Source organism: Ambystoma mexicanum, chromosome 1q, assembly GCF_040938575.1.
Source record: "Ambystoma mexicanum isolate Mex_15411 chromosome 1q, UKY_AmexF1_1, whole genome shotgun sequence".
NCBI lineage: Eukaryota > Metazoa > Chordata > Amphibia > Caudata > Ambystomatidae > Ambystoma > Ambystoma mexicanum.
Window position 1 is genome coordinate 585,332,961 of NC_090922.1, and position 288,358 is coordinate 585,621,318.

Here is a 288,358-nt window from a genome sequence, read left to right on the forward strand (position 1 = left end):
GCAACCCCTGGTGTGGCCACTATTGCAAGGGATGATTCATTCACAGGGGGAAGGACGTTTGGTCTCACGATTCTATAATGGATTGGTGTTGGATGCACCGTGGGAGGGTAGGACCCTGAGGAGGTGGTGGGAGGCAGCCGTGGGGGAAACTATCAGAGATGAAGACTGGGCGTACGTGCTGAGACAAACTCAAAAGGTGTCCCTAAACTCCAAATATAATCTAATACATTTTAATTTCCTACACGAGGTCTATCACACCCCAGCCAGGCTCCACCAGCACTTCCCCCCCACCCCAGCTGCATGTGTCAGATGTGATTTTGCTCCAGCTGGTTTTCTCCATTTGGCATGGGAGTGCCCACGGGTCTTCGGGTTTTGGTTAGAGGTATTAACCAAAATGTCTCTGATTATTGGGGAATCACTGGAACCGGACCCTACCTTGGCCCTGTTGGGATGTACAAGGGCCTTGCAGCCTGCGATGAGACACTTGGCAGGACTATTGCTTGTGCTGCGCGTAGAAGGGAGGCCATGGCTCGGGGGAGGGGCCGCCCTCCCAGCGTGCAAGGGTGGCTCCAGGATATTGCTTATTGTCATGACGTTGAGACTGTCTTTATTCAGACTCTACCATTGCATGCTTGTCCTCCAGAGGTCTGCTGCCCATACATTCAATACCTGATTGCAATAGCGGTCTGACAATGTTGAATGAAGCAATGATGATGTTTAAGTCTCGTGTTATGCAAAACTATACTTTTATGTTTGGGTGGGCAGCGAGGGGAATCGTCCTCCATGTATGTTTCTGCTTGGTTATCAAAATACAAAAATAAAATATTTTTAAAAAGAAAACCTTGTGCTATCGCAATAAAATAGTAGTGTGATTATTTGGTGTCAGATGTGGAGTGACTGGTGTAATGGAGCATATCATAGCTATGTGTGGAGTGAAAAAAGATGGTTTACTTTGTTGAATCGAGAAAAGACTGATTTAGAAAGACTGAACAGAGAGGCTCTTGGTGGTCTTTCTAAATCGGTCTGCCATTAATTCATTATTCTTTTATAACACGCTTAATACCAACGACCAGTCTGTAAGCCGGGGAGTTGGGGGGGGGGGGGCTGTGGGGAACCTGGAGTGGAACCTGTGTTGCTCTGCGTTGTCTTACAAGTCAAACAAGCTGCCCCTGAGCTATCCTTCTGGATACGAGCACACGAGTGTACGCAGGGGCTGACAAGAAGAGGGAAGTCTTAGGGAGTCCCAGGTGAGTGTTTTTGTTGGGGAGGTGCAGTGTGTGAAGTGTGTGAAGTCTGTGTGCATGTCCATATGTCTTTGTGGGGGAGAAGGTGCAATGTTTGTGACAGTAAAAGGAGGGGCCGGGGGAGCAGGTAAATGTAACCGAGTTTGCATGGAAGTGTGTCTGTGGTGGGGAGTTGCAGGGAATTCTTTGGGCAGATAAGGGAAGCACCAGGAAAATTACGGGGATCCGTGGGGAAACCTTACGATTTCTACAAAATCCTGCAAGGGCAGGAGAGGATGGGGGTGGGCCGGGTGTCAGATTCCTAGGGGAGTTAAGGGGCGGAAACCCTCCCTAGATGTCTGATCATTGTGCATTTTGAAGTCTGCATCGTCTTTCTGTGTGCGGCCTTCAAAATGCAGAAACTGTCACATTGAACCCATAACTCCTCTCTGAACATCCCCAACCAGCTCACACATCTAACATAGTGATAGGCCCATCTTGGCCTTTCATTCTTTTCAACTCCAAACTCCCCCAAATGACAAACTGAGTCACTGCCAATCATCTCCTTGTATCCCTTCAGTGGATGTGTTGCTCCAGTCACTAAATACAGTGGAAATCGGTCCTCAACCCTAAAACCCTCTCTGTAAAGCCCTGGCAAAAATAGGAGCACAACCTACGAATGTGGATGTTTTTTGAGAACCAGGTAGGAAAGAGAGGATATTTAATGGGCAGGGATGATGCATTATGATGTAGCAGTGAAAGTCTTTGACATAGGCAATTGCCACCCATGACAAAGTATGAAAAGCTGATTGGCCGACACTTAATGGAAAGACAGGAAGGGGAGAGGTATGAGGGTTAGGACTCATGCTTGCATTTACCAACTGATTGGCATATGTAAGGATTTAGGTCCTGGGGCGAGGGGTTTCAAGGTGCTGCCGATCTCTGGGACGTGCATGCAAAGGATATTTTTTTCTTATGAACAGAATCTCTGACACTCAGCAATTTTCTTGAGTACGTCCAGTAAATGCGGTTGGACAGAGTAAAGTGTACGTGTCCTCCTTTGATCTTTCTCTGCAGATTTGCAAACCTGCCAGAGTGTGCTCCATGGGTGCTAAAAGGTGAAAATGTTGGTTGCTAATTGTTAAGACAGAATTCCTATTTTTGCAGATTCTAGGACCATTTCTTAGGTCTCTTCAGGTTTTTGCTTTTTTCCTTGTGTTTTATGATGGGTTTGCTTTTTTGTGGCTAGAGAGACTTTTCCTGAAGCTGCCTCGTCATTACAATCTGTTTTACCATACATAAGGTATATGGTATTATGTTTTCCGTGATGCGCCTTGTCCCAGGGCTGCTTCCCAGCCTCTCTATTTTTGCCCTATGGTGATTCTATCACCCTGTACAGGTTTTAGGAAGTGGTTTAGTGGCAACTACGTTTTGGCTTCACAAGGGGTACAATCAATTTTGCCACATCGGTAGACTAATGTACCTTTTTGGCAACCTAGAAATATGTGTATGGACCAGTTGGACCTTTGTGTCGGCCTACTACCCACCCCTGCTTGAGAGTTAAGCCTGGTCACTCTGTCCACATTACCTACCTTCAGACAGGTACGGCTTGCCTTCCTTGCCTCCTATTAGTGTTAGTGGTTATAGTGCCCTCAGTAGAGGGTGGCACAAAAACTGCCTTAACACTAATGTAGCGTCTACACCCCTCTACGGAAGCTGGAGATCGCAGAGGGGGAAATTGAGACACACACGGACACACACCCATTCCAAACGTTCCAGACTGCTCCCTTGCTAGCCCCTTTGGCAGACCCACTCTTACATGCGAAAACACATGCTGAAACAGGAAGAATGGACAGACGCATTGGTGGTCAGTATTCACGAGCAGTGTTTATTACATGTCACGGTGATCTTTCAGACTGCAGTTCTTTCTTCCTCTTCTTGCGCTTGGTTTGCCCCGAAGAGGTGACTGCATGCAATATAGCCCTTGCTTGATCACAACTGGTAATCTGCCTTGGGTATGGTAATATTAGGGCATTGGTTGTTGAACACAGCCTGGTGGTGGACATTTTAAAACACTAGTTAAAAGGCACACATCTTTAAAACGTATGGAAAAGGAAGCTCTGTATTGCATGGGAAATGTCTAAGCCACTTCGTGGAGCAGCCAGTCTTTGAGATGGGATGAGAAGGGAACCCTTTATTGCATTATACAGAGTGTGAGAGATTGTTTTCAAAGATTGGGACACAGCGATGGTTGTGTAAGGAAAATCACTATTGCTCTTGGAACAGCTTAAAGCAGTTTAGAGGGCACCCTCTTAGATCTCTGTTTGGGAAGTGTATATGTATCAACATGGAAAGATTTGACCCCATTGGCTGGTGGAACCCAGTCTGATATTAATTGAAAAGAGGAATTAGAATTGGCAAAGTAAGAGTCGATGGAACTGGGTTGTTTGGCCCTAACTCCAAGATATTTGGGGAACCTGGATTGCAGAGGGAAGCTTTCAAAGAATGGGTTGGCCCAGTCTTCGGGTAGGGTGGAGATGAGGCAAATGTGCTGCCATGATGAGAATTAAAAATATCAGTTGATAAAACTGACTCACGGAGATCAATGGAGAACAGCAATCTGTATGCCCACCACCAGAGTATAAACCGCTGGTTGTATGCCTTATTCTTTGACGCCAATACAGAAGGGAGCCATTCATTGCAGTACAAGAAGTTGTTTTGGATGGATTTGTTGGATGGTTTGTTCTTGTTGATGCATGGGAAAGGGTCATCTCTAAACTGTTTTCAAATGATCCAACCAGTAATAAAAGGAAGAGTCATTGGTATTCATGAAAAATGGGACTATGAGTGGGGGATGAAATTATTTGTTGGAAGCTTGGTCAGGAAAAAGCACGACCGTATAATTAAGATGTGGGATTATCATTTTGGGCAAACTCACTCGGGACAAGGGTTGGATACTCTGCCCATAAAAATATTGGCATTAATGGTGACTTCTCTGATTAAAACCAAGTAGGGTCGGTTTGCCTTAAAGACCACCTTGTTGAGGTTGAGAGAGCGTCCATGGAAAATTATGCTGGTAGCTGCTGCGGCTTCGCTCCCCTCCTCATTCACCTGAAAAACAAAATAAGAGACACATGATTTGTCAGGTGGAAGATTCCACTGTTACATAATGAACAGAAATGCTCGCGTCCTCCTATATTGCACTCACGTTTGTGATCCTCATTCTGTCAGAAACCCTTATTGCATTCAGCACATTGGCCCCATGAGAAACGACAAAGAATGCCTTTCTGGTGTATTGTTTCACGCTCCCTAAATTCAGCTCTGCAAAAGCTTTACATTAGGGTTGTGCAAGTATTAAAGTGCTTAACTTGAATCATGGTTCGCATTTTCAACACAATGGGCCTCATTATAAGTTTGCCAGTCTGAGAACTATGGTACCGGTAAGCTTGCCGCGAGCACTGCATGTCGGATGCACCGGCACCGTTATAAATGGTGCCGGTGCATCCAACCTCCCCATTCCCATTGAGCCCTATGGGGCTCAAATGGGAATTGGGAGCATTTTTTTCCAGCACTCGAGAATGCGCAATTACCAAGGTCCAGCAGGGCCATAATGACCTGGTAATTGCCCATTTCTGGGCGACGGAAAAAAAAGAATACCGGCGGCAGCCATGCCTGTATTACCATCACGGTAACGCCAGCCTCGTAAGGATGGTTTTATTAGTCACCCCCCCCCAGAGTTTACCGGAGAGGGGATTCAAACCAAATGCCTCATGCTCCTCATATTTGGATTTAATCAATTCGGACCTAAGCCCCCATTGGTCTGAATTAGGTAACATCTATTTGAATCTTTTAAAAGGCCTACTAGCAGAATAACACCAACATAAAAACTGCATAATGTGAAAATAAAGTAAATGAAAACCAGGTCGGTCATTGAAATGTGGGTTTGGAATGTTTCATTTCAGCATGAATTTCAGCTACAAATAGTTCAAATCAGTCCATCCCATTACATACACCCACCCACCATTGTACAAATGGGCTTCAATCAGATCCAGTTTGGTTCATGGTGATGCATAGGCATCCCGTTTCCACATAAGGCATCCCACAAACCAATGAGAAGTAAATATTGGGCACGTTCAGAAGTTTACGCTGTGCATTAAACTCAGCTCTCTCCGATTGCCTTGGGATGCGTGGCTTTGAATTATATGAATACTGTTCTGACCACTACTGCTACTAACAGTAATATTAAGCTAGTATTATTGTTAGTATTATTATTATTATTATTATAGTGAATGACTTTCTGATCTGCAACAGCCTGTGTGGTTTGGCTTGCCCAAATATGTCCTGTATGAGTTGCCACTCACATCCTGTTGCATGTGTCTGTTCTGTGACTGACGGCTTTTGAACCTTCCTTAAAGCAAAGAGTCAACATCTGCAACAAGACACCAAAAGTGAATCTGATATAACACTATAACTATGTAACTGGGGCACAAAACCGAGCCTGCATCTCAGGTACCAGACTCTTCGTAGCATACATCTAGAACACAATTCCCAGCACCAATGGCGCCGCTATGCCAAGCATGCTGTGTCACTGCACACGACACCAGATCCCCTTGCATCTGCCCTATCAGCAAGTATGCCCAGCTAGTGTTCCGAGAACTGATCAAAGCCAGTACCTTTGAGCCCATGTCTGTGACATCAGACCTTCGGCATCCTGGAGCCCCTCAACATAGTCAAGCGCGTTACTGCCAACTGCCACAGAGGTACTTGCTGTGAAACATAAACTTTAAACCCAGCTGAATGTCCATTCGAAATTCTCCTTGTTCTCGCCAGTTATTAATTTGAAGCACTTTTGACCCAAAAGACAATGGGCCTCATTATGAACTACCGCCAAACTTGATTATCGTTGCTGCCACTTGTAATCAGACACAATAGGCCTGATTGCGTATTCCGGAATCATGGTTTGGACCCAATTTCTGGAGTCCCTAGAGCTCTGTCAGATTTTGAAGGCATTTCCACAGATAGGAATTCTGCAGCAGTAATCCTTCCAGTTTGTCCAACTAATGTGGAGGAACAAATTCAGCTACGTGCTGGAGGTATGTATCTCTTCCACATTACAGTCAAACTCGTAGTACAGTGGTGCAGTAGAAGTGTTGGTAGTTCAGTTACTGACACTTTCCTACCACTCTGCTATACTAGTAAGGATCCCCAATAACATATATGGAATAGCTCTATGGCCCAGCAATTTTTCTAAAAGGTCTGGGTCTGGATGCGAGAGTAATTGTAATTGTACTGGGTTATTGATAACGCTTAATACGCAGAGGTTTCTAAGATCGGACCTGGGGATCGAATCTATGATGCTCCGCATCATCTTGCTTCCAAGACGAGCGTGTTGCCCCTGAGCTATCCTCCCGAGACACTAGGAGGGCAGGAGGGTAAATGATGATTTCAGCAGCCACCCATGTCCTCAATTAACAAGTCTAAATTCACAGGCAATAAGGAGGTCTAGAAAACCTCAACCTGGCAATCGTATACAGAAACCTCAGTATCCGAGGTCAACACGTCATTCATAAACTAGTTGACGAGCCATAAAGAGTCTCAGAAAGTTTCCAAGGAAGGAATTAGTGGAGCCTGGGTGCACAAAAAAGAAACTCTCCTTACCTCAGAGGGATGCTATCTTTTTGCTGGCTTTAAGGCCATGGCGTGGAGCTTCATCTCCAGCAGATGTTTCCTGCTGTTTTGAAACAAACTTCACTTTTCTTATAGTCCATACTAATCAAGATTTCCACCCTCTTGGAAAAAGGACTTGTTTTTTTAGGCTGCTGCCTTCAAAACTCAATACCATTCGTCTGCCTGTTTCAGGACGATCAGCCCTGGTCCCATACTTCCAGCTTCAGGTTTTTAAAAATGTTTTTTATTTAATATGGTTGGTTTATTTCAAACCTTTCATAATTAGATGCATTTACATTCCATCCCAAAATAACAAAGGTAACAGAACAAAAAGATGATTAAAACCCACTTTACACAAAGGTGAAATCTACAATTCCCTAAACAAGCCTCCATTACAATTGAACCCTCCACAACTTCTCATTACACAGTCTATAGCTCCAGCGCTTCCTCCATAAATTTCATTACAGCCAGTATTATTGAGTAGTTTTCCCACCACTCCTGCAATGATAATGTCTTACAGCGATTGGCCACCTCGCTCATGTATTTCATTTTTATTATTTCCAGACTGTTACATTCTGTTACCAGGTGTTCTATTAATTCCACCTTATCCCCACTCTTACAGAATCTACACAAAGGGTTACTGACTTCACGTTGTTTCAGCCACATGAAGCGATCCCGGTATCTATGGCTAGGAAGTTTTACTAAATACCCAGGCAGTTGATTAATTGGTCTCCGCTCGTTTTCCAAATTCAGCGGCAGTCTGTAGGACAATCTTTTTGTTTGAGTATTTATCCAGTCTTGACACTTTCTTTAGATCTTAACCTTTCTGGGGTTCATCAATAGTATGTCTTCCGTTAGGTCGAGATTGTTTAACCATTCTCTACAAATATCTTTCCAGATGTCCAGAAGCTGGTCACTCCCCTTGTTTACCTTATTTTTTAGGATTTCAAAAGGAGGAAGATTGTCCCTGTCTATACATTTCTGAAATAGGCTCAAGGATCTCCACCTAACCATAGAATGCAATGACTGTAGGTCCAGTTCATGCCTAATTAGGGATATTGGAAGGCACTTTGGAAGACGGAGGACCCTCTTCCAAAAATATCCCTCCATCAATTCCCAAAATCCAATTGTATAATACCCACAGAATGAATTGATCATATATTTTTGGTGGAAAGGCATTTACTCTCTCTTGACTTAACTCCATATCGGATATTTAAAGGTTGAATAACACAGCGCCAAAGGGCAGCCCTGTTTCAATCCCCTAAAAGTGTGGATTCTTTTAGTAGGAGCCCCTTTCGCGGTCCTACTAATCTGGACTACAGTTGATTGCTGTCTTGATTGCTCCAAATCGATTAAAGCTAAATATACCTTCTGTTTATTCTTAATTCCCCTCAATTACAAAACCTGCTTGCCTTTTATCAAAATGCCCTGATTCGGTAGCCGATCTTTTTAGATGTCGCCATAAAATGGACGCAAGAGTGCGATTGGTCTACAGATTTTTTGATTTTCTCTATTGCTCCTTCTTGAATAGCGGTATGTCAAGGCAGCCCTCCAGGATTGGGGAATCTCTCTTGCTTGTATGATTTGATTAACAAGCATGAGACAAAATTCTGTCCAATCTTCAGGGTTTTGTTTTAGTATGTTGTTATTCAAATCGTCCAGGCCCGCAGCTCGAGAGGAGTTTAACTTCTTAATTAGAGCTATTATATCTTCTTGATCAAACTCTATTGACCATGCTTTGATGGCTTGTTCGGATCGTACAGGATCCGCTAAGGCCTGGCAGGCCAAATGTTTGGCAAAATAGTTAATCCAATCTTTCTCTGTGACTGCGGAATCACAGTTGCCTATTGGAATTTTACATTATTGTTAAGCAGAGCCCATAGATCTTCCCACCGATCTTGTTTTCGCAGGATTCAGACACACTTCATAACCCATGTAGATTGCTTTAGTGGACAACCATGTCTCCTGCATACAAAATATATCATAATTTGTACAATCCAATTCTTCCTTATTTAAAAGGTGCATGAAACCTCCCGTATTCCACAAGCCCAGGCATACGGGAGAACAATCCTGGTGTTCTAAATATTATTTTCCAGTTGCTTGTGCCAATGAACCAGCCAACCATGGCCAGTCTGAAGAGGATCCCATATGTTCACTCCTTTCTTGGCTAACCTTCACCTTTCTCTTTTTTTGCCCTTTACACAGTCAAAAGTTACTTTTAGAGTTGTAACATCACTCTCAGCTGACGCTGGGTAATTAGATTCTCTCCTCAACTTTGAAGTTGTAGATTTAGGGCATTCACAAGCTCTTGGTTCTTGGCGGTTCAGTGGTTTCCACCCCAAACTTTTTTTTTTGTTAATTGGAGGAAACCCTCATGGACTCTAAAGATTTGATCTGAGAACCATCAGATAACTCAAAGCCTAGATGTAGCAAATCAGACACGTCCTCCAACAGAGAGTTTCTCACCAGCATTGATGAAGAATCACAGAAACCAGATGGGTTTCGTTTACAAATTCCACTATCTTAATATCATCTTGGCCAATAAATCTTTAACCCCCAGCATTTCCAAATGAAATGGGGAACGAGGGATTATACAATTTTTCCTCTTGACACCCAGACTTGGTCAGGTTTCACACTCAACTTCCAACTCATAGGTTTAATCCCTCCTATTTTCATCCTCCAAATTAATCTCATCCATGCAAGTGGATATATTAATTAAGAGGAGAGTATCCTGGTCTATTGAGTTGTATGATACTGGGTTCTCTTGATGAGTCTCATGAAACGCAGTCACTTCTCTATGTACCTTTGAGTTGCCCTTTTCCAGGTTCTGAGATCAAGGAAACGTCAGATTCCGTATGAAAGCTCTAGATCCATTAGTTTTGTGTTTCTTGGTTGGTTTTAGATTCTTTGATTTTTTCCACTGGTTCACCACCACTTTTTTCCTCATGTTCATGGTTACTTGATTTTAGCAAAAATAGAGAAGAGTTTTATGTGCCATTGAACTGTGACCCTGCCACAGTTTGGACAAAGTGCTCAAACTCAAGGGCTCTTGCCTTTGTTCATCACTGTTGCCATCTCTCACCATATGAGAACCAAGATTTTTAGGTGGAGATATTATGATCAGTAGAATAGGATCGCAGTTCACTTTAGTAGCCTTGGACGATGGTAGAAGTACAAACAGGAACTTTTTGTTCAATTGACCCCGTCTTAAATTGGTCATATATTCCTTTTTGGTGTCTAGATCATTTCAATATATCCAAAATGGAAGTCATCAGGTTGTTTTTTTCTGTCTCCTACCCTCTTGCTCGGTCAGATAGTCTAGCTTGCCACTGTGCAGTTAATTCAGCTTCCTTATCCAGACGTGACTGCACTGACCCCAAAAAGGATTCCAAAAATATAAGCTTAGTATGTATCATCGCCAGAAGAGTTGTCTGGTCCTTTATTCTTTCATTTATATTTTCATAGAGTTTTATGAAAGGATTAATCCTCACAGTTAAAAGCTGCTATCACCATGTTCTGAAGCTGAGTATGATCTATTGCTCCAGCAGATGATAATTAATATTCATTCGACAGCCCATTTCTCTTTGAAGTTGAGCCCAGGTGGGAGTCAGCCGATGGCGACGAAGAAGAGGATTGAAACTCTTGTAGATATTCCAACTCTTGACACAGGTCATCCATTTCTAATATATTAACATTTGGAATCGAATTTAGAATGGTAGCATCAGCCTCATCCAAACCGCTCTGTACCATATCTTTTATTGCTTTTGCTTCAACCATTGGTAACTTTGCCTTAGATATCATCCCATCAGGTTTTTCAATGATCAATGGGGTCGAGCGATTGGTATTAGAGTATTCACTAGTCCTTCTTTGCCTTACAGTCGTGGAGTTAAGCTGAGCTATGTCCTGAGCTAGTCAAGCTGCCAGAGCTGAACGTTGAAGCTCTAGAATATTAGAAGCACGAGTTGTGGCTGGTGCAAAAGTAAATGCCTGAAACAAAGTCTTTGTAGAATTATCTAAAGGCTATAAGGAAGCATACTCCGGTGAGTCTGGATGGGTAAAGACCTCTTCTAAGTATGCATAGTCTCCATCGAAGTCAATATCCTCTGATGTCAAGTCTCTCACACAGTTTTCGTGGTTTTCTTGTAAATCTCGAAGTAACATTTGCTGCTCGGTCAGGGTCGGGATCGTGTTCCCGCCCTCTCGGGATTAGCTGTATTCACCATTGTGTGGATGTCAGGTCTATACTGCCAAGAGCAGTCGGCTCAATTCCCTGGATGTTCCCGGGACTAAGGGTTCAATGCTCCCCCTCTATCTATTCCCACGGCTTTGACTGGTGGAACGAACGGCAGGATCGATAGTGGTGCAGCACTCATGTCTTGCCACTCCACCAGCTCCTGTAGCAGGACTTTCAGTGGAGACTCCATGCCGGCACCCTCCATCAAACCCAGTCTGCAGCTCCTCATGCCCCGCATGCTTTCATGAGGCAAAGGATCTTCAAAATTGACCTTCTAGAAGGAGGTGGGCCGGGAAACTAACAGTCCACTTTGAGTGTTACTCGTCATCTCCTCACGTTTCTTCACTTGCCGGCAGGTACAAAGTCCTGATGGCAACATATTCACCCCACATGGTTGTACGAACACCCGTAATCTCCCTCCAACACTTCAAACAGGGCCAATACACCGCGCAAGGCTATCAGGCTATCAGGTTTCCTAACAGCGGCAGTCTTACCTTACTATAGTTCTCGTGTCGAAAATCAGATTTATCGTTCTGTAGTCGGTCTTCCAAGCGTCCACGCCTCCAAGCCTGCACGGACTGCAATGACTGCATACCTCTGCTGCAGAGCTCAGCGGGGGCATTCCGTGCTGGGTCCAAGGCTTGAAGGAACACTCCCCTTCTCACAATAGAGAGCAAGAACAGACTCTCCTGCTGACTGCAATGACTGCACACCTTTACAGGTAGACAAAATATTGCTTCATTTCAAACTGGAGGACCTCTCCTATCCGTAATCACAAAGTCCTGCAAAATATATTCAATGGATCCTTTCAAATTGCCGCCATCTATTGCAACCAGGAGCCAAAGGATGATCAGTTTAGCCATTCTGAAATTATTTTTCTCCTTTCACACACGCTGACAGAAGTCTCCAAATGCCTGTGAAGCCTACGCAGACCACAAATTCATTTTACACAGAGACCGGCTGGTCCATGCATGCCATTTCCTCCTCTTCCAGGGATCTTCTGTAGATGCAGGCTTGACGTTGCCCTTCCCTGGCATCTAATAACGTGTTGGGTCTTTGAGTTGAGATTTTGTAGGTAGATCTAGCAACCGCTACCCAGGGATGTCATTTGGGGGTCACCATAGGTCGGAAGAGCGACCTCTGCTGTCTCCCCAACGACCTCTGGAATATTTTTGTGTCCCCTGTCCCTGGACTGGAGGTTGCAGCACTTTTTAAAATAGTTTGTTTCAACAAATTATTTTAAAAAGCGTGCAAGCTCCAGATTGCCTGCCGCCATGCCTGGGCAGTGAGCGTCACCGTGTCTGTCTGATTGACATTGACTGTAACTGACATTGACCCGATTCCGACCTTCTCAAGCTGAGCTGACGTCTGGAGATCGGGTGAGGCTGGGGGGGCAGAGCTCTGAGTGCAGGCACGAGCAGCTGCTCGGCCCTCGTGAGCGCTCACCACACACCTCGTACGATGCCCAGACAGGAAGCTCACGCTCTCCGGGAGGGGCAAGGGTCTGCCCGGGCCATGGTAAAATGGGCACAAAAGCAGGGGGTTCTCAGACAGAGTGGGGAGCGATGGAGCTGGTGCGGGGAAGAGCCGACTGAAGACTCGGAAGATGTGTAGGTGAGTTCTACGCAATTATTTATTCGCCTGGTTTTTTCTCACGCACAGCACTACTGCAAACACAGGAGCTGTGGCTCTCCCGGCATTGCTCTTTTGCCATACAGGCAAACCCAAGTTTGCCAACGCACCCCTGAAAACACCAGAGCATTCTTCCCATTATTTTAAAGTGTCATTTTTTTCAAAATGTAAAACATTTTTTTAGCTCAACTTCAAACTATTGTTTACCAAGCTTACATTTGAGAAAATAAGAGTGAACTATTTAGCATCGGACAGCATGAGCAACTTGCTTATTTCAATGGCCTGCATTATGGGGTGCTCCTGTCCATTGATGGGGGAGCGGATACATGAGGGATTTCCTTAAAAACGTGAGCGCCTAGTGACCCATCCTGTTTCCTTGGAATGTTTCATTATAAATTGTTGGGTTTAAAATGTAGACACCTTTCACACTTTGACAGAATAGTTATTGGAAATAATTCTCTCTCAGGTTATTTTTCCAGTGTTGATTACTTTTTTTTAAAGGCAAATACACATTTGTCTTGTGCACTTTTTTCTTAAGGGAAAGGTCAATTGAACTAAATTTGTATATTTTACATTAAGATATGTTCACTTACTGTGCATATATGAATGGGTGGCAACTTTTGATTTTTGCTACAGGGGCAGGGATTCCCAAACTGAGTGACGCAAGGGAGCTGTACCCTTGCCCAGGTCGAACCAATACATTTTACAGCACATTTTGCAGCAGGAATAAAAAAAGCCATATGATTTAAGCCCTCTGAGCTATCCAATTGTGACACAATATTCTGTAGAATCAATTGTGAAGTTAAAAAGAACCATGTATGAAGATATCTAGCCACCAACCTCACGAGTCCTTTAAAAACAATATAGCACTACAATAATCAGGTTTACTAGTGTGCCATGACATAGCCCTGCTGCTTCTAAGTACTGTAATAGTAAGTGTGATGTTAATAAGAAATGTAACCCCTATAAGCCACCACATTACCACATTCTGTGGTATGCACATTTAAGGATAAATAGCTGTTAAGATAGCTCAGTGGGTTAATTGCTCATTGCTGGGCTCTATGTGTGTTCTGCCTGTCATAGGTTTGAATCATAGCCAGGTCTACTCAACCATATATGCCACTGACCATATAGCTCAGACATGTATGGTTACTAACATAAAAGCTCAGCGGCATATAGATGAGTACAATGCTGTGGTGTCAGCCTCTTGGTCTGTCTGATGATGAACCATGTATGTATTCCCTTTAATGCTACATATGGAGATGCATTCTTGTATGGGGATGCATTCTTGTATGAAATTTGCATCATATTACAGTGGTGATACAGCATTGTGCCTCGGTACACCAAGAAAAATATGGTTATGTGATTCCACTGGAAGTTTTGTCAAGGGGTGAAAGGTTATGTACCATCACTTCCTGTGATGTCACTTGGGGGCAGGGGCAAATGACATTACTTCCTGTGATATCATCAGAGGTCAAGGGTCATGAGATGTCACTTCCGCCACCCCTGGCATTTTGGTGAAATGACGTCCCTGCCGCTAGCCTTCTTTTGTAAGCTCGACATCTCCTGAGAAGGGCTTCACTCCATCCTGATCTTTCTTGCCTCCTGGGAAATGACAGAGGATGAAATAATAATCTCTGCATGCTTTTGAAAAACCGTTGGTAATTAGCAGTGGTTGTGATAAAGAGAAGGGAAAGAGCTTCTTGTTAGTAATTTAGTGCCAAATTTGACACAGATCTCTGGAGCAGAAGGAGCACCATTTAACACTATCATCTTATCATGCAAATTGACCCAGAAAATACCTGTGGCCTTGTATAATCATGGGTCAGCCCTCTGTGTCTGATCTCCCAGGCATCAGTCTTCTGGTTTCAGTGACTCTATAGTTAGTGTGTGTAAGAGTCAGGAATCAAGGACCAGAAAAACAGAAAACCTAAGTTAAAGGTAGTTCATTAGGGAACTATAGATGTGAAGGTGAAAATAATAAAGCAGAATGGAATAAAGTGCAAGAGAAACTTGTCAAGCTAGGTCCAGTGGCTTTGAGCTAAAATTGTAGGGCAACTAAAAGATCAAAAATGTTTTTCCTGGTTCTATGTGATATTTCCGCATTTTAAAAACTAAACACAAAAAATACTGATTATTTTTAGCTGTTTTAAAATGTGAAAATATCCCTTTCTGCGCCCTGACCCTTGCAAGGTGATCCCCACGCTCTCCCCTCCGGTCATAGTCTTAATTGGGGGGTTTAACCCCACCGGAACACCCATTTCCCCCTTCCCAGCACAACACACACTCACTACACACACGCATGCACACACACACACACTCACTACACACACGCATGCATGCACACACACACCCCTCCCTCCCCCCATACCTGCCTAACCTCTGTATTTTTCCCGGAGACTCAGGAATTTTAGCCATTTCTCTGGGTCTCCGGGAAAGACGCTGGAATCTCAGGAATTTTTATGGGGGAAAGGTTTCACAGATTGCTTTTTTGTTGTGCTTGCAGGACTTCGTCGCCACGGACTCCCTGCCTGAGTGGGGTTTTATCTCTGCAGCAATTTGGCAAAAAGAATGCCGGTGAAGCAAAATAACGTGCGTTTATTTTGCTTTCGTTCTTTTTGCCCAGGTTAGGGTGGACTCAGCACGTTTGAACCACAACCATCAGGTTTGCAGTCTGTGCAACTCAACACTGCACAAAATAACCTGCTGAAATACAACTACGGTGAAATTTCCAATTTGGGTACTACAAAATTCAGGGAAAACCTTTGTGTTGGTTCTTGGAGTCTACATGTTCACATTTTAACGTGTTGATTTTATGGAAGGCCTTTTGTCCTATGCAATTTGGGTGGTTGTGAAAAGGCAATTTAATGAAATATGCATATTTTAATTTGAACTGCAAATTTCTGACATCACATCACATTGCAACAGAGTTTACCTTTTTGACGTGTGGGCGGAGCCATGTGAAAATGGGCGGCGTTTTGTGTGATTGTGGGCGGGGTCTCTCTCTCTGTCTCTCTGTCTCTCTCCCTCTCTCTCTCTCTCTCTCTCTCACTCTCTCACTCGCAACAACTCTTCTGGGTCTCGCTGTGCCAGGCTGACAGTGCAATTTAGAAAGACCGCTCTGTGCGGTCACAGAGTGGTCTTTCTAAATTGATTTTTTTTTGTCTATGTATAGTGAAAACTATGTTTTCACTTAATACCGAATACCCTAGAGCCTTAGAATGCGCCAGGTTCGCTTGCTGGCTCAACAATTCATCATAAACAAACAGGGTCTTTAAGCAAAGTTTGTGGATTTCCAATCTTCAGGGCTTATTTTCTCCAGTGATTTGGCAATAGACCTCTGCAATGCCGGTTTTCACTGTGAACATTTTGCTTGCTTTCTTCTCCTCTTTCTTTTCCTATACTTATAGCTCACTTACGTCTCATCCTTCTCATATTGGTTCTCTAGCTCCTGCACCTCAAGTCACTTTCCTCCCTCCGTGGAAGCCTGCTAAATCTTTAGTGCAGAGAAAGAGGGGTTGGTAAGAAGGTGTGGTAGGTACCAAAGTACTGGGTGTAGACCTGGACAGCTTGGTAGGGCAGAGGGGTGGGCAACGACTAACTCTACCTTCTATAGTTCATTTATGTCATGTCTCATCCTTACTAGCTGAAAACCCCACTCCTCTGATCCTAAAGTTCTATCAACCACTACTTGCCAAGCTCCTCTTGTAACCATATCTCAGCTTTCCACTTCTCTATATCTTGTGTTATTTCCTGTACCAATTTCACCTCCTGGTCTTTGGATTGTCCATCTACCTTTCACTCCTCCACTTCCTTTATCAACTTCTGTATAAAAGTCTCGTCCCTTTTATCAAGTTCCTTCTCCCTTTGTTACTACCCCTCATTTCTTTATTCTCCTTACCAATTTTGATTCCCTTCTTTGCACCCGTGGGCACCTGCATTTTTCCTGTCCCAATTTGCCAAATACCAACCATTTCTCCACGTGTATACACCCTTTTGTGCACCTTCTTCCCCCCTCTGAGCACAAGCCACCATCACAATGCCCCTCTCCAACCACAACTATATTCTGTACCTCCTTCACAACCCTGGGCACTGCCCTCATCTTTTCTTTTCAATCTTTTCCACTTCACAACTGTTTCATTGCCCTTCTTCAACCCTACGTCTGCCACTCTGATTCTATGTCCTTATTTAAATTTTTTTAGGTCTGTTCCCGGTTTTACTTCAAATCAGGGGGTTTTAGCCCCCGAACCTCCCTCCCTCAGCCACGTCCCTCCCCTCCCAACACCCCCGACCCAAACGCACACAAACACACACGCAAACACATACACCCAACACCCAGACAAACAAACACATAAATGTTTCCATTCTCCCATCGTGACCGTTTCCTGGTCCTGCCGTGCCCGTCAGCCCCTGCGCACACTTGTGTGCTTCGCAGGGGCTAACAATTCGATTTAGAAAGACTGCTCTGTGCGGTCACAGAACAGTCTTTCTAAATTATTTTTTTCCTTTTCTATTGACCTAATACAGCCACTCCACTCCTCAATGATCCCCTCGGAATCACTACTGCATCTCCCACTTCCTTCACCCCCTTCTCCGATTGGTGATTTATCCCGTGCTGTTGGCCTGTTGGCCCTTAGTCCGGTGCAACTCCCTGCTCGCCTGTTTTGTTTCGGTGAAGCAGGTGAAGGAGGCTCCTGGGCCTTTGTCCAACCCCATTTTTGGCCTCCTCATCCAGCCCCGAGCCCCGTTGAGCACCCTCTTCCTTCCCAATCCCATCACCTGTGCGCTCCCCTCCCGCCTCCCAGCCCTCCCCCTTCCCTGATTGGTGGTTTATCATGTGCTGCCTGGTCCTTAGTCCGGTACAACTTCCTGCTCGCCTGTTTTTTTCAGCGACGCAGGCGAGTGCACCAGACTGTAAAGGCTCCTGGGCTTTGTCTGACCCCATTTTGTGGCCTCTAATACAGCCCCCAACCCCGTTGAGCACCTTCTTCCCTCCAGATCCCATCTCCGCTTCCACTTCTTTCGGCGCTCCCCTCCCACCTCCCAGCCGCCTCCCCTTCCCTGATTGGCCCAATCCTTGGTCTTAACCGACCTTTCCAGGGCAGCCCCTCTGCGCGTGCAGCCCCTGTGGCTAAGAACCCAAGGCAAAGGGCGACTCTAACAAAGGTGGCTGCAGACAATGTCTGCAGGTGTCAGCAGGGGATGCCAGTGGCCAGCCGTCCACCAGCAGCTACAATCAAGGTAGGAGTGGCCTGGTTGGGGAGTAGAGCAATCACTCTACCCTGGAAATCCTGCCACTTAACAAACCAGCCTACACTCTGATAGTACTGTGATTATTAGCCTGCACCACACTTTGATAGTACTGTGATTATTAGCCTGCGTTTCACCCTAGTGAATTGTTCAGATTGACTTGAATCATATCTAGAAATTGCCCCTCTGTGATAGTACTGTGAATATTAGCCTGCACCACACTTTGATAGTACTGTGATTATTAATCTGCACCACACTTTGATAGTACTATGTTTATTAGCCTGCACCACACTTTGATAGTACTGTGGTTATTAGCCTGTGTCGCACCCTGGAGAATTGTTCAGATTGACTTGAATCACATGTAGAAAGTGCCACTCTGTGATAGTACTGTGAATATTGGCCCCTGTCAACTAGATTCAGGAATCGAGGCGCTTAACTTATTCCTGGCCCGTGCCAAACCTAGATCCTTCCTCAACACTCAGAGATCCTAAATCAAAGAGTACCTCAATTATAATATCAGTGAAACCTAGGCTCCCACTATCGTTTCACTCCAAATCTCTGGGCATTATATCAATATCTACCTTTATTGACTCCTCGGCTGCCCAACGCCCAAGAACCCGCAGAAGCCTCCAAAGCTAGTAACTACCTTCAACCACCAACCCTGTTGACCTCCTCCCCATAGCCCCAAATAGCCGAGCCACACGGCCAACTCCTAGTACTCCCCTACTCCCTTGGACAGCACTCCTATAGGAAAATAACTCCTTACCCAAACGATAGAACAGACAGACCACTTTCGACAAAACCCAGTCACCTCAACATAAGAGGAAAACAGCAATACTTCCCTAGCACAAGACACTACAGCTGGGCAATTTGCCCTGTAAACTCTACACTGAGACCAACTCCCACCACTGAGAACCCAAAATGCCCCGACACAGAAATGGACGCCGACAAAGACAGCAGGAACTTGGAACAACTAATACGGATACACAAATTCAACTTCCCCCAGTAGAAACGTCCTTGAATAGAGAACATACCCCACCACATACCACTATCAACAGAAGAAGCATTGTAAGAGAAAAATCCTTATATCTAACACCGTATATCGCAACAACAACAGAACCTCGATACTTCAACGACTCTGACATCTCAAGAAAAGCAAAGAATACCGCCAAACACCTGGAAAAAGACGGGAGTACCCAAGAAGAGATTGGGAAGATATCAACCCCCTCACTCCCTACATCACAAGAACAGAAGGGCACAATCGATACCCACAGCACACCATACACGACGACGAAGCACTAATGGTCAGCAACCCAACTACTAATCTAACAGACCAATTCAATGAAGGAGCAGCCTTCGCTGATCCTCAATAAATCGGTATCGATGGAGAAGCACTACGATTGAACAGCCCAACTATCAATCTAACAGACCACTTCAATGAAGAAGCAGCCTTCGCTGATGTTCATCCAATCGGCTTCAACACCAACTAGTCAAAGGAGCAACCCACACAGTAGGGCATACACTTGACGCAATATTTGCCAACAAAAAACTCATTACATGCAACCACCAATTCAAATGCTCTGGAGCAACAAACTCATCATTCCCTTCAAAATCACACTTACCACTCCAATAATCAAGCAACAAGACAAGCTACCAATCACCATGAAAAGAAATTGGAGAACCATCAAAAACTCTAACCTGACTGAACTTCTGGAACTCGAATCTGACCTGGACAAAAAAATAGCTCTACTCCACAACTGGATCATAACAACGATCCACGAAATCGCAAAAGAAAACCCTTTCACCCCTTCACGCAAAAGAGCAACAGCAAAATGGTTCACCCCACTACTCAGCGCCATGTAAAGGAAAAAATGAAAACTTTAACTAGAATGGAGGATCAAAAATGACTGCGGAAAAAAAATCAAATTTCAACAAAATATTTTCCCATATAAAAAGGAAATACAAAAGCAAAAAGGAAACACTACGACAATGGAATCGTTCAAGCACCAAACACTCAAAAAGAACTCTTTAAAATCATGAATGAAATAAAAAATCCACTGGGCTGCGACAACATGCCAATACCATCGAAGAAACTATGTAATGACCTAGCAGACCACTTCAAAAACAAAATCATTACCATCCAGCAGACCATACAAAACAGACAATGCGAACAGACTACAGGACTCAACTACCTCCACGAGGAACGCCTGAACAAACTCCGAAGCTTCCTCGAAATATCAGTGGAGACTTTTGTCAAAATGGTAAATCAAAGCAACAAAACAGGTTCCCCCGTGGATCTCTGCCCTCCGTACATATACAAATCAATCCTCTCACAAGGAACACCCATGGATTACCATAGGAATGTCTTCAACCTTTCAATCGCAACAGGGAAAGTGCCACAATCCTTCAAATCAGCATACATCAGGCCTCTACTCAAAGATACAGCAGGAAATGTAGAGGACCTCTCCAATTACAGACCCATCTCCGACATCCCGTATCGAGCTAAACTGCTCGAAATGTACATATACAGAACAACCCAAGAATTTGTAGAAGAGCACCGCTTACTAGACGAGGCATCAGTAGGCTTCAGACCAATGAGAGGAACGAAATCAGCACTCTTCTCAATATAGGATGACCTAAAATCAAACAGAGAATCAGACAAGAGTACTGCTTTGATACTTTTAGACCTCTCAGCTTCATTTGACACAGTTAACCACAATATCCTCATCACGAGATTGGAAGAACTTGGAATCACTGACCATGTCCTATTGTGGATCAAATCCTTCTTAACAAACAGAACGGAGACCATTTGGATGAAACCTTTCAAATCCAACCCAAGAGAATCCTCATGCGGAGTACCACAAGGATTATCCTTCTCTCTGCTATTATTGAACATCTACCGGTCTCAACTAATCAAGATCATCAAAAGACACAGACTCGCCTGCTACAACTACGCTGACGATACACAAATAGTCTACAAAATACAAGACATTCAAGAAGCAAACACAACACTAGAGAACTGCCTTTGTGAAATACACAACTGGATGAACTCGAACTACTTCAAACTCAACGCCGGCAAAACTGAAATAATGATTGTCACAAAAAACAAAGGAGACAATCATTGCATCCCTTGGCCAAGGGATCTCAGTACAACCCCAGCCCCATCGTCGATTGTAAAAAAAACCTGGGAGTTCTGATGGACAACAAACTTACTCTAGAGCCACAAGTAAAAGCTCTAATGAAGAAATGCTTCTTTCTCCTGCAAGTGGTAAAAAGGATCCTACCATTCCTGTCATTCGCCAACAAAACACTTACCGGCATCGCTCTCGTCATGCCCAGAGTAGACTATGCCAATAGTCTATATCTGGGTATGCCTGAACAACTTCTATAAAAACTACAAAGCATACAAAACGCGGTGGCCCGACTGCTCCTCAAATTACCCCGAAGAGAACACATCACACCGGCACTGAAAACACTACCCTGGCTACTGATAAAACAACTAATCAAGTTCTAATCAATGTGCATCACCCACAGAGCAATCCACAAGCAAGGCACAGAGTTCCTGGGAGACAAATTAAGCCTATATCACCCAACAAGGATGCTCAGATCAAGCAGCGACATCTGCTTGGAACCAAAACCCTACAACAAAAGAAAATTCAGAGGATCTTCTTTTTCCCACCTCGCACCAAAAACCTGGAACGACCTACCAAAGAACATACATAATACCAGAAACCACCTACTATTTAGAAAACTCCTCAAATCCTGGCTCTTCACCTCAGAACTAGAACGACGCCTACGGGAGCATATACACAGCTGAAACGACGATGAGTGAAGAAACCGATCCCGGATCCCCATAAGCGACCATCCACAAACAGAATCTAAGGAAGCCAATCTACAGCATACCAATTTACCAACTGAGTTATAGATATGATAGGACGATACCATGGATTACACACAGCTAGATCGGGATGGAAGGACAAGGACGATGTATCAATAGCACCTTGGCCTACAAATTACACACAAGCATCAATAGACCAGCGACGTAAATAGATAACATGGGAGTAGGCAACTTCTAATCTACAGCAAAAATACCAGAGAGGGGGGACTAGACATAACCCGTCCCATTACACTAAATTCAAATACAGCACAGCTGGGAACATGCCACACAATCACTCATAACAATTAGGTGGACAAGAAAGAAAAGTGGAAACTATGCCTACCTACAGGACAACTGGATACATATAACAAGATCTGTAAAAACTAGGATATATAACCCACTAATCCTATGCTCAAATCTCTGCATACCTAACTCACCCAAAAATCCACACAACCATCTTCTCGCTCAGCAAACCGCACTCACTTCATCACACCGCAACAACAAACAAACAACACATAAACCGCACCAATAGCACATGAGGGCCCACATCGGTCCGATAGTCGCCCCAAAGCTCAGCGCACGGTGAAAACCGAACTGAAGCCGCCAACAGCACACTAATTCTCTCACTTTCCTACTCCCTCTTCACCTGACTAACCGAACCCACCTTCCTGTTTGCAGATCCGCCTGAGCGCCTGGGGACCAATTCCATTGTCGACGGTGAGCAATATAAATTCCTTTAACATTAACATTAACATATGGTGCCACCCATCTTCTTAATGAGCTTCACTAACTCACTGCTGCCTCACTCACATTCATCACCCTTGGGGATGGCATCTCTCTTCTCAGTGATCTTCTTCAACCCCACCAACATCTTGTGTAGCTTTTTCACCCTTCTGGGCAGCACCCAATCCCAGGTTACCATCATTAACTTTGGCCACCACTCGCCAACTTCTCACAGTAGCCACAGTTCTTTTGGCTTCTCTTTTTGGTCTCCTTGGTCTCTCCTTCAGTTCAGATGCTTCAGTGTGGCCCTGCCTTATGGAGCTCTCTTCCAGCTTCTTGGGCTCTGCTCCCGCTCCGTGTTCTCCTAATTTCTCTGGCAGCCTGCTTCAAACAACCCCTGTCTTCCGTATCTGGTCTTAAGCTCCTATTGCAACTGATTCCACTTTCATATGGAGCCCATGCTTATTTACAGGGTTGTATCCCCACCTCCCAGGTGTGTCAGCTAAAACAGGGATTGGTTGTTGGGCTCCAATCCTTGGGGTGGCTTATAGCCCTGCTTTGCTACTAGAGTTTAGCCCATCCTTGCCCTTGGGTGGTTCTCACTTTGTCTGCCGCATCCTTGTCCTACCTCGCAACCCATCTCTAAGGAAAGGGAGCACTTGGATGGGTTTATCGAGTCTACCATTAGAACGCTGAATCAGTGATAGATGCAGGGGGCTATAATAGATTGCGTGTTCCTTGTGATACAAGTGAGGATCACGCCCCAGTCCCTCTGTGTGTACCCAAAAGGAGATGCTGAGGGCTTTGTCTTTGTGACATACTTTCACAATGTTGGGTTTAAGTCCATCAGCAGGTGTTTCCACTCTGACAGACAAGGGAATTATACCTTTAAAGGAAGGAGATGGTCTTACAGAATAAATTATTACTTTTTGGTCCCCATAAGCAAATGGTGTACACTTAGAAGTTATAATGCGTAGTAAAGGCAATCACAACCCACTAAAGCTTTCCTATGTTAGTAGGATTAGCACAAATACTGGTAATCACGTTGTGTGTAGAAAGCCTATTGGACAGGCTGAAGACACATTTGCTGCCTAATGGGCTCAGTTTAAGGTTAATCTCAGAGATTAAATATTGTATCTGGACATCGATTTTGGAGTGGAATTGGTGCTAACAGCGTTTGATCGTTTAATAGAGTTCATTAGACCGCTAGTCTCGTCCATTTAACGGCAAAAAAACTGTTAACCCTGGGCCTAAGAGTAGGTGGTATAATTGTACCCGCAGAGCAGCTAAACAACTGCTGCTATACAACCTGAAGAATTATCCAGGCTACAACATTACAATATTAGATAGCCGCAGGAACTATAAAAATGTAAGTGTAGCTAGCCTACTAGCACAGGAGAGTGGAATATGCCTGCCATTGCGCCATTTTCTGCAAAGATCATCTAAGGATTTGGTGCCTGGTTGCAACAGGACTGCTGAATAATGATCCAAACAAGGATGGGGTGGCAAATACCTTGGAATCGGAAAGGCTGAAATATTTTTCATCTTCATGCTGTGAACTAAATAATTCTGTATTTGGTGTGCAGAATGGGAAGATGACCAATAATGGTATTGTACCCATTTTTCCCTTATTCATGTAAAGGACGTCTTAACTAATTCTGTATCCTTCACCTCACGTGGCCCTGACCTCTATCCATTGATCTTTATAAACATGATATCTCTTCTGGATTCCTATTCTTTGAACTTCAACCTTTTGTGGACATTTGCCAAAATCCCAATAATTTGGAAGAGATCAGTTATAGCGCCCATCTTCAAGAAAGCCAATTGAGACAAACCCAAAAGCTATTGTCCAACCTCTCTCTTTGACAAAGGCATCAAAGCTATTCGCAAGAATACTAAAAAAGGATTTTGCCTGTTCCTCGGACTCTGGTTTGTTCCTCCTTTTGACCTGGGATTGTTCTACAGACCTGATTTTGCTTGCTCCTCGGACTCTGGTTTGTTCCTCCTTTTGACCTCGGATTGTTCTACGGACCTGATTTGCCTATTCCCTGGTTTCCGTTTTTTGGTACTTTGTTTTCGGTGCCATCCAGACTGCCTCTGTTCAACCTCGGCACCTTGAAACTACGTATCCTGAACTACACCGTCGGAACCATACTGTTTGGTCTCTGTCAGCCGACCCAGGTGTTGTTTCTCACATAGCCTTGCAGAACACCTAGCCTCTTTACCTTGCCACCTTTTAGCTGTCCCTTCAAGGCACCATTATTGTACATTGGGGGTAAGCTTTAATACTTCTACTGCTTGCATTGCATTGTTGTCCTTTCATTTGGTTAACAACCATTCATTGCCTTACAGTGGTTCCTGGGGTGTTTTTCCGGTGTTCCTAGTTCCTGTCTGACGGCTTACAACACCTGTGGCCTTAAAGACTGCACAGGCAGTGTACTTTGCCTTGCCTGTGCGGTACTTAGGGACGGAGGTACAAATATCTGCACGACCATCAAGCTTTAGAACAGACTGTGAATCCTTCCTGGTCGTCCAGATCATGAGTGCCTCTCCCGGGGACCCCGTGGCCGCTTTAATGCAAGCAATCACTGCCCTTAGAGCCGACATGACCAGAGCCACAACAGCCATTCACCACAGACGTGATGCCCTACAGAGTTCTCGTTACCCATTGCCTGCAGATGCTGAGTTTGGTGACCCTAGTCCCCAAAATCAACCACCTCCCGTGCCATCCACAGTCCCTACCCCAGTGGTCCTTCCCACCTCGTTCCCCCTCGCTGCCCCGGAACGTTTTCAGGGTGACCCAAGAAAGTACCGCACATTCCTGAACCAATGCAAACTACACTTTCTATGTAGGCCTCAGGCCTTCCCTGACTCTGTGACCAAGGCAGCCTTTCTTCTTTCTCATTTGTCCGGTGTAGCGGCAACATGGGCGAACCCACTACTCGAAAACGATCACCCTGCCTTGTACGATTTCGACCTTTTGGTGGTTGAGATGGGTAAGGTGTTTGACACTAGATATAAGGCACAGTCCAGGGACCTTGAACTCTTAGATCTCATATAAGGCAAACAATCACTCCTTGAGTACATCGCTCGCTTTAACCAACTGGCAGCAGAAACCTCATGGCCCGAAGAAAAGAAAGCCATTGTATTCTATAGGGGGCTCTGTAATAGCATGAAGGACGCTCTTTCTGTGGTCCCTGCGCTGCCATCTGTCTTTTCTGATTTAGTGGACCTGACTCTACAAATTGACGGTCGTAGGTCTGAGCGTAAGGCAGAATCTGGTTTCCCGAACCCAGCGCCTTCTCCCACGCCTGCTACCACTCCAGAACCTATGCAGGTCGGCGGGCTCAGGAGTCCCCTCACCCAGTCAGAACGAGAGAGTCGGAGAACCGACAATGCCTGTTTTTACTGTGGCATACGCAGACACTATGTAAAAGAATGTCCCCGCCGACCAAAAGAGAAATCGACGGGTTTTCGGAAGGCCCGCCCGTAAGTTTGGGGCCTCGGGCAGGCCCTTCCTCGAACCCCGCTGGACCCGGTTTCGGTCCTATTAAAAACCACCACAGATGCAGCACATCCTGTACACATTGTAATTGATTCCGGGGCCACTGGGTGTTTTCTTGACATCACCTTAGCACACACTCTCAATCTACCTTTGGTCAAGAAAGAACACCCAGAGTCGGTACAAACAGTCGACGGTTCCAACCTCACATCCGGCCCCATCAAATACCAAACCGCTCCCCTGGTGGTATTGATACAAGACACACATAAGGTGACCCTATCGTTTGATCTCATCACTGCCCCTCAGTTTGGTGTCATTCTGGGCATCCCCTGGTTGAGACAGCATAATCCGTTGATCGATTGGGGAACAGGACAGGTCACATTTGAATCTGACATCAGCCAGCATTTCTGTTTGCTGGATCCCGAAACACGACTGTCTCCCGCCTCCATCCTTGGGGCCATGGCTTCCTCCAGCTTGGAGAACTCTGAACCATTACACAACGTCTCACATACTATAGGGGCTGTTACAGCGGGGGTTCCCACCGTTTATCATGATTTTCTAGATGTCTTTGACAAAGCCATGGCAGAGGGATTACCACCTCAACGACCTTACGATTGCCCCATTGATCTCATCCCCGATGCACCCATACCGAAAGGGAGAATCTACTCATCCCCGTCCGAAGAACAGATACTCAAGGAGTACATCCAACAAGCGCTACGTCTGGGTCACATTCGACCCTCCTGTTCTCCAGCGGCTAGCCCAATCTTTTTTGTGCCTAAGAAGGAGGGTGACCTGCGTCCTTGTGTCGATTACAGGCGACTGAACGCCATTACCATAAAGAACCGTTATCCAATCCCTCTCATATCGACACTGCTGGACAGACTGACACGCGCCTCCATATTCACTAAGCTAGATCTACGGAGGGCCTACAACCTGGTCCGCATACGGGCAGGTGATGAATGGAAAACGGCGTTTTGCACTCGCCAAGGGCTTTTCGAATACACCGTAATGCCGTTCGGCCTTTGCAACGCCCCCGCCACATTTCAGCGCTTTGTGAACAAGCTTTTTTCCGATATACTCGATGTTTTTGTAGTGGTCTATTTGGATGACATATTAATCTACTCACCATCCCTGGAAGAACACATAGTCCATGTTAGAGAAGTCCTGAAACGTCTCAAGGAAAATTCCTTGTTTGCCAAACCCGAGAAGTGCATTTTTCATACTAAGGAGGTGGAATTCCTGGGCTTTCACATTACTCCCGGAGGCCTTTCCATGAATCAAGCAAAGGTCCGTGCCATCACGGAATGGCCCGCCCCGTCTAACCTCAAACAATTGCAATCATTTCTTGGTTTCTCTAACTTCTATCGGCGTTTCATTGCCGGATTCTCTTCCATCGTTTCTCCCCTTACTGCTCTAACCAGCCCTCGGGTTCCTTTCTGTTGGACTACAGAACACCAACAGGCCTTTGACACGCTAAAGTCCCGGTTCATTACTGCCCCAGTACTGCAACATCCCGATCCCGAACTCCCGTTTATACTGGAAGCGGACACCTCGTCGTTCGCATTAGGTGCAGTGCTCTCGCAACCTTGTCCATCCACGGGTCAATTACACCCTGTAGCGTTTCATTCCAGGAAATTCATGTCATCCGAATCCCACTATACAGTAACCGAAAAGGAACTGCTGGCTATCAAAGATGCACTACAAACCTGGAGACACCATCTCATCGGGGCCAAACACCAGACCGTGGTTTATACTGATCATAAAAACTTACAAGACCTGGCCTCCCTTAAATGCACCAACAGCAGACAAGTACGCTGGCACTTATTCTTTGCTGCCTATGATTTTGTGGTGAAGCATAGGCCAGGTACTTCACATAGTAAGGCGGATGCTCTTTCCCGTTCTCCTGGGGGTGAGCCTCTTTCTTTGTACCCGGACACGCTCTTAGACAAGGGGCATGTCGTATGTATTTGCACCCCTTCCCCTTCTATGCTGACTGACATCCGACAGTGGGTTTCACTCCATCCTCAGGCGCTTGAAGAATGGGACTTGGTTCTTCAGGAAGGGTTACCATTTATACAAGGGAAATTATTCCTTCCTACTAGTGACACTCGGAACAAGGCACTCCGTTGGTCCCATGACGCGGCCATCAATGGACACCCCGGACAACACCATACCCTGGAGTTATTAAAGCGTTGGTGTTGGTGGCCATCGATGAGACGTGACGTGGAGAACTACGTAAACACATGTTCTATATGCGCTCAATGCAAAACACGCAAGGGTCGCACATTGGGTCTTTTGCAACCATTACCTATTCCTCCCAAGCCTTGGCACACGATATCTATGGACCTGGTCACAGACTTGCCTCGTAAACAGGGTTACGATACCATCTGGGTAATCGTTGACTCTTATACCAAGATGGCCCGTTTTATTCCCTGTACAGGGATTCCAACAGCACCCACACTGGCTCAGCTGTTTTTCAAATCTGTTTTTTGCCTTTTCGGTCTCCCTCAGGTCATTGTGTCAGACCGTGGTTCTCAATTTACTTCCCGTTTCTGCCATGCTCTTACCAAAATCCTTGGTATCGACGCTCACTTTTCCTCAGCTTATCACCCAGAAAGCGATGGCCAAACGGAGAGGGTTAGCCAGGCCTTGGAACAATACTTGCGTTGCCTGACACTACAATATCAGGATACCTGGTTGAACTTGCTCCATTTGGCGGAATTCGCTTACAACAATTCCTGGCACTCCTCCACTGGTTTCTCTCCTTTCTATGCTCTCTATGGGCAACATCCTCGTTCTCTCCCTCTCCCTGATTTCCCTTCTTCGGCGTCCCCCACCGCTAATGACTGTGCCCGTGATCTGGTGTCGGTCCACGCACAGACCATGGTCCATTTATGTGAAGCCCAGACCGTCATGAAAGCCAAGGCAGACAGGAAACGGGTGGCCGCCCCTGAGTATCGGGTGGGGGATCGAGTCTGGTTGTCGACCCGTCATCTGCGTCTTCCTGGTTGCCGCAAATTGCTTCCCCGTTTTATCGGTCCTTACACGGTATCCCGGGTTCTCAACCCGGTGGCTTTTCGCCTCTCCATTCCTTCCTCATGGCCCATACACCCTGTGTTCCACACCTCTCTACTTAAGCCTTGTCTGGCTCCCACACGGCTGGTCCCTTCTGCTGCCCCGGTCTCCTTGTCTTCTCCGGATGTCTACGAGGTTCATGCCATCTTGGGTTCCCGCTTTTTTCGGGGTCGCCTCCAATACCTAGTGGACTGGTTGGGGTATGGCCCTGAGGAGCGTTCCTGGGTTTCTTCTCGGGACGTTCATGCCCCGCGGTTGGTTACGGAGTTTCATCGGGATCACCATTCTTGCCCACGTGGTCGTGGGCGTTTGGGGGGGGGCTCTGTCACACCCTGCATCACTTCCCCGGTCACTTCTCGCATTACACCCCCAGTTGCACGCACTCGATCTCCCCTACACCTACCTGCAAGGTCACTCATGATGCACACAGTAAGGCGACTGCATCCTGCCTTGCGATCAAGAACAACAGCCGGCTGCCCAGGAGTCTTCCGTCCTTCATTTCGCTGGCAGTTGCCATGGAGACTCACATGCCGACAGCTTCCTCGTTGTACAGGCTTCAAGCGGCACACTCCGATCCTCCTACAGCAACCCCGACAGCACGTGATCAAGACCACGTGATCGGCCGCACGTTATGTGGCGGCTTCAAGCAGGTATAAAAGCGGCCGCAAACATGGAAACAATGCTTCACAGCTGACTACCGCGGGGACTTTGTGACGCTTGCTGCTACTCTTCGATTCTCGGTTACCTAGATCTCGGATTGCTCTACGGACCTGATTTTGCCTGTTCCTCTGACTCTGGTTTGTTCCTCCTTTTGACCTCGGATTTTTCTATGGACCTGATTTTGCTTGCTCCTCAGACTCTGGTTTGTTCCTCCTTTCGACCTCGGATTGTTCTACGGACCTGATTTGCCTATTCCCTGGTTTCCGTTTTTTGGTACTTTGTTTTCGGTGCCATCCAGACTGCCTCTGTTCAACCTCGGCACCTTGAAACTACGTATCCTGAACTACACCATCGGAACCATACTGTTTGGTCTCTGTCAGCCGACCCAGGTGTTGTTTCTCACAAAGCCTTGCAGAACACCTAGCCTGTTTACCTTGCCACCTGTATGCTGTCCCTTCAAGGCACCATTATTGTACATTGGGGGTAAGCTTTAATACTTCTACTGCTTGCATTGCATTGTTGTCCTTTCATTTGGTTAACAACCATTCATTGCCTTACAGTGGTTCCTGGGGTGTTTTTCCGGTGTTCCTAGTTCCTGTCTGACGGCTTACAACACCTATGGCCTTAAAGACTGCACAGGCAGTGTACTTTGCCTTGCCTGTGCGGTACTTAGGGACGGAGGTACAAATATCTGCATGACCATCAAGCTTTAGAACAATTACACAGTGACATAAATCGCAACATACCTTGAATTACGCAAGTTGCATTCCGACACTCCTCTCCACCATACAAATGATTGGAAATGTGGCACGAATGGAAGGCATTAAAGCCTTACTGAAAGCGTTTGCACCTTCCATTCACGTTACGCCACAGTGGAACATGAGCTCCATAGCGTTATCTTCTACTGCAGAGCAGCCATGTTGGATATGGAGCAGTGTAGTCCACTGCTAGATTCACAAAGCCCATCGTATATTCGGTAAATGCAAGTCTGCATTCATGAGTGATTATGGCGTGTAGACACGGGACCACAACCATATCTGTAGCAACGATCCCTTAGACACTGCTGGTGTTCATTTGACAGATTATGGAAACTCTTTTGCAGAACAAGTTGAGGGGTTTATTCTTTTTTTGCATAAAATGTTTTGTACTGTCTTGTGCCTTTTCACTTCATCTTTGAGTAATGGAAGCGGTTTTGGACTGTTTACCAGCGACAAGACTGAAGTTATGCTGCTCAGCAGCAATCAAGAGGCTTCGGGGGGTCTATGCTTTTGGCCCCTACCAGGGGCACTTTTTCGGAACCTGACACGGGGTGAAGAATTTGGGGTCACACACGATCATAACCTTTCACTTAAAGCACAACTAACACAGGTGGAGTTATTAATCCTGTAGCTGCTGCCTTGCATTGGCTCCCTGTTGGACTTTATTTGAAGGTTCTGCGTCAACGTCACAGCAGGGACTTTAACAATATTGTGCTCTAGGAAATTTTGGTTTCAGCATGTCCCTGCCACAGCCCTTTGGTCTTCTGGCAAACCTCTTTTAAACGTTCTATGCTTCCATAAGGGCGGTCAGTCGTCGTGTACGCCTCTCGCCTGGGTGCTTGTGATTGCTTCCCCTCTGACGGGTCAGCAACAGAAATCACTGAGTGATCATTTACTTCGTGGTAGTTACTTCATGGTGGGGGGTACCCCCTTACATCCCTATTCAAGCGCTCCCCTACCAACCCCATACACCTACCATCCTGCAGCATATACCTAACTATTATACTACCAGGAAGTAACTACAACAAAGTAATTTACCACTCGGTAATTTTTAGCAAACAAAAGTACACGCCTCTGTCTTAGCCACAATTAATTTCACTCTTTTATAAGCTTAAGACCTATCTTTGTTTCCGGTGTGCATTGATGCATATGCTGCCTTCTGGTCCTCTGAACTTTACCTCAGCGCCAAGAAACCCTTTTTCATGTGAACATGCACTTAACAAATGGATACAACGTAACAGCTTGTGCTTTTCACCAGTTACTGATATTTCTTGATGAAATTACAATACTTTGAGTTGTGTGTGTGTTGTGGTTTGGTGCCTGCTTGTGGTAATGTTCGTACATACTGAGAATGTTCTCTGCATATCTATATTACATGCCGTGAAGTGTAATCATTGGCTAAATGTGAGTTGTTGTTCATTTGCCGGAGAGTGGAGTTATGTCAATAACCTCTTGTAACTGCCTATCATAGGGTGATGGGTCTAGCGTGTGCCCATATGTTCCTTCTGTGCTTGATGTTTATGTCTGGTGTGGTCTGTAGGATACAGTCGTATGGTGGTTGCATGTATTTGTTCCAAGCTTCTTGTTGTTGGTAAAGGTTGGTGCCTTTGTGCGCGTGCCTCACCTGCAATGTGCAAACGGGTGTTACTCCAGCTCTACAGTGAATGTTTCAAAATACAAAATAAATATTGAATTAGAATTGGGGATATCCTGAGTTTTGTTGCGAGTTTCGAAGTTTGTGAGGAATGCACCAGTTGCAGGCAAGGCCTAGTTGTGTGCCGAATATCTCGAAAATCAAAGTGGAGAATTTCGACATGTATGTACCGAAAGCACGTTTTCGGGTCTATGGAGAACACATTGCAAAAACACCCGTTTTCCAACATTTCTTTTCTGCACGAAAGAGTCCAGGTCCAGATTTGGTGTGAGTCTTCGGATGTGGCCAGACCAGATACTTGCCAGAATTTTAAGTTTTATTTTATTTAACACCAATACCGTCACATGTGTGTACAAAAGTAACACAAACCTAACATATTGAGAATATAACTAAGCAAACATTGTTGAGCATTCTATACATGTTGAGAATCATTATTGGTCTCAAAGTAAAAGAGAAAAAGTAGAAAAAAAGCATATCAAATTGTATCAATATCATACCCCGTAACCATCAGACAAGGTATTATTGTAAAACAGAAACGTAGCCAGATCATTAACGATACATTTCAGGAAACCTTCAGAAAATACATATTTCATGAGGCAAAACAAAAAAAATCCTATGTCGTTTAACCACAACACTCCAGGAAAAGGAGTGAGGAATGCACCAGCTACTTGCCAAATGTCATGAACTTTCAAAGTGGAGGTCAAAGACTACAGAGGAAAACAATTCTTTGCTTTGCTATTTAAGATGCTTGAACTATTCTGCTACTGCGGTCGTACCCTTCGAATAAGCAATCTTCTGCACAGTGTGCCTGTATCTTGCCGCCCAGAATTGTTACAATTCACGAAAACAGGCCAGATGGAGACGCTTACCTGCAGGAACGCCTTGTGGAAAGCATCAGAGACGTATATATCGTTGCGGCCGCCTGAAACTAAACCTGCAAAGCAAGATCAGAGTTGTTACTTGGCCAGAAGGAGTTCATGAAGATGGGGCAACTCGGTAGACATCACAATAACATATGTTCAAGAAGCTATCTCATGGGGGGCATCTCATATATTAGATTGCGGAACATACAGCATTTAAAATGTGAAGATCTTGCACATGTGCAATACTCCTTTGATTTCATGTCAAGACCAGATACTTCAACTTCTTTATTTCTACTCTTCAGCAGATTTAAATCTTCATATTTCTTTAATAAAATCTTTGTTTCCCTTTATTTTAAATTTCAAAACATAAAAGAAAACAGTCTCTAAAACTTCACATCCCACGAACCCCAGTGTCTCTGGTAGTCTCATGATCATATCCTGTCCCGGTGTCCCATGAGCCACTTCCTGACCGGGTCCTTTCCTCTTCTTTTCTGCTCTTCCAAAAACATAATTAGCATGTTTATCTAGCTCCTGCTATTGTAGGGATTGTTGGTGTAATGTTATGTCTTTAACTATGTATTGAACTCAGCTATGTCAGAACATGACCAGAGTTTATAACTATTAACGTTGCAGATTAGTTCCATTCATGTTACTTAGTATGCCGCGACACGCATACACAGTTTGGCAGAGCGGAATTGTGTTCACAGAGTCGCAGCTGGACCCGCGAGTAACTGACTGGCAGTGTTTCCTCCCCTCCGCGACTGAGAAGAGCCTTTTTTTTCGGCTTACTTGCACACACAAAGCATGTTACAGGTGCTTTTCTAGGAAGCAGCTTCAGTTCTCCACTTCACACCGCAGTTTTAGATGTGTTCCCGCCCGCAGGGAATAAAATCTTTATCGCAGCGAGCACCAGCAGGCCCGGAGCTGTTACCACAGAGGATTATCAGCAGGCACAGATCTATGTTTCTCACTGAGCGCGTCTAACCCAGAGCAGCCCTATAAAGAAGAGAGCCTGGGATAATCCAGAAAAAGGGCTACAGGCCAATTTTGGCAGTGAGTAAAGACTGGTAAGCACAAACAGGAGCAGCAGCAGGAACTTTTATTGCTGCATATTTCTAGAACACCCATACCCGAGGAAGTGTACAGCCAGCAAGAAGGTTGTGGACATAGAGTTTTCATATAGCCCCATAGGCAGCAATCCCCCCCACACCTCACACCCCCAGGACGTGCCATTCAGCCTGCACCGTTCAGGCACCAGTGGTAATAGCGTACATGATGGAATCAGATGACAGGAGTGTGGGGAGTCAAGGCCAAGAATTTTCAAAAGATGACTCAGAGCTTACGCTCAGTTTTAAGAGGGTTTCAGCGCATTCCCTAGTTTATGCAGTATTGCAAGGGGTGCACCCCCTCCAGGATAGGCTGGATGTCCTGGTGTCCTTAATTGGGGATTCCCTTAAGAAACAAAGTACCTAAGTAATCAAAAGCACGTCCTCAGAACAGCCTAGCGCTAAGGCAGTTGAAGGGTGGAGAGAACAGACCCTTAAATGAAAATATCCTACGACCCCCCACCGGGTCATGGCAAGGAGAGAACCAGAAAGCCTCCTGAAGCTGTTGACGCATTCGAGAAGCTGAAAGACACCTTCATGTTGCGGTCAACTGTGCCAAGCCTCCTACCCCCTTACCTAGGGGTGAAAAATATAGGGGATGATGACTCCTCATCAGAGTCGATAGTGTCCCACTCTGTAGCATCCCAGAAGTCGAAGAGTGGGAAGAGGAAATGCAAAGAGAAGCATTTAGAGGAGCCCAGAGAAGAATGTACGGACATGTTTGACCCCAAGTCAATAGTGCATCGGAGGTCAAATGACTGGCTTACTGTCACCGAGAGTGGCGACACGTATGACTCAAAGGCTACGCAAGCCGATTGAGAAAGAGGTGCATTTGTGAATGCAGTCAGAATGTCCCAGAATGGAATTACCTGGAAAAGTGGCGGAAATGCCGGAGTTAGATCCAAAAATGATCACATTAATATTAAAAGCCTCCAGAGATCTTAGGAAGGGCATGGGCCACACCTGGAAAGGTTGCCAGGAGAAAGTTCTGTACATGGCGGGCCCCATAGCTAAGATCATGGACCTAGCCGGAAGAGCAAAGCATACCGGGGAGCGGTGGACCCTGAAACCCCAGCCAATTGGGCGCAACAAGCAGTTACCTCCTAGGTAATGCAAATTGTGCCCTTTCGTCTGAGAGAAGAAGAGGGCTACTGCTTAAGATTGATTGGAAACTAGGAGACCTAGCTTCCTATGAAGCCAGCGAAGCCGCGCAAGGACTTCTATTCAGCGAAGCTTTTGTAAAAGAGATGGGGTGCTTTGTGGGCACATATCCGGCTCTCGCGAAAGTGCAAACATCCATCAAAACGATTTCCCAATCAAGAGTTTTTGCCAGGACCGGTCGCAGCATAGGTTGGGTGTCTGGTAATTTCCAGTCACAAAGAAGGCCGCAGAACCCAAGAGCCCACTATTGGGAGTCCCAGCAACAAGATGCATTCTTCCCATCGCGAGGACGTGGCAACAGAGAACGCAGAGGGCGAGGCTATTACTGGCACCCAGGTACACAAACCGGTGAGAAAGGCATCTACCTACCCCCCGCTGGGGGGCAGTACACTGTTAGACTTAAGAAATTGGTAAATGCTTTCAAGCATCTCCTGGCTGCTGCAGACAGGCTTTCAGCTAGAGTTCCTAGCACCGCCAGTGCAGCGGACCAGGCCAAGGCAATTTGCATACACATACGAAGAACGGAATCTTGTAGAGAGAGAGTTAATGCAGCTGGCGAGCAATGGTGCCATAGAACACAGTGACAGGGCATCCATGACCTTTATGAGCAACATGTTCCAGATACAAAGGAAAGAGTAAGTGAGACCAGTGATCAACCTGAAGGAGCTCAACGGTTGACTGGTCTACAGGCACTTCAAGATGGAAGGAGTGCACCTCCTCCGAGACAATCTCCATAAAGGAGACTGGCTGGTCAGGTTGGATTTGAAAGATACCTCTCTGACGATTCCTATAGCCAGGGCACACCGCAGATACCTCGGTTACAATGGAACAACCAGATAAGGTGATTAAAATGCCTCCGGTTCAGGCTGGCATCAGCGCCCTGAGCGTTCACGAAGGTCATGAGATCGGTGGCAGCAGCCATGCGAGTAAGAGGTATTCACATGATCGTATGCTTGGACGATATCCTCATGCTAGCGGATATGACGATTAAAATGCCTGCCGTTCAGGCTGGCATCAGCGCCCTGGGCCTTCACGAAGGTCATGAGATCGGTGGCAGCAGCCATGCGAGAAAAAGGTATTTGCATGATCGTATACTTGGACGATATCCTCATGCTAGCGGATGAAAAGCAGGTGCTGTTCAGTCAGTTGCAGTGGACGTCCCAGTTTCTGTCCTCCCTGGGTTTCCTGATAAATCGGGAGAAGTCAGAGTTGATCCCCAGACAACGCCTAGAATTTCTGGGGTTTATAGTTGATACGAGAGCGACTCTGGAGCTGCCAGCTCCCAAGATGAAAGCAATAAAGAAGGAGTTAAGAGCAGCACTAACGAGAATAGTTGGCCTTCTGGCAGCTTCCATACAGGTCATTTTTCTAGGCCCCCGACATTATAGAGCCCTAAAAAGGCTAAAAAGTCGGTCCTGCAAGGGGGTTCTAGGGTACCATCAGCTGGTACCCATGGATCAAGAAAGGAGGTTGGAGCTCGAATGGTGGCTTCAGAACATGGAAGCCTGGAAAGGATGGCCATCTTCAGAGACGTCCCGGAGCTCGTCAAACAATTGGACGCCAGCAGAGCAGGATGGGGAGCAATATGTGGCCATCTGGAGACGGGAAGCAGATGGTCACAGGAGGAGTTGTCCCTCATCAATTTCTTAGAATTACTTGCAGGCTGTTTAGCAATGAAGGCCTTCACCAAGGGAAAGCCGGAGTGTTGCATCCTGCTCAGGATGGACAACATCTCCGTGGTCCGATGCATCAATCACTTAGGGGGCACCAAAGATTTTTGGCATTACTGCCTCATTAAGAAGATCTCTGTGACTGCGAAGTACCTCCCAGGTGTTCAGAACGTGGTAGCGGATTGGAACTCGTGCTACTGCCATGACTCCAGCGACTGGATGCTACACAAGGAGGTGTTGACTTGGATCACTGCCCTTTGGAGTCCCCTAGACACCGATTTGTTTGCATCCAGATTGAACAAAGAGTTACCAACCTTTTATCAGCTAGAGGCTAAACTCGGATGCGCACGGGGCGGACGCGTTTCTTCAATCACGGTCAAACGCAGTGCACTACGCCTTTCCCCCTTCATGATGCTAGCAAGGGATTTAGCAAATATCAGGAAAGAGAGTGCAGAAGTAGTCATAGTCACCCCGAACTGGAAGTCGCAAGTGCGGTTTCCAGTTCTGATGGAACATTCTTCAGACTTCCTGCAAGTGTTTCCTCCCAGGGAGGATCTCTTGTCGGACCCCTCAGGGAATTGTCATCCTCTGACGAGGATGGGGCAGCTGCCGCTACTTGCGTGCAGGGTGTCGGGGAGCAGATGGAGCTTGCCAGGCATTTCAGGATCATCTGCAGAGCTTGTTAAACAATCCGGGCCCACTTCTATGCTAAGAGTTACGAGGCGGCTTGGGGTAGACGGTGCATATGGTGTAGCCAGCACAGCCTTCATCCAGTGCTTAATTTGTAAAAAAATAAGTGCCAGTGCCCAAAAAATATTGGCCCCATAATGCTGGGCGCGGTGCCGCCCCGCAGTGCGGATGGGCGCCCCGCGCCAGTTCAGTGCTAGACCTACCTAGATCGGCCCACCAGCAGCCCATCACACTGCTGCTGCACCATGTCACATGTTTGGCACTGCAGCAACTGCTGGCACAGACTAGTAGTGGGATGGATGGGGAAGGGCACACATGGGTTGAGAAAGTATAATGCTTTAAAGTTTACCCAAGCTCTAACTTAAAATTAACAGGGGCGGGGGTGAGGGGGTTTGGGAAAGGCAGCCAACGTTGCGCGGTGCTATACAACCATTCTCCATTGCAAATTGTAACGGGGTGGCTCTCCGTGCTCACATGGTAATTGTTCTGTTTTATTGTTTGCCCCACTACAGTGTGTGCTGGCATTTTTTGCAACCAAGCCAAACCACTCTTCAAATAGTTAATTACGTTCACCCTTGCGAACTGGATGAAAGACATGTTCTCCATGTGGGTGGAAATACCAACCAACTTCGATTGGCAGATTCCAGTGCTAAACCCGCTGAGCTATCTTGCTAGCCCAGCACACCTGGGCCCTCAGTAAACCTGCCCAAGCTCTTAATTTGCCTGGGGCTATGCACCCACACAGCCACCTAACTGCTACACACAATCAGGCGCGGACACATTTGGAGCCAGATGCACACATCTTTATTCTTAAAGTGCTAGATCGTAACTGCTGTTACTTCCCCGAAAGCAACAGTGGATGTGGGCAGCATATTAGATTGCTAATATCTAATTAAGAAAAGAGATGTGCCGTGGGGTGGGCTTGCCTTGCAAAATGATATGATATGATATGATATGGCATTTGTAACGCGCCTATACACAAGTGTTTCAAGGCGCGACGAGGCAGGGAGGGGGGAACAAGGGGAAGACAGACAACGATCCTACTAGGCCAGGTGTCATTCAGACCGCGCAAGTGCAGGGGTAGGGGGAAGGGAAAAAGTGCAAGGGGAAGGGGGAGGGGGGGAGAGTGCAGTACAAATAAGTAGAATAGAAATAAAATAATAAATAAATAGGGCCAGCTGGTGGCAAGTGCAAGGTAAGTGCAGACAAGTGCTGGGGGGGGCTGTAGGGATACAGAGACAGTCCCGCAGTGCAGTGGTTGCCAGGGAGGCAGTGCAAGTGAAGAGTGACTGGGCCCAGGACCGAGGTCGGTGAGAGTGGCCCAGTTGCAGAATCAGTGCTGTTTTGGTGAAGAATTTAGCAGGGGAGAGGGAGAGAGAAAGCAGAAGTGAAGAGGAAGGTTTTGAGATTCGAACAGGGCTAACACGGGCGCCAAAAAAGACACGCTAATCCGGGAACGTGTACACCAGCAGGAAGCAGGCGTATGTGGATACCGCAGGAGGAGGAGGAGGATAGTCAGGCCCAGAATTTTCACACCCAGAACCAGCCTTGTTGGGATGCCTGATGAAAACACTTCAATTGAGCCTGGTCTGTCCTAGCACAGCCCAGGTGTGGGGAACGCACGCAACAGGCAAGTTCCATTTCAAACTACTGCTAGCCTTAAAGTGGCAATACTAGAAAAGATCAGGGGTGAGCGTTTCTATTCATATTTTCCGTTCCTAGTATGGACATAGGGGTGGGAATACAACATGGCCGTCCAAGTGACCCACTCTTTACAGTGCTTTACTCAAAGCGATTAACCATGTGGTGGTGTGCTGGCCCTATTCCCCCACCCTTCACCAAAATGGCTGAGGGGGTGGAGTCAGTATTTATTTGGATATCAATATAATATCACATTTTGTGACCAAAATTCAGATATGGGGATTCGGGGGCAGTGTTTTGAAGCAGGTGCGCTTCCTTCTTAACCTTCCATCTGCAAGCAGGTCCACTTTGTGAATCAAGAGTCCCGCGTGGTGGTCCGGTTGGTCCCAGGATTCGATGAGCTGTATGATCATTGAATTGAGTGTTTGGCTGCAGTTTTCATAAAATATGCCCTTCCAATTCTACTACATTTCTGGGCAGAAAATAAAGCAACAATACCACTTGATTTAGAACCTTCATGAGATAATTGGCTGTTTACCAATTACAGTCTTGATGGTCTGATAAATACCTGCTGCCAGATATTTCTTAAGGTATAAACAAACAGATTTGAACACAGTTCTCCAAACTCTAGTACTAAAACACCATCTGGATTCATCGAAATATACGAATGGAAGCGCACATCTACATTAATAACTAAGGGCTGGAAGACCACTGATGCTATCGCTGATGTCTGTTTTGACAGATAATCGGTTGTACTGGCTTAAAAGAAGGATGCTCTTCAAAATATTTCAGCATTATGGCTTTGCAAAGTTATCATGTAAGCCTGTCAACCAACCACTGGCGTAACAGGGGCCCCCACAACCCCTGCCGTGCGGGGGGACCCCACGACCACATCTTCTGGAAGGGGGCCCCACTTGGAGTAAAAACAAAAACATTTTTTTTTGCATTTTTTTTTTTACTTTTTCTTTTTGAATTCATTCTGCATTTCTAAAGAAATAATTTCTGTAACAGAAATAATTTCTTTATGAAGGCCGAGTGAATACAAAAAGTCCAGTGGCTACCACCACCCCATGACATGAAGACCCTAGGCTTGAGGCCTCCATGTCATGGGGTGGGGAAGCCCTAAGACTTCAAAAAGAAATAGTTTATTTTTGAAGTCACTCTGCCTTCATAAAGAAATTATTTCCGTTATGGTTCAGTCCTTAACGGAAATAATTTCTTTATGAAGTCAGAGTGACTTCAAAACGAAACAATGGGCCTCATTACGAGCATGGTGGTAGCCGTGCCTGTATGGCAGGCACGGCTACCGTCATGCTCGCTACAGGCACCGCCTCCCGCGATTGGGCGATAACCAGCACATTACAAGATGAATGGGCCGGTAATTGCCCATTCGCGGGTGGCGAAATTGCCGGGCTCCCGATCCCCATTCTGCCCAATAGGGCAGAATGGGGGGGGGGGCATGGTTGCGCTGGCACCGTTGACAACGGTGCCGGCGCAATTACGAGTTATGCTCGCGGGTGCCGCACAGCCCGCCAGGTAAGACCTGGCGGGCTGTCAGGAACCTGCGAGTAGAACTCGTAATGCGGCGGGACGGTATGAACGTTGCCAGTGCCTTACCGGCACCGTTCATACCATCACCACCAGGGTCCTAATGAGGCCCAATGTATTTTTGAAGTATTATGGCTCCCCTCAACCCATGACGTGTGCGTGTGTGAGTGTATGGCGAAAGAGTGCACACAAATGTATGGGTGGCTGGGTATGCTTGTGTGCGTGTACGGTGAAAGGATGCACACTTAAATGTATGGGTGGCTGCCTGGGTGTGCCTGTATGGTGAAAGTGCCCACACTTAAATGTATGGGTGACTGTCTGTGTGAGGGTATGGTGAAAGGGTTCACACTTAAATGTATAGGTGACTGCCTGTGTGAGTGTATGGAGAAAGGGTGCACACAAATGCATGGGTGGCTGGGTGTGGCTGTATGGTGAAAGGGTGCACACTTAAATGTATGGGTAGGTTCCTGGGTGTGTGCCTGTGTGGTGAAAGGTTGCACACTTAAATGTACGGGTGGATGCCTGGGTGTGTCTGTATGGTGAAAGGGTGCACACTTAAATGTATGGGTGGCTGCCTGGGTGTAAGAGTGCACTCTTAAATATACGGATGGCTGGGTGTGCGTGTTTGTTTGTTTGTTTGTTTGTTTTATTATTTGTAATGCGCGAGCATACCCTAAGGTAACAGGGTGCAGCAGTTACATGTATATGCGAAGCTTAGTTACAACAACAACAATATATACATACACACAGTAATAGTAATAGCACGATTATATACATATATATAGATAAACACATGTAGGAACAGTATGTACATATGGAAGGAATATGAAAGGACTTGACACTTGGATGTGTTTGAAGGCATACGTTTTCAACCATAAGACAACCTTAGATCGGAAGTTTTGATAGGGCAAGTGTGTGTGTATATATGGTGAATGGTGTGTGTGCTTGTGTTCAGGGGCGCAACAAAACCTACATTTCAGTGGGACTAACTTTTCAAATGTTGGGAGAGGCGCTAACTTCACGTGTGGTGGGGAGGAGCAAACATATTTGTGTGGGGGCATCTAACTTCTTTACGCATTTTAATGAGACTATTCTAGTGCAACTTCAATGTTACAAGCAGTTAACTCTCTCCTTTAGGTCTGAAAGCACCCACTTATGGGCTGATGTGAGAATGACTGGTCTCCTGTTTCCGCTCTACCCTTCCAATCACTCCCCTGGCATGCAAGTACTAAACCCACATCACAATTTCAATTGCTTAAAAGATTTGGCATTTGAATGCAGGTACTAACAGTGAAATGATGTACATTAGTAATTGCTGGGCCGGGCCCTTGTTAAGGGCAAAACCCAGGTGCCGTTTAACATCTGTGTCCTTTTCTGTCCGGCAACTGCTCTGAAGGTCAGCCAGGTCAAGTCAACATAGCCCACAATTTCACTACTTGTGTTTAATACCTTGATTAATTATTGGTAATCTTCTTTACACCTAGCCCTATTCTTCCTCATCCCAGTACTTGTGTTTGAGGCAGTACTTGTGTATGAGGCATTATGCCTCATCCACAAGTTCTGGGATAAGATAGAGGTACATGAAGGTAATGCCTGACTTAGCTACCTGTAATCTTCATTACTCCTAGTCCCACTCTTCCTCCAGTACTTACGAGTGAGGCAAGGAGCCTCATACGTAAGCACTGGGACAAGGAAGAGGGACATGGAGGTAATTCTGGGCCAATTAGCTGATTTTGGAGGTTGGGGTAGGGGATGGGAGGGAGAAGGGATGTGTGGGGGGGTTGGTATTGTGCAATAAATCATAATGATCGTCCATGTCCATGCTAAGCAGGCATGATATGTGGTATTAGAGGCTAGAGAGGTATTTTGGTGCAGCTAGTCTAGTCATTCCTCAATTTGGTAGGACATTTTTTAACTGGGCATTTCTGATAAAGCAGTCCTGCTAAGTGTAATTACCTGGCTAGACTAGCATTTGGGTTCTGCCAGTCTAGCCGTTTCTTACTGCGGCACTGTATACTTTTCTGGGCATCTGTGATAAAATGATATGTTATGATATGATAAGTCATTTATAAAGCACCTGTACACAAGTGTTTTTAGGCACGACAAGACAAGAGAAGGAAAACTGAGGGAGGACAAGACAAATGATCTTACTAAGCCTTGTGTCATTCAGATCGTGCAAGTGCGAGAAGGAGAAGTGCAAGGTGAAAGGGAGGGGGAAGTGCAAGGGAGAGGGAAGGGGAAAACAGGGCAGCAATGCTCTGAGTAAGTGCCACCAGGGCAGCGCGGCTCTGGGTAGTGCAAGGAGAACAAGGGACTGTAGGGCTACAGTTACAGCCCCTATCTGCGTGGTAGGCCTGGAGGCAGTGCAAGGGTGACTGATCAAGAAAGAGCCTGAACTCAGTGAGACAGAGGGTAGCCAAGCAACCAGTTGGTACAGCAGACAGGTAGGTCAGCAGGGGAGGGAGAGAGAGAAAGCAGAGGAGAAGAGGAACGTTTTGAGCTGCTTCCGGAACTTCAAGTGGTCCAGCTCAAGTTTGGGAGGGTCAGGGAGGCCATTTCAGAGGGAGGCGCCTGCAGGGGAGAAGGATCTACCCCCCCCCCCCACTCTCTGCCTGGAGAAGTATCTAACCCTTAGGGCACGAGAAGGAAGGTATTTTGGAAGATAGCGTTGGATGTAGTGCGGATCCTAGCCCCAGAAAGCCTTGTGGACAATGAAAAGGGTCTTGAACTTGATCCTTGCAGCCACCGAGAGCCAGTGGAGAGATTTCATGGCTGGAGAGATACAGTGCCTGGGCTTGAGGCCAAGGATAAGTCTCGCAGTCCCGTTCTGGATTAGTTGCAGAGGGTGGAGAGTAGAGGAAGGCAGATTGAGCAAGTGGGTGTTGCAGTAGTCCAGCCTAGGGAGAACCAGAGTTCTGGAGACAGTGAGCTTCTGGGGGAAAGTGAGAAATGGAAGAGTCCCTTTGAGGAGGTGCAGCTGGTAGTGGGATTTCTTGGCGACGTCCAAGACGGGAGGAGAGAAAGAGAGAGTGGAGTTGAAGATGACACCAGGAATGAGCGAGAGAGGAGAGTAGGCTGAGGGGAGCCTGAAGGAAAGCTAAGTGTCATCCGCATGACACTGTAAATTAGAGGAGCAGGTAGAGATCAGGTGGGTCCAAGGGGCCAAGTAGAGGTTTAAAAACCAGGGTGAGAGGATAGAACGCCACATGTAGAGAGAGGTGGCAGAGTGAAAGGGACAAAGTTGGACCTGCGAGGGGCAGTCCAAGAGGAAAGAGGTCAGCCACTCCAGGGCCTGATCCATGATGCCCAGGTTCTCACTGAGTCAATTGATGAGGATGGTGTGCTTGACTGTGTGGAAAGCAGAGGAAAGTTCCAGGATTTTGAGGACAGACGGAATGCTGGAATCAAGGTTAGAGATCAGATCTTCACAGGTGTTCAGGAGAGCAGTTTCCGTGCCTCTGGCAGCTCTTAAACCAGACTGATGGTCATGGAGACAACCAACAGATTCAGTGTGGAGCGTAAGCTGGCAGTTGGCCAGCTTTTCCAAGAATTTGGGAGAGGGGAAAGTTACAGTGGCAAAAGAATGATTACAGAAATCGGCCAAGGCTGGATCGTGTCAATGTGGTCTTTGATGGTTCTGGAGGAGCAGGCGAGCACCTGTTTCGACGACACTTTCATAGATGGGACTTGTCTAGAAACCTTGTCAGGTGATAGAGAGAAAGAGGAAAAAGGAGGAGGAGAGGGAGAGATGGCCAAAGGGGGCCGAGAGAGGAAGAGGAGATAGTGGACAGGATGTCCTGTGTTTTAGCAGAGAAGCGAGAGGCCAAAGCCGTACAGAGGGCCTGTTGAGGGAACAGGAGAGGTAGAAATCGCAACAGGATTGGCCAGTTGCTTGCAGATTTTAAAGAGTTTGGCTGTGTTGTTAGAGGCCATAGAGACGCAGGCTTGAATGTGTGCTCTCTTCTTGATGAGTCTTATTGCTTCGACTGGCATTTTGGTGCAACCAGTCTAGGTATCTCTTAATGTTACTGTAATGCTATTATGTGTCTACACTGCTCTACATTGTGCAGCCAGTTGGACATGTTTTTATTGTGGCATGGCATTTTTAATAGCAAAGCATTAATGTTCATGTGCACTGTTGGTGACTTGCATGTTTTGGATTGCTGTTACCCTGCACAACAATAGCAAACACTGTGGCTTTTTAGTAACTTTTTCTCAGAAAGTGTGTTGTATATTGCATTAAAACACATATTTATATCTTTCTCCTAGTGCAGTGTGTGGCATACCTCTTCAGCAACACGTTTGTGTGTATTGCGCAAGCGTGGTGATCTAGGGCGGCCCAGAGTGTGGCGTGACTCGTGATTTGTTGCCGAGTTGGGGGGGCCCCCTCAGCATGGCTTGCAGGCGGCCCCCGAGACCTTGTGTTACGCCACTGCAACCAACTGATCACGTATAACATATAGGAAACATTAATAACCAGAATATAACAACGCTCTCCACTCTTGCTTATTGTAATAACCTAATAACTATTATAGATTGAGCCTATTAATGTAAGTTAATTTATGCAGCAATCATCAAATAATCACAAACGGCTGCACAATCACTCCACACGTATTTTCCCAAAGTGATATTTAATACATTTTCTGGACCCATATTAGGTAAACATATAATGCAAATTGTGTACTCTGACAACTATAAGCGTACAACGTTGAAGTTTGTGCTGGATGGAAATGTAAGTCCGCCTCACAGCGTTGGAGGTGTGGTAATAGGAGGGTGGTGCAGCCTCCACCTATACATATTGCTTCATATCCCAATGTTACCCACGTAGCACCAGCTTGACTGTGCATTTGGTTGGACTGCTGATCAGATGGCTCTGCTGAGCCTCACAAAGTTGAGCACACTTGTTTAAAGCATTGCAGTTTCCCAAGAGGGGAAAGACCAAGGCTGCCGCGGGGGCGGGACGCTTTCCGCACTTCTTCACGCTCGGCTTGTTATTGCGGGCAGCGGCTGGCGGGCAGCGGCTGGCTATGGGATCATCTGCATCATCAATATTGATGCATGCAGATCATGATCCCATTAGCCAGTGCCACCGCCGCCGGCCTGCTCGCATTCTCCTCGCGGGTTGCGGCCTGCTCGCATTTGTCTCGCGGGCCGCTGCCTGCTGCTGAGTCAGACTCCAGCGCTTGGGCCAGGCGCCAGCCCGGCTGCGGAGAAGGCATGTCCCTGGCAGGCATAGATTTGACACGACTCTGAGCGCATTCCGTTAGGGGCGCCATGGCTTCCAAAGCTTTCGGAACCGGAGCTAGTCTTCAGGACATCGTGAAAGCGGCAAATTGGTCCAGCAACGTCACTTTTAAGACCTTTTAAGTGAAGCCGATAGCGGGTGTGGCAGCGGCAGTAGTGGATAGCTTTGAACAAGCATAATGCTTGCCTCTGGTCTTGATATAGAATGAAGATTACCCCTGCTGTAGTGCAGGGAGTCTTGATTCTATTAAAGACAAGGAGGCAGACATTATCCCACCCAATGATGCAAAGCGTAGGAAGCTGTTGCTATGATAATGCTTGTCATTTATGTATGCTATGTTGTGTCATATTACCCTTCCTAATGTGTATCTTCTCTGGCAGGGGATGACCAGAAGAATGGCTAAGAACTTGAGGGCAGCGACGGCGAAGTATCGCAAGTGGAAGTGTCCACGGGGGTCGTGAGGAGTCCTCTAGTCGGATGTCATCAGTTCAGGCACAGCTCAGAGCAATGTGTTAAGTTGTTCAGTTTGGAGTGTTTTTAGCATTGGCACTGGATGTCAGTCGAAAGGCATCAAAGAAGAGAAAATGACCTGTAAAGGAAGTGGCTCATGGGGCACAGAGATAGGATATGATCATGAGACTACCAGAGACACTGGGTTCCTGCGATATGGGATATGATGTTTGGAGTGTGGGGTTTTTCTGTTTTGAAGTTAAAAAAAAGATTTTATTAATGAAATATGAAGATTAAATCTGCTGGAAAAGTAGAAATAAAGAAGTTGAAGTATAATGCTTGCCTCTGTGTCTTTAATAGAATCAAGACTCCCTGCACTACAGCAGGAGCAATGTTCATTCTATTGGATTTGAGTATTGGGCCCGCTATCCTCATATTAGGTGCTGTGAAACTACTATGGTGGTGATTTTGCAAAGTATAAGGAATACGTTACTTACCTGTAACTACTATTCCCCAGCCTTTGTATCTTTCATAGATTCACATGCTGTTCTCTGTCGTCAGGCTGGTAAAATTAAAGCAGTATGCATTTAAATGTTAAAACTTCTGTCACTTCAGCGCTATGTTACAGTCTTTTTGGGTCATATTGCCCCACAACCAACTGACAGATCTCCCTTAACTCCACCCACAGAGGCCATCTTCAGATTTTGGCAAGCGCATTTGAATGTGGCAACACGAGCCAAGAAGAACCAAGAGGGATAGGCAGGAGGGTCACATTAGAATTTTTGTTTTTTTTGTTTTATTTGTTTAGTTGATAAACAGCTTTTCAAATAATTCTGAAATTTAAAACACAACATACAAATTTGAAGCTGAGTACAATTATAAAGAGAAACACAAGATGAAATAAAAATTAGCAACAATACAAAACATAATACAAAAACATGATACTTTCAAGATAAAAGCAAGAAAGAAGCTAACATTAACATGAATAATCATCATTACGACACATAAAATTCATCTTCAAAATGAACATTTAAAAAAGGAAAAGCAATCTGTATTTTACAGGTAGTAGTCATAATACTAAAACAGATACACCAACAATGATTACCCATCCCATTATGGAACCTTTATCATTATTGTGATTTCCAAACCTTAAAAATATTTCATTTTTGAATTTATCTAGCACCAGATCAGGCACAGTTGCTTCCAAAAAATGCACTATGGCCACTTTTAATACAAGTTTTTAGCTCGAGAAAACCAATTGCCATATTTCATCACAAACTAGCTCAGTGGTCAAAGAAATAATGTGCCTGAAAAACGTATTACGTGTGGACATCAAACCTGGACATGACACTGAGATGTTGTAAAGATTCTGTTTGTTGTTTCTCTGAGCAATAACGACAATACCTTTGATTTTGAGGAATTTGATTCCTTCTGTACAATACTTCTCGGCTGTGCCATAAATTAAGCCTAAACCGCATGTATCGTCTTCGAATGTGAGGTGACAGACATTTAATAAGATTATCCGCCATTACTCTATATCTTTTCCTCCCAAAGAGGGTAACATCAAAATCTTTATAAGTGGTACAAAAAGTTAAAGTATGTATCCAGTCATGTTGGAAAAGTTTGATCTCTGCTCGTCCAGGATTGTTAATTAATAGATCTAAATCTATTGAGGCCTCAGCCATTGCATTGAATATGAATTTACACCAGACACTAGGAAATTTGCAAGTGGATGCCAACAGATGGTGGGCAATTATACTCAAGATGTTACACATTTGAGCACCTAGTAGACATTTTCGTAAAAGAGCGCACATCTTCCATAATACTTGTGAGTATAAGGACAATGAGCCTACCTCATAACGGATGATCAATATAGGAGTACACTTAGGCAAGTGCAAAACCTGTTTCCTTAACTTAGACTCGATATTATCCCACTCCTCTTGCTTCTTGGGACACAACGCCTACATACCATAAATTAATATGGGAGTGACTTTCATTTGATAGAACATGAGGACGTGTTTAAAAAAGTATTTGCCAAATTTGGATGCAAATATCTTAGCTTGGGAAGTTAGGGCCTGTAATTTGCATTTCAATTCCCAAGTTAGAAATGTGTGATTGTTGGAGTTTGAAAACATAACCCCCAAATATTTGTATTGGAGGACAACTTTCAAGGGACTATCTTGCAGACACCATCGGTATGAATTTCCTCGACGTTTGCTAGAATCATTACATACCACCACTTGTGATTTATCAGTATTTATTCCGAAATTATATTCTTTTGCATAGTTGCCAAGCTTGAGAAGCATGTTTTGCAACCCAATTGGTGACTGGGATAACACCACCGGATTATCTGCATATAAAAGATATCTGATTTTATGATTTCCCAATTTAGGCGGATCACCTACAGTTTTGAAAAATGTTTCCCATATCAAGTATAAATAAAATTGAATAAAAACGACGCCAGAGTGCATCCCTGTTTTAGGCCTCTCTTAATACTAATTGGGGCAGACAAAAGGCCATCGAATGTTAATCATACTTGCATAGTAGTTTCTATATGAAGCAACATAATTAGTGTTAGTACTGACGATGGACAAATTTGTGTTTTTTAGTTTATTATAGAGCAATATTCGATCAATTGAGTCGAAAGCTGCCCGAAAGTCAATACACGCAAAATATAGCAATTGACCTCGGACTGCTTATTGCATTTTAATCATGTTCAAGCACATGATATCTCGTACTGTGCCTATGCCCGCAACAAGTCCCGCTTGATATGGATCCTTTAGATGTTTTTCAATGATCCATGCGTTTAGTTCCCTTTGTAATAATCTACCATAGATTGTACCTGGAACAGTCAGGAGTGAGATGGGTCGATAACTACTCGGTGACTGACGGTCGCCCTTCTTAAAAATTGGTAGAGTTATAGAATGGGTCCAGGTTTTTGGTATTGTTTGGGCCACATTTATAGCTGTAAATATATTTAACAGTATGGATGCTCACAGATCTGGGTTTGACTTCAGAATGGAATTAGACAGCACATCAGGCGCAGATGCCTTTGAGCCGCTTGCCGTTTTAATGAGGTATAACATATCATGCAGATCAAAACTGAAGGATTCCCAACTTGCACTACCTTCAGGAACAGAGTATAAGGTGGTGAAATACTGTATCCAGTTTTTTTTCATTCAATGCAGTAGATTGAATCCCAATCTGAGAACCCACGGACACCTGGTTAATGATATTCCACATTCTAGCTGTGTTCTTAGATGCCAACAAACCCAGCATGTGTGCACCATCATTCTGGTACATTTGTGCTCAATGTTGTTTCATCCAATGAATATAATTAGTTATAATTTCCCTTAGCAGAATGACCTTCAGGTCGGAAGGATGCTGGGCAGCTTTCCTCAAATCGGCACGATATAAGGCTTTCCTCGTTTTTACTTCCAGGTCAAATATATGTAGATGCAGGGTCTTCCTACTAGTGGGGAGTGATTTGGAATGCTGAAAAAATTGTATTGTATTACAATACTCAATCCCTAATTACCCCCCAACCCCCACAATCTTGGTTGAGTGGCTTAGCAAGATATTGGGCCTCATTCCGAGTTTGGAGGTAGCCATGGTGCTATTTGCGCCATGGCTGCCTCCAAACCCGGGTCCGTGTCCGGTCTGCGTGAATGGGGACTTTCCGGGACATTCCGACCTGTGCGGACCCGGTACGTCTCCATTCAACCAACCATTCCCCATTCCCATTGACCCCTTATAGGGCTCAATGGGAATGGGGAAGGCGCTAATTATGGGCCCGTAAATTACGGGCCCGTTATTAGCGCCCTGGTCCCTTAGCGGGACCCGCAAAGGACGTGTGTTCAGACCACATGGCCTTTGCGGGTCCCGCTAAGGGACCTCGGAATTGGGTGGTAAGGGTTTAACGGCACTGGTCTCCTTACCGGTGACCGTTAACCCTTACCGCCCAACTCGGAATGAGGCCCATTGATTAACTTGCTGCAGTGCTTCCTCCGTCCATCAGACTCTATTCAACCCAGGATTTAGAAGTAAAGGACCTCCTTGATAGGCATTCACCTGAGTTAAAGTTGGATTTTCTCTTCCCCATTTCATTGCCAGACTGTTATGATCACTCAACTCAGAGTTTTTAACCTCAAATTCCAATACATGCAGTAACAAAGTGTCATTCACATGGATGTGATCAATTACTGACTCACTCAGACCTCTTTTCCATGTTGCACAAGGTGGTATGTCAGCTTTAAACATGCCATTCAACCTATGGAAATTCCGTGACTTGGTTAACATGTACCACCGGTATACTCTGTCCCTATTCAATAAACCTTTTCCATCCAAACAATTAATGTTTAAATCACCAGCCATGATCACATAAGACACAGTAGGGTCAAGGGAAACCAAATCTAATAACATGATCAGGTCTTTAAAAAACACATCATTTGTTATTGCAACTGGGTTCCAGTAGATATTCAAAATGGCATAACCATGAGCTTGAATCTTAACTTTCACCACTATCATACAATTATTCGGAATAGCCCACAGCTGTGATGATATTTCTTGCTCAATTTTGATTGCAATTAATAACCCAGAAGTGGGTGGTTCTACCACACCTAGGTTTAAGAGCAGGGTTTAGGTAAATGTCATGGGTATTCCACACTGGAGGTATGGTAAACCAGGTTTTTTGAAGTAATACCACTTCTGCAACTCCCAAATGACTTTTTGTCAGTGTTGATCAAATGGGCAACGCCCCTGGTGTTCCAGCTCAACAATGCAATGTCAACTTTGGGAATTGTGGTATTTAGTTATTGAGTCCCATGATTACATTTGCACTGGCATTGGTGTGATGCGTGTTGTGGCAAGTTGCTCTTTCTGCTTTGAGTCACCTTCTCATTTGTCTGATGATTGGCTTTTATACCTAAAGTGCTACCTGTTGCCAACATTGGTTGCACAGTGACTTCAAAGCCAATATCATAAAGGGAGTTTTTTGTTGACCAAATAACATTTTGAATAACACGAGAATTCACTCACAGTCTCACTGAGTTTAAATTGTTGTCATTAGTGAATTCCACGTATTCAATATCAGTGAAAGTAATGTTTTCTAACTGCACAAAATCCGAGAATAAAGCCATAACCGACTTACGATTGAGATCATATTGCACACAAGGAAGTGCTCTACAAGCCAACACCAAGGAGAATTCTGCTGGTCGTTTACGCTCTCGAATGTTCGTGGAGCTTGGTTGATTAGTTTTTTTAAAATTACCTCCCTCACTTGCAGCATTGGTTTGGCTTTTGTGTTCTATGTTTCTTAGAGCAAATTCAATTAGTTGCAGCACATCCACTGAATTATGGCGATCATCCCGAATGAGGCAAACAGTCTCTAAACGCACACCAAGATTTTCTATAACAGGCGCCAGCGGCTTGAATGCTGACACCATGGGCAGAACTATCGATGCAAGGAGAGGATTGACAACAGAAGACCCCCCTCACCCTTTTTTTAATACTTACAAATTATTTGAGGATTTCACAGATGATTCTGCATAACAGTGGGGGCTTAAACCTGTACTTGAATCATCTGGAACTGCCGTTAGTGCATTATGAATACCAACACTCAGTGGGGCTGCCATCAAATGTCCTGCCATATAGGCATCAACAGGCTTCCGAATTTCTTGTCTGTGGTTGATAATGGCGGCATTGTCCCTAGCCATTGCTAATTCACTGCTTTGTGGTCTTAAGCTCTCAATCATAATACCCTGCTCCATTTTAGAGTGATCAATTAGATTGCCCTTATTAACTTCGTTTACTAGGGCGTCTAGGGGAGCATACTCTGCTATTTTCTTATAATTGATTGGTTTACTTCCATTGTTCTTGGGGTGCGTTTGTAACTTATATATTTTTTGGATCGCCTGGGAGGCAGTTAATGCACTTTTCTGTGGTAAGTTGATGGCCTTAAGAAACTGTTTAGATCTGGACCCAAGTGACCCTTTCACTGATTTCTGGTTTTTAGTCAGTTTACTGGGGGGAAGATGCTTTGGGAGGCCTCCCTTTACTGGATTAAATATGGTGAATGCCTTTTTATGGACCTCAGCACTGACCAGCCGGGACGCGTCTGTGACTGCAGTCTCGACACTAGGTGGAACCTCTGTTGCATCGCCAATGTCATATATGACCTTAATGATGCATGGAATCATCAAAGTTGGCTGTGTTGATTTTGTTACTAAGGATATTGCGATTGGTTCCAGTGTTTGGCAGGCTACTGTTATCATTATCGCTTTGGGTCTTTCACACACCATCAGGGTGAGAGGTTTGTTACTAACCAACTGCCCCACGGTGTGTTGCCATACTCGCAAATCTTCCAAGGCACAAGCTTGATTGCCTAATTTGGCATCAATGGTCTCGAATAATTTGATTAAGGAATGGATAGCTAGATTCATCGCTTGTAGGGTCACCTCCAATAATCTGTCATTCTGTGAACCTGCAAGTGGAACACTGGTGTTGGCAATCGATATGTGATCTCTTCTTGGAGTTGGATTCATAAACAAAATACTTAAAGCAGAACTGGCATGCGTACGGTCAGGAATTTTGAACAATACTGGTGACTCAGATAGATTATCAGGTAAGGTATGTGCTGAAAACTCTGATGCCTCAGGATCCAAATCAATGATTACCACATCTTTTGGGGAGGACTCCATAGTCGCTCTAGTTTGTGCAACCTTTGCCGTTGATGGCAATGCATCCAACATGATGCTGTCAGATAAAGAGGTATTACTTGTTGCACCTCTGTTAGGTGCAACTTCGCAGTTGCCCACCATACTCACGATAGGGATAGAGTCAGCACGTACCTTAGAATGTGCAGACTGTTCCGCCTTAGACGGATCTCTCCTCCCGTTCAATATAGCTTCTGTATTTACAGTAAACGAGTCAGTTATGCCCTTCTCCAGCCTTGGGCATACGTCATCTGCCAAAGAATCCATTGTGGAGGCAGAGAAGACACAAGCACCTTTGTAAAATGCTTGGATGTCCATGTTGTGAGTCGTCTTCGGAGAGGGAACGGATATCTTGCAAAAGAGACGGGCCAACAGATTTGAACAAATGACACTGGCCGGACGTTTGCGTGCGCTCATAACCGTCAAGGGTCTGCCGCTTGCCGGCAATAAATTCCCAATTGTGAACGACATCTCAGATTTCAGGGTACGAGGAAACATATTGTCCTAGGCGACCAAGCTTGGAAGAACGTGAAGTACCTCCGAGACCCGAAACCACGACAAGAGCGAAGAGGCAAAGAGGTACTTCACAGGTACTTCCACTTGGTGCGCACGCGCTAGCGCGTGCAGGTGGTAAATTAAGTAGCTCACGTCGCAAAGGTGGCGTGGCTCACCAATTGGCACCAGCAGATGTCAAAAACAACGTTTTGCAGCAATTCTGTGCCTCTAAACAGAATGAAAATGAGTATTATAAACTCAAAGTGCTATGAAGACAACAGACAATCCACTTTGAGTCCAGAAAGTGTCCAATAATACCATGTAAATTGAAGTACAAGTCCCGAGCTCTCAAGGATTCACCAGCATGCTTGGCAAAGAGGTACTTCACAGGTACTTCTGCTTGGTGCGCCCACGCTGGTGCGTGCGGGTGGTTATTTAAATAGCTCATGGCGCAAAGGGGTGTGGTCACCAATTGGCACCAGCAGATGTCAAAAACAACGTTTTGCAGCAATTCTGTGCCTCATGTAAATTGAAGTACAAGTCCCGAGCTCTCAAGGATTCACCAGCGTGCTCAGCAAAGAGGTACTTCACAGGTACTTCTGCTTGGTGCTCGCCATTTGAATTTATGAAATATACCAATGCTGGAGAACAGGAGTTACAGGTAAGTAACTTATTTCTTCTACAGCATTGGATATTTCATAGATGCACAATACCAACAATGGGCGGAGGTAAAGCTCATCTGAAGGAAACATTAAACTCAAAAAATACTCACCTCACCCAAACAGATTGTGCAGCACTGTATGGCTGACCCTTGACTTCCCTGTGGAATCCCTGTTGGCACAGTAGAACCTTGTGAAGGTATGCCGAGATCTCCACGTGGCATCCCTGCAAAAATCCAGCTGGGGAACACCGGAGAGGAAAGCCATCATAGCTGCAGCAGCCCTTGTAGAATGAGCTTGAAGCCTGCCAGGAATGGCCTGTTCGCAAGCTGATGACAGTAGGAAAGGCAGGAGGACAGCCATTGTGCAATCAATGATTTCAAAAGAGTGTTGCCTATGCCAGATGGACCAGAAGCCAAAAACAGCTGAGAGGATTTGTGGAACGTCTTAGTGTGAGAGGTGTCAAATTTCAAGGCTCGCCCCACATCCAAGGAATGCAAAGAGCGCTCTGCAGAAGAGGAATCGGAACCAAAAAATAAAGGTACCACACAGGTTCATTAACGTGGAAGGAAGACGGAACCTTGGGCTTGAAAGACGGGCTTGTGTGAAAACCACCTTGGAGCTATGGAAAGTCAAATAGGGAGGTTTGCATGAGAGAGCCTGGATTTCCCCCACGTGCCTCGCAGAGGTGATAGAAATCAACAGGGCGGTTTCAGGGACAATAACTTTAGAGAGGCTTTGTGCATAGGCTCAAAAGGGGGCTCCATGAGTTTGGACAGGACGACATTCAGATCCCAAGCTGGTGCAGGGGCTCTGACAGGAGTGAAAAGAACCTCCTTTGAGGAATTGCTTTTTGAGCCTTTGTGACCCCAGAGAAGGCGCCCCACCGGAGCGCATATATCTGGAAATGGCAGCAAGGTGCACCTTGATGGAACAATGAGCCAGACCAGCCCGCACCAAAGACAAAAGGAAGGGCAAGATGTCCTGAGCTTATGGTATGATATGGCATTTATAATGCGCCTGTACACAAGTGTTTCAGATGGGAAAGGGTTGAGACCATAGCCAGAACACCAAATGGAGAAACGCTTCCAACTGGAGAAACGCTTCCAACTTGCTCTTTTAGCAGGAAACCATGGAGCAAGCTGGGCCATGGCCATAATATCTCACCAGTCAGGAGGCAAAGGTATGCTTCCAAACTCTAAGAAAGCAGGGGCCAGGCGGTCAGATTTAAGGGAGGCCGGGTCATGGTATAGAACTACTCCTTGGTCTCCGTACAGCAGGTTAATGAGCAGTGGTAGCCTGATGGGCTGTGCTGACGAGAGGCTGAGATCAGAAAAACAGAATTGCTTGGCCAAGCAGGGGCCACCAATATCTGTTTGCACTGATGCCGTCTTAGAATGTTGATCACTCAAGGGATGAAAAGGATTGGTGGAAATACATACAGGAACATCCCCTACCAAGGAAACTTGTCCTACGATCCCTGCTTGATGGAATCTGGTGGCGAACGCCACACATTTCTTGTTCATCATGGTAGAGAAGAGGTCGATATCCAGAGTTTCCTGCCTGCGGAAGATGCAGAGAACTTGGTCTTCCAGAAGTTCCCACTCGTGTCAGGATCACAGATCTCTGCTTAGGGAATACGTCACCGTGCTAAGTATCCATGGCAGGTGGAATGGAATGATGAAGAGATTGTGAGCTAGACCCCAAGTGCACAGGGCCTGATTCTCTGTCAACAGAACGGACAACTGGGTGCTGCCTTGTCTGCGGATGTAAGACATTGTGGTTGTGTTGTCGGCAAACACACAGACTAATCCAGCCCTAAAGTTGTGGTAGAAAGGACTTGAGGGCCCAGAACACAGCATGCAATTCCAGGAAATTGATGTGTAAGTCCTTTTCCTCCTGGAACCTGATGATTCGGCAGATGAAAGGGAACTCCGGGGTGAGATTGGAGAAGAGCATCCACTAGCACAGAACGTTATGGAAAGTGCACGTCAACAACATCTTCCCAAGAGCCGGAAACTTGTTTCCATTGAGGAACTCTGGGAGAGGCTTCATCCAAAGCCTCCAGTGCTGGATCAGGGGGATGCAGGATGACATTATCCCTCGTAGGGTCTTCAGGCTGCTTACTGACACAGACGTTTTTTACAAAAGCAGGAGTCTTTTTGCAAGATGGCTTTCACTCGGTCCTCCAATGGAGTAGCAATGCAAGCCAGCATGTCCAGACGATCTCCCAAGAACAGAATGCGTTGAGAAGGGGTCAAGCAGGATTTTACATAGTTGAAAGAGAATGCAAGGGATGGTAAGCAACGGAATATGCTCTCTATATGCCAAAGAGACTGTGCTTGAACAAGCCAGTCATTGAGGTATGGGTAAATGTGAACCCCTGAACGATGGAGATAAGCCGCCACCGGGGCTAGGCATTTTATGAACACCCTAGGAGCAGATTGTAGAACTAAGGGCAAGGTCTTGAACTGGAAGTACTGTCCCGTGATGCTGGACATTAGGAACCTTTGGTGCCGTAGATGAATCGGGACATGGAAGTATGCGCCTTCTAGGTCTAAAGAAAAAAGGAAATCCAATTCCTGCAGCTGGCTTAAGATGTGATGGAGGGTAACCACTGTAAAGGTCTGAGACCGCCGGAATTTGATGAGGAGATGCAGATCAAGAATGAGTTTCCAGCCCTCTGACGACTTCTTGACGAGAAAGTATCTCTAGTACACCCCTTGATCTCGTTGATAAATACAGAATGCATTCGATCACCACCTTGAAGAGGAGAAATTGAACCTCATGCAGCAGTAATTGAGTGTGCTTCACGACCTTTGATAAAAGATACACACAGACAAACATCAATTGAATTCCAGCGTGTGTCACTGCTGGATTAATGACAACACTCATTTGTTTGTAGTGATGGAATGCCACTGTTCGAACTTGGAGAGACAACCTCCCACTGGGGTGTGAAAGTGGAGGGGTGGACTCAGAGCCTGGTCAGGCCTGCTTGGTGGATTGGCCCCTGGTGTGCAAGGAACTGCAACAGTGCTGATTACCCCACTAGGATTGGGACTTTCCCTTGTAGCTGTCCCAGTCAGCTTAGGTGTTGGACCAATAAGACAGGTACCTGTATGAAGGTCTGTAGTTGCTGGACATCCTTGAGAAGTGTGTCTTGCCTGACCAAAAGTATGGACACCATTACTGGAACATGCCCAGGGAACGGGTGGTATCAGTGTTCGCTTTGATGGCCTGAAGCATGTCATCAACCTTCTTGCCGAACAGGTCCTCCCAATCGAAGAGTATATCCACCACCTTCACCTGGACTTCTGGACTGAAATGAGTGGCGTTGAGCCAGCCTTGTCGGCAGAAAACATTTTGTATCTGTTTGAAGCCAGTGTCCGAAATATCAAGAGCTACAGCATTTCAATGGTCGAAGCAGCCCCCTCTTCACTAAGGAGGGCGAAAGCTTTGTCCTTCTTGTCATCCGGAAGAAAAGTGAATACAGGAACCAATATGGTATAAGTTACTTACCTGTAACTCCTGCTCTCCATCATTGGTATCTTTCATGAATTCACATGCTCTTGAATATTTCATCAAGTTGGGAATCATCGTTAACATTAAAGCAGTTTACCTTTACATTTTGAAACTGCTTGTCATTTTAGTGCTCTATTAGTCGTTTTGGTCATACTGCCCACAGTCAATTAGTCAGGTCCGCTTAGCTCTACCCCTGGTGGTCATCTTCAGATTTGGCAACACACGTAATGTGGCAGTAAGAACCAAGGAGAGCCAGAGATGGGTAGGAGGGAGGGTTGCATGTGACTCATGAAAGATAACAATGCTGGATAATGTATTCCTTCCCAGCATTTGATCTTTTATGGATTTGCATGCTCTTGAATAAGACAATACAGCAGTAGATATACACAACCATACCGGGTGGAGGCACAGCTCAACAGAAGTAACCAACTCACCTCTGGAACACACACCTCATGCGAACAGATTGCGAAGCACTGCCTATCCGATTCGGGACTCCTCCCTGGAATACCTATTGTAAGGGACTCATGGTGGCAACAGTAAAGACAGACACAAGTGATCACAGTTCAAGGGTGTTGGGGAGAATTCTCAGAATGTGCTAATTCCCTTATACCTTAGAGACCCTGAGCTCTTTCGCTGGACTTTAGGACTTTCCATTTTTATCCTGGAGAGAGCGAGACTTTTTTCCCACTCTCTCATGTATTTTTCTTTGATTTGAACAATGTGTTTCTTTTGGTTTTTGGAGTCTGACAAACTCCATAAGCATCATCTTTTTACACTGTGACACACAGCACCTTCAGTGCAGTGGCACAGGGAAGTCTTTCAGATTTCCCAAAGGTTTAAATACCTTCTCTTGGATAAACTACTGTTTCCAAGAGCAGTGAAGTGAAATTGACTTTACTTACATTTGTAACTTTCTAGACCCAGCACACACTATCTTACAATACGGCACTGGAGGGGTTACTTAGTAACCCCTTTGTCTAGTTTCTCATGTAACATTTTTATGTTACCCTTTCTACAATTAATGGCTGGTGTTATTGGTTTACCTTTTACTACCATTGTGTGTGTTTACCGCAGGCTGCAATTGCAGCTACCGTAAAGCACCCATGGGTGCCCATTTTGTCAAAATGGCCCCGGTCTTCTTTTTTTGCCATTTCTTGCTCTAAAGATCCTTCTTGAGACTTACTCTGTGCGCCAAACCAGATTTGGTCCCTTTGTTTGTTTCGTCTTTGGCGGCGTTCACTGCCGAAGCCCACCTCTGGCTCCAGCATGTCTGGCAGGGCAGGAAACAAGGCAGGTTCCCGAAACTCCCTGTGCTTAATCACCTTGGTTACAGGAATGCACCCAAAGATGATTGGCATGTTGGCTGTCCTTGGAGGATAGCCACCCTGCTGGGTGAGTGACAGCTTGGCTGCAAATGAATGGGAGAAACCTGCATAAAAGGCGAGGTCTTTTACTTGGAAGGCAGAGTCGAGCACTGGACGAAGGAATCCGAAGAAGACCTTGGAAGAGATTCCTGCTGCAACTCCTGGACCGTTGATTTGCCCAGTGAAGCCCTGCTGCAGTGCTGAAGCTTTGAATTCGCCTCGACTAGAGAAGCCCTGCAACGGACGACTTCTCCCCTTGGGTTGGTGGGACCAATCGACCCCAAGACGAACTCATCTGGACATCCTCTGGGAGCTGGCTGTACTTCCATTTCTGCTGCAGGAACCGATTGCCAGGGAAAGGAACACCAGATCGAGTGCATCATTTTTAAGCCGAACGCCAGCTCCAGGAAGATCCTCCGGACTCCCTAGAAGCAGGGCTGGCCAAGCCTGAGCGACTTCACCAGAGTGCTGGACCCCAGAAACAAGGAAAGTCCCAACGGTGTCCAAGAACCGTGGTGGAGCTATTCACGAGAAGCTGAAACCGTGAAGTGCCGCTGATCTGAACTTTGCCCATTGCTGCCGCCGACCTTCGAATCGTAGTGCAGGAGTCCTCCAGACATCCTCCCTCTTGTCCCCATGACTGAGGCCCAGGAAAAACAGGATCTGCCATACTACAGAAGCCAGCTGGAACCAATTTTTTCAGATCTAAGGTACTGTGAACTAAGGGGTACTTACCTCTTTGCTGTGTAGTTTACTTTCTCTCAGTTAAGGCCTGCCTTACTGCCTTTTCTAGAGTTGCTTGAAGCTCTGCCTTTCACAAGCCTCCTAGCTTGTGGCCCAACAGTGATTTTCTTTGCAACAAAAACTTTCTATAACATTGTGCAAGACTTTTTACCAACCGGCAAGAAGAACTTCAGCTCCCCTAGACTTTGCTCAAGTGACATTGGCTGTCCTGGCTCCCTGATAGACACTTCTTACCTCTGACTTTGTGTTTTGATCTGTCCCTCCAAAAAGTCATACATTGTTTACTTGTATAGCTGGGAAAGGGTTATCTACATTGCATTGGGGGGTTTAAAAGTACTTACCCATTTGAGAAACTTGTTAACCATTGTGTTTTCCCTCATACCTTTTCCTTTTGACACCAAACTCAGTATTGCTCTAAATGTACCAGTAATATATTAATGTCCACAGTGTCCTAGTTACTAAAGTCACCTGAGGGTGTAAGAAGTGTCTGTGTGCCATCCCAAATGGGAATCTACTGATTTATTGGAACTGAGAGTGCGTATTTTGAAGTATATTTTAAATGTTACGTGTTTTGCTCCCTTCTAAAGAAGGCTTATACAACTGACTGTTCAAAAAATAAATAATTGTTTCATCAAAAAACCTTGAGTGTAAGTGTTTATTTGAATACCTGTCACTGTGAATCTCTATGTTACAAACCTACAGCTCACATTCACCCCTCTTGAGATAAGCCTGGCTGCTCAGTCACTCTACCAACATGTGCTGTACATGCTTATGCCAAAGGTTGGGTTAACTATTGCCAAGAGGACAAGGATAGTGCAGTCTCCCACAGGGTACTGCATACAATCTTGCCTAACACTGGTGGCAAGCGGTGAGGAGGATCTATTGTAGAGTTGTTACATTGAGTATTTTGCTATGCTTGTGTTCAACTAAAACCTTCACATGGCTAAGCTCCCCAGTACAGCAATTGTAACATGCCAAATATGGATAACTTCAAGCAGGTAGCCCTGCTCATTCTGACAGTAGATCAACTGAAGGATATGTGTAAAGTCAGGAATCTTACTGTAAAAGGAAAGAAAAAGTAGTTGATTACAATGTTGTTGAATCACCAAAGTTTGGATAGTAGGCCTGCAACTCCTACTAATCCAGAAAATGTGGAAATTAATAATGAGGATCAGAGTCTAACTCTAATGTCTTAGAAGAGTCAGAGGAGGGAGAGGAGTCCCAGGACAGGAGCCCCTCTTTGCCCCAAGCTGCCCTTCAGCCTCAAGGCATGTCCACTGGGACCCCACAAGGTCCAACACTGAGTCCAGAATATGTGTCTCTTGAGAAGCCATACATCAGGACATCAAGCTCTGGGAATTGATGTGCTACAAGCTCTTGAAATTAAAAGATTGTCTCTTGAAAATGTTTTCCTTCCAGAGTCCTCTAGGTCTTCCAGTCCCAAGAGGCCTTGCTTGCCTAAAGAAGCAGTGAGAATGTATGATGTGAAATTTGATATTTTGGATTGGTTGGGTGCTTTTGAATACAATCATGAGATTCAGGGTCTCAGAGGGAATCAGCTGATTCCTTGGCTTTTGTCTAGTCTTCACCAGGTTGCAACTGATGCTGTAATGGAGGTGGGGGAACTTGAAAGACAGGAGTATGAGAATGTGAAGAATATAAACACCATGCTATATTTGGGTTTTCCTGTGTTTCACAAAGCTGATATTGGCCAGCTGAGAAACCACTTTCGAGTAAAATCTAAGTCCTAATAGCTCAAATGAGGATGGTATAACGTAAATATTGTGCTTTCTCTCTGCGCTTTTACAAACTTAGTCAGACCAAAGCTTTGCTATGGTTTGGAACTTTATTTTATCACAGGCAACCTTAATTTAAATAAACTTAAAGCCAGAATATGGAGAGCTAATATGTTTTGTCTTCCAAAATGCATCCTTCTCTCTAGGACAAGTTTTAAGACAGACAGACCCACCGATTAAGACACCGATCACATTGATCATGCAATTGGCAGAGATAGCCCTCACTAAAAACTTTTTCATCTACGAAGAATCTTTCTATGAACAAACATCAGGCACGGCGATGGGCGCGACCTTTGCACCCAGCCTGGCAAACCTATATGTCGCTGATTTTGAAAGACAGAAAATCTATTGCGAGAACAACCCATGGAGTGAGAAGATCGAGCTATGGTCAAGATATATAGACGATATAATGATGATATTCTAGGGGAGTGAAGAAGAACTGACCATCTTCATGGTATGGCTCAATGAAAAAAATACCTTTCTCAGGTTTACAGAAACACACAGCTGGGTAACAATCCACTTTCTGGATCTAAACCTTCAAATAAGGAATGAATCCATCCCAACCACAGTATTTAACAAACCTACAGATAGGAACTCGCTCCTAACCTTCGACAGCTATCATCCAACCAGCCTGCAGAGTAATCTGCCCTTTGGGCAATTTCTCCGCTATAGAAGGAACTGCTCAAATGTGGTGGACAATGACCACCAATCCAAGCAATTAGCCACTAAACTACTGACCCGGGGATACCCCAAACGCCTCGTCAGACGATCACGAAAGAGAGCAAGGAACATCCCACGGGACATCACTCTGGAGGATCACGCTAAACGTGACAATCAAGATGGAAAAATAACAGCAGTATTGAGCTTTTCACCATTGGCCAACCAAATCAAAAAAGAGATTTTGAAACTCTGGCCCATTCTAAATGTGGGGGACACGACCTTAGATATACTGAGGTTTGCCACGAAAAGAACACGCAATCTACCCGACTTGCTGATACACACATATAAAGAACCAGAGCATAGACCTAACACCCTCTGGAACCAGACACCACCCACTGGACACGCCATGTGGCGGATGCAGTGCATGCACTACTACAAAAAGATCATTAACTATCGACATTGGATGGCATTACCCCTGGAACCAAAGAACACTCACAAATTACAACAGCAATAACGTGATCTACCTGATAACGTGCCCTTGCCTAAAATTTTATGTGGGCACGACCACAAGCCCCATCAGAACCAGAATGGCAGAACATAGGTTGTGCATTCAAACCAACAAACAGGCTCCACCTATGGTGGAACATTGCATAGAGAAAGGACATGGACCAGACGACATAACATAGACAATTATTGAAAAAGTAGTTGTATCAAGAAGAGGTGTGAACCTGTATAACCTACTCTACAGAAGAGACCAACTGTGGATCTTCAAACTAAAAACAGACACCACCGGACTTAATGAACCAACCAGCTGGCAAACTTTGGCTACCCTGTGAGGACCCCTGTCAGCCTCCCAGATGAGAAACTCTAACCGCCATAGACGATCTAGAATTCCACCAGGCATGGCCTAGCAAAAGACAATACCTCTACCCTCAGAGGAGTCAATAATGTGTCCCCTGCATTGTGAATGGCTGTTGCCCACTCACACTACACTACCCTAGTCAGGGTGACCTGACATATTCCATGGCAGAAAGAATATCCCACTAATAAGTGGGGCAACACAGAAACTCATGATTAATTGCATCCACATTTTGGGATACATACCCTTACTAGGCAGCAGCACAGGGAATTTTTACAGGGCCACCAATGTGAATATAGCGCCCACAGGAATGTAACCCGGGTCATTTGGCAGTGACATAACTGTGAATGCAACTTCCCGAGACTGCGACTGGATAGATATAGAAACATATATTAATATAATTAAATATATATGAACAGTCTAATCAAGTCCTTTGCGATTGCCAAGTCAACAGAGCATTCCAACTTGAGTAGGCACACTTTACATCCTCTCAGCATGATGAATGCACTGGGAGACTGCCTCCTATTACATCTGGGGCTATCTCCATTACACATGCACCAGGAACTAGTGTCTCGCTGCCGCGCGTGCGCACACAGCAGGAGTGACTCGCTGCTGTACATGCGCACATGCAGCAAACACTAGTAAATATGAAACAGAACGCAGCAGCCACGAAAATTCTCGCAGAACGCTCCTCAGACAGGAACAACACAGGGGAGCTTGGATTCCAGCTGCATGACAGGTGAGAGAGCTCCTCGCCATACCATTACCCCTAAAATAGATCAGGGATCCTTACAAACAAACTGCCTGAGGCCGCAGCATAACTCATCACACAGATGTGTTTTTGCACACTGTGGGTAAGGATATGAGGCTTAATGTCACTGACTGTGTATATATTTGTTGTTTGAGTACCTAGAGTCACATATTCTTGTACGTGGTCCTTGATTTTAAATGAAGTACACTGGAAAAAATAGGTGAAAGTGATCACGCTGATGCCAATAATACCATGGTAATGCACTAATAATCATTCTAGGGACTATGGAATGCCAGTAATTGGAGCATCCAGGAAGAAGAAATCAAACGGAACAAAACACACCCTCCAAAGAACATATTTTCTTCTGAGAGTCCCATTGAAAGAGCGGGGTAAGCAGTTCTCACCCTCTTCTCCTCTCATTGTAAGTGTGCCGCAGTGTTGTGGTAACTCTACAGACACAGAGATCTAACTCAGTCATGTATCTCTCACCCCCCCCCGCACTCCATTATCTCTCCCTTACAGGTGGGATACCTTTAAGATCAGATCTTTACAGCTGAAAATGACATAAGCAGCACCCAGAACAGTGCTGCCAGATAGCCCTGAAGAAAGTGGCGTAATTGTTTCAGTCCACTGAAAAAGGTAGGCTCTGTCTGGTCTTTTCAAAAATGTACCAATGATATGGTGAAAAGCTGCATATAGATCCTTCCATTACACACAGGAAGGAGTCAGATTGAACCACAGTCTGAGCTCAAAGAAAGGAGATACAGATTGTGGATTCCATGGGGTTGTACTATTCAAAGACTACAATTCTGCCTAGAAATATCTGACATGAAAACCTGCTCAGTTGTGTGTCCCTTATTATATCTAGGGGTACAAACTGAATAGTTTCTTTGGAAAAGGGGATAATACCCCTGATTTTTACAAAAAACCCTTTTTCTTTTAAGTTTAAGAAATGTTCATCAATATTTTACTCTTTCTGCCGAACAAAGAAAACAAATAAAATATATGAGCCTCTTCATTTGCAAGGCAGACGACACATGCCCGGATGGTTACAGCGTGTGCCTATTAAAAATATTTGAACAAATCAGATTGTTCTTTCTTGAGTGTTTGAGAAGGTTAGTGATAGGGCAAGTTTTCTTCTCTACTAGCCCCTAACCCTAGATAAGCGGAGCAATCAGCGCAAGCTAGGGCAAGTAACACACAAGGGTATAGTTTAGCATGGTTGAAGGGCAAGTTAGACTAGGGCCACATTTTGTGCCAACATAAGTTACGAGAAATCATAAATACTGAAGACTTGAGGAAGTGTCTGTGTGCCATTCCAAAAGGGAATCTACTGATTTATTCGAACTGAGGGTATGTATTTTTAAGTATATTGTAAGTGTTACAGGTTTTGCTCCCTTCTAAAGAAGGCTTATACAACTGACTGATACTTAAATAATTGTTTAATCAATAAATAATTGTTTAATCAAGAAACCTTGAGTGTGTTTATTTGAATACCTGTCACTATAAATCTGTATGTTACAACCCTACAGCTCATGTTGACTCCTCTTGGGAAAAGCCTGGCTGCTCAGTCACTCTACCAACTTGTGTAGTACATGTCAAAGGTTGGGTTAACTATTGCCAGGAACACAAGGCTGTTGCAGTCTCCCACAGGGTACTGCATACAATCTTGCCTAACAAAGGGTGTTTATTAAACTATATAAATGGGTGAGAAAAATGCCTAATCTAAACCTAAATCTAAGATGGGAGCAAGCTACGACCATCAAATAATAATAAGGCAGTCCTAGTGGCGTCTTGTCAAATAAAAAGGGCCTATACTAAAAATAACTATTGCCAATCCTCACTGCTAAGTTACAAAATAGCGTGGGATAATGTTCACCAGAAAAGAATGATGTGTTCACAAAATGATAAGTAAGGATAGTATAACTGGGTCTTCCATCCCCACGTTTTCAGCATGGGACAAGGCGGGACTCTCAAGCACAGCAGACTCCTGGGCTTCTCTCATACAAGCTCAGAGTTTGTTTCCAAATTATTAGGGCCTTGTGTGGCCAAGTCTCTTTTACACTAAGTCTCTTGCCTCAGAGGGCCTGATGTACTATAAACAATGAGCAAAAAGTTCCTTTCAGTAATCTTCCCGTCGGGTGATTTCCCTTCACCCATGGATCCCCCTCAACTGGGCTCTGATCCTTTTTGTACCATAGACTTCCCTCATTCGGGTTCACATTTTCCAGTTTCCCAAAGTGCACTTATACGTAATTCCTTGCAGGATTCACTTCCATTAGCTTTTTCTAGCCCGCAGTCAGGCTTTCCACATTTATCGTTCGTACAGCGTTTCCCTCAGCCGGGCGCACACGCCGGTTTTACAATGTCAAAACTTTGGTAATGGGTAAGGACTTTCGATTGTGCAAGGGGTTTTGGCTCGACCTTTGTATGACCACCTTAACTTTATTCTGCCCTTTCCTACGGCCTCTTGTTACTATAATGTTCACAAAAAAAGGGGACCAGCCAGAGTCTTTCGAAATTGATGCACACGTGGCACTGGATCACACTGCAGCTGGTCTCCTTGGGCTTTAGAAGTTCACTTAGCACACAGGTTCTTTGTTCATAATAAGTTGCCATTTGCAACCTTCTCTCAACACTGTCCGGTTTACTATCGGTTCTCCCTCCGACTCACCAGCTGTGCTGACCTCCTTGTCGTTTCTTGACTCTGGAGTCAAAGATGGTACAAGGGTAGCAAACGTGCGCCTCCCCGCCTCGGTTATCAGTGCAGGAGGGTCCTGTGCACCGTAGACATCTGTTACACCACACGTCAGCTGTAGTTTGCGGTCATAGGATTCCTTTCACAGCGGTTTCACGGGTTTGGGTCGAAAAGGACAAGGGCACTTCCCTCCTTGTTGTCCTTTCCGGTCTCTGTGCTTTTCTTCTCTGTTTCAATTGCCGTCCCGGAATAGCAGCTTCCTCATGCATTTGTCCTTGCTCAAAGTGTGGTCTCATGCTTCGCCTTTTATCCCTGTGGGGAAGGGAAAGGGCCGTCAGGTGTGTGTGTAGTTATTGTCAGTTGCCTGATTCTGCCTGGCCCTTGTGTTGGGACACTTCAGGTAAACGGCTCTGCTGTTAATCTGTTGTCTTTCACGGTGTAAGAAAGTGTTCATGTTGGAAAAGGGGGAGAGGGTAGAGCTTCTGATTATTCTAAGGAGTAGGATGGGGAAAAGGGTGTACAAGGAAGGGGGTACCGCATCTCGCCTTTTGGTGTCCCACATTCATACCCCGAAATCCAGGTGATCCTCCCCCACTGGTCCACCCCCAGGAACTGGATCCAATCGCGATGGCCTGTGTCCTGGCCACCTGGATGACAGATCTCCGGGGACTAGCGGGTGAGACACCTTCAGGTTTCTCACATAGCCTTCCTCCATGCGATCTAGCCGCAGCTGTTTCACAGGGGAACCGCTAAAGTCTACATTCCCCTGGTATTTTCCTTTTCGATGTTCCACAGTGAAGCAGTAGGTTTCAGTTCTAGAAACCATCGCATCACCTGAGGGGTGAAATCTTTGTGTTGGCTAATCCAAACTATGTGTGAGTGGTCTGTAACAAGGGTGAACCTTCTTCCTAATCGATAGTATCTGAGATGGATAATGACCCACTTGATGGCCAGGGCCTTTAGTTCCAAAATGGAGTCATTCTTTTCACGTGGGAAAAGCTTGCGACTTGCAAATAAGATGGGTGTTCTAATACATCTCAAATTTGGGACACTACTGCTCCTAACCCTATAAGGGAGGCATCCGTCTGTAATATAAACTTTTTTGAGAAGTCTGCTTCCTACAGGATTGGGTTCTGGCACAGAGTTTGTTTTAGGGTGTTAAAACATATATCAACCTTGTGATTCCAATGAAGTTTCTGGGGTTCAGCATTCTTGAATTTGTCTGTCAGCCTAGCTGTTTTGTGCGGAAAAAGTTAGGGATAAACCTACAGTAATATCCCATTAACCCGAGAAAAGCTCTAAGATCTCTTTTGGTCTTGGGTGTATCTAGGACGGCCTTCACCTTCTCATGTTGAGGCTGTACATTCCCATTCCCTACAAAGGAGCTGAGGTATTTTACAGCTGACTGGGCCAGTCTGCATTTGGCTGGATTAGCGGATAGGCCGGCCTCTGAGGACTTTCATGATGATAGAAAGATAGAAGAGATTGCCATCCCAGGTCTTACTATAAATGACGATATTGTCAATATAAGCCCCACAGAAAACGGAATAGGGTTGCAGGTTTTTATCCATGAGGTGCTGGAAAATGGCTGGCGCGCCGTGTAAGCCAAAAGAGAGGACTTTGAATTGAAACAGTCCTATGGGCGTTGAAAACGCAGTCTTTTCTTTATCTGGCCCATGTATTGGAACTTGCCAGTTCCCTTTGGTTAAATCTACGATGGATAAAAAGGTGGCTGCTCCAAGTTTATCAATTAGGTCACCAATGCGTGGCATGGGATAGGCATCGAAGTCAGAAATTGAATTAACTTGATGGGAATCTGTGCAGAATCTCCAGGAGCGGTCAGGTTTAGTGACCAAGACGATAGGAGAGAACCATGGACTTGACGAAGGCTCGATAATAGTGGCTTTCAACATTTTGTTGACTTCCTCAATCGCTATCTGTTTACAGGCTTCAGGGAGTCTATACAGTTTTAAATTAACCTCTTTACCTTTAGGTGTTCTAATATAGTGGTATGTGCCTTTTACTCTTCCTGGTTTTTCAGAGACTACATCGGGAAATGAGATAACTACATCTTTAAGATCGCCTTGTTGTTGGATAGATAGCTCTGGAGGAATTCATTCAAAGTGGTCTACCTCTTCTGGAATCAGACAGGCTAATACTTTGGCATGGGTGGCTGACGGGTTCTCTTTCCACTCTTTCAAGAGATTTACGTGATATAAATGGATCTTCTGTTTCCTGTCCGGTTGGGCTACTTTATAAGTACAGGTTCCCACTCATAGGGCCCTTGCCACTGAGAGGCAAGTTTGTTTTCTGAGGTGGGTAGGAAGACCAGTACTTTTTGTCCTACAGAGAATGATCTTAAGCTCACATGATTGTCATAAGTGGATTTGTGTTGGCTCTGGGCCTTTTCCATATGAGTACAGTCTAGATCTCAAACCAATTTCATATGTTCTCGCTTTCTGGTGGCGGTTTGCGAGATGGGAATGTGAGCCTGTTCTCGTTCTTCCCAGGTTTCCCGGAGCATGTCCAGGACACCTCTAGGCTCTCTACCATAGAGCAGTTCAAAAGGAGAGAAACCTGTGGAGGCTTGAGGGGGTTTCCTTACTGCAAATAGTGCCCATGGGATCATTGGGTCCCAGTCTTTCCCGTCCTTATCTACCAATTTATTTTGTAGAATTAAGTTCAGAGTTTTATTGAATCTTCTACCAAGAAATCTGTTTGGGATGGTACACAGAAGTTTGCATGTGGTAATATGGAGTAGCTCTTTGACTTCTGCCATAAGCTTACTCATGAAATTTGAACCCTGGTAGGTTAGTATGGACATCTCTAGGCTCTCAACCATAGAGCAGTTCAAAAGGAGAGAAACCTGTTGCGGCCTGAGGGGCTTTCCTTACTGCAAATAGTGTTGGATGGATATGAGCCTATCCCACCCCCACTAGGTGCTTTCAGGTAAGGGGAACACCATATGAGGTGATGTAGTGTATAAGGGGGAGCAATCTGCACTATTAGGCCACATGTAGAGGCACTGTAGCGCCAACTGTAGATGGACGGCACTAGATAACCCACAGCATATGACTCAATTTTGTATTTGGCCTAAAAGGAATACGTTTGCAGGATTGCGCTGTTCACGTTCTCTGCTCACTATGCCCAATCTCATTAAGACATAATGAATCTGCAGAGCACCATTCCCACGGAAGTCCACTTCCTCCTCATCCCTCCAGTGTTGGGAATATTTAGTATCTTGCAAAGGATTGCACCCTGCCAGAGCATGAAACAACACCAGGCTCCTCACTGCATCCATTCATCTCCACTAAACTGCCAGTAGGCCTCTAGCCCCCACCCAGCCAGTCCGGAGCCAGCCCCACACCACTGACCTGACAACCCCACCTTTGCATTCCCCAATATGTGCACGACACCCCTGGTCCAACACAAATCAAGTGTCTGCAGAAGATCTAAGCATGCGCGTCAGTATTATTCTAAGCATGAAAACATCTCTTGTAAAACGAGGTACAGGGAGGGATAAATTGAAGATCAAAACCCTGGGTGGAGACCTTGAGTGCGGGAACTGCGTTATCAACGACACCCTGAATGTGTCGGTCAGCATGACTGTATTTTATCATCCCTTCCCCATGGCACCATTTCCTGTGCCGCCCACGTGCCTGCCACAATGATATAATAACTAGGTTTAGCGTGTTTAGTTTGAAACAAAGTAGTAATGTGTGCCCTGACCTTCACCGCGAGGATGAGCCCAGCTGACCACGTGGATCCTGACCAACGGGAAAGAATAAACCAATTACACTCTGGCATCCCCTATGGCGCCGGCCCATATGTAGGGTGCCTCCAATCAGTGGCACCCATTAGTACTGTATGTAATGACGTGTTTTGGGCTTTTAAGCCCATGTGCTTAGCTGAAAGAGTCAGAGCACTCTTGAGCAGCAGAATCCTTTGCTGATATTTGTATTCTGTACAACCCACGCTATCTCCTGGCCTATTTCCCTAGCGGGTTTTCTTTATTCTGGCATGTGCGTAAAAAGGAATCTGCCTTCAATAGTGCCCAAAGGATCATTCGGTCCCAGTCTTTCCCATCCTTATCTACCAATTTTCGTAGAATTAACTTCAGAGTTTTATTGAATCTTTCTACCAAGCCATCAGTTTGGGGTTGGTACACAGAAGTTCGCATGGTGGTGATATGGAGTAGCTCTTTGGCTTCTGCCATAAATTTACACATGAAATTCGAATACCCTGGTCGGTTAGTATGGACATCTCTAGGCTCTCTACCATAGAGCAGTCCAAAAGGAGAGAAGGCTGTGGAGGCCTAAGAGGGTTTCCTTACTGCAAATTGTAGCCAAGAGATCATTTGGTCCCAGTCTTTCCCATCCTTATCTACCAGTTTTCGTAGAATTAACTTCAGAGTTTTATTGAATTTTTCTACCAAGCCATCGCTTTGGGATGGTACACAGAAGTTCGCAAGGTGGTAATATGGAGTAGGTCTTTGACTTCTGCCATAAGCTAACTCATGAAATTCGAACCCTGGTCAGTTAGCATTTCCATGGGAAAGCCGACCCTGGAAAAATATGGTAGGAGATGTTTAAAGATTTGCTGTGTGATATTATTTTGCAATGGGAATGCTTTGGGATATTGGGTTGCATAGTCACAATCACAAGGACATATTTGTTGCCTAATCTGGATGTTTCTAGAGGTCCAATTATGCACATTCTGATTCTTGAAAAAGGGAATTCATGATCGGCAAGGGGTACAGAGGGGCAGGTAATGGGATGTGCGTGCTGGTCTTTTGACATATTTCACATGTATGGATAAAGGTCTTTATATCAGCGTGAATACCTGGCCAGTGAAACTTCCCACTAATATGTGCCTGGGTTTTAAATTGTCCTGCGGTTTGATGGGATATGCGCAATCTCCAGTACAACCTTTCGGTGGCTACCAACTGCGTCTTTACTAAGGCTTCCATAGATGTCTCTCTTCTATAAAGTAACCCTTGTTTTAGGAAGAAAAAGGGGCTTCCTTTCTCTATACCTTCACCTTCCGGAATAGTTTGTAAGAAAGCTTCAGCGAGAGCTGGATCGTTTCGCTGAGCGAAGGCTAGGTCGGGTTGGATGGTAGGCTCTTCTCTCTTTCTTTCTTCCTTCGATGTTGCAAGGTTTATCAGCTTCCCCAAAGCCTAAGCTACCTCTCTCTGCTTCGTCTGAGGAAATAAAGCCCTTTCCAAAATTCCTTGAGCAATTTGATCTCCACGACGTACTTCAAAGTGGATCTCACCATGATTCTGTTAGAAAACCTTTACATCTACGCAGAAGTAGGGATTGATGACGCCTGCTAAAACGTCTATACAGAACTTCCACACTAGGCCAGAGTTTGGGGCCAATCTGATGTAACATCCCGCAGGGGGTATTAAAACCAAGTCTGTAGAAATCATTCCTCTTTTCTCAGGGGGAACAGTAGTTTCCCTACTGCTACAGATATCAATCCTTTTGATTCCTTGGTGGCAACAAACGGGTTGGAAGCTCTCTGACTAAGTTTTTGAATTTGTAGGTTTCCCCAATTAGTTGCAATTGAGTCACATCCCAAGCCGGACACCATATAAGGGACTCATGGTGGCAACAGTAAAGACAGACACAAGTGATCACAGTTCAAGGGTGTTTATTAAACTGTATAAATGGGTGAGAAAAACGCCTAATCTAAACCTAAATTTAAGATGGGAGCAAGCTACGACCATCAAATAATAATAAGGCAGTAAGGCACTCCTAGTGGCATCTTGTCAAATAAAAAGGTTCTATACTAAAAAACCTATTGCCAATCCTTACAGCTAAGTTACAAAATAGACTGCTAAGTTACAAAATAGTGTGGGATAATGATCACCAGAAAAAAAGAAGTGGTCACAAAATGATAAATCGGGATGGTATAACTGGGTCTCCCTTCCCCACGTTTCAGCACGGGACTCTCGAGAACAGCACACGCCTGGGCTTCTCTCATACGAGCTTACAGTTTGTTTCCAAATGATCAGTGCCTTCTATGGCCAAGTCTCTTTTTCACAAAGTCTCTTGCCTCACAGGGCCTGATGTACTATAAACAACAAACAAAAAGTTCCTTTCAGTAATCTTCCCATCAGGTGATTTCTCTTCACCCGTGGATCCCCCTCCACCGGGCTCCGATCCTTTTTGTACAATTGACTTCCCCCAGTCGGGTTCACATTTTCCAGTTTCACACAGTTCACCTATTCAAAATACTTTGCTGGAATCACTTCCCGTATCTTTTTCTAGCCCCCAGTCAAGCTTTCCCTTAAGCCCACAGTCAGGCTTTCCACATTTAGCGCTCCACAGCGGTTCCCTCAGCCCGGAGTACATGCCTGTTTTACAATGTGCGATCCTCTACCTCCAACTCCCTCAGGTTCAGTTGCTTCTCCAAGCAATGAGTTGGTGGTAGATCTCTTTCTTCGGCTGGGGCCTCCCTCTGGAACAGCCTCCCTGCCTCTCTGAAACTTGAGGAGAACCATCTTAGGTTCTGGAAGCACCTCAAGACCCTCAAGACCCTCCTCGTTGCTTCTGCCTTCTACATTCTTCTCCCCTGCTGATCTGTCTGTTATTGCACTGGGCACCTGGCTACCCTCTGAATTCAGGCCCAGGTCCCTGCCCACCCATTTGCATATCCGCACTGCCCCCTGGCAACCCTTGCACTTGGGTCTGTATCTGCAACCCTATAGTCCCCTTATCTACACTTATTAGACACCAGTTGTCTGTGCTTAACTCTTGCACTTGCCACCTGCTGGCCACACTACTTGTTGTTGTTTTGATCCTGTGTTCAGCACTTTCCACTCCTCCCCTGCCCCTTGCACTTTACCCCTTCCCTCTCCCCTGCACTTGTGCAATCTCAATGACACTGGGCCTATTAAGATCATTGTCTTGTTACTCCCCTGTTCCCCTCCCTTTCAAGGCACGCCTCGCCGTGCCTTGAAACACTTGTGTATGGGTGCGCCATAAATAAAATATCATATCATATGTCAACATTTTGCTAATGGGTTAAGGACTTTCGATTGTACAAGGCGATTTGGCTCAACCTTTGTATGACCCCCTTAACTTTATTCTGCCCTTTCCTACGGCCTCTTGTTACTATAATGTTTACAAGAAAAGGGGTCCAGCCAGAGTCTTTTGAATGGATGCCCACGTCGCCGGATTACTCTGCAGCTGGTCTCCTTGGGCTTTAAAAGTTCTTTTAGCACACAAGTTCTTTGTTCATAATAAGTTGGCGTTTGCAACCTTCGCTCAACACCGTCCGGTCTACTATCGGTTCTCCCTCCGACTCACCGGCTGTGCTGACCTTGTTGTTTCTTGTCTCTGGAGTCAAGGATGGTACGATGGTAGCAAGCGCACCTCTCAGCCTCGGTTATGAGTGCATCGTAGACATCTGTTAGACCACACAAACTATAGTTCCTGGTCTTATGATACCTTTCACGGAAGCTTCGTGGGTTTGGGGCAAAAAAAGGGCAAGTGCACTTCCCTCCTTGTTTTTTTTCTGGACTCTCTGCCTTTCTTCTCTGTTTGAATTGCTGTCCTGGAATAGCAGCATCCTCGTGTGTTTGTCCTTGCTCAAAGTGCGCTCTCATGATCTGCCTTTCATCCCTGTGGGGAAGGGAACAGACTGTCAGGTGTGTATAGTTATTGTCAATTGCCTGACTCTGCCTGACCCTTGTGTTGAGACACGTCAGGGAAATAGCTTTGGTGTTAGTCCATTGTCTTTCATGGTGTAAGAAAGTGTTTGTGTTGGAAAGGGGGGGGGCTGAGCTTCTGAATATCCTACGGGGTAGGATGGGGAAAAGGCATTACAAGGAAGGGGGTACCACTTCTTGTCCGTCTGTGTCCCACTTCTACTCCCCGAAAACCCCCCCATCGAGGTGATCCTCCCCCACTGACCCACCACTATGAACGTGATCCAATAGCGATGGATGTGTCCTGGCCCCCTGGAAGAAAGATCTCCAGGGACTAGCGGGTGAGACACCTTCAGGTTTCTCACACTATCGATGCAGTAGAACCTTGTGCAGGCATGGACAGATCTCTACGTGGCTGCCCGGCAGATGTCGAGCAGGGAAACACTGGATAGGAACACCGCAGTAGAAGCCATGGCTCACATTGAGTGTGCACTTGGTCTTCCTGAAAGGGACCCGTTGGCCAGACGATGGCAGTGGGAAATGCATGCCGACAGCCATCTTGCAATGGAAGACCTCAAAAGGGCATTGCCCATGTCGACTGGTCCAAAGACAGCAAATAATTGTGATGACTTCCGGAACTGTTTAGTGCAAGCCAAATAGACGAAAGAGAGGCAAAGCCCACTGGCAGGATCAAGAGATCATTAAAGTGAAATGCAGAAGGCACCTTTGGAAGGAAGGATTTGTACAAAGGACCACCTTGGATTGATGAAAAGTCAAGTAGGGTGGCTGGCAGGAGAGGGCCTGCAGCTCGTCCCCTCATCTGGCTGAAGCAATGACAACTAGGAATGCCGTTTACTAGGAGAGAAACATCAAGGAGACTCTGTGTGAGTTCCCACACTGGAGCTCGGACAGGGGCTAAGGTGCAAAACAGTCCTTTGAGGAATTCTTTCACCAACCTCTGCGACCAGAGGGAAGGCGTATCTGAGGCACGTGTGTAACATGAGATGGATGCTAAATGCAACTTGAAAGATAAGTGTGTTAGACCAGCATGTGTCAATGACAGGAGGTATGGCAAGATGTCTGCAGCCTGAATGTGCAACTAGTCCGGGTGTTGAGTTGCAAACCATAACGTAAAGCATTTCCACTTGCTTTTGAAGCAGGACAATGTAGATGGCGAAGATGTTTCTGCAGTCTAAAGGTAGCAGTATGTTTCCAAATTCTAGGGCTGCAGGAGCCAGGCTGTCAAGTTGAGGGACGATGAGTCTTGGTGCAGGACGGACCCGCAGTCTCTGAAGAGAAGGACGGGAAGTGGAGGTAACCCAATGTAGGGAGTCACCGACAGGTGAAGTAGGTCTGAGTACCAAATTTGGAGTGGTCAAGCCGGGGCTACCAGAATAATCGTGCAGCGGTTCTGTTTGAGTGTACTGAGAACACGAGGTAGCAGAGGTATCGGGGAAAGGCGAAAAGTAGCAGTCTTTCCCATGGAAACAAGAACCCATCCCCCAGGATCTTCCCTTGGGGAAACCTGGTCGAAAAACTGGTGCACTTTTGTTGATCGCTGTGCCAAATGATCGATCTCTGGATGACCCCACTCAGAGAAAAGACAGAGAGCTTGTCCTTGGTGAAGTTTCCATTCATGGCAGGACCTGGGTTCCCTACTGAGTGAATCCACTATGGTATTGTGGATCATTGGTAGATGGAAGGGAATTAGGAAACTGTTGGGCACCAGAACCCATGTTCACAGTACCTGCACATCTGTAGAATCAGAGAGCGAGTACAACCTTGCTTGCGAAAATATAGAACATGGTGGTGGTGTTGTCTGTGAAGACGCGAACCACCCAGCTCTGCAATTGTGGCTTGAAGGACTTCAGGGCCCAGAACACCGCCCTCAGCTCCAGAGCTTTGATATGTAGGGCTTTTTCTTCGGGTAACCACAGGCTTCTGGCGTTGAATTCTTCTCTGTGAGCTCCCCATCTTTCCTGGGAGGCATCCAAGGTAACTGTGATTTGGTTTGGCAAAAGGGGGCTCCCTGAGTGAGGTTGAGGCGCTGACCCCACCATTGGAGGGCTAGTTGAAAGGAGGGTGTGTGCCGAATTCTGTCCTGCCAAGATCCCAATATATTTGCTGCCAATAGGGGTCCAAGAACTCCTGAAGTGGTTTCATCCGGAGTCTGCAGTGCAAGATCAATGGGATGCATAAGGCCATCATTCCAAGGATGGACTTGATGGAGCGCAGACTGATGCAACCAGCATGTGTGACAGCTGCTGAACCTTGTTCAGAATGGTATTCACCCTCTCCACCAAAGAATTGGCTACACATGCAAGAGTGTTGAAGTGTGAGCCCAGGAACAGCGAGTTTTGAGCAGATGTAAGCAAGACTTTGCAAAGTTCACCGAGAACCCCAGTGATGATGTTAGGCACAGGATCGTATATCCTTGGTGTGTTGTGCCGCTAGAGGAAGTCATGGGGCACGCACCAACTTCTCATCCAGATATGGGTAAAGGTGAATGCCTGAACGCTGGAGGATGGGCCGCTACTGGAGCCAGGCCTTTGGTGGTGAACACCCGAAGTGCTGATTTCAGGCCAAAAGGCAGAGCCTTGAATTGGTAGTGCTTTCCTGCAACCTTGAATAGGAGGAAGTGCTGGTGCCGCCGATGAATGGGGATATGGAAGTATGCATCCTCTATGTCTAGAGAGGAGAGAAAGTCCCCTTGTTTCAGCTAGTCTAAGATGTGCTAAAGGGATACTATGCACAATGTCTGAGACTTGAGGTATACGTTTATTTTATTTATTTATTTGTTGCATTTGTTTTACGCCCATACCCTGGGGTGTCAAGGCGCAGGTTACATGTATCATTGTGAGGTTATACAGTTACAGAGCTTATACAGTTACAAAATTCTAGGGTGTCTTGGTTGGTTGCTTCTAGGGTATGTGTATAACATATGAGCACAAAACAAATAAATCATTTACCTTACATACAGTTACATGAGTTACATGAGTTGAGGAGCAGGGGTAGGTGGGGAGGGGGCAAGTGGGGTAGGATAGGATGGTTAGCATTTGTTAAATAGCCAGGTTTTTAGTAATTTCTTAAACTTCAAGAAGGAGGTTTCGTTGCTAAGGTGGGCGGGGAGTGAATTCCAGATGCGGGGAGCTGCTGTGGGGAAGCTGGTCTTACCTGCTCTGGAGGTTGTGAAGCGAGGGATGTGGAGATGTGTGTTGGTGCTGGATCTGAGTTTTCTGGTGGAGGTTTTGCGGGAAATGCTTTGGCTGAGGTAGATGGGGGTGTTGTCTGTGATGCATTTGTGGGTGATGGTGAGAGTTTTGTGGAGAATTCTGGCTTGCACTGGAAGCCAGCGGGCATCCCTTCTGTGCTAGGATTTGTGTTCTCTTCTGTCTATACCTCAAGCTGCTCTAAGAGCTTTGTTTTGGAGGAGTTGTAGTTTGTTTAGGTTCTTTTTTGAGATGCATAATAGTAGGATGTTACAATAGTCTATTTTTGTCAGGATGAGGGCTCTGGCTAATGTCAGGCAGTTATCGGTGGAGAGGAGGGGTATGCTAAGTGTGATGAGTTTAGCAGTTTATGCTGTGGAGGAGGCGAGTGCGCTATTGAGATTATTCATGGTGAGGCTGGAGTTAATGTGAACTCCTAAGGTCCTAGTTGAGTCTTCCGAAGTCCAGTATGGGTCTCCAACCTCCTGACTTTTTCTTCACCAGAAAGCATCTGAAGTATACTCTGGTGCCCCACAGGTGCACTGGTACAACTTTGATTGCCCTTTTTTTTTAGGTGGGACTGCACCTCTTGCAGTGGGTGTTTTCCTGCCTTTGGAATGGGAGGAATGGAGGGCAGGGGCCCAATAAACTCCAGGATATGGCCCTGGTGAGCCGAACAAACACCCATTTGTCGGTGGTGATATACTTCCACTATTTGACAAAGTTGGCAAGCCACCCCCCTACTGGGGTGTCAAAGTGGGGCGTCGGGACCAGGGTCTGGTCAGGATTGCTTCAGTGTCTGGTGTTACGCTCACCTGGATTCCACAGGAGCGTTGAACGAAGCTAGACTGCTGCGGTCTCCACCAGTGTGACTCGTAGCGAAGTGATGATCAACCGCACACTCAGTTTCGTCTGCCTGGCCCGCAAGAATATTTTCCTAAAAGCAGTAAAGGGAATTAGCCACCCGTGGTAGAGAGGTTACAATAACACTATTTTCCCTGAAAACTTCCAGTATTCCCCTTCATAAAATTTCACCTTATTGTTTGGAAGGATGAACTCTCCATCCTGCGTGGAGTGCAGGGGCGCATAGAGGTTCAGTTACTTCACTGATCCGAAGGTATTTGGCAGAGTTCCAGACAACAATGACTCCGAGGTAAATAGTGTGTAAACCGAATGTATAGTTCTTTTAGAGTTCAAATGTCTGATAATTCACTCTTGCTCCTTTCATACCTTTTCCCTTGCAGCGTGATCCAAGGAGTGAGTTTGCCTGGATGGATGAAGGTAGCGCTTAGGTAAGAGTCAGTTTGTACCAAGCACTGTCTAGCAAGTAATATTGTTCCAAATGTAATTAACCAATAGTTCTCTATCTTCTTTGCAGATGCGGCGCCTTGCCGAAAATGTTTAACGTAGGATGGTGACCAGCGCTACCTCGAGCGGTAAAATTCCGAGTAAGTATCTTGCGGTAAGTAAAAGAATGTCTTTGGCGGAACACCGCTCACCTTTTGTTTGTTCTTGTCTTTTCAGATGCTGATGTTTCGGGCAGCGATTCAACGGGTGCTGCGCCGGGTCGTGGAGATGCTCCGAAGACAGGTGAGTATGGCGCGGCGCTGCATCTGGCAATGCGATGCGGTTTATTTTAATGTCTTTTTCCTTTATCCACAGGTGCGGCTGCTCCAGGAAAAGATGATGACCAAATGGAAATCTCTTTGTTCTAACCTTCTCTTCTTCTTTCCTTTTCTCTAGGATTGGCTCCGGACACAAGACGGGTGTGGCTGTAGACTGGATGCTGGACTGCAGACACAGTGAGCGTTACGCTGCTAAGATGCAGAATAACGCGAAGCGTGTGCTGCTCTTCTGGCGTGGTTTAAATAGCATCAAAAAAGTAGTTCCCAGGTAAGAAGTTCCAGTACCACACCCAAGCAGCAAAATAGTTCCTAAAGGAAAGTAGTCCCTTCATGGCCTCATGATGGCCTGTACATGAGTTCTTTGCAGGATGACCTGCATAGTTTAAGGTTGGCAATATGAGCCTGGCGCCTATGGCGCCAGGACTGAACCCATATAGCCCCTAGGCGGGGTTTTGGGAATTCCTGTGTATTCTTGGGTGCCTGTTCCCTGGACAGATGGACCTGTTCCGGATGTCTGGGGGCAGGCATTGTGACAGCACTGCCCCCCAAGGCCCCTCCTAAGGCTGTTTTCCTCACTGGTCCCGGTTTGTCTAGGAAATTCTGGTGGAACCTTTTCACCAATCGAGGTGCATGAATATTGTCACTTGGTTCCCATGACCTTTCTTGTGGACCATAACCTTTCCAGTCAACCAGATGAAAAAGTCTTGATTTGGCTATTTTTGAGTCCAAAATATTCTTTACTTCAAATTCTGGGTCCCCGTCTATTAGGATGGGGTTAGGTGGTTTAGTTAGCCTTGTTCCTGGTTGTACTGGCTTTAGAAGTGAAACAGGAAAAACTGGGTGAATTTGCATATTTGACGGTAACTCCAATTTGACGGCCACGGGATTAATAATGGCTTTAATAGTGTAAGGTCCCAAATACTTAGGGTTAAAGGTTCGAGTCCCCTTTAAAGGGATGTGTCTTGAAGCCAGCCAAACTCGGTTTCCTATCTGATATTTCAGAGCTTCGCTTCTATGTTGATCTGCGTTTTTTTTGTATCTCTCTTTAGCCCGTTTCAAATGTTCAGTTGCCTTTTTAAAAGCTTGTGTAATAGTGTAGTGTAAATGGTTCATGGCGGGCATCTCTAAGTGTTGGGGCGAATCGAGTTCAGAGGTTCGAGGATGTCGCCCATTTATAGTATAAAATGGGCTTTGTCCTGTTCCTGAGTGCAATGAGTTGTATGCATATTCGGATATCCACAAAACTTCTTTCCAATTGCCTTCGGTTTAGTGTAACATGAACCGTAGGTACTGCTCTAGTGTCTGATTGGTCCTCTCAGTTTGACCATCGGTTTGAGGATGGTGACTGGTTGATAGTCTAATGTCGATTTGGGCCAATTGACAACATTTCCTCCAAAACTGAGAAATGAACTGACTTCCCCGGTCGGAAACCAATACGGAGGGGAATCCATGTATTTGGACGATATGTTCTAGAAATTCCTTGGCCAAGGTCGAGGCTGAAGGTAGACCCTTTAATGGAATGAAATGAGCCATTTTGGAAAAAAGATCCACTATAACTAGGATGGTGTTATACCCATTACATGGGGGAAGGTCAGTAATAAAGTCAAGGGATAGGGTATGCCAAGGCGTAGGCGGAATGTCCAAAGGTTGTAATAGGCCTGCTGGTTTCCTTTTCTGGGTCTTATTTTGGACACAAATACCGCAAGACTGTACAAATGACTTAATGTCTTTCTGCCAAGTAGGCGACCAGAATTGTCTTTTGATCTTGGCCTCGGTTTTAGCGATCCCAGGATGCCCTTCTATCAAAGACTCATGGTAATTGGAGATAACATGTTCTTGTAATTCTTTATTTGGTAGGTAAAGACGTCCTTGATAGTATGGCAGGTGATCGGTGACTGAATAATCTTTGCCTTTGTTCAACCAGCTTTGTAAGGCTGCAAGGTCGAAAAGCTGTTGAATCTTTTTATGGATGTCGTCCAGAGTCTGTAGAGTGGTTATACCAAGAATTATTCTCTCCGAAATTATGGGTACTGGTTCTGGATTTGAATATGCTTCTCCCATTCCAATACGAGATAAGGCATCTGCTTTGCCATTTCGACAACCTGGCCGGTAAGTAATCACAAAATCATATTCCGCATAGAATAAGGCCTATCTAAGTTGGCATGACGATTGAGCCTTGGCTGTCTTTAAATATTGTAAGTTCCTGTGATCCGTGATTACGGTGATGGTGTGTCGAGCTCCGAGAAGATAATGCCGCCAGGCTTTGAATGCTGACTTGATGGCCAGTAGTTCCTTGTCGGTAACTGCATGACTTAACTCTGGTGCTGAAACTTTCCGTGACCAGAACACCACTGGGTGAAGTTGACCAGTCTCAGGATCCTTTTGGGAAACGACAGCTCCCGTGGCTAAGCTGGATGCATCAGTTTCAACCACGTACGGAAGTTCTGAACGTGGGTGCTTTAAAACAGGAGCTGAAGTAAATTTCTGTTTTAGGTCTTGGAAGTCCTTTTCAGCTTTTTCTGTCCACTGGAAGCGTTTATTTTTCCGCAAAAGAGCCGTGATGGGTTGCACAAGATGTGAAAAATCAGGAATGAATATGCGGTAAAAGTTTGCAAATCCAAGCCTACTCTGTACCCCTTTAATCGAGGTAGGTGAGGGCCACTTGAGGATTGCATCCACCTTTCGTGAATCCATCCGAACTCCATTTGGGGTCAGGATAAATCCAAGGAATTCAACTTCCGAAGTATGAAAAACGCACTTTTCCAATTTCGCATATAATTTATGCTGGCGTAGTTTTTCTAGTACAGCACGAACGTGCTTCACATGGTCTGATTTAGATGAAGAGTGTACTAAGATGTCGTCTATGTATACAACAACGCAGACGTCTATGAGTTCACGAAGGACATCGTTCATGAAATACTGGAAGGCTGCCGGTGCGTTGCAAAGCCTGAAAGGCATCACCTGGTATTCGAACAATCCGTATTTGGTACGGAAGGCAGTCTTCCATTCGTCGCCTTTTTTCACTCGTACCAGATGATATGCCCCTCGGAGATCGAACTTAGTGCAGATACGAGCATCCTTTACTTGGTCCAGTAGTTCTGGGATCAGGGGCAACGGGTATCGTTTTTTTACCGTTATTTGGTTTAATGCGCGATAGTCAATACAAGTCCTAAGGTCACCTTCCTTCTTAGGGACGAAGAATAAAGACGATGCTGCCGGAGACTTGCACGGGCGAATGAAGCCATTAGCGAGGTATTGATCCAAATATTGCTGTGAATGAAGATTTTCGGGTTCAGTGAGGGCGTAGATTCTGCTGCATGGAATTTGAGCGCCGGGTAGGAGGTCCTTCTGCAAATCATATGATCAGTGGGGTGGTAACGTGTTTGCTTGGTCTTTCTGGAAAACATCCTGAAATTCCTGGTATTCCTGGGGTAACTGAGTTATCGGATTCGTGACTGTAGCTAGTCTTTTGATCAAAGTTCTTTCAGGGTAATAAGTGGGTGCACCATCCGAGAAAGTCACTCTCTTTTCTCGCCAGTCAATACAAGGATTATGAGTTTCCAACCATGGCATTCCCAGAATTATTTGGAAATGTGGGGCCTTGATTAAGTCAAACACAATGCTCTCTCGATGCCCATCTTGACCCAACAGTGTCATCTCCATAGTTGAATGAGTTACTGGACCGGAAGCTATTTTGGTCCCATCGACGGTGGTGATTACATCAGTTGTGGGTTTTTTGCAAAGAGGCAGTTTCATCCTTGTAGCCAATTCTTGATCCATGTAGTTTCCTATGGCTCCGCTATTTATGTATGCTCACACTGCGTGCATACGAGATGGTTGCCTTCGATCTATAAGGACCATTGGTATAATTAGGTGCGAGGTCTGAGTGTCCTTCTTCATGCTCAGCAAGTGGACCTCTACGCTTGTCGGGCGTGGTCGTTTCCCGGCTCTGATTCCATATTGATTTTGTCAGCGACTCCTACCACCTTCTTAGGTGGTTTCACTGGGCAATCCCGTAAAAAATGACCTGAGGTTCCACAATACAAACACAATTGTAACTGCTGCCTCTTGTCCCTTTCTTTTTGAGTCAAAGGTCCTTTAACCCCCCCCAATTTGCATGGGTTCATATACATCAGTTCCTTAGGGGGTGACGTTGTCCTTAGGTCTTACCAACACTCGATTCTTGAATCTAGCCCGATCAGCCTTCCGATTCTGAAGTCTGTGATCCAAATGGACAACCAGGTCTATGTATTCAGCACAATCTTGAGGTGGGTTCACTACTTGTGCCAAAACGTCTTTTAGTTCACCTCGTAGCCCACGATGAAATAGCGTAATCCGCTTGACCTCTGGCCATCCGGTTTCTACCACCAACCTATTGAAGGTTGCGATGTAGGTCAGCAGATCCTGGTTACCCTGACGCAAGGACAAAAGATCGTTATCCAAAGCTTGGCCTTGGGAATGTCGGGCAAATAGTCTTTCCATGCTTAGTTGAAAACCCTGAAAATCCCGAAGAAGAGGGTCATCCTGGTTGACTAGTGCAATAGACCAATCGGCTGCACTGCCACTGAGATACGATAGTACAAAGGCTACCTTTGCTTGATCATTCGGAAAGGCTCCAGGTCTACATAAAAAATGTAGGCGGCACTGGTTCATAAACACGGCAAACCTTTTTTGGTCCCCCGTAAAGCGTTCTGGCGGTGCTAAAGGAACTGTCCCTGGTAAAATTACTTGCACTGGATTACTTGATTGAGCTTGGGCAGAAGCTCCCCCGAGTCCATGTAAAGGTGTGTGCCCAGCTTGAGCTTGAAGTAATTGCCTGGCGAGATCATCCGTACGTTCTTTTGCCACAATCAGTTATCTCCAAAGAGCATTAGTCTCTTGATGGGCAGAATGCACTTCAGTCCTTAGTTCTCCCAGTAGTGGGGCTAATTGGTCAGTCTCTGAGGTCTCCATAACGCCCGGGTGGAGATTTGTAGTAAGGCTTCGCGTTCTGTTACGCTCACCTGGATTCCACAGGAGCGTCGAACGAAGCTGGACTGCTGCTGTCTCCACCAGTGTGACTCGTAGCGAAGTGATGATCAGCTACACTTGCCAACTCAGTTTCGTCTGCCTGGCCCGCAAGAATATTTTCCTAAAAGCAGTAAAGGGGATTAGCCACCCGTGGTAGAGAGGTTACACTAACACTATTTTCCCTGAAAACTTCCAGTATTCCCCTTCATGAAGTCTCACCTTATTGTTTGGAAGGATGAACTCTCCAGCCTGCGTGGAGTGCACGGGCACGTAGAGGTTCAGTTACTTCACTGATCCGAAGGTATTTGGCAGAGTTCCAGACAACAATGACTCCGAGGTAAGTAGTGTGTAAACCGAATGTATAGTTCTTTTAGAGTTCAAATGTCTGTTAATTCACTCTTTCTCCTTTCATACCTTTTCCCTTTCAGCGTGATCCAAGGAGTGAGTTCGCCTCGATGGATGAAGGTAGCGCTTAGGTAAGAGTCAGTTTGTACCAAGCACTGTCTAGCAAGTAATATTGTTCCAAATGTAATTAACCAATATTTCTCTATTTTCTTTGCAGGTGTGGCGCCTTGCCGAAAATTTCTAACATAGGATGGTGACCAGCGCTGCCTCGAGCGGTAAAATTCGGAGTAAGTATCCTGCGGTAAGTAAAAGAATGTCTTTGGCAGAACCCTGGTCACCTTTTGTTTGTTCTTGTCTTTTCAGATGCTGTTGTTTCGGGCGCCGATTCTGTCTTTTTCCTTTATCCACAGGTGCGGCTGCTCCAGGAAAAGATGATGACCAAATGGAAATCTCCTTGTTCTAACCTTCTCTTCTTCTTTCCTTTTCACTAGGATCGGCTCCGGACACAAGACGGGTGTAGCTGTAGACTGGATGCTGGACTGCAGACACGGTGAGCGTTACGCTGCTAAAATGCAGAATAACGTGAAGCGTGTGCTGCTCTTCGGGCATGGTTTAAATAGCATCAAAATAGTAGTTCCCAGGTAAGAAGTTCCAGTACCACACCCAAGCAGCAAAATAGTTCCTAAAGGAAAGTAGTCCCTTCATGGCCTCATGATGGCCTGTACATGAGTTCTTTGCAGGATGACCTGCATAGTTTAAGGTTGGCAATATGAGCCTGGCGCCTATGGCGCCAGGACTGAACCCATATAGCCCCTAGGCGGGGTTTTGGGAATTCCTGTGTCTTCTTGGGTGCCTGTTCCCTGGACAGATGGACCTGTTCCGGATGTCTAGGGGCAGGCATCGTGACATCTGGCCTCTGGAGGAGGCCCCTTGTCATCGCTGATCCCCTCTGTAAGAAGACTGTGATCTTCCTTTGTAACCCTATTGTGAGGTGCTGGCCCTTGGCGTCTGCGGACGGTAGGATGATATATAATCCCTTGAGGTTCTTGAGAATCTCGATTTCCCTAAACAAATAGACTGGCGATGCTGTTGCAGGTACCAAGCGAACAAGCTTTTTCGGTGTCGGCCTTGATGGCTTGTAGGGTTTCATCTACCTTTATTCCAAATAGATCAATGCCGTTAAAAGGCATATCGAAAAACTTGGACTAGACCACCAGCCATAAATTGGTGGGTTTAAATCACTCTTGAAGTTGTTACACTGCACTGTTACCCATTTGGCAGAATCCTGTATCCTCAACGTCAACAGCAATATAGACGGAATGGTTTGATGTTGCTTCCCTCTCATGCAGCAGTGTAAGTGCCTCATCCCGTTTATCGTCTGGGAGAAAATTCACAATTGGTCCCAGCTTGAACCATAGCTCCTGGTCATAGCAGGAGAGGATTGCTAATGAATTAGCTGCCTTGATGGTGGTGGCGGCTGTAGAGATGACCCTCTTGCCAAAAGCGTCCAGCTGTTTGCCCTCCTTGTCTATGGGTACCATACAAGGGGACGAGGGATTGGCCGAGCACTTATGGGCGGCTGCTGAGATAACTGAGTCCAGGCAGAGCTGCATGCGTAGGAATTTGGGTGCCAAATCTGGGATCTTATATTTCTTTTCAAAGCAATCTTTCTTTGGTGACATTGAGAATGGATTGCTCATTACCAAAAGGCCATCCTCCCAAATGTCTTCTAGCGCTGGAATGGCTACCATTGACATTTGGCAGATTCCCGCCTCAGATAAAGGAATCCCTCCATTTTCTGCTGCTCAGGGAGGAGATCAAACAGCTTTGCAGCTCATGACATGAGGGCATGAAAAGAGCCAATCTCGTCAGGAGGCAAATCTCTTAGAGGTAGATGATCTGGCTCACTGTCGCCTGGCACCAGATCCTTAAACTCCTCTGTAGAGTAAGCGTCCGTGGGATAGTTATCGTCGTTTGTGTCCATATCTCTGAGGGTGAATGGTGGAAAAAGAGCTCCCCATAGAAAAGGGGGGGTGGAGGAGACAAACCTTTCTTTGCAGGGAAAACACAGTGCTCTGCTGGAGAAGGCAATGGTGGAGCTGGGAGCCTCTGCTGGTGCTCTGAAACCAGTGTCTGTAGTGTGGACAGGATGTCAATAGATATGTCCTTCGAGCTTCAGGACATATGAGCCACAGGAGCCTGAGGAGGCACGTAGGGCATGCCCACTGGAGCAGGTGTAATTGGAGAAGGTTGAGCAGGGGCTTGCTTCGCTTTGGTGGAGCCGGTGGCTGCATGTTCGCAAGGGAAGTCCCAGGATCTTTCTCGTCATCGGAGAATACTTCCTCTGGTACATCCATCTCATCTTCAGCACCCTGCCCTAACAGTTGTTCAGGAAGGGCCATGGGCAGACAAGATATCGCAGGCAGCGTACATGGAGCCAGTGAAAACAGTGGCCGAGCATAAGTTGGCGCGGGGAGATAAGACAATGCTGACGGGCCATCCCTGTCCACAGCAACTCCCTTTGGAAAAGAGGAAACCAAGTGCCTTTGAGTAGGCATCGTGCACAATGAAGACATGCTTGGTGACGGAGTAGGTTTAGATGGCAACAAGGTATTTGGCGTAGTGCCTTTAGACGTAGACAATGTTTTGGTCATCAACATTGATGATTTGGTCAGAGACGAGGTGGCCGATGGAGTCGTCGACAGGATGATGGATGTCGTCAAAGACGTATTGGGCCATCAATGGGGTCATCAACAAGGATGGCGTAGAAGGGTTATTAGTTAAATGTGTTTTCCCTTTCCCTTTCTCCTTTTCTTCCCCTTTCGTTGGTATATGGTAACTATAACTCTGCTATTTTATATGTATTATTGAAATGCCAATAAAAACATTTTAAAATAAAGGATGGTGTAGAAGGAGGAACTGTAGTCATGGACAAACATTGCTTCTCTGAAGAGTGCTTAGATGATGAAGCCACAGCTGAAGGTGTCCTGGGTGCCGTAGTCATCAACAAGGTGACTGTCAGCATAGACAAAGACATCAACAACATCATCGACGAGGGAGCAGCCTGACTGTGCGATCCATGTGCCTTTTTTGCCTTCTTTCCACAGGCAGATTCTTCATGGGACCTCAACCTCTTTGATGAGGAAGTGCGTGTTACGGGTCTGCTGTGCGGAGGCATAACTACAGACAGAGACTGAGCCAGAGGCCCCGGCACCTTCATCCAGCCAAGCTACTAACTTCCAGTGGTGGTGGTCCTTGCGGTTCTGGATGAGAACGACTGGCAGATGGTACAGTTGTTCAAGTCGTGATCCGGGTACAGACAGTAGAGACATTGCTCATGAAGATCCTCGATGTACAAGTTCTTCAGGTGATAAGTCAAGCAGGCCTTGAAGAGGCGTTTCTTCCTCGTGCCGGCATTGATGTCCACAAACTACTGAAGGCCTCAGATGGGACAGAAGAGTACAGTGACCCCGGAGGGGATGGAATGTGCTGAATGTTCACACCAGCCGGTGGTATGAAACACAGCACCAAACCAGATGATGTTATGGAAAAAACAGATCAAAAATGGACAAAATCGCTGAATATCTGAAGAGAGATTTCGTGAGGACTCTTAACACTTACTGTGCAGTAAAACATCTTAAAGTATACACCAGGGATGGAGCTAAGGGGAACTGTCTAATTGGCTGTGAGCAGTATGAGCGAAATGACTAATGGAGCACTAAAGTGACAAGCAGTTTAAAAATGTAAAGGTAAACTGCTTTAATATTACAGAGGATTCCCAGCCTGACAACAGGGAATATTCAAGTACATGTGAATGCATGAAAGATCTAGTGCTGGAGAAATACCATAACTCCCTGTCATAGTGGGGCAGGATAACCATAACTTTAGCCAATGGCGGACTGAGCAGGGAGAGGACGGATTAGCTAAACACTCTCGGGCCGTCTCTGACTCCAGTGAGTCGACACTTGGTTGCCTCCATAGACACTCAGGCATCCAATCAGGAGCTTTGTACTTCAAATTTGCCCTTCTTGAGAGGTGCAGAAAAATCATTCCTCACGGTCAAGAGACTGTCTTCCCAGATGTCCTCAATGACGGGTATGGCAACCAGAGACCTTCTTGTTTGCTCCCGGCGGTGGTACAAGAAACCTTTCCTTTGCTCCTTGGTGATGAGATCAGACAGTTTAATAGCCCTGGACATGAGGACATGGAAGGAACCAATCTCATCAGGGGAAGAATCTATGAGTGGAGGATGCTCAGGCTCATCATCCCCAGGTACAGCATTATCAAACTCATCACAGGTATTAGTGTGAGTGGACACTCAACCTTGAGAGACTGAATCTTCTGAGTCAGTATCTGTAAGGTTGGTAAGAGGAGGAAGAGCAGAGGCATCCAGTAGTAGGTGGAGGAGCAGGCAACCGGTAGCAGGAAGATCCTCTCGTAGAGGCAAAGCTGGGACAGGTAGCCTATACTGCAACTCTGAGACCAAAACCTGTAGAGTGGATAGGATGGCCATAGAAAGGTCACAAGGCTCTGGTTGAGTGTGAGTCTACCTTGGTGATGGCCCAGTAGGAGCAGGAATAGCTCACAGGGGCGGCATAGTTTTCTAACCACCAACTGGAGGGGTAATTGGTACATCTGCATAGGTGTCATTGTTAGAAAACACACCTTCCTGACCACTGCATTGTGCACAGAATCCGGCAACAAGGCTGCTCCGGAAGCTGGTGACTCCCTCACCCTACACAGGTAAGCCCCCCTGGGCTTTCATGGGGCCATAATCCATTGCTTTGCGCACGGAACCCTCCCCCCAGAGAAAACACTTTTATTTAAAGGAAAGACTGGAAAATGTAAAGCTCAAATTTTAGTTAGCTTCCCAGAATGGTGGCGTCAAATTTATCGGGTGCTTTGTGGCCGGATTACACTGTTTTGGCAGAATTGTATGATTTCCAAGATGGCTCTCCTCTTTGCCTAGGCACTGGAGTGCCTGGCCCTCTTGGTGGAAGGCTGTGATTGTGCCCCTCTCCTGCTTAGGCCCAATCAACAAGCTGGCAGGCTAATGCCAGCCTGCCTCCCAGAGCCCCACTCCGAAGGCTCTTGTCTGTCCCTGTCCGGGCCTGGACAGCCACAGCCCCGGGTCCCTAACGATGATCCATCCATGGACAAATTGTTATCTGTTGCCACTGCTACTGCTCCAAAGACTGCCACCGCCAGCATGAAAGTGAGTCCATCACTAACTCTCCTGAAGTTTCTACTGTCGTTCCAGCCTCGTCTTATCTTACTTAATTCCTCTTAGATCTCATACTTGTTTTGTGTACCTGTGTTCCATCTGCCTTGCACAGTTTGCAGCCCCTTTTAAAAATCGCATTTGGCTGTTCTAGCATTGCTTGTGTTCCATCTGCCTTGCACAGTTTGCTGCCCCTTCTAAAAAATCGAATGTGGCTGTTCTAGCATTGCTTGTGTTCCATCTGCCTTGCACAGTTTGCTGACCCTTCTAACAAATCAAATTCTTTTCTGGCATTGCTTGTGTTCCATCTGCCTTGCACAGTTTACTACCTTTTCTAAAAAAAAACAAAATCAAATTTGGCTGTTGTAGCATTGCTTGTGTTCCATCTGCCTTGCACAGTTTGCTGCCCCTTCTATAAAATCAAAATTGGCTGTATTAGCCCAAACTCAAACTGAGCTGTGTGCACTTCCAACACTGTTTTTTCAGCTTCAGACTTGCTGCAGTGTGTTTCTTTCTGCTTTAGCTAAAACCAAACCTGGCCGTGTGCACATGTCGCACTGTGTATCTTTCTGCTTTAGCTAAAATCGAACTTGGTTGTGTGCACATGCTGCACTGTGTTTCTTTCTGCTTTAACAAAAATTTCCTTTAGCTAAAATCGAACTTGGCTGCGTACTTGCTTTAACTAAAATTGAACTTGCCTGTGTACTTGCTGTTCTTATTCCTTAAAATCGTTTTTTTGCTGTGTGCACTTTACTTTGCTACCTTTTCACAAACAGCATTACGTTTGCTGTTGAGTACATCCTGCATTAACGTACTGCGCGTCCTACATTGTCCTCAGTGCCTCCCCCTCGTAACCTGTCCCCGAACCCCTGTGTTTTGCCCACACCCTCCTCAACCCCCTGTTCCCCCACCCATCCATGTGCCTCAGTACATCAACCTGGTAAGAGTCCTCCTCACAACTGCAGATAGCTATGTCGCTATCTATATCTCCTATCTTCTGTAACTGCTTCTCTATTTCCTATACCTCTGCTATCACTAAATCTGTCCGGAAGAAACATAGGACATACTGGGCTCCAACACAGGCCTTCCTATTGCAGACACCTATATCACGGCTTCCGCCAGAGACTCTCACAGACATCCTCTTTGTTGTTACCTCACACAACCTATGGACTCGCTAGATGGTTGCCTTTCTCTCTCCTAGCGCATCTTCTCCCATTAATGGCGGCACCCGCTGGGAGGTCCTCCTTGACCTCTTTGCCATTTCCAAGGTCATCATTAATGTTTATCGGAATGGAACCATCATGGTTCAGGGTCCTCCACCCAACCTTCTTTTCTTTGACAGGCTCCTACCTCGCCTCTCAAACCTTACCTCTCCTCCTGGACAGGCTCCCTTGCCTGATGTGCCTTCCTCATCCTCTGCACAGGCTCCCATGCCCACTGTGCCTTCCTCCTCCTCTGCACAGGATCCTTTGCCTACTATGCCTTCCTCCTCCTCTGTACAGGCTCCACTATCCCTCTGGCTCTCTTGCCACTCCCCCCCCCCCGTGGACGTCCTTCAAAGATGGCATGCTGCTCCATAATGCAATGCTTAACACTCGCTCTACTGTCAAACACTCGTCCGACATCTGCAACCTCCTTGAACGCATGGATCTTGATGTGCTCGCCATCACAGAGACATGGTTCAAGGACAGCTCTATCATGAGCTTTGACACACTCCTCCCAGAAGGATACAAATTCCTCTCTTTGCCCAGGTCCAAGGAGTCAGGAGGGGGAGTGGCATTGATCTTCCCAGAATGGATACCTGTGTCCATCATCCTGACTCAGGCCTACTCATCCTTCGAGTGCCTAGTCTGCAGGCCCTCTCTCTTTCCTAAATCTTCTCTCCTTATGGCCACGTTCTATCAGCTGCCAAGACAGTCCACTCTCTTCCTCGCAGAAGGGGCTGACCTGCCCTCCTCTCTACTCTCCTCCTCCTCTCAACTCCTCCTGCTGGATGACCTCAACATCCATCTGGACTCTCCTAACTACTCAGGACCTTTCCGCAGCCTATGCAATTCTCTCTCCCCCTCGATCTTACCCTCTGGCTCTACACACACATAGCGGGCCACACTTTGGATGCTGTCATCTCCACTGACACCCCTGTCTTTATCCTTCTCACTACCTCTCTCTCTTGGACAGACCACTCTCTTCTCTCCTCACACTTGAAGCTTTACTCACCGTTTGCATCGGCATACCCGGTGAGGCTACTCGGTTTCAAAGTCACCATACCCATGAAAAGAGTGACAGTGGCTGCCTTTTCCTCCACCTACTCTCCGCCTCGGACTCCTACGGTTGACTCCCACCCTGACACAGCCCTCGCTAACTTCAACCTCTCTATTTCTTACACCCTTTATACACTTGCCCCTGTCTTGAGGGTCCAACTGATGCCTTCCACAAAAGGGCAACTCTTGGCACGACTCTGATCTGGCGGCCCTTAAACGCAAGTGTAGGGCAGCTCAGCGGAAATGGAATTCGTCAGGCAGACCCACTGACAAACTGGCCTGCCGCATCCTTCAAAGGAAATATCGACATCCAGACCAAAAAAAGAGTCTTTATTCAAGCCTGCATCTCTGCGGCATCAAACAACACGGCCGAATGTTTCAAAGTCTGTAAGGAACTGGCCAATCCTTCAGCAGCCTCTTCTTCTGTCACACCCACCCAGGACCTTTGCTTGGTCCTAGCTGTACACTTCACTGCAAAAACCCAAGACATCCTTTCCTCTCTCACTTGCACACCACATCATACACCAACACCTCTGGAGCCTCCCTTTGCCCATCCACCACTTCTCCTCTCTTCTCTCACTCCCGTCACACCTGATGAGGTCGCCAGACAAATCTGGTTTATGAATGCTTCATCCAAACAGGTGGACCCCTGCCCTTCCAAAACCATTAATGACAACACTGACTCTCACCTGCGAGGCAAAAAACCTTGGGGTCATCTTTGACTCCACTCTCTCCTTCTCCACTCACATTTCAGATATCTCTAAAAAATCCAACTACCAACTGCACTCCTGAGAGGTACTCTTCCTTTTCTCACCTTCCCCCAGCGGCTCACTGTCTCCAGAGCCCTGGTTCTCTCAATGCTGGACTACTGCAACAGCCTCTTTCTCAGCCTTCCTGCCCCTGCTTTGTGACCCTCTGCAACTCATCCAGAACAGTACCGTGAGACTTATACTTGGCCTCAAGCTCAGGGACAGCATCTCTCTGGTGCTGAAATCCCTCCACTGGCTCCCTGTGGCTGCAAGGATCAAGTTCAAGACCCTCTGCGTTGTCCTCAGGGCTTTCTGGAGACTGGGACCTACCTATCTGCAACGATGCCTATGTAAATACTGTCCTTCCCGAGCCCTCTGCTCATCTACCTCCATCCTTCTGCGTGTGAGCTGGTTCTCCAAGCAGAGATTTGGATCTGGGGCCTTCCTATGGAATAGCCTCCCTGCCGCCCTCCATCTTGAGCCTGATCTCCTTAAATTCTGGAGACTCCTTAAGACATTCCTCTTCTCCTTTTCCTTCCCTCTCCCTCTACCCTGCTAATCTCTCTCTCCGCTCTACGCCTCCTTTTCCGCACAGCTTGCTGACTGGCCACTTGGTGTACCTCAGTGTCTCACAGATCCCTGGCACCCTCGCCAGTCCTCTCGTACTTGCCTCGGGGCTTTGCACTTGCCTCATCATTACTGCAGTTGGTAAATGAAACATGAGCGTAGCATCTCTCAGCACTTACCCCAGCTTCTTAATGACTGGGCGCACTTAGACCCCCCGCCCCACTGCACGTGGCCTCTCCCCCACACACACCCCTCTCCCCTCTCCTGTACCGTCTGTGCACTTGCACGATCTGAACGTACCATGACTTGAAGATTCGTCTATCTGTCTTCCATTGTCCCCCCTCCTTGCATGGTGGCGCTTCAATGCACTTGGAAAAACTGCAGAATCGCTCTCAGACCTATTTGCTGTTATCTACTGTTAATTGTATTATATGCACTTACTCTGCCTGTGCAGATTTGTATCATTCAGAAATTCAAGGGCTCTGAATGACTGTTGTTTTTTTTCCCTTGTTCCCTCCCTCCTTGAGCGCTTTGAAACACTTGCTTTGTGTATAGGCACTTAACAAATAAACATTACCATACCATCAAAGTCTGCTTCATTGACAGGTTGCAATATGTCCTCAAGAGGGACTACAGATGGCCCGATCGCCATCGTAGGAAAATATAAAGACAACTTAAATATCAGACAAGTACCTGTAGACCTTGGCAAGGCAGAAAGGGCAGAGTCTGAATCCCCAGACTGGGAAACCCCCTCTCTGAGCCATCGATAAAGAACAATGCACCTTTGTTGTGGACAAGGTGGTCGTAGTGGTCACAGATGACAATGGAATATGGTGCACAGTCGACAGAGTCATCGACAAAGTCGTTGTCGGAATAGGTGTTTTCAGGACCGTAGACAGGGTCGTCGATGAAGACTTTAGTGGCCTATGTAAGGGTCATAGACAAAGTCATCATCGATGGGCCAGCAGGAGGTGTCGACAAGAGCTTCTTTGCTAAAGAGAAATGCTGAGCAGAAGACTTGGCAGCTTGGGGGGATGGGAGCTTCATTGAAGAAGAATACTTAGATGATGATGCCGTCACCGATGGGATCGTGAACATGGGCGTTGACGCTGTCGATGAGGTGGCAGCCCAACCTTGGGTCGTATGTCCCTTTTTCGCTCTTTTCCCATACGAAGAGTCATCATGAGACCTTGACCTCTTGGACATGGATCTGCTCTGCCTGAGGGAAGCATGGCTACGGACAGAGGCCATATCAGAGGCTGCATCATCATCGTCTTACCAAGTCACCAACATCTAGTGATGGTCTCAAAGCATCTTGTTGGAGAACGACATGCAGATGGAACAGTCATCGATCTCGTGGTCAGCATAAAGACAGTAGAGGCAGTCATCATGAAGATCCTCTACATAAGCATTCTTCAAGTAATAGATAGCACAGGCTGTGTACTGCTCTTCTTTCTGGTATCAGCCATAGCTTCACAGACACAATTCCAAGGCCTCAACTAAAAAGGGCCGAAAAAGAAGCTGGAACACCGACAGGCAGAGGACATTTCTGAAGTAGTGAAGAGTAGAAGAAACAGTACAAAAACAAAGAAACAATGATCAAATCAACAAAGAATTGAGTTTTTTTGAGGGCTGCCAATTCTGAACGTGCAGTAAAAAAAAATCTGAGGATGGCCTCTGGGGGTGGAGCTAAAGGAGACCTGTCAATTCGCTGTGTGGCAATATGACCCAAAATAACTAACAGAGCACTAAAGGGACAGCTGTTTTAAAATTTAAATGCAAACTACGTTAATGCTACAGAGGATTCTCAGCATGACGACAGTGAATATTCAAACAGCATATGAATGTATGAAAAATCCAGTGTTGGAGAAAATCATATTAGCCCAACCTAACATACTGAGAATGTACAAAGAAGCTCAGCTATCACACTGTACTACATTAGTGTGCATACTGATATCAATACTATATTTGCTATAGTGACCTTACTTTTGCCCATGTATGTGGACCTCAGTTATCTCTCCCTTATTCATATGGAATTCCTTGTCTTCAATGAAGGGGGTGGCAGGGGCCCTTTATACCTTTCTTCTGGGCTTCAGGGTTGACCTGCATGTGGCATTTGCCTCTGTTTCTATGTGCTTGCCAGGAGAAGTAGTTCTTGTCTGATCACCGCTTCAGCCAGTGAAACAATCAAAGGGGTTAATGGCAGGTTTGCTTATAAAATAAAAATAGGCTTGAATCTCTACAAAGCGGACATTTAGAAAAAATACAAGCCTTCCAAACTCTCCAGAGAATATACTTTTAAGGCTTTGTTCTCTCCAAAACCTCATCACTGCAGCCTTGTTAGTTTGCTGCACTTTGAGCATGCTATTAGGCTCTCTTCCCTCAATTTTCCTTTCTCCATACTTGGCATATGCCCCAGAAGAGAAGACCTACATTCTACTTCTCAGGGAGTTTGATGGGACACTAGAGATCTTGGTCTTATATAATTCTGTCAACGGGGGAATGGATGCTTTCATTCAACATCAAGGTAAACAAACCAGTTTTTGCACTCCACACTGACCTGGCAGGTTGGCTTTCCCTTGGCTGAAGAGGTCCGTCAGGCCCATTTGTTCTAGCTTCTCCTTCACGCTGAAACTATCTTCAATGCGGAAGCGTGGCAGGTAGACAGACAACTTTATCTCCTTCAGCATCCCCAGCCATTCATTCAGCTTGTCGCATGTCAATTCTCGCTCCACACTCGACAGTAAAGAATCCGGTGAGGGCAGTACCACCACCATAGTGATGTCATCTCCCTTGTACGGCATCTCTAGCACCTCAACCTTGTCATCCACGAACATACCGTAACGGAACACGCTCTCTTGGTACATAGTAGGGACGGCACAAGATTGCCCATCATGCTTGTAGAAATTGTCCTCTTTTGTGTTCTCCAGGGTGAACTTTGATTTCCAGAGGCCCTAAAGTTGGTGAGAGCAAGAATAAGAGTCTGCATTGATGTCTATTTTACAGGATTGAATGACTGTTTGAGCTCTACAAAGTATGCTTCTAATTACTTTGTGCTGTACATTGGCGTCATAGTACACATCAACCAACTGGCTCAGATTATATTAGCATGCAATGGATTCTTACATGTAAACAAAGGAACTGCTGATCACAAGGTATTACAAACAGGAGGGACACATATAAACCCAGCATGCATCGATTTGTGTGGGGTCTTTTTAAGCAAATGGACCAATCACAGCTGCCATCCAGGTTTCGGTATATGAATCAATATTTTGCCAAGGGTCATGGTTTGCCACTGAGCCAAGTGCATGTGAGTTTGTAGGGCTCCATCTGACGATTGTGAAATTGTATAGAATTATGTTTACAGTGAGCCCTATGGATCCCTGACAAAATGGTTAGATGGTGGGAGGCACCCGTGGACCTCAGTTGGCTGAGACCATATCCATGTGAGTACCTGCTCCACCATGGCTTGTGTTAAATTCCCCGGACTGACCATGATAACCTAGAAGGGAGCCAGTAGGGAAGGGCTGGACCAGTCACCCCACGATGTGCCTCCCCAGAGACCTGTTACTCCCCTGTAGCTCTCTAGCTCCACTCAGTAGTCCATTAGCCAAAAGAAGGAACTTAAACTACAAGTATGCCTCAGTAACAGCCATCTGTAAGGATACCGGCCTCAGACAATGTCAAAGCTTTCCACAGTATTGTGTTCAAACAACATATAGAGAGCCCAGTAGACAGAGATAATAATATTGTATGCCAAATACGATGCAATGGATTATCTTTGGCACTTATAAGGTGGTGAATCATGCAACTATTTGAAATTCTGCAGAACCACAGTTCTAGCCTGAAGGATTTCCAAGGTGGTGCAGCAGATCCCTTAATAACTCCTCAGTTTCAGGCCAGAAAAGAGGACATCAATGCAGCCATTGTGCAATACCAAGAAGCAATCATTAAAGAGATAGTAAGAGGAAATGGGTTCACTACCAAGTATAACCAATCCAGGAAGGGAGACAAGGAACACTAGGAAGTAACCAATCATGCACCTGTCCTTCATGGATACAGATCTGCTGATGCACCCTTTATTTAATTTTATTTTTTTATTTTTTATTTACATGAATTGGTTTAAATAACCCTTACACTTTTATAAACACTGAAAAATACAATACAAAATGCTCCCTTTATACAAGGGGAGGCTGCTGGAAGGGGGTGACTCATGCAGGTAAGGCTGGAAGGACTGCTGTCTGGAGGAAGGCAGTGTTGGTCTGGAAAAGCTTGAAGGAGAGGGCAACAGCTTTTAGGCCCTGGAGGAGGAAGGTTGACTTGAATGGCACCGCAGAGCTTCTCACTCCATGGGGGAACTGGCGAGCCAAAGCCGGGGGTCTGCACCGTAACCCTGTGGAAGGATAAGGGGTTCCAGGACCTAGCCAGATGGGCCGAGCCATAGGAGAGGGGCCTGTTGTGAGGCCTGTAACACAGGGCATAAGAGAGGCGTGCTGTGAATGCTGAAAGCAAGGCAGAGGAGAAACGTCCATTGTGAATGCAGCAATGAGCCCTAGGAAGGTGTGGGAAATGGAAAGCTAAAGCCTTTGGTGTTTTGCTTGTGACCCCTGGGGAAAGATAACAAGGTTCCAGGCCCTGACAGGATTGGCCAAGGACAAGGGCTTGCTGTGAGTCCTTTGGGACAAGGTCTAAGCTAATGCATGCTGTGAACATTTAACACAAGGACTAATAGGGAGGCATGCTATGAATGCTGCACCTGAAGCCTAGGAAAGAGTTGTATTGTGAGTCCGGTAACCCAATGCCTAAAAGAGAGGCCTGTTATGAAGGTTAAAACCTGAGGCCTATGAGAGAGGCCAACCCTGAATTGTGTGGTCTTGATACACATTTTTTATTATTATTTTCTTTTTATTTGGTTTGGCTGACAAAATCAACCTTTCAAATATAATAAAAACATACAGGGATATGAACAGCAACAATTACATGTATAATGTTCAGCAATTTGAATGACATTGTAGTAATTGTATAAATTCCAAACCATGATTATTTCATCATAAATTATGCTTCCATGTGTTGACTCTACAAGCCAAATCATATAGTGATTAAAACAAGTCTATTGCAAGTTCTATGCAAATGTTCATCTGGTTTATCATTTCTGTCACTATTTGGGGTCAATGTTTACCGATGATAAGATGAGATCTAGATATTGCGTAATGATGATTCTAATTGCCAATTTTTTACTAGTGAATATGTTATGCCATATTTCATCTTCATTCATCGGGACATACAGATGTAACAAGTTACTAAAATACATTTTACTTGCCTTTAGTGCTGGACAAGACAAGCGGGTCCCGCGAGCGGACCAGGATGCAAACAGGCCCGTCATTAAGGGGCCCGTTGTTTGCATCCTCCCCATTCCCATTGAGCCTTATGGGGGCTCAAATGGGAATGGGAATGTACTGGGTCCGGATTCCCTGAATGGGGAAATACTGGGCCCTCCAAGGTCAGAATGGAGGGCCCAGTACCCTCTAGGTTACCTCCAGGGTCGTAATGAGGCCCATTGACTCGGTCTACACGGTGAAATATCCCCCCTTAGTAGGTGAAGTTGGGGAAAAAAATTGCAGGAATGGGGCCCACTGTCAATATCTTGGATCGGTAGGATTAATGTTTTGAAAGTGGTTAATTTACCGAAATTATTATATTACTTAACAGCACTGCCGGCCAGACCTGGCGGGCTGTCAGGAACCTGCAAGTAGAACTCGTAATGCGGCGGGATGGTATGAACGTTGCCGGTGCCTTACCGGCACTGTTCATACCATCACCGCCAGGGTCCTAATGAGGCCCAATGTATTTTTGAAGTATTATGGCTCACCTCAACCCATGACGTGTGCGTGTGTGAGTGTATGGCGAAAGAGTGCACACAAATGTATGGGTGGCTGGGTATGCGTGTGTGCGTGTACGGTGAAAGGATACACACTTAAATGTATGGGTGGCTGCCTGGGTGTGCCTGCATGGTGAAAGTGTCCACACTTAAATGTATAGGTGACTGTCTGTGTGAGGGTATGGTGAAAGGGTGCACACTTAAATGTATAGGTGACTGCCTGTGTGAGTGTATGGAGAAAGGGTGCACACAAATTCATGGGTGGCTGGGTGTGCGTGTACGGTGAAAGGATGCACACTTAAATGTATGGGTGGCTGCCTGGGTGTGGCTGTATGGTGAAAGGGTGCACACTTAAATGTATTGGTAGGTACCTGGGTGTGTGCCTGTGTGGTGAAAGGGTGCACACTTAAATGTACGGGTGGCTGCCTGGGTGTGTCTGTATGGTGAAAGGGTGCACACTTAAATGTATGGGTGGCTGCCTGGGTGTAAGAGTGCACTCTTAAATATATGGATGGCTGGGTGTGCATGTTTGTTTGTTTGTTTGTTTTATTATTTGTAATGCGCGAGCATACCCTAAGGTAACAGGGCGCAGCAGTTACATGTATATGCGAAGCTTAGTTACAACAACAACAATATATACATACACACAGTAATAGTAATAGCACGATTATATACATATATACAGATAAACACATGTAGGAACAGTATGTACATATGGCAGGAATATGAGAGGACTTGACACCTGGATGTGTTTGAAGGCATACGTTTTCAACCATAAGACAACCTTAGATCGGAAGTTTTGATAGGGCAAGTGTTTGTGTATATATGGTGAATGGTGTGTGTGCTTGTGTTCAGGGGCGCAACAAAACCTAAATTTCAAATGTTGGGAGAGGTGCTAACTTCACGTGTGGTGGGGAGGAGCAAACTTATTTGTGTGGGGGCATCTAACTTCTTTACGCATTTTAATGAGACTATTCTAGTGCAGCTTCAATGTTACAAGCAGTTAACTCTCTCCTTTAGGTCTGAAAGCACCCACTTATGGGCTGCTGTGGGAATGACTGGTCTCCTGTTTCCGCTCTACCCTTCCAATCACTCCCCTGGCATGCAAGTACTAAACCCTCATCAAAATTTCAATTGTTTAAAAAATTTGGCATTTGAACGCAGGTACTAACAGTGAAATGATGTACATTAGTAATTGCTGGGCCGGGCCCTTGTTAACGGCAAAACCAAGGTGCCGTTTAACATCTGTGTCCTTTTTTGTCCGGCAACTGCTCTGAAGGTCAGCCAGGTCAAGTCAAGTCAACATAGCCCACAATTTCACTACTTGTGTTTAATACCTTGATTAATTGTTGGTAATCGTCTTTACACCTAGCCCTATTCTTCCTCATCACAGTACTTGTGTGTGAGGCAGTACTTGTGTATGAGGCACTATGCCTCATACACAAGTACTGGGATAAGGTAGAGGTACATGAAGGTAATGCCTGACTTAGCTACCTGTAATCTTCATTACTCCTAGTCCCACTCTTCCTCCAGTACTTACGAGTGAGGCAAGGAGCCTCATACGTAAGCACTGGGACAAGGAAGAGGGACATGGAGGTAATTCTGGGCCAATTAGCTGATTTTGGAGGTTTAGGTAGGGGATGGGAGGGAGAAGGGATGTGTGGGGGGTTGGGATTGTGCAATAAATCATAATGATCGTCCATGTCCATGCTAAGCAGGCATGATATGTGGTATTAGAGGCAAGAGAAGTATTTTGGTGCAGCCAGTCTAGTCATTCCTCAGTTTGGTATGACATTTTTTTAACTGGGCATTTCTGAAAAAGCAGTCCTGCTAAGTGTAATTACCTAGCTAGACTAGCATTTGGGTTCTGCCAGTCTAGCCGTTTCTTACTGCGGCACTGTATATTTTTCTGGGCATCTGTGATAAAATGATATGTTATGATATGATAAGTCATTTATAACGCACCTGTACACAAGTGTTTTTAGGCACGACAAGACGAGAAGGAAAACTGAGTGAGGACAAGACAAATGATCTTACTAAACCTTGTGTCATTCAGATTGTGCAAGTGCGAGAAGGAGAAGTGCAAGGGGAAAGGGAGGGGGGAAGTGCAAGGGAGAGGGGAGGGGAAAACAGGGCAGCAATGCTCTGAGTAAGTGCCACCAGGGCAGCGCGGCTCTGGGTAGTGCAAGGAGAACAAGGGACTGTAGGGTTACAGTTACAGCCCCTATCTGCGTGGTAGGCATGGAGGCAGTGCAATGGTGACTGATCAAGAAAGAGCCTGACTCAGTGAGACAAAAGGTAGCCAAGCAACCAGTTGGTACAGCAGACAGGTAGGTCAGCAGGGGAGGGAGAGAAAGCAGAGGAGAAGAGGAACGTTTTGAGCTGCTTCCAGAACTTCAGGTGGTCCGGCTCAAGTTTGGGAGGGTCAGGGAGGCCATTTCAGAGGGAGGCGCCTGCAGGGGAGAAGGATCTACCCCCCCACTCTCTGCCTGGAGAAGTATCTAACCCTTAGGGCTTGAGAAGGAAGGTATTTTGGAAGATAACGTTGGATGTAGTGCGGATCCCAGCCCCAGAAAGCCTTGTGGACAATGAAAAGGGTCTTGAACTTGATCCTTGCAGCCACGAGAGCCAGTGGAGAGATTTCATGGCTGGAGAGATACAGTTCCTGGGCTTGAGGCCAAGGATAAGTCTCGCAGTACTGTTCTGGATTAGTTGCAGAGGATGGAGAGTAGAGGAAGGCAGATTTAGAAAGTGGGTGTTGCAGTAGTCCAGCCTAGAGAGAACCAGAGCTCTGGAGACAGTGAGCTTCTGGGGGAAAGTGAGAAATGGAAGAGTCCCTTTGAGGAGGTTCAGCTGGTAGTGGGATTTCTTGGCAACATCCGAGATGTGATGAGAGAAAGAGAGAGTGGAGTTGAAGATGACACCAGGAATGATCGAGAGAGGAGAGTAGGCTGAGGGGAGCATGAAGGAAAGCTAAGTGTCAACCGCATGACACTGTAAGTTAGAGGAGAAGGTAGAGATCAGGTGGGTCAAAGGGGCCAAGTAGAGGTTTAAAAACCAGGGTGAGAGGATAGAGCCCTGGAGAACCCCACATGTAGCGAGAGGTGGCAGAGTGAAAGGGACAAAGTTGGACCTGCGAGGGGCGGTCCAAGAGGAAGGAGGTCAGCCGCTCCAGGGCCTGATCCATGATGCCCAGGTTCTCACAGAGTCAATTGATCAGGATGGTGTGCTTGACTGTGTCAAAAGCAAAGGAAAGTTCCAGGATTTTGAGGACAGAAGGAATGCTGGAATCAAGGTTAGAGATCAGATCTTCACAGGTGTTCAGGAGAGCAGCTCTTAAGCCAGACTGATGGTCATGGAGACAACCAACAGATTCAGTGTGGAGCGTAAACTGGCAGTTGGCCAGCTTTTCCAAGAATTTGGGAGAGGGGAAAGTTACAGTGGCAAAAGAATGATTACAGAAATCGGCCAAGGCTGGATCGTGTCAATGTGGTCCTTGATGGTTCTGGAGGAGCAGGCGAGCACCTGTTTCAACGACACTTTCATAGATGGGACTTGTCTAGAAACCTTGTCAGGTGTTAGAGAGAAAGAGGAAAAAGGAGGAGGAGAGGGAGAGATGGCCAAAGGGGGCCGAGAGAGGAAGAGGAGATAGTGGACAGGATGTCCTGTGTTTTAGCGGAGAAGCGAGAGGCCAAAGCCGTACAGAGGGCCTGTTGAGGGAACAGGAGAGGTAGAAATTGCAACAGGATTGGCCAGTTGCTTGCAGATTTTAAAGAGTTTGGCTGTGTTGTTAGAGGCCGTAGAGACGCAGCCTTGAATGTGTCCTCTCTTCTTGATGAGTCTTATTGCTTCGATTGGCATTTTGGTGCAACCAGTCTAGGTATGTCTTAATGTTACTGTAATGCATTGTGCAGCCAGTTGGACATGTTTTTATTGTGGCATGGCATTTTTAATAGCAAAGCATTAATGTTCATGTGCACTGTTGGTGACTTGCATGTTTTGGATTGCTGTTACCCTTCACAACAATAGCAAACACTGTTGCTTTTTAGTAACTTTTTCTCAGAAAGTGTGTTGTATATTGCATTAAAGCACATATTTATATCTTTCTCCTAGTGCAGTGTGTGGCATACCTCTTCAGCAACACGTTTGTCCGTATTGCGCAAGCGTAGTAATCCAGGGCGGCCCAGAGTGTGGCGTGACTCGTGATTTGTTGCTGAGTGGGGAGGCCCCCTCAGCATGACTTGCAGAGGGCCCCCCAGACCTTGTGTTATGCCACTGCTCATAGCCTTCACGGCCCAAGCATATCTGAAAGAAATTTTAAGTTCCTGTTCCTTTTCCACATGGACTGTAAGGTTTAGTATCTCTGATTTATGAATATTTTTTTTAATCCTGCTACTGTCTCAAATGTATTCAGTTCCCTAGCTAACACCCTTATCAATCCTTCCTGTTCCCTAAGTATTAATAACAGATTGTCCACGAATGTGGCTACCTTATGTATGCGTCCCCTAAATGGAACTCCTACTATGTCAGCTGACTCCCTTATTGTTGTCATCAGTGGCTGTAAATGAATTGCATAGAGGAGATAGAAGGCAGCCCTGCTTAGTACCTCTTGAGACCTTTACCGTGCCCGATAGTTGTCCATTAATCAATAATCGTAGTGTTGGGTTTTACTTTTGACATAAATTTGGAGCTGAATCCCATTTTTGCCATAGTCTGAAACAGGAACTGCCACTCCACTCTATCGAATGCTTTTTCAGCGTCGAGCATGATCAATAAGGCCGGAATCTTCTTTATATTGACCTTTTTTGATTAAATGAATTATTCTCCTAGTGTTGTCCCCAGTTTGTCTGCCCCTTATAAACCCTGATTGGCTGGTGCGAATGAGTCTCGGAAGGAGTTGATCTAGCCGGAAATCTAATATTTTCATGTAAATCTTTGCATCTAAGTTGATTAATGCAATGGGTCTATAGGATAAGCAACTTGCTAGGTCCTTTCCCGGTTTTCGGAAGGAGCACCACCTTAGCCTCTTCCATTGTAGGGGTGATTGTTCCCACTGTCCCAAAGTTATTGAACATTGAGACCAGATGTGGGAGCAATTGTTCCCTAAATGCTTTATAAAAGTCGGACGTAAAGCCATCCGGGCCTGGTGATTTATTAGTGGGGAGTGATATTAATGCCCTCAGTACCTCCTCTATCGTTATATCTTGTTCCAATTAAATTTTCTCTTGTTCAGTTATAGTTGGAAGGTCACATCCCTCCAGGTAACTCAGTTGTACGTGCTCTACAGGATTGACTGGTTCGTATAATTTTGTGTATGATGTAAATTCCTGGATAATGTCATTTGTCTCCTCCCTCTCACCTCCCTCTCTCTGTTTAATTTTCATTAAGGTTCTTGGCTTTTCCTCCTTCCTGATCAACCTTGCTAAAAGCCTATCTGATTTATTCGCCTTTACGTAGTATTTCTGTTTGAGGTACAGCAGTGCACGTTCTGCTTTCCTTGACTGTAAGATGTCTAGTTGCCCCCTTATGGCCCGGTACTCTCTCAGAGTTTTCCTACTTGCCCCCACTCCCATGCATGCCATGGCTGTTTTCAGTTGTTCTTCCAGGTCCCTCTCTAGGCCTCTTCTCTCTTTGTCTTTTCGAACTGTTATTGCAATAATCCTTCCTCTTATTGTTGCTTTAAAAGCATCCCACCTTACATGCTAGTTTATGTCTGCCTTTCTATTATCAACAAAGAATTCCTCAATGCCCTTTCGTAGTTCTTCCCTCAATATTTCGTCCTTAAAAATATATGCTGGGCTGGCCACCAGGGGGCGCGCGGATGTGGTCTGACTTTGCGTGAGCTCCGCTACTTTGGGTCCCTAGGAGGGATTGAGCCCCCACTTTGATGACCCCCCCAAGATTCTACGTCGGTGTGCCGCCAGCAGAGCACCACCCGCCCTCCGTTCGGTCGAAAACGGCCCCTGTAGACCGGAGATATACATCCCTCAAAAAGACATCACACATAACGGCTCCTTGGCCCGCTCGCAGGAAACTGCACAATGGTTGCAAGCGGACCCTAGGCCTGCCGAACGGAGAAAACCTGAAAGACCCTGAAACCCGGCCACGGAATTCACACTCCTGGCGACGTTCCTCGCCGCAAAGGGGACGGGACAGCCTGGGTCGAGTCGGCGGAGCCTCCGAAGAACGGGACCGGCCTAGGCCCTGAGACAGCGCTGAGCGTGGAGACGGTAGGCCCATCCCATCTACCCCGTGAACAACGGCACCACCACCACGCAGCGGTGGTTTGGACCCCTCTCGGCCTGAATGTTTTGCCTTGCACAAGAGGGAAACACTCCCAAAGCGTCGCCGGACCTGAACGCTGCCTAAAGGGCACCCCGGGTAACCCATACGCATTACTGAACTGCCCGTATCCTGGGCATATCAATAAACGCACAACAGACATCTCTCCCAACACCTAATTTACAGAGAATGTCGACGTCCGAGTGCAGAGGGTAGGGCCCCCGACCCAGGGGCATGTGTCTCCTCTGCCCCCGACTCCATCTCCCCATCGAACAGCATTGGTGACACTAAGGAGCTTTGGGAGAACCAATGGACATTAGGGAGAAACTAGCCACATTCTCCTACGTCTCGACTTCATCCGAAAACTGTGCCCATACCATGGCGAACCCAAATCCCTCGGGAAGTGAATCCGCAGCTACCAAAGGGGACATTGCCGCCTTGCTGGGCGAAATAAAGAATATGGGCGCCAGCATTGGCTCCAAAATTGACAAGATTACCCAACGTCTAGATACCATGAAGGAGAGGCTCGAAGGGGTCGAGAACAACCAAGCGTCCATAGACACTCTTGAAACGCAACTCGACCAGTGGATGACCGAACTGGAGCAACGAGAGGAGAGCTTCAAACTGAAGCTTGATGATTTGGAAAGCCGAGAGAGGCGGAACAATCTGAGGATTTTCGGTATCCCGGAACGAGAAGGGGAGACGGAGAGCGATCTGAAGAACACCCTGCACGACATCATCAAACTCTTAGTCGCCGACGATGCAGTTGATGAACCTAAGACAGAGATGATACACAGAGCCGGAGGGCCCCCAGGCGGACCAAGATCTGTCCTTGCTCTATTTCACTGCTTTCAGGACAAAACACGAATCCTCAAGAAAGCAAGAGGCAGCGACTCAATTACCCTCCAAGGATCCCGAATCTCGATATACCAGGACCTATCATCCATGACCCTGGCACTTCGACGCATGTGCGGGCCTATCACCAAACATCTGAAAGAAAAGAACATAAGATACAGGTGGGGATACCCCTTCTCTCTGTCCTTTGAATACGACGGAAACAAAATCAAGCTAAGCTCAGAGGGGGAGATCAAGACGTACATCTCTGACCTCCTCGGATCAAGCGCAGAAGGACACGATCGGGGAGATCCGCGTCACGATGAAAGAGGATGGCGTATGCAGGGCCCCAGAAGGAAACGTGTCAAGGGATCGAGGAAATTTCGGAGAGGTAATACCCCCCCAGGGGGGGAGAACTGATGATCCACAACACTGGTAAGACATATACTCTAATACATATGTCCGTGGCCCGAACTGTGTAAGGATGTCTAAGCTCAAAAGAAATTCGGACCATGTAAACAATGGTGGGGGGTGAATGGGGGCTCAATCAAGATTATGATGTTATAATACTCTCTTGATATCTGGGACAATTGCAAAGGTCGAAGTAACAGTCGCGGTAATATACTCCCCCAATGCAGGACAAGCCAAGTTCCTAGAAAAGACAATATCCAAGATAATGTTGGAGGCATCCGGCCAGGTTGTTATTGGAGGAGACTTTAACCAGTGGGCAGACCCGACCAAAGACTGGGAACCAGGCAACCCTGAGATAAGAAGCCAAGTTAGAAGTGAACACACTGGACTTTCAGACATAATGGAGGTATATGACCTGCAAGATGTGTGGAGAATTAAAAATCCTGATGAAAGAGGCTACACATTTTACTCCAATCCGCACAAAACATTCACCAGGATTGATTACCTGTACCTCACCAAGGACCTCCTCGACACCACAACACTATCTGAAATAGTTCCGATAACATGGTCAGACCATGGCATGGTCCTATCAGATATAAAGTGGGCAGACTTACCTGTTTGAGGAGGGAAGTGACGCTGTAGTGAAAGCCTGTTGAAAGATTCATTATTTAAATGTGAAATGGCAACTGAAATTGAGGAATACTTCAAACTGAATAACAATGGGGAAGTCTCCAAGCAGGCAATATGGGAGGCGGGCAAAGCCACCTGGAGAGGCATCCTGATACGAGAAGGATCTACCAAAAAAAGAGAGAGAAAGACTTAGGTCTGAAATATGCCAACTGGAAAGTGAGAACAGGGAACACCTGGGCACGGACCGCAACAACATCAACATAGCACAACAAAAAAGGGAAGAGCTCAGACTATTGGAGCACGAGCAAATTGCGCGTAAACTCAGATTCCTCAAACAGAAATTCTACGAGAAGGGGGACAAGGCTGACGCGCTATTGGCAGCCAGACTCAGGGAACAAAGGGCAGAACAGAAAGTGAAAGAGATAATTGAAGAAATCCCTACGAACCCCCCAAGCCCCCCACACTATCCCAGAGAGTTTTGCCAACTTCTACTAGGCGTTGTACACCTCGGAAGTGACTCCAGGGCAATCAGATACAGAACACTATCTTTCCCAGATAGATATGCCCAAAATCTCGTGCCCCGAAACTGAGCTCTTAGAATCTCTGATATCCGAACCTGAGGTCCAAGAAGCAATTAAAAGACTAACTGCAGGCAAATCCCCTGGAGAGGACGGTTATACCGCTGGGTTTTATAAAACCTTCAGCGACCAACTAACACCATTCCTGACAGAGCTCTTTAACGAGATATTATAAACAGGGACGGCCCCCGACTCCTTTACGAAGGCGCTCATAACAGTGATCCCAAAGGAAGGAAGGAACCCCAAACTTTGTGGTTCATACCGCCCAATTTCATTGCTCAACTTGGATGCGAAAATTTACACCAGGGTATTAGCCGCTCGATTGGAAGTACTGATCCCTCACCTCATACACAATGACCAAGTCGGATTTATATTGGGTAGGCAAGGGGCTGACACCATGCTCAAAACGCTACATCTCATCCACTCATCACCAGAACTTCCAAGTGACCCTGCCCTACTGTCAATAGATGCAGAAAAGGCCTTTGATAGAGTGGGGTGGGAATTATTGAGGGCAGTCCTTCGCAAGGTGGGGATAGGGCCAAGATTTAGGAAAGGGGTACAAGCAATATACACATCCCCAATGGCGTCTATCTCAGTTAATGGGGAATGTTCCAGATGGTTTGACATGGGACGTGGTACTAGACAGGGGTGCCCCCTCTCCGCTATACTTTTTGCACTCTCCCTAGAACCCCTGGCCCAAAAAATACGAGCTGACCCCAGAATAGAAGGCATGCGATTGGGAACAAAAGAATATAAGATAGCACTCTATGCTGATGATATACTTTTACACATTACCAACCCCTCTGTATCTGTCCCCATGCTCTCCAACTATTAGAAGAATATGGCAAACTCTCCGGGTTTAAGGTGAACAAGACTAAATCAATATTGTTCCCTTTGCAAGGACAAAGGAGGAGTAGGTCTCCCCGACCTGTGAGCATATTAAAAAGCCTCACAACTACGTATCCTTATCCCACACTTACGTGATCACATCCACCTACAATGGGTCCACATGGACAACCATTACTTCACACCGGCCACTGTGTCAGAATGGCTATGGACCCCTCACAAAAGGATACAACGGAAAATTAAGGGCCACCCGATACTGAGTACCACCTGGGACATCTGGCAACCAAGCAAGGCGATGAAAAAGATCACCACCTGGCTGTCCCCACTTAGCCATTTATGGTCCCCTGGTATAAACGATCATATACCTGAGGTAGGAAGATTCCAATCCTAGTACGAGGCGGGACTCGAAAGGGTAGGGCAACTCCAGCAGGAGGACAAATTCATTACTCTTCCAGACTTAACTGAAGCCCTAGGAATAGGTCCATTATCCACCTTCCAATACATCCAGATAAAAGGAGTCCTCACAAAATCAGCATGGAAAGAAAAACTGCAGAGAGAACTCAAACCATTCGAACAACTCTTGGATTCCAACTCTGAAATGAAGGGTTTGATATCGGCTTTGTACAAAGAACTTATCGAAGCAGGCACCGGGTCCACAGAACATCTTAGAAGCAGATGGGGGAAGGATTTAGGAGAAGAGATAGACCCAGAACAATGGGAAATGATATGCAAAAACGCATCCAAGACGTCCTTATCCAGCCAATACAAATCACACGCCATCAAACTCCTACACAGATGGCAATACGACCCACTCAAATTGTCCAAGATGTTTCAGACTCTGAGCCCGAGATGTTGGCGAGAATGTGGAGAAACTGCCGACTATTGGCACATGTGGTGGAGCTGCCCACGCATTAAAGTATTCTGGGAGGTAGTCCTGGCATGGATTAAAGACATAGATGGAATACAAAGAGACGTTGATCCACGTTTGGTTCTCTTTGGAATGGAAAAAAACGAGGATGAGTGGTCTAGACTCAGGGGTCTTGCCCCACACCTACTACTAGCAGCCCGTGCACTCCTAGTAACAAAATGGAAATCCAAAAAAGGTTCCAAGTAAGAAGGAATGGATCAATTTGTCAACCAACATTTACACAATGGAATTGATCACGGCATCTCTGCATAACAAAGCATCGCAATGTGAGACCTTATGGTCGGACTTTCGAGGCAAACACCTCTCCGACACGACGGACTCTCAACCCGAAGATGCTACAGGATCTTAATTGAACCAAGAATCCCAAAAACTCTCAATGCAGGATAGTTATGACCCAAAAATCAATTAAACCTCACAATAGTGAACCGAACATTACTCGCTATGAACATGTTAACAGAGAAATGATGCCGCAATGATGTCTGCCCAACCATGGGGGGAGAGGGGTGGGTAAGGAAGATCTTATACTGATTGCTACTACTAGAGATCGGAAACTAACACAAGAACGATCAAGTGTATAATGAGACTTTAGTTTTGTTCTGTTGATGTAACCAAATGCTAACAGAGCTGTAACAATTGAAACACTTAAATCTCTTGTTCATTTTTTGTTTTTGTTTTTATTTTTGTTTCAAAATCAATAAAACCAAATTAAAAAAAAAATATATATATGCTGTGTATCTCCACTTCCATAACCCAGGCGTCTTGTTTTTCCTTTCCACTATCAAGGTTAAGGGGGCATGATCCGATATTGATATCGCCTCCACCTCTATTTCTAGGACCATGCCTAACAAGGACTGTGAGACCCAAATGCAGTCGATCCTGCAGGATGTCTTGTGAACATGAGAGAAGAAGGTATATCCCTTGGCGTCCCCGCTCTTTTCCCTCCAGGCGTCCACCAAAGCAAGTCTCGCTATTCTCTCCCCTAATTCTCTTGAGGGTCTGCATTGCGTACCCGCCTTTCTACCACTTCTATTTGTCTCCGGGTACCAAGCTATATTAAAGTCCCCTGACAGTATGATCTGGCCCTTAGCAAATGTTTCCACCCTGCCTAAGATTTTCTGTATAAAACCCTCCTGATCCGGATTGTGTGTGCATAAGGTGGCTACCGGATAGAGTCCCCCCGTCCCTGAAGAATGGCCGCCACATATCTCTCCATGGTATCTTTTTCCCAGTTCCCAATATTGATGTCAAGACCGTTCCGCATGGCTATTAATACCCCACCTTCTTTATTGCGTCCGTTGGACTGGAACATTTGTTGGTATCCCTGGATCTTTATTTTGTGTGTGTCGCTGGCTTGGATATGTGTTTTCTATAAGGTCAGGAGATCCTGTTTTTCCCTTTTGAGGAACCTTTCCAACTTCTTCCTCTTCAGGGGGGAGTTCCTCACATTTATATTCAAGGACATGACTCGTAATCCATCCCTCTTGGCCATCTCTGACGCGGACTCTCATGGTATCTATGCTTCCAATGGAAACACGATTGGTTCCCTTTGCCCCTCCTTGCCCTTCTTCCCCCCCATTCCCGCCCATCCCTCCTCCATCCTCCCCCCCTGACTGTGTGGACTCAAACGGCCCCTGGGCCCTCCCGACTCACCTTCCTGGGGAACACGTCCATAGTTCAACCCAGCCCCCCCCCTTGTGCAGGCTCACCGAAGCCCATATCTCGATTCCAATTCCCACTGTGCCCCTCCCCACGACCCTTGTATGCTAACAATTCTTGCCCTCCCAGGCTACATTATGTAGGCTATATTGTGCAGTAGGCTCTACCAGCGCCCTTGAGGATTTCTTCAGAGCAGTCTTTCAATCCTCTGGACTCTGTTCTTGGGGCCCCTCTTGTCCCCTGGTACGCCTTTCTTCCTTGTGTCTTTCCGCTTCACTGCAGTCCACTCCCATTCCTTCCCTTTGTTCTGTCTTGATTTGGTTGGGGCCTGGTTTCTGTGTTTTCTTCATCTATGCCCAGTATATTCGCTCCTTCCCCACAGGACGATATCTTATGTTGCCAGCCATCCCACTTGAATACCATGCCAAAGGGGAATGTCCATTGATACCAGACATCTTTATCACAAAGAAAGCTCACCTCCCGATCCATTTTTCTCCTCTTAATCAGTGTTATTTGGGACAAATCCTGGAAGAGTTGCAGATAAGATCCATTATAGGACAACTGTTTCACCTTCCCTGCTGCCCCCCAGTATTCCTTCTTTATGGGAGTAGTCATGAAAGGCCACCAAGATGTCTCTCAGTCTTGACCCCGGTTCTATCCTCTACGGGCCTACGCTATGGGCCCGGTCCAGTCTCAATTCAGCTCCATCTTTCGACTCTGCCAAATCAGTAAATATTTGCAGAATTGCATCCTTGAGATCCTTATCTTGTACTTCTTCAGACAGGTATTTTACCCTATTTTTTTTTTTAATTAAAATATTGTATTGGTTTAAAAAGCCACACAGCAGCCGCAGCCACATAAACCTTTAACATTTCTATTGAGATCCTAATCACAGATGACTCAAGTTACATCTTCCTATACATCATTAAAGAAATATCACTTATTCCATTTCTCTCAATTAATTCTACTTCTTTAACACAAATTCAATTATCTTCAGTACCGCAATTACTAAGTTGTTTTTTTTCTCCTAAAAGCACCCCTTCACACCATTCAATTATTTTTTGGCTTTGCTTAGAGAATCACAAGCGGTTACCCAATGAAACAATGAGCCTCATTACACGGCAGGCGGAGGACCAAGGTGTTATTAGCACCTTGGTCCATGCCGGTAAAATACCGGCACCGCCTTGGTGGAAAGGGGAATTAACGCCCTATTCCAAGGTTGGCGGGGCGGTAATTCCCCTTTCCCCCATTGCCCTTCCCCATTCCGATTTTTGCCCCATAGGGCTCAATGGGAATGGGGAAGGCGCTAATTATGGTGCCGCAAATTGCGGTACCGTAATTAGCACCCTGGTCCCTTTGCGGGTTGGTTTTTAACGCCTGCAAAAAGCAGGCGTTAAATTCTCCAACCCGCAAAGGGACCTCGTAGTAAGGTGGTAAGGTTTTACCGGCACTGGTAAAATACCGGTACCGGTAAACCCTTACTGCCTACCGTGTAATGAGGCCCAATGTTTCCACGGTATCACCACCCTTGCAGAAGCTACATTGAGAGATTTTAATGCTCAGCATTTTCCGAGCCCATTGAACTTCACCTGTGTCGAGAATATTCAACGGACATCGTAGGAGCAGGTCACGATAATGCTGCGACAGGAATTTCTGTAAATGAGTGAATTTAGATCTTTCTTTTCTGCAATTAACGTATGTCTTAATTTATCCCAGGCACATTGGCCCTCATTACGACCCAGGCGGTAAGTTACCGCCTGGGTCGTACCCTTACCACCATGGTGTAAACTATGTTTACACCATGGTGGATGGCGAATTTACCGCCCCATTCCAATGTGAGTGGGGCGGTAAATCCCCATTTCCCATTTTACCATTCCCATTTTTGCCCCATAGGGCATAATGGGAATGGGGAAAGGCGCTAATTACGCCACCGTAAATTACGGTGGCGTAATTAGCACCAAGATCCCTTTGCGGCATGGGTTTTAATGCCTGCAAAAAGCAGGCGTTAAAATCACCATCCCGCAAAGGGACCTTGGAATCAGGGGTTAAGGGTCGGCGCCGTTTACGGCGCCATAATCCCCTTAACGCCTGGGTCCTAATGAGGGCCATTGTTCCACGATATTAATCCAATCCAATTCTTGCAATTTCCTCTTAACTTTGGATGGGTTTACAACCAATTCACTCATTTGTATGCCCTTCTGCTCTAAGGTATTTTCCACTTTCAGTCTCCACTGAATTAGATGTTTGTCCTGCCCTTCACTGGCCGGATCAAGAACCGCAAATGGAGCTATACATGTTTCATACACGCATTTCCTATACAGGGCAATTGACTTCGATAGTACCAAGGATTCCAAAGATTATAATTTCAGCTCCTGCCTAATTGTACCTATTGGCACAGAATTAGGGAGTCTCAGCACTGTCCGCCAGAAGTAACCTTCTAGCTTCTCCCATACTTTCCAGGACAAATGTAGCAATGCCTCCGCTCCATATGTTAAAATTTGGGATATCTTCTGTTTGTAAAAGGAAAGGATGGGAATTATTATAAATTTCCCAAACTTCGATGGAAGGCTCTTCCTTGGTTGGTTAAGGAAACTAATCTAGATCTCAGATGCATATACTGACCCTTATCATTTCAGCTCCTATTTATCACAATCCCCAAGTAGACCATGGAGTCCACAATTTCGAGCGGCTTTGTTCCGACTCTCCATGTGAATCCCCCCATTTGCTTCTTGTAGATAGATTTCATTTTCAAGACTTTGGATTTTGCGACATTGATCTTCATACGATTATCACTCAAACAAGTGCCAAAGGCGTCAATCCTCCGCTGGAGGCCAATAGATGTTAAATCCAAGAAAACTAGATCATCTGCAAATAATGTCCACGGCACTTCCATACGAGTGATTTTGGGAGGGAAAGCAGCGACCTCACTTTGCGAGTCTACCAGGTCAGCAATGTAGAAGCAGAATAGAAGAGGGGCCAAGGCACATTCTTGTTTAAGGCCTCGGTATGTTGGTATCTTTTGTGACAGGTGACCTTTTTCCGAAAGTCTAATCTTGACCGAGGTGTTAGTGCAAAGGGCCTCCATGGCCTCACCCAAATCATCTGGGCATTTCCACGCTCTCAGCTTGGCCCAACGCTTTCCCCTAATTACTCAGTCGAACGCCTGTTTGAGATCCATAAATGCTAAGTATAGGAAGGTTCCTGCTTCCAGTGCTCTCTCTTTAAGGATATTTATAATAAAAAGGTTTAGAGTGGTACCCACACCCTTGACACACCCTGTTTACCACTACACTCAGCTCATGTGCTTAGATCTCTCAACAGGACAGTCGCAAAGAGTTTTCCTACAGATGCTCCGCCCCATCACCTCTTTTGAAAATAGGCACAATGTTGGCCTCTCTCCAAGAGGATGGAATCTTTTTATTAGCCATGATCTGTGCAAACATGATCACCAAAGGTTTGCTACATTGGCCCTTGTTTTTTTTCAATTCCTGGTTTGAAAGACCATCACATATGAACTTAACTTACTTATCATCATTTCGGCATCAAGTTCGTCAAAAGCAAACTTCCAGGTCTGGTTCTGTGCCCCTCCACCATTTTTTATCCTCGACCCTGAATCCGCAAATAAGGCTACATAGTGGGAAACCCAAGCACTTTTCCGACACCATGCTGATGACATTAGCAGATCGAAAGGAACCACCATTATTAATTAGCTCCCAGAGATTCCTTGAGTTTTTAGCACAGACCACTTTAAACGTGTGTTCTGCTTCGTTCTCAGCTCTCATTATCTTTGAGGCATTTCGCCAATTCCTGTATTTAACTAACCAAATTCTCTCCTTTTTAAACCTGTCCCCGTCCTTTCTGATCTGTCTGGTGTACATCTGCATAATGTTTCTACTCTTTACCAAGACCTGATCATACACATGCTTCTTCACCCTTTTTCTTCTTTATTGCTCTGACCTCCTTGTTGTGAATATTCACGGAGAATACCCAAGTACTCCACTCCCGTAGGGTCCACTAGAGTAGAAGCCATGTTTCAACTTGCGATTTGAGTCACATCGTGGTGTTTTAGTCTTAAGTGATTACCTCCCCATTCTAATTCCACCGCCCCCATTTTTTTCATCGCTTTCATCCCCTCCCCTCCTATGATGGAGTTTGCACACAGGTAATGGTAGCTAAACTCCTGCGGCATTATACTAAAGCTCTCCACCTTTTCTCTTAAGTTTTCTGACACAAAACAATAGTCGATACATGATTCCTGCTCACCACATTTCCATGTGCACCTCCGAGGAACATCTCCCTGTGTTTTGGCCATTGATCATGTGCATGTCCCTCGTCCCATGTTACTCATCCATTCCCGCTCTCTTACATTCCATTCACTCTCTTTCAAGGGGTGACCAATCCTACTGAGTAGTTTGATGTTTAGGTCACCGCAAATAACGATCCTTGCATCATCCCTTTCCCGCATCACTTCATCTATTGCCCTCCCAATAGACTCAATTAGCTTAGTTTCTTTACTCATGTTAACTCGCCAATAGATGTTAATTAGAAGCAATGGCATTTGGTGGTCATTCTTCGATCGTTCAAGTGACAGTATCTGCGCATAAGGATTGAGACATTCTACATTAACAGCATTCCAGCCCGAGTCCATTTTAATGAGGGTTAAGAGACTGGCAAATGGCCTGCCTGTTAAACCCTTTGGGCCAGGGTTTAAGTGAGCAGTGTATCCATCACAAAGGTGTAGAGTCCTTAACCACGTCTCTTGGAAACACAACACGTCAAACTTTTCAAGATCAGAGTTCTTTTCTGAAAAGAGTATCCAAAACCTGACAGGTGACTATGCCAAGGACCTAGCCCTGATTAATAAAATCACCCTATCATTCAGGCATGGATGGCCACACATGGTCTGTGCCTGAATGATGAAAAAACAGACCTCCTCCTCCTAGCTACTCCCATTAACATTTCCAAATTAGGCGAACAATATCATTTACTTAATATCAATGGCAACATCATAAAAGCTGCAAGCGAAGTAAAGACGTTAGGTTTTTACCTAGATTCCTCCCTAAACTTGAGAAAACAGGTCAGTGCTACTGCCTCGGCAAGTGCCCACACCTGCAAGCTCATCCGAGCATGCAAACCCTTCCTCTCCTCAAAAAGTTGGATCACTCTGACCAGAGCACTAATATTATCAAAAATTGACTGCTGCAACAGACTATATCTTGGGGCTAACAAATATATCAAGAAAAAACTGCAGATCCTGCAAAATAATGCTCTTAGGACAGCCTTGAGCATTCCGCGCAAACAACATATCTCCTCCATAAGAAGAGACCATAACTGGCTTTCTATTAAAGAAATAATTCTCAAAACCACTTCCCTTACTTGCAAAGGCCTCAACAACACAGCCCCACAATAACTCTCTGATAAGTTTGCGCCAAAACATTACACCAGACTCACCAGATCAGCCAGGTTGGGCCTTCTACAAGTGCCCAGATATAAAATCCAAAAAGCAGGAGGCAATAGCTTCCCTGTCTTGGCTGCCCAACTTTGGAACTCTCTCCCCTCCAACTTTAGGGCTAGTCAATCCCTCTCTAGCTTCAGACACAATATGAAAAATTGGCTCATCTCCAACAATGACCCTTACTAACGCACCAACCTTTACCATGTATATATGTTATATCTTTTGATCCGCGTGTACCTATCTATGCTACTCTTTAACGCCTCGCTTTCTCTGTAATTACTGTGATCAACTTTGTAAATGCCTGTGTACATATTGTTAGATATTTTATTGTATAGTTCACTACCACCTGTGTAATTAAGATATTTTATTGTACAGTTTATCCCTGCCTATATAACTAAGAATTTGCATTACCTTGTACTGCACCCACATACCTTTCGGTCAGGTGCTCATTATAAATAAACAAAACAAACAAAACAAACAAAACAAAACCCTCTTGTGTTCCAAGGGGCTATCCTTAGAGGCTCCCCAACAACCCTGCCTTGTATCTATTCTCCCTGAGAGCTTCTCAATGCCCCCGCAAGACAATCCCAAGACACTGCATCAACACTTGCTGCATTCTCCACCACTCTTTTCATCACACGGCTCTTTTTCTGATTTGCTATTGTGAATTTCAAAGGTCTCAAGTCCTCTTTTACATTTGAGGTATACCTTTCATCAGGAGTGTTTGTTTTCTTTTTGGGTACGGTTTCTCCCTTTTCTTTAGCCATTTCAGGAGGACTCTTCTTTGATGTTTCCCTTGGAATCGTTGCTTCTCTCCAGTTAGCTCTAATCCGTTCCTGGTAGTCACTTATCTCGTAGCTCAATGGGAGGAATTTCTCCTTAAGGGACAGAATTAGATCTTTCTTGGACTGTGAGGCCAAATGTAATATGACCCAATCTGTCCTTTCTCCAAGACAAATTCCACAATGCTGATATGCCTCAAGGAAATCTGGTAAGCCGGTAGAATACAATTCAGCAATCTAAGGGAGTTTCTTCTATTAAGCACTGGCATACTTGGTCCCACAATAATTCTCTCCAGATGTATTTGAGGGCTGGTTCACTGGCTAGCCTTAACGCTTATCTTGTGGTCATATTTTTCCAATTTTGCAGGAATGCCCCTTATTTTCTCCTTTAGCTTGGGACTTTTCGCTTCTACATCCGCCCAAGCTTTAATAGGTTCTTTTTTTTAAAAAAATATTTATTTTTTATTATTTTCCAAACAACAAACAACTTCTCACCCACATTAGGGTGGAATTAGCCTAGCCATGTCCCTCCCAACCTCCCCCTCTACTCGCCCCCATGCCTCCCGACCCTTATATATTGTGTACTGCACCAAGGCTATGAGTATGCGTCCGAGACGGATACTGTTTTTACTGCGTGGTGGTTGGGGAGGTCGGCGCCCCCACTGACTCATTCATCAAAAAAGTTACCAAAGGTCCCCAGATGTCAGGTGGGCGTGTGTGCTGTGGTAGCAACTTAATGAAGTCTGTCTCGACATCCTGGCAATAGAGTATGTCTCTGCGCCATGCGGTGATAGTTGGGGGAGGACCGCGGCTCCATGCCATGGCAACTCTTCTGCGAGCCAGTGTCAGTAGAATACCTGCTAACTTTCTCGTAGGGGCCTTCAACAGTCTGGTCATGCCCAGCAGAGCTGCAGTGTTGGCTGGGAGAATCGGTTCACCGATTATCTTACTCGTGATTTCCAGCACCTGGGGCCAGAATGAGGCCAGTTTAGGGCAGTCCCAAGCCAGATGTAAAAAGTCTGCCGACACCAATCCACACCTCTCACATCCGAAGGAGGAGTCTGGACTCTGCATTTTTGCTTTTGCAGGTGTGAAGTACGTTTGATGCAGGTAGTTGAAGTGGATTAACTTGAGGCGGGTATTGAGGGCAATCTTCTGGGTCTGTCTAAGGATAAAGGACCAGTCGGTGTCGGAGAAAGTTAAATTTAGGGCTTTTTCCCATCTAGATTTGGCTCGGGACACTGTGGAGGACGAGTCTGTAGTTATGGTTCTGTAGATCTGTGAGAGAGGTCTCCCCTCACCTTGAGATTGGATTGCCGAGTGCAAGAGCTGCCATATTTGGGGTTGCTGCGGAAAGGAAGGTAGGATTGCTCGCAGCGTGTGGCGTACCCTGAAATAGATAAATATGTCTAGCGAGGTAGTGCCGCCTTTTTCCCTCACCTGGTCGGGAGTTAGGAAACCGTCATCTGTGAAGAGGTCCCCCAGATTCCTGATTTGAAGTTTCTCTAGCCATTGGAGATAAACTTTTTCGGACGTCAACGGGATCCCGGGTATGAATTTTGCTGGTAGGAGTGGAGAGTATCTTGTGTCGATATTGTACCTTTGCGCCAATAGCTTCCATATCTTGTATGTTGTTAGGATTACATTCATCGTATCGTTGGGGACCGGGATATTTGCGAAGATGACGGCTCTCAGTAGGTTCGGCGAGGCTAGGGCTCTTTCAATTTGCACGTGTGGTCGGACAGGGTTTGTGGCGTACCAGTGGCTGAGAAATTGTGCCTGAGCCGCCCAGTAGTACCTCTCCAAATCGGGGAGTGCCAGGCCGCCTTTTGTTACTGGGAGGGCTAGCGTGGAGTGAGCCACTCTGGCGGGTTTGCCGGCCCACAGCAATTCCAGGACCAGACTCCTTAGTTTTTTCAGGAAGAGTTGTGGAAGTAGGATGGGAATGTTGGTGAAGAGATAGAGAAGCTTCGGCAGAATCACCATTTTGACAAGAGAGGCTCTGCCCCATAGTGTTAGGGGTAGGGTTTTCCAGCGGGCTACCCTTTCTGTTAGGGACTTGAAGACCACTTCGTAATTGTCCTGGAATATTTCTTGGTGATTTAGCGACATTTGAATGCCCAGGTATCGCACCTTGGATAATTTCCAGGTGAGGTGGAAGTCATCTTTAAATGGCTGAGTCGCCGGGGTGAGCGGGAAGATGATTGATTTTGTTTGATTAATTTTGAGGCCAGATGCTGCCCCGAATTTGATCACTTCGCGCATGATTGGGTTCAGGTTTTCTACTGGGTCTCTTATGTAAAGAACCACGTCATCCGCGTACAGTGAGATGATGAGTCTGTGCGGGCCTATGACCAGACCTCGGTGTTGACTATGCTCACGTAAATTGGAGGCAAGGGGTTCCATTACCAGGGCGAATAGTAGAGCTGACAGTGGGCAGCCCTGTCTGGTGCCTCGTTGCAGGTTGATGATGGACGATCTGGCTGTACCGACTATTATGTTGGCTGTAGGTTTAGTGTATAGCAGAGAAACTAGTTTAATGAAGCGAGCCCCCAGGCCCATCCTTGCGAGTACTGAGAATAGGAATGGCCATTCCACCGAGTCGAATGCTTTTTCGGCATCAAGAAGGAGGGCGATGGCTTGTTGGGCTGGGTCTAGTGCTCCCATCACTCCAAACAGTCTCCTAATGCCGAAAGTGGTATTGCGGCCTGGTATGAATCCCGCCTGGTCAGCAAGAACTAGAGCAGGCATTAGCGGCATCAGTCTATTCGTTAGGATTTTTGCTAGAATCTTGTTATCTAGATTTAAGAGGGAGATGGGGCGGTAGGAGGCACATTCATCTGGTGGCTTGTCTGTTTTAAGCAGGAGAATCACATTGGCTTCACGCAAGGTCTGAGGTAGGGTACCTTTCTCCAGGGCTTCATTGTATACATCGGTCAAAAGGGGAGCAAGGGTAGACGTGAAGGCTTTATAGAATTCTCCGGTTAGGCCATCAGGGCCGGGGGCTTTGGCGTTCGGGAGCGATTTGATTGCTTCAGTTATTTCTGCTGGGGAGATCAGTTCATTGAGGGGATCTCTCAGCTGTGCCTCTACCCAGTATAATTCGGTCTCCCTCAGGTAGCTCAGTGGCGCATCGGAATTTTCGGGGTGTTGGGAACTATAGAGTTCTTGATAGAAGCGTCCAAATTCTTCTGCCATGTCGACATCTGTGGACAATGTTCTTCCCTGTTGACTACGGATTTCCGTAATAGGCGTCGGTGTGTGGTCAGCTCTCACCAACCTCGCCAGGAGAGCTCCAGGTTTTTGTCCCTCGCCGTATTGTCTGATTACTGTGCTGCGGTGGAGAAATTTCAGTTCGCGCTCGGCGAGTGCGTGAAACCTCAGCAGTTCCTCTTTCAGGGCAGCTTTCGCCTTTGGTTCGCTCGAGTCTCTGGTTTGGCATTCGAGGTCTTTGAGGTGGTCCTCGCAGGTTGTAAGTTCACGTCTAATGAGTTTGATGATGCCGCTCTCTTTAGTCTGACATACGCCCCTTACGAAGCATTTCAGGGACTCCCACAGCACACCGGCCGAGGATACCGACCCTATATTGGCTTCAAGAAAAATCTCAACCTCTTCCTTTAGCTCTGCTGCGAAGACCGTGTCTAGCATGGAGCCCGTCTTGAAGCGCCAATTCTGTAGTCTGGGAACAGATTGGGAGGGGAGGAGACAAAGGACCATTGGAGAGTGGTCTGATAGAGTCCGTGGCAGGATGTGACAGGGACCGGGCTGCAGGGGGCCTGTTCTGGATGAGAATAGGTAGTCGATCCGGGAGCTGGTATTGTGGACTGCTGAGTGGAAGGTGTAGTCCCTCAGGTCCCCGTTAACCGTTCTCCAGGCGTCCTTTAGGTCGAAGGCTCGGCAAATTTCTGTTATTTGCAAGCTGGCTTTAGAGGTCTGTTGTGACGAGGAGTGTGATCTGTCCTTGGCCGGGTCTATGACAGTGTTCATGTCGCCTCCCCAAACCACCGTGGAGTGCTCGAGTGAGGAGAGTTGCGACACTACCCAGCCAAAGTTGTCTGGACCATCTACATTAGGGGCGTAGGAATTAATGAAGGTTATCGCCTTGCCTGCTATTATGCCCTTGACTAGGACGGATCTTCCTATGGAGTCTTTTGCAACGTGCGTTAGACGGAAGTTGGTTCTTCTGTGTACCAGTATGGCCACTCCTCTGGAGTAGGAGGAGTATGACGAATAATATCTATGGCATCCCCACGATTTGGCCCATGTGCGTTCTTTCTCGGGTGTTAGGTGGGTTTCCTGTAACATTGCCATGTCAATTTCATGTCTCCTTAGGTATTGGAGGATTTTGCGGGTTTTGGATGGGATGTTACCACCCCTTATATTCCATGTTGCAACCTTGAATGTTGAGAGTAAGAGAAAACTCGAAATTGCGTTGGGAACGCATTGGTCCTGTGGTTGGTGTACATTGTTCGTGACATGATGGGCTTGGAGCATGTCGTAATATATCACATGGCGTGTGGCGCATGGCGACTGGGAGTAGAGAGTGGGGAGCGAGTCTGAGGGGAGGCATCATGGGAGGGTGCTGGCTTTTCCTTGTGAGAAATTCGTACATAACAAGTTCTGGCGGTGCCAGGAGGGTGGTTGTTAGTCCATCCCTGAACAAAAAACAGTAAACAATCCAACAGTCCTTAGAACTAATCCCATTACGCGGACAACCCCCAACATGTCCGACGGGATCCCCCACAACCTGAGTGAGGGAACAGATGCTGTGCTCGGGGCGCTAGGGGCCTCTCCAAGAACTCTGCCCTATTGTTTAATGGGGCGTGAGCGTGTTCCGGCAGTTTGTATGCGTTTCGGGGTCGGGCCCGGGTTTTATGGAGGATTCCTGGGGACCCTCTCTCTCCGTGCGCGGGGTCGTTGAGGGTCGTGAGCTGGGCAACCGTTGCGGTCCAGAAATAGGTGTACTTCCTCAGGAGAATTAAAGAAGTGGGTCTGCTCATTATGTTGTACCCTGAGACGTGCAGGAAACATCATAGAATATACGAGCTTTGCCTCTCGAAGTCTTTGTTTGGCGCTGGTGAAGGCTCTTCTCTGGGTCTGTACTGTCGATGAGAAATCGGGATAAATATGGATTTTGTCTCCGTCGTGGTGTAAATCGCCTTTCTCCCTTGCTAGTCGCAGGATGGTGTCACGATCTCTGAAGTTGAGTAACCTTGCTATGATGACTCTGGGAGGTGCGCCCGGGGCCGGTCTGGAGGACAGGGTCCTGTGGGCCCTCTCTATCATGAACATTTGCGAGAAGGAGTCTCGGTCGAAGAGGGTGAGGCACACCGACTCCACAAAGTCCTCCATCTTCCTTGGGGTGTCGCTTTCCCTGACCCCAACAATACGGATGTTGTTTCGCCTAGAGCGACCCTCCAGGTCCTCGCATTTGGCCATTGTTGCGGCCATTTGGTTTTCGAGTCGCGTGACCTTGTTGGAGAGGGATGCGGCACCGTCATCGAGGTTCGAGATTCTCTGTTCGGTGTCATTTAGCCGTTCTGTATGTGTGTCTAGGCGATGTTGCATCAGGTCGACTTTGGAGGATAGACTGTCCAGCTTGTTGTTCAGACTCCCTATGCCTGCTTTTAGATCTAAAAGGAGTTCTTTTATTTCCATCGGATAACTTTCGGTTACTGGTTGCCCAGAGCTGCATGGTGGAGGGTCATCTTCTTGTTGTGGGTTTGGGGTTTTGGGTGCCGTGTTGCTATCAAATGTCAGCTTTTTTTGTAGTTTGTCCACTTTGCCCATCTTGGCTGATGTATGTGAGCCTTCCAAGCAAAGAGGGTTCGTGGCGGCTAGGTGGCTTGTAGTTGTTGCCGAGACTGGGGGAGAATTGGTGGCGGGAGTGACGTTAGGCCGGCGGAGGTGTGACTACCAGTACAGTGTCAGGAGATTTGGGGCGATGTGGCCGAGACTGGGTCTCACCAAGGCCCTGGGGGAGATCAGCCCCCTGGGTCGTCGCCACTAACGGACAGCTTCGCCGGGGGCCGCGTTTTGGGAGTGAAGCAAAATATTCTCGTGGCTCGCGGAGATCTTCGGCACGTACCTCAGGTCTTTGTCCTTCGGACGGGTGTCCCAACCTCCACTGCTCGTGTCTCCGCCTCCCGGATCGGCGCGGCCCGGCACAGCAGCCCCGGGGAATCGGGAGGGACGTCACCCCGATCGGCGTGCAGGAGTCGCAGCCGGGAGGAGGGGGGGGCCACTCCGGATCGTCAAGCGGCGACACCCAGCCTCCTGGGGGTCCGTCGGCGAGGTGGTCTCGGGAAGGATGGGCCCTCGGCGTCTCCACCAGCCTAGGCCTCAGCCCTGTGTCCGGAGCCCCGACGCCGCACCAGCATGCGACGGGACCCGGACCGGCCCCGGGGGGGGGGGCGGCGGCACCCCACGAGGGCTGCCGGCGCTCGTGGATGATGGATTTCCGAGGGAAGGAACGGCTGTTCCGCGTCCTCCGCCAAGCTACACCTCTCTCCCCGGCGCCCGTCCGGCGCCCAGGCAGGCCTCGGCCCCCACGCCGATGCAGTGACGCGGGGTCCCGAGCTGGTCGATTTTCCCCCAGATTCCGCCGAGGAATGTTCAGAGCACCCAGAAGCAGGGAGAAGCCTTCTGTTTTTCAATGTGCAGCCGGGAACCGCAGGATTCAGCAGGATTTATTTCGGGCAGAGCGGGAGCTCAGGTGAGAGCGGCCATCTTGGTTGGCCCTCTAGCGCCCTCTATCTTTAATAGGTTCTTTGAGTAAGACCACCTTTCTCTTATCCTCTAAGGTTCTAAAAGCTCTCTGCCCCGTTGCAATGGCTGGTATTTCAATTTTTCACTAGGTTTTTTAATTGACTTAGGAAGGGGCTTTGCTATAGCATTCATGTGGCTCTCAATTTTCACCCACTCTGAATTACTGACCTCTTTCCACATCTCATCTTCTTCAACTCGCTCCATTTCTTCTATGAGGTCACTCAAGTCTACCTCGGATATCTCTAACAATATCGACTCCATAACCAATTCTTCTTCTGGAAGGGACAGTTCTTTCCTAGCTCTTTTAGGTTCTGGCCTACTATCTCTTGGGGGAGGAGAGCGTAGATTTCTTAAGAAGGCTCTTAATCCATTCGATTTTCTCTTAGTTGTCAGTGGTATATTCCTGGATTTTTTTGTGCTTTGCCGGCCTTTCTTGGGAGCGCTCACCGGGATTGTACTCACTTCTGCCACTTTAGATGATTTAAACACGGAGAAGATGTTCCCTTCTTTAGGAATCATTTGGGGGTCTTGTTTATCCATGATGGGCGAGTTGTCCTCTATGGTTGTGGGCCTTTCTTTAGCTACTTCCTGAACATAGGAACCAGTATTTCCAGACATTTGCATGGCTTTAACATGGGTTCTCATCCATTCACAATCTAATAACAACAGCTCCATCATTGAGGTTTTGTCCGTTGTTTCTCTCCTGGTGAGGTCGCACAGGCGATTTTGCCAATAAGCCGAGACTTCCGCCTCTTTATCCACCCTGGCTTCCATCTTATTCGCCAAGGCTTCGAGGCTTATCAACTTGTTTGACACTTCCAGAATCACGGAACATTGGTCCTGGAGGCTGGTGTTTACCATCTCATATAACTTTGTGAAGGGCAACAGGGATGTTGTCAGTGAGGCCATCATAAGCTATTGGAGGTGAGCCCAATCCTCCATTCTTAGGGACCTTCTTTATTCCACCAATCCTTTCCCACGTAAACAGAACGTTGATGAGAAGAGCCCAAGGAGGGGGTGGAGGCGATGGTTTCTTTCTCCTCAAATACTAAGTCATCCCCAGGTCTCCCCTAAGTGCTCTGATTCAGTGCCCTATCTTCTCTTAACTCATCTACATATTCCTTGTCAGGCGGTTTCGAGAGGCCCGGCTCCATAGTCTCCTCAAAGTGGGACCATTCTATCTCAGCCCCATGTTCTGTTTCTTGGTAAGCGAATTTAGATATGTCCATTCTGCAGCTTCCAGTTCTACCAGCAAGTCTGCTTGTTTCAATGATTGATCCAAAATGCGCACACGCTCAGTGACGCGGGATAAATTCAGGTGTTTTTGTTGCGCAATTTTGATGGTCAGAGCCGACAATTCTTTTACCAAATATGCCGCCAGGCCTGCATTCTGGCCCCCTTCGGGGGGTCCTGACTCCTCACGTATCCCCCCGTCCTGGTCCATATTGGGTTGTGCATCCGCCACAAATTTCCCTTTTCTCATTTCATCAGTATCATATATTTTCCGCTTGTCAAACAGGCGGTGCTCGTCCATTCATTTTTCCTTGTTCAAGTTATTGCTCGATGAGCAGCTAGAATTCAAAGGTGTCCATTGCGGACCCTCCCACGTGTTGTCCCCTTCCCCATCCCTTCGGAGGGTTTCAGGACCTGGCCGGTACTCTGGTTCCTTCCCTACGCACCGCCAGGGACGGCCACCTGAACCTCTACAGCATTATCAGGTTCTGTAGTATCAGTCCGATTCAAGTTGGTTCTTTCCTCCCCGGCTTCACTCGCTGACAGGGCATCGTTAGAATTCATCTGCCTCCCATACCCATATTGGCTAGATAGTCAACAGTAACAGGGCTAACATCCCCAATAGAGATTTCAGAAACCCCTTTCTCTCCCAGTGTGTCCAAGCTCCCAGCATCGTTCATATTAAGCACACTCACCCCGTGCCTTACCTGAAGGTGGGTTCTTGTATCTGGGGGACTCAATGGCTTCAGCATTCTTCAAATGACTCCCCTCTGCGAACTCCAGCAAACTCCCACTTGGCACCCACTTTGATCCGCTTCGCTAGGGAGGAAGTTTATGAAGAGTGGAGCAGGCGAGATGCATGGGCGGGCAGACTGGGGCTCACACTCCGCGAGATGATTTTTTTTAAAGGTGCAGTGTCAAGAATCCCGTTCACAGGAACACGGCTTCACAAGAGAAGGTATTACCCTAATATTCGATCTCTGGGACCGGTTTTCTAGGTCTTCAGTCTGTAACTCGAGGTTGTGTGTTGCTTGAGCCAAATTTTCTACTAGCTCATCTGTTTTACATGCATCTCCTGCGAGTTCCTGTAGTGCAGTCTTGTTAGTGTCCACTCATTCCTCCGGTTAGTTGACATCACCCTTTACCTCCTGTAAGGTTGAAGCCAGATCCTTGTGCATCTTGTCCAGTTGTCTTTGAACGGTCCCTGCAATTATATCACCAAAGTCCTGGAAATACTGTTTTAGAATGTCCTGTGTAACTTCATGGTCCTCGCCTTTGCGCCCCATGAGTTCCTGTCTTTCCGGGCTACTTTCCCCTTCAGCCCGGGATCTCGTGTCCCTTCTCCATATTTTTTGTATCGCTCCTTCCAGGGGTTTCTTTGTGCTTTCAGGCAAAGACTGTGTCTCCTTTCCCCTGTTTTTCGAAATTTTCCACTTTAGCCCTTCCGCGCAGTAAATGGAACACTGGTCTTGTTGCTCAAGTTGTTGGGCTCTTTGTGGATCATTATTTAGGCTGATCTTCTCAGCTTAAAGCTCTTTTGTAGCTTCTTACACTCTGGGGCACCCTTCCCTTTCACCAAGGCTGCTCAGGGCAGCACTGGCTATCTTCTCATCCTATTTGGTCTCGCCCCAATGGATGGGTTTGGCCGCTGTTTCTCCCAGTGGCTCCCCATTATCCCAATCACACTGCCCAGGGTATAAGGCCCCCGGGGGGGGTCTTTTTTTCTTGTAGTGGGAGAGGGAGCAGGAGGCGCTCAAATGATTTCCCCACCAAGATGTCAAGGAGGTCAAGGGACAGGGTGACAACGGGGGCCTTCTCTTTCTGTGACCCTCAGGTTCTTAGTGGCTAAATGCTCCTCCTCTGGACCTTCTAGGCAAATATTTCCTCACCTCCCTCCGCCTCAATTTGAAGTTGTTATTGCCTTCTCCCTCTCCCCTTAATGGAGCACCGTGGTACCTTGCCTATTCAATCCTGGCCAGCCGCTTCCCTCCACCACACGCTGGGCTTCTAAGTTATTCCTGCTCCAAAGCTGGCCCGCGCCTGCTTACCTTGTTGGAGCGCTTCTCCGTCCCGGGTCTCCTGCGGCACTCTCACCTACCTTCTGCCACTCTGCGAGTCCTCCCCGCTAAGCCCGCTCTTTAGTTCCTCCGCCTCCTCCTCGGCTCTCAACTCCAGCCTTCCTTGTTTCACCTGGGGGTCCATCCTCCTGGAGCTCGGTCTTTTGCAAAGATCCCCCTCCAGCTCCGATGGGCTCGCCTCCTGTACTGATGTCTTAGGAGCGTCCAGCGGCTGTCCCTCCTCAAAACTCCTCCACCTACCTGGCAGGGACACTCCCGGTACTTTCACTCTTCGGCAACACCCCTCCACTTCCCCAGGGCTGCACTGGTCTGCTCCTGCTCTCTTCGGCCACCCAGACTGATTTGCTTCCCCGGGGGCCCCGCTGGGTTTCCTGTGCCAGTGCCCGCTTGGCGATCGGGTGTGTCGCACTTCTATATTTTCTTAAATTCGACCCTGATCTGGCATCCAGCATGATTTCTTCAATATCTCCTTCCACTGCTCTTCTTATCCATGTCCAGGGAGGGAATTTATATAGTTATTTCAGGGTTAAGGAGAGTTGGGGGACAGGAGAGTTGCAAACTACGTTGCTCTCCAGCTGGTGGCCATTTTGGAAACCTCAGTATTTGGTATTTTTGAACATACTATGAGGAGGCACTGAGGGAGACACAGGGAGTCCCTAGCGGCGGTGGCCACACCAAGTGGTGGCGCAGTAAGGGAGGTGCCATGGTGGGTACTGGTGGCAGAAGCGAGGGGATAAAGAGGCCTGGAGCTGGTGGTGCCGATCTGCTGCATGGTAGTTGGCAAGCCCTAGAGCAAGTCATTGGTAAACGGGAGCTGGCAAGAGGGAGACCACCAGGAATACACCCCAGTAATCAGGGGGGCATAGTACCAGGGTCACCAACCCACCTGGATGGTTACTACCCTTCCTACACCGACAGGGTACAGGGGCAATAAGGAGATGAAAGCCTAAAGGAACAACAGACTTGGTACTACCTCACTGGTCGCAGCTCACCGGCGGAATACTGGTGAATGAAATGGAGGGAAGCACTCTTGCAAGTACACTGTCAGTGGGGACAATGCAAAGGCAAAAGGAGACTTGGACCCCCACCAATGCACTGCAGAAATAGGTGCAATCAAGAGTGACATACAAGTAATTTTAGAGGAAATAAGGGGGATGAGGACTGACACAGGATCTTAGGTGGCTGACCTCACAACAAAGGTAAAATCCACGGAGGAAAGGATGAAGGGTCTGAAGGTGAACCAGACCTCGGTGGAGGTACAGGAGTCACAGATGGATGAGCGGCTCCTGGAAGTGGAAAGGCAGAAGGAACAATTGTGCGTCGTGAATGACACAGAAAATCGTAAACAGTGCAACAATCTGCTTTTTTCACTCAAGGACAATGAGGGGGAGTCGCTGGGGAGCCTGGAGCAAAAGATTCAAGAGATCATAGGCATGGCCCAGGATTCCACGGAAGGCCCAAGGGTGGTCTTGGATAGAGTGCACTGAGCTGGAGGAGGGGGTAAAGTGCTGCGCTCTGTCCTGGCTCGTCTGCACTACGATGGAGACAAAGTGAAGATTCTGGAGAAAGCGAGGCGACTGGACAACATTGACTATGAGGATTTTAAGGTTGCGATCTTCTAGGACCTGTCGACCCGCACGCTCTTGCGGAAAAGATGTGTGCCCCGGTAACTAGATGGCTGCAGGAGAAGGAAATGAAATATTGTTGGGGTTACCCCTTTGCACTTGTGTTTCAGTGGGAGGGAGAGTGCTTTGAATTGGTGATGGAGGGAGAAATTACACGGGACATGGATGATTTGATGGGGGGCCGATGTGAGTGCCTCCACACTGAGTGGGAGGGAGATGAGTAGGCCCGGCAGAGACTCCTGGGACATCAAGGACAATTATGGTAGATGCAAAGGGCAGGGAGCGAGAGCATTTAAGTGACTTAACACCCCCTTGCCGAAGGAGGAAGACACGTGAGGTGGACTTGGTCCCTTGCCAGGGCCCTTGATTTCCTTAGTTCGCTTTTCGGACTTCCTCACGTGCTGATGATGCAAAGGGAGGTGACTAAAAGAGGGGAGGCGCAGTGGTCTAATGGGGAGATAAGTCAGTTTACAGAGGTTCTTGAATTTTTTGGGGGGGTAGTTATCAGGAGTTGTAAGGGATGGTTGGGGTGACTTCGGAGATGGTGGGAAGGGGTGCAAGGGAGGGTTGCACCAGTTGGCAGGAGGAGGGGGAGTGAAGGGAGGCTGATGCCTATGCCTGTTTGGAAAGAGTTCCTCGTCCCAGTCTTAAGGTTTGTGCATGTGAAAGAAGAAAAGACTGAATGGAAGGGGGCCCAATTCCCAGTTGTTTCGTCCCTGTTTTGCTATGGCTTTGACCTTTCTCTGTATTGACAAAAGGAGGTTGATGTGGTTTAACATGCCAATATAAGGAGGAGTCCTAGTTGATCTCTTCCTTGTCCCTCTACAGTGATGGTATTTCCGAAGGGCATTTTGGAAAGCAGAAAAGGGGGGAGGGTTGACAGTACAGTATATAGGCTTCTGAGACTGAAGGTTCAATGTGAAATGGGAATGGGGAATACTGTGTCTCACACAAGAACATCCCCTCTCCATTCCCCAATTCCCCTCCACGTAGGTGATCCTCACTCGCATATCCACCCCCAGGGTCGGGATCCAAAAGCGATGGCCTTTCCCTGGCCACCTGACCAGAGCCAGAGGACGCCCTCAGGTTTCTCACAATGCTATGAACTGAATCACTTACACTGACTCCAAATACGACACAGTGAGACTAAATTATTTGCCCAGGATCACACACTTAAGTTAGGAGGTGAAAATGGGATGGGGGCAACATATCTTGCCAGGTTTAGTTTATATGCATATTTATTAAGGCTTTGTTTGTAAAAATGCCTTGAAAAGAACGCACACAACATAATAAAGTAGCATGTCATAAACTACACTTACACTATATAAATTGTCATAGAATTATGTTGAACAAAAGGAGTATGGCTTTAGCTTTATTTTACACATCCGGTATGAAAGGTCCCAGTAACACCATGCAAAGTAATGTGAGCCAAAACAAGCTCACCTGGGTTTGAAACCATAGTGGTATTCAAGAAGTATGCTGCTTTATGTACCCTTCCCATTTCTCATCACCCCCATTCACATTTCTTAGGGACAAAAGTCCCTGCTAATTGCCTTCCTCCCTCCAGCATTCTTACTTCCCTTGTAATGCTGTTTACACCGAGCAACGTGTTAAGATGCTGCACAGAGACCTGGCAGAGCTGCTCTGCTGCCCTGAACTCCAACTATCAGAAGGAAGTGGAACTCTGAGCTGAAAAGGCTTTGATCAGGCCAGAGCCAAGGCGAAGTTGGGACTTTTGCGGCCCACACAGGGTGTGTTCGGGACATGCAACAAAACCCACCAATGCAGGAAAAATCTGCAAAATACGGGACTGTTGGCTACCCTATGATGTTACCACCCGATCTGGCCCCCCGAATCAGGTGTTATTGCTAAAATATGTTCCTGCATTCACTGGTTATGTTTAGGCCATGACTGAACCATCTCTGGTCACACCCATGAGGTGGAGACTCTATTGGATCAAGTTGAGAATGTACGAAATAACTCTGGTCGCAGAAATGACAGAAAGAGGACTGAACTATATTTCAGGAGGATGAACGTGAAACATCTCAAACAAATAGGTACATTTTCCCCAAAGGAATGAATTTCTATTCAGAAAATGGAGAGAGAGGATTACCAGAGGATTATTCTGGGTGACTGCACATCCCTGAGCTCCACCCCAGCCCTTCCTCTCTTCTTCATGCCAGGGTACCCCCTGCAGGGCACTTTCCTTGGTGAGCGCCCATGGGTGTGAGGCAGGCTGGCTCTCTCAGTCTCATTCTCGCTTCCTCTAAAAGATGTCTTGTGTGCAGGTAACAACTGTGAATGGCAGCAAGCCCTGAATCCAGCCACATTCCAACTAAGACGTCAAGACTCCAACCTCACAGAAACATACACTGCAGGAAGAGCCACGAGTGACTGCCGCACCGCTGCCAACAATGACATTACGCTAAAAAAGTAGTTACTGGTGAATAATGTCAAGAAACCAAAACTAAAAATCCACGTATGTTTTGAATTTGAAGCAGGTGGACAGCTGATCAGGACCAAACATACCATTGTTGCACTGGGCAGATCATGGAGACACCTTGTGGGTGCATCCCACCTCCTTCTCTTTCCTTTCAACTTGCGTCAGGAACACACACACGCACGCACGCACGCACACACACACACACACACAGGGAAACGTGCCAAGAGTTAATCCACATTCAGTACATTCCAGATACCTTGAAGTAGATTGTGTTGACCAACACAAGCGTGGTGAACTCAGTGATGGAGCCCTCTGGGATTACATTAGTAATGCGCTTCTCGGTTTTGTTGGCCACCCAGTCGTTGATGATGGATCTGGAAAGTTCTGGATTTTCCTTCAAAACAGAAAAGGGATTTTTGAGTCAAACAGATCACCATTCTATTCCTGTGGCTTTAATAGATCCATAAGTCTTGTAAAGGTACAGAGAAGACCAGTGCATAAAAGGAACATGTGATGCATGTACACAAAGGCATTTATTATTTTAGAAGCAGTTTCCATTTCGCCCAAGAATTTTATTTTGATGTTTTGGTTTAACATTTAAAGTCAAAACTAAAGTGTATTTCAGTTTTAAAAAATACATAAACTTGATATGGTTAAAAGAAAAAGAGAACAGACATGTCCATACTTAATGATACTTAGGTAAATTCATAACACCTTTAAAGTGATGCACATTCCTAATTGTGTTACAGTCCTACATATTTCTTAAGTGTCGTCTTTCACAAGAAGTTCCAGAGCGGTTTGAAACATTCAAAATCCATTAAACAGACATGCATTTCCAGGATCCCTTTTGTACATTCAAAATCCCATGAGATAAGAACAATAATACATATTCTTCAGATTCAAAACTTAAAGAGAAGAACCAAACAGTTTTGTAAACTTGACTGACATTCTAATGTGTGAAGACAAAGGTTTTATTCCTTATGAAGAAAAGGAATGTAGGCACGAGGCAATGATCTAAAAATGTGAAAGGGTAAATTAACATGGCTCTTGTGCCAACAGCATAATACCCCTTTAGCACCCTTGGTCACCACTTCATAAACATGCAGAAGAATGAACATTATATTGCAGTTTTTACAATGAGCCGGTCGGTTCCTAGTGACTATTTCGAATGACATTTTTTCGAATGCCACAATGTCGAAAACATGTCACCGAAAAAAAAAAATGTGAATGTATTTTTTTTGTTCTTTTTTCTTTGCAACCCCCCCCCCTTTTTGTATTTTTTTAGCCCTTTTTTTACTCGTGAAACAAAAAAACCCATGTAAATTAAAAAATAATAAATTCTAAAAAATAAAATTTGGTAAAATGTTTTCGACATATTTGTAATTCGAAAAAATGTTTTTGACATATTAACTGGATACCAAGCCGGTCAATATCTGTTCTGAAATGTTCACCTGTATGCACAGGAGAAGGTGAGTCCAAAGTAAGAAGGGGTACACATTTAAAAGGGCGTGTGGGCAGGCTGCAAGAGGAACAGGAACAGCAGCGGAAGGAGTGAAGAGTGGGTCTTTTCCTGACTCTGCAACCAAAGTACAACATGTTGATTATGAAATAGCAGTCTACAGTTCCTTCCTGAGGTGCAGGCAACCTAATGTGTGTCGGAAGGTCGTCCCATAATCTGGGCCCATACTAGGTGTAGGCCTATTTTCTATTCCTCTCTTTCCTCCACTTCCTTCTTTTAAGCTGGGTAATATTGTGCCTTCAATGTGTTCCTTTAGCCTCCAGAGATAATGAGGTTTTCAGATAGGCAGGATTGTTCATTGGTGTTTGAATCCATGTATACGATGCAGGCTCTCAAAGATTATGCCGGCCCGTGTGGGCAGCTCGTGTATTTCCTTGGGAATGGCGATGATGGAGGTAGGTGGGCTGTTGCAAAGGGAACAGTTTTCAGAGGCCAGATTAGATGATGCAATGCTGGCCAGGACAGCGTTACCACTGTCTAAGTGGGAGAGGACCATACCCTGGACAGTAGTCCGGGAGCCTGAGGCAGGTATGACAAGTATGAACAGCTGGATTTTGTTGAGGACCGGGACCATACAACAGGCTGTTTGAGTTTTCATGGCATTATGGCCCTTAAATGAGAGGTTGCCACTGATGGTGAATCCAAGAGACCTCAGGCACAGGGTAAAATGGGATGTGATTCCAGAAAGTCCAATTTTTGTCAGCCAGTTTTGGACATCAAAATGCTTCTTGGCACTCATAAGGAGGATAAATTCAGTCTTGATTAGGGAATGGGGATTTAGGTAGTTCTACTTGGTGTCCGGTCAATTGGTCGACAACAAACTGGTCGACTGCAATTTGGTCGACACCATTTGGTCGAATGCCAAATGGTCGAATTTTTTTTTTTTTTTTTATATATGTGTTTTGTGGGTTTTCGTGTGGGGAAAAAAAAGGGGGTTGGGGGGGGACCCCCCCAAAAAAAACCAAAAAAGGGGTAAAAAAAAAAAAATTCGACCATTTGGCATTCGACCAAATGGTGTCGACCAATTGTCCTGTCGACCAAATGTTTTCGACCAATTGACTGGTAACCGTTCTACTTGCTATCAGCCTGTCAGTACATCTGGATGTTAAGGGTGGTGTGACGAATCATGGGATTCAGTCACTTCTCTCCGGGGAGCCTTACCTTGTGAGGCTAGGGAGGTGAGCCAGCTACGCAATATATTCTCCATATGGGTGGCGGCAAGCGGGAAACCCGGGAGTTTGAAATCAGGAGTGTTGTGGAAGCTGACCGAGATTGGGAGATCCTCTGCAGGGAGGAAGCAGCTAGCTGGCGTGTGCAGGAAGCATCAAGAGAACTGAAGGCCGAGGAGAGCAGAGGAAGAAAACCCCAAGCAAGAGAGCAAGTCGTGAGTGGTGGTGTGACCCGTAAGTGGTGGTGTGTGCAGTCTGGCAACGACGCAGAGTCAGCTGTAACGCTGGCAACGTGGAGCCGCGGACAAGAAGCAGAGAGAGTCGGAGGGAAAGCAGAAGCCGTCTTCACCAAAGGAAGAGACGTCCCTATCCTGGATGCAGGCCTGATGACGCCAACCCGTGGGAAAAAAGGTAACTGGAACAGCGGGAGACCCTGGAGTGCATAACAAGTAGCAGCATCTAACTCGTTCTAGTGATATGAGAAAGAACCGACAGAGTGAAACTCATCAGAAGATTTATCCTACTCATCCTAGTGATACAAGAAAGAACCATGACGGTGGGCATCATTACATCTGTGCCGGTCTGGTAACAACGGTGCCGGTAAGCGTATCGGCAGTATTGGTAATGGACCGGCACAGTACAACTCTGCAGGTGGGTACCGCCCCCCCTTGCCAGGGTCAGACCTCGTAGAGTTCTCACAGGGCACAGGCACTGTTGTTAACGGTGCACCTGTGTCTTTATTCCCATGGAGTCCAATTGGATTCCATGGGAATGGACTCCATGGGAATGGGGGCTAACAAAATGACTGGCGCCTGACTTCCCAGCCCCTGAGGTTGTAATACCCCGGTGTTATCGGGAAATCGGGCACTGGTAATTTTTTTGGGGACTGGGGGCAACCCGCCGTTGTTACCGGCAGGGTTACCGCCAGACCCATAATGAGGCCTAGTGAAACCCCTCACAGGACTCATCCTAGTTGTCCAAGTGATACGAGATAGAGCCGAGAAAGTGAGACTTATTACAGGACTTATGCTACTCCTCCAAGTGACACGAAAGAGAACCAAGAGATTGGGACTCCTCTTTCTCGTCTCAGTAATACACAAAATGGTCAAGAAGATAAGAATAACTATTGGGTCTATTATACTTGCCCCAAAGAGAAACTCAGTAAAGTAGAAAAGGAGAATCCTAATATCGGATATCTTACTTATGAGGAGCTAAACAACCATAAGAATACAGAGTACAGGAACATCGTAGCGCGGGCTTCTATTTACCCAGAAATAACAGAGAAAGCGAGAATTTCAGAGACACTTAAAAAAAAATCATAATAAGACAGATTATAAGGCCAAGAATGCTAAGCAGAAGTTTACACATTCAAGAGAAAGTGAAACCAAAGACTTGAAAAAGTCCAACAAGCTGATACAAGAGAAAGCCAAAATCGATCTAACAATTATGTACTAAGGGTGGGGAAGCCCATCCAGGAGAAGGGAGTCATTCTCCTGGACTTAACTTGTTTTGTCTTAGTGGTAATGCCAGTGCAGCTTAGTTTTGGATGGAGGATAGACTGTTTGCTTTGGACTTCACAAAAGATGACGAGCACCCTAGTTCATTTTGTTAGGCAGGGAAATTCACAGATTAGGGACAGGGAGGCCTTTTGATTTATTATTTCAAAACATCTTCAAGAATGCCAGAAACTGTCCGTCTCCTTCTACCGGCCTACCACAGTGGCTAAGAGTTCCCCTAGTGTTTCCCTACAGAGGTTGAAGATTCCTGGGGGCAGGGGACTTCATAGGTTACACAGTGACATTGGTATCTGTATTTTTCAATTTAAACCTGCATGTATGCTCCTGGAAATCATTATATTTATCTCAATGGCTGGGGACCTTTGGCAGATTTTTCCCCAAGAAAGTTCCAATAAAATCCTCGGCAATGTGGTTCAAGAAAAAATTATTCAACGGTGAGGGTTAGAGGAGTTTCATTCCCTTACTTAGTAATTTTACCACAGTGGATTGGTCCATTTGAAGCCTTCTGTAAGGGGCCATTTTCAGCTGATGTAACAAGTGATAGGCATTCTGATGTCAGTTCACAAAGTGACTTGTTTGCAGGAATTTGGGTGGGGCACATTTTGAAAATGACGTGACCCTTCCACTAGTGACAGATCATCTCCTAAGATCCACTATACTTCTCCCCCTCCCATTTCTGACGGATTAAGGAGATTGCAGTAATGATCCTACTTGTGTGACTTCTCCAATTTCCAGAGCCGTCACGCCCATTAAAAAAAGGCTTCCCTGAATAAAGTTAGCATATACTGTTGGTGAGTAGTTCAAGAAAACCTTTGCATCTGTTGGAGGGTGCAATGTTAGTTACGCAGTACTCTGGAAAGCTGCTGAATCCCTGAGTCTTCATGTCAGTTGGAATGCCATGGTGCTTAAAAGGTGCGTGCCTTTATTTGATGGTGCCTGGATAAAGGGAGCGCCTGTCACAGGTGTGCATATCACTCTGTGAGACATCGGGTCTAGGGGCACAGATGTGATCTCTCTGGGAGCAAGAAGGGAACACTGATGGCAAAAGTTAGTCATATTGATAAGACAGAATTCATATTTTAGGAAATTCTAGGGCTGCTTTCGAGGTCCCTTCTAGCTTTTGATTTTTCTCTCCTTTATTTTTGTATCACTGTCCTATGTTTGGGAGTCAGATGGACTTCTACGATGTTCCCCTGCCATGGCAATGCTTTTTGACTCATTTTAAGTATATGATCCCGAGTCACCCATACGATTCCCATTTCCATGGAGCTTTTCAATGCACTATTTATGCCATAGGGTACATCTATCATCCCATATTGGTTTCAGGGAGTAGGCCAGTGGCAACTGCAATTTACATTTGGCTTCACCTGGGGTGCAAGCCATTTTGCTGCAATGGTAGACCAATGTAAATTTTAGGAAGACATTGGGGATCACATCTATTCTGCTCGTGCCCATGTTGTATTTTAGGGCTTCTTTTATTCAGGGCAACCACAAGGTAGGCTTAAAATGGCTGTTGTGACCACGTGGGCTCCTTGTGAGCCCCTTTAGACCTAGCCCTCTTGCGTGATTGGTGGGCTGGTGCTAGCCAACCTATTTGAATAGTGTTATTTATTTAAGGGTTCTCACAATCCCTGCTTGCTTTCTTGCGGTCTTGTCACAGGATTCTGGAAGAAGTCATTCTGCTGTCCTGCCGGGGCAATTTCCCACCAATGCTTCACACAGCACGGTTGCCGTTTTGTGCTGTAAGAGGCCTTCCTGTAGACTCTGCTTCAGTGTTGACTTGGGCCTTCTCTGCTGGGACCTTCTCCAGGCTGTTCAGCTATCGCTGCCTGTGGCTTTGCTGCTGATAGCAGCTGCCGCCTGCATGAGGTTGGGGCACCAACACTCCACCTCATCAGCTCCTTGGCCCATCATGGGTTGCCCACACTCCTGTCTCGGCTGTGGGACAGGTTTATGTGACCAGACATTTACTGTTTTTATACATATACTGTGTATTTTTGACACTCTGTATTATGTGCTTGAATACCTGAACCTCATACAGATCTATATGTGTAGCATAATACATGTATACATTTTTCAGTATCTCAGTAGTGCATTTTCCATGGATACGTGTGTGAACTATGTGTTCCTTTGTGGCAGCCTTCTACCCCTTCCTGAGAGTTAATCCTTGTCGGGCGTTCTGCCACACTACCTACCTTCAAGAGAGGGTTGACATTTTTTGACTGTGTGCAGTAGCCCCTCCATATGGTTAGTGGTTGTGCAACCCTGAAAATCTGAAAATGGGTGGTAGAAAAACGTTCTCACTGTTCGGGTTTAGCAAAGGAGGCACTGGTCTGGAATTGTTGATTCATACAGGTTTAATAACATAGGAACAAAACAATTCATAGACAATCACACCCACCATTTCATACCTTCTATCAACACAGTAACCTTAAATGGTTCCTAGCTCTGCTGTTGCTTTGGTACCTTTCCTCCACTGTCTGTCACAGATCTCGTTGATTTTAAATACTGTTTTTTCAAGATGGCTTCCACACCAATGTTGTAATGCATTTAATACCCATTCAATGACTCCTCATTCTAACGTTACTTCCCCTACTCGCCAGGAGTATTTCCAACTTTTTGCCCAACCTTTGTTTTCAAGCTTGGAATTTGAAAGACGTACTTTGAAGTTGAGCGGCCAGAGCTTGGCGCCGTACACAATCTCGCTGATTTCCTGATAGGTCTCGTTGAAGGCGAGGGACTTCTCGCCAAATAAGCGGTTGGCCGATGCCAGCACTGAGGTCTTGTTAGCTTTCCGGTAAAGCCGGCAGTTAAGTTTGGCAAAGAAAAAGTGAATGTTGTCAGAGGCCTTCTCTGAAAGCGTGTCAAACTTGAAAACCTGCGAAGAAAGCAAGAGGCAAACACATCAGGGACTAATACTGCTTAATGTTGCACAACACCCATTTGCGCATGTTCTGCTTCACAGTGTTCCTTTACCCAAAGCTAGCATGAGAAGAGGCCTGCGTATCCCTTGAGAAATGTGCCCAGACGATCTGTTTGCTCATACAAAACCTACTTCAGGTAATATATTGTTATTTAGTAGACAGTCTCAGACTATTACTCTATGGGCCTCATTCCGAGTAGGGCGGTAAGGGATACTGGGCACCGGTAAGGAGACCGGAGCCGTTAATCCCTTACCGCCCTACTACAAGGTCACTTAGCGGGTCCCTCCTTTAACGCCTGGTCTGACCTGGCGTTGTGGACGGGACCCGTTAAGGGACCAGGGCGCAAATAACGGGCTTGACATACGCGAGCCCATTATTTGCACCCTCCCCATTCCCATTGAGCCCTATTGGGGCTCAAATGGGAATGGGGAATGGTATTTCCCAATAAGTCCCCATTGAAAATACCATTCCCCATTCCCATTCCCGCAAATAGCGCCATGACTACCACCAATCTCGGAATGAGGCCCTTTGTCTATCATACGTGTATTCACGAGACATAAGAAGGCCAGATGGACTGGACTCACCTCCATAATCTGCTTCAAGGTGTTGCCACAGGCCCCCAGCTTGGTCATGGTGAAGGCCTGGGAGATGCTAAGCGGTGACGCAAAGACATTTTCTGAGCTGCTCTTGGAGTCTGCCAGGTGCTTGTAGAACTCATGAGCAAACCTGCAGTTGGCCTTGCACAACTCCCAAATTCGGGGGTTGGTTGAGTCCGGGAGTTTATCCTGCTTCTCGGTTTCGGCCTCTGGTAGCTTCTTCTCTGGGTTGCGGTAGGTACACATTGGGTTCACTGGGATGTCCTTGAGCTTCGCCACACATACATCAGGGTACTCCAGCTGGGCCGTCACCGCACCCAAAACACTGGCAAGCAGCAAGAGGGGAAGATGCATCCTAAAATCAGACAAGTAATAATCAGCATCAAATTCCTCTCTATAGCCAGAATTTGGTAGTTATGAGGGCTTGAAAATAATTAAGTCTGTATAATGTATTTATTTATTTGGGTGTGATTTATACCTGCCTACTGAAAACATATCACCATACCGCATCACTGGCTCACCCGCCCATCTGGTTATAACATTCATAAAATACATAAGAGTGACAGAGATCAGGGGTTGCTTTCACACTACCCCAAATATGTCAAGAAATACTTGGACACTCTGTTGACCACCTGTGATGTCATCCAGAAGGAGACCTAGATTACATGTACACAGCAATCCCTGTGGATTACAACACAGCTCCTGTATTCAGTGAATCGTAACTAAGCTAACACACCAAAAAGAATTGTGTTTACAGGAATTTGATCAGCCTTGAGAAGGCTTAGAAGGGCGAAACACAAGCATGTTCACAAGTGTTGGCAATTGCAAGAAAATCCATAACTCACACATTCATCTTGTAACACTGTTGTAAGATATACCATGAATAGGTATTTACTTTTCTTATTTTGCACGGGAGTGCTGAGTGGGATTTTTCTTTTTGATAGTTTATATTGTAGTGTGCTACTGCTATCGGATGTATATTTGTAGTACCAATAGAACGCTAAAAGCTAAGAAACAGGAGCATGTCAGAGGCATCCCGTAAATCAGACCCTCAGTATTCTATGGCAGTCCACTTCCAGGAAACATCAGGCGAATCTGAATGGATTGATGTTCTTTGATGAGAAGTTCCCAAAGGAACTCAAAATGGGTGGAAATTGATTCTCAGAAAAGTGGAATCGCAAATGATAATTAGAACAAATAGAATATATTCATCAATTCATAATGTTAATGGGGGTCTTCATCTGTCCATGTAAAATACTGGATGTAGTTTTTCAATCGTTTTACCTAATTTCTCCTTGACGCCCTGCATCATGTTTACATTAGATGTATATAGATGTTTCTTTCCCAGCCCCCGCCATCCCTCCACTCACTAGATTCTCATACTCCCCCCCACCCTTGACTTCTTTATAAAAAAACGATCGTAGGCCCTCTTTCCAGCCTTTGCAGCATTCTTCTGCTGTCTCTGTGAAGGTAGGATATCCATTTTACTCTCTACATTTTGCAATATGAATGTGAGGTAGGTGCAGGGAATGAGCAGACTGTGGTGAGGATACATCTCTGTGCTGCCACAGAGAATATATATATATAATTATATTTATATATATATATATATTTATATATATATACACACACACACACAAAAAGGACTCGGGTGAGTCAACCAACGCGCTTCACTGTCAAGGCTTCATCAGAGTATATATTGTGACAGGGCCACTGATCCAGCCCTGTCAGGGGTGGGAGGGAGACGGACCCCAAAACCCTGGATGCCAGAGAATGTATAGACAGACCTCCTTCTATCATTTCCTTACCTGCCAGGACAGTACCATGGCAGGACCTGGCGTCGTGCTGCACAACATCCTCGCAAGAAAGTGTATAGACCAGCAAAGGAGAAGAGCCAGCTCACCAGGATACATTTCCTTATACAGCAAATCTGCATAGAAAACGGGGCAGGGCTTAACATCCTTATGCAACCCCCCCCCCCAGCTCTCCCCTATGACCCCCATGAGAGCAAGGTAAGCCATTGGTAGGTTAAGTGGCCAATCCAGAGAGGGGGAGGGATACATAAGAGGGAGCATGGGAGTTGTTTGGTGTGGGCTGCAGTTGAGTGAGGATAAACAGCCGATGTCCGAAGGACCAGAGGAGGTGAGAGCGACTGTAGTGCGGAGGCTATTGTTAAGGAGGTCTGTGGAGTGTTTCTGGGAGAGTGTGAGTAGTAGAGCTAGAGTACAAGTAGTGATGGAGCAGAGTAGGAGTAGTTGGGAATAAGTAAAGTAGGCAGTGGGAGCAGCGAGTGAATGAGTTAAGAGGTAGAGTGGTAATTGGTAATAGAGGGGTGAGCAGGGCGCCATATCCCTGGGTGTCTTAAAGGAGTAAAGTGAGAATGGTATTAGTTAAATGGGAGCAGTAGTAGACAGAGAGTGGGTACAGCGACAGTGAGTGGGGAAATAAGAGTAGCTATTGGTATAAAAGGAGAGGAAGGAGGGAAAAGATAACAGAGACAGAGGGGTAGTTGAAAGTACAAACTTTAGTAAGAACATGAGTGGGAAAGGAAGTAAGATCGAAGGGTGGAGGTGGAAAAGCGTAGTCAGAGGTTGGAGGTACAGTGACATTGTGGGAAGAGAACAACTTAAGAGGCGGTATAGCGAAGGGTCAGATTCAAGAGGGTCTGAAAGGAGTAAATGGGACGCTGGGTGGAAGAAGGCACCATACATTATACTCCGGGACTACTAAGCGGGGATAGGTGAGGGACAGTTAGAAGATCCCTAGGGAGTCACACATCGTATTAGGGCGTCCACCACCAGTCTTAGAAATAGAACAGACACAGTTACTGTTGGAAAGCACTAACATCCCTGATAAGGACACCTGGGCTAGGGAGAAGGAAAACCCAGGAAAAGTTGAGCCAGAGAAGGACGGCCCTAGCACCAAAAACCCTAAGCCCTGACTATCATAGAAAATGTTCTTGTTCAACATCAAATCAGTCTGTAAATCAAAATAAACACCCTTGGACTTGTCATCAGAGTCGCGTGGTTCTTTATGGTGGACCACCCTGTATATGTATATACATATATACATGTATATACATATATATAAAACAAAGTTGTGATTGGGGGTTTGTATGTGGCGTTCTTGGGGATGTAACTCCTCATGAACAGTGAGGTCTGGTGTCATGAAATTTGCATGGAATATTCTGTTTGCCATTGCCGAATTAATGCAACTCTCTCTGGCTCGTTTTTCAGCTTTGTTTTTTTCGGCATTATGTTTTGTGGTATTACACTGCCATCTACAGGTCATTTGTAGGAAGTGCTCATGGAAGCTGAAACATGATCAACATTCTGAAGAAGGAAGATCTCAAGACCATGAAGCTGATTGAATTCAACATGTTTTGACACAGAACAATGAAAGTGCTGAAGAACCTGAGGCAGGACTCACTGATCTGAGAATTGGTACTGCTAAAAAAAAAAAGCAATGAAACTGCTGAAGAAACTGAAGGGAGACTTACCGATCAGAGATTTACAAATCTGAAAATTAGCCGTGTACTTCAGCGAGTATATATATATATATATATATAAACACAACACCAAGAAAGTTATAGTGGGTTTAAAAAGGTTTGAAAAAAATCAGTAAAACCCATTAATTTCGATGCGTGTGGGAAGGAACGGCTGTCTTCATTCTACATAGATGTCACCCATGATGCCAGTTTTGCTCTCATTGTTGCCTCCTGCTGTGAGCTCATGTATGTGCTCATGGGCTGAGCAACACTGGGCTTAGCGGGGGTGTCTGATTTAAGATTGTTGCCACTTCCCACAACTGCCTATTTTCATGGAGTTTGTTGCATTACATTGGTTTATCTTAACTCTCTCTTAATGGAAGTATTTTCACCAAATTTCAAGGGTTTTGTTATCGAGGGCCCACTTACAATGGCCTTTGGCGCTGGCCATAGCCACTGTCCACTAACAATTGGAATAAAAGTCAGTGGTCCCAGTGGCGGCTGCTATCATAGGGCGGCCGGGCGCCGCCCCCCCAGAAAGAAAGAGAGAAGCTAAAAGAGATTCAATCAGAGAAGTTCTCTGATTGAATCTCTTTTAGGTTCTAGAAGGTGCATTTCCTTTGCCAACAGCGCGGGGGCGCTGTGGCAAGGCTAGGCTATGTGTATGTCTGTGACTGTGTAGGGCTGGGCCCGGCTTTCATAGCGGGGCGCGTCCCAATTTACTCTTCTTTTTTAATAGTAGAGTGCGTGGAGCTTGTAGCTCCACGCACTCTACGTAGCCCCTTTAATTAGCAGGCTGGCGGGGCACTTCAGGGTTGGCCCCGCCAGCATAAAATGTGCGCAAACAGCGCACTGAAGATTCCTTCCCCCTAGCTACAGTAATGTCATTGGCTGTTTTCCAGCCAATGACAAACCTTGCATTGGCTGGCAAACAGCCAATGACATTACTGTATCTATGCAGGTGGCGCAGGGTGTGTACGTGCGCCTGTGCCACCTTCACACTTCTCTTCCCGACGAGAGCGACGAGTGGACAAGACCTGCTGAGACCAGAGAGAGACAGCTCTGAGCCCTTGCCTGCGGTAAGTTACTAGTACCCCCTGTTTCGGGCGTGTGTGTAACACGGCCCCTACACAGTCAGCACTGAAAGGCATGCAAGCCAGGGCCTACACGTCTTTCAGTGCTGACTGGAGGGACCGTGTAGGCAAGGGCCTTGTGTCACTAAGGTTGCCTGCATTAGAAGCCAGGCTTCTTTCTGAGTCGGGCAGTGCCCTTCTCTCGTCTTTGACAAGAGAGGTGCCCAGCCCGACTCAGAAAGAAGCCTGTTGTGCTGTGCATGGTGTGACCGTGCCAGAGAGGTACCCGACTGCTTGCGGACCCCAAGGTGTCTTCAGCAACGTCCGGTGCTGGAAACACCTTGGGGCCTGTGGGGCAGTTGGCAGACCTGGGCCCCGATTCAGGGATAGGCCTGACTGGGCCTGTCCTGCTGCATCAGACCCTGGCAGGCCTGGTCGGCCTGCCCTGCTGCATCGGCGCTTGCACAGAATAAAAAATGATTTTTTTATTCAGTTACTTAACTGAATAACAATCATCTATTTGTGTGTGCGCGTCGCGTGCACTGCAGCGGCATGCACGCGGCCAGGCAGCAGGCCAGCTTTCCCATACGCTTCAGCATAGCATGGTGCTTTGTTTGCGATAAGTGTAGGATTCCCAGGGCTGAGCAATTTCTGTGTTTTTATGGCACTGTGCATTGTTGCCAAATAACTGTGATAATAATTTCGAAGTGGGTTTTGTGAATTTATGTGATGCCTGGATTCGATTAAATATGGTTGTCAATAAAGGTTGCAATTGGTTTACATTCGGATTTCATAATGGCGTTTGGAGTTAATATTTTGTGTAAACATGCTTTGTTGGTAACTGAAATGTACATCCCGCCTGAACGGGACTGATCCCGTCCGGTTTTGGAGCTCGTAGCTTTTATTTATGGCAGGTAAAGGGAGTGAATTTCATAAGACAAGCACACGTTTTTATTTCTTGAAAGCATTCTGTTTCTGTGCAGCATATTGAGAAGGAATGTAATGTTATATGTGGCGAACAAACTTACTGCTTGCTATGTATTATAATGAAGGTTGGTTATTAATAAAGGTACATTCCCAGTGACTTTGTGTGTATAATTATTCTTAAATTATATGTACATATAATAATGGGAAAATTAGGTGTTTGGGTGAATACACGCAGAGTTTAGTATTAGACTACATTAATATAAGTGTGGAAATTATTTTGCTTTAAATCTATGAAGTTTGACTAACCTACAGGTCTGTAAAATGACAATAAGGATAACAATGTGAGGACGATTAGGAAAGGTTTGATTGTCATGTGGCCACGTAGGAAGCGAAGCAGGGCCTGTTTGGGTTGTTCATTGGATGGGACACTGCAAAGTTCTTGGCACGTTATGGGTTGAGCTCCTTTAAAGTCAGGGCTGTTGCACGGGCATAACTCCCCCGTGCTTTAGATGTACTGGTGCATTACCGGCACCCCTCGTTATCACACAGGCACTGTACATGTGTAGGTCACTCGTGTCACGAGAGTTGGAGTACTTTTTCAACTCTCAGTTAAGGGTCACCCGGGGCACAATGGCAATATCAATGGAAAGGGTGAGTTGCGCATATAAAGGTGCTGGCAAGCACAAGCAGAGAGGGAGCATAGGAGTAAAAGCTTACTGGGGTGATATTTGTAACCAACAATTATTGTCTTTCCTGAGGAGTTTCACCTCTTTGCATGGGGAAGCTCCTCACACAAGTAAATACACACAAAGTACATGTTTCCAGAGTCACTGTCAGTCCCATCCTCTCTCCATGAATTCCTATCCCAATTAAACATGAGACATCTGTTTAACAGTCGCCACACAAACTTGCTAAAATATGCTTTAAAATGTCTTTCCAAATTGTGCAATTATCAGGAGAGCGCAGTTGCCCTGTAAAGAATTATAGTTGCATTCAGAGAGTGAGGAGATTTCCTTCTGTGCCCTGTACCTGCATCCATTCCAGTTTTCAAATTCACTTTAACCTCTGACACGACACCACAGGGGTGTTGCTAGGTCTGGCAAAGATCCGGGGCTACACTGATGTCGGGATTATCAGGACTCGGGGCTAGCTAGCCTTTTGGTTGAAGCCCCTGAGATTCTATCTGGGGCTACAACCAAAAGACACGGGGCTATAGCTCCCCCCCGCCCCCCAGCAATGCCTCTGGTGCCCAAGGGTCCAATGCTATCCAAGGGAGTTGTGCAGGGCTGCTTTGCCTTTGATTGTCCTCATAAATATATTCACCAGTCACTGACTATGGGTGCCAGAACCTAATTTACAAAAGTGTTTTACAATTGCACAATTCCATTGGAAAACGTTTTGTAAATCAGGCCTTCAGTTTCTCTTCATATGTCGCTCTTTTCCCGTGTGCTGAAAGAGCCATCTTTCCTCTATCTTGAGAACATTTCTCAAGAGTGACAAGCAGAGCTAACGCTCACAATGGGTAACTGAGCCAGCACCATTTTCCCTTTTTCTCTCGTCACCGTGAGAGAGATGGAAAACTCACCACTGCTCGCTATCTACCTGTAGTTACACGAGGCAAATATGCGTGAAGTGCTGGTGCGTGCTATAAAAATAAACAAAGATGATTTAAGTAACTTACTTTCTTATATCACTGCCCCCAGAACTATGCACTCTCCAAGAGCTGCTTTCATGCGTTCCTCCTCTGCCATCCGGCCCCTCCCTGAATATGCTCCACATTGTCTTCAAATCCATCTATGGGCGCACACCTCTGAGCACAGTCCATCTCCTAGCCCCTAATCCTGCCTGAGCCCATTCGCGAAACCACTTCTAGCACCTTTGCTAGACAAACAATTCTGTACTATCCATCCCCAATCTCCTCTGAGCACGTGGCATCTACTACCATAAATGTATGTCAACAATGGTAGTATAAATTGGGTGGAGGGGTGGCGAGTGGCGATGAATGTAGGAAGGAGATCCCGCTGCAATAGCAAAGGACCTTCATGGACATATGCATGGCAGGGCACCCAGCCCGATTACACTATAATGTTGGACATTGGACTTTATCGTTGGAACTTGCAGTACCATTTCGGTACTGCAAGTTCCAGAGAAAACATTTGTGTAGGTTTGTGGAGTTTAAAATATGCACACCTTTTAACGTTTTCAAAAACACTATTAGAAGCAAATATCTTCTCTTGGTTTTGTCTGTGTATTGATTTTATGAAAGACAAATGCCATTCGTCATGTGCAATTTGGATGGTTATGCAAAGCCAATTTAATGAAATGTGCATATTTCACCTTGATATGGTCATTTCTGGCGACAGCACAACCCACTGCATTTGCAGATGAGTCCCCCCACTTCTATTTTTAGGACTTGACCCCTTCTATCAGTTCTTGTACACGGGGATCAAAAGCCACATCACTCTGCCGAGAGGTGGGTCACTGCCAGCTCCCGGGACTGGGAGGCATGCATTGCAGAGGAATTTGCTGAGACTCTCATCCATCTTGTTACAGTACACGGGAAACCCCTACAGGTAAGAGACCTCCTTTATGCAGAACATAATTCAGCCATACTTAGACAATGACTGAGTGACGTCACGTTTGCATGGCATTTGCGGCATAATCCGCATTGTATGAACTGGTGGCCTTATTAGTTTGGGCTATTTGCACCACCTATTAGGCAAAACGTGTGCATTAGCGCACAGATAGGGAGAAATGGCACATGTGGAGGGACACACAGCTTGTTGGTGCTGTTTGGTTATTTGCCCTCCCATTGACTTCCCATGGCCATGCTAATTTCTATGGCCATTTCCTCGTAGTACCTTCCCTTCCCCGCCCATAACTCCTCTTCATGGGAATTCTATGAGCTCGAGTCGATTCATTCAAGCCTTACCATTAACCTTCGTACTTTAGGGCCTGCCTGTGTTTTTAAAGCAGTCTTCTAAGAGTTAATGACTTGATGGAGCTGTAGACCTGGTGTAATAAAAATGATTTAACCAGGTTCGTCTTCCGCCACTCGATTTGTAAGCGCTATACATGTCTTTCACTAAAGGACTGTTAAAAACAAGCATTGGCAAAGCCAACAGCTTTGGCCTGTCTATAATTATTAGGCATTTGCCAGGCACTGCTATTATATGCCCAGGCACTTGCACCATTTTCCAGCTGCTACCATTAATGATGAATTTCTTTATGTATACACCATAGTACCTACTATTCTCAAATTTACAAGCTGCTGTAAAATACACCACCACACTTGCACACGTAAGAATAATGCCCATTAGTATGTAAAACCTAATGCTTTTTATGTCATATTTTGGTGGGTTTTGGACAGTAAATAGCATATTTTGGAGGCCAGTTTCAAAAAAATGTGCAGGGGGAGAACCACCCCACTTGGGTGGTGTGGGCTTGCACGCTGCGCGCGCTCGCTCCGAAAATTCGCCCGGGGATCTTTACGCCCCACCAGCTTTCAAACTCACCAGCCGCCACTGAGTGGTCCTCTGGCTATGGTCTTCAGCCATGGCTAGTGACCACAGACTCTGGCTGTGCGCTCATATTCCCCTCAATAGTAAAAAATCAGAACCCACCGGCCCTGGCCTTACGCATGGCCAATGTCCATGTTGCAACAACTAAGTTAAAAAAAACCATGACCAACACGCAATAGTTTCCCACAAACAATTCCAGGAGAAACATAAGCATGATCACCATGGCGCTGTCTCGTATTGCCACGAGAATGGTTCCCATGGAAACGTAGCATTTGCCCAAGACTGCTGTAATGTGCAAACGTGCAATGAAAATAACAAAAGGTGTTTGCTAACTTCACTGCCATTCTACATGTGCACCGTGCCTCCCTTTTAAGTCACCCCCATCTTGCTCTAATTGTGTACATTTCTCCTGACCCTCTCCTATTACCATCTTTTCACTGCACTTTCCCATAATGCACATGATTCCTGCAGTAAAAAAAAAAACAAGCTGCCTCAAAACGGACTCTACGGTCCTCCCCAAACTGCCCAACTAAACATTTGGTCCTGTTCCACCCTCCTCTCCCCTATCCTGATGTGAAACTACCCTTTTCCCTCCTGCAAATATCATTTGGAGCACTTTTCCTTTTTACTTTCCCACTGAATTAGTGCCAGAATCACTCACATCCAGCAAAATAAAAATGGCGGCTTTTCATGTCTGAAAAGGCTCAGGGTTGCAATGCACCATGGGAGATATAGAAAAGTTTGTTTGGACCATGGGGGGGGCGGGGTTGGGGTGCTTATGTGCCAAATTCCTTTACAACTACTGTACGGATTTAAACCTAGCCAAAAAATGAATATCTGTAATCATGTGTGCGTCCAACGGCTTTCACTGTCCGCATGCTCAATGGATGCCCCTTTCTCTCCATGGGAAAATGAAAATGTCAAAAACTGCTTTGTGTTCTACACTTAACCTTTGAACCGCTTTCCGAATATGCAAGGGATTATCCGGTGCTGGGGTGAGGAGGCATGCATTACAATGTTGTTGGACATTTTCACTCTGATCCTTCCAGCGAGTCAAAGGCTTTCTGTAATAGAACTTTCAGAAAAGTCAATGCTCATTACTTGTATTTTAACTATAGGGATTATTTATAAAATATAGTCTCTCCCACTAGAAATGAAACCTTAATTCACACCACATCACTCACTTTAATTATGGTGCACTCCTGATGTCAACTACCTAAGATTTCATTGAGGTTATTGTTATGCTCCTCTCTTTTTGGTTAAGTGACAACCTCATAAATTATGGTTGATAAGAAAAGGGGCGCAGTTAAAAGCCTTAATGTTTATAACCAGAATAACTCAATGAATATGATGATATTGTAATTATCAGTTGGACACGTTGCTGCATTACACTGTATGTGGCCATCAATATGGTTTCAATGCACTGGTCGCTTTATGGGCTGCACACGGCACCCTTTGTTTGTAACAAGGAGTGTTTTATGATAAATTAAAGGATACAACAATTTTGATATGTTGTACTAATGAGTACTAATTGATTTTCTTTGACTCACCCACATGTACATAATAATTGACAGTGAATTAGAATAGGTTTAAGACGTTATGACTCCAAGGTGATTATTTTCACTCGGATTCGCTTGCCATCAACATTGCTGATAGAGGGTCTATCGAGTTAGTGTACCAGGGAAGACGCTCTTTTCCAAGCCCTGGTGTCCCTCATTGTAGAGAAGGTCCTTCTCGCTTTTGTTCGTCATCATAGGGCAAGTTTTGTCTCAGTTCCTTTTGAATTTTACTTTTTGTAAGACCTTTATTCGTATTAATGCTATTGATGTTTTTAAGCGAACAAATATGAATTCTGATTCGTGGTTTTAATGCAGAGGTGATTGTTAATTGAGAAATTCATGGTTATGGCGCGATTTGAAAAATAGGGAATGAATTATGCAAAGCATTGATGTATTTTATTAAAGTTAAGATATGAGTATGCTCTGAACTGAGAAATAAACAATGTATTGAATTCTTAATGATTGCTATTAGAAGGGACTTTCAACACCAACACTGGTGTGAGGTTTTGGAAGGCCAACCTATTGGTTATGCAAGGGTGTTTCACGCTTTTCTTCAAACCAACCATTCCTATGGTAGTGTAGGCTGAGCACTAAGGCGTAGGCCTAGGAGATGAAGGGTTTCGTATGTAAGTACAAGTAGCAACACTTAGAGATAGTCAAGTAATAGAGGCCTACACAGATGTGTAAAGATGCACAATTAGGCAAAAATGTGTGCAGGTAAAATGTAAGGATATTTTATAACACACACACTGATATCTACACAGAAGGTAGCCCCAAAGGAGTGGGACTACATACCACTTTACACTTGCATACAGTAATATGCACTCAGGAATGGCAATGGCACAACTATTTCAAGTAAAGTGGTGGAGATGAAAAGTGGTTAAACAAATATAAGTTAATGTATTTTTATAAGGAAGTTACATTACAATTAAGCACTCCTTAGCTAGTCAGGTGAGGTTTCAAGGTTCTAACAGAATCAGTGCACAGACAAGTACCTGCATAGAGATTAGGAAGTCACACATGTCCCCCTTAAACAGGACTTGTCCAAAGCTCACAGGCACACATGTCCCCCTTAAACAGGACTTGTCCAAAGCTCACAGGCACACATGTCCCCATTAAACAGGACTTGTCCAAAGCTCACAGGTAAGTTATTTGAACAGTAAAGTCACACTTTATGCAAATCAGCTTCTGCAAAAGGAAGGAGTCTGCCTCAATTTGTAAACACTAGGGGGGCCATGGGGAGGAATCTCAGAGGAGAATTCCCCTGCCCATGGTCAGGTAAGGGCAGTGTGCCCATTGAATCCCTGTGGAAAGAGGGTGCCACTAAGAACGCTATGTGCACTCGGCCCCCGAACGCCAAGTCCAAAAACTACCACTCCAGGTAGGTACTACTCGTGCCATTGGCTCTGTGCCAGGTGCTCCAGGGGTCTCAGGTGGAATGTCTGAAATAGGTGTTGGTTTTGGGTCCGGCTAGTGGTGGTCTGGTCTCCAAAGCAGATGTGTTTCCAGAGGTGCCTCAGATGCGCAGGGCAAATTATCTTGGACGAAGACTGCTGCTAATCCCATGATGAAAGACAACCCCCCTTCCCTGCCCCCAGGACACTGCAGGAATGAAGAATTGGTGACAAAATCCCCTTCAGGAGTCAACAGGTGTGGGTCTTGGTCATATTGAAACACAGGCTCCAGACAGCAGACACAGGCTCCCTCAATGTAGGGCAGCAGCTGCTGCAGGTGAGGGAGGTTCCTGGGCCACAAGTCGAGGATCTGCCCAGTCGCGTGCTTCAGATTGAGATGGTTTTCAATGTGGCATTGATGCGCCTTTGATATCTGCTCAGTTCCCTGGTTGCTCCATAGATCCTATAAGAGTACACTGATGGCAGAACAGAATTGCTGGACAAGAAACTGGATAGGCCCACTATTCGAGGCAAGAGAGGCACTGACAATGGCCTCCCTTGGTCGTAGGAGATGATGTGGAGGATCCGTCAGCAGAAGTCACTCAGCTTTCCTCTCCGATATATTTTCTCTTCAGACTCTTGGTTCCATTAAGTACCTTCAAGAATGCTTTAGTACCTTTCCTCATATCCACAGATCTGGGCTGGGGCTCACCCGGCCCACCACTGGGAAGAATCTGCACCATTTAAACTGGGAGTGGCTGCCCAATCGTGGATAACCAGCTACCTACCCCACCACATCTGCCCAGCAACAGACATTACCTCTGAGAAATGTAGATTGGGACCAGACAGGCGGCCATAGAAATCAAGGTTGAAAAATGGCAAAAGTCTAGAAAAAAACTGTTAATGTCAATGTAGGAGATTGGCAGTAAAAGGCTCTGAGAAAAGCCATCCTCACATTCCCAGGGCCCAGCTGCCTTTCCTCATTTGTATGTCAGTACAATGGGTGATGCGAGGGGCTCTGTCTGATTCTGTTGACAATGCATGTTAGCTCTCACGCCATTTTATTTCCTCTCCTCCTCTTAGTGTGTCACATATACCCCTTCTCTCTGAGTCCTCTTCCTGTCTCTAACCTTTTATTGATCATTGTCACTCCCTCTCTTCCTGTTTCCTTCACACTCTTTCTCTCACCCCACCCGACCCCCCACCTTTCCTTTAGCTAGGTCCTTCCCCCATATGCAATCATTGCCCCAGTTTCGTTATCACTCTATTTTCCACTCTCCCTCTTTTCTCTCTTTCTTTGGTATCGTGTATGGTCCTACTGTACTCCCTTTCACACTCTCGCTCTGAGAGGCTGTCCTTAAGAGTGCCCCTCACTTTTCATCATTCTCTGTCTCTTACAGTGAAAGACATTTCACATTTGGTAGTTAAGACACTGGGTGTCTTTCTCGACTCGTCAATTGGTGCTGAGACTCAGGCTAATTACAAAAACGGTCACTATGTGAGACTCAAGAATAGGAAGCCATTTATTTCTGAGGCAAATTGCTCTTCAGTTGCTCGGTCCATTATTCTCTCACGTCTTGATTATAGTAATGCATTACTGATTGGGGCTAGCAAAAAATACTTGCAACAACTTCAGACTCTCCAAAATGATGCTGTTTGCATTATTAAGGGTATTCCCAGACGTGAGCACATATCATCTGGCAGGCAATATTTACATTGGCTCCCCATCCCTGCCTGGATACATTTCAAAACAACCACCCTTGTGCATAAATGCCTTTACGGTGAGGCACCTGCCTAACTGAAGGCCTGCATCACCTTATACAAGCCTAAACGTACTCTACGTTCTACCACTCTTGGACTGATTAACACCCAAAAGTTCTGAAAGGCTAAGGGTCTGGGAAGAGCCTTCCCCATGCTGGCAGCGCAGGTATGGAACTCCCTGCCATGCACCCTATGCTTGGATAAAAATATGAAACCCTTTCGCTCATCACTGAAAACTCTACTTTTCACTTAGTGTCTCACTTTTCCTGACATGGTGACCTTCCTTCCTGACCATGTTGAACTTTTCACGTTCATCTATTTGTGTTTTTGAACGCCTAGATGCTTACGGGTCCATGGCGCGGTATAAATAAAATCTTTAAATGACGCACACCACTCAACAATCAACGCATTTCACAAGTCACCTTCCCAGACACAGTGAAACAGGACAGGCTCTCTTCCTGCTGAGATACCCACACCAGACTAAAACGATGCGACCAATTATAGTCCCATCATTAGGCAAAGTGATTGAGAAGACCATTGAGATGCAGCACAGAGACAGACATTATCCATGTTATCAACAACGCTCTCCATCTGGACAACAGTATTCCTGACTACTTATCCAACTCTACCTCTCTGCCGCCTTTGATAGCATTCACCCTGAAGCCCCCACCTCAAACCGGCGTGGGGTTCACCAACCACCTCTACAAAAGATGCAGGCTTGTACAGATGTGTCACATCAGACCCCAGGTCCACCCAGTAAAGTTCAGAATTCAATGAGGTTCCAACATGTACCTTTCATCTTATACCCATACATGCAAACTCTGGGGGTACCCCCTACCAATACCAATGCCAAGATACACCAAGCAGGTAACATGCAGCTTTACCAAGATCTGCCTGTCCCTCATCGAAGCATACATTTCAAGCCTCTTACTGAGGCACAATCTAACAAACAATTAATTCATTCTCCTAAGAAACCTCACCAAGCAGGCCCAAGTCTAGAATTGGCTGATAGATATGAAGCTTGACAGATGTATCCCTCAACCCTCACCCAGCGCAAAATCTCTCCACTTTGCCATTGACTGTGACTTCTCATTCAAAAACCACATCGCCAAAAAGAAGACCCAAACAGCATTGTACCAGCTTGCTCTCCTGCACAACGTCAAGGCCTTCACCCCCACCAAGTGTTTCACAACAGTGACTCAAGTTCTGGTCCACTCAAGTGTACCCAGTGGCAACACCCTGCTCACAGGAGTCCCAGATTCCATCTTTGGCCCACTGAAAGCCAACCAGCAGAATGAAGCATTTCTCATCAAAGGACTCAAAAAGTTCACATCACCCTCATACTCACGTCGGTGCACTGGCTACACTTTCAAGCATTCATTATGTTCAAGAGAGCATGCATCCCTTCCTGGCTGAGAAACACCATCTGCAGATGCCAACATACCACCCTAAGCCACAACATCGAGAGACTAGAAACCAAGCATCGCAACAGGGAAAACAACTAGATAACAGGCCTTTTCTTGCACCCGGTCTCTGGAACAAGTTACCAATGTGGATACCACTGCCCCCCGCATTCAACAATTCAGGCAGGACCTGAAGCCCTTACTCTTCAAAGAACATTTCCCAACCAGTGTTTACTTGACTCAACCCTAACCCCTGCCCACAATCTGGTGCCCCCTACCGACTCCCCCTACCTTTGCTATCCTTGTAGTTTAGCTGGGTGTGTCTTCCGTGCACAGAGTTCGCCACCAATGTTTCTGCTTTATAATTCCTATATATGCATAAACGCATAAACAAATTATGCTCTGGGTAATTGTAGCCTGCCACCAGGTTGCTCAGCCCAAAGTTTGATGTGCCACAATAACTGGGCCAATAATGACAGTGGGCAATGCATCGGTATAAAAGAAAGCACTGCCTGTATTAGTTTCAGGGTCATTCCTCAAATGGTCTTCCATGAGTAGGGGCATTCTTTATTTTGTTTAGAAGGAGGGTAGAGCTCGCCTAAAGCTAGCCTATTATTCCTTTGTTTTATAACTTTGCTAAGGTATAAAAAAACACTTTTTTGTAATCAAAAAATTGTATTAGATTTTCCAAACATGCATAAACATTATAAATAACACTGTGCATTGCAGGGGTAGGAAGAAAACAGAGGGTAAAACAATAAAGGGGGACAAAGGTGGATGGGGCCTCCACCCCTTGTTCCATCTATTCTTCAATGAGGGATCACAGGAAACAGCTTCTGTGTATCGGGCTCGTTAGCCCATAGTCTCCTCCCCTATTACGCTCCTATTGCTTATGACATTGCCTCAGGAACTTAGCTATCACCTTCCCATCTCTGCCATATTTTACTCACTTTTTGTGGGCAATCCCTTGCTGCATACACCCTGCGTTCCATTATTACACACATGTCCACATCCGTGATCCATTGGTCGTAGCTAGGTGTTCTCTCCGATCCCCATAGCTGCGCAATGTTCCTTCTCAGTATCTCTGTAGCGGTTGACCAGAGCAGTTTCTCATAGCGGGTCAGATCACATTCGTCGGAAATCCCTAACAGGAGTTGTTTTGGCCCCCTTTGTATTGGCTTGCCCATGACTCTGGACAGTTTGTCACAGCATTTCCGCCATAGTTGCTGTATATTGTCGCATTCCCATATGATGTGGAAGAAGGTTCCTTCCTCGCGCCTGCATCGTATGCATCGCAAGTCCGAGGCCCTGTCCCATCGAAAGAGTGCCACTCTTGGATAGCAAGTGCGGTGTAGGACCTTAAGTTGGACCAGTCGGAGCCTCAACGAAATGGTCGCCTCTCGGGGGTACATCAAAGCTTCTGTCCAGTCCTCTGGTTGTAGAGGACCAACGTCTCTCTCCCATTTGGCCTTCAGGCTGACGAATTCGGGCATAGCAAAGGAAGTGATTACGTTATACATGGTTGAAGTGACTTTTCTTTTTATTTGGTACTGGACTATGTTGCGCTCTAGCGGGGTACACTCTAGCGTGTCGCTGATGATCTGTTGGTGGGCATGCAGTGCGTGTTTCAGTTGAGTATAGTGGTATCCTTCAGAGGTTGGGAGGGCGAATTCAGAGCGTAGTGTTTCAAACGGGACCAGTTTCTCCTCTCTTATTACGTCTCCCACTTTGGTGATACCACGCTGGGCCAAGCGGGCCATTTAGGCAGCTTCTGTAACTCGGGGAGAAGAATGTTGTTCCACAGCGGATGGGTCAGCGTCAGTTTCGATTCCCAGCCTACGTGACGGTGTGCTTCCGCCCAGATTCATGTGATATGCATTTCCATGCTAGGAGCTGATGTGCGGCCCAGGCCGCAGTACAGGAGTTCCAGGGGCGCTGTCGTACTGTTAGTGTTGAACCTTCTGATGTGTGGCAGGTTCCTTTCCCCATGGAGCATGTCATTTACCACCGCCATCTGGCTGGCCCAATAGTAAGTTTGCAGCCTGGGCAGCCCGATCCCCAACTCCCAGACGGACCTCTGGAGGGTAGATAAAGCGATCCGCGGGGGCCCCCCACTCCAAAGCAGTTTCCGAAGGATGCAGTCTATTTTGGGGAATACCTGATGTGGGATGTGCAGCGGTGCATTTTGCAGGACGTACAAAAACTTGGGAAGAGCGATCATTTTGAATAGGGCAGCTCTGCCCATCAGTGTCAGTGGTAGGGAGATCCAACGGCGAGTGTCTTCAGCGAATCTCAACACAACTGGTTGTAGATTCAGAGTTGTGTAGTCTGTAAGGTGCTTTGTGATTTTTACCCCTAGGTATTTGAACTGATCAGTAACGATTTGGTAGGGGCAGTCCACGGGACAAGCGGCTGCCAAGCTTCCTATGGGGAGTAGGATGAATTTTGACCAGTTCACGCGTAGGCCACTGAAGGCTCCGTATCTTTTCAGCATTTGAGTGACTCTATGGCAGGAGTTGCGTGGGTCTTTCAAGTAGATGAGCAGGTCGTCCACATAGAGGGAGACTCTGTCCTCCCATGTTTCCGACCAGCGGAATCCCTCCCAGAGTGGGGTACTTCGTAGGAGGATAGCCAGTGGTTCGATGGCTATTGCGAAAATCATGGCCGATAGGGGACAACCCTGCCTCGTCCCTCTGCCCAGTCTAAAAGGGTCTGATTGCCAGCCGTTGACCTTAGTTCTGGCCATTGGACATTTGTATAGTAGTTGCACCCAGCTGATAAAGTTCGCGCCAAAACCCATATGCCTCATTATGACCCAGATGGCCTCCCATCTCACCGAATCGAAAGCCTTTTCAAAGTCTACTGCCAACAAAGCCAGCGGGTCCTGTATGCTGTCAGCTTTTTCTAGTGCTGAGTGCAGCCTGGAGAGATTCATGCGCGTCGATCTCACAGGCATGAAGTCGCATTGTCAGGGTGGACCAAGGAGGGGATGACTTGTTGTAGTCGGTCTGCCAGGATCTTTGCTAGTATTTTGGTTTCGCTGTTTATAAGTGAAATGGGCCTGTATGAACTGCAGTTTTCAGGGGGTTTGTCCGGTTTGGGTAGTACTATTATTGTGGCTTTCCTCAGATCTGGGGAAAGGTTGCGTGTTGGAACATTTGCAGTAGGTGTGGAGCGATTACGTTGGTTCCCACTTTCTGCCACAGCTCGATCGGGAAGCCGTTTGGGCCTCGGGACTTGCCAGCCTGGAGGGCAGATATGGCATTCGACACCTCATCCTCCGTTATGTCCCTCTCCAGCAATTCTTGTTGTGTTATGTTCAAAGTGGGGAAGTTGATTTCCTCTATGATTGAAGATTGAAGTGTTTGCTGGGTGTTGGGTGACTTGAACAGTTCAGCATAATAGTTTGCGAAACCCCTCGTTATGTCCTGATCTGCCACTAGTGGGTTTGTTCCCCCTGTGTGTAGCTGCTGGACATGGCTGCGTCCCTGCTCCTTGCGTTCCAGTCACGCTAGCATTTTCCCGGCTTTATCACCCGTTTCATAAACTCTTGCCCGCATTATCATGTGTGCGTGTCTGGCATTATCTAGTGCAGTGTTCTGAAGCTGCTTCTGTGCCAGGAGCAGGGCTCGGTTCGTGTCGGGTGTGTCCTCGGTTATGTGCGCTACCACTGCCTGTTTTACCTGTTTTCCGCTTCGTGTACCTTGAGTAGATATTGTTTCCTCTGTGCGGTCGTCCAAGAGATGAGTTTGCCCCTCAGTACTGCTTTGTAGGCCTCCCGTAGTGACACGGGGTCTGATGCAGACTCTGTGTTCAGCTCAAAATATGTCTGCGTTGTCTCTTGGAGCTTGACTACCAGGTCTGGATTGCCCAGGTAGTAATTATTCAGGTTCCAGCTAGGAGGGGGAGTCGGCCTGGATGTTGTGATTTGCATCACCAGTGGGGAGTGGTCGGAAATGCCTCTGGGGAGAAGACATGCTTAATGTACCCTGTGTAGATCAGTTGATGGGAGAAAGAAGTAGTCCAATCTGGAGAGCGAGGCGTGGGCCCCCGAGTGGAAGGAATATTCCCTGGTGTTAGGGTGGAGTTCTCTCTATACGTCACACAGGCCCATGGTGTTCGTGAATGTGCCAAGTTTGGCGGGTACACTGGGATTTCTATTACGAAGATGTGAGCGATCCCGGGTTGTGTCCATGACTTCGTTGAAATCCCCACCTATTATCGTGATGTTGGAGGTGTCTTCTGTAATCAGGGGGGAGATATCAGTGAGTATCGGTGTTAGTAGAGTGGGAGGTACATAGATCGCTAGCAGTGTGATAGAGTGCTCCCAGAGTGTGCCTGTCGCGTATATGTATCTGCCTCCAGTGTCCTGGGTTACTGTGTTGAGATGGAAAGGGAGATTCATGTGTATCAGTATCATGACACCCCTTGAGCCCATTGTGAAGCCTGCATGGACTGCGAGTCTATAGTTTGTGCGTCTGAATAGGGAACACTCTGTGCCTGCGAGGTGTGTTTCAGACAGAAAAGCTACGTCTGGTGCGTGCCTATTCAGGTATTGCCCCACCAATCGGCGTTTGATTGCATTGCCGAGGCCGTTGACGTTCCATGTCATGAGTTTCAGTGTTCTGGCTGTGTTGGTGTTGGTGTTACGTGATGCCATGTCTGTCTGTGGCTAAGAAAGAGTGTGCTGCTGATGGCGATGCCAGGCACCCGGTTACTTTGCGCTCCTCTGCTATTACCCTCTTGTTTGACTTAAGTATGTTACGTGCTAGACTGGTCCTTTCCCTAACTAAACTCAACAATCCCAACCCCTCCCACCCTATACTTCTCCCAACTAGAAGCATCGGTCGCCCGAACATTAACACTACCAGCTGTCAACTGGACAACTTACATAGGACAATCTCAACAAAGGTTTAGGTGGTTCCCCCACGAAAATGTAACTGGGGGAGTAACACCGTTAGCGCTAACGTGTAGTTTACTAGTCGAGGGAGGGGGGGGCCTTCAAAGCGCATGTGCGAGGCGTTCCCGCGACCGCCACATTCAAGTGTGTGTTACCTTAAATTGGGTGTTGTGGTATGTTGCAGTAGGTAACGTGATACAGTTCATGCTTACTGCTGAATATCGGGGCACTGATTGGAGGCCTAGGCGGGGGTCATCTCCCAATGTCTTCTGGCGGGTCTTGTGCTGGAGGCTGCCGGGGCGCGCGCTGTTGGTCAGGCGGTGGTCTGTGATTCCTTCCCCTCCTGCCGTGCGAGGACGACCAATCTCCTTCTATGTGTTGTTCGGCCCAGCGCCATGCTTCTTTGGGGTCATTAAAGTGGACTGTGGTTCCCTTGTGGTAGATCTTTAGCTGCGCGGGAAATAGCAGACCATATTTCATGCCCATTGATTGTAATGGCTTCTTAAGGTGGTCAAAGGATTGTCTCGCCCTCTGTACTTCCCTAGTATAGTCAGGGAAAAAGGCGATTCTGGAACCATTGAAGGTGATTGTGCCCTTGGCGCGTGCATGCTGCAGTAATGCGTCTCGGTCCCTGAAGTTTAGAAACGTTGCTATTACTGGGCGTGGGGGAGCGCCGGATGCCGGCCTGCCCGTGGGTATTCTGTGCGCTCGCTCTATAGAAGAACTTGGAGAATGAGTCCGGGCCGAACAGGTCGGAGAGTAGCTGCTCCAGAAACAGTTCCATGCAGGCGCCTTCTGCTTTCTCAGGGATGCCAAGTATTCGCACATTGTTGCGTCTAGATCTCCCCTCTCCGTCTTCAATTCTATCCTCCAGCCCCTTAAGCTTGGACGTGAAGCTCTGGAGTTGTTGCCTCATATTGTGAATCCCATCTTCTGTATTAGAGATGCGTTGTTCGGCCTCTCCAGTGCGTGCCGTTAGTTTTTGGAGGTCATGTCTGAGGAGGGACACGTCCATGCTTATTCCGTCCATTTTCTGTTCCATTGACGTGCGGGATTCCGCTATTGCGGCCATCACGTCTTTGAGGGAGATCGTATTGTCTGTCTCTACCTCCTCTGAGGATAGCGAGTGGAGGTCGGGAGCTTGTGGTGAGGGAATAGTGTATTGATCCATACTGCTTTGGGTGGGAAGTCTTTTAGATCTGACTTTCCCCATGGTTCTTGCTACGCCGTGTAGTTCTGGGCTTTGCGCGAAGATCGCCGTCCTGCAACCAGACTGCAGACTGGCAGGAGCGCTCACTTCCTTCGAATTATTGCTACTGTGGTTGCATACGGGGTCTGCTGTAGCATAGGGACTGGTTATGACTTGCTTGCCCAGTCCGGCACCAGTGTGTCCCACCACTCCGTTCCGGTTGCCACGCTGTTGCGTCCAAACTGTACCGCCACCGTCCCTGGAGCTCACTTACTGTTGCTATCTGCGGAGTGAAGAAATGTGTGTTGGTCCTGCGCCAACTGGGGGGGGGGGGTTTCCCCTCCGGGTCTAACTGGTGTGCTCGCGGCTGGTTTGGGTGGCCATCACGGGGGGTGCACTGCCGCTTCACAGCCGGGCCTGCGGGGCTGCTACTGCCTCGCTAGGCTAGCCCATTGCGTGTCCTTTTCCCCTCCCCAGCGGAGTGTTTGCCAGCTGCCCCCACCGGTGCGATTGGTAGGGCTGAGGGGCTGCTACTCACGTCCACTCTCCAGTGCCGCCCGCCTGCTTCTGGGATGTGGTCCAGGCTGTGCTTTGCCTCGGGGTACCAGCTCCCCCGCCTCAGGCGGTGCGGCTGCTGATCTTGTGCAGTGCAGTGCTCCTGCAATCCCCCCTCGGCAGGTATCGCCGGTGTCCCCGCGCGCAGACCGCGCCTCGGCTGTCACTCGATGTGGGCATCTAGGCCCCGTTCCCTGGGTGGTGAGTGTGCTGCTGTGCTCAGGGCCCTTGCTGCGTCCAGCTGCTGGTGGGCTCTCGTAGTCCAGCGCCACCCCAGCCCAGGGTGTCTCCCACCAGCGGAGGAGCGCCGGGTTTATGACTTTTCGGTAGGCTGGCAAGGGCCCGCCCACGAGCCGGAGGCGGTGCGGCTGCCACTCCCGTGCGGTGCAATCCTCCTGCTAACCCCCTTCGGTGGGTGCCGTCAGTGTCTTTTGCGCGCTGGCCACGCTTTAAAGGCCACTCAGTGCAGGCCTCCAGGCCCCGCTCCAACGGAGGTGTGTGTGCTGCTGTGCTCCGGGCCCTTGCCGCGTCCAGCCGCTGGCGGGCACTCGTCTTTCCGCTCGCCGCTGACCCTCCAGGCCCGCGACCGGGCAAGTGCAATCGGTGGCGTACGTTCTCCTTCCCGCCGGCAGTTCCCGGCTCGACTCCTACGGCGCTACCAGGTAGGTGCGCGCTCTCCCTCCACCGGCGTAGGCCGCGTAACACGGCGGCCCCTGCCCAGGGTGACTTCCCCAGCGGTGGTGCGCTGGGTTTGCAATTCTTCCGGCAGGCTGATCAAGTACTGCACACGGGTCGGAGCTTCGCCCGCCTCCGACGCCGTTAGCGGGCAGGTGGCAAGCCGGGTCTCACTACAGTACAGACCCGCTTCCCGGGTTCAAAGTCCGTTTACCCCAGGCAGCCATCTTGAAGTCGGGCCGGTTGGCTCCCATTCGGATTTCTTCTTGCCCACAGCTCCGTGGTTCGGCCGCGGTTTCAGCTGCTTTTCACCCCGCTTTTGCTCAGGGGTATCCGACACCCGTCAGGAGTTTTTGTACCTTTATGGCATGCAGCAATCAGGCGATTTAATCAGGATGTGTTTGGCGGTCGCGGGAGCCGGAGAGACTCACGTCTTTCCCATCGCACCGCTGGCCATGCCCCCTAAAAAAAACACTTTTGAAAGTACTTTGGACCGGAGCCATATCTCTTGACGTGATGCTGAGCCTGCAGCCTATGATCTGTGCAGATAATATGGGCCTTGCAATCCGGTCTGGGAGATGTTTTTCTCTGGTCAGGGGTGTGAAGAGACACATACATAGTGAAGTGACAGCGTGTCCACGAAGTTAGACCCAACTCTCCCAGTGGGCAATCTAGCAGAGCAGTCTTCAATCGTAGGATGGAATGTACGTGGTACCAAAGTACAATTAGTCCCATGAGCATACACAATAACATACACCACACATAATATACTGTCAAAGTGCACATACCATTTATACAGGATTGCCTTAAAATAAATAAACACTGTCCAATCAGTAAAGATATAACAATTAGTATAGCAATATACAGGAAAAACACAGTAATAGATTCCCAATTTCCCCAATCCCTCAATACGCAAAATATGGCAGACATGATTGTAACAGGGAAATACTACACATACGTAGTTAATCAAATGAAAAACAGATCCAGGAGGCCAACAAAGCTTAGCTAAAATGTGTTATGCAGTAGTGGGCCTGAATAGGTCCCAGTGCATTTCTAGAAACAGAAACAATGTAACCACCAGTGGTTGCTGTAACATTATTATTGACTGTGGAGCAGAGGTACACGGATACATACTAAAATTCTACTTTCTGTTCTACAAAATATGGGGCCACAAGTGGGGATAAAGGGAAAAATGGCTCAGTTCAGGTAAGTTCCCAAACAGGTCACTTTCCAAGAGTTCATGAAATCTCCAAAGATTTCCCCTGTAGAAGTCAATGGCTGTAGGAAAAGTCAATTAAGTTCTTGTTCTATCCCATGGAGGATAAGGGGCAGTAAGACAACTGGAGAGACAAAGGGACCCCAAAGTAGAGTTTCAGCCCAGAGTTCAGAACTGGACCAGAAGAGCTGGTTGGAGAGGAAGAACAACCCCGACCCAACCCAGACAGTGGAGATCAACTGCAGACAGGAGAACTTCAAACCCCATTACTCCTGGAACCAGAGTAATCCTGAGAATGGAACCAACTATAGGATCGGGGTCTAGGGCTTGGGACAGGCATTCACAATGCTGAATTTTTCCAATCTGGCCCAGGAACGGCGGGTGCACCGGTGAGTTTGGGTGTCGGGTTTTGGCTCAACTAATGGGTGCTACTTATGTGTAACTGAACCCCATGAGCCAGCAGGAACCCAGATAGGGTACTCCCAATGAGGATGAGCCACAAGATGAAGGCAGCAGTGTCAGGAGTACAGGTGAGACCGAGCAAGATCAAAGGTCACAGCCAGCCTGCAAGAAAACAGTCTTATGACAGAGGCAATGCTTGGAGATGACCAAAGATATCCACCAACGGAGATGTGAGCAGCAAACCATTCGGATTTCCAGCCAGACCCTCTTACCTTTAGGCACTTGGGCCAGTAAGAAGTTATAAGGGGTGCAACACTACTAGTGAGGAAGAGCCCAGCAAGAATAGACAGTCCAACAAGCTGGGAGGACGGTAAGGAAAAGCACAGGAAGAGTCCACCAGCCCATGACAGCAGGGACACAAGGGAAGTGGACCATGGGATATAGCCAGTGTGGCCAACTCAGCACCCTCAGCAGCAGCCCACCTAGACTACAGGCTTCAGGCCAGACCAGGAACGCATCTGATCAAAGCACAGGCTGTCCAACTGATGACGCATTCACTCAGGAGATGGCCAGATGCAGCCTACCAATCACACTCCAGCTGCCAATCAAAGGTTTTGGCAGCCAAACAATCAGGCTATCTTAAAAACCACCAAACACCCAGTCACTCCCACACAGGATGTGGACTCGGATGTCTAAGGGGCTTTAACCCTGACTGCACCACTTTAAACCAAAACTGAAGGTGACATTTCATTCTTCACCTTGTTGCGCACACAAAGAGCACCAAACAAAATGGCCCGGAGCAGGGGTAGAATATTGCATTAGTACCCCAATAGCTATTGTGTGGGTGCATTGGCATACTAATGTGCTAATAATTTCTATAACCCTGGGTTGTCAAAATACAGTTACTGCTTGCACCAACCTACACCAAAACAAACTTTCGGGGTATTAGATTCACCCTGAGATCAAAAAGGGCTACTTAAAAGGCGCCCCAGCCCATCATAAAAAGGGATTCAGTGACAGGAGAACTTTAGTAGATGTCACTCTACTCACAAAAAGAAAGTCGAAAAAAATGGAAACCAGCAACAAGTTTTGGGGGACCCACAAAGTTTAGGAGCGAGAACCCCAAGAATGGAAATCTGCCTTAAAACTAACATGGTCCTATCATGTTGCATCCTGTGGCCACGTGTGCTCTGGTGCCATTCACCGCCAAAGGCAGTCTCCTAGTGCAGGCATCACCAGGATCAGAGCACTTTCACAAGGCGTTTTGGATCCGATTGTGGTTCAAGCTGCAGGGCCCAGCCCCTGTGCTTTTCACCAGAAATGAATAACAATATGAAGGTGTCATTTTATTCTAAAGTGCAGCAAGTAAAATGTTCACACCATTCCAATTGATAATACGGGTCTGAAAATAGCAAAAGGGGTTTTACCAAATTTGACAATGAGGGTTTTCACATGGAAAGCATACCTATAAAGACATTAACAAAATACTATAGTTAGCATTTCTAAATACATACAAAAACTATTGCAAAAGAAGCTAAGATATTAGATGTACCTTAATATCCAAGGCAACCCAAGCTAGGGTAAAAATAATATCAGTAGCTTTTCAAACACTACCTGGCTTAAGCCCTATTAGGGCAAGCAGAAACTTTAAAACAAACATTGTAGGCACTTATAATATACATTAAAAAAAAGAAATCAGGGGTCTTTCATGGCATTCCAATGCCTGGCTGCTATTTGTCATTTAGCACAAATGAGAAGCAGGAGCTCGATAATGAGTTTTCAAAGAAAGGTTCAGGGTTTCTCCAACATTGCTGAAATCCTTTTCAAATAGCTTTAACTCCCCGAAAACAATCAGTCTAAGTACTTTGTCGTTTTAAACGTTTTTGGATTGAACAAACGTATTTTCGTTTTCAATAAGATTTTGTTTAAATTTTAGGACAAATGTAAGTTTTTTTATTTTCATTACAATATTATTTGCGGTAAAAACACATGTCACCCTACGACCCTGGACAATCACAGCCACCTGCCGTTCTATAGCATCATGTGTGGCCAGTAAGACTGAAGCGCCAGCAAGGCATTTCATTGGACAGATCTGCAAAAGGTAGATCAGGCTAGACATGCTTCCAAATCATTTCCATCACAATAATATGTCCATATTGAGAAGAAAAAGAGGGGTGTTGCAATTCTGGGTCAGACTCCCTGGCCGTGCGGGTCGTCCCAGACAGTACTGACTTGCTAGCTCGAGTTCAGGCTGCAAGCCACCACAATGAGGGGAATGTAGGATTGTTACCATTTGCAAAGACCCACCCTGCCAAAGATTTTCTCCAAAAGCATATTCGTTTTTCAATTAGGAATTGTGGTTGCTAATGAAAAGAAGACAAACCTTCTCTGGTGTTTTCAGGCTCGTCTGCAGCTGCCCGCCCATGGCAGCCACTTTTCAGTCTTCATTCCAGAAAATCAATGAAGACAGAAAAAGGACTAATGTGGACCGACCAGCAGCGGTGAAGGAGAACAGAAGGGATGTGATCAATTTAAGAGACACATTTGCAAAATATCAGTAGGTATGAGTGTTAACGGGAGCTGCGCTGCCAGCGGGTGTGGATAATAGCAGCTAACAGCCTGCCTCCAACAAGGGCAGGCTTTAGCTAACAAAGCAGAGCCTTATAGTAATTCAAAGCAAATAGGAAGAAGGAAGAAGGTTCGGCCTAATTCAAGGTGGTGCCTTGAAACACCATTTGTTATATAGGCGCCTTACAAATATCCAATAAAATAAAAAATAAAAAATTGGTGACGATACCAATTTCCCCAGTGTGTGGGCAAAACAAAAGTCAAAACACATCCAATTAATTAATTTTTGCAATAATATTTGAGTTCTTTCGGAGAGCTCTTAATAGTGGAAGATTTTAATGTTGAAGATGGCTACATGATGAGAGACAGGTCTTACCACCAAACAACAGCTAATGTAAGCACAACTCCAGTGCCACACAGCAGGAGATGAGTAAGCGGCACCTCCACAACTCTGAAGGCTTTTAACATCCATGTGCATCAGGGCTCTGCATTCTTTGACTCTCCAGATGTTTTGGAATGCAACTACTGTAGGGCTTAGGGGTTGACCTAAAACACAAGTGGAAATTCGCCCCCGGTAACAATCGAATCTAAATTGTCCAGATGGAACCATTATTAATACAGTGTTATAATTCTTGGCAATCTAAATCAGTGACTCTCGCTTTTCATAGGAATAGCAAATTCTATATTCATGCAAAAGCGAACCATCAATGAGAAAGGGGCTTCAGAGAAACAGCTATGGGTGCCGGGATGTTTACTGTGTAGCTAAACAAGGGCTTCTCCGGGGGCTTATCCCAGGCAAACATGTTGCATACAATAAAAAGTGCTAAGAATGTATTTCTAGTGGGAATACTGCTCTCCTCCAGGTTCTCTGTACTAAATAGTTTCAAAGTTAGAGCGTCCAAATGCTTCTTTGCTCAGATTACAATCACAGGGATATATGTATCTTTGTAACTTTCCCTCTGTACAGGGATATAGCACACACATCTAGCAATTTGTAATCTAGCCAGCACGGGGTGCCCTTTGCATTCATGCCCGCAACATCTCCAAGTTCTCCCAAATTATGTACATTGCTTCCAGTAGTTGGAAGGCGGCATTAAGTTTTAGTTTAGTTTGCTTTTTACTCTTTCTCTGATAACAATCCCATTCATTGCTTTTTCCTCCTTCTCTGATAACAATCCCGTTCATTGCCTTTTCCTCCTTCTCCGATAACAATCCTGTTTATTGCTGTTTCCTCTTTGTTAGATAACAAAGTAGTGCATTGCTCTTTCCGCCTTCACTGATAACAATCCCGTGCATTTCTCTTTCCTCCTTCTCTGATAACAATCCTGTTCATTGCTTTTTCCTCCTTATCTGATACCAATGCCTGCATTGCTCTTTCCTCCTTCTCTGATAACAATCCCGTTCATTGCTTTTTCCTCCTTCTCTGAGAAAAATCATGTTCATTGCTTTTTCCTCCTTCTCTGATAACAATCCTGTTCATTGCTTTTTCCTCCTTCTCTGATACCAATGCCTGCATTGCTCTTTCTTCATTCTCCGATTACAATCCTGCTCATTGCTTTTTCCACACAATTTTGCATCTGGTATTGTATTCCCTGGTTTGTCACGCTGTGGCATCTTGCAGAACGTCATGCACCTTGCTTAAAACAACAGGTTGCAAGTATGTACCCGAGTGTAATACCTTGGATGAGAAATCTCAGCAAAAACATCGCTCCGGATTGGCAGAGCTTCAGCTGTCTGAAGACGGAGCTATTCCAATATGCCAGGAATAGCAATGGAAAACTATTCCTGGGGAAAACGAAAAGCTCCTGTTTTTCTTCTACGGGGTTGTGGTCTTCATACATTCCTGGGACGATTTTACCTGACGTGCGACTCGTGAACCACACCTGTGCACCCGGCTCCCACCCTGCTGCCTTTCATGTCGGCACACAGCCCCACTGCAAGGCAAAATCCCACACTTATTCAACTTCCTACCAGCTCCATGTCGAAAGCTCCTCTTGCAGACTGCTCGACTCCAATGGTTGTACTGTTTTCTACAACATTGGGCCTCATTCCGAGTTTGGAGGTAATTATGGCGCAATTAGCGCCATGACTACCTCCAATACCGGTACAGAGTCCGCCCTTGTTCAATGGGAACTTACCAGTCTATTCCGACCTTTGCGGGACCGGTAAGTCCCCATTGAAAAAGCCATTCCCCATTCCCATTTGAGCCCCCATAAGGCTCAATGGGAAGGCGCTAATAACGGTACCGCAAATTGCGGTACCGTTATTAGCTCTAAAGTTCCTTAACGGGTCCCGTCCTTAACGCCTGGTAAAACCAGGCGTTAAGGAAGGGACCCGCTAAGGGAACTCGGAATAGGGCGCAAAGGGATTACCGGTACCGGTGTCCTTAACGGTGCCCGGTATCCCTTTGCGCCCAACTCGTAATGAGGCCCATAGATTCATTGTAATGGTAATGTGGTGACTGATGACCATCTGGAAGTCATTGGAATTGACCCTTCATCTTCAGAATCAAATGTTAAAAGCTTTCAATTTCCCTCATTCCTTTCTTCTGTTATTACATAATTCACTCCTTCCTTACTGCTTTTTCTTCTCGCCTTTTTTTGTGTCTATCCCCGCAGCACCCCCTTTCCACATCGACCCCACACCCTGTGGACCTTGTGTTCCTCTCCTCTCTGGACCTCAGTATTCCTCCACCCCCCTCCGACCTGTTACCACCTTTCTGTGTCCACCTCCCCTGCTATTTCCATTTTCTTGTTCCATTCCCTTCACCCCAAACTACCTGATCCCGTATTGCCTGGTATTGCCTGTGTTTGAAGGAGCGTGTTGTGAAATTTAAAACGCTCCAATTTATTTCCTGCATTGACTTCCTTTGGCACAGCACTGCGAGCGGAGCTCTTGCTGTGCTATTTGCTTCCTGAAGGGGGCGGGCCCCTTCGTGGACACGTAAAGGCTCACGTGACTTGCCTCCAAGTGAAATTGCCGGCCCAATCACCCTTGCGGCGTTAAGCCCTGGAGGCAGTAAGGGCTGGTGCTGTTCGGCTGTTCGGCGTGGTCGGCTGTTGGCCGCGGTAAGATAGGTACTGATTAACTACCGTCAGCGGACAAGTATCTGACACTTGTTGTCCCCATTCGGATCACCTACGGGCTGTTCAACTTCCTTTAAGAGTATTAATTCATCTATCTGTTTAGCCGGTCTTTGGGGAGGAGAGACGGACTAAGGCTGCTCCTCAAGCCATCGGGCGTTCCCTAGACGGCTAAGAATCTTATATGTAAATTCTGACCAAGCAAATAATGAAGGTACTGTTTGGCGTATTTGCAAGAATTCAGTTCTACTCTCCATTTTTAAACTTTTTACCCTACTCTTGGACCCTCTCTTTTAAGCAGCACTTACCTATCCTGTTTTAATATCTATTTGTTTAATCACAATTCTTATCTATTTGTATTTTTACTCTGTGATAGTATTACTATAAGGTGACATGCGTACCCTAAGAGGTGCAATGCCGAATGGGCCAACTTTGGTTCAGGATAATGCCGAAACCCACAAGCGAAAACAAATGGGCAGTACGCCCCGGAGGCATCACCCTGCTAGTGCCTCGAACCTCAATAGACATACATCTCCAGCTGATATAAAACGTTTCTTCTTTGAGCCTAAACCCTTATCCTGTGACTTGACTGGTAAACCAATTGACCCTTGTTTTAAGTTCACCACGAGCGCCCAAGGCTCGAATGTAAAAAACTTTTTGGGAGTTTCTGATAACACTCTTATTAAAGAGGGTATAATCCCTCTTTTAAAAGAGCTTCACCCTATGCCTGTAATATGTGAAGCATCTGGATCCCCAGGGTCCAATACCAATTCCAACAGAAATCTAGAGCCTCAAACACTATGTCAGAACTCTTTATGTCCCGCTGGTGGGGAGAGTCCATTATTACATGACTGTCATGTTCCCTCGCCCCTCCCCCTGATCGAAAGCTGCTGTGGTTCATCGGCTCCTCAGCCTGCAGTAATTGAGTTAAGCTCGAACTCTTCCTTTTTGGAAGGGTGATGATTGTCGGAACTCATTAGAGCTACCTGAAGTTTCTTTCATATATTCAGACACAGCACATAGTTTGGTCGCTTCATTTGCTGCTCTCACTCCCAGACGCGTCCCTGACATCTCGGCCAGACCATCTGATGACCCTATTTTGCCTTCAGTCATTTCTCCGTCCATTTTGATTGAGACCACGTTGCATGCCATGAATTTGGCCATTTCTTCTCTTTTTAAGTTGTTTGAAACGCTCGACCGAAAACTGCAGGCACACGATAAACAGATTGAGAAATTATTACATTGGCAAGCAACGCTTAAACATAGTATTGAAACGAATATCCGAAAAAAAATAAAACTAAACCCTGACAAATCACTAATTTTTGATAAGCCGCCTACCGACCCTATTACACAATCACAAGCTATAAAGTTTAAGACCTTACCTGCCTTTCCGAATGTAATTCACAATGATTTTTCTCTGCCCCAAAACATTGAAAATCCGAAGGACAAATCTTTGTTGGTCCTTGTAGTTCCTGGAGACAAACAAGTGTTTAACATATTCTCACTTAATGGATCTAAGCCACACGAAATAATACTTAAACCAAAAAAGAACCTGGTTTGTAAAAAAACAAAAAATGGTAAAAATATAACAAAAACGGCAACCTCAGCAACTAAAGCTTTCATTAAAGGAAGCATACCACCATGGCAGCGGAAGCAGTACAAAAAAAATATAGCGCCTTGGCTAATGCTAAGAAAGCTAGTAACCAGCTTACGACATGCCCTGCCCAGATAGTAGCTTATGATCCATTAGACGCGCTGGTTGAGGCTACCGAACATGATAGGGCGGTGAATACACAAGCTTCATTTCCCTTAGTACCCCAATTTGCGGTGGTACAAGTAAAAGAGGGTGCTACCCTTGCAGCTTCATCACCTTGTTCTCCCCAGAGAATCTCACATAAGAATGTTGAAGCCAGACGGAATGAAATCAGAAAGGAGATCGACTACTATATGACTAAACAAAGACCCTTGAATGCCCAAGTAGAGATGCTGAAGGATCCTAATATTCGGGAGATACCCCATATAACAGTCCATACAGAAAAGAATCACGTGGCACAGTCACTCATTACGCCCTTGATCCCTGAGCTTTCTTCTTTAAAGAAAATGTCTGCTCCCCTTAAAATTCCTACTAATTCTGCTAATACACCCACGACCAAGCAACCCACATTTGGTGCATCTGAAATGCCAATACAACAAGTAATAAAAACTGTGGTGGAAGAATATATGACCAACTTGAACAAAAATGCAACATTACATACGAAGTCAGAGGCTGACCAGCATACTATGCATTCACAAATAACTGATTTGAGCCGTTATCCAGCTGGTCCTGTTGCAAGGGTTGATATACATCCTCAACAACAAAACCACTCACTGGGTACAAGCTGGTTGCACTCTAATAGGTTTCCGTCTTTTCCACTAAAAAACTCAAAAATATCACCCAAACAATCGCTATATCCATTGATTATCCAATGCAGAGATATACCTTATGCGAAGTATGATTTAAATTGCACTATTATACTTGCAATACTAGCTGAAATTCCTGCGTTAGACAATCTGCAATCCTCCGATATTGATTTGGTGGAATTTATCTTCGATAATGATCTCTCTGTTGCACGGTTTTGGGTGTCCTCACGAGTTGTGTTAAACACTTTGTGGCTTGCTAAACGAGAAATATACGAATTAGGGTTCGAGCTTCTCACTGCTGTGACAACTCAAGTTCCTATTTCTGCGGTGCAAAACCCATTAACGCAGACATATGTTTCTAACCAGAGACATGGTTTATGTGCTCAGTCGATTAACCAAAATTATCATCCAATGCCTCAATCTGTATCAAAGCAGTCGTAACTTACTTTTCAATATCCTCTGCCATCTTTGTCTATGATAAGCTGGAACACTCGAGGCCACGGGCACTTATTGAGGAATGGTTCCAATGAGTTATCGCAGCATGATATTATTTTATTTCAAGAAACTTGGCTCACGGAGCGGCCGGTGTGGGACAACTTTGAAATAGTTTTTAACCCTGCAATACGATCTGTGAAAGGTCGCCCCATGTCCGGTCTCCTTATGGCCTTAAACAAGTCCTCAGAAATTGTTCTAGAACACCAGTCTGCGCCAAATCGATATACTCAATTGATAATTATCACAATAAGAGAACAAAGATATGCGATAGTAAATATATATTGGAATCCAGCTGCAATGTCCACCAAAACATTTCTTAAAGATTTGGAAGAGTTATAGTTAGAGATTATTAAACTCCCTATATACCCGCATGTTATCCTGGCGGGCGATTTAAATTTGCACTGTCTGGATGCTCCTCATAAATGCATGGATAGCAGACTGGTCTCCTGGAACACTTTTATTGAGTCAAAAAACTTGGTTATGTTAAATGGTTCATGCCCGGCCGATAGCCCGCCACAGAACACATGGAAAAGAGGACACTCTAGTGCCATTATTGATTTCATTTATGTTAATCGGGAATTATTCTCTGATATTAAGTTGTTTTGTGTGATCTCCACTGAGGACAGTGATCATAACATATTGAATGTGAAATGGCACTGTATGGCTTCACAGGGAAAAAAGGAGATATATAATACATACCACCCCTTATAAGTAAACAAAGGTATGAATAGATTACACTGGACTGAATACAATTTGGCGAAATTCGCCAGGGTATTTGAACAGACAATTGTGTATGAGAGGATCTCAGGTACCAATAAGTCACTCGAGTATAGTGACTTATTGCATACATTCGGTACAACAAACAAGGTGAAGACAAAGTACTTTCCCTTGCATTCTTTTGACAGGGAAGTACAGCGTCAAAAGTCCTGGTTTCGAAGGGAAAAAACGTAGTTTTTTCTTTGCCTACCCAAGTGAAATGGCAAGCCCTTAAATCATTGAAAACAAAACATAAAAATTGGATGAAGGCCCATCGATCTATTCTTTACCAAACTGATGGAGAATGTATGCTCCAAAAGATGGGATCAAAAAACTCTGCGCAAATATGGGCACTAATTAATAAGACCAACCCTAATACGCAGATTTCATTACAAATCAATGACGTAGCAGAGGCTCAATGGGTCGAACATTACACAAATCTGTATGCCTGTCCTGAGACTACAATTTCACCACTTAGTCAGTGTGATCCAGGAGTTTTTACTTTGCAATTCTCAGTAGCAGACATCTTATTTTATATTAATAAATCTAGTAGATCGCGTGCCCCTGGTCCAGATGGGATCTCTAATTACATGATGAAGCAAGATCCGCACCTATGGGCAAAGATTTTATATCAACTCTACTCCACAATCATGCGCACTCAACAATTGCCTAAATCATGGTCTCTCTCTATTATTGTCCCGGTGTTGAAGAAGGGTAATAGACAAGACCCCTCAAATTATAGACCGATTGCCCTTCTTGATACACCGGGCAAGATCTTTGCCCGGTTGATTCTTAGAGACGTGCGGGCATGGATAGAAACCTCTGGTAATGCTGATGTATTCTAAACCGGATTTGTTGCAGGAAAAGGCACGGCAATAAATATTACAGCAATCAATGCGATTAAAGCTAAGTGTGAATGCCTTAATCAGCCCTTGTTTTTAGCTTTCGTGGACTTTAAAGAGGCCTTTGATTCAATCGATAGACATCTTTTAATTAGTAAATTGATTAAAATGGGCTGCCCCGGTTCACTAATTAAACTGATTGCGCTTCTCCATACAAATACTGCAATTCAGATAAGAACTACTTTAGCTGGGCATCTAACTACTAAAATTCCGACAGCAAGAGGTCTGAAACAGGGCTGTATTCTGGCGGCCACTATTTTTAACCTGTTTATACTGGACATGGGCAAGAATTTTATTGATATCAACTCAGATGCTCCAAAACTCGGGTCTCATCAAATTGCATGGTTATTATATGCGGATGATCTTATTTTAATCTCTAAAACGCCGTCAGGTCTACAGCGGCTGATAAAAGGTCTTTCACTGTATGTTCAAAGAAATCATATGGCTATTAATTTAAGCAAAACACAGATCATGCAATGTCATAACAAAAAATGTCGCCCCCTAAAATCGTCCATCTGGACTTTCCAGGAAGAGCTCATTTCTATTACTCCACAATACAAATATTTAGGAGTGATTATTAACAATCTGAAGTGTGATATTCCCTATGTCCAGGATATAAAACAAAAGCTGCAAACACTAACATGCCAAGCTAAAGTCCTCTTGCATAAATTTGGTAAATTTACATGTTCTCAGATACTTTTATATTATGCCCAAAAAGTTCTACCGATAATAACATACGGCTCTGAAACTAAATTACCAAGGGACTGTGTGTTTTGGGATCGATTCGAGGGAAAATTTTGGCGAGCCGTGTTTAAGTTACCGAATTCAACTCCAGGTCCTTTGATACGTTATGAGTTAGGAGTCCTTTCAATGTTTGTGTTTTATGCGTGGAAATTGTGTTTGTTAATGAGGAAATTTTTGCTGTGTATAGATTTATCTTATATATTGGCTATATACATGCTGAAATCCACACATTTTTTTCCCAATAAGTGGAGAAATTTTGTTACCAATCTTTTAGTAGAAGCCGACATTACTATTGAACTGCTTTTAACCAATCCCAATCGTGCCCAGAGAAAACTATATCAGCATGACTGGATTTGCACTTTAGAATTTTGCTCGCAGTATAAAGATTATAGCGGTCTGCCTTTCGGTACGAAAAGAATGAGAACTGCAGCCTCTTATTTACTTAAATTTCCCTCGCCCCACTTCAGAAACAACTATCTCCGATTTAGGGGCCAATTCATAGAATTCGGCGCACAAGTGGCGCACGCGGCTGGCGCACAGTGTGCGCGTGCGGTAGGCTGCGCCAGCCGCGTGCGCCGAAACACATTCAGGCGCACAGCGTATTCATGGATTCCAACATCCACAACCAGCCGTGGCGCAGAGTGGCGCAGCGACCCTGCAGCAGCGTCAGTTACGCCCCCAAGAACGCCCCTTGCGCAGGAAAAAGCCATCAAAATCCCCAATCCAGCGCAAAGGGCAGCAGCAAACGCAGTGCGGGGAGCGTGTATTTCAGGGGTGTGCGGGTGTCCCCACACGCGATAGGCCTGGGTACGTGTATTACAGGGGTGCGCGAGAAAATCTACACGCGATTGGCCTGGGTACGTGGATTTCAGGGGTGCGCGAGAAATTCTACACGCGATTAGCCTGGGTACGTGTATTACAGGGGTGCGCGAGAAAATCTACACGCGATTGGCCTGGGTACGTGGATTTCAGGGGTACGCGAGAAAATCTACACGCGATTGGCCTGGGTACGTGGATTTCAGGGGTGCGCGAGAAATTCTACACGCGATTAGCCTGGGTACGTGTATTACAGGGGTGCGCGAGAAAATCTACACGCGATTGGCCTGGGTACGTGGATTTCAGGGGTGCGCGAGAAATTCTACACGCGATTGGCCTGGGTACGTGTATTACAGGGGTGCGCGAGAAATTCTACACGCGATTGGCCTGGGTACGTGGATTTCAGGGGTGCGCGAGAAATTCTACACGCGATTGGCCTGGGTACGTGGATTTCAGGGGTGCGCGAGAAATTCTACACGCGATTAGCCTGGGTACGTGTATTACAGGGGTGCGCGAGAAATTCTACACGCGATTGGCCTGGGTACGTGGATTTCAGGGGTGCGCGAGAAATTCTACACGCGATTGGCCTGGGTACGTGGATTTCAGGGGTGCGCGAGAAATTCTACACGCGATTAGCCTGGGTACGTGTATTACAGGGGTGCGCGAGAAAATCTACACGCGATTGGCCTGGGTACGTGGATTTCAGGGGTGCGCGAGAAATTCTACACGCGATTGGCCTGGGTACGTGTATTACAGGGGTGCGCGGGAAGTTCCACACGCGATTGGCCTGGGTACGTGTGTTTCGGGGTGCGCGGGAAGTTCCACACGCGATTGGCCTGGGTACGTGTGTTTCGGGGTGCGCGGGAAGTTCCACACGCGATTGGCCGGGGTACGTGTGTTTCGGGGTCCCGTGAACTTTCACACGCGATTGGTTGGGATCCACGTGTGTACTGTCATCACGTGCAATGAGGGATACTCCCTCGCACGTCACGTCACAGACGCGCTCACGCGCTGAGGGCCTTTGGTCCAATGAAAATGCGTATGCGTGCAGACGCGCTTACGCGCTAAGGGCCTTTCCTCGAATTACACGCTGACGTGCAGAATTTTCACGTGCCTAATCACTCCGTATCAAGCTGGCCACGCGTAAGCACACGGAAGACCACGCTCCTGCCCAGAAGGCCGAACTACTGCCCCCCAGAGCCCCGAGCACGCTCCCACCTGCCATCTGCTGCTGCCTGACTGCCTGCTGCCCACGTGCCCTGCCATTTGCTGCCTGCACATCAGCCAGGGGTGCTGTTGGTGTGACCACCCCTGCTGGAACCAAAGACTCCCGACTGGGATTCCATCGCTCCACAGCCCAGCCCCAGGACCCAGTTGCCCACCCACTCCTGCCTCTGGGGTTGTCATGTCGGGGCCAACTCCATCTGTGACCACTGACAACCCCCGGCCAGAGAGGCAGAGGGGCACCAGCTTCAGTGCCACCGAAGTTGGTGTCCTGGTGGAGCAAGTCCTGGGCCAGTATGATGCCCTCTTCGGAAGTTGCCGCGCCGACAAGGAAGGACGGACTCGGATCTGGACTGACATCGTGACTGCCATCAACGCGGAGGGGGTGGCAGTCCGCGACTTCCAACATGTCAAGAAGCGCTGGGAGGACTTCAGGTCCAGGACCCTGACCAAGGCCCGGCGCCTCTTGAAGGCAGCGGATGCCAAGGGGCGCCGGGGCCACTTGTCGGAAGAACAGATGAGGGTCCTGGAACACATATCCCCAGCGCTCCACGTCCAGGTCCTTGAGAGGCAGACCCGTCTGGAGTCGAGCGGTGAGTGTACATGCATCCTGATTGTGAGCAGTGCGTGTGGTGATTGTTCAGTAGTGTGCAGGTTGCACATCTGTTTGTATGGGGTCGAGTATGGGTGCGGGTGTACAGGGCCGTGGGGCTGACACATGCGAGGGCTGTAATGTGTGAGACATGGATGGTGCCTGTGTGTGTGGGCTTGCATGCCAAATGCAGTTGTGTGGGCACACAAGTCTGTATGAATGTGTATGTGAGTAGACATGTCCGTGATGTCACGCATGTATGTTGTTTTCAGCTGATTGTATCAGCGCTGTGTACATGTGCATGTGTGTGTATTTGACAAGGGTGCAACAGTGATGCAACATGGATGCATGTGACAGCGGTATGTGGAAGCCTGATTGGCAGATGTGACATGGATGCCCGTCTGAACACTGCGACACTTAGCAGAGGTGTACACATGCATGCAAGTGTGGTGGTGTGTGTACATGTGTGGTGCACTTCCTGTGTTGCATGTGATGTCTGGCTCACCTTTGCCTGCTGATGCTGTTGTATGTGTATGGATGGTGTTGGCAGTTGCAACATGGCTGTGGTATGGCTCGTGTGTGCAAGTTGTAATGACATGTGTGTTGGGGATTGTGATGACATGTCAGAGGTTTGCCAATGCCACTCATGTACAACTGTCATGTGTGTATGTGTACATTGTACAGTGCCCTGATGCCTGTGTTTTGTTTCTCCCTGTCTGCAGCGTCAACTGATGAAGAGGGCGGAGAAGGTGCTGTGGAGCACAGCGGCGGGGATCCCACCGCCAGCCGGAGACGCAAGGCCCGGCTCCCCTCCCAGGTTGTCATCTCGTCGGGGAGTGAGGAGTCCGGTGCCGCGTCCCAGGCCGCAGCTGCCGGGGGGAGGTCCAAGAGGCGGAGGTTGCAGTTGGACTCCTCGGCAGCAGAAGGGGCAGCTGGGACCCCACAGGGCCCAACGGGGGAAGATGGCACAGAGTCATCCAGGTTGGTGGGGGGTTTGGTGGAGGAGGAGGCCGTGCAAGCACCGGAGACGGGGTCTGGGGGTGGGGATCCCACTGGTGCTAGTGGTGCAGTGCAGGACCAGGGACAGGAGGCAGCACAGGCCGCCGCGGAGGTGCCTGTGTGCAATCCTGTCCCTGATCCTGTCCCTGCATCATCTTGCACCAGCAGGGATGCCCATGTCCAGACCAGTTTTCAGGCAGGGGATGAGCTGACGTCAACTGGCCTTCCCCTGCCTGCGGACGTGGCTATCCAGGCCCGGGTTGAGCCTGTCCTGGCTGGAGTGGCGTTGCGTCAACGGGCCATGCGAGGCGACCTGCAGTCTTTTCATGAAGAGACTGCAGGTCATCTCGAATGGCTCGTTGACCACGTCAGCCTGCTGGGACAGGTCACCCAGGCCGGATTCCTCCGTCTGATGGGGCTTGCCACGACCCCCTCCTCAGCTGGACCCCCTACGCGCCAGTCGTCCTCTGTGCCATCTTCCCACCCATCAGTCACCTGGGTGCCCTGTGGAGCTGCCTCTGACGGTGCGGCCAGGCTGGTGGAGGAGGCATCCCTGCCACAGTCGGGAGTCGGACGTCCAGCAGGGGTGGCCACGTCAACGACTGCACCCCAGCCGGCGGAGGATGTGCAGGCAGCAGGAGGCAGTGCAGGGGCGGAGGCACAGCAGCAGCAGCTCCGTGGTGGGAGCCATGAAGGCTCGGGGCCTTCGACATCGGAGGGGCAGGCATCGGCCGGAGGGCAGGAGGACCCAGGACAAAAAGTGTCTTCCGTGTGGCAGCGGTTGGGCCACGCCATAGATGCGGAGCGGCAGCGGGCGGAAGAGGCACGGCTCTCAATGGTCAGGGCGGAGAACTCCATGCAGAGGGCCCTGAGGCGGGTCGAGTGCCTCGAGGCAATCCGCAGGGCTTTGGAGGTGGACACGTCGACGGCCCTGCGGACCCTCGGGGCCATGGAGGAGGACCGCCTCCGGGACATAGAGGAGGAGTTCGATGATGCCCTGGCCCGGCACATCCAGAAGTGAGCCGTGGAACTAGCCCGCTGCCCTTGTACATAGTTATGTAGGTAGTGTTAAGTTTCATTTTTGTTTTTATTTCATTTGGACCTTTTGGACATTGGCCACATTTTTGTATATAGTTTTTTTTATTGGTTAGTGTAGTTAGTTAGGTTTCCTTTATTTTGTTGGGATGATGGACCCTGGCTTCTTGCTTTGTACATAGTTGTGGACTTGTACAAACTTTATTTTTTAAAATTATCCATGGATCAATGGCTTATGTTTTTTTTTCACATTGGATTTTGTTTGGTGGACATTGACTTTGTAGTACATTACTTTGGATTTCTATATTCTTTGATTTTTTCTTTTTTTTGGACGGACATGCTTCTTTTCATTTTTTCCATTCACATTTCAGTTTCTTCATTTTTGTTTCTATTCATCTTTCCTTTAATACATTATTTATTTGTTGCACTTCAATGTGTGGTGTCTCATTGTTTTCATGCATTTCATGTTATGTGTTTTGAGATTCACTGACACCCATTGGGTGTATGTGAGGGACATGTGTTTGTTTTGGAACTTGCAATTGGTGTTCTGTGATGTAATTGCAGAATATGAGTGGGTGGATGCAATACTCGGGTGGGTGTTTTGCATTTGGGGGCTGACCATAGAGACCAGGGATCTGGACTGTGATGACATGTTGGGTGGGGAACATGAGTTGGACATGGGTGGGGGCCTGCTGGCAGGTGCCCCACAGTGCTGGGGGGTGGGAGACATGAGTGGGGGCCTGGTGGAGGGTGCACCTGGATGCTGGGGGGGTGGGGGTGTTGGGAGACATGAGTGGGGCCTGGTGGAGGGTGCCCTGCACTGCTGGGGAGTGGGGGGGATGGGAGACATGTGTGGGGGCCTGGTGGAGGGTGCCCCTGGATGCTGGGGGTGGGGGTGCTGGGAGACATGTGTGGGGGCCTGGTGGAGGGTGCCCCTGGATGCTGGGGGTGGGGGTGCTGGGAGACATGTGTGGGGGCCTGGTGGAGGGTGCCCCTGGATGCTGGGGGGTGGGGGTGCTGGGAGACATGAGTGGGGGCCTGGTGGAGGGTGCCCTGCACTGCTGGGGAGTGGGGGTGCTGGGAGACATGGGTGGGGGCCTGGTGGAGGGTGCCCCTGGATGCTGGGGGGGTGGGGGTGGTGGGAGACATGAGTGGGGGCCTGGTGGAGGGTGCCCCTGGTGGCTGGGGGGTGGGGGTGGTGGGAGACATGAGTGGGGGCCTGGTGGAGGGTGCCCCTGGATGCTAGGGGGTGGGGGTGCTGGGAGACATGTGTGGGGGCCTGGTGGAGGGTGCCCCTGGATGCTGGGGGGGTGGGGGTGGTGGGAGACATGGGTGGGGGCCTGCTGGCAGGTGCCCCACAGTGCTGGGGGGTGGGAGACATGAGTGGGGGCCTGGTGGAGGGTGCCCCTGGATGGTGGGGGTGCAGGGGGACATGCGTTGGTGGGCAGTAGTGCTAGTTGATATGTGGGTTGGCTGGTGGGCATGGCCATGGTGGATGGGGTGCCTGCAGGACATGTGCTGGGTAGGCCCCTGTGGTGTGAGCCACCTGCAGGGGCCGTGGAGGGTGTAGAGGGTACACCTGGGAGGACCCACACGTGCAATTCACGTGTGCTGCTCCCCGCGCACCCCCGAAATACACGTACCCCGCTCAATCGCGTGTGGAACTTCCCGCGCACCCCTGAAATCCACGTACCCGGCCAAATCGTGTGTGGAACTTCCCGCGCACCCCCGAAATACACGTACCCCGCTCAATCGCGTGTGGAACTTCCCGCGCACCCCTGAAATCCACGTACCCGGCCAAATCGCGTGTGGAACTTCCCGCGCACCCCCGGAATACACGTACCCCGCTCAATCGCGTGTGGAACTTCCCGCGCAACCCTGAAATCCACGTACCAGGCCGATTCGCGTGTGGAACTTCCCGCGCACCCCCGAAATACACGTACCCCGCTCAATCGCGTGTGGAACTTCACGCGCACCCCTGATATCCACGTACCAGGCCGAATCGCGTGTGGAACTTCCCGCGCACCCCCGAAATACACGTACCCCGCTCAATCGCGTGTGTCACTTCCCGCGCACCCCCGAAATACACGTACCCCGCTCAATCGCGTGTGGAACTTCCCGCGCACCCCTGATATCCACGTACAAGGCCGAATCGCGTGTGTCACTTCCCGCGCACCCCCGAAATACACGTACCCCGCTCAATCGCGTGTGGAACTTCCCGCGCACCCCTGATATCCACGTACCAGGCCGATTCGCGTGTGGAACTTCCCGCGCACCCCTGATATCCACGTACCCGGCCAAATCGCGTGTGGAACTTCCCGCGCACCCCTGATATCCACGTACCCGGCCAAATCGCGTGTGGAACTTCCCGCGCACCCCCGGAATACACGTACCCGGCCAAATCGCGTGTGGAACTTCCCGCGCACCCCTGATATCCACGTACCAGGCCGAATCGCGTGTGGAACTTCCCGCGCACCCCTGATATCCACGTACCCGGCCAAATCGCGTGTGGAACTTCCCGCGCACCCCCGGAATACACGTACCCGGCCAAATCGCGTGTGGAACTTCCCGCGCACCCCTGATATCCACGTACCAGGCCGAATCGCGTGTGGAACTTCCCGCGCACCCCTGATATCCACGTACCCGGCCAAATCGCGTGTGGAACTTCCCGCGCACCCCCGGAATACACGTACCCCGCTCATTCGCGTGTGTAACTTCCCGCGCACCCCCGGAATGCACGTACCCCGCTCAATCGCGTGTGTCACTTCCCGCGCACCCCCGGAATACACGTAGCCCGCTCATTCGCGTGTGTAACTTCCCGCGCACCCCCGGAATACAAGTACCCCGCTCAATCGCGTATTTTACTTCCCGCGGCGCCACTTTTTTGATGCGCTGGGACTCTACCGCCTGCCTTCGTGTGGCGGACGTGTTTCAGCTTGTGCGCGGCTTTGGCTGTGCGTGGGTTTGCCCTATTCCATTCCATGGATACGTGTGGTTCGTGTGCGTGTGGGCGTCACCTCTGCTTCCGTGCAGTGCATCCCCAGTTACGCCCTTATTTTCGCGTGTTGTTCCCCATTCCGCGCGTTACGCCCCATGTCCTGCCCACTTTCTGCTGTGTGCGCTGAGGTTGTGCGCTTTCACTGTGCGCGTCGCGCACCGTCGCGCACGCCTTTCGCGATGTTGCAGTGACTTGTGCGCCATGCACGGGTTTGGCGCACATCGCGCGGTGAACACGCGCAGGGACTTCCATGAATCGCACGCGTGCGCCTGTTTTTTTCCGCTTGCGCCTGCTTGCGCCTACTTGCGCGTAGATTTTCGGCGCACGTTTGTTCCATGAATCGGCCCCTTAGACTCAATCTATGGCCCACTACAGAAATTTTATCTCGAAGAGGTCAAATAACAAAACAAGAAAATATTTGTCGGTTTTGTCAATTACTAGAGTGTGAGGAAACTTTAAAACACTTGATAGTAGGTTGCTCCTCATTAAAAGAATTACGCTGTACATTTTTTAAAAAACGATATGAAAATTATAACTGCTTAACTAAAGATGTACTTTGGTTTAGAATATTCTCCTCACCCCTGCAAGCTGTTCGTATAGCTACTGTCCAATTTATGTTAGCACTAAATCTTGAGATAACTGAATGTATAGCCTAAATTTCCCCTAAATAGATGATATGTTATGTAACTAACGTCCTCTTCATAGGTGGATTACTAGTGGTTTTAACGATGTGGTAATTCGAACCTATTTTGATTGATTTTTTAGATGATAATTCAGATGATGTATATAAATGAATTGTGATTTTGCCACCTTTTGCTGTTGTTGTGAAATGATGAAATGTTGTAGCAGAGGGTTTGTAGGTTTTTGCTGGGTACTGATTTTGAGCTTGATTTTGTTTTGAATTTCATTTTGATGTCCAATGAAATTAATTTGTGTTATATATTAAATTGAAAGGTTGATTATCAACCAACAAAAAAAAAAAAATAAAACCTGATCCCGTGAATGTCACCATCCCTGCTACACCTGTCCCATCACAAACTATTTGATCGTTTTAACAGGTCCACCACCTAAAAGAGTCTCACTTGTTGACCATTTGATGATGATTATATTGGCCCGCCCAACTATCAATCAGTCGATGGTGGAACACTGAGCGGCATCTGCTACACCTAGCTCTGCCTCAGACCACGTGTGTTTCCCATGGACACCATTAGCCCAGACACAAGCCCTGTCCTTTTGCTACAAAATACACATGCACGTGTCTTCCCACATCACTTCATCCAATGCTTTGTGTTGTATCTTACTTATTGCTGTGGCCGTGTTGGTTATGGGATAGAATGTTGGAATGTGGAGTGTGGAATATGGAAGGTTATCTATGGATTCTGTGTTTGTCCAGTTGAAGATTATATTGGAGGTGTAAGCATCATTGTTTGTGGGGCCTGCACCTTTGTACTTTTTCTTGTATATAATAAACAAGAACTGTAACCTCTGCTGCCCTAATGCGATTACTTCATATGGCGACGAGGATGGGATTAGTCGCCTCATCCGGATTGTGTCTGTCCCTCCTTGATAACCGTGCAACGGTTTGGCCCCACCAGTGAATCCGGTACGTGTTTTTTTCTCATCCTCCTCCTTCGCTCCGCTTTTCATATTCCGAACAAATGACGTTAAATTGAAGTTAGCTTTATGGTCCGTGATCATATTGGATCCTTAGCATTATCTGCGCTGTGTAAATGTATGCGTGAGCTCAGTTGCATTCTACGGATCCTTGCAGGCATTGCAAGCTGTCGGCTGTTCTCACAAGCTCAGTGGACAATTACATTGGAAGTTAAGGTGAATACTATTCAGAGTTTATGCTGACACAGCAACAGCTTCAAGTGGTACAGCAACAGTTTCACATGGTGCAGCAGTGCTCAGAGATATATAATTATTAGAACACGTAGCAGCAACTGCTGTAATCAATAATACTTATTACAGACAGGACATCATCCTATCTTATCAGAGTATAAACAAGTGTTGCAGTTACTCCAAGCACAATCCCAGGTGTGACTATTCATCCTCCCCAACCATTTTTGGCAACAGCTGGAGAGCCTCCAATTCCATGGAGAGAGTGAAAGGAATATTGGCGAAACTATATGGACACTATAGATAATGAAAGTTTCACACCGACAAAAAAGACGAAGTTGTTACACTCCTTAGGTCCTGAAGGGCACAGGATATGTAGGTTGTTGCCTCCTCTCAGAGTAAGTGAAGGTGATGGAATGGATGAATATGAGTTAGTGCTGAAGGTTCTGTACAGTTGCTACTATCTAAAGACCAATGTGGGTGTAAATAGATTCTACTTTTACATGAGAAAACAAGAAATTAGTGAAACTGTGGATAAATATGTCAGTGCTCTCAAGAAATTTGCTGTGGCTTGCAATTTTGGCAGAGGAGTAACACAGGATAAATTGATTCGAGATCAAATAATTATTCATACTAACAGTAATGTAGTCCAAGAAAGACTATGGATGTGTGGTGATCCTTCCCTGGATGAAGCGATGGAAATAGCTAAAAAATATCATATATGCATTAAGGATCGAAAGAAAGATTTGGTGACTAAGCCTGTCAAAGTGAACGTAGTGAAACTGAAGAAAATACTTAAGGAAATGACAGTCATCAGAGGCAAATACTGGAAGAGCAAGAAATCTACAAGGCCTTCTGCAGAAAATATTGGAGATTATAATGCTAAAAAGACTTATTTAGGGAAGTGTTTTCGATGTGGCAAAAGAGGACATTATGCCAACTCCAAATTTTGCCCTCAGTTGAACAAGAAATGTTCTAATTGCGAGATTAAAGGTAATTTTAGCACAGTGTGCAGAAACAGCCAATTGAATCAAAAGGTTAAATGTGTACAGAAGGAGATGATGAGGGGGGGGACAGGAGTTAGAGGTAGTCATCATGGCAAGAAGTGGTAACAAAATGACCCCAAGAGCATTTTTTGCATTTATGTCATTGTTTCTGAACTTACTGTTGACTCTGGTTCTCTGTACACTATAATAACGAAAGAAAAGTGGCAAGAGTTGTGTAGAACAGGATACAACCCTATTTTGAAAAATCCTGATTTTAGAGATCCTGGTGCTTTTGAGTGCTCACTTATACAAATTGTAGGCTACAAGCTTGCTTTAATAGAGTTCAAAGGCAGATTGCTGAGGTTAAGGTATATGTGGCATCTAAAGGGGGGGAATGTTTTAGGCTGGGAAGATCAAGCTAAGTTTCAAATTAAACTCAGTCTTGTTTGCCAAGAGCGATTTCCATAGTTATGGCTAACAATCAGCATGATGAACTTAATCATGTCAGAGGGAAAGAAAAGGAATTATTTCCAAATGTGTTTAAGGAGAGTGTTGGTAAACTTCAGGGGTATAAACATAAAATACAAGTAAAGGCTGGTATTTAACCTATGTTGCATGGTGTGAGACATATACCCATAGCATCGAGGGAAGATTTGAAAGCAGAGCTAAATAGACTGAAGAGTGAAGGGGTGATTGAAGAAGTTGATGCTTCTGAATGGGTGTTCCCTATTGTGTTTGCAAGAAAACCTAATGGCAAGGTCAGAATCAGTATGGATTTGAGAGAGTTGGATAAGGCTATAATTGTGGAGAATTATCCTTCACCTGTGATCTCTGAAATGTTCAATTTAATTGCTGGAGCAGATACTTTTTCCGCGATAGACCTTTCTGCTGTGTATCACCAAATACAGTTGCATCAAGATTTAAAGAAGAATACCACGTTCATTATGCCTTTTGGCATGTATAGATATATGAGGATGCCATTTCAGTTGGCTTCAGCTGCTGAAGTATTTCAAAAAAACAATGTCACATTTGTTAGATGGAATGCCTGGTGTATATGTTTTTCAAGATGACATTTTAGTATGTGGTCAAGGTATGAAAGAACATGATGAAAGATTGTATAAAGTCTTGAAGACATTGGAAGAGAAAGGGTTGGCTGTTGAATACACTTAGTGCAAGTTTGGTAGCAATGAAGTGGACTACCTGGGACACACACTCTCCAAGGGTGGTTATAAACCAAAATTTAAAGTGTAGAAAGCTATTGAAAAAGCTCCTTATCCTCGTAGTAAAGATGGTTTACGTTCTTTTATAGGGTTAGCCGAGTATTTTACAGAAATTTACCAACCATTAAGAAAACTAATGAAGAAGAATGTGACATTTATTTGGAGTGATGAGCATGAGAGAATTGTGAACGCTGTAAGGAAGACATGGTATCAACAGTAAGACAGATAAGTGACCACTGTTCATGGGTGTTTATTGAACTTCAAAAAGGGTTTGAAAAACACCCATCTAATCTTAAATCTACAGATGAGAGCAAGCTATGACCATCAAATAATGCAGTTGAAGTGGTGTCTTGTCAAAACGAAATATCAATACATATCTCCAAATACAAATATTGTGGGAAACAATGCTATGTAAAAGAAAGAAGTGTTCAAGAAATGATATGGCCTCTCTTCCCCACATTTTCAGCACAGGATAAAGTGGTGCACTTGAGCTTAGCACAGCCTCTGGCTTTTCTAGCACAGGGGTGCAGTTCAAACATTAGCATCAGGGCCTTTTGTGCCCAAGTCTCTTTGCTTTCCAAAGTCTCTTCTGGCATAGGGCCTGATGCGACAAAAAAACAATACGTTCTTTTCCTCTCAGGATTTCATACATACTCAATTTCTTAGGTGATTCACTATTCACTATTCACTTCGGACCCCCCTCAGCCAGGCTCAGATCCATTTGATCACAATGTTCAATCAGTCTCCCGCCACTGGACTCTAACACAAACTTGCTTTAACCCAAAGCTTTCAATTCATCTCCCTCATTCAGGCTCGACAAACTTAATTCTACTCTGTCATCAACTTTCTTGGCAGTAGCAACATCAAAGACTTTCGATTGTGCACACGATTTTGCTTGACCCATTCCAGAACCACATTGATGCACAGTTCTTTGCCATTATTTCACCTTTGTCAACTCTCAGTTGGATACCTTACAGAGACCTTCGAATGAGCATGCACGCGGTGCCTGACCACTCTGTCAAGGGTATTGTATCTTGGTTTCAATGTTCAATCACTCATCTGTTGTTCAATTTTTACTCGCATTAGTTATCACATGCGCTTCATACACTGTTCGCTTCAGCGCTCACCAAACAATGTTGCCGCTTGCAACCTTGGCTTCAACACAGACCGGTCTGGTATCAGTCTCTCCAACTCACCGGCTTTGTTGATTTCACTGGCACTGCTTTGTTGTAGGAGCCAAGGACAGTACCAGGGAGGCAAGCGATTCTCCCGCCTTGATTATCGACACGGAAAGGCCCTGGGTACCCCCGACATAAAATGCAGGATTCTTCAGCCTGGTTTCCTGGTCTTACGTTTTCTATTCTCAAGGGTTTGTGAAAGTAATGGCTCCTCATCTAAAAGGTCAAGGGCTCTCCCCCCCCTTGGATTCCCCTTCTGTTTTGTCATCTTTCTCTTCATGTTAAACTGCCATCTTGGAACTGCTGCTTCCTCGTGTGTTTTGCCTTGCTCAGAGTTTGCTCTTTTGCTCTGCCTTTTATCCATGTGGGGAAGTGTAATGGAAGTCAGGTGTGTGTGATGGTCAGTAATTGCCTGGCCCTGCCTGACCATTGTATTGGGACATGTCAGGTATACGGCTTGGGCGTTAGTCTGTTTTCTCTCATAGCAAGCTGTCCATAAGAAAGTGTTTGTGTTGGGACAGGGGGTGGTGGGTTGTGTTCCTAAGTATCCTACCTTGTAGGATGCGGTAGCACTCTAACAGGGAAGGGGATACCTAGTCTCACCATCCGGTGTCCCACTCCTACTCCCAAACACCCCTCACCCAGGTGATCCTCCCGCACTGGTACACCCCCAGGAAATGGATCCAAAAGTGATCGCTGTGTCCTGGCCACCTGGATGGCAGATCCCCTTGCATAGCAGGTGAGACAGATTCAGCTTTCTCACAACACTGTAAATAAATGTATTCTTGAAGCACCTTTAATGGGAGGTTTTGTGCCAGGAAGAAAGCCTGTTATTACTGTGGATGCTAGCGGAAAGGGTTTAGGTGCTGTGTTGTCTCAAGTTGAAGGGGATCGGGAGCAGATCATAATGTTTGCCTTGAGAGCCATAAGTGACACTGAAGCCCGTTATTCTGTGATTGAGAGGGAGTTATTGGCATGTTGTTGGGGCGTGGATCATTTCAGACAGTATGTGTGGGGAGAGACATTTTCTATTAAAACTGATCACAAACATTTCGTTGAGGTTTTGACAGTCACAGGTATGTCAAAAGCTATGCCAAGGATTGCCAGGTTAAGCCTAAAGTTGATGGAATATAATTTTGAGATAGAATATTTTCCATGGACGAGGCATTGTATTGCAGATTTATTGTCTAGAATGCCTTTGCAAGGAGAGGAGAAGAATACTGATAGGGAGTTTGATGAACCCTTTTTGTGGAGTACTTGAGGCTTTGAGTCAAGAGAAGTGGAAAGAAGGTTGTGTAGATGATGATATTTGTATCCAAGTAAAGGAATGGATTGATTTTTGAGGGATGGCCGTAAAAGGATAAAGTAGAGGATAGGTTCAAGGGATATTTCATGGTTAAAGATGAGTTGACGATAGAAGGAGATACGGTCTTGAGGAGGAATAAGATGATACAGCTGGTAGTGTTGAGGGAGGAAATTATGTTAGCCCATGAGGGCCATCCGGTTATGTCAATAACAAAGGAAAATTAGAGAAAAATGTTGGTGGTCTGCCATGGATGCACAAGTAGAGAGATGTTTGCGGTTGTGTTCAGTGGGTAATAATTGTGATAAGAATATGGTCACCAAGAAGTCACTGTTAACGCCTATACCAACTCCTACAGTACCAGTTCTCCTCATGTCAAGGAAGGGGAGGTGTGTTGTATCTTACTTATTATTGTGGTAGTGTTCATGGTGCCTCTATGACTCTATTAAGACTTTATAGATGGAATTGCCCATCAATGTGTTAGATCCTTATGCGGGACTAGGAAATAGGTTCTTATTAGTATTGGTAGACAGGTACACTAAATGGCCGGAGGTTGCTATTGGAGATTGTGTTATGTCTAAAAGGATTATTGATTGTTTGGAGAAGATGTTCAGGAGGGAAGGAATGCTGGGTGTGATTTTGAGTGATAATGGTCCACAGTTTAGAAGTAAAGAAATTAGTGACTATACTGCAAAGGTGGGTTTTCAGTGGAGGGTTTCATTGGTGTACCATCCAGAGACTAATGGGATGATGGAAAGGCTCAATAGAGTCATTGGAGAGTGTGTGCAATTAGCATTGGCTAATGGATTGAATTGGAAGCAAACCCTATGCAATTTGTTGTGGAGTATAAGAGCTACGCCACATGGTACCACTGTTGTTTCACCTTTCAGGTTGATGAGGCAGAGAACCCAACAATAAATTGTGCCCATTTTGGTGGAATGATATTTTAGGTGCGCCAATGGTTGATAAGAATTTTGTGGCTTTTTAGATGTTGAGTCAGAAGAAATTAAAAGCGTATCATGACAAAAAGGGTAGGATTGCTTGGAAGCCAGATGTTTTCATAGTAAGTGATGTGGTGAAAGTGAGAAAAGGAAGAATGAGTGGCAAGGGAGTTTCCAAGTTTTCTAATCCTGTGAAAGTCATAGAGTGTTTTGATAAGGCAGAGCGAGTGGAAGGTGGTGCTGTTTGGAATCATAACTGAGTGTTCAAGTTTTTGAGAGAAAAGGTTAAGAAGGATAATGATACTGTAGTGAGACAATGGGATCACTGGAATTATTCTCCTGTGTTGTGTAGTGGCAGTTATCATAATCTGGATAGGAATGAGAGTGATTTAGATATGCTTCCTGTCCATAATAAAGTTAAGAGGAGTTCTAGAGTGCGTAGATTACCTAGCAAAATTTCGAGAATTTATGATGTATTAATAACATAGTATATTTCTTTCTTGCCGGGTGTATAACATGCTTATTGTTTTTTTGCCTGCAGGATTTTGTGGACATTAATTCATTATGGGTTGTATTAGTGTCATGTATTATATCTTGCATATAGTTTGCTTTGTTTTCTTTCTCCTCATGTCAAGGAAGGGGGTGTGTGTTGTATCTTACTTATTAGTGTGGTAGTGTTGGTTATGGGATAGAATGTTGGAGTGTGTAGTGTGGAATATGGAAGCTTATCTAGGGGTTCTGCAAATGTGCAGCTGAAGATTATATCGGAGGTGTAAGCATCGTTGTTCATGGTGCCTGCCCCTTTGTACTTATTCCTGTATAGAATAAACAAGAACTGTAACCTCTGCTGCCCTAATGCGATTACTTCACTTTGCAGCCCAAGAGAGAATGAGAAAACATCCCTTTGCCAAGAAGTCAGGAGCAATACAACGTTTCATCACGTCAAATGTTCCACTCGCCAGAAAACGATGTTGTCATTTTAAAGACCGAATCTTATATTTAACTTTAAAACGCTTCATACATAAAAGCCGTCTACGCCAGAAGAGAAAATTGAAAAGGAATGCTCAGCAAAGCATGATATAAACAGTGAATAAAATGCTCAAGTGCATAACTGTGATGTGAGAGGAGTAGACAATGTTATTGCTCTCTGCACGGAGCAAGTGATGGGCAGTCACGTGCTGCTAAATTGAACTATGATGGAAGCCGTTCATGATCAGTGTAAGGGGCATAGCCGGCTAACCCTCCAGAGGAGACAACTATGCAAGTGACCAGTCCTTTGCAACTTAACACCTGTTGTCAGGCGCTATTTTCACTGGAGTTTAATTGCCAGCACATCTTCCACCAGCCCGCAGCCGATTACATAAGTGTCGTTCCCCGTCTTTTATAATTAAACACCAACATGTGCAATAAAAGATGCATTCACACGCAACCCATATATATTGTTATTGTTATTAAATGGGCCCGCTTCCGAAAGCTGGGCACATTTAAATTAAATAGGGCACCTGCCGCGCTCCCACCACACCACACCAGCTCGGGGGAGACCTTGAAAGACTTCACGAGCTGGCGTGGCAAGGTGTGGGTTGGGAGGTTTATGGCACCGCGGGCTATCGCTCGGGCAGCCCTGCCTTAGGGCCGTCCCTGCAAACATGTATTCATACAAAGTTCTACACTTGCCTACAGGGGTGTTTCTATGTCTGGAAAAGATCTGCGGCTATGGTAATGTAGCCTGTGAGCTTCTATCTGGGGCTACAACCAAAAACCCAGAGGCAATGGGCCCCCCAGCCCCTCCCTGGCCATGCCTCTGCTTGCCTGCTCATGTTGTTTAGCTTCCCGCCTTACTGCCACAAGCTGAGACGGAAGGTGCACCCCCCCTGTGTCACTCATGCTGAAGGTGCAGCGTGGCAGTGGGGCCAGATTGCCTATGCCCTGCCTGCCTCTCAATACTATGGTTTACGATTCAGCCTGGAGCCTTTCCCTGCTCCGGTCTATTCAAAATTACAAAATGTTCATAGTGGGTGACATGACCCTGCTCAGAGGCAGGCAGTCCTGCCCCCCAAACAGCATAATGTCCACCTGGCACAACTTTCCCAGCATGAATAGTTGAAATATGTGACATCTCCACATGAAAAAGAAGGAGGGAGCTAAGCCCTTGCACCCCACCACACCACCAGCACGCTCCCTTTGCTTGCTCTTCTCTAAACGCATTAAGGACTGAGCAGCCCCATAAGGTCATAGGTTTGGCCCATAGGAGACCCAGAGTCTCAGAGTTGAGAGATCACCCCAATCGGTCTGGAGATGGCCATGGGCTAGGAAGGGGCATGGGAGGCTCTGAAGCTCCCACCTTGTACCACTTCATGGTAGCTCATAGCTCGTGTAATGCCCTGGTAGGACAGCTTTCTGGGCTGCAGAGTCCCCCTCCTGGCCTGGCTGTGGAGCCAAGGAGCTGACTTAAGTCACATGGGACAAATCATACAAAATATTTAAACTAAGCTAATTCCCTTCTCCTTGTCTCCTGGTACACGAGAATGGAGATTTTATCCTGGGAACTTAGTCTTACTTTGAACCTTGGGCGAAGGTCAGGCTAAGTAAATTAGAATAATTATTTGAAGGCAACTGCACATGTTACTTTGAGCAATGCGAGTGAATATTCTCATTCCCGCCACAATCTTGTTTCTTGTCATTTTCCTCACTGACTTGAAGTGGGTGATAACTTGTAAGAGGAACGATCTCCCTTTAGCATTGCTTTCAACCCTCCTCACGCTCATTTCCACAGGTTTTTCAGTTTCTTCATTATTGTTTCCCTTTGCGTTTGGGAGGGTCTACCCTGCAGATCCTAGTGGGCAGAAATTAGTACTATCATGGATCCGGGTGAGAGATTGCAGGAGCTGAGATTCAGCTTCAACCCCTACATCCAAAAATGTTTTCTCTATTCCGCTGTCCTTTTTGGCATGAGTTGGCACCTCGATCCACTGCTCGTGCAATAGGTCTTAAAGTGCCATGCATTTGAGCACCTTCACGTCGAAGAGATATTTGTATCCCTGAAGGTTCTCTTTCTGGTAGCAATCACTTGGGCTAACAGGACAGGAGAATTGGGCGCTCCCCCACTATGGGTGTACCGGATGGGAGATTTAATATTAGGCTGAACGCCGAACAGTTGGACAAGTATTAAATCGAAAATAAAGCTGCACACGCAACAAACCCTTTGTAAGTTTAACACACCCTTTTAAATAGGTGTCCAGGGATAAAGTCGCCGACAAAACTCCAGCTGCTGAAAATGCACTTTTAAAAAATCCACTTTTCAATGCATATATATGGGGGGGTTAGGTTAATAATGTATTGTAAGGAGAGTATGAGGGTGCTGCGGGGGTCTCCCCCTGCATATAAATGCGTTAAAGTGCAACAAAACAAATCAGTCTTTTTGGCCACAGGATTTTTCCTCTGGCGATCATATCACATAGAACCTTTGAATACGCATATCCATTTTTATTGCATTTCTCATTTTGTTAGCTGCAGAACACATTTGTTCAAAGCATGAAAATACATTATCCGAAAGAAAGAAATTCCATTGTAGTGCAGTTTATATTTTTGAACATTCATAAATGGTGATTGTTGGGTAAGCTCCAAGTGATCGAGACTAGCCTGTGCGAGGAGCACGTGAGTTGGAGAGCGCACGCAGACTGGCGTGGGGGATAGCTGGAGCAAGAGCAGCGGCCCGGCACTCCTCTATATACATATATACCTAAAGAAGTATAAAGCAAGAGACTTCCGGCAGCACTTAAGGACAATATGGAGACTTCCTAAATGGCCATACTCACCTGTGTTACCATTACCTGTTCCTGAGAGATTAAACCTTACCCAGTTACTCCACTCATCTTGTGGTTATCATTATACAACATTGCTTTTCAATAATAGCTAGCAATGCAATAAAGATAGCTCGAATGTTTGTGTCCTTTAGATCGTGTAGGTCTTGAGGTGTTTTGGGGTATCAAAAAAGACACTAGAAAACATATGTATGGAACACTGAGACCTCCACGGTTCTTGGCTGAAACTATTTGGGAGGGACAGCGTTAATTTCCAAATCTACACTTTTTTTAATTTGTTTCACTTATACTTAATTTCATCCAATGTTTTTAAATTGTAATTGAAAATCTGTACCTTCGTGTCTTTAGTATGCAAGAATCGGCCTTTAGTAACTGTGTAATATTGGGAGGGGTATTTTCTGCTGCTCTAGATCGAGTCCTTTAGTAGCATAGGTTACTGTTACCCAATTCAGAGGGGTTCGTTTTTGAAATATAAGAAAGGTAATAGTTGGTCCTGCAGTTATCGTAACCTTTGATGCTACAAACACATCCATGTCACAGGCACACTTCCTGCCGAGTCCTCTTGCTTGCTTTAGAGCCTTTTGCATGCAAGCTAAATACAGGTCTTTGCTGCAGACACACTACCTACCTCCGGAGTTATTTTCCTGGGATTGGAACTCACAGGGATATCTGCAGCAAATACATTAAACCCCTTAATTATTTTACTTGATTTGGGAACCACTGGGATTTGAACATGTAATTTACGTATTACTTGCACTCTTCTTCAGCAAATCAATAAGACTGAACAAAATGCAATTTTCCTGTTTCAACTTCAACTGTTGCTCCCGCTCTATGCTTTTCAATTGCAAAATACATGTTGGGCCAGGACCTCACTTTGGTCATTCAAAATATTGAGAGGTTTGCGTCAGCTCCCACCACGCCAGTAAACCACCAGATGAAAGGCTGTGTCTGTCCCAAACTAAGGGCAGAGCTTTTCCTTGCAATTTCATGAATTCTGCCCTGCCTGTAACTCAATCCAAAAAGCGACAGCAGCCTTATTTTAATGATCCCTTTAAAAGCTGACAATAACATGTCTGACTGTTTCCAGGTACAAAGTCAATCAAAGCAGCACTTAATGTCGCTTGAACAGCAATCTATTTGGCTTCAAGCGAAAATTTAAGGATTTGGCCAAAGTCGAATATCTCTTTTTCAGCTGGAATTCAGGAGACTATGTACTCGAAGCAGATTTCAATACACGCCTACTCTCCATTGTAGGGAGCCATTTTGATTAATAAACTAGAAGCCCTTGTTTGGCAAACAGATCTGTCTTTCAAGCCAAAAATCATTTCTCTTCCTACAGATTTGAGGAGATAAATCCTCCAGCCTTCAAGAAGGTTCCTTCTTCAGAGGACAAAGAACAGTTGTATCTCCAAAATGTTAGGCGATAAGTACAAATCTATATAGAAAGAGCCAGGAACTTTAAAAAAAACTGAATCTGTTTGTGACTTTCAGGAGTGGTGAGTTGGAGGAATGCCCACACACTCACTAAAAAAGGGATGAATGCACAGGCAACAGAGTGAATCTGGCCCTTACCCGATATGTGAAGGAAAGGGTGGATTAGGAGGGATGCTGCCATCTCGCTGTCACCACAGAGAATCGTCAGTTTGGTCTCAAGAACCGCCCTATCCAGTTTCACACCCGGAAACTTCCTTCCCCAAAATGCACCACAAGTAAGCTAACCCATCTGCCTGCCTTGTACTCCGGTGCCCATACTGTGGGGGATGCTATGCCCGACAGACGAGACTGCAGAATGCTGCAGAGGCACTATACTCAAGGAAGAAATTCCAAGTTTGTGCTGCATTCTACAGATGCTTATGACACTTTGTAATTCGTATTAAAGTTTAATAGAGACCATTATCCCATTAACCAATCACTGACCTTGAATAATAATTATGATCTAATAAGGCAAATTGAGACTCCTGAAGTGAATAACCAATCCCAGGGAGCAATACAAGAGCAATTGTTTGTTTGTTTGTTTGTTTGTTTATTTATTTGTAGCGCGCTCCAGACCCGAAGGTATAAACAGAGCCAGCCTTAGAAAGTAATCCACGGCCTTATGGGTGCAAACAAGGCCGGGAAAGCACTAAAATATCTTATACTTTGAGTAAGCAGATGGACTTGCTGGGTCTCCCTTGATACAAGGGGAGGTAGATGATGCAAGCAATACTCGAAGAAATGTTGCCTATAGGAAGGCAGGCGAGCCTGAAAAGACTGGCAGAGTGCTGCTGGCTGACTAGAAGGTAAAAACAGCCCGTTTCAAGTCATTGGGAGAATTGGAAAGCCAGAACCAAAGTTTTCCCACCAGCATCCCCTAGGAAAGACTGATGCCTCCGAAAGGCGGGCAAGAGAATAGTGGCTTCCTGAAAGGACCCTGAATGAGGGGTGTAGAAATACCATTAAAATACAAGAAACCCAATGGCCAGGAGGGACCTGTTGTGAATCCTGAAACCCAAGGTCCAGGAGAGACATGTTGCGAATCCTTAAACCCAAGGTCGGGTGAATCCTGAGACTCCTGAGGTCTTGGAGAGAACTTTTGTACTTTGTACTAAATTCAGGAGTTACTGTGGGAGGCTGAACAGTGCGAAAATGGACTCAAGCATCAGTGTACTGTTTCTTTATTAACAGCACAGTAAGGTGGGTTGGGAGAAATGCCTATCTACTCTATAAACACAAAATCTAGATAGTAAGGTGAGGGTCAGGACAACCAACCTAAGCAAATATAAACCTCTCCACCTGTCATTTGTCAGGGTCCTAAACTTATGACATCTTTGTCGCTAAGTGATACTCCCTTGTCTAAACAACAGATCTATACAATGGCCAACAGAAGTTCTAACCTACTCTTAAGCCGTCCTGAGCCAATTGTAAGTTATATTTTGAAAAATATGTTAATATTTGGGTTGCTCATTAATTGGACACTCTAATTCCGTACCCCCTCAGTCCCAATTTGAATATGAGGGGTTGCATGGAATTTACATTTGCACTATTTTTAAGGGAATAGAAATTACTCCTTTAAACTTACTGTCATCTCCCACTCCTTATTAAAAAGCTATGATCTTCACAGAATACACATTATCAAATAAATCCTTAATTGGGTCTGCTATGGATGTCATTATATCACATTATAAAAACACTTTGGGTAAGATTTAATGAAATTGTGATTTTTAAAGAGCGGCACATTGAACGCACAAAAGTCCTATCTATATTACTGTGCACACAACTCAGAAAGGCATTTTAAGTTGGATTCAATTTACATCTCACTTAATTTTTCATAAGTGAGATTGCACTGTAGCAGGAAAATAGTTATAGAGAGCATAAGTCACTTCTTTTGGGGAAATCTAGCACTCACTTTTGATTTGTTTTTAGAGGCATCAAGCTAGGAGAGAACCTCATGTTCACCTAGGGAAGTCTCAGTCATCATCTGGTTCTATTATGTAAGTTCCCTTATGGACAGGAATCATGCCCTGGAACTGGAAGATTCCCTACTGCAACCCTTAAGTCGGTCTCTTTCTATAGTCCATCCAATAAGACCAGGTGGAGTTCTTTCCTACAGCTCTTCGCAGTGTCAACATGCATCTTCTGTGTCCAAAAATCTCATCTTGTGCCACAATTGTCACACTATTTGATTGGTATGATCCTTCCATTGGCTTACCAGCAGCCAGGCACTTTCATTGAACACACACTCCAATCTTCATTGGATGCTCATATTTCTAACAATCCGAAAAAGTGGGGCCAAACCTACTCCTAAATACTTAACATACTAAATTGTTTTTTGTATATGTAGTAAAAACATGTGAATGCAATGAAACCTACATTATTGAAATGTGCCTTCACACTCACGGTTGAATAAGTAAACAACTATTTGGAGTACTACATCATAAATGTATGCATTCTTCTCATGTTATTAGTTATTAAAAAATCATAGCCAATGGAAATTTGGTGTTAAAACTAAGAGTTTCTGATCTCAAAACACTCTGAGTTTCATGTTCCTGTATCTTAGTTGTAGAATTATGAATAATATTCGCTTTTGCATATAGAGTCAAAGGTAAAGAACAATTGCTGTTTACACAAATGGGAAAGTATACATGTCCTCACTTGCTCTGTAATTCAACATGGAGTCTTGTGGGCAGCACATGATTTGAATAAACAGCTCTTAAGAGAGGATTCTTAACTCACATTAAGTTGTGAGTTAACTTACATTATTATTAATGTGAGTTAGTTTATGGGGCACTTCTGTTCTGCTTGCATTAGACCAATGCATATGTTGGGTTTTATGGTGATGGATGCCTCAACATGTCATGTAAGTGTAAAGAAACTGTTTGAAGTTTGTCATAAAGATGAACAGGCTTTTACCAGCAGATTTTAATCTCTACATAGACTAACATTTCTATTTTTTGGAATGTTAAAGTATTTTTCTACCTCTGGAAGACTCCAAAGGTGGAAGGGCTTGTGGTCTCTGTATTGAAACCCAGAACAATAGCAGAATGAAACAAACACACCCATGTTATTCAAACCAATACAACATAATCACTGCTTTTCTGCATGTTGTACAAAAGGATATTAAATCCACTATATTATCATATGTTTTGTACAATAATATGCCAGTAGTTGGACAATAAAACATTACATTAAACGACTCTGAAGGAATGATTCCTTTCCTTCATTTGCTATACATTTGGAAATGGATGTGCATGCTATTAAGAACACTTGGCAAAATCCTACCACTGGAATTGTATCATTTTAAAATGTCTGTAATATAATCAGTTTTCTGCAGTCAACAGTATCATATTTTTGACAGATGTCAGGTTTAGAAATAAAGTTGCATTTTAAATTGGTGCATTCTCCATCCCCGGTTTTCCTTGAAATTGGTAAAAATCCAGTCTTTGGATGGAATGTACTCAAAGGCCCAAAGTGTGGAGTGCTATTTCTCAGTGCACAGGTGATTACCTGCACCCCGCAGGTGCACCCTTGTTGTGGTTTTGAGTAAGAGGCAGAAAACCTAAGATATACGAAGCATTTGTATGCACCTCCATCAATTAAACTTGAGAGTCTCCATTGGTCTTTTATTCTCCTTACACTGAGCCATCTGCCACCCACTTAAAAGGAGCAGTGCAGTTCTACGTTTTTCAACATCAGTTTGCTTTAGGGAAATAGTTTTGGGTTCCATTTACATTGACTCAATGCCCCCCAATCCAATAAGGAGAATATTCAACTGATGGTCCAACACAAAGTCCAAATCATAATCTTCAAAAGTCCAAAAGTCCAAAAGTCCATGCCTAAACTAATATAGCTCAAACAGTTCTTAAAGAAAGGCTCTCCACGTCTGACCAAGGCCTCTCTTTCCCAACTGACTCTTCTGCCCTTTCTTGAGTTCTTATGGTCTCTAGGGTGTGTGGACATTCTTTAATGCTGGATGCTGTTGTTTTCCTCCCGCTTCTAATGTTATGTTGTATCTCTTTACGGACCCTTCATCGGGTCCAGTAGTGTCCTCCTCCATTATTTACTCTTGTCAAAATAGGTATCCATTCAGACAGTTGCTTAGCTTCTTCTCTTGTTTAAGGGTTTGGAGGTCTTTTGTCACACAAGTGTGTTGCTCTTACTGCATAGCCTTCTGCTTCACTTGGATACTTCTTCTGATGTGTTAGATTGTGCATGGCCCCTGTCCTGACACATGCAGGTGATGAGCGATATTTCAACCCCTCCTTTTTGCTCATGGTGCTTGTCAGACAGAAAATGTTATATGGGCCCCCCTGCGATGGGCCAGCCTCTGCCTCTGGGTTAGAGGTGGAGGGGTATGACTTCTCACCCTCTAGTTTGGGATTTCATCTCTGGCTTCCGATTTCTAGCCAGGGCCCCAGCTGAAGAACTCACTCAGTTTGGTGAATCACAGCTTTCCACAGCCGCTGTCTGACTTGGACCAGTTCTTCTGTTTTCTCAGCATGGGGTCTTCCTTTGGCTATCTTTACATCACAGGAGCTGGGGTATCTCCTCCCAGGTTTCATCTTCTGGGATCTTACTTTGTGTCAATGACGACTGACACTGAGGTTGAGTCTTATCCAGAGTTCAGTCGTTAACTGGGTTTCTTTCACTGACTTCATAGTCCAGGAGATTCCTCCCACCTTTAATCCCATGGGTGATTATCAAGCTTTCCTGTAACCCTGGGCTCAGACTAGAGAAGAATAGGACTTCACTGATAAGCTCTATTCTAGCATGCTAATGCTTTAAATGTCTGCCTGAAGACTGGCTGCGTCTTGAATTGCATGTGTGCATGGACCGGGCGTCTGTGCAGTGCCACCTCCTTACAGACCTCTCTGTCATGGTGCAGGCTCCCAAAACCCTGAAACTGGTGGGGCCATCCCAGACTTTGGCCCCCTTGGGGGCTTATCAGGCCCCAGCCAGGCTCACCTGGTTTCAGTCCTAGGAGGATGTCTCCACTTCTCCAGGCTCATGGAGGTGTTAGTTACATGGTCCATTAACTTGGCTCTGAGTGGCTGAGCCATTCAGTTCAGGGTGTGGCCTGGAACTACTTTACCTGAGAGAAGGGATACGGAGAAGAGGACTATTTTCTTGGAACTACTTGCAAGGCTATTTAAACCGCACCCAACAATCTGAAAACGCTTGCGTTATTCTGCACTCCTGCAGCGTAACGCTCACCGTGTCAGATCAGTTCTTGCTTCCTTCTGCCACCTGCGAACAGAGAAATACAGGAGTTATTTAAGCATCGAAGGCCTTACCGGCAGTACATCCAGATCTCATCTCCTGCTTTCACACGGACCGCTGCATACTCACCTGATCGGCCCGCTCCAGGAACTTCATCGGACAGTTCTTCACTCAGCAGCACGCCACAGCTCGACACCGCCACACGGATCTTCTATTCTTCTTCCAGGACTTGCGCCGTACCTGCTGAACAGAAAAGGACAAACAGGTTAGTCGCAAGTAGCAAAGGAAAGCTACGGAGGCGAACATTCGCGCGCCCAGCACAGCGCAATACTTACCGGCAGGAATCCTGAGCATCATTGTCAGGAGGGTCATCCATCATCCGAAGGTCGCTTAACGCCGCACCTGCAAGACAATAACGGACATTAGTTATCTTGAACAGAAAGACTTAAAGGAAGTCATTCCAAGCAGTTATTGGAATAGAGACTTACCTGCTTACTCCCGGGTCTTCTACTTCAGCAACTTCCTTCGGATCAGTGACGTAACTCGATCCAGGAAAGACTGTGAACCGCGCCCCTGTCAGAGTGTGCAGGACGGAGAGCTCGCCCATTAAAAAACAGAGGTGAGCCAGAAGAAGTGGAGGATAGACCGGAAGGAGGTGAAATCACTGACCAGCTCCCTTCGGTAGCTAATATCTTGTTTGGACTTGCAGGCTAACATCTCATGAAGCAAGGACTAAGGGGAGACGCTAGCTAGCATCACCAGCCAAGCAGAGCAGCATCAGGACAGACAACACCCTACGCACACGAGCACGCCCCCGTGGAGACGAGGTGAGCGTGACACTCTCCCGCTCAACAAGAAAAGTAAACATTGAGAGCCTGCTGTCCTCTCTCGTCCCTAATCTGCAGAGCTTTTTGCGAAGGCCACAGGTCTGCAGTCTTGTGATTGCAACTTGTCTGTCTTTCTCCTGTTTGCAATGGCCCTGGGTTTTCAACATATATCATAGTTCTTCTCATGTCCCTGTTAGAGTCTTGCCATTAGATTTGAGTCTTCAATACTTCCCCTTAGTGGGCAAACTAATGATTCTACCATCTGTTGTCAGTGCATTCTGGGATCCACAGTCTATCCTCACAGTTCAGCCTTCCTCTGGTGAGGCCAGAATATGCTGCAGCTTGAGATTAACAGTGGGCCTGCAAGATCATGCTGTGACCATCCTCACAGAGGAACATGGGGTAGCTTCTAGTCCAGCCTCATCCGTAGAGGCCCGCTACCCTCAAAATGTTAGGATGGGAAGTGGTGAGAATTGACCAGAGGACCCGCTGTAAACCTAGAGATGGTCAAGGGCCAGAAAAGTCTATGATGCATGTGGCCAGCCTGAGGAAAAACCTGAAAACTGAGGAGCCTGAGATCTGGAAAAAGTCTTTAGACAAGTCGAAAGCAGAAAAGCCTGGAGGAGACACCGTACTAGGATCAAGAATCTCTACAGGGGAATACTTCTATTGTGTTGCTTTAGAACAGGGCTGGACTTTAAAGGTTAAGTTTCTGACCTCCCCTGGCCATCTTTTTGGAGTTTGTCTTATGTTATATAGAGTAAGGTCAGGCAGGGGACTGTTGGACTGATTAAGAGTAGGCTTGTTAATTATGTTGGCCAACCCTTTCAAACTTTCTTTACAAAACTATGGATTAGAGGGCCTGATTCAACCTTCAACCTACTTAGCTGTAAATATGGTTCAACTAGACAGCATAGCAGAAATGTCCCTATTGCACCTAAGGGCAGGCATAACAAATAGCTAGGTGAAAGAATTGGCAGTTATAACTGGCCTGAGATTTAGTGAAACATACCTAGACTTGGCCCTAACATATCAATGCTGTGCATATTTGACTGCACCAGCAAGTCCATTGGCCAACAACTGCAAGGGCATAACACATATTCTGCCAATGAACTGGGGCAATCTCACCATCTTGCTTCTTAATCTTTCTCTGACTCCTCAAAAGATTAAGAAAGGAGAAATTGTGCCCCCATTCCAGTGTGATCTTATACCCAACAGTGAATAAACCCCAGAACAAAAAGATAGGACCTTCAGGAGAGAGTCCCATACAAAACAGGGGGCACAAGAGACTAGGAAGAAGAAGAAAGCACCCAAACTATTTAGTTCATCTATGAGGGAAGACCATGAGTCAATCCCCGAGTAAGGTATTTCAATGTGTGCGACAGGCAGTAAAGTACAGTGTGATAGAACTAAAGATTCCCCTGAATCAAACCATCCCAGGTGTTGCAGCCAGCAATGAGAAATAGCAACATTGAGATGTAGGGGGTGAGCTTCAAATCCATGGAACATCAGATACCCCATGGCAGAAAGTAGCTATAGAGGCAGATGAGGACCTCTCTATTCCAGAAGAACCACCTCTGGTATCAACAGAGAGAAGTGGAGACATCCTCCTAGAGCATCAAATCAAGGTGATTTCAGTTAATGTCTCCAAACAGATTCAGAGGATATGTCCTTGATCTTCATAGCCTTTGAGGAAGATCCCACGGATACAGTGTCTGAGGAAACATCCACAGCCAGTATGTAGATGCCTTAAGACCCAAGCCAGAATTACAAGAAGGGCTTGTCGTGTGCCTGCTGGGAAGGAATTCCAGAACCTTGACTTAATATAAACATAGCAGATGGTAGGGAACATGCCAAAGACCTAATTGATTACACAGACTCACTCAGCCTGAAAAGCCTGGACTAATGAAGCTCGCTCAGAAAAGGGAGACTTTCACAGAGATTAGTTGCTAATTAATACTATGCTACTCATGTGGTCATTCTGGACATGTTACAAGATACCGTCCTGTAAATAGATGGGGTGGGGGGGCAGGAAAGGTCAGTTGGCTATCCCTCTCTGACCTGAGAGAAGAAACCATCTTGAGAGAAGATCTACAGGCCAGCAGAGCTATCATACCAGAAAAAACAGAATATCCCATTACCTACAACAGAGAAATATGTGGAATACTTAGGAAATTGTGGTTCTGTGGGAAGGAGGGGAATATAGAGGATATGTGTGAGGCCCCTAGACCTAACCCACGTGGAAGACTGGCACTTACTGAAGATTTAAAGCCAAAGAAGGACCCGTCCTCAAAAAAACAATGCCAGAAATGGATAGGGAGAGCTTGACAATATCTTTTTGTCCTTTCTGGTAGCACCTGGAGACCGCTCTAAATTCCAGTCTGACTCTTCCACCAGGAAGTGCTGGCACTTAACTTGGGAAGCGTAAACCATGCTGTCCAGCCAGGACTCCTTCTTCAGGTTAAAGACATGGCCTTCTGAAGGTACCCAGCATGTGCTTCGATGGGTACTGGAAGTGTTACCCCAAGACTAAAGTCCCTATTGAGATTAAAAGCAGGTGTTGGCAAATCACAACAGCAGTGGTATCCAACTTGCCAACCAACCTTCTCTTGAGAGCCAGTTTTCCAAGCATCAACCACTGGATGAATCCACTTTCCAGGATTCATTTAATCTTGCCATTATAACAGGGAAATTTAGGAGTGACGCTGGTGGAAAGACTGCAAGACTGGATAAACTGGCACCTGGAAGTCCCAGGTCCCATTTTCCTACAGAACCAGGCAGAAGCCACCAACTAAATGAAGAGGTTTGTGGTGCAATGGAAACATGCTCCACACTCACTTATGAAGCGAGTAAGGCACAGGGGACCGGGCTGACCAAACTGCTTCTTGATAGGTCAATCAGAGGGTGAATAATGAGATATCTGGCGGGATCCTGCCGGTTTGCGTTCCCCACAGATATGTAATACATCTTTCCAGGTACTTGGAAGAAAACTAAACACCAGGATTGTGCAGTGCAGCAGAAGTGGGCATGAACACTGGCACGTGTATGGCAGTCTCTAGACAGCAATATGTAGAGATGCTCTTTGAGGGAGACCATGCACAGAAGTTGATTGCATGCCTGTTTCAGTTTCTCAAGCATCATACAGTTCTAACCTTTCCACTGCATTCTGGTACTCGTAGTTTTCGTCACCTACCCACTACTGTCAGACTGACCTATAGGGCCATAGACAATGCCCAAATTGCTCACCCAACATGTTATAATAATAATAATAATAATAATAATAATAATAATAATAATAATTAGGCTTTTATATAGCAAACCCTCAGGTATCTGAGCGCTGCTTATTATTACCCACGGTGTGTGGTGCTCATTTATCGACCTCGGAAGGATGAAAGGCTGAGTTTGGCCCCGCCGGGATTCGAACCTGCGTTAACAGGCTCTGCACGGGTGTCAAAGCGGGCGCTCTTCTCGCTGTGCCACTTGACCGGCAAGTGTGGACAATTTATTTTGGCCAAAGTGGGCCATTTTTGTGGCCAAAGTGGGCAAATGTGTGAGTTACTTCACCTGATTCTACCTTGTCTACACTTTGAAAGGATGGCAATACACTCCAAAATGCTACAAACGGAATCTGCAATAAATAAGACTCTGACATAGAATTTGTGGGTCATCAAAAAACCTTGGTCTTTTTGGAGTCGTGTGTCTCCATAAGAACACAAATAGGAGTTTTAAAAAAAATGTCTAGCAAGCTTTTAACCCTGCTAAACAAAGAAAGGGAATACAATTTCATCTGTGTTAGCAGTCGACACTTGATCTGTATCTCGAATTGACACGTGCCTTTTAAGAAAAAAGAATTGTGAAGAAGAAAATGAATATTAGGATGCCTCTTACACTATCCCCTCACCCTAGATAAGCGGACCACCAGTGTTATCTGGGGATAGTAAAACACTAGGGCTTAGTTCAGTCTGTTGGAGGGCAAGATAGACAGTAGTTACACTTTGGTAACATAAAAGAAAAGATATGATAACTAATGTACCCAAGAATGTTTGTGTGATAACATGTATAGGGAAGTCCTCAGGTGAGAAACCCTAAACAATCCAACACGTGACTTGTGGTTTTTCTTAGGAATGCCAATGAAACTAATTATTGAAAAAGGATTCTTGTGAGAAATTCCCTCGACTTTTAGTCCTGGGTTGCCAAACTTTGCCAGTCTCTGCTTCCCAGAAAAAAAGATCCCGAGACACCTATCTGTTCATCATAGATCCCCTTGCGTCACTCAGTAGATAATTTCTCTTGCGACTACTTGTGCCATAATGATCATGGCTCGTAGGGGAGGGTGGTTAAGTGCATACAAATAAGTGACCCTTGAAGCATTCCCCATTTTACCCAGATCACCACCACCCATGCCTCCATGTGTTGAGTTGTGCACTTAAGGTCATGGACAGTGTGGTCACAGTAGAGTGCCCTGATTCAGAGGTGGTCATCCAGTGGGGAGCAGAATTGTTGGCTCCCGGTTTGTACCTTCGCACCCAGGCACGGCCACGGAATGAGAAACGCTAAACAGCACCAATTGGTGCATCTTTTACCTAGATTATGGATCTGCTTTTTGGCACAATGCCCACTCACATTACTTGTTATTTTCTGTTTCATTTGGATAAATTAGCTCTGGCAGTCTTCAGCCAGAACTAAAAGGGGGCAACAAAAGGACCACTAACCCTGAAAAAATGATGCAGATAGCTCTGTCCTCATGTTGAATTTCCAACATTTATAAGGCTCTAAACAATGAAGATATACACGTAAACACTGTACAGAATAACGAATAGCGAGGTGAAGATGGACTGCAATGTCCCAGCCCTGCAAAGGCATTGAAAACAGTCTGGGCTAGTGCAGCACAGCCGTGTCATCCATGCTAATGAAAAGCCAGGTGAAGATGGACTGCAATGTCCCAGCCCTGCGAAGGCATTGAGAACAATCTGGGCTAGAGCAGCACAGCCGTGTCATCCATACTAATGAAAAGCGAGGTGAAGATGGACTGCAATCTCCCAGCCCAGCGAAGGCGTTGGGAACAGTCTCGGCTAGGGCAGCACAGCCGAGTCATCCATACTAATGAAAAGCCAGGTCAAGATGGACTGCAATCTCCCAGCGAAGGCGTTGGGAACAGTCTGGGCTGGGGCAGCACAGCCGAGTCGTCCATACTAATGAAAAGCCAGGTGAAGATGGACTGCAATCTCCCAGCCCAGCGAAGGCGTTGGGAACAGTCTGGGCTAGGGCAGCACAGCAGAGTCGTCCATACTAACGAAAAGTGAGGCGAAGATGGACTGCAATGTCACAGTCCAGTGAAGGCATTCGGCAGAGTCTGGGCTAGGGCAGCACATCTGAGTCATCCATACTAATGTCCCAGCCCAGCGAAGGCATTGGGCACAGTCTGGGCTAGGGCAGCACAGCCGTGTCATCTATACTAATGAAAAGCGAGGTGAAGATGGACTGCAATGTCCCAGCCCAGCGAAGGCGTTGGGAACAGTCTGGGCTAGGGCAGTACAGCCGAGTCGTCCATACTAATGAAAAGCGAGGTGAAGATGGACTGCAATGTCCCAGCCCAGCGAAGGCGTTGGGAACAGTCTGAGCTAGGGCAGCACAGCCGAGTCGTCCATACTAACGAAAAGCCAGGTGAAGATGGACTGCAATGTCCCAGCCCAGCGAAGGCGTTGGGAACATTCTGGGCTAGGGCAGCACAGCCGAGTTGTCCATACTAACGAAAAGCGAGGTGAAGATGGACTGCAATGTCCCAGCCCAGCGAAGGCGTTGGGAACAGTCTGGGCTAGGGCAGCACAGCCGTGTCATCCATACTAACGAAATGCGAGGTGAAGATGGACTGCAATGTCCCAGCCCAACGAAGGCATTGGGAACAGTCTGGGCTAGGGTAGCACAGCCGAGTCATCCATACTAACGAAAAGCGAGGTGAAGATGGACTGCATGTCCCAGCCCAGCGAAGGGGTTGGGAACAGTCTGGGCTAGGGCAGCACAGCCGAGTCATCCATACTAATGAAAAGCGAGGTGAAGATGGACTGCATGTCCCAGCCCAGCGAAGGGGTTGGGAACAGTCTGGGCTAGGGCAGCACAGCCGAGTCATCCATACTAATGAAAAGCGAGATGAAGCTGGACTGCAATGTCCCAGTCCAGCGAAGGCGTTAGGAACAGTCTGGGCTAGGGCAGCACAGCTGAGTCATCCATACTAATGAAAAGCCAGGTGAAGATGGACTGCAATGTCCCAACCCAACAAAGGCGTTGGGAAGAGTCTGGGCTAGGGCAGCACAGCTGAGTCATCCATACTAATGAAAAGCCAGGTGAAGATGGACTGCAATGTCCCAGCCCAACGAAGGCATTGGGAAGAGTCTGGGCTAGGGCAGCACAGCCGAGTCGTCCATACTAACGAAAAGCGAGGCGAAGATGGACTGCAATGTCACAGCCCAGCGAAGGCCTTTGGCACAGTCTGGGCTAGGGCAGCACAGCTGAGTCATCCATACGAATGCTAGACCAAGAAACTTCTCGATCCACTGATCATTCCATTTGGAGATGACCACAATATCTACACGCATGAGTCGTAGGCTGGTGGTGGCTAAGCCGACCCTGAGCTCAGACTATTCAATGAAATGTGGCCACGCTTCCTGGCTTGAATTGTAAGATGCAAGTAACTTGATATAGGAAAGATGATGATACCGGCAGGGAGGAACGAGGAGATTAGATAAAGGGCTGGCTATGGTCAACCACCGAGAATGGCCTTATTTGTGACCTACTTTCTAGGAGGGCTACAGTGCAAGAGTTGCATATAACTTGGGTTAGGGCGGGAGAGGAACGCAAGCTACACTGCTTGTAAGTACCAATGTGAGCGGTCCCTGCTGGACTAGAGCAGAATGCCGATGGTGAACTGTTACATTTAAGTGCAATACAATGTTAATAGAAAATATCTTTGGAAAATTACGTGTCCTTTGAATGACTATCTGGGGCTCCAAGTTGTTTTTCTGGTGTTCCTTGAAATGTCCAAGTTATGACACACCTGTGCTATTAACGGAATTACAGGCCAATGCAGTATATGTTTTACCAGATGTAAAAACGTGTAGAACCCATTTGTCAAGAATGGCACTCTGTCAAGAGTGGCACAGGGTACCCAGGTAGGTTTTGGGTGGCTCTGCTGAAGTAAGGTAGCAGATAAGCACACACAGCAGGAAGTTCAACAAGAAAGAAGAGTATGAAACTGTAGCTGTGAGCCAAAAGGGGAAAAAGATACAAAGGTACAAACAAACTGGATTCCCTCTTGGGAAAGAGTGTTCCACGAACCTTAGGAAACTCCAGCCTTCTGCACAGATTGCTATCACAGAGGCCCACGCTGTATGCTCATGGCTGGGAACAACAGCAGTGGGTGTCTGTAACACTGAAACGGGACAAGGGAAGGGGCAGAGGTTGCCTGCCAGAAACCAACAGGCAAGCTCTGTACAAAGGGATTACATAAGACACATGAGAAGACAAGAACAGATATATCCAGCGAAAAGGAAGTCAATGAGCAATCTAGTAGAAGGAAATGAAGGAAAGGCAGTTAGACTGAAGTAGATAACCTAAGGTGGAATACAGAGGACTCAAGGAAGAGAACAAGGGAGCAGCAGTCAGGAAAACAGAAGGGCTGCAAAGTAGGAAGCAGGTCTGCAGTGAAGAGTGGCACTAGGTGCAGGCAAACTGTAGTGGACTGCGGAGGTCTGTAGTAGGCTGCAAGGCAGGGAGTCCAGAAGAACAGGACAGAGAGAGATTAGTAGTAGGCGACAGACAGAGAGCCCAAAAGAATAGGGCCGCGAGGTAGGGAGCCCAGAGGAGCAGGGCTGTAGGCAGCGAGGGAGACAGGCTGCCAGGAAGGAGCCCAGAGGACACGGGCTGTAGGCAGCAGAGGGAGCTGGCAGCAAGAAAGGGCTGCCAGGAAGGAGCCCAGAGGACACGGGCTGTAGGCAGCAGAGGGAGCTGGCAGCAAGAAAGGAGCCCAGAGGACAAGGGCTGTAGGCAGCGAAGAGGTGCAGGCTGCAAGGTAGGGAGCCCAGAGGACAAGGGCTTGGAGACAGCAGAGGGTTGCAAGCTGCAAGGTAGGGAGCCCAGTGGACAAGGGCTGTAGGCAGCCAGAGTAAGGCAGGCTGTAGGCAGGGAGCCTAGAGGACAAGGACTGTAGGCAGCCGGAGTGAGGCAGGCTGCAGGGCAGAGAGCCCAGAGGACAAGGACCGTAGGCAGCCGGAGTGAGGCAGGCTGCAGGGCAGAGAGCCCAGAGGACAAGGACTGTAGGCAGCCGGAGTGAGTCAGGCTGCAGGGCAGGGAGCCCAGAGGACAAGGACCGTAGGCAGCCGGAGTGAGGCAGGCTGCAGGGCAGAGGGCCCGGAAAGGGCACTGGATCAAAACAGGATAATGCAGCAACAGGAACAGCATACAAAGAAGCGGGTCTAGGCAAACAGGAGCGGGGAGATCTCAAGATGCAAGACACTGTGCTCCTGCAGGCAGCTGCTTATATACAGCCCTGCCCTGTACTGAGGCAGGCTAATTGACAGCACCTGTAGCAGCACACCTGAAGACAATCTGCCTCCTCCCTCTCTGGTCCTGAGCAGGTGGAAGCAGCACTGGCCGCTAGGGCTTCTGGGGATTGTGGTCCCAATAACGATGAATGAGAATAGCCAGGAATTGAGGACTGCAGCCAGGTGCATTATGGTAAATGTAGTTAATGGAATAAAATAAGACAGAACCAAAGTTGAGCAAATGGAAATAAAAGACCAAGGCGTGAAAAGGAGTTGTGCAAGGAGTATTAGGAGGATAAATGAGTACCAAGTAGTCCATGATGGTTGCCAATGCGTGAGCCAGCGTCGCGGGCATGACACCATTAGAACATAGGTTCCGAAAAAGATAAATTGCCATCTTAGACCTCTGCTGGGGAAATCATTTTCAGTATAGTAATGGCGTCCCATTATTTGGCTCTTAGAGTCGTCGTTCAGTGATATTCCTTGCAGGGAGACCATGTGATACCTCTCAAAAGGAACGGTTGTGCTTGTTCAAGCTTTCCTTATGACACCTAAAGACACTGGAAAAAATGTAAAAGAGGGTTGAAAGTGCTATACAGAAGATTTGCCATTATGTCTTATGACAATGGCATGGTCATTTTAGTTCCTCTGCTTTGATAAATATTTGCTTCACATAAAGTTAATATTATCTCTATTCTCCTACAATTGAAAAGATTTGCACTGTAAAAAAAAAAGGCATAAGTTAAATGGGGTATCAATGTGCTTGTAGTCACAGGCTCCTACTGCTGCCCTCGTTGCTGAAGGCATGTTACTGCCTAGGCTTCATTCCACTGTGTTCGTCTTTTGCCAAGTTTTCCCCACATCAAACACTTTAGCAGAAATGTTAAACACAGAAAGACAAAACTAAAAAAAAAAAGTATTTGCCTATTGTTTAAACATCTGCTCTACATTTGTAATGTATGTTATTGCAGGATCTGGGGACTCCCGTGCCAAGTCTAGGGAGAATAGCTTGGGGGCAACGTGCTCGCCTTAGAAGCAGGACGACACGAAGCAACACAGGTTTGATCCCCGGGGTCCGCGCTTAGAAACCTCTGGGTGTTGAGCGCGTTATAAATAACCAATCATATCAGGGGGGGCGGGTACATCACACAGTAAGGATTGTCCGCAAGTATCTTTTTAGAGGTGAATGGTACATAAAGACAGCCACACTCCTACAGACTGTATATGATACTGCCTTCTTGTATACCACATAACTTGGTCTCCGGCGTTGCGCTTGCCTTCCCATGGCCACCCTTTCAATATTGTTTTTTTCAGTGATCCGGAAGAGGGAAAATAAAGATGGAATATTGAGGTTGAGATGGCCTTGGACCATGGGTGTTGCTAGGTCTGGAAAAGATCCTGGGCTACACTAATGTGGGACTCGGGGTTAGCTAGCCTGTTGGTTGTAGCTTCTGAGCTTCTAGCTGGGGCTACAAGCAAGAGACGTATTGCCCCCCACCCCCCCTCCTCCGATCCTCTCCCTAGCAACACCTCTGCCTGGGACCAATAGGCAGATACTTTGCAACATAGTCAATGTCGCACTGCGCAAAGGCACTCACAGCATGCACTGCTGAGACATGAGTTTTCCCACATGGCATTTTCAATACAGACCAGCAATACGCACTGGGCTCCAAGTACTGAGACCTCCGTGGAGCGCTCGGCATACATCTCCTCCCATGACGGAGATTCCAACAGCACTCTCACCGTGCATGTCTGTCCTGACATGCAGGGGGCAGTGGCATGCATCCCATAACTGGGACATCCACCCAGCTTTCCCAGTACACCGCCTCTTGACATGCAGTGTGCACTGGTAAACCACTTCACCCAAAGAGAGTGAAAAGAGGATATCTGAGGTCCTATATACCCCGGAAGCAGACAGCATGCACAGCAAACGTGTTTTGGCGAGTAAGAGGGCAGTAGAACAGGAGGTATGGGGGATGCCCCCCCCCCCCCCACCGCCCCAAAATAAAGATCAAACGTAAAAGTACCATAGCAGCGAGTAGATATAAAACACCAAAACAAACATTAGCAGATGTTGTGGCTCTCCCTTCGCCTGTGTGTTTGAATACATTGAAAGGGGGATGTTTATATCATGTTCCGCCAAAACGAGAGACAGTGACAGAAAGAGACAGAGAGAGCAAGATGCAGGGAGAAAAAGGTGGGAGAGAGCCTCCATCTCAAACAAGTCCTGCTGGAGGACTGTTGGGGAAAATCACCCTGGGAAGGTTTAAACACAGGGCAAGGACAAGTACAGATAACACCATTTGGGGCAACAAAAAGGGTACAATTGGCCAATAATGCAGTAAAATCAGCTACACCCCCAAATCTAAAGGGCAGCTGCCACCAGCCTACTCCCTAAGTACAATGTAAGATGATAGAAACACTGGAAGACCAAAAGAGGGGGTCGGGCGGGGGGCTAAAACGATTTCAGTAGATTCCTTTCCAGTCCATCCCAGTCGAAACTCCCCAGGAACAGACATCAGCATCTTCCCATATGTTATGGTTAGAGCAAGGACAGTGATCCTGAATGATTCCTAAACATGTGGGCCTGGGGCAGGCACAGCCTTTGCTTACCGAGCACTAGCCACCTAGGGACAGATTTAATTACTCTGACAATCGAGGTTTGAGCTGCAGCCTGTCCCTCACCCGTCATCGCATTTTGGAATAGCAATCTCATCGTGAGGCGCTTTTTGATGCCAAATTTAAAACCGCAGTACAGTCTTGCCCGCTGGGTTGAATGCTAGAACTTGGAGCGTTGTCCCCCTTTGGACAGCCCCCAACACTCCCACACACACACACTACCCCAACCCAGCCTTAAAGGTGCGGCCATTGCAATCTGTTTTATTTCAAAGATGCATATTTAGGCCTAGTACCCCAACCTCAGCTGCCGTCGCTCTTTGGGATCTATTGCAATATGCGCAAAGTCACCCCAGCTGCATATTATCAGTGTTCCCCCTTCCCCAGCCCCAAGTATCCGCGGGAGGCGGTAAACCCCAGCCGCGTTCGGCTCCTCACCTTGCCTTGTCCGAGGGACGCTCCTGCACAAGGCTCCGTTAAACCGCGTCCAAAGGCAGCCTGGAAGCTTCTATCCCGGGAGGTGAGTGTGAAGGGGGTCTGACAGACACGCACGCAAAGGCTGCAATCTATGTGGCAACCGGGGCCAGGGGTGGCCAGGGCGAAGGTCGACGGCCGGCTGGCCGGGGACAGGTTAGGTAAAGAATCGCCCTGGCAATGTTTACTCTGTTCGTGGGCTCCGACTCTTCAATGTTTTGTTTCGTTTAAAGTTCAACATTTTGCCGAAAGCACATGTTGGTGTATATTCCACAAAAGAGACACCCCCTGCCCTCACTTCTCTCCCCATGTATCCCGGCCCTATCGCCGCAGCATCCCCTCCCATCCCAAAAAGGGAAACCTTGTGCGGGTGTATTTCGATCTGAAATTTAAAGCAACTGTGGAGTAAGTAGAGCCATTGCTTATTATGTACATGTTCGTAAAATCCCAAAATGCGGCCTAAAGTATAAAGAAGAACGTACATGGACCATAAAAAGATAGCTGTTGTGACACAACACGCCCAGAGCCATTTTTACGGTTGTGGGACCTGACACTTGTGCTACCACGCCAAAGAAATGAATGGATAGGAGAGCCTCCATTTACCCTACGCACGTGCTACAACCCCTATGGATATGCTGCCCAGGCAGCCAAAGAAATAAGCATGTGAGCTCACTTAAAGGCCTCAAAGCACCTTCATTGGTAATGGACACCGAATAAAAAAAACAAGTGGCATTTCAAGGGCACTTGCCACGCAGAATGGCACTGAACGAACTCAACAGGGTGCTCGGCCTAATCAGCCTGGTTATTGGTTACATAGCTGAGATTGAACCGCAACAGGGTATCCAACAATGCACTTGAAAATTGAGGAAAGGAGTGTTTAAGTACAGAAGTTTTAACAAATTGTTGTGGCTAGGACGGTAAACATCATAGTGTGTTATTTTTGACACTTACACCATATCAGAATAGAGGAAATGCCCTGAAGAAGACCCCTTTGTTTAGGGTCGAAACACGTGTTGGCTGTTCATTAAAACCATTTTACTTTTAAACTATTGGTCTACATATCTAGTCAATATGACTTGTACGATTATGTATTGAGTTTTGGTAAAGTGTGGCGCAAGTAGTCAGACTGTTGTAGGTAGACATTTTAAGGGCAGCTTCAGTAGTCCACTAAAAGGGTACTTTTCGAGTTCAGGTGCATGCCACATTTTAACAATGCAAGAGGCTCTTGTATAGCTGCAGGACACAGAGCGTAGGCAGTACATAAAAGGTACACAAGCATAGATACAGAACTCACAATATCACAAGGAAGGCACATGTACCAGAGCTTATGTTTTTGAGTGAGTTTAGAAACCATGAGGACGGTACAGGACCCTCTGTGCGGACACAGATTGAGAGCCATCGGGAAGGTATAAATACTCAAATACGTGACAGGGAGTAGAAACTATGAAGCAGGTAAACATAGACCTATCATAGAGAGAGGACACAGCAGCCTCAAAGATTGTACAGATGCCTAAGCATGGATGCAGGAGACACATCAGAAGCAAGGAGGAAGGAGCACATAGCATAACGAAGCTACCAGAAAGGTGCATGTCCCCTACTCTGGCATAGATTGGGAGCCATGAGGATGGAATGTTGAAGGGAGAAGAAAAGAAGAACAAAGAAAGAGAGAAAAGAATCCAAAGGGGATTTGAAAAAAAATGAGATAGAAGACAGCTGGGAGGAAGAAGAAGTAGAAGCAAAAGGGAGATGGAGAAAAGAAACAGACAGAGGGGAGAAATAAAGCAACAGCTCCCTGTGGGGGCAGCGGTCTTGAGCAGCCCCCCATGGCCCACAGTTATTGTGGCACAAGGCCGTGGTGGGAGTCAGCTCACCCGGCGGCCAGACCAGACAGGGCCAGCAAGATGAAAGGGCCTGGGCAGCGTGCTCGGGGCTGCCCTGGCCAAAGATGAAGAGCCGCCCCATCTGGGTCACGTGTGGGTGGCAGCACGAACTAGGCGACCTGGCCGTACCCCATGTTGTCCCTCCTCATGGCCTGCGAGATGGGCCCTGCAGGAAAGTCCTTCTGGTCCGCGTATGTCAGGAAGCCCAGGAGGTGAAGAGTGAAGGGAGCCTGCCCTGCACTCGCCGGTAGGGGCTGTGAAGAAAGCTCTGGGCTGCCGGAGCGATAAAGTTTAAGAGGTGGAGCCGTCTAAGTCCCGGGTGAAGGAAAGTACCGGGCTGCCTCAGCTGAGCAGCCGGGGTGAAGCAGGGAGCTCCGGCAGGTTCTATGTTAGAACAAGACATTTTTTTGGCTGGGAGTAAAAAATAGAGATTTTTTAATTATACAATATTTTTACTGCAAAATGAGGGAGGACCCTCCTCACCGCTCTTCACATACCCCTCACCCCACCTTGGCCCCAAGCCCTCAATCTACCTGTTTCAGGTAGTAAATCAATGAATCGGTAGGGAAAAAATGGTTTATATTCATTGCATCGAATGCCAAAGCATCGAATGCCTTACCATCTAAAAAAAAAGCATTGAAAAAAAGTATCAAATGCATTTTATTTCTTTTTTAAGGGGTGGGTCCCTCCAAACCCCCTTTTTAACCTTTGAACACCCAATACAATAAAAATAAACCCTTTACCTTAAAAAAAACTGCATTAGATGCTTTTGTAACACTTTCTTTTAGATGGTAAGGCATTCGATGCTATGACTAGATACCGAAAAAATCAATAAATAGGTGAAAACAATCGTTTGTTTGTTTGTTTGTTTATTTTATTTGTATAGCGCTCCAGACCCATGGGTAGATGTGCGCATAAAGAGTTCATTTACAGGAATGAGGTATGCATTATACATGGTGCAACAATTACAAATTACAGCAATTTACATTATTTACAAAACTTCAGCAGGTTCATAGGAGATTCAGAGGTGATCGCTACTCTTTGCTCAGTAGCCAGCGAATAGCCTGTTTCCTAAAGATTGGGAAGGACTCAATGGTTTTGATATTGAGAGGTAGGGAGTTCCAGAGAAGTGAGGCAAGCACTGTGAAACTGGAGCCGCCTGCTCTGTTTAATGTGAATCTAGGCACTACCAAGCATAAGGAGCTGGATGACCTATTGGATGACCTAGTGATTCTGGGAGCGGATTTCATAGTGAATTTGTTGGTGAGATATGGTGGGGCTAGGTTGCTTAAGGCTTTGTGGGTGAGGCCGATGGTTTTGAGGTCATTTTTTTGTTGTATTGAGAGCCATTTGCATGCTTTCCTAATTGCGGAAATGTGCTCTCGTCTTGGGAAGTTGAGTGCTGCGTGCAATGCGTTATTCTGGAGAACTTGGAGTTTAATTCTTGATTGGTTGGCACCTAGGTATAGGCTGTTAGAATAGTCCAGTTTGGACTGTATGAGTGCTCTGGCAAGTGTGAGGCAGCTATGGGGCGAGAGGAAAGGTCTGCAGGCTCTTATCAGTATGCCAGTGTAGGCGGTGGCTGATGCGGTCGTATTAGTTTGTTTGGTGAGGTTGGTGTTGGCATCAAAGTAAAAGCCTAGGGTTTTCACACTATTAACAATGGGGATGGTGTTACCGTCGATAATGTTTTTGTAGTGAGGACTGAGTTTGGACAGGTTGCTGGGAGAGCCGACTAGGAGAAGCTCTGTCTTCTCATCATTTAGACAGAGGCCGTGCGTGGCCATCCATGCCTGAATGATGGAGAAGATTTCATTTATTCGGGTGGCGTCTGTGTTGTAGTTGCCTGAGATAGTGAGGAGTATCTGAGTGTCGTCTGCATAGTTAGTGTAGGTGACACCCAGACGGTCCAGTTTGTCGAATAGTGGCTTTGTAAATATGTTGTACAAAGTCGGGGAGACACAAGAGCCTTGTGGGACTCCGCATGTGATGGGGATGGGGTCTGCTGCTGATGTGGTGGAGAAGACTCTCATGGTTCTGTTTGCTAGGAAGGATTGTATCCAGGAGGTGGCAGAGGGGGAGAAATGTGCTGTGCTAGATAGGTGGCTGCAAAGGATTTCATGATCGACTAAATCGAAGGCTGCCAAGAGGTCTAGTAAGAGTAGGATAGCGGCCTTGCCTTTGTCTTTAATTTCATCAATCTGGCTTTTGAGGTCCACAAGGGCAGTTTCTGTACCATGTAGAGGTCTAAAGCCAGATTGACGTATACTTAGGAGTTGGTTGGATTCTAGATGCTTCTGGATTTGGAGGTAAGCGACTTTGTCCAATATTTTTAGCAGGAATGGGACAGTTGTGATGGGTCTATAGTTAGTGGGTATGGCTGGGTCGAGTGATTGCTTTTTTGGCTCGGGGAGAACCCAGGATTGTTTTAGGTTGCTAGGGACTGAGTTATTAGCAAAAGAGAGGTTGATAAGTTTAGTGATGAAAGGGGAGAGGTCTCTGGCTGCATCTTTTATTATCTGGGCGGGACAGCTGTCCCCTTTGCAATTAGATGGTTTTAAGGAGGAGATGATTTTTTGAACTTCTGTAGTAGTGACTTTTTTAAAGGTGAAGCCTGTATTAAGATCGGTGGGTGAGGATGAGCTTGGGCTGGTAGACTTACTACTAAAGAGTTGTTGGCGTTTGTCCTCAATTTTAGTTTGGAGTCCTATGATTTTGGAGTTAAGGGCGTTCTGGATGCTGGTGCACCAAGGCTTGTCTTTCATGCAGGTGTCTGCGGGTGGATTTGGGTTCTCTAGTTCCTTTAGAATTTTGAAGAGTTCTTTAGTGGAAGAGCCTGCCTGATCTATCCTGACGTTGTAAGCGTCTTTTTTGGTGCGAATTATCTCCTTTTTGTATAGGGCGGATGTATTCCTAAGGTTGGATTTGTTTTCCACTGATGGGTTAGTTTTCCATATGAGTTCTAGTTTAGCTTTCTGTTTCCTGAGTAGTTTAAGTTCTGGGGTGTACCACGAATTTAAATGGGCTATTGGTTTACTTTTGCGTAGTTTCAGGGGGGCAATGGTATCGATGGCATTGGCCATGGACTTGTTGAAGGTGTCAACCAGTAGGTTTAGTTCGGCATTGGCCGGTAGTGTGTTTAGGGCTGGTAGGACCAGTGGTAGCAAGGCCTCGGCCGTAATGTTACGTTTGTTTCTAGTCGGGCAGGCAGGTGCCATAGGGCATTTTTTGGGAGCTACCTGATAGATGTTGATTTCGAGGGGGATAAGGTAATGGTCTGACCATGTGAGGGGTTGAGGGTCGCTGCATGTGGTGTTGCAGTTGAGTGTTGCCACCCAATATATAATTCTGCCTTTCTGGTGAGAGGGTAGGGTACTGTGTTGAGTGAAACCGTGCTCAGTAAGAGCGTTTGCTAGTGATGTAGCTGGGGCGTCGTTCGGGTCGTTGTAGCCAAGATTAAAGTCGCCGAGGAGAATAGATTGTGCTAGCGGCTTGGAGTTTTCGGCAATGAGCGACGTGATATCTTCTTCAAAGACTCCAGGTGGGCCTGGTGGTCTGTAGATAAGGTGAAGTGTGATTGTACTTGTGGGAGAGGTTTGTAACTTGACTGTGAGTAACTCACAAGATTTAAGTGATGAGGAGGAGACTGATCTGCAGCCAAGTAGTGATTTAGAGATGAATGCTAAGCCACCTCCCCTACCGTTAGGTCTATCAGCTCTGAGGATGGAGTAGTTGGCAGGGATGGCTATAGATAGGTATGGTCCTGATGCCTCATGTAACCACGTTTCCGTTAAGGCAAGGAAGTCAAGATCATTAGTTAAAATGGTGTCGGTCACTTCAGTAGGGTGTGCCGCCAGGGATCTGACATTGAGCAGGGCTCCTTTAAGGGGCCGTGGATCAGGCTTGTTGAGGGTCTTTGGTGGCTCCTGGGTTGTGGAGTTGTAATTGGCAGAGTGCCTGCTGGTTTTCGGATGGAGTATTGTGGCAAGTCTGTTGTTGAGTGCTATGATGTTGGTTAGCGGTGCATAGGATTTTTTGGGCAGCCTTTGGGATGGGGGCTTAGTGTCGAGTTTAGTGTGGTTAGGCTTGGTGGTGTCCGGGACGCTGCCTAGGACATTAGGCCTGAAGTGATTGGAGGTTTTGTTGGAGATAGTGTTGGCTGGGAGGCTAGTATTTTTGGCTAAGGTGTGGTGATGGAGTCCGTTCGGTGAGAAGGGTGGCCAGGAGGGTAGGAACGGTATGGGGCAGGGGATGGGGTAGTGTCTGGGGCATCCGAGGTTGGCCAGGCCGTCCTTGAAGGCACTGAATTGCCACTACAGGGAACATTGTCCTGTATGACACAAAAGGGGAACATGGTTAGAATGAGCCAGATGAACATGGTCTAGTCACAGGGTTGCGCAGTGTAGGACCAATGGACTTTAGGTTAGGGTACAGGTGGTGGTGGGCATTACCTAGATTTGAGAGTGCATTAGTGGGCTGAAGTGCAGTGAGGCAGTAACTAGCGTTGGCATTACACTTAGGCTGAGCTGCAATAAAGTGGCAATAGGGAGTGTGGGCGCATTGGTAGGCTGGAATACCATAGACGACAGCGTTGGTAGTACACTCTGAGCTACTAAAAGCAATGGGGCTAGAGTACTGTAGGCAGCAACATTGGCAGTACACTCTGAGCTACTAAAAGCAATAGGGCTAGAATACAGTAGGCAGCAATATTGGCAGTACACTCTAAGCTGCTAAAAGCAATAGGGCTAGAATACAGTAGGCAGCAACATTGGCAGTACACTCTGAGCTGCTAAAAGCAATAGGGCTAGAATACAGTAGGCAGCAACATTGGCTGTACACTCTGAGCTGCTAAAAGCAATAGGGCTAGAATACATTAGGCAGCAACATTGGCAGTACACTCTGAGCTTCTAAAAGCAATAGGGCTAGAATACAGTAGGCAGCAACATTGGCAGTACACTCTGAGCTGTTAAAAACAATAGTGCGGCATTTGGATATGTGGGCACATTGTTAGGCTGGAATACAATGGGCAGCAGTGATGGCAATACACTTAAGGCTAATGCAATTCCAGGGGGCAAGATGTATATTTATTAGGCAGGATGCAGTGAGGTAACATATTGGGGGGAGGTACTTTCAGCTATATGAGGAATTAGGATACGGTAGGCCTGCAAAGGGGTGATTGTGCGCTGCTCTAGCAGTCCTTCATGCGATTGCATTATCTGTGTCTTGTTGGGAATTATGGAAAGTTTCAAGATGTTCTATCTGGTTTGAGAGAGGTAGAGTCGCTGATAGTTCGAGTGATAACAGTTTCCTGAAGGAAAAGGTGCCACAGGGCAAGTCAGTACAGTGCAATAAGGATACACGTAGGTATTGCAGACAAATGACCAAACAGCGTGATAAGGCGTTCATGGGGTGGTGCCACAGGGCAAGTCAGTACAGTGCAATAAGGGTACAAGTAGGTGTTGCAAACAAATGACCAAACAAGAGCGTTCACGGGGTAACTTTCACAAATCAGTATAGTGCCCAATAAATTACAAGGGTGCAGCATACGGTCGCGGCAGAGCTAGGAGGAGCTCAAACCCTCGGTGTGCCAGCCATGAGCAGAGAACAGGAAAATGCATAATGAGTGGTCGCATAGTCGCTCTAGGTGGGCGACTGTGCGGGCGGTCAATGTGCATTCCTTCAGCAGGTTGCGAATTGCTACTGTAACATTGTCGGCGGCAGTAGCGAAGTTAAATGCACCCGTTGAGGTCAGGAGCGCGGTCAGTAATGGATTGAGTAGCAGTAAGGAGACGCCTAATGCTATATATGCGGCGGCAGCACTGATAATAAAGGCATACAAGGTGACATAAAGGTTACGGAATGTTTAGCGCGTGGAAAAGGGTAGGCGCATAGTGCAGACTCGCACGATAAATGACGTGGCATGCAAAGCTTTCAAGTTTATAGACAACCTCAAGTCACGCAATGGTTAAAATGTCAATATAGAAGCTTGCAGCTGGAAAAGGAATATGGATGACAGATAGTCTTACTGTATCGGAATCGTTTCGCCGATCATGTGGAGTCCACGTTAAGGCTCGGCTTTGTTCATTCATGCAAGGTGTAGGTAACAGTTCCGGTGCAAAATGGGCAAAAAGGATCTGGCGAACGGCGAGGAAGGCTGAGGACAGGCTTGGGACAGGAAGCCTTTGTGGTCCTGCCTTCGTGGGAGTGCCGGCTCTCACCTCCCGGTTTCCTATTGCCCCTTAGAAGCAGGGCTGCAGCCAATGAGTGGCTTTGTGGGGCTCAGCACAGGAGGACAAAGGTGCTGGTGATCATACATTTCGACAGGCGGCCATCTTGGAAAGGTGAAGCCTCATGGTCATCAATCGAGGTTCACTTGCAGAAAACAGTTGTTAAGGCCAGTAAAAGCAGATGGCCAGATATAATTAGCTCTTGTATGCAGGTAGAGCAATTATGGCAGCAGATTTCAGCATAAATTCGGCCTCAGGGGTTTTTGGCCATAGCTCCCGAAAGAACCAAGGCCCACCCCCTGTGTCTCTGCGAAGCAATGCAGAGGGGCTGGCTTGAAAGACCTGGTGGGCATGCTTTTGAGGAATGGCAGCATCCCCATTGACAAGGAGATGACACCTGGAATAAAGATGGCACCCAGGGCAGTGGTATGGGCGACTCCCATGGCAACAGGGCTACCCAGAACATCATGAAGTGGCCGTAGGGTAGTGAGTGTGGATGGACCTCCCCTCAGCCTATGAATTTCTCTGAATTTCTGAAAGGCCACAGGTCACAGCAGTGATGGGCGGACTCCCACATGGGAAGGGGGTCCAACCAACGACATTGAAAGGAGCGTCGGCTGTGCAGAGAGTGTGGGTGGCCCCATGTGGTGGATGGGGCCATGCAGATGAAAACCATTGGGGCCCAGCCCACAAGACGTCATGGCCAGGTCCCCTACAGCCCAGCTCCATCAGAGGACATCAACCCCCATAAAGGACAGCCAGTTAAGGGCCTGTAAGGGGGTGACTGACTGCAAAGAGGGGGGATTGTGGGGAGGCAATATTGGGGACGAGCACAGTATTGAAGAACCTACCCCCGAGAGCACAAAAAAAGCATACGTAATCCTGATAGTGGCAGCTATGCTGCTGGTGGCACGCAAATGGAAGCAGAAAGAAGCCCCCAACGGAACATGAATGGGTGGGCAAGATATGGAACTTTGTGGCTCTAGAAAGGGTAACCTATACGATCGAGGGGGAACACCACAAATTCTTTTTGGGGGTAGCCCTGGGAGAGTAGGAGGAGATGAAGTGGACGGGGTGGGGCATGAGAAGACCGGATTAAAGACTGAAGGCGGCACAGGGGGGGTGGTTTAATAGAAAGGGTTATGAGAGTTGTCACATTAACAAAGAGAATACACAAAGACGAGGGAGGGGGAGGTAAGGGAAGGGGAAATGTTGGTGTATTTTTGGAAATGCCAATAAAAAGTATGGACAAAAAAATGTGAAGTAGTGTAGTATATAGTTATAAATAGTAGACATGTTAAGGAGCAGGATATTAGAGTGGGAGATTATTCAGGGGAAATTTTAGGCTGTGTAGGATGTTAAACCTATATGAAAGTGCATAGAGGGAAGTACCCTGGTGTGAGGTAGCAGTAGCTTGCCTGAGACCAGCTAGGTAGGAGGACCACCCACTGAGGCCATCCTCTGGCCTCACACTCTAGTGGGTGGTGCCTGGAATTAGGTAAGTTGTCTGTTGCATCAGACTCAACCCAAGGGTTTCCCTGAGACCCCTCCAGGGAAAGGTGGGCTAAGTGAGCCGATCCCCATTTAGAGGAAACTGAAGCTAGGGGAAATTTAGGGAGGGGATTAGATTCCTCTTGAGCACCCTGGTCCCAACAGCGGCAGCACAAACCACATGAAGGACCTCTGTGACATCACATAGCTCATCACGGAGTTCAGTGACATCCCAAAGCACACCAAATAGTTATGCAACAACACAAAGCACAACAGAGTTTTCTGTAAAATCCCAAAGCACACCAAGGAGTACTATGGCATCACAAAGCATTACAAACTGTTCTGTGACATTACAAAGCATCATGTGAAACTACAAAACACAACACAGTTTGTTGAGATCACACCAAGAGTTCACCAACATCACAAAGCACACCAATAAGTATTGTGACTTAGCAAAGCAAGTCATTTGGTTTTGTTCAGCACAAACTATGCACATTGAAATATGGTCTCTGATTATAGATTACTTTGGCCATCTTCTACCAAGAAGCACAGTCACATGCATAGTATATGCACTATACATTTCTGATACCATTATGTGCTCTTCTAATTCATACCACCTGATTGGTCTTTTGTTTTCCATATGGTTGCATACATACACAAGATGGAATGACAACAGATAACTGTTTGTGTATCACTTTCTGAACACTAGGCAAATCCCAACTGAGCTGGTTTAGGGGCTTCCATTCTTTGCAAGCAATTCCAGGAAGGTCGTCCCCTGGTTCTGGGAACTTGACTGTGACTCATCAGACAAATGAAATGACTCTGAATCAGATACACATGGGGAAACAGGCCTGTCCGCCTCAACCTGGTCCTGCAAGGGCTTCTAGTCTCTGCAAAATCCAAGTCCAGAAACCCTGTCGGAGTCGCTGGAATCTTTTGGTTGTTGATTCTTTTCAGCTCACAATCAAAGTTCTGGTGTCTACTGCTCCCTGCAAAAACTTAATTGGAGAGTTGAGGGTATACTTACTGACCACTCCAAACAATCCCTCCTATTCAAAACTGGTTTATACTCAAATTGTGTTTGGGTGATCCCATGTCGTATAAGGTGAGCACTGCATTGACTGGCTTACGGAACATATTATATAAAAAATTGACAGTCAACGTTGTGGTATGCAAATGTACTGGAATCACTTGCACTTTCTATGCAGTCTGTTAGTAGAAAAATATTTCATTCAAAAAAGCATTAAACATGAACATGCATCAAATAATTTGCCATATTGACATGATTAAGTGGAATGTTCTTTTGTACTGCATGTAAATAGATATTTACTTAATCTCTTTAAACCATGCTATTCTTATTTCATGGAGAAAAATACTACAATTCTTGTGACTGTTTAGTAAACTTCATCCATACGTTCATTAGTTTTCACATTCATTCATATTCTGCCCAACATGTTTCATTCCTTCTCACACTGTAATAAACCAAATTGATCAGGACATTCTTCAGGGGTATGCACTACACCGTTTTTTACAATCCCATTAGTTCTCTTTTTAATTCTATTCCATTTGCTATGAAAACATAGTATTTCATTCATCAAGTCTTCTAGACTTTCATTATGTTAAGTCTTCCTCTTTTAAGCTGTGTAGCCAATGCTGTCTTCGCCTGCATCGACATTTAAAACGGTTGAAATTTCACCATTCTCTTTGGGGCAAATCTTTTCTACCATCAATCACTAATAATTAGTTATGGAAGATTAATTCCCATTAATATGGTGGCTTAACCTGAATGTCATCTTTACTCACATGCACCGACCAATGGCGGCTGCATATATCGCTGTGTTTGTTACTTCATTAGTCTTTTGGTACTTTTTAACTCGATGTATGTTTGAGGAAGAGGGTGGAGCTTTATACGGCAAGTCCTCGCTTCTCTGTCATCGTTCTAATGAAAAATGATGCCAGAAAAGGGAAATAAGTGTGACGCAACTAACTTCTCTGTTGTAAATTCTTTTTCGTGTTTTCACGTTTAAAACGACCATTGACACATGATTTACTTCTAACTCACCATTGTTACTGGCGGTCATTCGAGTGGGAGCATGATTGTTCAAAATACTTTCATGTGTCCTCTCTGCCTTGCCGTGTTTTTTCAGTTTTCGCTTTGTCTCTCTGTCAAGGTACTATGCTCTTAAATCGGCTGAGAAATCTGGCAAGACAAACTCCTGCAAGTGACAACGATGTGCTGTTGCCTGTTATCAATAACCATATGCTACACCTGGAACACTCAAACATCCGCTGCACGTGACAATGTCAGACAGCCACAGCACCAACAACATGGCCTGGTTTGATGCTGGACCTTCAGGTTTACTGAGTACCGGTCCTCGTATCTAAGATGTATTAGCAATTTTCATGGAACAGAACTGGAAGTAACTTGCACATCGAGACGGTGTTAACTGATAAGCAATTGCAGACTCAATTGGACACAGGGATGACCATAGACCTGCAATCGCTTTGCCCAGTAAAGGTTTGGAATCAGCCAGTTCAACACTGATGATACTGTTAAGCCGGAAAGATACGGCCAACCTTGGTAAACTAGCTTCACACTAGATCGAGAATGTTTCCAGAAGAACTAAAGCACCAAACCTCTAAAATAGGGAGAAATAGTTACCTTGGTAGGCACTGGAAGGTAAGCAGCAACAGGGGGCCTCCTCCAATTGCACCGAAACTCAAACACACCAATATGCTGACTCCCTCCTTTTCACCAACAAACAATAGGATGCAGCTATGCCCCTTGATTAATTTGGTCTGACTGCACACATAATTACACACCACAATGAACATCCAACAATCTTTAGAATGCAACACACATACTACTGATCTCACACAACCTCCACACCACTCTGAGCATTAGAATGCAGCTACCCACCACGAAAATGCAGCCTGGCTGCACACATACAGAGTGCAACCAAGTACTAGTTTTTACCCTACTCCCTCCACTGACCTGGACTACGGTCCAGAGGGCGTTCATCTCACATAGCTTTGAGATCATACCAATGGTAAAAAGACATTCTACAAATACCCAATAACATAACATATCATTGCACAATGAAAACTGTGTAAGCTTAAGCAGTTAGGAGGGTTTTCTGCAGTCCTCTTGTGAGGGGTTCATAAGAAGACCTACCTTTCTGTGTTTTGGGGGATTCCACAGTCTCATTTATTTGATTTTTCTCGCTTTACTTTTTGGGGATTTTAATTTATGTTGGTGGTTAGAGAGACTTCTGCTGAATTTCCGCAGCCTTTACATTCCTTTTTTTCCTTGCCTAAGGTATAAAGCTCTTGGGTCGCCACCAAGGCTCCCAGTCCTGGGGTGCCTGTCAGGCTTCCCATTTGTGCTCTAGGATGATTTAATCACTCTTCATTGGTTTTAGGGGGGTAGGCTGGTGGCAAGTGAGATTTTGTTTTGGCTTCACCAGGGGTGCAAGATGATTTACCACATTATTCACCCAATGTACATATATGGTAACCACTGGGTTACTAATGCTTTTTTAAAGTCCTTCCTTTAGCCATTGTGTTTAAGGGGCTTCTTTTGACCGGGGAAACCATGCAGCAGGCCTTAATAGACCATTCTGCTAATGTGGGATCTTTGTGAGACCAAGATGGCAGTCTTCATGGTGGTTTGGACTGGTTTAGACCAGTTCTTGGTCCTGGGGAGGCTACTTCACTTTCTTTGGGGGTGGGTCTGGATGTTTGGTGGTTTTTGGGGCCATCTTGATTGGCTGCCAAAATCTTTGCTTTAAATCCCCTAATGGGATTGGTGTACTTGTGGAAGCCAGCCCCTGTGAGTGAACGGATATATAGGGGAAAACCTATTCTTGAGCTCAGTGCTGCTGCGTTTTTGGAAGCTGAGCAGATCTGCCTGCCCGACCGAAGGTTTACAACCGTTTCCAGCAATTGCTTTGTTTGTAGGCCATACTGGCTGGATGCAGTAGTCTTGGCATATCTCAGATTTGGGTTTATTTGCAGGCACGTGTCATTCTAGAGACTTCCTCATACTTCTACCATACCTTCTCATCTTCTTGGACCAAGCCTTCCATCTGGGACTATTTTCTGGGCTGTTTTACTGCATTTTACCACTGTTTCCCGCCAGGGTGTGTCGCCTTTGTTTTAGAAGATGCTGCCTCCTGGAAATGTGTTGGGATTTCAATGACTTGCCAAATCTGCTTGCCTGAGCCATCTCTGGTCGCCACCACAATTTTTCAGGAGCCACATTTTGTTGGGTTGCCATCCATGTTTGCCCGATGAGCTTGCAGAGTCTGCCGTGTGGCGGTTCCTCCATCCTCCTGGATCCATCTCCATTGCTGATGTCATTTCTAGATGGCGGGTACCACTCCTATCAAGGATAATTGTTTTCTTTTTGGCCAGTGGGGTCATTGTTGCCTTGTGGTTTATATCCCTGGGTGCTTTCATTTTGACTTTTAAAAAGAAGCATTTACTTACCGGGTTATTCTGCGTTCCTCAAGTACAGTGTTTTCAGGGACCAACACTGTAAGTACTAACCTCTGGGTTTGGGTTGGTGGATTATTCCAGGTACTCGCCCTCAAGGATTCCCATTTATTTATAGCATTTGTTACAGGCCCAAACCCAGAGGTATCACGGTGTAGGTCACAGAAAGGCTTACTTCTCTGGTTACAAAGTGGCATTCAGTACATAAGATTCGGCGTTATAGGTTAGTTACAGTACAGGTATTTGCATTAACGGTACAAGAAGGAAAAACAATATGTGAAACATTTCTCATTTAAAGTGCAGGCAGGTATAAAAGCAAGACATGGCGGAGGAGCGGCAAGTTAGAATTTGTTGAAGAGCCAAGTTTTAATAAGCTACTTAAAGGGCTGGTGGGAGGGCTCGTTTCTAATGTGGGAGGGGAGGGAGTTCCAAATCTTTGGTGCTGCCACTGGAAAGATGCTTCCCCCTGCCCTCGAGCTCCTGCACCTACGGATGAATACATGAGTGCTGGAATTGGATCTCAGGGTTCTGGTAGCCTTTTTTTGGGAGATTGCATTGTTGGGGTATGTGAGAGCCACCTTGGTGCAGCATTTGTGGGTGACCCAAAGCGTTTTGAAGAGGATTCTGGCTTGGATGGGTCGCCAGTGTACTTCCCTCCTGATATGAGAAATGTGGTTGTTCCTTTTCAAGCCAAAGGCTGCCCGTAGGGCTTTGTTTTGCAACAGTTGTAGTTTGGCCAGATTCGTACTAGTGGTGCCTAACAGGAGAATATTGCAGTAATCTAATTTTGATAATATGAGGCCATGAGCTAAGGTGAGATAGTTCTGGGGGGTCAGAAAGTGGCAGTTTAGAGCAATGAGTTTAAACGTGTAAGCAGTAGAGGAGGAGAGGGCGCTGATATGTTTGGTCATTGTGAGGTTGGAATGTAGGTGAACACCCAGCGTTTTGACCTGTTTGAGAACTGGGATGGGTGTTCCGTCAATGATGATGGATGAATAGTCAGGGTGGAGGGTTTTTATTTTAGAAGGGGAGCCCACGATGAGCATCTCCGTTTTTTCATAAAACACAAACTGTTGGTGGCCATCCAGTTTTGGGTTATGGCATAGAATTTGTTCATGGTAATAGAGTCTTTCTCAGGGTTATCTGTGATAGAGATGAGGATCTGGGTGTCGTCCGCAAAATTCGTGTAAAGGACACCCATGGAATCAAAGGCTGCAAATAGGAGTTTTGTATATGCATTATACAAGGTGGGAGAGAGGCATGAGCCCTGACGGACCCCTAGGGGGACTGGTATCGGATCTGCGGCTTCCTTGCCAAAGGATACTCTAGAAGTACATTCTGCTAGAAAAGATGTGACCCAGAGGGTAGCATCTGATGAGAATGTAAAGTGTTCTGATAGCGCATTACATAATTTGTCATGGTCCACCAAATCAAATGAGGCAGAAAGGTCTAGTAAGAGCAGGATGCACACATTACCAGAGTCTCTTATGGAGTCCATCTGAATTTTAAGGTCCAGTAGGGCCGTTTCTGTACTGTGATTGGGGTGTAAACCAGATTTCTCTGGCTCCTAGTAAATGGTTGCTTTCAAGATAGTTTTGGACTTGTGAGTAGGCTATTTTATCAATTATTTTCAGCAGAAAGGGCAGTGGTTATGGGACGGTAATTGGTGGGTATGGTGCGGTCCAGGGAAGGTTTTTTGAGGAGTGGGGTGTAACCAATCCTTCCTTTATACTGGCGGGGACAGAATTGGTGTTGAAAGAGGCATTAAGGAAGTTGGTGATGATGGGTGCTAGCGTAGGCGCGCAGTTTGACTAAGTGCGCAGGGAAGCAGTCACCTTCACAATTCTATGGTTTGAAAGTGGTCCCATGGTCCGTGGCCGTTGGGTTCTGCAGTTGCTCTTCTACCACATTTCTCCATTGGTTAACATTGGGGGATGACTCCTGCTCTGCTTCTGTGCTCCTACGACTGCTGGGTCTCAAACCCACCACTGGATCTCCACTGGGGTCACCTTGGTTTGATTGCATTCTTCTGGGCACATGTGGGGAGGGACTGGAATCTACCTGTCCAGGGAGCCCTTTGCTTTGACAGCACCCTGGCCAAAACATTAACATCCCCCGCAAAAAATATTTTGATACCCATTTACATCCATATGTAACACTCTATAGAAACATGACAAACTATGGTTTTACTGCTTTTGCCTCCCTATGCTGTATTTCATGCAAGAACCTGCCCGGGTCAACTTCATTTTAAATGTGCAAGCAAGAAACATTTATTACAACAGGAACAAAACTACAAAGATGTTCATAAAGAACGCGTCTTTGAAATATGATGTGCCTCATTACGAGGTTGAGCCATTACTGCCAAACTCTGGTGGTAGCGCAGTGTTCGTTCCCATATTTGGAGTCGATAGGACTCTATGGGTATTTAGGTGGATTTACCAAAAGCGGTAACTTCGCCATGGTACAGTTGTAGATTTCAGGACTTGAACTGAAATATCTGCCTCTAGCATCTTGCTGGAGGTATCTGCCTCTAGCATCTTGCTGGAGGTAAATCTGACACTTCAAGGCCAAAAGTATAATTCACTGCCACTTTTTTACCACACTGCCGACCTTGCAATGAGGCCCAATGTCTTTCTTGAAGGTACATGGAAAAAGCACGTATGATCATATGTGTGCTATGCATTTAATTAACAAAGTGTGAATGTGACGTATTGCCCAATATTCTTTTGCGACTGCATAAAAAGGGTGCCTATTTCTTTTCTGCTATTTTAATAAGTTATCCAATTGTCCAGTAGAAGCCAACTGAGATATCCCGCCCTTTCCGTGATTATTCACTGCAGTCTCATGCGCATTACCCAAAGACAGAGTGCCCTGCTATACATTTCAGTTCTTAAATGGTTTCTACTGGATCAAGTTGCTCACGGATGAGTGTCTGTCCATCTCCTGAATTTGTATTAAGTCCAGTCAAATGTATGCTGCTATTACAACATTAAAATAAAAAAGACTACATTTATAAAAGCATATTGAAAAGGAAAAAAAGAAAAAGAAACAGTAAAATCCCCTAATCGACATTCTAAAATCAACATCTCATGATGAAAATGTTGACATCACACTTCCACCTCCTCCAATCGCCACCTGCATAGCCCTGCTCTCCAAATAAATTGTGCTACTGAATTCACGTCACTAACTGTTCTGCGAGACCAGGCCAAGGCATCCCACTAGTGCCTTATATCAGCGTGACCGTCCTTAATTAGGGGCTTCAACCATTTTGTCTTTAGATTGAAAAATGAAAAGCGAGTGATTGTTTCAGATGAAGTACCACAAGAACACAGAGAATTCTTGGACATCTCCCCACCACCATTACGAGGGGTAGGCAGCCTATACAAAATCTTACATAGAGAGCCTTAATTTCTGGGTTGGTTATTCTATCGAGATACGATTCTCAACCTATAAGGGGTTTTGACACTAAATATAAGCAGAGACAGGAGTTTCTTAGTACTTCTTGTAGTAAGTTTCCATCTCCCAGTATCTTAAATGCAGGACCTTCATGTTCACTTTAGAAATATGTGCTGGAAAATCCTAGAAATCGTTTAGGCCCAGTTCGATTAGGCCTATTTTATGGCTCTAAACCATTCCAGGTTCTCATAGCCTGGCTGTTCCTGCAATTGTTCCCTATAAACCAAAGGACCTGAATGGGCCCAGATCCTAACCCATAAGGCAACTGGATTAAGGGCCAACTCCTCAGTAATCGGTCCTGACGACTAAGTCAGACTCTGCCTTTAGATCTACAAATCCCATATATATATATATATTGTGCCTTTCCTCAGGATAGCGTATTTCATGAGTATCCACATTAGTCAAAGGTCCCATTCAATAGTACCAGCCACTTGTCAGAAACTCCCCTGCTCTGGGTACAAAATATTCCCCCCAACTCTTCCACTCCTGGATCCTGTCCAAAACAACTTTAGAAAATTGAAAAAAAAATGTCACCACGCTCTCTGCGCCAGTTTAGGTTGTATACGTTTATTGACTGGTTAGTTGATGCTTAACCAGTTTGCTTATGAATTGGGACACTGGTTTGGTAGCAATCAGTCCTAATAAGTGTCCAGTAAACGACACATGTTTCGGCCAAAGGCCTTCCTCAGAACTGGACAAAACAACAAAGTCCTTCTGGGTTTTAGCAACTGCCACTTTTCTTAATTGATAGAATATTTGTACTGGTATTCGATCGCCATGCCTAGTCCTTGGAGCTCTGTTCTCCCTGCTGTGTTCTGTGGAACTTTAGAAAATATCTTTCCTGATGAATCCAGAAGGGAAATTGGTCTATAGTTGGCATGGCCCCACCTTTAACCTTTTTTAAAGATATAAATTATTTCGGACTGCCTCCACGTGTGGGGAATTTCACTTGTGGCTAGTAAATAATTAAACCGGAGCAGAGGGTTGGAACCCAGACTACAGGATCAGATTTTAAAAGGTTCCCTGGTGCTCCATCCAGCCCAGGGGCTGTCCCCTGATGCCTGTGAACCTACTGCCTTATTGACCTCCTCCAAGGTAAAGTCAGGGATCTGGAATGGGCCGTGACCACATTTTTATCCCCCAGAATTATTGGTAAAACGTAGGGGCACCTGTATATTCCCTCACAACTGAACAGTGACATGAAGTAAACATTTCCGGCTTCCCTGTGAATATTATTATCTATTCTAGGGCAAGATCCCTTTATTGTTATGCACATAGATTTAAACATGATCCGGGTGAGCGACGGGACGCCAGTGCAGTTGTGTCAGAAGAGGAGTCATATGGGCTCCAAATAGAGGACGGATGACAGAACTTGCCACAGCGTTTTGGAGCAACTGCAGGCACCCAGTTAGGTACTGGGCCAGATACAGTGAATTGCAATAGCACAAAACGCTAAGGACCAGGGCAGCAACCACCGGGGCTTGATTAGCTGAAGGAATGAAAGTGAGAACCTTGCGAATAACCCCAAGTTTAAAATAGCCGGATTTACACACATCATTGACCTGTTCATCCATGGTCGATGTGGCAGAAATCCGTACGCCGAGGTTCCGTACTGACAAAACTGGCGTAGGAAGAGGGCCAAGGGAAGTGGGCCAAAAATCAGATGTCCAAAACAGTTGAGGAATAGAGGTACCCACACCTAGGACCTCGGTTTTACTCTTGTTCAACTTCAGCCTGTTCAATGTCATCCAAGTCTTCAGATCCTGAAGACAACTTCTTAACCGGCTGGCCGTTTTAGATTTGGTCAGGTCTAGATGGACCAAAATCTGGGTATCGTCGGCATACGAATAAAAACAGAACCCATGTGCCTCAATGAGAAGCAAGAGATATCTTATATAAATGTTAAATAAGATATGAGAAAGTGCTGATCCCTGAGGGACTCTGCATGAGAGAGGGGCAGGGGGCCGAGCAAAAGGGCGGGAAAGAGACTGATTGAGAGCGATCCGCCAGGAACGCTATGATCCTGTCAAGGACTTGGCCAGAGATGCCGGCCTCAGAAAGCCAGGAGATGAGGAGAGAGTGGTCGACGGTGTCGAAAGCAGCCAACAAATCTAATAGCAGGACTGCTCTGACACCACCCTGATCAACCAGGCACATCAGATCAACCATCACTGAGTTTAGAACAGATTCAGCGCCTCTGCCACGCCGAAAGCCAGACTGAAATGGGTCGAGAAACTGGGAGGATTCCAGAAACGTAGAAAGAAGAGGGGATACCAATGCTTCCAAAACTTTCATCAGGAATTGCAGAAGTGAGATAGGACGATAGTTGGCCAATACTTCAGGATCTAAGGAGGACTTCTTAAGCAGCGGGATGACTAAGGCATGCTTAAGGGAACGCAGGTTCACTCCTGTAGCGAATGAGATGTTAACAGCTGAGGTAATATGATTTATTAAATCTGCGGACATCTCCTGTAGGAGGGCCAGGGGTATGGCATCTGCTGGAGATGCAGATTTCAGTTTCTGCATGGCTAGTAGAACCTCCGAATTAGAGAAAAGAGGAAATGTGGACCAAGACCCTACAGTAGGAGGGGGTTTAACAGGAGCAATGTCAGTCGTGGCCACCATAGCCTCGATTTCTATGTTGCCCCGAATAGTCGCAATCTTTGTCAGAAAGAAAGTGGAAATAGAGTCACATAGCTCCTGAGACGGCCGAACTGCATTTTGTCCTATCTTAGGTGTAGCTACCCAAGCTCTCTTTATACACTGTGCTTTCCTGGCTTGTATCCGATGTCTGAACTCCTGCTTGACTGTACGCACTATAGGATAAAGTTGGTTCCTTTCCTTCAATTTCCATTTTCCTTGATACATATAATAGCTCTTTATTCCTAAAACAGCATTGCCTATCATACCATGTGTACCTCTGAAGAGCCTTAGTAGGACATATTTTTACAGGGACTCGCAAAGGACCCTTAATAACCTGAAGAGTTTTCAACATGGCTATAGGTTTAAGGTAAGGGACTGTTTCCGGAGCCAAGATACATTCTAGGTTTTGCAAGATTGCATTATACATAGCGGGGAAACACACAAGAGAAATCTACTTTCATCCATCTCATACTGCACCCTCCAGTGGCAGCCCAGCATACCCCAGTAGAGGAAAGGGAAGTAAAACGTGTAAGGGATTGTGATCCTTTCAACCCTTGAGGCGACCCACAAATCATTGAATAGGCCCCATGCTTGAACTGCCAGAAAAAAAATGGTATGTTCTAGAAGACCCTTGATGGGCACAAAAGGTACTAGCTGCCAGGCTATACTTTTCTGTTCTCCCATTAAGGGCTCCAACATCTGCTTCTAAAGCCCATTTGCTTATTAAACGTCCCACAGTACTTGTTTTCCCTTGCAAGTAGGATATTGGCTGGATGCCTCTCCTTGTGTCCCAGTTCAATACACCTTCATCATCTGGTTCCACACTTATTGGACCGTTAAAGCTCCCAAGAATGACACCTGTCGCCTTCTTGCACAGGGGTCCAGGCTCTCATTTGAATTGAAGATGTGATGCATGACTGGATCATTTGTGGGATAATGTGATTTGTAAATATTTGTGTCGGATAAGGCCCACGCTGCATCCCGAGTTCTTTTCATTACCAAGCTAAGGATGTGCAGGGAGGCCAGGGGTATTTGGTGGGCTCTAGCCGCCAGTGCCCCATTATCAACACCTGCAGTCCCCCTCACAGTCTCGCCTTGCATACCGTAACATTTATAATGCACCTATCCTTATGATAACAGTTAACCTTGATGCAGTTATTGACCTAACTAAAGATTCAATGGATGCTGTTCAAGACAAGAAGGAGCCTCTGAAAAGAGGTTACTGTCATAAAGGCAGTGAATTTGCATTCTAATGCCATCTGTCCTACGATGTCTGGTCTGGGTCCTACGAGAGGAAAGCTCCTCTGGAGGGCAGAGTTAAGGGATGTATCTTAAAATCATCACACTAGCTCCAGAATCTTACTGTAAGCAAGGACACCTTTCAACAAATCCCCCCAAAGGAGAATACAACTTACGCCAACTTGCAGCTCCAGGTGTGCAACCTGCCTTCTCTCATGGATGCTCTCCCGTGCCCTTTTTAGTCCTTGATAATGTCCCTCCTTTTAGACTCAAGTCTAATGCTAAGAAACTAAAGGAGAAGTGGAATTCAAAGGAAGCCGCAACTAATAAGGAAATCCATTGGCTCAGAGAGAGGAGAGAGTGCTAGTTGCTAATTTGTAGCAATATTATAGACCTTGGGATTTGAGGAAGTGGTGCTGTACAAGCAATAGACTTCTTAAGCAATAGGCCGGCAAGAAGTGGTTTAGTGTGGTGCGGGGGGATTCTTCAAATGGAAGAAACGTTGCACTGCTAAACCAGCTCTGGGAATACAAATTACATTTTCACCCTGTCCAGCAAACTCTCACTCAGGGTCTGTGCACCAACAGGTCACTGAAATTCAGCAACTAGTATCTGCACAAAAATATATGCCTCCCCGGGTCTTTAAGAACTTTTTCCACCTACGTTCTAATTCTACTAGACAGCAGGAGTGCCACCACCCTTTTGTTTCGTTGCCCCAGATGCTCATAACACCTCACCCACTAATTTTGATGTAAGCTTGGGTTCCCTTCCCCTCACACTGTGTCTCTTGAAGGTAAAGTACATCAAGGTTAGAGCGGCAAAACTCCCGGGTTAGTATGGAGCGTTTAGTGGTGGAGTTTACCCCACAGGCATTGAGGGAGCCAATTATTAGGTTAACGTCCTGAACAGCCATCTAAAGTGGTATATTGTCTTCCAACTCTGTCCCCTCCCATTGTCTGGCATAGCCATCCATGTAAGAACAGCTCCCCCTGCCTGCGATTCCCACAAAACCCCATAGCAATCTCAACTGTCGGAGTGTGATCAACAGACTAAAAAAAGCAATGAAAACAAGTACCCCTTCCCCTCACCCCATCACACCCTGATACCCCCCACCCACAGGTGGCCTGACCCCACCTAACATCTCCTGTTTGAGCCCCCCCCCAGGGAGGACGTGACCCTTGGACCTTTTATTTACTTAACTTATTTACTTAACAACCAGAACCGACTAACCATACAACCAAACATCCTGAACTTCCCCCTGTTTAACTTGCACCCCCCAGATCCCCCACCCCCATTCCCTTTCTGCTCCTCCCTGTGCCATGGACCATTGTATCCTTAAGGAGTCTCCTCCCCCTCTGACTGCCCAAGATCCCGAGACTCCCCATCCCATTCTTGCTTACCACCTCTGCCTCCCCTTTGAATTCTCTCCATGTAGCTGAGAGATACACTGATGTTAATTCAAAGATGGTGGTCCCATCGTGACCCCACCCAAGGAGAGATCCCCCTAGCCCTCAGCCAAGTTCAAGAGGGGTCTCCTGGCAGTGTGTCCAGCTTCCTAGATTTCCTCGAGCCTTGCACAAGCATTCTAACTGTGTCTTAGAAGTCCATGTCTCTCCCTGGGGCTTGCCCTCCTTTTCTTTCATGTTGTTGTCCAGGTTTCCCACCAATTCACCGGTCACATGTCATATGTCATCCTTCATTACCAGCCAATATTTATAGCCATCATATTCAACTGAGATGAAGGGGAATCCCCATCTGTATCGGGCCCCTTTCTCAGTGAGCCATTTCGTGAGGGGGACCGCACATCCTGCGTTTTGCAAGCGTAAAGGAAGAGACGTCCTGGAAAATTGTAATTCTCGCAGGATCTAGCTGGATTGGACCTGTCTGTCATGCTTTCTTGAGGATTCTCATTTTCTCCGGGTAGTTCTGGAAAGGGGCCAAGACTGATCTCGGGCCTCTAGATGATCCTCCTGCTCTGTGGACCCTATTAATCTTTGGCTGGTCAATGGTGTCATCCCCAAATGACACTCTAGCTACTTCATGGATTGAGTTCTTTAAGTCCCACTCTGTATCGCCATCCTTGTCCGGGAAGTCATAGAAACTTAAGTTGTTCCTCCTCTCCCTATTTTCAAAGTCATCTATCTTTAATGTCAATTAGGTCTCCCTTCTTTCCAGGACGAACAACCGCATATCCATCTGGGTTTCCATCATGTCTAGGGAGGATTGGTCGATCTCCACTTCTTGTATTCTCTGGTCCATCTTGTCGACTCACTTGTCTAGTTACCAGCCCACGGCCCCTCCAATACGGGGAGTGAGTTGTTGAGGAGTCCAGGTAATCTTCCAGGGGGCCACTTTCAACTTCCAAAGCTGGGCAAGGACCCCAGGAGACGACCTTTCCCACAGCCACACCAATCGTTACTCTTCCAGTCAGGGCCAGGGCGAGCCTGGTTCCCCCTGATTCCGCTGAGTGCTGCAGCCCGGTTTGCCTCGTCCACCCAGTGGGCAGCAGGGACACTCTCCTCCTCTCCCCTCTCTCACAGGAAAACTCTGGGTTCCCCATCAGGCAAAGCCCTCTACTCGTCATGCCCAGTGTAGATACGTCCTTGGCCCGCCAAGCTAAAGTCTCTGCCGGGGCATCTGCGGCTCCCCCCGGGTCTCCAGGGGTACTCCAGTCCTGGTTCACCCATTAGGCTCACAGTCCCCCTACTGGTATTACAGGCATTCGTCGTACCCCTGCACTGGACATGGGGGAGGTGGTTTCTCTGGATGTGGTGGTCTCTACCGTCCCTCTGGCTCATCAGTCAGCGGTCTCAGGAGTTACCCCTTCCAAGGCCCACGTGACCTCCTGGCCGCCACTGTTGTCGCTGTTGCCTCAGCTAACCTCCTGGCCGCCACTGTTGTCGCTGTTGCCTCAGTTAACCTCCACAGGCCGTTACAGCGTAGTCCGGGCTCTCCCCCTGCCTTCCGGTTCGCCAGTGCTGCATCTCTGCCGGTGGGGACAGGGTTCACAGGGGTGAGAGCGCTCCTCGGTGGGCTAGGCAGTGCACTCCCTGGAAAGGTCGGGGTGCAGTCTACGTGGCCGCCGGCCCCCACTCCCTCGCTATTTCTCCCACTGCTCTCACGCCGGCTGCATGGTGCCGCAGAACAGGCACGTCAACGTTGCCTACCCGGGCGTCTTTCTGGGACGAGAACACTCGTCTTGAAGGATCAACTGCTCCATGAATTCACTCTCTGGTGCACCCAGGCATACTCTGGGGGTCGCTAGGTTCCACTGGCTCCTAGGGGGTTAAAAAGGTGAGGTCTCAGTAACCTTTTTGAATCAGGAGTGTCAGAGCCTCAGGGAAAGGGTGCCGACATCTCCGTGCCCCCTGGTGGCCTCTGATACACATTTTACTTTACTTGAATATATTTATAAAGCGCACCAATTGGCCTAGAGGCATACGGACGCATCACAGACAGACAAACAACGAGGCCAGTAACAGACAATACAAAAAGGGCACATATGATATGATACGATATGATATGGCATTTATAATGCGCCTATACACAAGTCTTTCAAGGCACGACGAGGCAAGGGAGGGGCAGCAGGGGGAAGACAGACAACAATCCTTCTAGGCAAGGTGTCATTCAGATTGTGCAAGTTCATGGGAAGGGTGAAGGAGGAAGTGCGGGGGGAGGGTACAGTGCAGTACATTGGATAATAGAATAAATAAACAATAAGTAAAAGTACGGCCAGCAGGAGGCCAGGTTAAGTGCAGACATCAGGTGGCAAGTGCTGGTAGTGGGACTGTACGGGTACAGAAGAACAGTCCCCAAGTGCAGGGGTTGCCAGGAAGGCAGTGTAGGTGTGCGACTGGTGGGGGAGGGGACTTGAGCCCAGGATCAGAGGGTGGCCAGGTAACCAGTGCAGTTTCAGTAGCAGCCCGGAAGTCAGCAGGGGAGTGGAGGAGAAAAAGTAGAGGGAAAGAGAAAGGTTTTGAAGTGCTTCAAGAACCAGAGATGATTCTCCTCAAGTGGGACATGAGTGGGGGCCTGCTGGCAGGTGCCCTGCACTGCTGGGGGCTGGGGGTGCAGGGGGACATGAAATCAAAAATGAAATGAAAGCATACCAAAATATGAAACATGAAATGAAAAGCAAGTGAAAAAGATGATTGAATTAAAATGATAACCAATCCAAAGAAATTCGAAAGAAAAACAGTCCAAAGTCACCCTCCAACAACGCGAATCCAAAGAAAATGTAAGAAAAAATCTCCATTGCTTCATGTTCATAATAAAAAAAGATAAGAGAAATCAATCCATAGTCCAACTATTTACAATCCATTGTCCGGAACAAATAAGTCCATTGCTCCATGTCCATAATGCAAAAAAAAACAAAAATGAATACATGATGAAACTATATACAATCCATTGTCCAAGGATGTAAAGGGTCCATGATCCCAACCAAACAAATGAAACCTACCTAACAAACTACCTAAAAATATAACTATATACAAATTTGTGTGGCATTGTCCATTGACCACAAATAAAAGGAAAACGAAAAGGAAACCTAACTCTAAAAAATATTTACAAGGGCAGCGGGCTAGTCCGACGGCTCACTTTTGGATGTCCCGGGCATCATCGAACTCCTGCTCAATGTCCTGGATGCAGTCCTCTTCCATGGCCCCGAGGGTTCGCAGGGACGACGACATGTTCTCCTCCAACGCCTTGCGAATTGCCTCGAGGCACTCGGCCTGCCTCAGGCCCCTCCGCAAGGAGTTCTCCGCCCTGACCATCGTGAGCTGTGCCTCTTCTGCCCGCTGCCGCTCCGCATCTATAGCATGGCCTAACAGCTGCCACACGGAAGACACTTCCAGTCCTGGGTCCTCCTGCCCTCTGGCCGATGCCTGCCCCTCCGATGTTGATGGCCCCGAGCCATCATTGCTCCCACCTAGAGCCTGCTCCTGCTGCTGCTGTCCATGTGCCATGTCTGATGGTGCCTGCACATCCTCCATCAGCTGGTCTCCAGTTGTAGTGTCCACCCCTGCTGGGCTGCCGACTCCCGACTGTGGCAGGGATGTGAGCTCCACCAAGCTGGCTGTGTTGGTCGGGCCAGGTCCACAGGGGGCCCTGGTGGAATCTGGGCCGGAAGACGGTGTGGAGAAAGACTGGCGCATAGTCTCCACAGAGGAGGAGAGGTCCGCCAGAGTGCACGACACATGTCGGAACCCACCAACCAGGACGGAGCCCATACGTTCGTGAGACCCCTCATCCACAGGTAGTGGAGAGGCAGATGACATGGCATTCTCCCCTACCTGCGGACGGGCCTGGGATGGGGCCTCCCTGCTGGTGCATGGTGGTGCAGTCACAGGGTCAGGGACAGCGACATGCACAGGCCCCTCCGCGGTGACCTGTGCTGCCTCCTGACCCTGGCCCTGGACTGCACCACTTGCACCAGTGGTACTACCCCCACCAGGCCCCATGTGCGGCTCAGTAGCGGGCTCCTCCTCCTCTGTGGAGACCACCAACCTGGATGTCTCCACACCGTCTTCCGCCATAGGAAACCCCTGTGGGGGCTCACCCGGCCCTTCCGCCACAGCCGTTGTGGCAGACGCAGCACCAGCCCCCTGGGTCCTCGATGATGGTAATTCCTGGGAGGGTGGCTCGGCCTTGCGTCGCCGCCCAGTGGAGGCATCCCCGCCGCTTGGCTCCACAGCGCCGTCTCCGCCCTCTTCTTCACTTGACGCTGCGTAGAGGGAGACATAGAACACAAGCATCAGGGTACAGTACAAAATACCCTAGACAGGAAGCAATAACACGAGTGGCACTGTCAAATGTCACTTCCATCCTGTCATTCCACAACACATGGGTGAATGCACACAACACACATGCAGAAACAGTCCTGGCGCCTGCAATCAACATCAACATCCCTGTAGAAGGGCCCTTCAAAGTCACATGCATCCATGGCGTTTCAAAGTCACACACACACTTCTCAGGCACACACACACACATGTGCACCATACATGTACATGACATCAGCACCCATTCCTCATCCCCCCTTCATGTCCAGGAACAGAGACAGCTATGCTTTCATGTGTGCATTCCGCACAGAGCTCCCCATGTTGCATTAAAACACATGCACCAACCATGTGGTTCACATATAACTGGTCTCACATGCATGACCATGATGTCCCTGCACACACACATCCATACATGGCCTATGTCACACATACAGGCAAGCATCAGGCTACCAGCACACTGCAACATGCCCTGTCTCACACAGCAATGCTTGGCCACTTACCGCTCAACTCCAGACGGGTCTGCCTCTGAAGGATCTGGGCGTGGAGCGCTGGGCCTACGCGTTCCAGGACCCTCATCTGGATGTTACTCATGCGTGCCCTGCCCCCTTCCGCAAGGCACCGGGCCTCGTGGAGGGTCCTGGACCTGAAGTCCTCCCGGCGCTTCTTGACGTGCTTGATGTCGTGGGTTGCCACCCCCTCCACGTTGATGGCAACTACTATGTCGTCCCAGATCCTCTCCCGTCCTTCCTTGTTGGCGCGTGATGTTCCGAAAAGGGCATCATAATGCCCCAGGACATGCTCCACCAGGACACCAACTTCGGTGGCAGTGAAGCTGGTGGCTCTCTGCCTCTCTGGCTGGGGGTTGCCAGTGGTGCCAGATGGAGATGTGCCCGACATGGCAACCTCAGAGGCAGGAGTGGGTGGGCATCCAATCGCGTGCCCCCGTAATACACGTACCCTGCTGAAATCACGGGTGAAACTTCCCGCGAACCCCAGTTATACACGTACCCCACTCGCACAGGCCCTTTCGCGTGTGAAACTTCCTGTGAACCCCGTAATACACGTACTGTGCTCCAATCGCATGTGAAGCTTCACGCGAACCCCAGTTATACACGTACCCCACTCGCACAGGCCCTTTCGCGTGTGGAACTTCAAGCGAACCCCAGTTATACACGTTCCCCGCTTGGCGTTTGCTGTTTGGCAGCCCTGTAAACTGGTCCAGGGTTAGCGCAGCCCTTTGCACTGGATTGGGGATTTTGATGGCTTTTCCTTGCTCTAGGGGCATTCTTGGGGGTGTAACTGGCGCTGATGCAGGGTCGCTGCGCCACTCTGCGCCACAGCTGGTTTTGGAGGCTAAAATCCATGAATACGCTGTGCGCGGAAAACGATTTTAGCGCACGCGGCTGGCGCAGACATTCGCACGCGCACACTGTGCGCCAGCCGCATGCGCACACTGTGCGCCAGCCGCATGCGCCACTTTTGTGCGAAATTCTATGAATTACCCTGTAAATGTGCCTTGAAGATACTTTCATGTGGTTTTGTGGGTTGAAATGCTGGTGGGCGAAAACTTGAGCAAAGAAGCTTTTTTGCATACTGGCCTCAAAAACACACAATGGAGTCAGCACTGTGAAAAAAGTGAGTGGACGCTGTCCTACCCACATGTAATCTCAACTTGTACCCTGAAAATCAGCACAGGGCCAGGTAGAACATCTTCAGTTCATCAACCTCTCTTCCATGGAACTGGGAAATCATCCTAGCAAATGTGCCCTCTGATCCTTTCCCCTCCTCATCACGAATTTTGCCTTTCAACAATACTCTGTTTTTATAAATCGTACCTGAAAAGTACACACATCATAATTAAAGTACTCAAGCAAAATAGGAATCCTTATTGAAATATGTCAAACAATAAGCATACACATTTTGTGTTATTTTCAACCCCATCTTGAAGACTACAAATACCAGAATGCAATTCCACAAAATTCTAAAGAATGGCTCCTAGGCTGTCTTTGAAGACTTAACCATAACAAAAGATAAGGCGATATGCTAACCTTTTGCATCTTTTGACAAAGGCATGCTTTGTATGATGCGACTGAAATGTGACATTCTCCCGCCCCAAATTCTTTTTTTAATTTAACACACTAAATACAAGCATATGAATACTATGGATAAATACTATGAATACCACTCAGTCCAGCACCCTGGTAGTGGCTGCTGACTTTCAGTCAGGCCACCAGCCAGGGTGAGGGACTGAGCCGTGCAGGGTATACAGGTTGCCCGCTTTATTTAATGGACAGCGCAACACTGGCTGGGCGCCTCAGCCAGGATAGCACTGTCCAATTACAATTACTTATGTCCAATTACTTATGCATCAGCTGCAATGTGGCCCCCCCTGCCAAAAGACGGGGGGAGACAATTTGGCAGGCCACAAAGGTTGGGGGGGACTTGTCCCCCCGTGCCCTCCTATAATTACGCCCATGGTGATTGTGCCAGGCTACAATTAATACAAAACAGCACTGTTAGGATCGCTCTAGGCCTCAAGAAGAGAGACCATGTGTCTGAGGCTAGAAGAGGCCTATACTGGCTCCCCGTTGAGGCTAGAATTGAATTTCGGCTGATGATGATCACTTATAAATGTATGACCTATCTGAAGTAATAAAGAGTAATGTATTGAGTCGAAATCTCTGATCAAACAGACTGAACCTACTGAAAGTGCCCAGATGTAAACTCAGATTGGAGGAAAAAGGGGCCTTCTTTGTGGCAGCCCGAGAGCCTGGAACAGGCTACTGCCAGATTTTATGGAAATAAAATATCTGGACATTTTCAAAAATAAGTTAAAAACTGTACTTTTCAGATAGTGTCCATACTTAATTAGCTGAAGTTGCTTTCCTCATGTGTTGCTTGCCTCACTCTCTATTCTCCCCTCTGGCCCGACTCATTCTGCAGGGCACACTCTGGATGTTCTGATCTCCTCAGACCGTCCCCTTTCTATCCCTCTCACCACTCCTCTCTCCTGGAGTGATCACTTTCTCCTTTCCTCCCAGCTCACCCTCTCTATCCCTCAGGCCAAGCCAACTCCAACATTGCCACCCACCTTCTCAGTCATCCGATCCATGAACCGCTTGTCAGTTGAGGCTTTCGCTGCCACTTTCTCACCCCCCCGCCTCCTTTGGCTGACTCGCACCCTGACACAGCCCTTCCACTCTGCTATATCTGATACTCTCAATGTTCTTGCCCCTGGCATGAGGATCTGCCTGAAGCCCAAAGCCAAGTGCAACTCCTGGTATGACTCAGACCTCGTCACCCTTAAACGCAAGTGCAGGGTGGCTGAGAGGAAATGGCGTGCTTCATGTACATCCTCTGACAAACTGGCCTGCCGCCTGATCCAAAGGCAATACCGACACTCTGTCCTCACCATGAAGAGAGTTCACATCCAAGACCGCGTCTCTGTGGCATCTAACAACTCGGCTGAACTCTTTAAAATCAGCAAGGAACCGGCCAATCCTGCTGCAGTCTCTACCTCCCCTGTCCCTTCCCAGGCCCTCTGCACGGCACTGGCTTCTCATTTCATCTCTAAAACTCAGGACATCCTGTCCTCTCTCTCCTCCTCTCCCCTTCCTCACTCTACTCCCAGCTCTTCGTTTTGCCCTTCTTCGGCCACCAATCTTCTATCCTTCTCTGCCTTTCCCCTGTTCTCCACAGACGAGGTTACTAGACAAGTCCGATCTATGAATGTCTCGTCAAAACAGGTTCATCCTGTTCCTCCAAAACCATCAAGGACCACATTGACTCCCTGGCTCCTGCCCTGGCCGACTTCTGGAACCACTCCTTCGCCACTGGAGTCTACCCCCACGCGTCCCTCCCTGAAGCACTCCCTTGTGCGCCCTCTCCTTAAGAAACCCTCTGCCGACCTGTCCTGCCCGGCTAACTATCACTCCTTGAATGGGGAAACTCTTGAAAAAGCTAGCCATCTCCCAGCTCAATCTTCACACTGAATCTGTTGGTTGTCTCCATGATCATCAATCTGGCTTCAGAGCAGCCAGAAGCATGGAAACTGCCCTCCTGAACATCCCTGAAGGCCTGCTCTCCAATCTTGATTCCAACGCCCCCTGCGTCCTCATCTTACTTGATCTCTCTTCAGCCTTTGACACGGTCAACCATGCCATCCTGCTCAACAGTCTCTGTGATAACCTGGGCATCACCGGTCAGGCTCTGGCGTGGCTGACTTCTTTCCTCTCTGATCGACCCTCCCATGTTCAACTTGGGTCCTTCCTCTCCTATATCTCTATCTGTGGTGTTCCCCTCTCTCTCTGGCAGTTCAACCAATACCTAGCAATTCTTGCTCACTGCATTGCCTCTGTCCCAACTTTCAGTGCTATGCGGATGACACTCAGCTCATTTTCAGGCTACCCTCAGCCACCTCTTCTCCCTCTCTCAACTCTGATTGTCTGTATGCTATCTAGGAGTGGTGTGCCGCCAATGATCTCTGCCTTAATTCCAGTAAGACCGAGATCCTCCTCATCGGCACACCCACTCCCTCCTTTCCTGTCACTCTCTGGCTGGCCTCTTTTGGCCCTCTTCCTGCTCCCACCTGTGAGGCTAAAAACCTCGGGGTCATCTTCGACTCCACACTCTCCTTGTCTCCAGAGCTCTGGATCTCTCTAGGCTGGACTATTGCAACAGTCACTTTCTAAATCTGCCTGCTTCTACTCTCCGCCCTCTGCAACTCATCCAAAACAAGACTGTGAGACTTGTCCTTGGCCTCAAGCCCAGGGATCGTATCTCTCCAGGACTGAAATCTCTGCACTGGCTCCCAGTGGTTGAGAGGATCAAGTTCAAAACCCTCTGCATTGTCCACAATGCCTTCTGCAGCCTGGGACCTCAATACCTTCAACTTTCTCTTCCTAAATATCTTCCTTCTCGAGCTCTTCGCTCATCTGCCTCCAACTCCCTCAGGGTCAGTCGCTTCTCCAAGCAACGAGTTGGTGGTAGATCTCTTTATTTGGCAGGGGCCTCTCTCTGGAACAGCCTCCATGCCTCTTGAGGGATTTCAGCAGGGTACGTGTATTTCGGGGGTGCAGGGGAGTCCTACACGTGAATTGGCAGTGTGGGTCCTCACAGGTGTTCCCTCTACACCCTCCACGGCCCCTGCAGGCAGCCCACACCACAGGGGACTACCCTGCACCCCTGGTCATGTCCCGTAGGCAGCCCATGCACCATGGGCATGCCCCCCAGCCAAGCCACATGTCACCTTGCACTACTGATCACCAACGCATGGCCCCCTGCACCCCCACCCCCCAGCACTGAGGGGCACCTGCCAGCAGGCCCCCACTCATGTCCCCAGCACCCCCACCCCGCAGCAGTGCAGGGCACCTGCCAGCAGGCCCCCACTCAGGTCCCACTCATGTCCCCCTGCCCCCCAACCCCCAGCAGTGCAGGGCACCTGCCAGCAGGCCCCCACTCATGTCCCACTCATGTCCCCCTGCTCCCCCACCCCCCCAGCAGTGCAGGGCACCTGCCAGCAGGCCCCCACTCATGTCCCCCTGCACCCCCACCCCCCAGCAGTGCAGGGCACCTGCCAGCAGGCCCCCGTCTCATGTACCCCTGCACCCCCACCCCCCAGCAGTGCAGGGCACCTGCCAGCAGGCCCCCACTCATGTCCCCCTGCTCCCCCACCCCACTGCAGTGCAGGGCACCTGCCAGCAGGCCCCACTCAGGTCCCCCTGTACCCCCACCCCCCAGCAGTGCAGGGCACCTGCCAGCAGGCCCCACTCATGTCCCCCTGCACCCCCACCCCCCAGCAATGCAGGGAACCTGCCAGCAGGCCCCCCTCAGGTCCCACTCATGTCCCCCTGCACCCCCACCCACCAGCAGTGCAGGGCACCTGCCAGCAGGCCCCCACTCATGTCCCCCTGCACTCCCAACCCCAGCAGTGCAGGGCACCTGCCAGCAGGCCCCCACTCATGTCCCCCTGCACCCCCACCCCCAGCAGTGCAGGGCACCTGCCAGCAGGCCCCCCTCAGGTCCCACTCATGTCCCCCTGCACCCCCACCCACCAGCAGTGCAGGGCACCTGCCAGCAGGCCCCCACTCATGTCTCCCTGCACCCCCACCCCCCAGAAGTGCAGGGCACCTGCCAGCAGGCCCCCCCTCAGGTCCCCCTGCACCCCCAGCAGTGCAGGGCACCTGCCAGCAGGCCCCCACTCATGTCCCCCTGCACCCCCACCCCCCAACAGTGCAGGGCACCTGCCAGCAGGCCCCCACTCATGTCCCCCTGCACCCACACCCCCCAGCAGTGCAGGGCAACTGCCAGCAGGCCCCAACTCATGTCTCCCTGCACCCCCACCCCCCAGAAGTGCAGGGCACCTGCCAGCAGCCCCCCCCTCAGGTCCCCCTGCACCCCCAGCAGTGCAGGGCACCTGCCAGCAGGCCTCCACTCATGTCCCCCTGCACCCCCAGCCCCCCAGCAGTGCAGGGCACCTGCCAGCAGGCCCCCACTCATGTCCCACTCATGTCACCCTGCACCCCCACCTCCTAGCAGTGCAGGGCACCTGCCAGCAGGCCCCCACTCATGTCCCCCTGCACCCCCACCCCGCCGCAGTGCAGGGCACCTGCCAGCAGGCCCCCACTCATGTCCCACTCATGTCCCCTGCACCCCCACCCCCCAGCAGTGAAATGCTGATCTCATGACACAAACCAAAAGTCAACTATGTACATCAACACATGTCTGTCACACACATACACTGGTTGGCATTGCTTGTGTAAACCCACATTTTCACATGCATCAACCCAATGAACGAATCCCACACATGGGACTAAAAAATGAAAATGTATTATGTACATGAAATCAAAAATGAAATGAAAGCATACCAAAATATGAAACATGAAATGAAAAGCATGTGAAAAAGATGATTGAATGAAAATGATAACCAATCCAAAAAAATGTGAAAGAAAAACAGTCCAAAGTCACCCTACAACAACGCAAATCCAAAGGAAATGTAAAAAAAAATCTCCATTGCTTCATGTTCATAATTAAAAAAAAAGAGAAATCAATCCATAGTCCAACTATTTACAATTTATTATCCGGAAAAAATAAATCCATTGCTCCATGTCCATAATGAAAAAAACAAACAAAAATGAATACATGATGAAACTATATACAATCCATTGTCCAAGGATGTAAAGGGTCCATGATCCCAACCAAACAAATGAAACCTACCTAACTACCTAAAAATATAACTATATACAAATTTGGGTGGCATTGACCACAAATAAAAGGAAAACGAAAAGGAAACCTCACTCTAAAAACTATTTACAAGGTCAGCGGGCTAGTCCGACGGCTCACTTTTGGATGTCCCGGGCCAGGGCATCATCGAACTCCTGCTCAATGTCCTGGAGGCGGTCCTCTTCCATGGCCCTGAGGGTTCGCAGGGACGACGACATGTTCTCCTCCAACTCCCTGCGAATTGCCTCGAGGCACTCTGCCCGCCTCAGGGCCCTCCCCATGGAGTTCTCCGCCCTGACTATCGTGAGCCGTGCTTCTTTTGCCTGCTGCCGCTCCGCATCTATAGCATTGCCTAACCGCTGCCACACAGAAGACACTTCCAGTCCTGGGTCCTCCTGCCCTCTGGCCGATGCCTGCCCCTCCGATGTCGAAGGACCCGAGCCATGATGGCTCCCACCTTGTTGCTGCTGCTGCTGTGCCTCTGCCTGTGCCCTGGCTCTTGCTGCCTGCACATCCTCCTCCGGCTGGGGTGCAGTTGTTGAGGTGGCCACCCCTGCTGGACGTCCGACTCCCGACTGTGACAGGGATGTGTCCTCCACCAGCCTGGCCGCAGGGTCAGAGGCAGCTCCACAGGGTACCCAGGTGATACATGGGTGGGAAGATGGCATAGAGGACGACTGGGGCATAGGGGGTTCAGTTGAGGAGGGGGTCGGAACAAGGTCCAGAAAACGGAGGAATCCGACCCTGGTGAGCTGTCCCAGTAGGTCAACGCGGTCAACAAGCCATTGGAGAAGACGTGCAGTCTCCTCATGAAAAGACTGCAGGTCAACTCGCATGGCCCATTGACGCAATGCCACCCCACCCAGCACAGGCTCAACCCGGTCCCGGATAGCCACGTCCGCAGCGAGAGGAAGGCCAGTTGTTGTAAGCGGATCCCCTCCCTGAAAACGGGTCTGGACGTAGGCATCCCTGCTGGTGCGGGATGATGCAGTCACAGGATCGGGGACAGGATTACACACAGGCACCTCCGCGGTGGCCTGTGCTGCCTCTTGTCCCTGCCCCTGCACTGCACCACTAGCACCAGTGGAATCCTCACCTCCAGACCCCGTGTCTGTCCCTTTCACAGCCTCCTCCTCCACCAAACCCCCCACCAACCTGGATGACTCCGTGCCATCTTCCTCCGTCGGACCCTGTGGGGTCTCAGCTGACCCTTCTGCTGCCGAGGAGTCCAACTCCGACCTCCGCCTCTTGGACCTTCCCTCGGCAGCTGCGGCCTGGGACGCAGCACCGGACTCCTCACTCCCCGACAAGATGACAACCTGGAAGGGGAGCCGGGCCTTGCGTCTCCGGCTGGCGGAATGATCCCTGCCGCTGTGCTCCACAGCACCCTCTCCGCCCTCTTCTTCAGTTGACACTGCAGACAGGGAGAGATAAAACACAGGCATCAGGGCACTGTACAATGGACTGATACACACATGACAGTTGCACATGAGTGGCATTGGTTAACTACAGACATGGCATCACACTCCACGACACACATGTCATTTTAACTCACACACATGAACATTTCAACAGCAATATTGCACCAGGCAGCACCATCCACACACATACAACAGCATGAACAGCCAAAGGTGAGCCTGACATCACATGAAACACAAGGAGTGCACTAGACATGCACACACGCCACCACACTTACATGCATGTCTACATCTCATCCAACTGTTGCAGTGATGAGATCGCCATACATGTCACATCTGCAATTCATCCTTCTTCATATCAGTGTCACGTGCATCCATGTTGCATCACAGTTGCACACTTGTCAGATACACATACATGCACATGTACACAGTGCAGATACATGCATTATGAACCACCATCCATGCCACAACCATGCCAATGTACATACACATAAATTCAAACATGTGTGCTCCCACACCTGCATTTGCCCAGCATGCTTACCAACACATACACCATCAATGTGTCTCACAACTGAGAGGACTCACATGTGGCAGCCTCACGCCCATGTTCATACACATCCCTACATGGCCCTACATAAACACATGTGCAACCTGCACACTACTGGCACACCACGACACGCACAGCGTACTATCAACATGCATGTACACTTACCGCTCGACTCAAGATGGGTCAACCTCTCACGGATCTGGACGTAGAGCGCTGGGCATATGCGTTCCAGGACCCTCATTTGATGGTTCGACAGCTGGCCCCGGCGCCCCTTGGCATCCGCTGCCTTAGCGAGGCGCCGGGCCTTGTTGAGGGTCCTGGACCTGAAGTCCTCCCAGCGCTTCTTGACATGATGTAAGTCATGGACTGCCACCCCCTCCGCGTTGATGTCAGTCACGATGTCCATCCAGATCCTGGTCCGTCCTTCATTGTCGGCGCACGAACTTCCAAAGAGGGCATCATACTGCCCCAGGACTTGCTCCACCAGGACACCAACTTCAGTGGCAGTGAAGCTGGTGGCCCTCTGCCTCTCTGGCTGGAGGTTGCCAGTGCTGCCAGATGGTGTTGTGCCGGACATGGCAACCCCAGAGGCAGGAGTGGGTGGGCAACTGGGTCCTGGGGCTGGGCTGTGGAGCGATGGAATCCCAGTCGGGAGTCTTCGGTTCCAGCAGGGGTGGTCACAGCAACTACACCCCTGGCTGACGTGCAGGCAGCAAATGGCAGGGCACGTGGGCAGCAGGTAGTAAGGCAGCAGCAATTGGCAGGTGGGAGCGTGCTCGGGGCTCTGGGGGGCAGTAATTCGGCCTTCTGGGCAGGAGCGTGGTCTTCCGTGTCTTTTCACGTGGCCAGCTTGATACGGAGTGATTTGGCACGTGAAAAAATTGCACGTCAGAGTGTAATTCGAGGAAAGGGCCTTAGCGCGTAAGTGCGTCTGCACACGCACGCAATTCCATTGGACCAAAGGCCCTTAGCGCGTATGCGTGTAAGTTACATTACGCGCACGGGCGTTTCCCTCATAGCACGTGATGACAGAGCACACGTGGAAAAACTGCACGTCCGAGTGTCATCGCGTGTAATTGGAGGAAAGCGCCCGCATACACGTGTATCTGACGTGTACGTGTGGGCCGGTTTAAAAGCTACGTGTAGGACGCCATTTCCTTGTACGTGCTTTACGTGGAGAGCGAGTGGATGAAATCTGTACTTCTTGTCGGTTCACACGCGATTACTTCACAGCGTTTCTAGTTCGTACTCCCTGTTACCTCTGACAGCTCTTTTCTGAATTTTTGTTGGGCATGTTTCCTCAAACAGAGTTCACTTCTCCTGTTGTCCTGTCTCCTCAGACAGCGTACAATTCTTCTTTTGGCAGGGGTGTTGCCAACGCGCACACGCGCGTATTTTTCACATTCTTTTTCCAGGCAGACGGTGAGTTCCGCACGTACTTAGCAACTGTGCTTGCCCCGTGTGTCGTGTTCCCCTTCAGAGGTCATTGTAGGCTGCGTGTATTACGCGTACGCTTAGTTTTGTGTTTCTGGGTGCCACAGTGTAGTGCAGGTTCATTTTTTCACGCACGTGGTCTACGAGGGGTTGTGTGCACGTTAATTTTTGATTTTGGGCTGCCTGTGCGTTGCGTGACTCATCATCTTCCCCCAGGGGTCACAGACAGCCTTGTTAGAGCACTAGGGTATGAATTCCATCTGGTATCCTACCCCTTTGACCCCCAATTGCCCAGGACAATAGTTTACTGCAACTCCCATACACACAACATCAGTGCCATGGTTGGGAGGCGACCAAGCGGTAAGGGAGGCAAAGGTGGCCGACATTTAAAAGGTGGGCGTGGTGGGGGCGGTAGTGGACGTGGCCGGGATTTGCAGGGTGCCCCTACACCCCCATGTGTGGAGGAACAATCAGGGACACCCATGCCCCCCCCATGGTTGAGGGAAACGTGGCTGACACCATCCCAGCTCAGCCCCTGTTGGACCAGCCCATTGTGGCACCTGACCTGGCACAGGATGACTCCCTGGCTGACTTCCAGGTCAGCAAGTCTAGACCACGTGTGGCGGTGCAAGTTGTTGTCACCAAGCCACGTGGATCTGGGGCAGCTATGTCATCTGCTGCCCCAAGTATGCAGGGTGGGGAGGCTGCAGGGGCAGCTGCAGCTCCATCCGCCCCAGCTCTGACTCTCCCGGCCAGGACAGTGTCAGTCCCGGTCCATCAAACCGACGTTCCCCCTGCCAACATTACCCTGCAACCAATGCCTGCATCAAGACTTATGGTCATTGTGCATTCCCACACTCCTACTACCCAGTCCACTGGTGATTCTGCCACTACTGACCAGAGCGGCGTAAACCACTCTGGCTCTGCTCCACCTTTAAAGAAGAGGAAGAAGGGTGCTCTGGCACGACAGGCTGAGACCCCAGACACGGCTACACACTCCGGTACCTCAAGGAAGCCTTGCTTTAATGATCCGGAACTTGATGCACTTGTGGCCTATGTGTTGGCACATAGCCAAGAAATGGTGGTGACTGCAGGGTGCAAGACCACACCTGGTCAACGTAAGGCACACTGGCAGACCATCGCCAACCGCATAAGTGCCCTTGGATTTGTGAGGCGCACAGCTGATGATTGCTACAAGCGGTGGAATGACCTGAAACGCAGAGCAAAGAACAAGCTGGCCTCAAATCATGCCGCTACTCTGGTGACTGGCGGGGGTCTCCACAAGATTACAACGAACTCACTGAACATGAGTCTGTTGCTGGGGCCTTCGTCACAGAGGAACAGATCCAAGGTGTGGGAGGACTACCTGATTATGATGCATTGTCCGGTGAGTGCCCATGCATGTGTGTGTAATGCATTTGTATGTTGTTTGTGTGACGGATTCTGATTGAGTGCCAGGTGAGGGCATGTGTGCATGAGTGGTATGGGTCACCCATGTGCTTCATCCAAAACATTCAGCGGCCTTGGATTTGGGTGTGACAGTATCCCTTCTGCCCACAGTAGTAATTTAGCACAACATTACAGCAGTTGCCCTTGAAGTGGCATCTTGCAACAACATTGTTTGTATTTTTCAGTGTTCGTTCAAGCTGATTGTTTCAATTCTCCCACTTTTGCTACGCATTCCTCAGCCCTATTGTCACATTTGTGACATGCTTCTGTCATTGATGAACCCCACATTGGCCCACATGTGTTACCTTGTTAGGTGAATGATTTGACCATTCAGGCTGATTGAGTATTGGCCTGATCACATACATGTTTTGGGGCCTGTTTGAATGTGGAACATGATAGTTGTTTCCTGTCATGTTGAAGTGCACAACCATTGATGTGTACATCGGCCTGCAATCACTGTATTTCTGTACACTGGATATGTTGCAGTGTGTGGCACATGCCTATTTTGTCACACTATGTAGCATTTTTCATCTCATCATGTCCATCTCACATGGATGGCTGACAGTATTCATTCACTGAAATATGGATGTACTTGTGGAATGTACCATGGCTATGGTACATGCCATCTGTGTGATGGCATGTGTCATGTATGTGTATTGGACATGCCACTCACAGGCCAATGTGTGATGGCAGTGCTACCCAGCATGCAGCAAATGTGTTGCTCTTCCATCTTGGGGTCATCAGTGTCTGCCTTTTGCCTCCCCTTCCAACTCAGTGACAGTCCATGCATGGGAGGGTTATAGTCATGTGGGACATGTGTAAATCATGTACTGGTTCTGTAGCTTGTCAGGCCTATTTGTGTGCTATGGTGCTAATTCCTGTTTCCATTTTTTGTCTTTCATGTTTTTGCAGGGGATGACGCACTTGATGCTGTTGAGGTTGAGGAGATGGTGCAGACCCAGGAGGGATCTCAGGCACGACCGGGCACCAGTGGGGACGTGGTGTGGTGGTGGGTGAGAACCCAATCTTGCTGCAGACCATTCTGTCCAGGGGTGCCTCTGGGTGCAACTCCCCAGACCTCTATTCAGGTGCTGATTCGTATGATGAGACCTATGTGCCGTCGCAGGTAAGTGTTTCTGGCAGGGATTCTGTTCTGTCCAACCCACCTGCACCAGGGGTAGAACCCTCTATGGGGATGGCAGTGTTGGTAAGTCGCCTTTGGCGGTTACGGATGCAGGGTCACACTCCACAACATCTGATCCTGTTCCTGGGCCAGCAGATCAGAGGGGGAATGCAGTCCTGCAGCCTCAGGCAGTGCCGGCACAGCAAGGCGCAGATCGCCTTGCCCCAAACAGGTGTGGTGCCCGCCGACGCAGTGGCCGTACGCCACCAGCCAATACCGCATGGGAACAATCCACATACGCAGCCCTACAGTTAAGGTGCGTAACGTCCCATTTTACGCACATAATGAAAGGAAATACGGATTCTTTATTTTTCTACTGCGTACCATGTACGCTGTATTTATTAATAAAAAAAATATATATTTTCTGCCACTAGATGGCACTGTAGTACGCAAGCTCCTGCCTTGAGGCAGGCAGACACTTCTCTTGACAGTCTCTCTCAGAAGAATGTATCCTAATCCAGGACTCAAACCACCCCCTCCTGGAAGACCTTTCCAGAAACACACGTGTCCTGCTGCATTTTTTTTATATGCAGAGTGAGCTGAGAGTGGAGGCTGCAAACGCGGTGACATCAGCCAGGTAAGCATCCCGAATGTTAAAGGAAGTTAAACTGTCTTTAAAAGGCCCACCTTCTTACCCCCACCCCCCGCTCATGCCCCGTGTCTCCCTTCTTCCTCCCCACCCCCCCGCTCATGCCCCGTGTCTCCCTTCTTCCCCCCACCCCCGCTCATGCCCCGTGTATCCCTTCTTTCTCCCCCACCCCCGCTCATGCCCCGTGTCTCCCTCCTTTTCCCCCCACCCCCCGCTCATGCCCCGTGTCTCCCTTCTTTCTCCCCCACCACTGCTCATGCTCCGTTTCTCTCCCCTGTTCCTGCCACCCCCCGCTCATGCCCCGTGTCTCCCTTCTTACCCCCCACCCCCCGCTCATGCCCCGTGTCTCCCTTCTTTCTCCCCCACCCCCCGCTCATGCTCCGTGTCTCTCCCCTGTGTTCCCCCCACCCCCCGCTCATGCCCCGTGTCTCCCTTCTTTCCCCCCCACCCCCCGCTCATGCCCCGTGTCTCCCTTCTTTATCCCCCACCCCCCGCTCATGCCCCGTGTCTCCCTTCTTTCCCCCCCCACCCCCGCTCATGGCCCGTGTCTCCCTTCTTACCCCCCACCCCCCGCTCATGGCCTGTGTCTCCCTTCTTCCCCCCACCCCCGGCTCCTGCCCTGTTTCTCCCTTCTTACCCTTCATGCCCCGTGTCTCCCTTCTTTCCCATCCACCCCCCGCTCATGCCCCGTGTCTCCCTTCTTCCCCCTCCCACCCCCCCCGCTCATGCCCCGTGTCTCCCTTCTTCCCCCCCACCCCCCCGCTCATGGCCCGTGTCTCCCTTCTTACCCCCCCACCACCCCGCTCATGCCCCGTGTCTCCCTTCTTACCCCCCACCATCCGCTCATGCCCCATGTCTCCATTATTTCCCCCCCACCCCCTGCTCATGGCCCGTGTCTCCCTTCTTCCCCCCACCCCCCGGTCCTGCCCCGTGTCTCCCTTCTTACCCCTCATGCCCCGTGTCTCCCTTCTTTCCCCCGCACCCCTCGCTAATGCCCCGTGTCTCCCTTCTTTCCCATCCACCCCCCGCTCATGCCCCGTGTCTCCCTTCTTACCCTTCATGCCCCGTGTCTCCCTTCTTTCCCATCCACCCCCCGCTCATGCCCCGTGTCTCCCTTCTTCCTCCCCCCACCCCCCCACTCATGGCCGTGTCTCCCTTCTTACTACCCCACTGCCCGCTCATGCCCCGTGTCTCCATTCTTTCCCCCCCACCCCCGTTCATGGCCCGTGTCCCCCTCCTTTTCCCCCCACCCCCCACTCATGGCCCGTGTCTCCCTTCTTACCCCCACCCCCCGCTCATGGCCCGTGTCTCCCTTCTTCCCCCACCCCCGCTCCTGCCCCGTGTCTCCCTTCTTACCCCTCATGCCCCGTGTCTCCCTTCTTTCCCCCCACCCCTCGCTAATGCCCCGTGTCTCCCTTCTTTCCCATCCACCCCCCGCTCATGCCCCGTGTCTCCCTTCTTACCCTTCATGCCCCGTGTCTCCCTTCTTTCCCCCACCCCCCGCTCATGCCCCGTGTCTCCCTTCTTCCCCCTCCCACCCCCCCGCTCATGGCCCGTGTCTCCCTTCTTACCCCCCCACCATCTGCTCATGCCCCGTGTCTCCATTCTTTCCCCCCCACCCCCGTTCATGGCCTGTATCTCCCTCCTTTTCCCCCCACCCCCCGCTCATGCCCCGTGTCTCCCTTATTTATCCCCCACCCCCCGCTCATGCTCCGTGTCTCTCCCCTGTTCCCCCCACCCCCCGCTCATGCCCCGTGTCTCCCTTCTTACCCCCACCCCCCGCTTATGCCCCGTGTCTCCCTTCTTCCTCCCCACCCCCCGCTCATGCCCCGTGTTTCCCTTCTTTCTCCCCCACCCCCCGCTCATGCCCTGTGTCTCTCCCCTGTTCCCCCCACCCCCGCTCATGCCCAGTGTCTGCCCTGTTCCCCCCACCCCCGGCTCATGCCCCATGTCTGTCCTGTACCCCCCACCCTCGCACATGCCCCATGTCTCCCTCGTGTACCTTTCCCTGTTTGGGACCGGTATACCCAGATGTGGAGCCCAGGTTGCTGTGCAGAAGGGATGCGACCTAGCAGTTCGGGCTGCACTGCCCTTTTGGGGATGGGGCCATGCCTAAATTGCATATGGTTTTTCCCCGTTCTATAATGACTTGGCAGGTGAAAAACGATGGTCAGGAGGGTTGCCCAGAGCAATGCCAGTGGTTTAATATCAATTCTAAGCCTTCCAGCCATCACCTCTTTGTTTTTGCTTACATTATATAGCGCCATTTGCTCACTCATGTGATGATCTGATGTGAGCTGTTTGATGTCATGACTTGCATTTCAAATGCACTCTTTGTCACATATTTTATTTTAAAGGTCACTTGTTTCTAAGTAAAGGAGCAGGTCGAGCATGGCGACTGCTAATAACGTTGAACTGAACTTGCGCTATTATTATCACTCGAGTTAGCAGCTAGAGCACGATTTCGTTGTATGTAGGTCTTGACACCCAAAACTTAAATATTTGTTCTAAGTAAAGCGTGGAAGAACGTGGCCATGCCCAAATTCAAAGTGTGTTAAAATCCCTGCTTCGCTGTTTAGCGTAAGTGTGTGATCCTGGGCAAATATTGTAATCTCACCCTAATTTCAACTGCAAAAATTGGAGTGCTTATGAATGATTACACATACACAGTACACCCTTACAAAAGGACAGTTTTAATAAGTGTAGTAGGGCCACATTGGTGTACGCGGGTGCTCCTATGCTAGTAGCTCCAATACTGCTGCATAGAAATGCAGTAGCCAGGAGTGTTAGTGGATGCAGATGTTTGCAACAATATATAAGATTGTCTTTTGAAATGTAGACTGATCCGTTTACCTCCATTCTCTAGGTGACAATCACACACACCTATAATCAGCTTGCTTTTTAAGTGTATCAGGCTGTTTTTTCATATTTTAGTGTGTGATTGTGTAATGGGTGGCTCAGTTTACCTTGCTCCGAGCTACCATGTAAGCCAGTAAAAGTTGATTCTGGCTAGTGAGTAATGTGTGGAATACTTGGTGATCAAAACAGATTACCTTGGCTCTACGTAAGGGTAACACTTTTATTTGTGAAGCGTTGCATGTTATTTTCAGAATTTGTGAAGTCTGTTTTAAATTATAGGAAAGGAGACCACATGTATTCTTTCCAATGAGAACAACACACAGAACATGTTATAGAAATTGATTTTGAAGTTATATAGTTCCTAAACTCTAGCCTGGCACTGTTTTGTTGACTGCTTTCACTTCTTTCAAACTATGTAAGCAAGTTCTGTACTGTAACACTTGCTTACTCACGCTCCATCTGAAGGAAATGCATTAGTCTCATTCTACAGTTCTTAACAGAGTTTCTAGGCCCAGAATTTTGAAAATGAAGCTGCGTATGTAGCATGTACTCACAAGTTATTTTATGGCAGAATATTTTCCACAAGTGTAATAAAATGGTTAAAGGCAAGCCAGACAACTTTGATCTACAACTCTTTTTGTCTACGGGTCTGACTTTACGTATGCATTGGGTGTATATGTTGGATACGTTTTACTCTCTTGCAGAGGAGAAAACTCATTTTTACTCTCTTAAAATTGCATTTACTCTCTAATTTCAAAAATCATGCGTAAAATACTCCCACCTCAAAATCCTATCTGGAGCACTGCACATACGGTATGGCAACCCAACAGGCAGCATCAGTTGAGATGATGGCTCAAGCAATGGAGAGAGTGGCCACTTCCATTGTCCCCCCTGAAAGGCAGATGGAGCAACTACAGCAGGCAACAGACTCCATTTGACAATCACACAGGGAGGACATGTTGGCGTCCGACAGGGACAGACGGGCGGCACTGGAGACTCTACGCCAATCAATGTCAATAGAGTCCCAGGTCCACAGGGAAGCCCCGAGGGTAGAACTCCATTACCTCAGGGAGACTCTTGTTGCCCTTGAGGCTTCCAATAATTTGAGGACAGAACAGCAGCTGGAGCGGCTCACACGTTCGTTCTCAGCTGAGATGCAGGCAACTCGGGAGGAGATCCGGGCATCACGTCAGGTGCTGCATGGGGATCTCTGCACTATAATCCTCAAGAATGAGACCTTCCACACCCGCATGCTTGCTGCCATGGAGGACCATACCAGGGCTTTGCGTGGGCTGCCTCCCATAGCACCACCACCTCCTGTGGCGGCAGCAGAGGGTGATGAGAGCGACAGCAGCAGTTCTCCCGCATTGGCATAGCCGTTCAGGCCATGAGCGCATGGGGGTGTTTTTTTCCCCCAACATCCACACAGGTGGCTGTTGGTGCTCACCCTGTCCTCGGACCTCCTGGGTGGCCTCCCCCTCAAGCCCCCAGATGGCCATTTTTGATTTTTGAATTATTTTTACAGTGTGTTGCCTTGTGTGGCTCCCGTGGGCATCCACTGTATTCCGGCTGGGCACATGCAGGCTTGTCCTGAGTTTGGGTTAGATGCTTGGGTTCGTGAGACACACACCCCTCCTGCTTCCCGTTTCCATGGGCTTGCAAAGGGTGTGCCCAAGTGACAGTGACTTACACAGTGACGTTGGACTCCCATGAGCTGTGTGGGCAGTCTGTAGTCAATACTGTGTATACATTCCTAGTGGATATTGTTGTTGTATTGTACACTGCATGGTGTATTGATATGTGCTTGTGCATCCATGCCTTCCTCCTAATTTGCAGGTTCATTCCTCAAGTCTTCACAAGGTCGTCTACTTTGGAGATGGAGTTCATGTTGTAAGCAGTGCAATTACACATTTGCGTGGCAGCAGCACTGTACAGTTGGAAGTCGTCGATGTGCTGGCATAATCAGGTTGTAAGACTACCACTACTTTAACTTAGTACTGTCATGTTTATGCTATGTTTGAGGCTGTGTAGCTGCATTGTATTGTTGGTAAGTATTTGGTCATGTGTGTTGTTAGTTCTACATTACTGGGAGCATTTTGTGTGTGGGCATTTTCCATTAGGGAAACTGTACTTTGACACTTGTGTCATGTTTTGGGGATTGCTTTGTTTGCTCTCACATAGCATGACATGCCATGGTGTGTTGGATGGCGGTGCTGGGGAGGGGTTGGGTGACGTGGCACTGTTGTCATGTTGTATTTTGCAAGGGGGTAATGAATTTAGCACCATAGAAGTGTGTCTTTTGATGACACAGCTTTGGGGGTGTTTGTGTAGGTAGGGATGCACACAATGTAACACTTCCAGGTGACCAATCTCAGGCTGGTATGGTTGTGACAGTTGACTGTCCCTTATGTCATCATCATTGATTGTCAGATGGTATGTGCCAGGGCTGTGTGCACTCCACAGGGGTGTGATTTTAGGTGAAGTAATTAGCCACAAGCTGCGTACGGGCTGCCTCACCCCGTGCTCTTTCCCCTCCCATGAGCAGCGGGCGTGTATGTGGTTGGGGATGTGGGGGCACCACCATGTCCACGTGCAGGCCCCGGCGTGTTGCAACATTGTGCAGGACACATGCTGCCACTATGATCCTGCACACTACTGGGGGAGCGTATAACAGCTGCCCGCCAGAACGGTCAAGGGAGTGAAAGCGTGACTTGAGCACTCCGAATGTGTGCTCCACTATGCCCCGGGTTGCAATGTGGGCTGTGTTGTATCTTACCTCGGGTGGCGTGGTGGGGTGGGGTTCCAAATTGGCGTCATCATGTGGGTGCTCAGAGGGTAGGCACTGTCCCCTGGGGAGGTGGTGATGTGTATCATTAGTGGGGTTGTGACATTGCTCTGTATCTGACATGCATGCATGTGCTGTGGCATTTATACTCACCGAGCAGCCATGTATCGCCGTGCCTCCCAGCTTCTAGGTCCCGGTTTAGGGTTGACATTCTGTACATAAAACTGTCGTGGGTGGACCCTGGATAGTTGGCATATACCGAGGTGATGATTCCCTTGGCATCACATACTACCTGCACGTTGATGGAATGCCAGTGCTTGCGGTTTCTGTAGATGTGCTCAGATGCCCGGGGGGACGTAGAGCCACATGGGTGCGATCTATGGCACCTAGCACTTTGGGGAATTGTGCCACCCCGTTAAAATCCTGGGCGGCAGCCTGCCTTTCTGCAGGTGTTCTGGGAAGGTATATGTGCCTGCGGACTGATGGGCGTGCAGTCATGATGGCCAAGACCTGGTGTAGGCAGCGTGACTGCGTGGCCTGTGACACCCCCCCCGACTATAGCAGTTGTCCGCTGAAATGATCCAGTGGCCAAGAAGTGCAGTACATTGAGGACCTTATGCAGGGGGCTGAGTGCTTGGGAGCACAGGGTGGGTGATGTGAGGTCATCCTCCCACTCACTGACCAGGTCGAGTATTATGTGAGGTGGAAACCTGTACCTCCCATACACCTGGTCATCAGGCATCCCAAAAAGGCTGGTTCTGGTTGTAAAAACTCTGGGCCTGACTATCCTCCTCCTCCTCCTGCGGTATCCCACGACCACTGCTGCTAGGAACGGTATATTCATCCTGGCGTCAGCTTGTTGATTAGCGCGTCTTTTTTGGCTCATGCGTTAGCCCCGTTCGATTCCATGAATACGTGTTTTGAACGTGCGTGAGTTGTTCCCCATTCCGCGTGTCACGCCCCCTGTTCCTCCTACTTTTGTTGTGTGCGCCGCGCTATGTGCCATTTCGCTGTGCGTGTAGCGCACGCTGTTTGGAGACGTGTGTGCCAGTGTGTGCCACGTAGAATTTTGGCGCACATCCTGGGATTTCCACGCGCACGGACTTCCATGAATGGCTGTGCGCGGTTTTGCTGCGATTTTCGCACTGGCACTGCGATTCGCACGCTTTTGCACGCTTGCGACAAAAATTTCAGCGCACATTAATTCCATGAATCGGCCTGTAAATGCGAGCATATGAATACTATGAATACCACCCAGTCCAGCACCCTGGCAGTGGCTACTGACTTTGAGTCAGGCCACCAGCCAGGGTGAGGGACTGAGCCGTGCAGGGTATACCTGCTGCCTGCTTTATTTAATGGACAGCGCAAGCCTGGCTGGGCGCCCCAACCAGGATAGCGTTGTCCAATTACTTATGCAGCAGCTGCAATTTGGCAGGCCACAAAAGTTGGGGGGACTTCAAAGGGGCCCCTAGGGGTCCCTTACGTCTATGGAAACAAGGCGAGTCACCACACACGATAGATACGCCAGACACAAGGTTGTATTCCCAATGCTAGGGTGTATTGCAAAGCAAAAGTCTCAGTTGGCCAACTCAGTCTCACGCCCCGCGACGTGTATCTCTAGACCTCGAGGGACACAAGAGAGTGAATTACGTACATCAGTTACATATATACAAAATGCATATCAAACAATCAGCTATGACATGTTTAACACCCCCCTTTATTGGGTTTCTTTGAACTCGGTGTGATGATGGACATTTTCGACAACTATGACACCTTCAAACATCTATTCGAGTAACAATTTGCAATTTGTGAGTGCAGAGGCATCTTTCAGTTGTTGAACAGAACACAGCGCTTCTGTTCTTGGAAGCGAGCTACATACGGGGGTGAGTTGCATTCCAGACCTTGCTATCTATGAGGTGCTATTCGTGTCCTGGGAGCCGACACGCTCTAACGGGGATCAGCAAAGGGGGGCCGTAAGAAGAGCATAATTCAAGCCTTTAGCTGCTTTATTCTAACATATTCTACCATATAACGAGACTGGCTGGCAGCTGCGAAATGATTAAATGCCCTGCAGCTCTGCTTCAAGGCTACATTCGGGAGGGAGCCGGGCATTCTTCCTGGCGCTGCCTACGTTGTGTTTCAACAAACTCTTGTTATCCTCGCGGCCCAGCAGCCTTGTCCTTTTACGTGCAGACAACAATGTTTTACAGTCGAGCAGTGTAAGCAGAAAATGTACTGCGAAGCAATAAGAACAGAAAGCAATGAGCAATGGTTAGAAAACAAAATGGCGATTCTTGTTACATCAAAATGGCCGTTCATTGGCAAACTCGGAAACCTATATTCTGTCATATCGTGCATGAGACGGTTGGCCCACGGCCATCAAAATACGTTTGCGGTCACACAGTAGAGGTATCCATTTTTCTAGACTGACAAACCCTCCTTTGGCCGTATGCCAAACGTCATCTATTTATTGAAACCTCCTCTAATGATGATGAGTCTGAAGCACTTATGTCTGAATTTTGCATACTATCGTAAACATCATCATCTTCATCAATATCTATAGCCATCAACTCTTTTACTGTTTTCATCTCATTTGTGTCTTGCTCAGCTCGACCACGAGTTTGTTTTTTCCTTGTCATTATATGCATACATCCCTTTGTACATCCCTCAGTTATCTCAGCGCAAACTATTGGTAGGCAGTGTATGCAACAACAGCACGTTATGAATATTCCAAACACCACTACTAATATCGAAATCAACTTCCATCCCCAAGAACGCAGTATTCCCCAAAACCAAGACCCTATTCCCCGGCTTCCTTCACCAGTAGGGAGTTCGGAACTTAGGACATGCATTTTCTTTATCGCTTCAAAGATCGTAGGGGAATAGTCATCTACATATACACAACACGCTGATCCCACTATTTTGCAAATTCCTCCACGATCAACCAGGATCACATTGAGAGCCATTCTATTTTGCAGCGTCATTAACCTGATTCCTCTTTCTTCCAACGTCATGTTAAATAGTATATCTGCTGTTGTGTTTATGGTATTTTTTAGTATTCTGGACAGCTGCCTTATATTATAGGAGTTCACTATCTGCCCTAAGAATGGAATGAATGATTTTGCTACGTGAGTCGCTATCAAAACACCCTCGCTAGTCCTTTTGACTCTAGCTCTGGATAGTCTGGCCATGTCTGCTGTTTCTAAGAGGAATACTCCTGGGAACAGTAGACCTAGGTAACATGTACCTCCCCAGTTTCTGGGCAACCAAGGATATGCGTTCTCTCCACATATAAAATAAACTGGATCTCCCACATATACTGTTTCTCTTTCCCATTTCAATACCACTGTATTCATGCATCCACTATATGTTCCGACTGAAAAGGAGCCTTTCTTTTTTAGACAAAAAGAGACAGTTCTTGGGCTATAATTCACCGTGTAAGATGGGGGGATTGCATCTTTGTCCCCATCTGTTCTTACATGAAACGTCATTACAGATGTTTTTTCTGGTCGGGACAATCTATCTCGTCTATTTTGTCGTGTTATCTTTCGCATACTTTTCCTCGTGGGCTCTGGGGCCATTACTTGTGCTTTATGGAATATGGAACACCCCACAGGCTTCATTATTATTTCCTCAAACTCATTCATGTTGGTTCTGTCTAATTGACCCGTACTACTCTCATTCCATTTCCCATAGAACATTGCACCTAAAGATGCACTACATGCATAACTTAATGGTAATGACTGTACATACCAACCTATTCCCTTTCCAGCATGCTGTGGTAAATGGGCACATAGCCAGCAATTTGTTTTCTTCAGAATTGCATGTGTCATGTTCATAATTGATAACGTGTTATTCCCAAAATCTTCCCTGTGTCTTTCTTCCATTGGGGGCAGGGTATAAGTAATCACCTGAACCGGGCTTTCAGTAGTGGATATATTAACTATTGGTAAAAACATTTCTAATGGGTGTATCGATTCCACATACCATAATATTAGGGCTGTCGTTATCGGTGCTACCACGCTCATAAAGCACATAATTATTGTCAGTGCCAGCATACAATTCTTTTTACCATGCGTTTTTCTTAAGCTTACAGTCTTTATAATTGACTCATTCTCAGCAGTGGTGCAGGAGGAGGCTGGAACCGGTCCAGACATGTTTCTCATCGGTTTTCTTCTTCCTTATTACAGTTCGTCGTGGATATCTCTCTTCGTTGCACTTGCTCTGATGTCAATAAATTCAACAGAATTGTCACAGTTCAGTTCTGCCAGCCCTTTATAGCCTGGATTTGCTTATTTGTTTTTAGGCAAGATCACTTGTCCTTTCTCGTACTGGTCAGAGGACCTTTGATCAGTTATCTTATTGCCTTAGTACCATGTGCGCCCAGCTTGTCCGCTCTGGTTCCAGACACGTGTACTTTTTATGATCGCACCGAGGAGCCACGAGTCTTGAATTGTCCGACTTGCACAATTCTCATGCTTCTCTCCTCTACACCTCTAGTTCCTTCTCCGTCCATGAGCAGAACCAGAGGTTGATATAAACGCCAAAGAACTGTGGATCACTTTGTCTTTCGAGGCCGCAAATTGTATCGCCTCACTCCTGGTATCGTGTGATCCGTGAACAGTGCCGGTGCACTTCCGGATTCAGGCTCAAAGTTAGCCTGTGGCGCTACTGCAGGTGCTGGTGTGCGCCGCGCCAGTGATGCAGATCCGGTCTTTGGCGTGCTGGCAAGTGCTGGTGGGCGCCAAAAGGGTACATGTTTCGTTTCTGCTGGTATTTGCAAGGCAGATTTCGTGTCGGCCAACAGTGATGTCGATTCTGCTGGGCAATGTTGGGGCACTCTTTGCCCTTCCCCCTTTTTGGCAATCGTCTCAGGCTTTGTTTTGAGTTTCACTTCTCGTTTGGGCAGATTTGGTGGCTGCTTACTGGCAACAGTTTCTTCCGTTTCTGGGACCGCTGTCTCTTTCCGGTCGTCTGGGTCAGGCAAGTCTTTCAGTGAAGTTGGAATCTTTTTGGCATGGTGGCATGGATCCACGACTTCCGTCCATCCACCCATATCGCCGTCTGCGTTGCCAAGAGTACTTGAAAGGGGCCGCGCAACCTGGGTGCCAACGATGACTTTCTTTCAAAATTTTTAAGCAGCACCCAGTCTTCTGGCTCCAGCGTGTGCCCCGGACCGGTGTATCTCACTGGTAATGCCTCCTGCACCTGCTGATGAATCAAACGCAATTTCTGCATTAAAAGGCCACAATAAGTACTAAGCACAGGATGTTCTACCTCTCTAAGTCATTTTGGCTGAGGTGCGCACCAAACATTTGCCGGCCTCCCCATTAGGATTTCGTACGGGAGCGCCCAGTTTTAGCCTGTACAGATGTACGCATGGATAATAGCGGTATTGGTAATGCATCCACCCAACTCAACTTGCTTCCCGCACATATTTTACTGATCTCTGACTTGAGAATCCCGTTGTGCCTCTCTACAAGACTGGCCGAACTCGGATGCCTTGAACTATGGAATCTCTTATCGATCTGAAGACCCGCACATATCTGTAACACCACTGCACCCACAAAATGTGGGCCATTATCGGACCATAAGACACGGGGCAAGCCAAAACGGGAAAAATATTCCTTAAGCATTACTTTTGCCGTGCTCATTGCTGTGCAGTCCTTCAAGGGATATGCCTCAACCGGTTTATAGTCATAATGTCGAAAAAAAATGTCGACAGACAAAAATGTCAAAAAAAATGTCGAAAATAATAATGTCGACATCCTATACTTATAATGTAAAAAGTCATTTTTTCGAAAAAAAATGTCGACATTTTTTTTTTGACATTATGACTATAAACCCTTAAAACTATCAACACCTCACCCAACACCCTCCTGCAACCCCCCCACACCCCCACCACCACCCTCCCACCCCTCATACTCAACACATCCTAATTATATATTTATTTATTTATTCAATAAATAAATAACAACAAAGAGTATCATTTACTATTGGGGGGGTCCCCCACAACCCCCCCTCACCCAACACCCCCCTGCCACCCCCCCCACACCCCCTCCAACCACCCTCCCACCCCTCATACTCAACACAATCTATTATATATTTATTTATTTATTCTTACAATAAGTACACAATTTCGAAAATATATCGAAAAATGTCGACATTTTTGTTTGTCGACATTATTGTTTTTCGACATTTATTTGTCGACATTTTGACTGTCGACATTATGACTGCACACCGCCTCAACCCACGTACTGAATGCACAGATCACCACTAAGACGTATTTTAAGTTTTGGCATCTCTCCATCTCTATGAAATCAAAATGGATCACCTCAATCGGCATAGAGGGCGGGCCAAAACTGCCTATTGGAGTAACTGTTCCCTTTCCTACATTGTGTTGTAAACACGTGATACAGTTCTGCACCAACCTCTCTGCATTCTTCTTTATGTTTACATTCTGCCATACTGTAGATAGGTGCTGTATTATCTTTTTCGCACAGATGTGGGTGGGGCTGTGGGCCATTGTGACCATTGCAGTCACATAGGAATTTGGCAACATCCAGTTTCTAGTTCCCTTGTCCACCCAACAACCTTCCAGATCTAACTCAGCAGAGCCCTCTGCCCACCCTTGCATTTCATCGGCCGTAGCTTCGGCCTGCATTTCTTTGACAGTGGCAACTCCATTTTCTATCATACAGGGTACTTCCTCAGTCTGAACCGTCATCATTTTGGTATTTAAATCAGTGGCAGTTTGTTTCGCAATTCTGTCTGCAAACGCGTTTCCCTCTCCTATTTTGCATGTTACCTTTTTGTGTGCCTCACATTTCACTATTGCTAGGCGTTTTGGAAGCGTGAGTGCAGACAGCAATCATACAATCAAAGGGCCATGTTGAATTCTGGCACCATGTGCTGTCAAAAACCCTCTCTCAGCCCAGAGTCGACCAAAGTTATGAACCACCCCAAAAGCATACTGACTATCAGTATATATATTCACATTCAAATTTTCAGAAATCTCGCAGGCTCTGGTTAATCCTATTATCTCTGCGGCTTGTGCCGAATTGTAGGGGATTCTTTTGCTTTCTATAACGCTCTCTAGGGTAGTGATAGCATATGCGGCAGTTGTCGTGCCGTCTGGTAATTTAAAACATGAGCCGTCACAAAATAACTCTCCATCTGGCTTTTTCTGTGGGGTATCACTTAAATCAACTCTCCCCTTGGTTTCTTCCTCAGTGACCATTAAACAATCATGGGGGGTTGATTCATTCTCCCCAATTTCTTTTATGGGTAGTGGCATTAATTCTGCAGGATTCAAAGCGCTACACCTCATAATTTGGATACGGGGCGCGAACAAGATAATCTCATATCTTGTCAATCTAGCATAGGTGAGGTGTTGCGTCTGTGTCCTATTTAATAGAACGTCTATGGCATGTGGCACCATCAGAATTAAAGTGTGCCCCAATACCATCCCTTCCGTTTGTTTCACTGACCCAGCAGCCGCCGTGACAGATCGCAAACATTGTGGTAGTGCGCGCACTACAGGGTCCAGCGCAGAAGAAAAATAGCCGCATGGCCTATTTCTTCCACCTTGTTCCTGTGTCAAAACCGCCAATGCACATCCTTCACTTTCACACACAAACAGTCTAAAAACCTTCTCATAATTTGGTGTGCCCAAAACTGAAGCCGAACATAATGCATTTTTCAATTGATCAAATGCTTTCTGACATTCCTCATCCCACTGTAACGGCATAACCGCATCCTTTCTAGTCGAATTCGCCATCGGTTTCACAATTAACGCAAAATTACCAATACATTGTCGGCAATATGAAGCCATGCCTATTATGGCTCTGACTCCTTTCTGTGTCTTTGGAATAGGCATACAAGAAATACTTTCTAAGCTTTCTGGCATTAGCCTTCTCCCTTCTTTCGAAAGTAGGTAGCCCAAATAGGCCACCTCCTTTCTATTATATTGAAATTTCTTCAAACTAGCTTTATGGCCATGTGCCGCTAGGTGTGACAGTAGTAATACAGTGCTTTCTTTACAAATATCCTCTGTGTTAGCAGCTAACAATAGATCGTCTATGTATTGCAAGAGTACACAACCCACTGGTAATTCTAGCATGTCTAGCTGCTCTTTTAATGCTCTACTGTAAATACTCAGACTTTCCGTGTAACCTTGCGGAATCCGCGTGAATGTAAATGATCGTCCTCCTAATGTGAACGCGAACAAATATCTGCTGTCCTTGCCCACTGGACTGCTGAAGAATGCGTTTTTCAGATCAATTACACTAAAATATTCTGCTGAAACAGGTATCATTGTCAATATTGTAGTGACATCTGGCACTAAAGGAAATTGTGGATATACTACCTTGTTTAATGCACGCAAATCAATTATAAAACGGTAAGGTACTTTATTGCCTCCTTTTTTATAAACTGGAAGAATCGGGCTGTTGCATGTACTGCCTGTAATTTCTTCAATTACCCCTAATTTCACCAAATCTGTAACAATACTCTTTAATCCTTTCTCACCTTCAGCCGAAATTCTGTATTGGGGAATTCGTGGTAGGGTAACACCTTCTTTCAAAATGATCTTTACTGGCTCTATTTTCATGTATCCTACATCGTTGTCATGCATTGCCCATATATAGGTTGGCACTTTACTTAGTTCTCCTGGTAATGTTTCAGACATGAATTCTGACACAGGGGCATCGTGTGGCCAAATCGTTAAGAACACCCCGTCTGCCGTGCAATGTATGACGGAACCTAATTTTTTCAACAAATTTAATCCCAACAGGTTCTCCCCACAATTTTCTATTAAAAGGAAAGGACAGTGTTCAGTGAATGGTCCTAAAGTAACTGGGACTCGTTGGGACACTGAGTTTATGACTGGTGTACCTGCGAACCCTACGGAAACATTCTTTGGCCCCGACAGTGGTATATCCGGAACCAAGTGGTGGTCTATTGAACACATTTGCGCTCCTGTGTCTACAAGAAAGCGGTGCTCCTCATTCCCGACTCTCATTTCTACGTAGAGTTCTTTCTGATTCACGGGAATAGACACTGGTTCCGACCCCTGTCCTGGGCTGTCCTATTGGGGAAATAACACATCGTCCGATGTGTAATCATTGCTGTTACTGTAATACGTGTTTGGCTGTGTATCGAAAACGTTCCCACTCTTTCCTCTATTTCCCCCACTCTGGTTTCCATACTGTTGGTTTTGCTGTCCCTGACTCTGGTTAGGGGCATTTTGGTTTTGGGCTTGGTTTTGATTACCTCCATTATTGTGGTGCTGCTGCATACTATTCCTATTTGGTCCATTCGCTCCTTGGTGTCCTCTATGCTGTCTCCTCTGACCAGACCCATTTCTATTCTGCAGATGCAGACATTGCGCTCGCCAGTGTCCTTCCTCCTTACATTACGCACAATGATTTGGTCCCACTGTTCCCCCATGCATATTCAAATTACTCCTTCCTTGTGCGTTCCCTCTCCCTCTATTGTGTCCTACTACTTGCTGTAGTAGTACCCGTGTTTTCAGATTTACCCTATCCTTCTCCTCTTTCTCTTTTTCCGCAGTCACTCTGTGCTCATAATATTGGGCCATGTGTAATACTTCGCCCAGTGTTTTTGCTTGCCATGCACTCTCTGATGTCATTATTAGATCCTGGATTGGAAGTTTTAACCCCCTCACATATTTATCAACAAATAACCTCTTTCCTGCTTCCGAGCCCACATCCTGCCCACTGAAATCTGTGAATACTTCTTCAAATCTGTTAAAATAATCTGTAGCTAACTCATCCTTGCCTTGTACACATGCAGTCAATTTGTCCCATTGAATTCTTTTCTCTGGGACAATTTCTTTTAATTTCTGTACTATACGTGCTGGTAATGTACCAGGTTCGGTCCCAGTGTTCCTCCAACCGCTTTATTCCTGTCTTCTATTATCAAGTCCGCCCATGTGGCACCAAAGGTCATTGTGTCATCCACCTTTCTTATTTGTTTCCATATGTCTGTTGGCCGGATCACCGGGAATATTAAGTCTATGTCACCCATGGTAAGCACGGATGATTGCAGGCAGGACTTTACTTCCTTGTAAAACCCTGCAGGATTCTTTCTTATATCAGGAATCGTCTGCTTTATGTTGTTCACCTCCTGTCTGGAAAAGGGGACATGCACATACTGGGCGGTATAATGGGCTGGTGTTACCTGCGCCGCTACATTGCCCGCTGCGGGAACCTCTACTTTGGGCACAAAGGTAGGTGGGACCTCTCTCATAGGAAATGCCCCACTTACTGTCCCTCCCCCTTCTCTCATGTGTAACAACATTCCCAGATCAAGTGATAGGGCTGTTTCTCCTGTCCCTCACTCTAGTGCTCTTTTATATACTGCCATTATTTTGGGTGGGCTGGCCTTATCGTTTTGTATATCTTTGTCTAATAAATGTTCAGCCATCGACTGCAGTGCTTTTCTTTACATGGGCATGGAATATTCATCAAATATCTCATGTATCTCCATTGTGGGGATACTGGGATCCGACATCCATCTAAACGCTTCTCGTATACATACTTTTAACTTGTCGCCCCTCTGTACTGACGACATTGAATGTTGTCGTATATACGGCTCTACAGTTTCCTTCCTATGTCCCCCGATATCCCTACTCCTGTACCCAGGTGTAGTAAACATTTCGGCATAATCATTATCTAATTCATCTTTAAGTTCAAAAAGTCCATATACATGTTCTCTCACTTCTTCATCCCTCTCCCTACAGCGTGCTAATGCATTCAAATCTAACAATCGCTGCAGTGGTAATTTCCCAATTAACTGTTTCCATTTCTCCACCAAATATTCACCCATGCATTCCAACACTACCTGTCTTGCGTTGCTTCTTCGGAAGTCATATATCGAAGCCAATGTTGTAGTCCCATCATTCCTGTCTATATACATCTCTGCCTGTTGCTGCAATTCCACCTTTCTTTCTTTGCGGATCGCGCTGCGGGTTACCCTTGTGCATCCCCGTTTTTCAGTCCCGCCTCTCGCCCCCGTGGTTTCAACTTCAACCCCGGGAGGAACGGACGGTACCGAGTCTGTGTCTGAGGCGGGAGGTGCGGATGGGACAATGGGAACAGGGAGTGTCTGTTGTGGGCCTGGTTGGCTAATAGGAAGTGTTACATGCGCGGTCTGTGGCTGGGGGAGGGCTTGAGCTACCGGAGGGAGAGTTTGGGCTACGGGCGGGGTTTGGGCAATAGTTACTGACGTGTCTGGCCTCACTTCTGATCTTGGGCCTTGTTTTGTATGGGTCAATATGTTTTCTATCAATTCATCTGCTATGTGTAATTCTCGTTGTGGGTATATTTTTTCTATATTCAACTGGTCACGCCTACCTGCCCTTCTTAGACTCTCAGTCCACTCCTCCTCTTCTTTTTCTTCCGCTACTTCACCTTTCGATTTATGCCTGCGCGCATGCTTTGCTTTACTTCTAAATCAGAGCATTGCTTCCCTTCTCCAGTCTTTAATGGTTTCAAATGCTGCAGGACGCGCTTTCTTTCTTATCAACACCCTTTCCAAGTTATCTATTCTCGCTATCTCAAAACTACCATTAATCGGCCATTGATGGTCTTGTTGCTTTCTGGTTTGCCTATGCCAAGTCTCACAGAATATTATCGCACCCACTCCATACTTCACATACATCTCATACGCCGGCGTTCCCCCTGGTGGTACAATTTGGCCATCTTCCAAAGATTGTCTACCACAGTCGAAAAACCCCGCTAGGGTGGACAATACCCCAGGCATATCTCAACCTTCCCCCTGGTTAATCAACCTTACCTAGGGCGTTTGATTTTGCAAAGTCAACTCTCAACCAATATCAGGGTTACTTTGAATCGGGGAATGACTCACCTGATAAATCAAGTCGTCTGTATACTGACGCACCAAATGATGTTGTGTCTGCGTTTCTTGGCTTCTGCCTCGTTTCGGGACCCTCGCCTCCTTGTTCTCTAGCCAGGCACGTCGATCAGGGATCAGATGTGTGCAGATCTGCAAAGGAGTCCCTCATCACTTCTACAGGGCGCCCCGAACACCTCTGGATCCCGGCTTGATCCTCCCGTCCTCGCCGTTCTCCGCCTTACTCAATTACAACGTATGCGATGGAACAAGTGGGGGAGGGTCCCTGTTCGGGCGCCATCTTGAAAGGGGCCCCTAGGAGTCCCTTACGTCTATGGAAACAAGGCGAGTCACCACACACGATAGATACGCCAGACACGAGGTTGTATTCCCAAAGCTAGGGTTTATTGCAAAGCAAAAGTCTCAGTTGGCCAACTCAGTCTCACGCCCCGCGACATGTATCTCTAGACCTCGAGGGACGCAAGAGAGTGAATTACGTACATCAGTTACATATATACAAAATGCATATCAAACAATCAGCTATGACATGTTTAACACCTCCCTTTATTGGGTTTCTTTGAACTTGGTGTGATGATGGACATTTTCGACAACTATGACACCTTCAAACATCTATTCTAGTAACAATTTGCAGTTTGTGAGTGCGGAGGCATCTTTCAGTTGTTGAACAGAACACAGCGCTTTTGTTCTTGGACGCGAGCTACATACGGGGGTGAGTTGCATTCCAGACCTTGCTATCCAAGAGGTGCTATTCGTGTCCTGGGAGCCGACACGCTGTAACGGGGCTCAGCAAAGGGGGGCCGTAAGAAGAGCATAATTCAAGCCTTTAGCTGCTTTACTATAACATATTCTACCATATAACCAGACTGGCTGGCAGCTGCAAAATGATTAAATGCCCTGCAGCTCTGCTTCAAGGCTAGATTCGGGAGGGAGCCGGGCATTCTTCCTGGCGCTGCCTACGTTGTGTTTCAACGAACTCTTGTTATCCTCGCGGCCCTGCGGCCTTGTCCTTTTACGTGCAGACAACAATGTTTTACAGTCGAGCAGTGTAAGCAGAAAATGTACTGCGAAGCAATAAGAACAGAAAGCAATGAGCAATGGTTAGAAAACAAAATGGCGATTCTTGTTACATCAAAATGGCCGTTCATTGGCAAACTCGGAAACCTATATTCTGTCATATCGAGCATGAGACGGTTGGCCCACGGCCATGAAAATACGTTCGCGGTCACACAGTAGAGGTATCAATTTTTCTAGACTGACAGACTTGTCCCCCCTTTCCCCTCTCCTATATTTACACCCATGCTGGTTACAGCAATTACATTAGTATTACGCACATGTCCCATGAGCTGAAAAGGCAGCGACCATTGATTTGGATGTTTTTAAGGGCCACACCAAAAAAGATCTGGATGGAAAAAGATTTGATGACTAGAAGCCCGAAGAAGGATTTTTGTACATTTTACCCTGAGCCCACTGAAGAAACTAGTCATGGATGGTGGCACGGGGAGTACCTGCAAAAGAAGGATCACCTCCAGAGCTTGGAGATGAAGACCACCAACAGTATCTATCATAACCTATCATATCATTTATCATATCATGGAGGTTCAAAGACCTGGAGAGGGCTGCCCAGGCAGTTGACTGCTGCAGAGAAGGCCCAAGAGTCACAGGTGCTGGGGTCCTTTTTCGTGTTGGGCTTGGGTCAGTCTAGTTTCTGGTTCAGACCTCTCATTCAGTACACAGCCACAGGAAGAGGCAGGGCCAGGAGACTAGGATCAGCAACATTGGAGGACCCCTATCAGGCAGTCCACGATAGGGAAGCATCAAGAAAGCACAAAGGTACCCCTTTAAGGCAAGTCATAGTCATCTCCTGTGAGGACATGAGACTCAGGACAGCCAGATTGGAATGGACCCACGATGGAGAGCTGCTACAGAGGTCCAAGTCTAGATATTCCTCCATGGGGAAGACGTTTGGAGGAGCAGCAGCAAACCACTCAGGTTCCAGCCGGACAGCAGGGGCTCTCCCTTCCAGTCAGGCGACTAGCAGGACGACAGTAAGTTTCAGGATAGTACCAGCAGGCATGGAGGCTTCAATGAGGATTGCCAGCAGGAAGCAGAACATTAGATGAGACAAGATTTTTGTGGCAGAGTTACCATGTCAGTTAGATTGTAAGTATATCAGTTTTGGTGGCCATCCAATCAGGCTTGGCCAGACAAACCCTATACACTCCAACACACAGATGTGGAGACCTTCATTCAGTCTAAAGCAGATGCCAGTCCCAAAAAAGTCCTAAGAGTCACTGTTAGGACCCAAGGACTAAATCCAGCAGAGGTGACTTGACACGTCATGAGGCAATTGAGTCTTTCTGACAATATATTTCCTATTCCCGCCGGCACGAGGACGCCTAAACAAGTCTTTTGATCCTTGCGCCATTGCGCTAATGGATTTCAAGTTCTTTAAAGTCTTTAGACCGAAAAAGAAGGAACACCAGGAATGCATCACGTATTGCGAGTAGTTCACGTTCAGTGATCGTATAATTCATCTCATACTTGGTACATTTTCTAGAATGATAGGCCACCGGATGTAGAAGACCCGTGTCCTCACATACCTGGGAAAGAATAGCCCCAATAGCTTGATCAGAGACATCGGCCTCAACAACAAATGGACGCTTTTGGTCCGGATGCTGGAGCACCAGGGCTGAAGTAAACGTAGCTTTAAGCGTGTCAAATGCTTCTTGGGCTTGATCAGTCCATACAAAGCGATTCTTGGAGCTGGTTAGTGTCGTCAAGGGAGCTGCCATAGCAGAAAATGAGTGGATGAACCGCCTATAAAAGTTTGCGAACCCTAAAAAGGATTGAAGGGATTTTACATTAGTTGGGACAGGCCAGTCCAAGATCGCTTTAACCTTAGTATTGATCATCTTAACACCCTCACTGGTGATGTCGTAGCCCAAGAATTCCACCTGATCAGCATGAAATACACACTTCTCCAATTTAGCATAGAGACTGTTTTCACACAATCTCTGTAAAACAGTGGAGACGTGTTGAACATGTTCTTCGTAGGTAGAGGAATAAATGAAGATATCATCAAGATAGACAACCATGAACCGGTCCAGTAAATCCTTCAAAACATCATTGATGAAATACTGGAACGTAGCCGGGGCGTTACAGATGCCGAATGCCATGACCAAATATTCAAAAAGACTGTACTTTGTCTTAAAGGCTGTCTTCCATTCGTCGCCTTCTCTGATTCTCACCAGATTATAAGCTTCCCTTAAATCCAGTTTGATTCCGGGCTGTGATTGCATTCAGTTCTCTATAATCGATACAGGGGCGTAGGTCTTCCTCTTTTTGGGAACAAAAAAAAGGTGATGCTGCTGGAGACCTAGGGGGACGAATAAATCCCATACTTAGTGCTTGGTCTAAATATTCTTTGAGCACTACGTCCTCCTTTTGCGTGAGTGAATACATTCTACCAGAAGGAATACGTGCTTCTGCCAGTAGTTCAAACGGGCAATCATAGGGACGATGCAGAGGTAGTTTTTCTGCTGCCTTTTTATCAAAAACATCCCTAAAAGAATCATATTTTTTAGGAAGGAGCACTGTAGTGATAGCCCCAATAGTAAATGCTGCATCCAGGATCATGGAACTAGGGTTTCCTGATTCAACCGTAGATACATGACAAGACTCCTGACATTGGGCCGAGGTAAATTCAACAGAACGTGACACCCAGTCGATGAAGGGATTGTGTTTTGTTAACCAGGGCAGTCCCAGAATCAGCTTAAGTTGTGGAGCTGAAATGACATCAAAATGGATGACCTCTGAATGTGTGTTACCAATTGATAACACAAGGTCAATGGTTTGTTCCGTCACTAGACCGGAGATCAGAGATGTACCGTCCACTGCATTAACTAATTCTGGTGTTTTCTTTGAGAGCAACGGAATGGAATGGTCACTGACATATTGAGCGTCCACATAGTTTCTGGTTGCACCTGAATCAAGAATGGGTTCAACAGACCAGAGTTTCTCAGATGGGCAAGACAAGGTAGCCAAAACCGAGAAGGGAACCGAGGATCTGGGGTCGATGACAACCTGACTCGACAAAGGGACCCTGTCTATTGTCGAGCTTTGGCGTTTCCCGCCTTCTTAGGTTTCTTGGGACAAAGTTTCAAAAAGTGTTGAGACGAACCACAGTAGAAGCATAAATGATTGGCACTTCGAAGCTATCTTTCTGTGGGGGTAAGAGGGCCTCGAATGGCACCAATCTGCATTGGCTCGGATGTCGAAACAGGTGTCAACACAGGCGGGACGGCTAGGGTTGTTCTTTGTGCACCCTTTCGTTCCGCCTTGCGAGCGTCAATTTGCAACACAAGGTCAACCAGTTCTTTGAAACCACTAGGCACAACCGGTACCGTTGCTAAAACGTCCTTCAAACTTTCCGAAAGACCTTTATAGAACAAGGCAGCTTTCTTTTCATCTGGCCAATCTGTTTCTGCAACTAGCTTATTGAATTTAGCCAAATAATCCAAAAGGGAAAGGTTTTTCTGTTGCAAAGAAAGCAATTCCAGGTCCGTAGCCTGTGACTTATATCTGGTATCAAAGACACAGGTCATGGCCGTAATCAGTGCTTCACAATCATAAAGTAGCGGGCTACTTTGTTGGAGCAGGGGATTAGCCCATACTGCAGCAGTACCCCCAAGGTTAGACAAAACAAAGGCTGCCTTTGTAGTAGCATCTGGAAAGGAGGCAGGTCTACACAAGAAATGTAAACGGCACTGATTAATGAACGTTCGAAAGGTCTTAGGATCCCCAAAGAACCTTTCTGGAGGAGCCGACGGAAACTGTGCTGCCATGTAGACAGGGCCTGACTCAGTTCTAGAATGAGCCCTTCCTGCAGCAGTATCCGCACCAGAACTAGATGTTCCAGCCCCTGACTGCAAGCCAGCATGTAACTCATTGATACGACGTTGAGTAGCATCATGTGCTGCTGTCATGTCAGCCCTGAGGTCAGCCACCATCTTGGACAAAGCCGCGAAATGATCAGAGGCTTCTTCCATTCTAAAGCCTCCTGAATATGTTAGGGCCCAAGGATTAAATCCAGCAGTGGTGGCTTGACACATCGTGAGGCAATTGAGTCTTTCTGACAATATATTTCCTATTCCCGCTGGCACGAGGACGCCTAAACAAGTCTTTTGATCCTTGCGCCGTTGCGCTAATGTCCTTTAAATTCTTTAGAGTCTTTGGACCGAAAAAGAAGGAAGACATGACGATGGTTTGGAGATTAGACAGTCCACACAGAGTTCTGGGATCACCAAAGACTAACGAAGTGCAGCCAATTGAAGAGAGACGATCCAGTAACATTCCGGTTTGGCAGCAGGCAGGTAAGACGTGAAATGATGAGGCGAATGCAGTCCAATTAACGTTCCGGTTGGGCAGCAGGCAGGTAAGACGTGGAAGTATCTGGCGAAGGCAGTCCGTAGGCGTTCCGAGTCAACAACAGATACCAAGTAAGCAATGACAAGGGACGAGGCAAAGGAAATCAAAGAACAGACCAGGGGATCGAAGATCAGGATAACAAGGTAACTATATACGAAGCTTAGAAAATACAAATTCAGAAGCAGCGCCGTGCAGTGGGGGCGGGGTTAATATACAGATCTGCTGACCGCACGCACCACGCGCCGCTGTAGACTTGCACGCCTACGTGTATGCAATGGGCGCCAGCGTTTGCAGGGCAACCCATAGCGTTCTCTGAAGGAATGCGTAGTGCTGGACAAACAAAGGTTCAGAGGGTTTAATGTGAATCCCGAATTCATACGTATACTTTTCAACCTACTGGTGAATCGGGAATGTTTCCTCCTGTGTGTACCAAGTCCATGACAAGAAAAAGAGGAATCAAACGGAACCCTGACAGTCACGTAGGCAGGAAAGTCATTTCGATCATCCTTACAGACAAGAATTGTCACAACACAAAATGTCCAGGTATAGGACTTTTAAAATGCATTAGTAGCCATGTTGCCACCAGATTTGGGCAAATGGCGACAAACACATCCAAATAAATGCTAAAGAGGGGGGGTGGCTTGGTGGCCACCTAAGATAGCAGCAACTTCATCAAGCTCCAAAACGAGGAGAGAATGATGGCAGCATACGGACCAGAAATGTGGCTGATTATACCAGTTCAGCCCTGGCGAGTGGTGCGCTAGCTCAGACAGCTGATAGCTGTCGGTCAAAGGGAGCAGGACTTACTGAGAGAGGCTATGGTGTCATGAGCGGCCCGCTGTCACAGGGATCTACCCATGGAGACTGGGTACACATGGCTGCAGCAGGAGCGGAAGGAGCGTTGATGACGTCCAATGACTAGTGCTTGGAGTCCAGAGTGCCTCTAGAGGCGGAACTGCACGCGACTGGCTGCGGAGTGAGGTGGGCTGCTCGAGGGTGCTGTATGCCTGGGTTCTCCCAACTATGTGGTTGGTCCTGCTTCACTTCCGATCTCGTGGTGGCCATCTTCGATGTGGGCAGGGTCCTGGAGTGAAGGCTCCTGAGCTAAGGTGGACCATAAGAGGGCCATATTAACTGTGGGCAAGAGTGCCTCCTGCTATGCTTTCATTTACAAAAAGTGAATGATCTGAAGAGCCTGCATCCAGATCTGGAAGATATTTGTACTCAAATTACAAAGATGGCATCTGGGAAAAGCAGAAAAAAAGACAAAGTGGTGGATCAGGATTTTCTTTTCAGTAAGAGGTACAACACATAAGCAGGGCTTGGTGAGTGGAGTGTCTTCTCGGCTATCATCTCCGTCTTGTGAACCAGTACTTGCGGCACAGGTTTGCATTGAAAAATCGGTGCATGCCTAGAGACCAAATTTGCTACGATCAATGAAATAGTGGCCCAACTGGAGTCAAGAACTTCCCCTCTGGAACATAAGACATCAGAAATGGGAAATCAAAGTGCACAATTGGTTCCAGTGGTTCAACGAATTAACTCAGAGATGGAGGTGGTGCTAAAGGGGAATAGACCCACAGAGAATAGGCTGGTGGATCTAAAAAATGTGCTCAGAGCAACACAAATAGAAATTCTGGGCTTGATCAGGGGCAGAAGGAGATGATCCCATTGCCTTTGTATCCAAATGGTTCTCAGAAGCTCTGGACTTGGACGTGGAGGAAAACCCAACATATGATATGATATGAATTAAGTCATTTATAATGTGCCTGTACACAAGCGAGCTGTTTAGGGAAATTAGCGAAAAGATACTCTAAGAAGAATTTCTGACCTAACGGAAGCTTTCTGTTCTTTTCTGGAAAAAGTTGGGAATAATTGCTGAAAAGGTCTGTTACCTCCATAATATTTTACATGCCATTTTGGCCTTTCCTAACCAAGGAATTCCATGCAGACCACATTGAGCGAGGCCGTTCACACTAGATGACACATGTAGGCTTGCAGGTGGTGCTGGAGTCTTTCATGGTTTATAGTAGTAATTTGAATCTTGAGCTAAGTGACACCAACGGCATCATCTTCTCGGCAGCTCCAGTATTCTTTCGATGCCATTCGCATCATGCAGTGTTGAATAATTTCTTTAAATACACTCGGAGTAGCAACAGGTTGGGAAATGTGTAATGCTCTTTATCCCTGCTGTCTGTGTATCTTTTATCACTAGTTTCTTCCACGCCATCAGGAGGACCTGAATCGACATAATTCACATCAGTGCCTGTTCCCAATTCGCTTTCACTCACAATAATTGACATAATGGAATTAGATATTTGAACAGCTCTAATTTCCTCTTTGGTCAGTCTGGCCTTGTCAGGTGCCTCTAAATGCATGCTGGAACATTGCAATAAATATGCACACTGTCCCAAGCGGACTCCCGGACTTAACACACCAGCATCTCTGTTGGTCGTGCAAAGATATGGAAGCAAGCATATGGTTTTGAGTGACATATAGCGATGTTGCCATAAAATGATTTTAAAGAATTACTGTCAGTTCCGCCAAACCTGGCTCCACAGAGATGGACATGAAACTTTTCAGTGATCGCCCACTTTAAGGGCAAAAAACTCTAGTTTATGTAGAGGCTTTTTGACCCATTAGTCAAACTGTTTGGCAGACAACTTCCTGGCAGACGTTTGGACTGGTAAAAAGCATGCTATTCTGCATCTTGCACAGAGATTGGCTTTTGAGAGGGAGTAGTAAAACAGAACAGGCCCTGAAACCTTTGCTATTCACCAGAAAATGTAGGAGGGGGCACAAGATGCCAGTCGCCCGACCTTTGTGGACGTGTTAATGGTAAAGGTTTTTATGCCGCACACTTTTGCCACCTGCATGATTTCCTGGCGCTCGGGCAGATCTGTAAAACAAGGAGAGAGGGTGGGGAGGTTAGTAGGGTTGAGTGGGAAAAGAGCAAGAGAGCTGTGATGTGCTGTTGGCCGCTTCAGTTCGGAGACACTATTAGCTGTGCATAAGTGCGATATTCGGAGGGCGGCCGTCGAGTGGTGTTGTGCAAGACAGTGTATGATTTGTTTAATGGTTGCAATGTTGTGAAGTGCCTGCGGTTTGTGGTGCTGTAGAGGTATGTTTGTCTTTAGTGCAGAGTCTGAAAGGTGTATGCAGAGGAGTGAGTTTTAGTAAGGTTTGTTAGTGGCAGTCTTATTCCTGCTTCCAGCGGGTCCAATGATTTGTTGTATCTTGCCTCCCTCCATTTGCCCTTTTCAGATTTTAATAATTGTCACCTCCAGGAGTGATGGGTTCCTATGATTTTTGGTCATTCCGTGGGCTATTTGAACCTTTAATTCAAACCCTATTTCTAGCTAGCTGGAGTGTTCCCGGCCCTAAATTGTCTCAGAAGGTGAAGGACAGTTTTTCCCCCCTCGGTTCCCTTGGGCCTTTGTCTATTATGTAGTTGATGCCAGCCTTGTGCTTATCCTGTTGCTTATTCCTCCCTACCCCGATTTCCCTCCCCAGATTTCCCTTAGGTCTGCTTGCATGGTCCAGTTGCTTCATGTCTTGCATTTTCTCCTGTTCCTCAGGGGCTCTCTCTAAATGGCGGGGAGGGGTCTCTTCACTAATAGCTCCTCATCCCAGTCCTTTACCTCATTCCTTCATTGGTTTCAAGCTAATTCACCCTTTTTCCAGTACTCGGTTGCTTACAAAGTGTGCAGTGATGTTCAGTTGGTTTCATTGTGCTCAGAGCTGAAGAGCCAGGTTTTAAGAAGTTAAATGAATTTTGTATGGTCCTCCTTAGTTCGTATTTTTTGGGAAGGGAGTTTCATAGCTAAGCAGGAGAATGCTGAGCCACACAGTTTTTTCTTCGTGTATGGTTTGAGTTCTAAGCGGATGTCATGGCAGGATCTGAGTTTTCTGGTTGGTTTGTAGACAAAGAGTTTCTTATGGATAAATTCCACTCCCTGGCCGCGGATTGCTCTTGGATTGCTCTGTGCGTTATGCACATTGTTTTGAAGGTGATTCTTTTCTTGACCGGGAGCCAATGCAGGAGAAGTCTGGCTGTCGCATTTTTTATTTGTTGCAGTTTCCATAAGTCGGTAGTCTGGCATTCCAAGATATATGCTGTTAGCATAGTCTATCCTGGACATGAGAGATATGATGGCCAGTGTTTGTGCATTAAGGAGAGGAATTCTAGAATCTTTATAATCGTGTGTAGGTGGAAGAAGCATTTCTGGACCAACGCATTGACTTGGGATTTTGCTGTTAATTCGTTGGCCATGAGCATTGCAAGGTTTTTGACAGCTTTGCATGGTGTGGTGGCTTTCCCCGTTCTGTGGGCCATGGGACGTACTTGTTGTTTCCTTGGTCATCAGGTGTAATCATGATTTCCATTTTGACTGGGTTACTTTTGAGGTCATTGGAGTTCATCCATTGGTAGACTTCATTGAGACACTCTATTAGGGTTGTGTTTGCCTCTTGTTTGTCGCTGAATTTGAAGATTATTTGTGTGCCATCTGCGTAGTTGTAGCATGTTAGTTCCTGTCTTTTGATGAGGTGATGTTGAAGAGTAACAGGGATAGCGAGGGGCCTGGAGGTACTCCGGAGGTGGTGTCCTGTGGTGTAGATTTCATCTCGCCATACTGTTTCTGTTCTTTCCGACAGGAAGGACTTGATCCAGAGCACCGCTGTGTCAATGAGCTGCAAGGTAGGCATGGTATCAAACAGTGAAGACAGACACAAGTGATCACAGTTCAAGGGTGTTTATTGAACTTCAATGTGTTGGTTGAATCCCTTTCTAAAACTAAATCTAAGGATGGGAGCAAGCTAGGGCCATCAAATAATAAAAACGCAGTCCTAGTGGAATCTTTGTCAGAATAAAAGGGCATATAATAATACACCTATTGCAAATCCTTACTTCTAAATGCAAATGCTGTGGGGTAACAATGTATGCCAAAAGAAAGGTTTTCAAGAAATGATATGTCGGCATAGGTGAGCAGTTTGCTTCCCTTCCCCACGTTTTCATCACGGTACAAGGCAGCACGCTCGAGCTTCGCACACTCTCTGGCTTCTCTGACACAAGGATATAGTGCAAAGCATAGGTATCAGGGCCTTCTGTGCCAAAGTCTCTTTCCAATAAAAGTCTCTTATGGTAGAGGGCCTGACGTAACAAAACAAGCATCAAAGTTCTTTTCTTATCAGAATTTTCACATTCACAAGTTCTCAGGTCCACTGTTCACCTTGGATTTCCCGACTTCAGGTTCGGACCCCCTTTTAGCATAATGTTCACAATTGGTCTCTGTCATGCGGGCTCAGACCCCTTAAACACACTGTTCACAATTGGTCTCTCTTGTTCGGGCTCAGACCTCTTTGTATCATAAATTGATAGACTTTCAATTGTGCGCATGGAATTTTGCTTAAACCGTTGCAGAACCTCTTTGATTCACTTAATTCCTCATTCTGGTTCTTTCACTTTCTTTTCTGCCACTTCTTGGCTGGATATCTCACAGAGACCTTCGATTGAGCACACTTGCGGTGCCGGACCACTCTGTTACTGGTATTGTATCTTTCTTCCTTAGAGTTCAAACATCCATCGGCAATTAAGCTTTCCTTGCGTCTTTCATCACACGCGTTACCAATCTTCGTTCTTGCTCGCTTTATACAATGTTGCTGCTTGCAACCTTGACTTCAACACAGACCGGTCTTGCATCGGTCTCCCCAACTCACCGGGTGTTTTGATCTTCCTGGCACTGGTTTTATCTTGGAGCCAATGACAATACCACAGTGGCTGCTGCTCTCCCCGACTCGATCAGCCATGCAGGAGTGCCCCTGGTATCTCCGACACAATGCAGGATTCTTCAGTCTGTTTCCTGGCCTTACGCTTTTTAATCTGAAGGATTTAGAAAAGTCATGGTTTCTTGCCGGAAAGGTGAAGGGTATCTCCCTCCTTGCGCACTCTTCTAGGTTTGCCGTCTTTCTCCCCTCGTTCAGCTGCCATCCGGAAAACGCTATTCCTTTGAGTGCTTTGCCTCGCTCAGAGTGTGCTTTCGTGCTCTGCCTTTTACCCGTGTGGGGAAGTTTAATGGAAGTGTGAGTGGTTACCAGTAATTTCCTACCCTAGTAGTGTGACATGCCAGGTAAAATGCTCAGGTGTGAGTCTGTTTTCTCCCAGAGCAGGCTGTCTGTGTGAAAGTATTGGTGAAGGGAAAGGGGGGTGGGTAAAGATCCCAGGAACCCTTCCGGGTAGGATGGGGTAAAGGTGTTACAGGGAAGGGGATACCATGTCTCGCCATCAGGTGTCCCACTCCCACTCCCCGAAGACCCCTCACCCAGGTGATCCTCACACACTGGTCCACCCCCAGAAACTGGATCCAAAAGCAATGGCTGTGTCCTGGCCACCTGGATGACAGATCCCCAGGGACTAACTGGTGAGGCACCTTCTGGTTTCTCACAGAGCCCTATTTCCTCCAGTCTTTTAATTAGGATGTTGCGGCTGGCTGGTTCAAAGGATGTTGAGGGATAGAGTAGTATCATTGCCAATTTGGTGTCGGAGTCTGCGTTCATCTTTAGGTCTTCCCATATTGAGACTAGTGCCGTCTCTGTTCCTCTCATAGGTCTGAAGCCTACATGTGCCTGGACCAGTAGTTGGTTATTTTCAAAGTGCTGCAATACTTGTTTGTAGACATAGGTCTCTAATAGTTTTTCCGGGTATGGAATGTTTGAGATTGGTCTATAGTTTGAGAGGTCTTCCACATCGCACATTGTATCCTTGAGGAGTGGTTTAAGGTAGGCTGTTTTGAATGCTCAAAGTTCTCTCCCTGAAAAAAGGGATAGATTGAAGAGGTTTAGGTAGTATTCCGATGGTGTAGTATGTATGAGGATGGATTTATAGATGTCTGGAGGACAGCGGTCCATCGGGGAGTCTGCCTTGTTTTTCCTTTTCACCAAGCTTAGTAGTTTTTCTCTCATCATTTGTGGGAAGCAGCTCATTCTGTTCAATGGTCCCGGGGTTGGTGGGAGATGATGGAGTTTCTGGGTGATTGGTCTGTCTGCTTTGTATGGCTCGGTGTATGTTGGTGATTTTGGTCTTGAAGCGATGAGCGAGATAATCACATTAATTTTGGGATGGCACCAGCGAGTTGTTGCATACCAATGGGACAGGGGGGTGCAGGAAGTTTCTCATCTCACATACGAAGTTGAATAGTTCTCTTTGAGTGTTAGTGGCTTAGATATTTTATTCTTTTGTCTTGGTCGTAGTTTTTTCTCCACTCTTGTTCTAGTTTCTGGTTAGCTCTTTTCATTGTTTTTAGGTGAGGTGCGAACCATCTAGCCACCGCTTTCTTCCTTGATGGGGTGAGGTATTTTTCTGGAGAGATGTTGGCAATTGTTCCTGCGATTCACTTCTGGATTAGGTTTGCTTTTCCATCTATGTCTGTTGCATCCCATAATGTGGTTGTTGGTTTTGGGGTTTCTAGTTGTTCTTCTAGGTTTCTGTTCTTGATAGTTTTCCAGGTTCTTTCCCAAATTGGTGGGTATTTTTGTTTTTTGTTAGATACAATTGATGGTATTTGGATCACAAAAGGAATAAGAGGTGGTCACTACACAGTATGTGGATGGGTGATGCTGTTGTGATCAGGTTTTTATTGGCGAAGATTGCGTCCAGAGTGCCCTAATCTCTGTGTCGCTTCTTTTACCATCTGACGAACGCTCATGGTCTCAAGCTTCTTGATTAATGATATCTGTGAGTTAGCGTTCTACTCTTCGAACCATATATTGAAATCCCACAGAATGACCAGATGATCATGTTTGATGGCTAGTTTTGTGACTGCTTCTATGAAGGTGTCTGTGAAAGTTCCATCATAGGTTGGTGGCCTGTAGATGGGTATAAATGTGAGGTTTGTCTGTGGTAAGGTGGAGGACTAGAGATTCACAGTTCAGGATGTTTAGAGGATCTGCCATTTTTATTTTTAGGTGTTCGTTGTAGGCTATTCTCCTTCTCTTTTTTCTTTTCTTTTTGTCTATTTGCATTTGAAGTTGTTCACTAGGCAGCTGTGTAGTAGGACTTTGTAGTTTTCGGCTAGCCAGGTTTCTGTGATAAACAGGATGCCGATTACCCCATCACAGAGTAGGTCGTGGATCTCAGTTGTGTGTTTGGATGTTGATCTGGCGTTGATTAGGTTGCAGTGTATTCTTCTCTTTATATTCAATGATTTGTTCTGGTTTGCATCTTTGGATGGTCTTCTTGGAGTTTCTCCTTGTCGTCCTTAGGTTGTTGAGTGTGTTCTGTTTGTCTCTTTTCATCGTCATATAGGTCAGCTACTTTTCTTATTGTGTTTGTGGCCTCTTCAGGCTCCTCTCCAGATTCCGGATGGAGTTGGTAGAGGTTCCCTCGGGATTTGGTGATGTATGGAGTGAGGGCGTAGTTTCTCATATTTCTAGTTTGTCCCTTTTTGTTTGGGGTCTTGATATCCTTTTGGTGTGTATGGGCATCTGTTCTGGCGATCTGTTTGTTCTGAGGTGTAGTGTAAGGTTTAATGATTTTGGTCTTGTTTTCGGGGTGGTTCTTATTCCTGTGGAGGTTGTAGGTGTGTGTTCTGTTGATGTGCCGGGGTTTGGCGGTCTGTTGTGGTTCGTTGTGGTTCCATTACGGTTATCCTTTCTTGTTGTTTTCTCTCACGTCATTTGATTCTTTAATGTGCCATAGTCTGTTCTTCTATGATTTGTCAGGTTATTTCACAGCTGTGAAAGCCTTTCTGTGATTCCAGAACTGTAGTGTTTATTTTATTTCTATTAGTGGGTGGTCTTTGTCAGTGTTCCAGCCGACTGATGGTCCTTGCTGGTATTATTGTAGTTTTCTTTCTTTTCGGTCCTTGGGGTGGACTTTGAGGCTTATGCTGTTGTCTTTGGGTTATTTGGGTTACAGGGGCCTTAGCTCTCCTGTGTTGTTGTTCCGTATTTCTGTTCACTTTGTAGTTGTCCCTCTTGTTGGCTTGGAGTAGGGTTCCTTTTAATGGTGGTTTCCTTTGTGGGTTCTATTTTAGTGGGTGTTTGGGGTATTGAGTGTGGCTCAGTCGGGGTCGGTGGCTGGCAGTGGTATCTGGCTAGGTGGGGCCTTAATGAGCTGATCATAGCATTCAGGTGGAGGGTCGATTGGCTGGGACTGGGTGGAGGGTCCCGATTTCTTTCCTTAGAGTTGTCTCACCAGCAAGGCTAATCGTGTTTTTTTTTTCTTGGGTCACTTGCCTTGTTGGGGCAGGAGGGGATTGCCTACCTTTCCTCTATTTGTTGAATGTAATGTTCTTGCCTTATGTCAGAGGCTGCTAGTATTTGGCATGGTATTTCATCTATTATCGACTATTAGCGGTGCGGGAAGAGCAAATAGATTATGAATATATGGTAGCTGAGGTAGAATATATAGATATGAATCATAGCAGTAGTTGTGGAGCCTTAGATTATGAGTATGGTAGCTCTGGCTGTGGCAGTGGGTGTGCCTAAATGCGAGATATGGCTAACTAACACAATTGGCCTAAATGTGAGATATGGCTAATTAGCAAAAATGTCCTAAATGCTAGGTGTGGCTAACACAATCAGCCTAAATGTGACATATGGCTAACTAGCAAAAATTGTCTAAATGCGAGTTATGGCTAACTAACACAGTTGGCCTAAATGTAAGATATGGCCAACACAATTGGCCAAAATGTGAGATATGGCTAACTAAACAAAAATGGCCTAAATGCAAGATATGGCTAACTAGCAAAAATGGCCCAAATGCGAGATATGGCTAACTAACACAGTTGGCTTAAATGTGAGATATGGCTAACTAAAGAAAATATGAGCATGGGGCAGGGATGATATGAGGAGCAGGAGTAGTGAGGTGGTGTAGAGAGTAGTAGTCAGGACCCTATGCAAGAGAGGTGACGAGGGCCCTCTGAAGATTTATCCCTGGAAACAACAGAATGCAAGAACAACTTAAAACTTGGGCAGAGAAGCAAGAAGAAGGAATGTGTTGATAATCAAAGGAGATCACCAAAGGCCGCAGAACCACAAACCCGACAGAGAACCTGGAGAACGTGAAACAAGTATCCCACAGGGAAAAGGTGTGGAAGACCCTACAACCTGGGATTGGAAAGGAGGCCATCAACAGGATTGCAGGTAGAGAGTGCAATAATTCCATACCCCAAAAGGGTGACATCAGAGAGAGAACAATCTTGAGAAGGAGAGACACAGGATTTGGGAAATCCTTTAAATCTAGGATACAAGACATATGAAGAGTCCCCCTTTGCCAGAGGAGACAAAAGCAAATTGAATCCCATCAAGATGAACATTGTGTCATGTCAGGGTCATCCAGAAGGGACAGGACCTTGGACTCCAGAGGACATACTCAGTTTCTTTGGGGTCCACATTTTCCATTCCCCATGGGTTATTTCAGCCATCTTGCACGATCTGAAAAAAAGAGAAGGTTTGATCAGATTTTTGTCTTGACCTTTAATGATATGTGGCCCTGTGAAATGTGATGGGCAGAATAAGTAAAACCCAAATGTGCCATACCAAGCCAGAAGGTTACTAGCCTGCCTCCACCCTGCATGGAATTATTGAGGCATCTTTCAGGTTTCGAGTGAGTGAGTGTGATACCAGTCAACCCACAGACAATGTGATCCCATATGCCACGCCGGTGGAATGCAGCTCCAACAGTGAGTTTGACCAATAGCTCCTGGGCCTGGTAAGAGACAAAACTACTTCATACCAGTGGATGGCAGGACCACATTTCAAGAGCTATGGGGAACAGGCCACATGCCGTCAAATTGTTTTGGAACCTCCCAAGGAGACAGCTCAGCAAGGCAGCTAGAAAACTCCATCTTCCCTAGATAACCCTTAATGAAGGAAACAAGTCAGGCATCAACTGAAGACCTGGCAGGAGCACAAGCAAAGGGAGTGTTTTGATATTTACTTCCATCTTGGACATACTGGTGGTTGGTCAGCTGGCCCTTTTTGGGACAACTACAAACCCAGACTCTGATGCCACTGCTGTTATTACTTAAACAATACTCACAAGGGCATGGCCCAGAGGAGTACTGTCAAAACTTTGTTGACGTAATTGCAAATGCTGCCAAATGGGAGTAGAGGAACTGGTCTTATAATATCACCCTGCTACTAGATGGAGAGTTACAAATAGTCTATCAAGTACTAAATGCAGATAAGCAGATGGGCTCTGATGCAATGAAAGATGGCATCCTGGAAGACTCGGCAGCGATCTAGAGTACCAAAGACAGCATCTGCAAGACTCCAAGCTGCTCCCCCAACAAACACCTCAGCAAATGATCTATTCAATGGAATTCCTCATGGAAATATGGCTGGTGAAGAAGAACCAGGAGGAGATGAAAGAAGAGTTTGTCTTAGAACAGTTTTTAACTCTCAACCTTACCACCTTAAGAGGAATGTGCAGCAACTTCACCAGCCAAACTTGGAATTGGCCATCAGGGTACAATAAGCTCCACAATGGAGGCCGAATGTACCAGATGCCCAGGGGAGGGAGCTGGGACTAA

At 46.8% G+C, this 288,358-nt stretch overlaps 1 protein-coding gene across 2 annotated transcripts; it reads right to left on the reverse strand.

Moving 5' to 3' along the window:
• Nucleotides 1-3,090: 3,090 nt before the first annotated feature.
• Nucleotides 3,091-212,974, reverse strand: SERPINC1 (serpin family C member 1). 2 transcript variants are annotated; one of them, XM_069641094.1, is made up of 8 exons: nucleotides 212,769-212,900; nucleotides 170,785-170,874; nucleotides 139,678-140,044; nucleotides 138,832-139,047; nucleotides 132,221-132,358; nucleotides 96,098-96,491; nucleotides 33,125-33,189; nucleotides 3,091-4,334 (listed from the first exon to the last, which is right to left on the reverse strand). In XM_069641094.1, exons 3-8 carry the CDS (start codon nucleotides 140,041-140,043, stop codon nucleotides 4,158-4,160), a joined length of 1,356 nt encoding a protein of 451 aa, XP_069497195.1. In that variant the 5' UTR covers nucleotide 140,044; nucleotides 170,785-170,874; nucleotides 212,769-212,900; the 3' UTR covers nucleotides 3,091-4,157. The 2 variants fall into 2 exon arrangements, with proteins under 2 accessions (XP_069497195.1, XP_069497194.1); XM_069641093.1 differs by lacking the exon at nucleotides 170,785-170,874 and having other exon boundaries at nucleotides 212,769-212,974.
• Nucleotides 212,975-288,358: the final 75,384 nt, after the last annotated feature.

Bases quoted from the DNA above. Each gene is read 5' to 3' on its own strand.
- SERPINC1 (XM_069641093.1), bottom strand. From the start codon at position 140,043: ATGCATCTTCCCCTCTTGCTGCTTGCCAGTGTTTTGGGTGCGGTGACG. The intron at 132,359-138,831 runs GTACGTCTTTCA...TCTGTTTTGAAG, and splicing joins TCTGGCCGCTCAACTTCAAA to GAAAATCCAGAACTTTCCAG. The intron at 33,190-96,097 runs GTCAGTGTGGAG...CTTGCTTTGCAG, and splicing joins AGGGAAAGCCAACCTGCCAG to GTTTAGTTTCAGGCGGCCGC.